Here is a 239,946-nt window from a genome sequence, read left to right as displayed (position 1 = left end):
TGCACTTTGTCCATTTAGTCAGGATGTCAGTCTCTGCATGTACAGACTGTAATTTTTCCTCCATTTCTATGTACTAAATTAACTTCTGAGGGGTTACTTTTCAGTTTGTTCTGGTGCTTATCACCTGAAGTGCAATCCCTTCTTTGTGCTATTATATGAGCTCAGTTCCATTATTTGCTTGGTGTTCCTGCCACCTCATAGTAAACTGTGCTTTCCTCTAGAGTCCTTTATAGTTTAGACAATAATTTGAGACCTTCCTCAAATTAATTCCACTCCACTATGCTTTCATTAGATGTCCTGGCCAAAGGGTGATCAGCTGTGAACGTCAGCCTACCCGAGGCTATGTGATCCACCACCACCCCCTTAAATTTTAAATAAAAATAAATCCCTGACTGAACAGTCTTATAGATCCAGGTGTTGCTTTGAAGACTCTTTGGTATGGTAGCATATTACAGATACTGAAAATCTACTGTATTGTTGTCAGGGAAAAGATCCTTTTCTGGATATTCTTGCATGTCTCATTGTCTCTGCATAGAGACACTTCTCTGCAGTATTGCTCATCATCCTTGTGGCTTATTAATGGCCATTCTCCTGCATTCCTGTCATCAGATAGCAAATTGCTAATAGCATGCCAGCTTAACTTTATGTGATCAATAGGAATAACTTGGGCCACATATTGTATTATTTATTCTGTGTCAGTAAAAAATGTTTTTTAAATTATTCAGATACATTAGTAATTATTTAACATTTGCTTGAAAAGAAAATACACACAAAAAATTAATGAACTACTAGTTGTTTGGGACCTTTCTCTAGGGAACATTCAGTTGGGGAGTTGAAGACCTTCAGAACATGCTAATTATAAAATAATGTAGACCATTATAATGATTGTACTCAGAATAGTTGAGTACCCAGAATGTTGGGGGCAATATGCTAAATCATTGTAAACTGCTTAGAGAGCTTCGGCTATAGAGCGGTATATAAATGTAAGTGCTATTGCTATTGCTAATTTAAAAAATGTACTCATCACTTTGCCGAGATTTATCCTCCGCAAGCCCCACTGAAATGAATGGGGCTCTCCAAGACTCTTCTTGCCCAATTTCTGTCAATAATTAACAGCTGACATAAGAATAATTACTCAATTAAAACAGTGGCTGTTGCTGGTGTCTATCTTATGTTTCCTTTCAGATCGTGAGTCCTTTGGGGACAGGGATCCATCTTTATCCATTTGTTTGTTTATTATTTCTCTGTGTAAACCACTCTGGGAATTTTTATTGAAAAGCGGTATATAAATATTTCTAGTAGTTGCTGTAGTAATTTCAATGAGACTGTTTTGAATAATTTTACTCATCATGTCAGCCAATAATAATATTTTTACCACTAGTCAGCATATTAATTAGAATAGTTGCACATCAGAGACTGTTATTTTTTAGAACTAGAGGCTTCCTTTTTTATTTTGCAAAACAAATTCAAGCAACTACATTCACAGAACTCAACACGTCTATCTTGGTTCTTGAAGTAGGAATCTTACACCAGGTGTCAGAAGTTCCTTGTAAGGGTTTGTGTATTTTTTCAGTTGCTTCTTGGTTGAGCCTTTGCCATTTAGATGAGAAAAAATCTTAAACTCTAGTTACTCTAACAGATTTGAACAAGTTAATGGCCTGATTGCATCACATCTTCCTAATTCTTTCAAATGCTGCAAGCCTGTCATAAAGTATATTATGGAATCTCAATATAGTACAGGGACACACGTATGTGATTTTTACAGCTGAACTATGTGAATGTCGGGCTTTATTTTCACAATTATTTGTTGTTTATTTTGATACATTTTTCCTGATTGCTGCTTCCATAAGTAAGCTTACTTCAGAACAAAACTAACCAGTTCCGTATGAATGTTTAGGTTATAAATTAATATGATGAATATCCATTTAAGAAAATTGAGTTTACCATTTGGGAATGCAACTGTTTCCTATATTCAAAATATCTGCCACTATTGTCTTTTTTTCTTTTTTGAACTGGGGGCTATTGTCATTAGTAGAGAAACTCTGAAATCTTATTACTTTTTACAGCAAGTAACAAAATGTTTTGAGCATGATGCAAAGAGAGTGAAACAGCACACCTGGGTTCTGTTAGCTGCTCTCTTTTATCAAATGCAGGTGGGGACAATGCTGTGCATGGTCAACCTGCCACTAGTAGTTTATAGTGACAGGAAAGGTCCCCAACTCTACACTGTTTAATCTTTTTTCAGTAGATTTACATGTTTAAGGGGACACAGACAAATTGGTCCTGGGAAACAAGACCTTAATGTGATGGTGATTTGAACACGTAATGGGCCACCTTTAGTTTGACCAGATGTTTCACCAAGTCAGTCATCTAGTAAGATGAAGTGAAGGCTCTGACATCAATCACTTAGTCTTTGTTAAAATGATTTTGCTTGGAAATTTTGGGAAATCCTGTGGTTCGGAAAGCAGAGCAACCAGCTCACAACCTAAGCAAGTCTGACTAATTCTTCTCTCCAACACCAAGGTGATGGTAAAATCCTACTGTTATTTCCCATAATTTTAAAAAGTAATTCAGCAGGAACAACATGGACACTTTTTGGAATGAGCTCAAGAAAGCCAACTCCTAGGCATGTTCCAGAAACAGACAGGTGATCAGCACCGTTATGGTGTGGTCAAGATGACACATCTTGATGCTTTGAGATTTGTTATCTCCAAGGCCAAGGCTGGACACCCTGATTTATTTAAACTACTTTAAGCGAACACAGGCAAGGCTATAGCACCACACTGCTACAGGTATTCCCCTGGGTCCACTGGCTTGTTCCCTCATGGCTAGCCAAGTTCACTTCCTCCCAGGGAACTTTCACAGGGAGACCCAGCATCCAACATCCCTGGCATAGTTCTACCGGGATATATCCATGAGTCAACAAGCTATCTCCTGCTTTTGTTCCTCTGAGGCTGCCACCAGAGCTGGTACCTTCCATAGCTGTTGCCAGTAAAGGAAGACTGCCCATCACCAATCTTCTTTCCTGTTTACCCTGCTGCAAGTGTGTCACCAGGCCATCCACTGGTTCCATGGTTCTCTTGAGTCCTAAGACCTACCCAATCTTAGAGAGCAGACCCTTGCTTCTCTCTATTCATGACTTCAGAGCTGCCACACCCTGACCCACACAGGGCTCACACCACACTATTCCCAAGGATCAGTTGTTCAGGAGGGGTACTGGTGGCTGCACTGGAAAGATGGGTAAGGCTCAATTCCATGACCAGAATGCTGTTTGATTCAGAAAGTCTCCAGCTGAAATTTCACTGAACCCACTAGGTGACCTTAAGTAGGCAGCTCTCTCTCAGCTTCCAACTTCCCATCTGCAATAAAGGGGTTATAAGTCAGGCCTAACAAAGTCTGTGAGGGGATTGTGTGATAATATAGGTGAAGCACTTTGAAATCCAGACAGTCATGGAGGAAACTGATTATCTAGACCCATTTCAAACTGCCTTCCGGGCTGGCTATGGGGTGGAGACTGCCTTGGTCGGCCTGATAGATGATCTCCAACTGGGAATTGACAGAGAAAGTGTGACTCTGTTGGTCCTTTTGGACCTCTTGGCGGCTTTCGATACTATCAACCATAGTATCCTTCTGGAACGTCTGACGGGGTTGGGAGTGAGAGGCATTGCTCTGCAGTGGTTCCGCTCCTACCTCTTGGGCAGGTTTCAGATGGTGTCCCTAGGAGACTGTTGTTCTTCAAAATCTGAACTTTTGTATGGTGTGCCTCAGGGCTCTGTATTGTCTCCAATGTTGTTTAACATCTACATGAAACCTCTGGGAGAGATCATCAGGAGATTTGGTGCAGGGTATGCTGATTATCAGTATGCTGGTTACACCCAAATCTATTTCTCCACATCAGCATCATCGGGAGAGGGCATAACTTCCCTAAATACCTGGCTGGAGTTGGTAATGGGCTGGATGAGGGATAACAAACTGAGACTGAATCTAGATAAGACAGAGGTACTCATTGTGCGGGGTTGAAACTCAGGAGATGATTTTGATCTGCCTGTTCTGGATGGGGGTCACACATCCCCAGAAGGAACAGGTACGGTGCTTCTGGATCCAAGTCTCTCCCTGGTGTTCCAGGTTGAAGCAGTGACCAGAGGTGCCTTCTATCTGCTTCGACTGATACTCCAGCTGCGTCCATTTCTTGAGACAGACGACCTCAAAACAGTGGTATATATGCTGGTAACCTCCAGACTGGATTACTGTAATGTGCTCTATGTGAGGCTGCCCTTGTACGTAGTCCAGAAACTACAGTTGGTTCAGAATGTGACAGCCAGGCTGGTCTCTGGGTCATCTAGGAGAGACCATATTACTCCTGTATTGGAGGAGTTACACTGGCTGCTGATTTTTCCAGGCAAAATACAAGGTGTTAGTTATAACCTATAAAGCCCTAAACAGCTTGGGCCCTGGGTATTTAAGAGAATGTCTTCTTCGTTATGAACCTCACCGCCCATTGAGATCATCAGGAGAGATCCGTCTGCATTTGCCACTGGCTCGTCTGTTGGCTACTCAGGGATGGGCCTTCTCTGTTGCTGCCCCGAGGCTTTGGAATGCACTCCCTAGTGAAATAAGAGCCTCCCCATCTCTGACAATTTTTAAAAAGTCTTTAAAGATGCATCTGTTCATCCAGGCTTTTAACTGCTACTGTTTTGATTGTTTTTAATGTTGTTTTAGAATATTGTTTTAAAAATTTTAAATTGTTGTGTTTTAAATTTCTTGTTTTTGTTTTTAACTAATGTTTTAATGTTGTTTTTATCTTGTTGTAAACCACCCAGAGGTGTAAGTTTTGGGCGGTATAAAAATGTGTAAAATAAATAAATAAAAATAAATAAATCTGAAAACACGATATAAGTGCTAAGCATTTGTATTTAACATGCATAGGATCAGGTTGTTTAATATCACCGAAGCCCTCTTCTGTGGGAATGCTGTACCTGCATAGTATCCCAAGAATGCGTACACAAAGTCCAGCACTGACATGCTCAGAAGCCTCACGCGTGAGCTGTACATAATTAGCATGTTTGTCCACAGAGACAAATGTTGTAGCTGTGGACAGAATGGGGTGAAGCGTCTGAGCAGGTCAGCATCAGGGTGGGACTTGTGGCCACATTCCTGGGGTGCTATATATTAGATATATGTACAAAACAATTTTTAAAATGCATTTCAAATTAAATTCCAAAAATTAATTTCAAATTCAAAATACATTCTAATCTGGTCCAAAAATTTTATTTGAATCTGAATCAATTCAACACTGTTTTAGTGCCTTTCTAAAAACCAATCAGGGGGCCTGAATGGGTTAAAAAAAAGTGCCAAACATCTCTCGAATCGAATTAAAATCTAATTTCAAAAAATTTGATTTGAATTGAATTGCCCTTTTAATAAAAAACTGTGTTCTGCCCAGGTTTGGGAGCTGTGTGTCCTCCCAATTTTGGTTGTGTGGAAGCAAAGTAGGAGGAAAACCTGGGTTGAAGTGATTGTGTGGAAGCAGGGTCGGAGGAAAAGCTACTCCGGTGTTCCTCCTGTTTGCTTCCACACAATCACTGCAATCCAGGTTTTCCTCCTACCTTGCTTCCACACAACAGAAATTGTTAGCACACATAGCTCCCAAACCTGGGTAGAACAGTTTTTTATTGTGTGAATAACCTCAACGTGGGAAGAGCCATACCTGCAGATCTGTACCTGTGTACACTGTACACAGATTGTACAAGTGCTGAACATAATGGGTGAATAGGGTTATTAACTACATCACATATATCTTGCTCCTATTATTGCTCTTGCCACCAATAGCCATTTTGATGTTACTACCAACAAGCAGATCTCTGTTACACTGAGAAAAGCAGGTTCCCAATGCCCTTCAACCGGCAGAGAGCCAATGAAAGCAATGTGGTCTGTCAATGTGACGTTTTAGAGAAAATTTATTTCATTGTTCTCTCTTCATCTATTTTCAAATAAAGGATACTTCAAACAGAAACATATCAGCGAGTTAAGGAAATATATTTGAAACTCTGCTTTATGATTTCTACTTAAACTATAGGACCATGTATATTCAAAACTTACAATAATTACATTTCAAATCTTCATCTTTTCTGTGACCTGAAAATGCTGTTTCACTCTTCTATGCTTGGCATCTTTACATTCCCTTCTCTGGCTAGGAATTCTGAATAGCTGTGACAAATTTTGAAACAGATGAAATGTGATTGCTTGGTGATATGGACTACTGACCTATAAATTAGCAAGTGTGAGCCTGGATTCGAGGCATGTCACAAGCTTAGCTGTGTCATTTTTACATATTCTGCTGGAAGCATCACATCACCCAGTTACCAACAAACAGTCTGAGTTTAGGGACTTTCCAGTGAACCACAAAATGCGAGCTAATTGGCCACAAACCCACATTCCGAAGCTAGATACCATTTTTCCTGGACATAGTTGTAGCTATTGGCTATCCTGAGCATTTGGAGCATGGGAGGACACAAATGGGATGGATACCAGTAAGGGATAGAAAAAATGCACTTGATGTGACCAGGAACATGTTTTCTATGATTTCGCTCCAAGGTTTAGCCTAGTTCATTTGTTTCAGCTATTGGTCGTAGCATAACGTGACAAGAGAGTAATATCCAATAATGAATAAAATCAAATAGGCAACATACAAACAATATGAGCAACTTGAAGACTATCAGCAATCAAGTGTCAAGTGGCAAACATCCTAATTACAATTCACAATAGGCAAATCAAGTAATATTGCTGTTGCTTCTTGACTGCCAGGACATAAGCAGTAGGGTTGTGCATGGAAAATATCATTGAGATGATTTGGTAAGCCTCACCCCACCCCACCAATATGATACAAGGGTGTATCCTTCTAGGACTAAATTGTATTGGTGTATTGGACATTTTTTTTCATCAGATCATATCCAATGAAAAATTGGTAATAATGCCTGTATTGCCTCAGTCTTAATAAATAGTTGTTATATGAGAAACTCCTTGTTGCTAAATGCAAGGAGAAACTCTAGTTCCTGTTGCCATGAACAACTCTAGGATTCATAATCTCCCACAAATTCACTTAGAAACCTACTCCAAATATTCTTATAAATAACACAGTGACACATTCAGTGAGAAATACAGTGGGATTGAGATTACGTTGTGGCTGGAATTTTGTTGCTGCCGCTGCCGCTGCTGCCACAACAAATACTTGCCATAGGCCTGACCTTCTTATCGTGGTACTCAAGCAGGCCTGAACAGCATAAGGCCCGGAGGCCAGATCCGGCCCGCAAGGACTTTTTTGCTGGCCTCCCAGGAAGGAATATCCTGTAGCAACAGCAAGACCCACATTAAGAGCTCTTGGTCTGTCCTGCTGATGAGCAGCAGTGGCTCAATTGCGTGATGTCCCCCCCCCCCCCACTCCTGGGCCAGAGCTGATTGACACCATTGCTGACTGATGCCTGGGCCAGAGCTGTCTGACCCCCATCCCTCTTTCTCTCCCCACCCCCCAATTCCAACCCTCTGCTCCGTCACTTTCATTTTTTTTATTTTAATGTAGTATTTAATGTGCTGAAAATTGATCTTGGCTCCCACACACCAGTTCATGGGTGGCTTGGGCCCAGTGGGGTATTCGAGTTGTGCTGTCCTGTACAAAAGGGTCCGGAGGGCTCATATCCAAAACCACAAATGAATGTCAGGATTGCAGTGGGGAGCTTGACTTCAGTATTTGTGTGCAATGAAAAAGAAATTGGAAGACCTATTCTTCTGCATCCCTCTTGGTGTCTTGATGCTGGTCATCATATCAAGAATCCTGGGAGAGGGGAGCCATGGTGCTTGGGATTGTGGGAAGGCTGCTGCTGTGGTGTGAGAAACCTCCTGGGACTAGCCAACAATGATGCTCTCTCTCTGGGCTTGATGATAGTTGGGTTTGGGGCCCACAGAGTCTGCCACTACAAAGGAACAGACCACTTGAGTCTATCCCCAGAAGGAAAATTAGATCTGGAACAATCACAAGCCTGGTGTCTCTCCTTGTCTCTCCATATCCTAGGTTTAGGAGATGAAGGTGGCAGGGAGGCAGTTTTGGTCAGGGCCCCACAGAAAAATTGCCACTGCAATGGGATGAACTCTGTGGCTAAATGTATGTGAGGAATACGAAAACTGTCCTCTTTGGGGCCTGGGGCCTGTGGAAAAATTATTAAAGCACTAAGGAACTCTGCAGATAAAGGCTCTGGCAAATCAATTTAATAGGTGAATATTTCAGGGAGTGGAGAATAAAAAGAGAGTATGAACAGCCTCATGGGAAAAGTTGGCAGGAATGCCAGACAGAGAGCTCTGGAATGAACAGAAGGAACAAGGCAGCTCAGGGAGGAGAAAAGGAAACCAGACATGGAAGAGCTGGTTGCTAGGAAGGGAACAGGAAGGTTGGATCTCCCAAGTTTTCCTCAAGGAACTGAGCACTGCACTTTCGCCCCTGTACCTTCAGGAAGCCTTGCAGCTGAGGGACCAGCTACCCAGTGAAGATATCTACTCTTCAGAGACCCTCACAGTTAAAGGTTAATGGGCTAGCAATGTAGTAGGACCAAACTGAAGACTTCATGCCTGAGATAAGCAAAGATCCATTACATCAGCTGGACAACAGCCATCAGAGACCAGGGAAGGAAAAAGTTCCATTTTATTTTGAGGCTTGGGTCTCCAAGGTGTCTCAGTGGAAGTGAGTATTACTGGGGTGGAGAAAGAGAATCTGGACAAGGCGTTTGGTATGACCAAGCCCAGCCTAATTAGACAAACGCACCAGACGTTAAATATTGACTTAATATCCATAATCAAGGATTTATTATTAATAAACAGTATAATGTTTAATCACCAGTTTAAAGACTCTAAAACGCTTCCCTTCGTAAATAATACTTTATCGTTACACCATCAGTATCAAATTTCTCTGTGTATGGTACCATGCCTATACTAAAACACCACTGACATAAGGGAATAAATTAATCAGAGTAACTAGACACCTGAGGGATACTTAGATTGGTGGCAGTGGGGAGATTATAGAATGGCCCTCTGGGTATTGGTGGTGTGAGCCCTCACATATAGGTAGACAAGACTGAGGCTCTTGTCTGGCAGACACGTCAGACTATCCTAGTTAAATTTCACAGGGCATAAGTTGTTTTCTTTGCTAACTTATGAAGTGCTTGTTTCCTTTTCAGAAGACAATTTAATCAACTAAGTCTTTTTGCAAGTAAAAGTGATGCCTCTCCCCACTAGCACGGTGTGGTGTTGGGGGGCCAGGGTTGTGCCCTCGGCATGGGGGAACAGGATACGGGCATCACCATCTCACTTGACTGAGCACGTGGGTCATGCTCAGCTGATTATTGAAGGGGGCGGGCCAGCTTCTGAGGGCGGGTCTCGCCCTCACAGTCGGGGAAGTGCTCCATAGCATGACAAGGAAGGAGGACGCCAATGCAGAGACCCTGTCAACCATCCCATGTAATGAAGGAGTGGCTGCGAAAGTGGTGAGGTCCTGTAGGGAAGATGTATCTTCGCTGGTACACTGAATGGGATGGCAGCAGCAGAGGAGAGTCCCCTGCAAGTAGAGAGACTATGGAGCAGCAGGGCCTCGCCAAGCTTCAGTACCTTTAGATGCTCCTCTCCCGCCTCGCATTTCTTGCACTTCTCACTCACCCCATCCCAGCAAGGGGCCTTGTTAGGTGCCCCATAGCCCAGGCCTAGACATCCACCTTTTCACTGCTGCAAGCAGCTGGGCTGGTGGGGCTGTGTAGCAATGGGGGATCAGCAGGAATCTCCTCTCCTCGTAACCTCTCTTGAGAGAGGGGATTTGGCGCTCCTTTCGTTCTGGCTCTCCCTTTTGGCCTTGCCATTGCCACCCTTCTTTCCTTGGAGGATTGTTCCTTGGAGTGTGTGCCACAGTGACTTTAGGGGAAGCCCGGATTGCTGTTGCTTGAGCAACATGGAGGGGAGGTGACGGATTGGCTGTGTGAGCAGTGTTAACAACGGCAGCGGCTGCAGTAGATGGAAGGCAGAGGTGAGAGGGCCTTTTTGGGCCCCTGTGGCTTCACCCCCATCCCAAGTCCTTTCCCACCTTCATGGGGCATTTCCCTCCATGATAGTCCCCTTTCCCTCTCTCTGGGCAGTTTTAGGGAATGGGGTCAGTGGTCAACCTCTCTCTTCCTACACGTCCATGGGGTTGGAAGTGGGGAACAGCATATAATCTATGCCATTGGTGGGTTGGACTTCCAGGCCTTGGGACAAGAGCAGGTTTTTGGATAGCAAGCATAAATTAAGCTCAGGGGGAGGGGGCATTTCTAGCTAAAGGAAGTTACACACATCAGATTTGGTGCTGTCATGGGAAACCAAACTCTAATGAGATTAAAGCATGGGAGATTGCATTAATAGAAACAAGTATCCCTTTGATTGTAAAGGGCGGATTGCATAAATCTCTGAATGGCGGAATGACTTGTTCCCTTGTGACTGGCCCTTCATGAGGTACTAGAGGGTGGGGGGAGGGGGCTAAACAGAGGTTTGCCCCCCTTGGTGGCAGGAGAGTGTGGGTAGATAGGATTCCTGATGGTGTTCAACTGAAGGGCCATTGAGGTAGGGGTTTGCCATGGCTCGGAAGGATTGGGAATAGCCCCTCTTGGGAGGGTTGCTTGGCTTGGATAGGGGTGGGCCGAGTAGCCCTCCACTCAGCGTGGGAAGCCATGTGGTGAGAGGATGTCAGGACTTGGTGTCTGACAGAATTAACACCCGGCCGTTCACCCTGGTGTGTGACAGCCTTCTTTGGGAGGACGTCTCACATGGGGAAGAGTACTCGCACTCAGGTTAATTAAGTACCCCGTTGCAAGTCTATTCAAGGATGTATGCACATTAATAAAGTGTCCCTAATTTACTCCACTTGAACATGTCTTGTTTTCTTTGGGCTTGGGGGGGTCCAGTCCAGGAATATTAGTCCTGATGTACACTTGTTCTCTGTTGTATATAGAATAAGCAGCAAGCAAAGTTTTAAAACCACATTTATTTTAATACAAAATGTGTTGCAATATTACAGAAGTGATCTTCTCTGGGTATCTTCACAAGCACTGATAAATTTAGTATCTACATTTAAAGAGTAAAATTATGTTGGTCTCCAATAGTTTTGGCAAATCTTGTTAGGAATGTTTCCTCTTTTGTGCTTTGTAATAATTTGATTTTGTTTCCCTTGGGTGAAAATGGGTTTAAAAACAAAACAAAACACTAAAGGATTCTTGTCAAACCTTTTGGGCTGCTTGCAAGGTGATTATTGCAAATTGTGCTTCAACTACTGTATATGCATGAAAACTGCAAAAAGTGTACTGTGATCAAATGTAAAGTACTGACACACACTCTGATAATATTGAGGGCAATCTACCAAACACTTCTACTGTGTAACCTCCATGAATGGAAGTTACACAATAGCAGGCCTTAACTTAACAGGCACATGACCCCAAAAGCTGCAATCAGAAGGCTGAACATCTAATTATCTTATAATTTACAAGTATAAGTATTTAGATGGATGCTTTAAAATACCATGCACTCTGTTGGCTAGAGTACTTCTTACACAGTACAACAAAAGCATTTTTGTTTTTTTAACACCTAGGAGCATAGCATCTACACTTTAAGTGTATTTACAAATTCAACAAAATATCTACATATAAAAAGCTTACTTAAAATTAAACTTGATGCAAGTTATGAAAAACCAATTTATTGGCAAATGAAACTGAGCATTCCTTCAACCATAGGTTGTTATATAAATTTTTATATTTGGAGGCAAACCATTTCCGTAACATAGATATTGTATGCGTGTGTGTATGTGTAAGTAATTTTCTAGCAGATGAGAGTGTTTGTTCGTGATTAAACTTAACCTAGCACTTGTTAGTTATTTGTATATCGTGGCTCCGAGTAGCAATCTACATACTGCTTCATGTCAAGCATAATATTAAAAGCTGTCTCGTGGCAATTAAGCAGTCACTGAGTGTTGGACTTTGGAAAAGCGAATGTGCTGTTGTGAGCATGCTGTCTCACCATACTATGACAGGGTTGGTGTTAACCAATATCCTAATTCACCCATTTTTGTGTAAACTGTATAAGGCCATGAAAACATAAAAGTTGCGTTAGCTTCTCTGTAGTTTATCTCCGTTTAAAAAAACAACCACTCCTTAATGAGCTTTAATGAACTTTGTGTAACGTAAAATGAACTCTTATTTTAATCCAACAGTCTTCCTAACAGATCTGGGCATTTTAAAAAACCAAGAAACAAATTACTTTGGCAATGGCAGCAGTTCATTAGTCATATGCTGTTGTACCACCTGATTTAGTAGACACACAATCCACTGGAACATTTCCTACACAAGCCCCATCAAACTGTAGGGAGCTGTGTATAACTTCTTCATTTCTGTGTAACTTGCCCAGGAAAGTTCCTGGTGGATGATGACCAATTACAGTATGTTATGGAATAGACATTATTTAAAGGCACTGAATGTATTTTGCCCTGTGTGTTTCTGGAATAAGTATATCTCATTGAAAAATTCACTTCCACGACTGTACAAATTCCAAAATACATTGCAATGCATATTGTTGTGTGCCCTAAAAAAATACAACATACATAGGATGTCAAAAATAGAACACTGTACTGCAGTAATACTTGATAGATTAGAAAGATTATGAAGTAAGAGGAGCAAAGAGCAGATCTCAGGATCTCAGTAAGCATTAGCAAATGCAAGTGTCATACTTAAAATTCATTTATCAATCATATACTGTACTGTTCCTAATTGTCTTGCAAAAAGACATAATGATATCTAGACATTAAGTCACCAATTTCACAACAATGTCCACAAAGACATTGAAGTTCTATATAATACTACTATAACACTCTGACAATGAAAATGGACTTCATATCCAGGGTTTCAGTTGAGGACTGCATAACGAAGTTTCAAAACCATTTTCAATGGCATAACCAGCTTTGCTTGTGACATATGCAGCACTCTGCATGCATTATATTGTACTTTCAATATTCTTCGTCTATGTTGCTCTTTTTTAGTTTTATAAAAAGAAGCAAGTTCTGTGCAAAATGCTTCCAGTTTTGCATTCTGATGTATATAGTGTAAAGGTTTCATCTATATGTACTTATACTGTAGTATAAACACTTTGTTGTGTAGACATTTGTTTCCTTCTCATCCGTAACATTGGGAAGATGTACAAGTGCTTGAAAAAATAATGGAAATGTTGTTGGTGTGACTTGGCAGAGTTTCTTTAATTAGACAAATGAGTTCATTGCGTTGACTGGGGAAGGAGCTTCAGAACTTTCATTTCCTTCTGCAGGTTCTTTCTCTTTTTTACCACTGTATTGTCCAATAAAGGAGCCATCCTCATTGAACTGGCCATTGACTCCTTCTCCATAGTCAACTAAGCTATCATCGCTGTCCTCTTTTTTCACAGTCCTGTCTGAAGGTGTCCTGCTTCCCTTTTTTAGAGGTTTGTGGTCATCTGCATCACTGAAAAAAATAAAGTTTGTTTAAAAAACTATTAACATATGATAATTTAGACAAAAAATGCAAAGCAAATCATGCATGCAGATTTTTGAAAAGCACGTGTGGTCCCGCAGTCCTTTAGTAAATTCAATCATGTGGTAGAGACAAATTAATATGATGTAACTGGCATGAATACATGGTGCAGTAATGATTTAACGCAGGGTGTCTCCAGCAGAGAAAGTGCATTGTCCCTATCGTGCATGGTTTTCGGTGACAACAAAATTCAGCTCCCAATTTTGAAGCAACGTAGAAAAAACTGCAAGCATTATACAGGTTCTTTGTTCTTCAAATATAAAGCTTATGGTGTGTTGTTAAATTAGTCTGTTAAACTTCTTAATTCTTGATTCCTGAACATGAATGAGGAATGAATTGGATTAAATGAAAAACACTGATTCTCCCAATTATTAGGAAAATACAATAAACAAAGTGTTGTATCTGGAGTAATTTGTTATATTACACACACCAGGCTGAAATGTATAACCTTACCTTTCAAGAGACCTATATATTCCATTTAAAGGGTGCAGAAGAAATAAATGAAAATAGCCTAAGAAGAAAAGCAGAATCCATATCCTGATAGTGATCAGAATTTAGTTGAATCAAAACCAGAGTTTAATTGCTAAGACATTTGATCAATCTCTGTGGAAACAGCAAGGTAACTGAAATACATGGTGATAGTTTTACAAAACGTTATTAACATTTATGAAAGAAATCAATTAGCCAGTCTTGAACTTTGCTGGGCAACTACGAGTTGGATCCAAAGGTGCCATGTGCAAGCAGAAGGGAACTGCAAAAGACCTCCTTTTCCTGCTGCAGCCCCCTATATCTCATTTTAGAGGACACCCTGACTGAAGAGTTTTGGGGGAACAGAGGAAAGCGCCACTGTGGAGGTGGAATTACACTTGCACTTCTTTGACTCCAACTACGTGTAAACTGGTGGTTTTACTATATAATGCATACATTCCTGGCACAAAATGTCTACATATAAGGGCACATACATAAAGCCTAATTTCAATTATTCACATGAAAGGAAATGCCCTACCTGTGTCCATAGCTGTACCAACACTCTTCCATAGGTAGAATGTTGGCACCTGGAAGCAAAGAGGCAAGCAGGGCTGTAAAAAGCCCTCTTGATAGTCAAATATTTCTGTCCGCAGGAGTACATGAATCATGAGCCTAGCTGATTAGGAAGTAATTGCATTCCCTTATATACCCCCTACAGGGAACAACATTCCTGAGATTCTCCTCTAGCACACATCCTGAAGAATCACAAGAACAATGTCCTAGCTTCTGGTTACCTGAACAGTACCTCTCCAAATCATCCAGGAATATTTGCAGAAAGTCGGACATAAGTGGCAAGGCAGCATAACTGAATTCCAAAACAAAGGTTCTTGCTCTAGAAGGTTCTCACCAAAATCAGTTTCCCTGTTACAAAGGAATTCCCAAAGTGGCCAAGCTGTACGCATCACAATCATAGACAGGAGGTCTTTTAAGTCCAATCAAGAAGGCACCCATTAATAGCACCCACCCTACCTTTTTGATTCCACTGGAAAACAAAGATTAATTCAAGTATTATTGGATGGCCTCTGACTAGTTCAGGCAGGGTAAGTGCAATTGGAATGCCAGGAGTCCCACCAGCCAAGGTGCCTTCTGAACCAACCATTCCACTTGAGTGAGCATTCTTCCAAAAAATCAGCAGAGCTAGGAGAGGTAGTATGTTCTCTAGCCATCCCTCAATTCTCTCCCTTCTCTTCACCCACTCACTTTCCCCTCTGTGAGCAAGCAGCCAAGAGTGTGAGAGTACTAGGATTCTCTTATTCCAGTGTTGGCAGGGCTTTGCAGAACCCCACTTTCAAGCTAGGTCAGCTTGTTGTCAGAATGTTACATTCAGAGTAATATTCCTTCTGTGTACAACAAAATCTGACCACGGCTATGGATTCATGAATGTCTTCTCTTGTATCAAATGCTGGCATTAAGATAAGATAAATGTTGGCACAGCTAAAACTATCACTGTATTTGCAGCTTCAGTGTGTCTCTGCAAAAGCTGCCTAAGCCCTTTCATTCCAGCCCCCTCGGTTCTTTATCTGTGCAGGTGTGACATATTCTCACTTTATCTTTGACTTTATCATGACATGGGCAGTCAGGTAGGGTGCTAACAGGCAATGTGTGCAGGGATGCCTTCTCACCACCCAGGTTGCCCAGGACAGCTCCTTTGTCTTGCCCCAGCACATCTTTTGTTCTGCCATTCAGAAGCAAGCCATCTGTCAAAACTGCTCACCAAAAGTTGGTACCAATTTGGCTCCCCCTCCCACCCAAGTGGGAGCTCTTGGCTGCTATTGGTCCCTCTAGTAACTCCATTTCTCGAGCACTCTATGACATTCAGTTTCCAAAGTGCCCCAGACTTCCAGTACTTCAAGGACTCTCAATCACAAATCTATGGTTTATTGCTTAAATACTTCTCTGCTTATTTTTCTCATTGTAATCTTTATTAGGCTCTTATTACTCAACACTGTTCCCTGATACCACCTCTGTATATTATTCCCCAGATAAATGTTTATTTTTTTTTTTGCACAAAGTCTCTTGCCATGTACTTTCTAATGTCTGAAAAGTCCTGGCTTGTCTCTTGTGGATCATTGTAACAAGGACAGTCAACAAATGCTAGCAATACCTATAATATAGGTGCACACTGGCCTATTCTGCATGCAGAAATGAAAGTGGGCTACACATCTTATTTATTTATTTTATTTTCTATTCATTAATATTGCTGTAATTATGATAATGTTGCTATATTAGCATTATAAGGATAAATTCATACATTACCAAAACATTGTGGGAGTCATTGTCAAGTGCCTGGATTCAATGCCACTGCAGTAATGTCTACAGAATCCAGCAGGTGGGTTTGATGATGTACATAAGCCTTCTTCAGGCATTACTGTAACCATATGCAGTTTATATGGTTACAGTGCCACCCCATAAGCCCTGTCCTCACATGTAAGCCTTCCTTTCACTGACAAGTACGTTGAAAGAATTACACTGGCCTCTGATATGTTTCCAGGCAAAATACAAGGTCCTGGTTATTACCTACAAAACTCTAAACAGCTTAGGCCCTGGGTATAAAACAGTGGTACATCTATTGGTGACCTCCAGACTTGACTTCTGTAATGCGCTCTACGTGGGGCTGCCTTTGTACATAGTCCAGGAACTTCAGTTGGTTCAGAATGCGGCAGCCAGGTTGGTCTCTGGGTAATCTCGGAGAGACCATGTTACTCCTTTACTGATGGAGCTACACTGGCTGCCAATAGGTTTCCGGACAAAATACTAAGTGCTAGTTATAACTTACAAAGCCCTAAACGGCTTAGGCCCTAGGTATCTAGGAGAGTGTCTTCTTCACTACAAGCCCCACCACCTGTTGAGGTCATCTGAGGAGGTCGGTCTCCAGTTACCGCCAACTCGTTTGGTAGCTACACAGAGTCGGGCCTTCTTGGTCGCTGCCCCGAGATTGTGGAATGCGCTCCCTGCTGAGATACGATCCTCCCCATCTCTGGCAATTTTCAAAAAACACCTTAAAACCCATCTTTTCGCTCAAGATTTCTCAGCTTCCTAAAAAAATTTTGGGTTTTAATGTCTGGTTTACTTTTACATTGTTTTTAAGGTTTTTTGAATATGTTTTAAACTGATTTTATGTTGTTGTTAACCGCCCTGTGACTAAAGTTTGGGGCGATTTACAAATTTGATAGATAGATAGATAGATAGATAGATAGATAGATAGATAGAAAGATAGAAAGAATTTAAGGGAACATCTTCTTCACCATGACCCCCACCGCCTAATGAAATCATCTAGAGAGGTTCATCTGCAGTTGCCGCCAACTCGTTTGGCAGCTACTCAGGAACGGGCCTTCTCCGTTGCTGCTCCTGGACTTTGGAATGCGCTCCCTGTTGAAATAAGAGCTTCCCCATCTCTGGTAACTTTAAAAAAGGCACTAAAGAAACATGTATTCACCTAGGCTTTTAATTAAATTTATGGTTTAAATGTTTAATGCTGGTTTTAAATGATTTTACTGTTAATGTTTTTAATGTTTAAATGATTTTAGTTGTTTAATTGGTTTAGTTTTGGTTTTAACTGTTAATTTATTTTAATTCTTTTAGTGGGGTTTTTTTTGGTAAACTGTCCTGAGCTATTTTTGGAGGGGCATTATATAAATCAAATCAAATCATCAATAAATAAGTACAGTGTTTGCTTGAAGAGATCAGGACTGTGTTTGGTGAGAAATCCTCCCATAATTATGAACAGGTAGTGTTCCTAACTATGGATAGTATTTTACCCTGAGTAGAGTGTCTCTTCTGATAAATGCTGTATTCAAGGTCAGAAGCACAAGGCTTGCCTTTAACCCTGCACACTATACACTACTGAACCTGTACACTTTACACATTACAATATTGCCTAAATAGAGCTGTAGCTATTTTCTATTTTAGTGTCACATTAACATGACAGTTATGTTTTCCTAATACAAATAACTCTTTCCTGTATATGCTAGTGGAGGGTGTAGGAGACAGTCATATGTAAGTGTTCTGGTAATGTATGAATGAGCCCCAAGCTTAATGATAAATCTGGATGAAACTTTATGCTGTAGTCATTTCCTGCCCACTTTTATCATTATCCACATGGCTAGTAGGAACTAGCATAGATTATTCAGTGCATGGGGCTGGTTTTCATGTTCACTATAGGAAATCCACCTTTCCATATACTCAGTTACATGCTGCAGTGCACAATATGCAACATCCAACTGCAGAAATAATTGCTCTCTTTTCAATAAATAGGTTGATTTCATATAAAAGCTTTCATTTAGATCACAAGAATTACAATATATGCATCTGAAGTCTGTAGTCTGTGAAAGATTATGTTAACATCAAAAATTTGATTAACCACTAATGGAGCTGTAAGAAATTTGATTGCATAGTAGTTGTAGCTACTAAAAAAAATAAAAATCTGAAGTTTTCATTTCTGGAAATAGATACATTTTTAAAATAAAGAGTTTCATTTTAAAAGAAAAAAAATTACCAAAACAAACGCAGGAAAATTATTTATCTCAGGAGAGCACTCTGAAAAACTTCTTGCCCAAATATCATATTGCAATACTAAAAGTTCAGTATGTGCCTTTCACTACCATAACAGCACATAAATACTAATTTTTAAACAACTTTCTAATGAGATATTCTCACATTAAAACAGCTTTCATTGTAATTCTATTACATGCAACCTTATTTCCTGTAAAGTGCTCAGCAAGATTTAAAATATAACTCTTTAATAAAATTCACCATTAATAATCCCACATTTGTACAGTTTATAAGCCATTTTTTATGTATAAGGTCGGAACAGAAGAGGAAAGAAAATGGTGTTCTTTCATATTCTTATACACAAGGGCTCCATTAATTATCTACATGAACAGAGGAACGGGAATGTAAAGAAGAGATGGCACTATTATGATGACCCTAGCTTTATTACACAGACCTGCAGTAAAGGTTCTCCTGCAACCAGAGCATACATTTCTGTATGCTTTAAAAACTGAACTAAACCAAACCAAGCCAAAAATCTAGATACTTCCATATTGTATATTATTATACATGCTGCAGCTGGCATAAACCTGTTGACAATATGGCCATGTCCATTAAATATGCCCTTTGGTTTCCCCTGGGCATGCACTCCCTAACACAAAGTCAGTAGGGTAGCTCCTGTTCTTTGGAACTCTCTACATACATTGGAATCTGATCGATATCTGGATTCCCAATTGTGTTTCACAATATATGCGGACAATCTCTTATAATAAGATGTATGGAAGTATCATTTAATGCAAACAAAACAATTATAACTATTAGGAACTTAAGGAAATTACTTTTTGGAACTGAAACATACAAACTTCATAAATAACAATTAAGTTATATATCATATTGTATTAATAGTCTGAAATCTATAAATGTTACAAGGGGAAATGGATAAATTTCCGCATAACTACTGTATTCTGGAAAACAAGGGCATATATCAAAAGCCCAACAGTGAACAATACAGAGTTGGAAGAAAGGAAGACAATATTTAAGTGATATGAAGGTAAATCAAGACACACCATAAAAACATCTAGGGTACAATCCATTCAGATTCACAACTTAAATTACATTCTTTGTAACAGCAGAATTGTGTATGTTCTAACCTAAATGTAAATAAATGCAGACTTAAAAGTGTTTCAATTAGGTTTCATAGTGCGCCCGCTGTTCTTTTCTCCAATTAAAACTAAGTTTAAATTTAACTAATTGAAATCTCCACTAAGTTGAATGAATTTCTTTTTAAAAATGAATAGTCCAAAATCAGACACAAATGTATTTTTATTAGGATGAAAACAGATATCCAGGTGGTAATTTACCACACTAGGCATACAGTCATTTGTTGAGATAATCTGCATTGTCTTCCCAAGTAGAATATTGCCACATTCCTGTTCTCTCAGAATTCTGATGAGGAGTAGAAGTGTGATAAGAATGTCTGGACAATGCAGATTACAAGCCTAGCAAGTGGTTATATGCATATCTTGCTAAGGTACCATATTGTAAATTGTCATTCCTATGAACCCAAGGCATCTTCACGTGATAATGAGTTTGTTAATTCTCAAAAACTGATGTATATCATGATAATCTATAACTTTTTCCAATATGTGCAAGAATAATGAAGGAAATTAACTACAAATGATAATTGATTTTGAGATCTTAAACTAAACCTTAATCTAATTTGTTGTAAAAGGCACTACCCAAACACTTTTTTACAACTTTCCCTAAGAAACATACAGATTTCTACCAGTTACACAAAAAGAAAGCAATTTGTGATAGCAGTGCATCTGTTTTTCTGAATCTGGAGATCTGAGTCTGACAATCTATTATATTAATTCTCGTAGACGTGCCTCTGTGGGGATGCGTCCTGGAAACCCAGCGGATTGGCTGGGCGGTGGAGGTGCCAGATTGGCTGGGCAGCGGTTGGCCGCGTAGGAAAGTGGCCGCTTGGGGAGAAAAGGGAGGAAATCGGGAAGCGGAGAGGAGAACTGAAAGGACTGGGGCAGAAGGGAGGGGGGAAGCTGAGGGGAGAGAAAGCGGTGGAGCCTGGCTGGGCAGAGAGAAATGGCTGGCCGCTTCGGAAGATGCTCTCTAGAGGGAGGCCATGCAGGAAGGAGCCAGCTGAACGCTTGGCCGCCTGATTCACCAGGGACTGGAGGAAGGAGGCGGTGGCAACAGCCAGCAGGTAAAACACAAGCAGGCTAAAAAGTGGAGGGGGGAGCATGAATGAGAGAGAGAGAAAGAGGGGGAAACGGAGGAGGGAGCAAGTTGGGTCAGAAGGCTTGGGGGAGAGGGGACTGGGGCGGAAGGGGACTGTGGCAGAAGGCTTGGGGGGAGGGGAATAGGGCAGAAGGTGGGGGGAGTGTACTGCCGCACAGATGCTCTGTGTGGGTTCAGCTAGTGACTAATAAGTAACAAAAAGAAAAAGGTGAAATGATATTAATAATAGGGAACTTTGACATTGATCATTGGGCATGAAAAGGTGGAAGACAGAGGAGGCATAGGTGTCCCAGCTATGGTATTAATCACCATTGTAATTATCCACAATAGTCTTTTTCAAGGAATACTTCTTAGTAGAACTAATATTTCCGCTGCCATTTGCACTGGGTTGCTGCCATATACGCAAGCAGTGAACCAGACATGCATACGCAAGCAGTGAACCAGTGCATTTTCCTAAATGGAAGTGATATATATTTAGGAAAATAATCTTCTATGAAGCAGTCCATATAATGAACCTTTTATGCTCTACCTGTCAAATACGTATTTTACATATGTAAATACATATAATATAAACACTAAAATGTAAATAAATGAAATACGATTATTGTTGGGCATCCCTACCCTCCTCCGTGAGACAGGGTTGTTTACCCGGTCAAATGGTGGTGTGCCAAGAGAGGCAGAGGGCTCCGGTTGCTGGGACAATCCCAGCAATTCCCTTGCAGAAGCCAGGAAGGGCTCGGAGAGGTGGGCAACAGCTGCTGGGGGATGGATGCGTGCAGCCGGAGAGGCAGCAGTGTGGTGGAGATGGAATAACGATGACATCAGCCCCACAGCTGCAGCCCTGTGTGGAAATGCTAGTGAGTGGGGTGTAGTTGGAGGAAATGGTCTCTTGGGAGGCCAGGGAGGAGTGTCCTAAATATACGGCTTTATTTAAGGCAGGGGCTGATGAAGATGAAACGATTTGCAGGGATGGGGTTTGTTGGTCCGGTGGACTCCCAGAGAGGAGCATAGATGTTTGCTCCTGCTGATAGGCGAAGGAGTGGAGTGAATATAATTCTCCCCTCTCCAACTCTGAGGCAATTCCCGAGCCTTTAATTTAGTGTGAGAGGGTGGGAAGGTTAATTGGATAATCCCTCCTCCTTAAACATAGACAATTATATTATCTGCAATTCTTCCTTGGTTAAGGAAAGTAACCAAGATATATTGTTTAGATAAGTGTACCCCGACATGAAATCAGAATTCACTTTTTAAATTTAATGATGTGAAGACTACCCCATCATGAACTTAAGGCAGGAAACAATTTTAAAGGCATATAATTTGTTAGAAAACAGACTAAAAATTCAGCATCCTATGAAAGAATTATATACGGTTATATACTGTATCATTTCACAACTTATTTTAATGGAATTTTTTTCCAGGAAAAAGAAAGCATTAAAAAGCTCAGTTATAAAAGGGTGTTAAATTTTAGCTAGAAGCAAATATAATATTTACAATACTATGGCTGACATCCAAACAATGTGCTCCCTAAAGAGCAAAGTTGTGCCAGCGCACATAGATGTCATGCTAGAATTTGCATAATTTCACTATAGCAGTCTTGTGAAACAGTTCCTTTTAAATCAGACGAGGATGCTGCAGGCTGTACCGCTGTACCACAAGAATACTTGTGGCAATTGTGTAACACCACTTTGGAACGCAAGCTCCAGATGTAGTGCACTTGATTAACTGTTGTGTGCTAGTGCAAAATCCTTCTAAAAGTCCTCTGTTTGTCAGGATGTCAACCAATAAATGTAAACAGTAATACCCAGTAAGCACTGTACAGAATTTGAGCACCTGAGCTGTCAAAAATGGAACCTAGCTGAAGAAAACAAATGAAAACTGACCTTTTATATTATATAGAATGTAATAATATATATAAACAGACACTTACACACACAATTTAACTATGAAATAGAAGTTTCTGTAGTAAGAATCTTATGTATCCAGAGTTCCAAATATTTTGTGAGATTTTATTCTTTTCTTAATATTATGATTTTAAAATATATATTCTCTAGAAAATTCATAATCACCCAACAAAGACAGAGTTGGGTGGGCTAGAAAGCAGTGCATACATTGTACAGGGTAGGCTTTTACCACATTAAAAATGTACATAAACACTATACATGGTGATCTCCTCTGTTTCAAGAAGTTCAATTAGGCACAAAATATTAACAGTTCTAGTAGCACAAAATATTTGGACTTAGCTGAAAAACTATACATATTGTTTTAAAAGGTGATCAGAAACAGTTCAATTGTTTTAACTGGGATATACTTTATATATAATTCTTTTAAAATATAGCAGCACTAACTGAAAAAAATGTTTTATTTATTAGTGAAAAAATACAGGAATTATTTTACTGCAAAGAAATAAGTTCTCTTTATCAGTTTTTCTGCCATTTCTTTAGGATTTATTTTACAAATTTATCCATATTTATAATCTAAATAATGAAAAAATACTTACACAGCTGGTTGCATTGTTTCTGTGATTTTTCTATATGCTAGTAAGGATGCAGATTCTAATGTCTGTATAATTAAAAAAAACAAAAACAAAACTGCAGATTTACACAAGCGTGTACCTGCATGGAAGTGGACACTGGTGTGAGTGCACAGTTACAGCATATGCAAAAATCAAATCTGGCAATAGGGTTCCTTCTTTTTTGCACCTTAAAAAGAAACCGAAAATAATGTTGACATGGGGAACTGTAGCAAATGTTCATCCAGGGAACTCTTTCCCAATTAAAAAGGAATACGTTCATATCAGTATAACTTTATAGCAAAGGTTCATATCAAGATTTTTGAGCTCAGAATAATGAATTCAGCATTAATGGAAGTTGAAAAACTGGAATAGGGTTGGGGCTAGAGAGAAATCAGATGTTACAGTTCAATAAGGTCTAACACTTATTGTGTCAGTCAAACTAAAAAAGAAGCAAATAGTGCTTTCTTGATAGGAAGAGAACAGGCGTAAACCAGGGGGTTCTACACTTTGTACCAAGGCCAGATAAACGTTGCATAAGAAAGATCAGTGGACTGGATTACTAAATTTGTCAGATAAAATGACCATATGAAAAGGAGAAAAGGGGTCTTATTCCTTTAAGAATGGTGTAACAGAGTGAATTTTGGCAGATGAATCCTGCTGCACATCTACATGAAAAGCTGCTCCTGATGAAGTTCCCTCCTCTGCATAACTAGAAGGGGAGCTTTCAAAAGGCTAAGGAGCAACCCTATTTTCCTTTGCATCTAGGTCACCCTAAATAGGAAAGTCAAAGATACGTATGTATGGACAATATATTATGTACACAACTGACAAGTAACCTGTTTTCTTTGGAACTTACTTGTCTATGTGCATTATTTATGTTAAGGTTCAATTGCAGAGCTACGATTCTTATACTACCACAAGGGCATGGAGATGGCAGCAGTGCCAGTGCTTCTGCTGCCATCTGGGTAGCATTGCAGTGCACCAGGATAGCATGAGAAGCTCAAGACCATGCAAGAAGACTCCCTCCGCAAACGGTCTCAACTTCCAACACTGCTGTGAGGGTGCAGGAAGGAGTTGTGCTGCTGTCGTTTCCACACTGCTGAGGTAATGTAAAGAATCGAATCTAAGCTGCAATCGTATGGAAACTGACTTTAAAATAAGTCCCACAAAAGAAAGGCACTCTACATATGTTTAGAAGCAATTATCCTTTGGTCCTTTCAAACTTTGTGCCCAGGTGGTAAAGACTATACACATGCTGAATCCCAGGTAAATCCTATATGGAATTGCTAACTAATATATAACTCAGTTTATAGATGATTGATACAAAAACTGCACACTTTATTAAGACACAGACGTTACTAAGACAGACAGAAATAGGAAAACCACATAATACATGCAGATATGATAAGAAAATTCATTTTGCTTACTGTGGTTAAATAAAACAAAATATTCCACAGAAGGGATCAAATAACTGAATTAAAGAGTTCACTGTGGCTACACTGGGATTTTTGCAGGAAGGACACACAAAACACGTTGACTCATGTACTCTTTGTTACTGATTCCAGTATCAGTCTGTATTAAATGCATGAATCTTCTGTTCTCTACCTCAAGATGGTATATCCTCATTCCACAAAATTTCCCTAACTTCAGAAATTAAGAGAATCTAGTATTTGTAAATGTATTGAAAATAACACAGAGAAGATGTCTCTTAAATATATCTTGGGACAAGATATAGGCAGAACACTTAATGAAAATGAAATAATTCTTAATTTGTTGCTAGAGCACATATTAAAGAAGGGGGATGGATTACTTTATTGGGAACTGTTAAAGATAAATAGCTCTGCATTAAAAGATTTGGAATGTTTAATAGTTTACCATAATTTAAAAACAAAAACAAAAAACAGAGCAGGATCCAGATTAGCTTAGTTATGATTAAGTTCCATTGAAACAATCAGGATTTGTTATGAGTAGTTCTGTATCATTCATGTCAATGTACTTAGTCATCACTAAGTCTGGATCCTGCCAAATATTTTAAGCAGCAGACAATTTAACATAATACCATAAGTTCACTCTTCTGGCCTTGCAAGTGATTTTACAAGCTATTCAAAGCTTTTTACAGCAGCCTGTAGATTTTCTAAGTGATTTTCTTTATTGATGAGTACTTATTAAAATTTCTGAAACTAAGGTAAAGTTGGAAAAAAAATGTCCTTCAAACCCTGAACAAAGTACCCCCCCACACCACATATTATCTTGGTCATTAACATTAAGAGCTCTTCTAGTAAGAAGAAGTGCAGGAACAGCACTGTTTTCCAAGCATGACCCTGTCCAGATGCAGAGCAGGGTCTTAGCATGCTTTCTGCAGTATCACTTGTTGGGCACAGCTTGCTTTCTATGAAGAACTCATTACTATTTTCTGGTGAATGGGAGTTCTTCACACTAAGCAAGACTGGCCAGCAGATGGCACTGAGAAATTTGTGCTGGGACCCTGTAAAGAGGGTGGATTTGTGCTGGCTAGGAGGACAGTGCAAGTCTGCTGGTGTGTGCAGAAATATAGTAAAATTGCATTTGGGACAATGTTGTTCCAGTACTACTAATTGCCATATGGAAGAGCCCTAAGACTGGTAAAACAAGTAAGAAAATAACAGATTTCAAAATGTATGGATTTCATTGTGAGATGAGAGGATCACAATATTGAATTCAATCAGGTACCTGCTGTTTGCAGGTGTACAACTACAGTAGTTTTAATAAGCTTTTAAACTGTTAGTAAGTTAAGATGACAAATGTTCTGATCTAAATACACATTTTAAAGTAGTATTATGGAAACTTTAGTTGTATATCCTGCTTAAATGTAGGATTTCTCTATTTCTTTTTATAAAGACTTTTAAAAATAGGTTTGGTGAAACAAATAGCAAACTTGATAATGACAGATGAAATGAAGTGAGAAGGTAACTGTAAAGGATATAACTAAACTGAAGCGAAAGAATATTTGAAAATAACACAGTGTAATAAATGAAATACACTACATCAAAATGTTTTACACTAGTGACATTTCTTCCCAATTACATTTTATTACCTGCTAATAATCTTTTCACTTCAGGGGCAGGCAGATGCAATAATCAGTCAAAATGTAGAGGAGCATTTTTTGTTTTGTTTTGTGCTTATTATGCAGTTCAGCAGCCAACACTACTAAATTCTTCCATAGATCACATGGAAAAAACTCAAAACATGGTTAGAGATATTCAACTGACAAAATGCATATTGTTTTTCCAGTTCTGTTTCTGTAAGTACAAATTAGTGGAAATTGCTGTGGAAGTGGAAGCCATTTTGGGGCTGATAGATCTAAAGGCACAGATAAACTAAGTCCTTTTCTTAGTTTCTCACTTCAGAGAGGAGATCACAGAACATCTAACTTTAAAAAAAAACTACTTTCAACATAGTAGAATTTACTATGATTAAACGGTTCTTAAACTCATGAAATCAACATCTAATTTACCCTGATCGCTAATATATGCAAATAGTATTCAGATATTCTTTTCATATGTATTTTCTGCATCTTCACTATGATAAATCAAGTGGTTCTGAAGGAAAATAAAGAGCTTCTTTTCAAAATCCCTAATTCATAAATGTAATGCCATAGGATACTTCAAGCTTTAGTAATAATTTTTCCACTAGATACATTGGTGTCAATAGGATTAAGTCCTTTTGGGGATAACTGAATTTCTTCTTGCATAACTAGTTTTTATTTTCTCTGATTTTTAGAGCATTTTAGATTTTTAGAGTATTTTAAAAATGATCCTAGTATATAAAAATAAGACAAAGTTTGATAGATGTTAATGAGTAACATCCATAGTATCACTGACACCACTGTAAATCAATGAATATATGTTCTATTTTGGGTCTTGGTGAAAACTATGAAGTGAGAAGTCTCCTCTTGCTAGATTTGTGATTTCTTTGAACACCATACCCTTTCATATTGTTCAAATGTAAGGACAGCAAAAAATTTCCTCTTTTTAACCTAGGGGGTAACTGACATCTTCTTGTGTGACTGCGGTGAGGATAATAAAAAGAAGAGCCTGTTGTGCAAAAGCGGTAAGGATAGGAAAGAGAAGACCTTGGATAGTATTTTTTACATTTCGATTGATGGGGTAATCTCTTCTGTTGGACATAATTCTTGAAAACTTTCCTCAATGAATCTCCAAATAAAGTTCCACCACGGTATGGTAAGGATAACAGCTGATATTTTATATCTAGGTCTAAGGGCCAACCACGTAGCCAGATAGCTCTCCTGGCTACTGTGAGACATGCCATGTTTTTAACTGTGAGTCTGAGAGAATCTTGGGCTGCATCATGGATGAAATTAGCTGCAGTTCTTGCAATATGTGTCCTCCACTTGCTTGAAGACGGACTCAATGTTTTCCCCTTCTTTGCTTGCTCCTTTTCCAGCCAGGCTAATAAAGCTCTAGAAGCATAGGCAGAATAGAGAGAGACTCTAAGCTGGGCTGCAACTAAGCTGAATGTTCTCTTGATTACAGCATCAATCTTTCTATCAATTGGATCTTTGGGGACTGGACCCTCAAAACCAGAAAGGCATGATTTAGCATTCCCATTGATCACAGCAATATCTACCTTGGGCAAGGTATCCCATAAAGAGGATCTATCCACTGGAACAGGATATAGTTTATGTAGAATTGCAGGAGCTACGTATGTTTCATTGGGTTTATTCCAGATTCTGTGGATTAGCTTTTGAACAGATGAATGGACAGGAAGGGAATTTTCTGCTTTGTCTTCTTCTGAAGGCTGTTTAGATTTGTGAGATTTTAATCTCAGCTCCTTCTGAATATGCTTGAATAAATAACTTTGATGCTCCATTTTAAACCCACGTACAGGCTCACTATTTTCTTCCAATGAGGAAACATAGGATATTTCCCCATCTTGACGAGGTGACCCATTTTCCAAGTCCCTGTTACACCTGGGCAAAACTTCTGTAACTTCAGATGCTGTTATTTGGGAAGGTTGCCTAGTTATTTCAGGTGAAACTACTGCATCTGTTGAGTGTGTTCCCGCAGGATTCATTACTGGAGATTGTCCGGTCTGCATGGTAAAAGACACGGTATTCTTGGCCACAGCATCATAATCACTCAAACTGGCAGTAATGTCAGGTAATACGATAGACCTTGTTAATGAACTTTTGTCAGATTTGGAGGAATTAGTAGTACTACTACCAATAGCAGCAGCAGAAGGTCTTACCTTCTTGATATGGAACCTGTGGTTGTCTTCTGAATCTGAGCTGAGATCTATTGTGTGGTTGAACCACTGTTGTAGAGAAGATGGGCCCTTGGTGAATCTTTGCTGAAATGGGGAATTCTCTCCTACCTGAGAATCTGACCCATCATCCAGCTCTGTTATATGTTGTTGCAGAGTGCAATATCTAGAAACACCCTCAGATTCCCTTTCAGTTGATATCTTTTTCCTTCGACAGAGTGAAGGAGATATGGACTTAACTTTTGAGTGCTCTGAAGAGTGCCTGACTCTCCTATGAGACGTCTTTGATCTGGTGCTGATGGATTGATCGCCTGACCTTCTGGATAAGTTGGTTCTCTCAGACCACACAGACACTGTTTTGGTAAAGACAGGGTCTGCTTCAGGAAATTTGGTGACATCACTACATTTTCTCTTTCTTCCTTTGTCCATTTTCTTTATTGTCCACGGTGACATGGACCTGAAGTGATGGAAAAAAGTTCAAAATACTCGAATTCTTAGAGAACATTTTGGAGTAAACTAAAGTCTCCCTCAAAGACACATTATACTGTATTTAAAACTGCCTGAGGTAGTTTGAACTGGGGAATTGATTATCTGTAGCAAGGCTGAGTTACATAGAGGGTGCAAATTCATCTTCTATGATTTCAGTATTAACTTGCATCTGTCCTGTCTCTAAAGAAAAAAGCGGCAAGTCCTATTATCTCTGAATGGCACTGGAACTCAGGTCTAAAAGGAAATTTTAACAAAAAGTATTAGATGAGTGATTTTCTTTTTAATACTTCAAGTATTTAGATCCATGCAATCATTTATTTAACCACACAAACCAATCAACAATGTAATAAGAGATTTACAGATTAACATGCTAGTTGTTTCAAGACATATACTGAAATCCTGGCTTAGGTTCTGCATGATTATTTATATCTATATATCTATATATATATAATCACAGGTAGAACTGAATTGCCAGTTCACAGAATTGGCATAATTCTGCATGACTATCAGGTAGTCCATGAATAGAAAGATAACATAGTGCAAATTAGCATTGGAATCATTTTCATATGAGAACAGCTGTGTTATTATTTGATTACTTTAGGCCAATTTTACTCCATAACTTTTACTATTAGTAATATTCATTAAGCAACCATGGGAATAGAAAAATGAGCCACCCTTTGCATTGAAAAACACCATAGAAAAACATAGTAGCTACTCTGGCATTCGGAATTATAAAATACATAGCTTATTATACTGAGATGAAATACAGATTTCTTATAGGTACACAAAAAGCAACAAAAGTGTACTGAAACAATTTACTACAGTAAATTACAAATGAGAACTAAAATGATATTATCCATATGGAACTAAACATACATTAAAATATGATACAACATAAAAGCAAAACACAATGCACTAATCTTTTAAAAAACTAATATTTCCTTATTTAAACAAAATACACTGGTGTATAACAATTAACCTTTCTTTAAATGATATGGTAGGTATATTGCAACTATTAGAAATTTACTAGTATTAAAATTATGCCTTTGTGAAGAAAGGAAATGCAACTATTTTTTTAATAAGCAAAACTAGCTTTGAAGACAGAACAAACAAACTCAAGTTAGTCTGTAATCATTCTCTATTTCTTATCCAGCGAATTATGTTTAATTGTTGTGCTCATCTTTCATATGCTACTTAGCTGTTCTTTGCCAACATCAAACAAGAATTTGTCTACACCGGATTATTGCACTACCAAGACAAAGAAGCAAAATCTAAGATTTTTATTACTTAAGCCTGGATTTAATTCGGGACATTTATATACCCTGCTTTATTCCTGCCTTTAAAGGAATAAGGCAGAAGGATTAAATTATAAGAAAAAAATCTCACATGCACAGAAATAACCAATGACAGCAAACACTGGAAGATACAAAAGATACAAATGAGGTAAAACCCTAGATCCAAATTCCATTAAGTATTGGAATATCAATACTGTAATTTGGATCTGTATTTTACATTTCTGATCGATCATAATATATGATACTAAGATTCCCCAGTTATAAAGTAATCAACAGAGAATGGGGAAAAGGTTACCAGCAAAAACAGGAGACAAGATAAAGGCTACACGACTTACCTTTATCTGGAGACGTTCTGCAGTAATGGAGATGCTGCTATGGCTTTTCATGCCTTCTGCTATGCTATACCTTATCAGAATAGTCACACTCATCGTACTGCAAACATTTTGTAGAGTCAAATAAATGATTAATTATAAAATAACCAGATATGTTGATACTATGTCTGTGAATTGAATAATAATGGCATGGAGCCATGATCCTCTATCAACATATCTGCTTGTGACGCCAACATGATATCCCTAAAATGTTGGCATGACATCATGCTTTATGACTGACATCAATACACCCAGTGTTAAAACGCTTCAGAGGTGGGTGCAGCAAGTCCTAAGAATAGACTCTTATTGTCAAATCCATGTTGATATGACCAATAAGAATTAACAAAATTGTTACCTGTATTCACCAAGAGTTCCATCATCTTCTTTCATAGGCTGTATTTCTGGATCACCATGAGCATCTTCTTTTTCTTTCACTAAAACACACACACAGAGACACATACTTTAAAAAAATCAGCAACTATTTGGATTAAGAATTTCATGGTGAATTTTCAAATAATTTAAGAATAGGTTACTGTGTATGATGTTGAACTAATGCAGTAGCCTTATGTTATGGCAGTGCCTAGCTGAGACCATGAATAGTTCTTTTACAGCACTAATTCTTTACAATTTTTAAGAGCAGAAAGGCCACTGTGTATACTACCTCACTTTTGGCTAAGTCAGTACACTGACACAGGGGTTATTGTTTCTCCGGGCATGGACACACTGTCTATCTAGCTGGCAAGTGCTTTCTTCACCGGCCCAGCTCCCTCCCCAGTGAGAGAAAGGAAAGAAACACCAAGCACTTATCAGCTGAAAGGCCACATGTCTGGGTCTGAAGCCAGCAGTGCCTCCTGCATCAGCAGAGTGGGCAGGTGGAAGGCACATGACTGGACTGGGGTAGGGTGCCCAGTAAAGGAGAGGGGCAGATATGGAGCCTAGTGGCAGTAATGAGAGGTGCAAACTCCCCCTGCTTAAATACGATCCTCCGCATCTCTGGCATTTTTTTTTTAAAAAACTGAAAACCCATCTTTTCACCCAAGCTTTCTCAGCTTCCTAAATTTGGGGGGTTTTAATATCTGGTCTATTTTAAAATTCAAAACCCGATTTCGGGGTTTTTAATCACTGTAATTGTTTAATTGTTTTAAAATGTTTTTAAATTGTTAATTGTTATATTGTTTTTTAATTTGTTTTAGCTCTTTACTGTTTTAGTGGTTTGTTTTAATTGTAAACTGCCCTGAGCCATTTCGGAAGGGCGGTACACAAATCAAATCAAATCAAATCAATCAATAATAATAATAATAATGCCCACCTGTGGTGGCTACATTGAGGAGCAAGGAGTGCCCGGCAGGGGGCGATGGGACTGTCTGGCAGTCCCTGCACCTCCACATCTGAAGCCTGAAGGACAATTGTCCCCACTTGTCCAGTGGTGGCTACACCACAATGTACACCGTTAGTTAGGATGCTGGCCAGTGTAAGTAGCTCTGTGTGCCCAAGCGGACTTGAGTTTCTTGAACAGAAGGTCCCCATGGCATATTGTAAACTGTCTTGAAAGTTAATTGACTTCCATAAGCACTTTTTGTTATACCACAAGGATCTGATGTTAGAGCCAAGAAGTCCAGAATCCAACTGGATTGCCCAATCATATGGTTGCTGAAGAGGCATTCTTGATCATAGCCAATTTAAGTTTAAATAGAATTAGATATATTAACATACATAACATTAGAAATCTCCTACCTGGATATTTTCCACCCTTATTTCTCCTTATGAAACAAACTATCAGCAAAATCAAGATGAGAAGAGCAACTGCACACATAAGACCAATGAACCATCCCTGAGTAGCAATGTCAACCTGCCGACTTGCCTTTGCTAGGAAAAAGAAAAAGAAAAAATTATGTCAAAGGTACATATAGAAATACTATTCATGATTCTGTAATAATTGTGCATTACTTTATTTAAAAGATGTGTGTGTGTATAGTGTGTGTATATATGTGTGTGTGTGGGGGGGGAGAGAGAGAGAGAGAGAGTGTCTCAGTGTTTAGGGAGGCCTTTAATATAGCCCTACATTTAGGACACTTCTCCCTGCTTCTAGCTTGCTCTTTCTCCCTTGGCCAGGCAAGTGGATTGGCCACCCACACTATGGCCTCCCAAGGGGCCTTCTCCTCCAACTCCACCCCACTCGCTAGCATTTCCACACAGGGCTGCAGCTGTGGGACACACGTCATCATTATTCCATCTCCACCTCTCTGCTGCCTCTCGGGCTGCACCAGCCCATCCCCCAACGGCTGTTGCCCGCCTCTTCAAGCCCTTCCTATCTTCTGGGAGGGAATTGCTGGGGTTGTCCCGGCAACCAGAGCCTCCTGCCTCTCTCAGCACGTCACTGTTTGACCGGGTAAACAACCCTGTTTCGTGGAGGGTGGCAGAGCCCCCCACCCACACACTCATGTCTAACCAGTTACCAGGGACATTTGATCTTCAAATATGTTTGGAAAAAGGTTTTTCATTTTACTGAAAATTGTGCATTTATCCTATTGTGTTCACCAAGTAAAGACTTGCTTTGTACAGTCAAGTATATAGCATACTTGACTGGTTTTGCTGATGTGTAGAGGTGGTAGTAGCGAATATATTTGTGATACTAATCACAATGTGGGGGAAGAAGACAGAAGGAGAACAGCTTGGGTGGGGCACCGACTGACTGCTGTCTTTGCCCCTGCCCCACCTTTCCTCAGGTGTGTGTAACATCTCCTTGGGCTGCTGCTGGGGCTTTGGCTGCTGCTGCTGCTATATAGGGCAGGCTAGCCCAAGGGCCTGGGGGAAGAAGACAGAAGGAGAACAGCTTGGGTGGGGCACTGACTGACTGCTGTCTTTGCCCCTGCCCCACCTTTCCTCAGGTGTGTGTAACATCTCCTTGGGCTGCTGCTGGGGCTTTGGCTGCTGCTATATAGGGCAGGCTAGCCCAAGGGCCTGGGGGAAGAAGACAGAAGGAGAACAGCTTGGGTGGGGCACTGACTGACTGCTGTCTTTGCCCCTGCCCCACCTTTCCTCAGGTGTGTGTAACATCTCCTTGGGCTGCTGCTGGGGCTTTGGCTGCTGCTGCTGCTGCTATATAGGGCAGGCTAGCCCAAGGGCTCTCGTCCTTGTGGCTCTCTGCCGTGGGGCGAGCTGCCTGAGGACCAGAAGATCTCTCTCCTTCTGCCCTGAAGAGCCATCTTCTCACAATTAAGAAGTCAGCAGGAGACTACGCAAGCCTGGTTTTGTTTTGTTTTTAATTAAGCCAAGAAGCCGTGGTGGGTTAGTCTGGGTAGATGTGTCTGGGGGAGCAAAAAAGTGGGTCTGGAGCGGGGGCGGCAATATCACAGGTAGCGGGCAGAGGGAGGTATGGCGGTGGGAGTTGGGCAGGCCGTTACAGGGGAAAACGGTCCAGGCAATTGAGGCCTGTTCCTTTTTCCGGCCCTTCTCCCAACCCTCTGACCCTAGGGAGCTCTGGGAACACTCCTTCGAGGATTAGGGTGCTGCTGCTGAATGCCAGGTCAGTTAACGCAAAAACATCTCTCATCCACGATCTGATTGTGGATGAACGTGCTGACCTGGTATGTGTGACGGAGACCTGGTTGGATGCGCTGGGCGGGGTTGGTCTCTCTCAGCTTTGTCCTCCAGGTTTCCAGATCGTGCAGCAGCCCCGCCTCGAGGGTCGGGGAGGAGGCGTTGCAGTCATCTTTCGAGAGACCCTCCCCGTTTCCAGGTGCCCGGTCAGGCAATCTCAGAATTTCGAGTGTTTGTCCTTGAGGGTGGGCCTCTGAGATAGGCTGGGGATTCTGTTGGTGTACCGACCACCCCGCTGCACTTCAGTCTCCCTACCTGAGCTGGCGGGGGTGGTCTCGGAGGTGGCCTTGGGTTCCTCCAGGCTTATTGTTTTGGGGGATTTCAATGTCCACGCTGAGGCCCCCCTAGTGGGTGCGGCTCAGGATTTCATGGCCTCCATGGCAACCATGGGCCTGTCTCAATTGGTATCCGGCCCTACCCACGTGGCGGGACACACTGTGGATCTGGTTTTTGCCGACCAGGAAATAAATGATCTGGAGGTGGGGGAATTTGAGACCACTCCCTTGTCATGGACAGATCATCACCTGGTGGGGTTTAGTTTGACTGCTCCGTCTGTCCTCTGCAGGGGTGGTGGGCCGATTAAGATGGTCCGCCCCCGGAGGCTTATGGATCCGCTTAGATTCCAGACGGCCCTCGGGGAGTTTCCAGTGTCCAGAGCTGGTGACCTTGTCGACGCCTTGGTTGATCTCTGGAATGGAGAGATGGCCCGGGCTGTTGACACGGTTGCCCCCAAGCGCCCTCTCCGGCTTAGTGGAGCCCGTTCCGCTCCTTGGTTTTCCTCGGAGCTTAGGGTGATGAAGCAACTCGGACGACGGCTGGAGCGACACTGGAGGAAGAGTCGTCACGAATCCGATCGAACACGGGCTAGAACCCATTTTAGGGACTACTCCGTGGCGGTGGGAGCGGCGAAGAAACATTTTTTCTCCGCCTCCATTGCGTCTGCTCAGTGCAGGCAAACAGAGCTGTTTCGTGTGGTGAAAACATTGCTCCACACATCCCCCCGGACAATGGGGGAGGAGCCATCTACAGCTCTTTGTGATCGGTTTGCCTGTCACTTTGCAGATAAAGTCGCTTGCATCCGTGCTGACCTGGACTCCAGAGTTTTGGCAGTTCCGGCAGACGTGCCTTTGGTACCATCTGGTCCCGTTGTGTTGGATTCTTTTCGGTTGGTGCGGCCTGAGGATGTGGACAAGATCCTGGGCAGTGTGCGGGCGACTTCGTGCGCTCTTGACCCTTGCCCTTCATGGCTAATAAAAGCTGCCAGGGAGGGGACAGGCAGATGGCTGGAGGTGATGGTTAATGCTTCATTAAGGGAGGGCAGGATGCCATCGTGCCTTAAGGAGGCGGTGGTAAGACCTCTATTAAAAAAGCCCTCCCTTGATCCCTCCAGCCTGGACAACTATAGACCTGTGTCTAACCTGCCCTTTTTGGGCAAGGTGATGGAGCGTGTGGTGGCGTCCCAGCTGCAGAGGGTCTTGGATGATACGGATTATCTGGACCCTTTTCAATCTGGCTTCCGCCCCGGGTATGGGACTGAGACTGCCTTGGTCGCTCTAGTGGATGACCTACGCCGGGAACTAGACAGGGGGAGTGCGTCCCTGTTGGTTCTGCTGGACCTCTCAGCGGCGTTCGATACCATCGACCATGGTATCCTTCTGGGCCGCCTCTCGAGTATGGGAATCGGAGGCACTGCGTTGCAGTGGTTCCGGTCCTTTCTTGAGGGGAGGGTCCAGAAGGTGGTGCTGGGGGACTACTGCTCGGCCCCGTGGCCGTTGGCCTGTGGGGTCCCGCAGGGTTCGGTCTTGTCCCCCATGCTGTTTAACATCTACATGAAGCCGCTGGGAGAGGTCATCCGGGGATTTGGACTGAGTTGTCAGCAATATGCGGATGACACTCAGCTCTATCTCTCCTTGTCATCGGATCCTAGGGAGGCGGTGGATGTCCTGAACCGGGGACTGGAGGCCGTGATGGGTTGGATGTGGGCTAACAAACTGAAATTGAATCCGGATAAGACGGAGGTGCTGTTGGTCAGTAGGAGAGCCAATCGGGATGTGGAGATTTTACCAGTTCTGGATGGGGTTGCACTCCCCTTGAAGGAACAAGTACGCAGCTTGGGGGTACTACTGGACCCGGCTCTGCTCTTGGAAGCTCAGGTGGAGGCGGTGGCCAGGGGTGCCTTTGCACGGCTTCGGCTGGTGCGCCAGCTGCGTCCCTTTCTCGAGAAGGCAGATCTGGCCACGGTTACCCACGCCTTAGTCACGTCGCGGCTGGATTACTGTAACGCGCTCTACGTGGGGCTGCCCTTGAAGAATATCCGGAAACTGCAGCTAGTGCAAAACGCGGCAGCGAGGGTGTTATCCAGAGCTGCCCGTTGGGAACATATCACCCCCATTTTGAAAGAGCTGCACTGGCTACCGGTTCGTTTCCGGGTCCAATTCAAGGTGCTGGTTTTGACCTTTAAAGCCCTAAACGGTTTGGGCCCAGGGTATTTGAGGGACCGCCTGCTCCCAAGGGTTGCTGCCCGCTTGACGAGGACATCTGAGGGGGCCCTGCTCCGGGTGCCGACAATGAGAGAGGCCCGGCTGTCGTGCACTCGGGACAGGGCCTTCTCTGTTGCTGCCCCCAGACTCTGGAATGCTCTCCCAGTGGTCATTCGCTCCTCGGACTCCATCATGGCTTTTAGAAAGTTTGTAAAGACTTGGCTTTTTACCCAGGCTTTTACATAATCGTTTTTACTGCTGCTTCTGGGTGTTTTTATTTCTTGTATTGTTTTATGCCTGTTTTTATATGTTTTTATACTCTTGCATGTTATTTTATTGTGTTTTTATTGTATGTTTTTAACTTTTGTAAACCGCCTTGGGGCTATATTTTAACGAAAGGCGGTATAAAAATGCAAAAATAAATAAAATAAATAAATAAATGTTGTGGATCTCTATGTGTAGAAAGAATGTATAACTAATTGGGAAATATGTCTCCAAATACTGTTTTGCAGTGCTTCTTAGGAAGATTATAGAACATTATCAAACGAAATCCTGCTATCAATGAAGATATGAGGTGAGTTTAGACAACCTGGTGCCATCATTTCCTCATTGGGATATAGAAAGTTGATCTTGTGGACTTGGGCAATACAATCCACTTGGTAAAGAACAGCCATCCCCACTAGACTTCCCTTGTAAAGGAAAGTGCAACAGGATCTCTATTCTGGATGAACATTTTCATCTTTTTAGGTCGTATTGTACGGCAGTTTTGAAAGCTGAAAGTGAGCTATTTCTAAAGATGACAAATTGAGACTATTATGTTCTTTTTAAGTTAACAAAATCCAACAATTACAGCAGCAGAAATGGGGTAAACTCCCCCTGTGTGGATTTAAAATGAACTTAATAGTAAATTTTTAAATAATATTTTTCCTAATATGGTTAGAAACAGCAAGGATTTTCCAAACATGCAGTTATGAGGAATTAAAAGTTTAGTATCAAACATTAAAGGAAAACAATATATACACTTAACACTCAAACACAGTGTGAAATTTTGTGTCAGCTAAACAAAAACAATCCATGCATAACACATGCCAAAAATAGAACAAGGTGATAACTTACTTATGCAGCTTCTGGTATTCTTTGGATTATGTATATCCTGGTAAGGCATATAAGGTTTCTAGAATCTGGTAATGCATTTTTAATTGAAATAATATTTTTGTGCTAAACAAATTATTTGCTTCAAGCTGACTGGTTGTTTTCTCTGATGAATACAGAAGCTGCTAGTACATGTGAATTGTATGATTTCTGCACCACTACAACAAATGTTTCATGAATGTTGTACAGGAATTCTTTTAGAGACTATAGAACATATTTTGTGAAACCGAATCAAATTTTGGTTTATTCCTTCTTACCCAGGACATATTCACTCATTTCCCCCTCCTTATTCCACTTCATTGTCCCATATTCATCATAAACAAAAAAGAATTTAGATGCTGCCTATTGAACTTTACTTCTGTACAAAAGCAAAATAATAACTGCCTCCACATGTTCTGCCACTGCAACTGAGAAGTAAATGAAATTTTCTTTACGTAGCAAATCCTAGGGCTTCACTGTGAAGAATCCTGACCCCATGTCCTCATAAATGCTGCTATCATACCAGCTTCTGCCAAAGGTGGAATTCTGGCCAAATTCTGATGTTTCAGCTGGGAAGTATCACTGTGGATATGTGTGAGCATTTGCTGTAATTCCTGGCAGCTTTTGGCTAGTTCTGAAAGTGAGTGTTGGAGCCATGGTGGGCTTCTAAGCAATCCAGTCAATGAGAAGCATCCTATTATTCTATAAGACTGAATGCTACTATGCAGATTCAATAGTATTTACCCCCCACCCCTTTTATAGACATATGTCACATAGTGTGGACAGGATCCATTGTATCAGCTATAGCTCAGATGATATTACAGTCTTTTCCCATATGCAGGCTGCTTAGGGACCATGAATTGCAATAAGCCACGTAGTTTTGCATTTTGTGGTTCTCTGGTGGAATTAGATATTCTGTTGATACCTAGTGTCAATGAGTAGATTTATCTGTGTAAAATTCCACCAATAATACAGAAGTCAGCTTTTGCAGCATTAAGACCCACTAGAAAGGTTTCACACCATCCCAAGTGTTCCTTTGCATTCAGCATAGAATGTCCCTAAAAATGTGTTTTAGAGAATACACAGTATTTTGGCAATTTAGTCCAGATCATGTATATACTCTTTAAATGAAGGATTTAAACATAAAACCTTTCATATCTAGGAAAGTTTACTAATATCTTATTTTAAGAGATTTCTATAATTCTAGACATTTTTTCCAGGAGTAGCAGTACAATGATAATAATGTTACAAAATTGTTTCCAGCCCAGAGATGATCATGTGTAATAGCGGGCTCCCGCTCCAAATAATCAATTAGTGGCCTCAGCTCTTAGTGAAACAGAGATGTGTGCACCTTGAGCCCCCACCCAACTGATTGGTTTATTATATGTTCATGAGTACAGTAAATGTGCCAGGTACAGTATTTTGTCACTGCAGATAACCCCCTCTTTTCTCACACAAACAGGAAGACTGCATCTGGAACATCAACCTATACTATTTCCACTCATATATAATGCCTATAGATAGGTAACATGATTCCTAATTGTCCTTTTTATTAGTTGCTTTGTTATCTTCCTGATAATTATTTTATATTATAAAACAGTTAACCTTAGCATTTGGTTTTACATGCAATACATAAAGGCTACGAACAAAAGTGTTTTGTTCAAAACACTAACAATAAACTCTAAACACTTCTATAAACAACATGCTCTATAAGAATACAAGACATCTGGAAATTTCTAATAAAACTTATGTATTAGGTAAAACTGTTTCATACAGGCAAACTGACACAAAGATTTCTAGTCTTCCTTTTTTACAGAATACTTGGTGCAAAACTTTCCAAATAGTAGAGACATTACTTGTTTTGATTATGGCATATTTGGACCAGTGGAACATCAAATTTAGTAGGGTTCCCCCCCCCCACCCCCGATCCAGGTTGGAAGAAGTAAAGCCCAAGATAGTGGTCTGAGCTGTCCAAGCTTAATTATTCTCAAACACTTTCTGGTTCACAATGAACAAAGGATGGACCATCTAGAAATATATATCAGCATTAATAAGAGTCCCTAAAATGGGCATGTATCTTAAAATAACTAAGGGTTGAGATGAAGATGGTATTAATGGAGTATACCAAAGACATGCTGGTATGGCTATGAAACAAACAAAGAAACATTTCAGCTTTACTTTAGGTGGAAAAATAAAATAAAATAAAATATGTAGATACAACATGTTACTAATAGTTCAAAGTTTCAGCACTTAACACATCACAATTCTGAATGCAGAACAGAATTGGTATGGTGTGCCTCACCTGGACCTGTCTCAAACACAGCCTCTGAACTCCTAAAATCAGAAAGACCCTCAGCACCAACCCGGACTTTATATGATGTTCCTGGTGTTAATCCCTTTAACACAAAGAAGTTCCAGGAAGCATTTATATTTTCTTTTTTCAATTCTTCTTTGCCTATAGAATTTTGAGGAACACAACATATTGGAGTATTTAAATTCACTGCTTAAAATTCATGTTCACACTCCTGTTATTGGCTACAGTTAGAATTCCTTCTCAGCATGCAAAGCTGCAATCTGAACTCTCGTACCTTTCAACTATTGTGCAATACTAATTTGTTTCACAGTACAATCCTATGCAGTTTACTTGGAAGTAAGCCTTACTGAGTTCAGGGGGGAGGGGGTTACTCCCAAGTAAGTGTGCATAAGATTGCAGCATTAGTCTAAAACTAATGTCAGATGGCATTGGTCAGATGGCAATCACATTTTAGAGTTTGAATTTGCCATGATAATGCCAAATATTAATTGGACAGGATTATCTTTTTTCCCCTTGAGAAGCAATTTTTCATACTCTACATATGAAAAAGATAAATTAACTGTTAAGATTCTCTTTTGCATTCTTTAGGGTTTTCTTTAAATTCGTCTCAACTTTAATATTTTCTATTAAAAGAAGAAAAAGCACTTGGTTGAAGGGAAGAAATTGGTTGGTTTAATTTGTCACTTTCTGCCTCCCTAATAATTTTATCAATAGAGTGAGAAAATTGCTTGTTTCATCTTCCTGATCAACAGGACTTTTAAAGGGGAAATTCAGAACTGCACAATGGTATGTTGAGTGTAATTCGTGTGTACATCATGCACTGCTGCAATACGCACCTGTGCATTTTCCTTCTCTGTGCACACATTTTTTTTGCTGCCTAGAGTCACATTCCATGACATTTAGAAGCCTATATAGAGTGGGAGAAAATATTCAGAGCTGGGAATTTGACAGCACTATTGTAGAAAAGTGCACTATATTGTAGAAATATTAATTGGGGAAGACTCTGTGGAAAGTAGAAGTGGAATCTATAGGTAGAAGCTTTGACCGGGCAGGAGAAATTGGTTTGTTTGATTTGGATCTGTGTCTAGAGGAGACTACTGGATACTTTTCTCCTTGTTATCAGCCACTTTTTTAACATCATCTAATATGTAATACAACTTTACATGACTTGAATTTCAAATTGCACTTTTTGTGTGAAGGCTACACATTTAGTGCCTGGTTTTTCCTAATTTTTAAAAGCCTTCTGACCATGATTGATTAAATAGACATACAGAAATATATTCATAGTGCAACCACCAAGGCTGCTCTGAGTTCAAATTTGATTTGGAACTGGTGATGGTGGTGGCTCCTCACATGGCTAAGGGGCAGACATGTCCTGCCAATTAAATAAGGAGGCACTATCAAGCATCCATCTGAGACACCATCAAGATAATCAAGGCTTTAGAACGATTACCATGCCAAATTTATAGTCTACAGAAATTCTGCTAGAAAGTGTGCTCTCTCAATAAAAAGTCTAATTAGCATGCATACAAATATGATGGTACAAAATCTACACTGCCAATATAGTGTAGCGTATAGGATATATTTTGCTTTAGTAGCTTCTCAGAAATGATAGCTTCTAAAATATCCTACATTTAAAAAAAATTAATAATAGAACTGCACAGCCAAAATGTATTGTTTAGTAAGATTACATGAGGTAATCCATGCCTGGCACTTTTGCCTTAACCAGCCTAAGGGCACTATAAATATGGAAGCTGGTTCAGGAACTACTAGTTGAAACAGGTTCTGCAAAGTTTTTCCATATCTGATTCAACAGCTGGGCTCGATCCGTTTTGAAAATGCTATACAAAACATTCTGCTGGTTGGCTGCTTGATTGGGGAAGCAGTGGCTGGATTTAGCCATTTCTGTTTCCAGTTTCCCATACAGCAGATCAGCAAGACTTTAGCCACTTTGAAAAGAAATTGTGCATATAGCTGCTTTGACACCGCGTGTTCCTACAGATAGGGCATTTGAACTTTTAGTAGGCATTCCTGACAATGTCCTAAAATAATACAAACAAAAAAACCTACAGGTATTTTAGAATATTAAGAAAATATAGCACACATATTGTTTAAATTGAATTCACATTGTTCTAGTTCTTAAAAATAAAATTTTAAAGTGTGAGGTCAATATTGGCCCCTATTCTATTATTAAAATATGTTGAAATATTACAGTTTTTCAAGAATTAAATGAAATGTCTTCTTACTGCCTGCCACACCATATTCAACATAAGTGTTCTCATGAACTGGACCCTCATATTCCCAACTGATATTGGCATAGGTCTCAGCAGCTGATACCGTAACATTTTTGATCCTTGGGTACACTGGGTGCACTAAATATACAACAAAAAAAGAGCATAATATGAAAGGTTGCATGCATTGAATAAAATGCAACTTTATGTAATTAAGATGAATTTTTATGTAATGGGATATTATTCATGTCCACTATGGAAGAAGATAAATTTGGACTTACCGTGATTCCCTATTTGTAGTGGTTCTGGAGTGGGGCAGTCTTCAGTTCAGAAAAGCACCTCCACTTGGTTACCAGACTTGGATCTTTTGTAAACAACACCAAGGGAAGAAGCTTCCCTCAGGTCCCAGACTGAGCTCAGAGTCTGGACAAGACCCTACTATGAACTAGAAACCAGAACATCTACTAAGAGTATTAAACAATAACCGCAGAAACACTGTTAGTGAAGAGAAAACAAGATGTTTAAAGAAAGGCCATTCCACAGCCCTCAAACTAAGTCCTCTACAAATATATGTGCATGTCCCAGAATATAACTGAGGCTCATAGATACTGTGTTCTTTTTGTATTTCAATATATATTTATATCCATCTGTATACATAAATATAAAAGATAGGGGGAAACAGCTATAGAATCTATAGAGAATCTAAAACAGCTAGAGAGAATGGGAATTCACAGTAAATGTGCTCCCCTCTCTACAGATGTTGCCCAGTTATGGTGTAAAATTTGGACTAGGAATTTGGTGCCCGTCACCTTGATTCTAAGTTAGCTCAGACTTGGTTTTTCTGGCAAGTGCCAGTTGTTTTCACACTTAAATGAGTCAAACCGTTGGGGTCTAGAATACGAATTTACATGCACCCCATTCATGGTCCTCATATTTCAACCAGGTAGACTCACCCTGCACAGCAGCGAAGGGTTTTCCAGGCAGCCATGGAAATCTTGTACTTTAGAGTTTGTGAAACACCTGCTCTTTAGCTTCCTTGGGTGCATCAGATGCTGTTTGAATTAATATCTACTATAAATGTTTTAAATGAAGTGGGCCTGATTTTATCAATGCCCCATTTATCCAACCTTTGTGTCCATCCCCTTATTTGCCCATGCAAGACAAATTTCTTTTTTTATTGCTGCTGTGGGGAACATTCACAGTGTTTAATTCAGGAATACAAAACAAATATATTCCAAGAGCAGTAAGATTTATTTGCCTTATGCCAATACTATCTTCTGGATAACTCTCCTATATAATGACATTGGTTGAAAATGGTCAATACACTATCTTGTAAAAATAGGCTTTCCATGTTGCAGTCTGACACATTGATTCTATGGATGTTCAGTTTCTATGAACTATGGAAGTAGTAATATCATACAGTATTACACTTCCCAACTGATACTGGCATAGGTTTCTTTAGCAGAGAGTGACACTTAACCCGTAGGCCTTGGTTATTTGGTATGGTATCCACCTGGTAACCATGGAGATAAACACATTTTCTACCAGGATTAATGAAAGGATACAAATAGCGGTTCTGATTTCTAATCCTGGGAATGTTAAAAAATGAAATGTCCTTCAGAATGTGATTTCCCCCCTTTGAATGAGCTTTGGAAATAAAAGAGGTAGAATAATCTCAGCTCAATGGAAAAGTAAATTAACTTTTGGTTTGAAAGAGCCTTTGGTGCTACATACCACTTGGTTTCAATAAAAAATACACAATGTCTTGTCAACAAAGAGTTTTATAGTACCTTAAGTTTAGATCACCTTAAGTGGTGCAGCGGGGAAATGCTTGACTAACAAACAGAAGGTTTCCGGTTCAAATCCCCGCTGGGACTATATTGGGCAGCAGCAATATAGGAAGATGCTGAAAGGCATCATCTCATGCTGCGCGGAAGGAGGCAATGGCAAACCCCTCCTGTATTCTACCAAAGAAAACCACAGGGCTCTGTGGGTGCCAGGAGTCAAAATCGACTTGACAGCACACTTTACCTTCTCCAAGAGCAGAAGTTATATTAATTAGAAAAGGAACTTTTGTCAGAGCAGAAAGAATTACATTGAGATTTCAGGTAAGCAATATGTGAGTCGATTCAGGAGCAGTTCCCCTTAAGAAACCTATAGATATTCAAATGGTATGATAGGTATTTAAGCTATTTATGACCTGCGATGTTAGCCATGGCAGCAACCTAGCATTTTGGCATGCTAGTGCTTAGACTTTTGTAAGCTGTCTTGAAAGAATTGTACAAGAAAATATGCCTTTATACTCTTTGGCTATTATTCCTTAGATTCAGGCCAGAGATTGCCAAGTTATGTTATATATTAGATCACTTTAAGTGTAATCACCTTAAGTGGTTAAAGAATATTTATATACTGCTTTTTCCTAAAACAATTTTCATAGAAAAATAATATACATTTACTGTTAGTGGATAGCTTGCAAGAGTCAAAGGCGAGTCCCTGTCACATCATCAAAGTAAACATATTCTAGACATTGTAGTTGATTAATTTCCAAGCTGTCAGGTACAGTAACTGGTTGAAAGTGGTCCACTGGACTTTGGTAGAACAGATTATAGTGAGGGAGGAGACGTCAGTGGCTGGGATAATAATGAGATCTGAAATCATGCCTTCCTGGTACAGAATCTGACTGCTAGGATAACTTCTGCTTTTTGTTCCATATCTTCTGATTACTCTGGTAAAAAGCTTGATAAAAAGAAAAGTATACACTTGGCCAAATTTGGGCTAGAACTTTGACCCTGCAGGTTTAATGCCCTTGAACCAATAGAAGCATTGTTGACTTTCCTAGTCTCTGATGTCATGAACAGATCAACCACAACCACTCCAAACTAGTTTCAGATTTGATGGAAGGTCCCAGGAAGCAGACTTTACTTCATATGATGCAATGTCTTTCTGCTGCATTTGTAGCTCCAGCCACATATTCTGCCTTTATGGTCACTGTATGTCCTGACTGGAATAACGCTGTGGAGAATTCCTCATGAAGTATTCTTGATCTTATGCCATCTTGTCTGCTGATATATGTATTTATATCATCTTGCCTGACATCTTGACATCTTGCCTGAACAAATCCACACTGATCCTGTCTCTGCTCAGAAAGTGCAGAGGAATTTCTTGTGAAAAGGACTTTGAGAGCTTTTGCTTAAAACTGGTTAGAGGAATGTGTTTCTGTCATTCTCAGTAGTTTGGCAAAAAGTTGTACATTTAGGTAATCCAGAGGTACCAGGGAAGGGTGCAGTGAACCAGGAAGATTGCAGTGTAGGGGAGTGGGAAGTCCTAGAGCCATAGGACTGATTCTTGTCTTCAAGTCTTCCTGGTTTGTCTGAATGACTATGGTTTTCTGTCCATGTGTGCATGCGTGTGTGTGTTTTACTTGTGGGATTTGGATTTCTCACTACTTATCAAGGTCACCTGCTTCAAGAATTTGGCAAATTTAGAAAAATACAGGGGTTGTGTGTCTCTTCATCACCAGATAGTTGCAATGGGATGTTTTACCCAAATTAAAACATCATTTTTATTGATAAATTGTCATCTGAGAGTCAAACTGAGCCCTTGAAGTCACACAGAGTTTCTACTGCAGCCTTGTGCAGCCATGAGTGCCATACTGATGTTCAAGTTCAAGCATTTTCTCTGGCTGCCTCTATTTCTTCCAAGACGGTGACACAGACTGACAGGCTGCATGGAATGCAATGAGATTCATCAAAGTGACACAAGCAATGGGAAAAGGTAAAAGTTGGGCCAGTGCAGGAGGGAACATTTAGAAGTAGACTGACCATAGCAAAACTCTCCTTGTGTTATTTGGATACATCTCTTTGCATCTCATGGGCCCCTGTCAATCTACGGCCACCAGTCTGTGGCACTTATAGTTCTGTGAAGGTGAATTGTATTAGTTGGGGAAACAGGCTCTTTAGACAACAAAGAGGGTAAGAAGATGGGGTCACTGGAAAATTATCTCTCCGGACTTCAGAAATAAGCGTTGTTCCCTTTCACCATAATCTTTAACTGATAAGACTTTGTGACGCTTAAAAAAAAAAAAGGCAACGAAGTTAAGATATGAGCAATGCCAGAATGAATCATGCTGCCTGCTAACTAAGATTGGTTGGGGAGTTGAAGAGAAACCCCTTCCCTTTGATGTTTTGTTCTTTTCAAGAGGACCCTACCAGGTAACCAGGAAGACACTATTCTCTGAAAACTGCCCCACTCTGGCACCCCTGGAGAATTAGTGACCATGGGATTAGCAGACATTGTACATGAAGTGGTCATGAGCATGTTAATAACATGCTTGTATACTTTAACTTAAATAAAGTACAACTAGGAATTCAATATTCCTGTTTGCACTTATAAGTACACATTACATTGAATTCAATAGCCATTTCCAAGAGAAGAGACATAGCATTAAGCTACTTGTTTATGAATTCAACTACTTGATTAAAATACCAAACTAGAAATGATTTAAGTTGCTTCATTACTAAAGCAAACATTCCTTTCTACAAACAGCATGCAGGTGCACAACCTCTTATTTTAATGCTATTTTCTAAATACCACAATTTTCCTTCTGAAGTTTCTTTCTGAAAAATATTGTATTTCACCTGTTTCCATGTCACTTATTAATAAGATAAACAGTAATACCCTTATGAAATGTTGGACGTACAGTATTCATGACAGGGAAATTTTAAAAGGGGTTCTCTGAATATCCTGATCAGAGAAAGCAGAGAAGAAGAAAACAAATAATAAAAATATGTTTACATCGTTTTAAAATGTTTCAAACACAGTGCAATCTTGTGAACAACATGTGCATAAAAAACATTCATACAGGTTCTCTTAAGGACATGGTTACTTGGTACAAGAGGAAAACAGGTTACAAAAGGAAAACAGCAGCATAAAAGATCATATATTTTGTATGCTATCTTAAAAGGCTAATAACAACTCCAAATAGCATGGGTATTTAACACTGAGAAGAATTTGCCAGGCACGACTACAATGCAACTTCCATACAATTTAGTGGGAACTGAATGCCAATAGAAACCTGAATATAGCTTTATAGCTAGAGTGTATGGTGGACTGTAGCTCTTTTCTCACTATGTTGTACTCAGTAATAATACGTTCTCAAAGGTCAATAGTCACAATACACTGCATTACCTAACTTGGAGAGTAAAAGTCTGTAAGAAAAACTGTTGTAAATGTCAGGAGAAGCTTTGAAGTTAGGAAAGGTTAAAATGCAAATAAAGATATGCAGCCAAGGTATTCTAGCCACTAGAAGCCTCCTCTAAATAAATCTACAAATGTTTTACAGTGTTTCTAGAAAATACCCACAGATAAATGCTGGCATACTCCAGAAGAAGGTTTAAATAAATCTACAAATGTTTTACAGTGTTTCTAGAAAATACCCATGGATAAATGCTGGCAGACTCCAGAAGAAGGTGCAGAACCAGGAAGAAATCATTAAGAGTTTTTATCTGTAGCCTTTATTTGTATATATTATATCTGTTATTTTATTTTTGGAGGGAAGATTTCCTTGACAGTTTTTAGAATGGAAAACAGTCTTTGATATTTTAGGACACAGGACACTAGGGGAATTGTAAGATTTAGATAATGAAGCTGTGCACACAAGCAGCCAAACCAGCCTTGGGCAGCCCATTCTGGGTTTGGCTGCCCGTGTGCACCACCGGGATCGATCCCTCATGGGTAGCTCAGCTTTTAACTCTGGCCTTTAACCCGGGTTTAAGGGGCCTTAACTTTGGGGCCGGGGTCGTGTGTTTGCTAAGGATGTGCACGAACTGGTTCGGCAGTTCAGCATTCAAGTTGGTCCGGAGGCAGTGGGGGCTGTAAGGGGCCGGGAGGGTGCTCTTCCCTTCCCTGCCACTTTCTCCCCACCAGTGCTGTGCCCAAAACCCTGTGTGGGGCTGCAGGGAGGAACCAGTTCGTGCACATCCCTAGTGTACGCTCGGGCTGTACACAGAGCCGGGCGGCAAGAACATCCAACTCTGGGGAAATCCCTCAAGAATCCTTCCTGTTGTGGTGCCTTGAGGGATGCTGGAGAACTTCATCCTCCGGCTCTCTGCTCTGCTGCGGCGTGGCTTGTGTGCTGCACAAGCAGCAGAGCCATTCTGTTTGCTTTGCTTGTGTGCAGGGAGACAGGGAGGAGCCTGCCTCCCTGCCAGCCCTCCCCTGCCGCCCACCAGCAGTTTTGGTCATGTGCACAACCTTATTGAGTAACAATTCAAAGGGCTTGCAGCTGGAACTATTGGCTTTCTCAGATACCATGTGCATAGAATCTGATGCAAACTCTGTATCTATAATTTTAGCTCCTTTTTGTTTTTAAAGTTTCTAAGAGGTATAGTGGCTGACATGAGAAGGAAAAATTACTCAAAGTAGTCCAACTGAAATTAAAATAACAAATTAAGCATTGCCTAACTTGTCCTTTTAATTTCAGAGAGACTGTGTGAGTAACTCTTCTCATCATGGCAACCACTGATTGTCAGAAACAAGTATAGGCATCTCCTGCACACTCCATTGTTAAATAAATGGAGTTCCTCCTAAAAATACCTTCACTTTCTAACTAATTGCCTATTATTTCTGTGGGTTTTCCATAGTTGTTTAAATTATAGAAAGTGATTTTTTTCAATGATTCCACCCCCAAGGCACAGCACTGACATTTAATGTATTTAATGTATTATTACATGCTAAAAAAGTTAATATAAATGCAGTATATGTTTAGCCTGAAGGCTGAAAGCCAAGCTCATGGCCCAAGTCTAAAATTAATTTATGACTTCAGTGTTGCTGAAACCAATGGAACAATGGAATTAATAGCAACTAACATGTTGCAGAATATAGCCATTGAATATTATAGTTATTTCTTCCAGAAGGAAGAATTGATTCTAACTGAACATTAGGGATGTGCATGAATCGGTGTTTTTTAATTCAATTTGTGCCTGAATCAAATCACCCGATTTGTTTTGTGCCTGAATCTGTCTCCCCGAATCACCCCAGTTTACATCCACCTACTTTGCCTACAGAACTAGTACTGGAGCAGATGCCATGGAGGGCCTCTCGCATATTTCACAACTCAAGAAACAATATAAACATCTACTGACAACCAAGAAGAGAGAGGCTATGAGGGCCACCTGGTTATGACTTATCCAGGCAAAGATAAGGACTTGTCCACATTCTGGCACATCATGGCCAACTCTTCCTACAATGTAGGGATGTACACAAACCAGTTTGGAGTCCCTTTTATGGGCCTCCGAAAAGGTTAGAACACTAGGAGGTTCGAAGGTCGAAGGGTTGTCGGACTTTAAGGGCGGGGAAGGGTGCACTTAACTCTCTCTCCGCTCCCCCCCCCGCTGGTGCTCGGTTTTTATAAAGTCTTCTGGGGAGGCAGCATACATCCCTGCCGCCCCGTTCCCTCGCCAGGTACTTCTGGCCACTTCTAGCTGAAGAGGGGAAGGGGCAACAGGGAGGTACGCTGCCGCCCAGAAGGACTTTACAAAATCTGAGCACCGGCGGGGGGAACACGGAGGGATAGGTAAGTGCACCCTCCCTGCCCATAAAGTCCGACTTCCCCACCTTCAAACTACCCCAACCCGGTCTGTGCACATCCCTACTACAATGGCATGACCCACATAGACTCCCACATCCCCCCAGCAACCTGGGAACTGCACTTCCAGAGCCTATATAAAGATGTCATGGCAAACTCAGTTTCCCTTCCAAAGGATATAAAAGACTTGCCCAGCAGGCCACCAGTCACTGCAGTGGAGGTTGAGACCCTCATCTCACAATCTAAAGCAGGAAAGGCCCCAGGGGAAGACTTCATCCCTATGGATCTTATAAAAAATAACCTGAAATGGTGGGCCCCAGTCCTGGCCTCATTATTTACCCATATTTACTGCCAGGGCCGCATCCCCAGGGCTGGGGGCTGGCGATCATCGTCCCCATATTCAAAAAGGGGAAAGGGGATGACCCTGTCAATTATAGGCCCATTAGCCTGCTCAACACCATCAGCAAGCTATATGTTAGACACATACATGGGAAACTCAAGGACTGGCTAGGGCAAGAAGAGATGCTGGCAGATGAACAAGTGGGCTTTAGGGAAGGCAGATCTACAACTGACCAGTGCCTGGTGCTCCAACATCTCATTGAAAAGTACTCTTCTAACAATTCTACCTCCCTCTACACTGCCTTATAGACCTCATGGCCGCATTTGATTCTATTTCCCAAGTTAAGCTATGGGGAAAGCTTGAATCCACCTCAAATGATCGACTTCTGCTATTTCTGATCCATGCCCTTCTCACAGACACAACACTCAGGGTGAGAAGTAGTCCCCAAGGACAACTTACGAACCCTGTAACAACCAAGAAGGTAGTCAAACAGGAATGTATCACGGCTCCACTCCTATTCAACTTTTACATCAATGCCATAGTGACCTGCTGTAAAAACCCTGACTTCCACGCTACCAACTTGGCTGGAAGAACCATCTCAATCCTACTCTATGCAGACGATGCTGCTATCCTTTCAAGGACCCATGTAGGCCTCAGAAGGGTGCTGGCAAAACCCTTTGTCCACAGGGCCTGGACTAACTCTGCAGGAAAATTTTCAATTCTCTTGGAAAGGCAGTCTACAACCAACTGGCGCATCTGGGATTCTCCCCGTCCCTCCTGTTTGCTATGGGCTGGGACAAGGTGAAAATGGCCATTAAACAGAAGATCCTGGACATGGAATGCCAGGCAGATCTAAGCAAGACGGCCGACTTCCTGGCCTCGGATAGCCGTAGATTCATTGTCTCCCCCTCTGCATATTTGACACAATTGGAAACACCAAGCCACAGAAGGGCATTCCCCCTTGCCCAGCGTCATGCTCTTCCCTCCATCATTCTGGAAGGCAAATACAGGAAGATCCCATTCATGGAAAGTCTTTGCCCCGTAACTCTGGGAAGGTGGAAACCATAGATCATGTACTCTTCTCTTGTCCCTTTTATAAAGACTGCCGTGACAAGCTCATGCTTCTTAGATACCTGGTTGCCCTAGCAAGATGCTGCTCTCGTTTGATAATCAGAACTTCACATACCGTATTTTATGGACTATAAGATGCACTTTTCTCCTCGAAAAATATCCACCAAAATTCAGGTGCGTCTTTTACTCGTAAGCCTGCCCAACAGGTTCGGGGGGGGGGGCTATCCCCAGGCAAAGCCTGTACGGATGCTAAAGGAGGGGGTTGGGGGCAACCCTCTATTAACCCCATGCAGCCTGGGGACTGCCGCTCCAGCTCACCCTCTGCCACTTGGGCCGTGGATTCCTCCTCCTCCCCAATCGTGCAAGTTTTACATCACCACCAGCAACACCATTGTTATCAGCTCTCCCTCCTGTTTTACTTTCTGCAAGCATGTTCAGCTGCCTTTCTGCAAACATGTTCAGCTGAAGAAAGTGCAAAGAAGTAGGAAAGCCGAAGTGGTGGCCGCTCCCTCCTCTGGTATGTGCATTCTGGTGAGGAGAAGGAAAGCTCGAAAATGAAAGAGGATTTTTTTTTTAATAGGGTCAGAAGCGAGGTTGAAGAGAAAACAAGGAGTGGAGTAGGAGCAATTGAAAGAGGACTTATTTGAGGCAAGAAGAAAGGAGAACAAACTGAAGCAAGGCTGAGAGTCCTTTCCTGGAGCTAGCAGGACTTTTCAGTACAGTTTTGATAACAGTTTAATATGTTAAAACTCTGAAAAACTGGATTAAAATTAAGGTGCGTCTTATAGTCTGTAGCGTCTTATAGTCCATAAAATACGGTACAATGCTGTCAGGTTTTGCATGCAAGATCTGCCAGACCCTGATTGCCAGCCAATACCCCGTGTAGCAGATTTTTAACTACTGACTATTTTACTTGATCGCCTAATTTTAATTAGTTGCTCTACTTCACATATTAGCTATTATATTTTATTATTTTATATTTTTAGATTACTTTCATAGATAGTTGTACTCATATACTTAACCTTGTTTTATCTCTACTTTATTAATCTCCCCACAACTTCTATGATTGTATCTATTAATCATAATTTTACCCTTGTTTTGTCTTATTTTAGTAGTCACCCCACAATTTCTAGAGTTGTATTTCATTACCTACTTCAAGATAATAATGTTAATGTAATTGCCACATGATATTTTATTTCATTGTATTTGCATTATATCCTGTGCTGGTGTTTGACTATAATAAAGATGATTGATTGAATTTGATTTGATTTGGATATAGATTGATTAAAACCACTTATAAAAGGTGCTAGGGGCACCATATTTGGATGGTGGGTAGGTCCCCATGGGTGCCACCTAACATCTAAATTTCAAGGCAGTGGGGCACTTGGTTAATTTTTTAATGATTTTTGAAAAGTTCTTACTACTTTTGTATATTTCGGTTATAGGAAATAATGGGGATTTGAAGTCTCCCTATCATAATCCTAACATGGATCCCCAGCTTTCATTTTTTAAAAAAGCTGAGCTCTAGCTCTTGTAGAAGAGGAGTTATGGAGCAAAATGTGCAGTCACTATTTTTCAAGTGTTTAGATTATTTGGTGTCCATTAACTTTTCCTCATAATGAATCCCTGTGAGGATTCATTATACGCCTTCATTTCTTCTGTTCATTTTGAATGTCATTGCCAACAGTCAACTGCCATGTGACAACTACACACCCTCCCCCCCCACACACACACATTGGGGTATTCAGTTTATATTTTAGGAATTTTTGAGGTGTTCAGATTCTTAAGAACATAAGATCAGCCCTGCTGGAACGGGCCCATGGCCCATCTAGTCCATCATCCTGTTTCACACAGTGGCCCATCAGATGCCACTGGGAGCCTACAGGCAGGAGCTGAGGGCATGCCTTAACACCTGCTATTACCCCCCTGCAACTGGTATTCAGAAGCATCCTGCCTCTGAGACTGGAAGTGGCCTATAGCCCTCCAACTAGTTGGCTTTGATAGACCTCTCCTCCATGAAGTTAACCAAACCCCTCTTAAAGCCATCCAGGTTGTTGGCTGTTATGACATCTTGTGGCAGAGAATTCCACAATCGTTGGTAGAATTGATTACACACCTTCATTTCTTTTGTTCATTTTGACCCCATTGCTTTGTGGGTGGGGATGGGGAATATAGCAATAGCAATAGCAATAGCACTTACATTTATATACCGCTTTATAGCCGGAGCTCTCTAAGCAGTTTACAATGATTTAGCATATTGCCCCCAACATTCTGGGTACTCATTTTACCGACCTCGGAAGGATGGAATTAGTGGCATCCCATGTGCCAACTAACCCCCAAGCTGCAAACCACTGGGTATTCATTTTATATTTTAGGAATTTCTGAGGTGTTTATATTCTTTGGTGTTTAATGAATCCTCATAGGGATTCATTATGAGGAAAGATTAGACACCAACGAGTCTAAACACTTGAAAAAAATCCTAGAACAAACTGAGTAGTACCCCACTGCCTTGCAGATGGGAAGGGGTTGTAAGTTGGCACATGGCAATAGACAGCTGGCACTGTCCAAAGGCAGTCGATATAGAAGAAATGAAGGTGTGTAATGCATCCTCATAGGGATTCATTGAGGGAAAGTTATAATACACCAAAGAATCAAACACTTGAAAAATAATGACTACACATTTTGTTACATAACTCCACTTCTACAAGGGCTAGAGCTTAGCTTAAAAAAAAAAAAGAACGCTGGGAATCTGAGGAAAATAGTAGGAGGAATCAGAATCTCGAAGTTATTCAAATAGAATCTGGCACAATTCGATTTGGACCTGAATTTCACCAATGGACCACAGGCGTGATTTGTTCTGTCTCCAAATCGCCCAAATCAGCTAGATTCAGTACAAATAAATTTGTACCCGAATCGATTCCCACATCCCTACAGATCATTCAATTCTGAACATTAACCTTTGTTTCTCAAAAAGTAGTCAATTGCATGATATAATACATCATTATTACAAGAGGGAGCACTATCTCAGAATGGAATCTACTATGTAGACCTGCATTCAAAGACTGACTTGGAAATGGTAAAACCTACAGAGAATACTATGGGAGACAGATTTAGGACTCTTTTCTTAGAGTAATCCAGTAACCCACCATATTATTTCATCTATACATTGTAGGGGTTTCATTTTCCCCGTCATGAGAATGAGAAACACTCATGGGCTGGTAAGAAGGGAAAGGAGTGGGGAATTATAAAAGCATTGTGTGGGGTAAAGAAGTACAAATAATATTTCCTCTAAGTTTCAATTAATGAACTACACATCAGTATATCATCTTGTTAATGAAACTACAATTAAGTGAAACTACAATTAATTGACATGTATAGGCAAAGTACCACAGTACTGAGTTTCATTGATACCCACCTATTTTAGCAAAGAACATTTCTATCTGCATGAAACAAAATCAGTTTTGTTTCCCATTCTTGCTTCCCATTCCCCGGTGGATGAACTGGGTTCATCCAGTTTGATTGTGTACCAGACCACTTTCATCAAGGCTGGTCCACGATCAAACCAATCAAACTGGCCTGGTTCAGCACATCCCTAATCTGTGCAGCAGATTATATGAACAATCAACAAGAGAAATTGGCACTGAAAATACTAAATTCATAATGTGATATACAGGCATCGAATAAGTTTTTATAAATGCCTGTATCTAAAATTTAAAACACTGCATTTAAAAGCTTTGTGAAAGTTAAATGCATGGATGACTGTATTATATACGATTGTAAATGAAGTCATTACTGTTGTACAGGTAATGTAAACAGTACTCTAAAGAGAAAAATCTATAAAGAAAATTAGCAGATAGTCAGATTTTACATAGGATTTTTCCAATAAGAGTTTTATCTGTCAGTTCTGAAAGAAGCTGTTCTTATAAAAGATTCATCTCTGTTAATATTTTAATTAAAACATGATGACCAGGGCAGGGCCTATCTAGCCCAGCAGCCTGTTTCCCACACTGACCAGCCAGATGCCTTTGGAAAGCTCACAAACAAGGAACATATATCTCTTCTCCAGTTACTGCTCTCCTATAACTGGTATTCCGCATACCGCCTCTGAACCTGGATGCAGCATACAGCAATCAAGACCAGTAACCATTTATAGATTTGTCCTCCATGTATTTGTCTAATCACGACTTAAAACCATTTAAGCTAGGGGCCATCACTGCATCTTATGACAGTGAATTCCATAGGTTAATTGATGTGCTGACCATGGCATGAATATATATATGAAGTTGGGATAATGTGTCTCAATGTGTATCACTTAATGCTTATTTACAATGAATTTACATTGAATTTTGCCTGTTCAACCGGTTTGGAGATATCCTTTTAGAGCACTTTGAAATCTGTTTTGGTCTTCAACATCCTGAATACTTTGGTGTACATCTGTAAACTTGGCCACCTTGGTGCTAACCCATTCCTACAGATCACTTATAAACAAAGCACCTGATTTATCTATATAATAGGAAGAAACTGAACACTACAATAATTGCAATTATGTAATCTGTAACTCAGTTCCTGTCTGAAATTGTGATTTGTAATTCTGAAGGAAATAAACCACCACTATGATGCTTGGGAAGTACAATACATTGCCATGGTCCATACAGCTATATTATTCTTAAATAACTAGCTGATTGGGCGCATAGCATCTGCGCCCCTAGTTCGACTCTCCCCCCCCTTAGGCCCTTGTCCCTGTCTTCCGGCGGACGTCTCTGATGCCCTCCCAGCCCACTTCTCTCACCCTCGCTTGCAGTTTCTCCTGTCTCCTGCCTCCGCCTGCTCTTCCCGGAGGCCCAGCCGCCTGCTGACAGCAGCAGGCTCAAGCCGCTGCCAGCTCCTCGCCGCGGCTGCCTCCAATTTCCCCAGCAATAGCTCAATGGCCTCCTGCCACGTGTGAGCTCCCGCTGCCTCAGCCTATCAGGCGCCTCCGCCGCCCAGCCAATCAGCTGGGGGCCAGGACACACATTCTAAAGGCGCACCCAGGAGGATTATATATATAGATAATTCTGTTTACCCTTTCTCCTGTTATATCCTCTTATAAGTTTTCCTGTGCTAACAGCAGGAGCGATAACAATTTAATCAAAGAAGGTGTGTGCACGCGTGTGCTCACAAATGCATGCGTGCGTACACACACAGAGACAGAGATTTGAGCCCATCCTTTGCAGGAGAACCCTGTTATTCACTGGGGTTACATTCCGTGTGTGGGGGGGCGGATAGCAAATCTGCAAATAATGGGGCATTAGGGCAATGGGAATCGGGGGGGGGGGTTTCTGGGTGCAGAAAATATGCAAAAAATGGCCGAAAATGGCACATTTTGCCCCACTCCCCTTCCCCAATCACCACCAAATGGCCCCCCAAGGTCTCCTACCATGCTGCACAATTGCCCAAGGGGCGGAAAATTGGCCAAAAATCACGTTTCTTGCCTGCCGAATTCTCTAGCAGTAAAGAATGGCAGCCGGAAATGACCTCTGGGGTCATTTCCGGTCACCTCAATCTCCAGATACATTGCTTTAATCCTTTTTTGACAGCTCCCTCCCCCATATACCGAGGTCAGGTGCTAATTACCTGACCGTGGCTATGCAAATCTGCAAGTGCTGGACCCGCAAATAGCAAGGCACTCCTGTAGTTCATTTCCAGTTCCTTCTTCACATTTACAGAGCACACATCAGAAAGTTCTGTGTGACCAAGAAATAGGAACCCTTGCATCCCTCCCACTACATGAACAAATGGGTATAATGGCCCACTTCTCCTTTGCTACATTCTTAGCAGTCACAGTGGTGTAGTTGCCTAGGCCTTCAAATTCATTTTGAATGCCCTACTGCTATCACTACTATCAGTGGACAGGCTGAGCCACAATCAGACAGCTCCTCCCTGCAGTATAAACTAGTTTTCCCAACACAGCTTAACTAAAGGTTGCTTTAGTAAGGAATAGATCTGTGCAGTTGGATGGTTCTGATTGGCATATCGGACCAATAGGCTCTATATCGAGACTATTGGAATTCATTCTGAAAACTATAAGAGGGAAACCCGACAGCCGGAAATCAAACTAAATTCCCTCCTATCATATAAGAATTATGTTCAGTTCTGATATGCTTATGGTAGCGAGAGGGGGTAGTCCCTCAGGGAGTTGCCTACTCTCACCCCCGATTCCAGAGGCAAGCTGTCAGAATTGCTCCTCTGCTGACTTGAAAGCTCCTAGGTCAGCAGAGCAGCGATTTTGACATCTTTGAAATTGGTAGACAGAAGTGGGGGGAGACCCACACCAAGGTACCCATCTCTGTGGGTTCCCCTGGAGGGGTTGCCTCCTCTGCCACCCCCTCCCCAATTTCCAGAAAGCAAGCTTTCAAATCACCCCTCTACAAAGGCCGAGAGGATTTTTAAATGGATTGTTTGGCAATGGCCTGTTCCTGGTTCTCAGGTAAGAAGCAGGAGCAGGACATTTAAAAATTAAAAAGCCAGCCCTGAGTTTCAGCTGAGAGTGTGCAGGCTGTTTAAAAATTAAAGTGCCTGACCGCTGCTCAGCTGAGGGGTAGATTTTCTTTCTATTGAGTTACTTAAACAAATAACAGTTACATTCCAATAGAATATCAGAAAATTACCAGATTTCCAATCTGATCTGATTAACACTATAGTTATGACCGGGTCCTTTTGGCTTTTGGCTTTAGTCCTTTTTTTCTATCAGGTCCAATTGGACTGGATAATTTTCAACTTGAACAGGCCTACTAGGCTATGAAAGATAATACTGTATATTCATTCTTTTTAAGGCAACAAGAGGATACTGTGTTAAGGAAATGGCTGGATGCCCAATAAACAGTTGCTTCAGTATCAAGTGAGTGTCTCATTTAATAAGCATTACTATTCCTTACCAGGTGTGTGTGTGTATCTATATCTATATATCTATAGATATAGATATATCTGAATTTAAAAACTGAATAAAATCCAGAAAATAAATCCTCAGATTTATTTTACCTGCACCTACATCCAGTGAGAGAATACCAGCATTAATGGAGGCTAATAGGAACAATATATAAGTAGATACAACAAAAGGAGGGTTTATATCAATATGTAGTACAAATCTACACATTTATATTAAAGAACAAAGCATGCAGTTAAATAAAAAATGAACTAGGAATAAGAAATCAAATATTCACTAACACTGAACAATAACTGTAAAAGCAAAACCCTATGTTAATAATCATGCATTTGCTTTAGGTTATACTTGTTAATAGTCAGTTTAAAAAACCTTAATAATCACCTTAAACACATATCATTTAATCTTGCACTCAGTTAACATGGTAAAAATTTAAATCAGCAAATCCAGACACACTCACACCCCCCTCCACTTCCAAGAACAATAAACATATGTTAATACTGAAATTGTATTTACCTAGGTTTACCAAGTTTGGGATATGTTTAGTCCAATAGCCTAACATCACTACTTAATTTCCAGAAAAATGCTTTACCAGGGAAATTTTTGTATAGAAAAAAATATCACTTGCTAAAGCTGGCCATTGTCCAGTATCTCAAGTATTTTGTTGTGTTTGGTTGTGACTTTAATCTTTCTTGTATGATACTACAAGATTTAGGACAATGACAATGGTTAACATCCAGACTAGCGTTGCACATGCCAAAAAATATTTCACATGCACAACGGAGGCGAAGTAATTTATCCTCCCTTACCTCTGCAGCTCACTGTGCCTCCTGAAAATATGGGACATATTTACAGGAGTTGCAGAGAGAATTGGAAAGAGAAGGCAAAATCAGCCCTCCCCCAATGCACTTGCAAAAGGTTTCAGATTGTGCATACCAGGGAGCATGGAAAATGTTTCAGCGACAGGAACACTTTAGCCTGGCAAAAGAAAATATATACATATATGTCTCCACACAACCAACTTCCCTTTCTCATTAACCAATTCTGCACAACTTTTCTTAGCTATAAATATTAGAATATGGTGACTTTTAAAAAAGAAATAAAGTCCTTTTTAAAACTACAGGAATCACATTTACTTATTCTGGGAAAAACTTTCACAATTGTTCAAAATTAAATAAACCACCATCATACATACCCATCTTACCTTCATCCATAATTGTCACTGCCTCCTCTGTTATTTGACTTCCAGATCCAATTGAAGTTTGTGCATAGAAGTAAAACTTATATCGTGTACTGTAATTTAAGTTTCTTAGTATCAAGCTGGTCTCATTGGCTAGAATGCTGATCTCTTCCAAGCGGCCTAATTCATGAGTGCTATTGACTGTTAAAAGCAAGATAGTTCAAACAATATAACAAATATATATTTAGGAAATGATTATGTAATAATAGGGCTGAATACGTTTTTCAACCAAATGTTGAATATATTTCTAATTGGCTTAGAGAATTATTTTGATCTTTAAAAGTGTCATACATGCTGCATCTTTCAGATGTTTGCTATCTGGTATCCTGTACCATCTAGTAATATCATAGCCACAAGTAAATGGCAGAAGGCAACTTTATGCTATTCATATTGCCTTCGGAAGTGAAGGATTGAAAGTACGCTAAGTGCAGCTAGAACACTAAATGTCCTATATACACAAGTTACACTTGAATCCATACTGTATTAGGCAGGTCAACAGTGCCAAAGATCAATGCTGCATCACTTTGTTTTTTAACTTGAGTTTTACTGAAATGTTTTGCTGACACAATAAGTGCATAACATGTCTAAGGACCTCATTGCATGCAATATTTTTACCTTGTCCAGACACATGATAAAAATGTAATGGTTGAAATCCAGACTAATGCTGTGCTAGTGGAACAAATCTCTGCACACACAGATCAGATCAGGCAGCTGCACAGATGCTGAATGTTATACAATCTCTTCCACTCTCATTGTACTTATGCAAGCATTGCACTTGCGGAATAAGAAGAGTGAAATAGGTTCTTCCAGGTTAGTGTTGTGCTAGCACAATGAGATTAAGTTTGCAGAGCTGTGTAAAGTTGTGTTGCTTCACAATGCTATGCAACTGCTAGTGGAAGACCTTTTAAAAAGATACACAAAGTTGTGCAACTTGTTGCACAATACATTGTGGAACCTTTTGTGCAAAGCGTTGTGAAATGTGCAATGTACTGTCATGCAACGTACTTTGTCAACATCTTCTGCGAGTGCAAGGATTAGACAAGAACCAATATTTATTTGCATAACGTTCTTTTGCTATGTCCTTGTGCTAGTGCAACAGCATTGTACTAGTATAACACATATGTAGTGAGCAGCCTTTCAGCTCTAACAGAGTAACAGGAAATGAACCCCTGTCTTTGAATGACTGGCTGGCGACCCTAGTGTTGACCATTCAGTCAACCAAATGGCCGAGACATGAGGGCTCCTGGGGGCTGCTGGGAAGAAGGCAAGGGAGAGACCAGCAACAGAGTCTACTCTAGCATGGTGAGTCTGCAGAAATCTCTGAGGGTCACCAGGGCTTTGGTGAGCTTCAAGGGGAAATGAAGTCGAGGATTTGTGGCTTCGGAAGTTAGTGCAGGAGAAAGTATTTCTAGTAAGACAGTGTTAGAAGTTATTTTACTTTCTGTGTGTTGCTTTGCATTTCCTAAATATCTGTTCCTTGTAACTGAGTAACTAAGATTTCCTTACGTGCTACCCTAGAGAAGATCTGGGCATTCTGAATATTCTTGTAACCAACTAAGTGTTCTAAGTGCAACCAAAAAGCTGAAGCCTAAGACCAACTAGTTTGTAGCAACTTAATAAAAGGCTTTTCTCTGTTTTTACAAACCCCCACAGAGTGTTTGATTAATGGGGGGTGGGTGGGTGCAGCTCCTGTGCAATCCGTCTCCAAACAGACCTCTAAGCCAGCTATCGTTAACTCTCACCACGTGCAGCCATATATGTGGAGATCAGGTTTTTTTATACTTGCCCACTAACAGGGTAAAGAGAGAACCCTGGACTAAAGCACTCTAGCCCAGGCGGTCCAATTTCTAAAAATTGGGAATGCTTGGTGGCAGCGAAGTAATCTACCAGATATATAGAATAGTTGTATGAGGAGCCCACCCAGGCACCTCAGTAGGGATGACTCAGTGATAATTCCCTTCATGTGAGCTGGTCTAGAAAGGCTATTGTTCCTTACAACATAAATCTGGAATGCCCACTCCCGACTTAGCAGAACTAGCTAGCACAATATCCTTGCACAAGTGCAGGGTTAGTCAGCCAGTGTAAGCAGCTCACTAAAGCCAATGGGACTTATTCCCAAGTAAGCACACAAAGTTTTCCAGCTTTACAGAGCAATCCTATACAATCCTATCCTTGGAGGTAATTCCCACTGTGTTCAATGTGGCTTATTCCTATGTAACTACAGATAGAATTTCAGCTTTAATGTCCTAAAAATATATGTGCCATATGGCTACATGATGCATGTAGAACATCACTGGCTATACCCCTCTGTAGTTTATAATCATATGGGAAAGTTTCCTGACATTAATATGTGATGTATTGTATGTGGAAGGCAGAAAGAATGCTTGTGGTCAATAGAATTGCCTAAACTCTCCTACATTGTTTAGAGATCAAGTAATGGAACTCAGTTTAGTCAAAAGAAGGCTTTTCTGTTGAAAGCAAGACTCATGCTGGGATGGAGTGGGCTGCTGGATACCGAAGTGTAATGCAGAAAGGCTTTTGCTTGTTGTAAATTGTTGTAATGGATCACATGGACATGGCAACCACTTTCCTGGTGCAGTGGTGTGGAAAAGGAAGGTAACATAGGATACTGTTAGACTTCTATGAGGAATTTGCTCTACCTTCTATGCACGCAAGTACGGATGTTTGTTTCAGGGGCCAGGGGCATGGTGGCACCTTGGAGGACTGGAAGTAGCCCATAGGGGTGTGCGAACTTACTCGAATCAAGCCCGGCTAGCGTTTGAGCCAACTCGGCTTGAAGGCTCATACTCAAACCTGACCAGTCCCATAAAGAATGGAGCTGGTCCGAGTTCAAGTTCAGGCTAGCTCGAAAAACCTGCTTGCAAGACGGCTCAAGGGCTAAAGGGCTTTCCAGAATCTAAATGGGGGCTGGAGGAAGTAAAAAGTAGTTTTTACCTTTTAAAAGGTGGTGGCGGTGGGGATGGCAGAGGCAGCCGCAGTTGCAATAATGGAACTGGCAGTGGGGGCTCCTCCAGGCTGGTCTGGTTGCAGCCCAGTTCAGGCCTCTGCACATGCACGCTCTAATGGCAGCCACGTATGCGCAGAGGCCAAAAGTGGGTCACAGATGTCCCAGCATGTCATTTGGGAGGATGGGGGTCTCTGCTGCGGCCACCTTGGTCACCTTTTAAAAGGTAAAGTCTTCCTTTTTTCTACTCCTTCCCCCCCCCATCATATTTAGTTTCTGGAAAGCCCTTTACTTGTAAAGGGGAATCCTTGCAGGCTCGAATGAGCCTGAGCCACCTAGGGTGGCTCGAATCTGTGCTAGATTTGAGCTGAATCAGGAAAACTGGTTCCATGCACACCCCTAGTAGCCCATAGCCTGAACCTTTCATTCAAATGCAATCAACGTGTTGAAAACGTAGATGTAAAGTAGATAATTAATACTGCAGATAAACTAATATTGTCCAATTCCACTTTAAACATTTGTATAAACTATACTCCCAAATGTGGAGTTTCACTCATCAACCCCCAAGATGCCATTTCATTTACAGTAAGGATGTATTTGAAGATTTAACAAAAACAACAATCATGCACTTACTTGGCTGATACTTCAGAATATATCCTACCAGAATACCATTTGGGCGAGAAGGTGGGCCCCATTCCAAAGTGAGAGAGTCCAGATTTGGATTCGTAATCTTCAAGTAGGAAGGTGCACTGGGAACTTTTAAGAAGATAATGAGAAACATTTTAAAAGAAATATCACAGGCTGAACTTAAATAAAGCTCAAAGGATCACAGAATATACTGTAAGTGATCCTGACATTTACTGTGTTTACTTTACTTTCTTTTGATTCATGTGATACTAATTATTATGATTACTACATCCTACTCATATCCAGCTTTACTTAAAAGTGATTGACATGATGCACAGCATGCCACGGTGGTTCTACACTGCTCATGCTGATGTAGGAATCTAAAACAATGCTGTAGCTGTTGCGCATGACTGTTATACTGACACGTAAAATTGTGCAATCGCACTTGTGCAGTACTACAGCCATTGGAAATACTGGCCATAACATTGTGCAAGCACAACTGTGCAATTTTATTAGCATAATAACATTTTTGAACAAGAGCACTAACCTTGTTTTAGACAGCTACAGCAGTGTGAGTGGTGCAGAATGGCCTACGGTACTGTGCATCATGTCAACCATTGATTTTGTGGGGCTCAGATCCATGTAATTATGCTAGGATAGCAGCTAGTATACTTTCTATAATAACTGGCACTATTTTTAGGAGATCAAGGAAACGTTCACAGTTGAAATAGGTCAAAAATGCTATATTTAAATAGCTTAGTTATACTGCGCAGTCTTCTAATCACATACCTCCTTCGGGAGTTTTAAATGTTTCATCTGGGGTTGCTGGTCCTTCTCCTTTTCCATTAACCACTCTAACATTCAGTTTATATGAGCTATATGGTTCCAGTCCTGGCAACATTCCATGTGTCTTATTTCCAATAAAATCCAAATTCTTTTTTTCATCCTGATGTTGACTTCTTTCAGATAAACTTTGCACTTTCCAATAGTAAATCTAAAAATTAAAAATATTCTCTCAATACTTCTCTAATCTTCTCTGGTTTGTGATATGATTTCTCACAGGGGCGGCTCGTGAACTCACCTCCGGGGGTGGTGGTCGGCTTCTTTAACTGTAAACGGAGCCGGTGCTCCGTGCTGGGAATCACCTCCGCCACTCACCTGGCCGCTGGCGGGGGCTCGTTTCCGTGGGAGCCAGGTGAGTGGCGGAGGTGATTCCCCGCCATGGAGCTGCTGGGCGGCATGGAGCACTGGCTCCGTTTACAGTTAAAGAAGCCGCCTGCCGCTCCCCCCCCCCGGAGGTGTGTTCACGAGCCGCGCCTGATTTTTCATACACCAGTATCTATTTTTGAGACAGGTTTCATAAGGTTTCTAAAACTATTATTGTATAATGAGGCATACTAAAAGCTAAAGTTTACTTGGATTCAACTTTCCCCGCAAGGGCATATGTGGGGAATGTGGCAGGGAGAGGAAAGTTAAGAAAGAAAGAGAGCAAGTTAAGAAAGAGTTAAGAGAGACGGTCAAGTACATTGGTTATTAAAGGGTGTGTAATGGAATGAAGACAACACAACTGCATGTCCTTGAGTAGCACTTTACTTTCTTCTCCCGTCCTCCCCCACTTCCATCCATCTTTCCCTCTGCCTTATTTGTTGATTAAGAAATTGCTGCCTGTTTGTGTATAATTAGAGCGCAAGCAAGAACAATATAAAATTGTGATCCACAGAAAGAGTTGGAAGAACATTGAAACTGACGTATTTGACTTTGAAACATTTGTTTGTTTTTTATCTGTTTTTCTTTTTACGCAATAAATGAAGGTTCTTAAGGAGAAATTGTGAGTCATCTTTTCATGTTTACTGTGTAACTTGTATACCAACTAACACCAGAGGATAGTCAGTTTGTACAGCTAAACAAAAGTCCCGTAACACCTTAAAGACTAACAAAGTTATTGTAGGATAAGCGTTCATGGACCAGAGTTTGCGTCATTAGATGCATTAAGTTTTATTCTCAGTGGCTGACATTTGACTAATGAAGCATGCATGCTTCGAGGGACTGCTGGGGTGTGAAAGGAGTCATTGTGCAACTCTTCCAGTCCCCACTGTGTGTGTGCTGTTGTACACCAATAGGCTCAGGAAAACCTTTTTACAATGATGATCCTAATGATTAGCAGTAGAAAACATAGTTGTGCTAATATTTTAAGTTAAATGTATTTCCTTTTCACTGACTAGAAATTCAACCCCAGCACAGCATCTCTCCAATGGCAGTTGCTGATGCTCCCCCTGTGTTTCTTCTTAGACAGTGAGCCCACTGGGGACAGGGAACCACCACCACCACCACCACCTTCATCTTATTATTCTGTAAAGTGCTTTGAAAACTTTCACTGAAAAGCAGTAGAGGAAAACCTCATTAATCACAAACTCCATATCCATATGCGTATCTGCAGTTAGGGAACTGGCACCTGACCTCAGTATAAGTGGGGGGGAAATCAGCAACTAAGGGGTTACTTTTTGTGTATCCTTGGGTCGGGGGTGGCAGGAAATGGTCTTGGAGGTCATTTCAGGCTGCCATTTTGAGACCAGGAGCCTCAAAATGGATCCTTTTGCAGAAAAAAAAGGCAAAACACTGCTGTGCTGCAGGGGACTCGTGGATCACAGTAGACCACTTGCCCCTGAATTTTTAAGGTCATTCCCCTTGACATTTTCCTGACCTCTGGGAACATTTCCCTGACCTCTAGGAACCTAACTCCTGCAATCCCATTGCCCTAATGCCTCTGTATTCACGGTTTCCATATCCATGGTAGCAGCGAACAGAACCCCCCAAATACAGAGGTTCTACTGTATATAAGTAGCAGCAGCAGCAATAGTAGTAGTAAAGATTCAAAATTAAAAATAGTGGTCAACATCCTGACTAAAATTGTGCTTGTGCAAAAAGATTGCATAGTTGCGTGAAGTTGAAGATTTTTTAAAAAGTGCACAATTGCACAAAAATTACCTTTAAAGCATATGCGGTGTGCCACAGCTTGCATACCTGTTGTGCAAGCGCAAACATGCTTGTTCTAATGCAACACTAGTCTGGAACACAAGCTCCATACTTAATGCAACTTAGCTCTGCTGAGCAGCTTTGCACTTGTGCAACATTCTTACATAAGCGCAGTGTTAGGATGTCAGCGTGTATTTGCTACAAATGCTAGAATAAAAGAATAACTCAAAGTTTAATCACGCCATCTTAATTTTCAAGCATGTATTCAAGTTACATGCTTTTCACAAAACACTTTAGGTAAAGAATATTATCTATCAGACTAAAGATTGCTTTTGACAGAAATTAACTAATGGCCATGTTTCTGGATCGTGAAACATAAGGGCAAAAGCAGTTGCCTTAATCATTTGGAAGCTGATGTAAAGGTTATTTCACAGGCTCATGAAAACAAGCTATTTTAGAGAGACAGAAAAATTATCATACTCCAAAACTTGTAACCAATGTTCCTTCCCAAACTAACAGATGAATAAAATTTTGTATTATTGTGTAAATGCTATTTAAGAAGCTTCTATATTAACTTACTCTGTAGCCCTGAAGATGCCCTCGGACAGACTTTGGTGGAACTGGATCCCATCGTACTTTTGCTAATGTGCTGTTCACAACTTGCACCTGCAAATTGGCTGGAGCAACCTTTGGTACTGCAAAAGATAAACGCAACGAATTTCAAGTTAGACATACCCATATGCAATTATGTCGTTGTTGAAACTTCAGAAATTTAGATGTCTGGTCATTAAAAGTAATATTGAGCCAGAACATTATTACTGCTGAAGCTTCAGAATGTTAATATAAATGTATAATTCCTGCAGCAAAGTTTCTTTCCAAAAAATCAGGCCAACCTAAGAAACTTACAATCTTCTCCAGAATGTCCAATTGCAGTTGCAGGCTCTGGTGCATGTCCCAGGTCATTTAATGCTTGCACTTTTATCTCATAAGGAACAAATGTTGGTGTACCAGACACAATATATGTAGATATATTTGCCACTGTAACAGATGTCCATTCATCATCACTATCCTTCTGTCGCCAACTGACTTGGTACCGAAGCCCTGGACCATTGGACTGAAAACGCTTCAAAGGCTAAAAGGAAAAAGGAATGAAAATACTGATTTGCAATTAGCCATTTTATTTTACAGCAAATATAGAAAGGACAATAAGTCCCATACCAATCAAAGGCTTGACAAGATATCCAAAATATACTCAATCAGTAGTGATGTGCATGGAACCACGGAGCTGTGGTCTGGCACTGGGGTGGGGGTTCCTTTAAGGGAGGGTGTACTTACCCCTCCCGCCGCTTTTCCCTCTCCAGTAAACCTTTTTTAGTTAGCAATTGGGGCGGCAAGATACCTCCCTGCCGCCCTGCGCAAAAGGCTTCCTGAAGCCTTTTGCAGCCGAACGGGGGAAGGGGCGGCAGGGAGGTATCTTGCCGCCCCAATTGCTAACTAAAAAAGATGCGCCAGAGGAGGAAAAGCGGCGGGAGGGGTAAGTACACCCTCCCCCCACCCTTAAAGGAACCTCCAGCCCAGTCCGCCCGAACCCTGAACCTCCCATGTCCGGACCAGTCCAGAGGCCTGTAGAATGGCCTCTGGACCGGTCCGTGCACATCACTATTAATCAGATATTGCCTTTGAAATATTACTTAACAAGCCTTCATTTCCAGATGTTTCCAAGCATGCTAGGCTCCGGATAAGCCTTGCAATTCATTGGTAATAAAATACCGATTCAAAAATAATTCAAAAATACTTTTATTCTCATTTCAATTTTTCACATTATCTTTAGATATATGTAAGTGTATGTAATTTTGTCCAGTATAAGAAATCCTGTTAACATGCATAGGGGCTTTGTCCCTGTCCATTTTGGCAACAACCACAGAGCAAATTAGATACCCTGGTAGCTTTAATACCCTATTATCACTTTGTATTTACCAAAAGAGCCTGGAGTCTTATTACATTTACTATTTCTGTATGGCCAATGTCAGTAGCCTTTGAAAAGATTTAAATCACTCTTCATCACCTTCAGTACATATTACAAACTGTCTTTGGAAACAAGCAAGGAACCATAGCAGGGATATCTGATTAAAACATTATCTAATTAGCCACCACGAACAACTGGGTGAGTTTTCTGGAATACTTAAAGAATATCTTATACAAGATTATGTGCATCTAAAAGTATACCTTCTTGTGAAAACATATTGGCACTTTCTACATATATAGAACGTTGTTCTAGTAAGAACATATCTGACTACTTTCCTTTCACTAGCTCTACAATTGGACTAAATTGGTTTCAAACTGAGGTCTACAAGTTAGATCTCTTGCACCTCAAATGTTCTTGCATCCTCCGTCTCGGATGGGGGTGGGTGACATCATTACAAACGACATCATTGAGGTGTCCCTGCGTGTCACTCACTACAACTGTATCTAATTTGGTCCAAATCAGTTAGACAGTCCTCAAGTTAGTGTTCATACATCTGCCATCTTGGATCAGGGTGGATGACATCATCAAAAACTCTGCCACTGGGGCATCCCTATGCATCCCTACAGCTGTAGCAAATTTGGTTCAAATTGGTTAGGCGGTTCACAAGTTAGCCCATTTGCATCTCTAAAGTTTATGTGCCTACCATCTTGAATTGGGGTGGGTGACACCATAACAAACTATGTAGTTGAGGTGTTCCTATGTGTCCCTACAGCTGTAGCAAATTTGGTTCAAATCAGTTAAGCAATTCACAAGTTAGCCCACTTGCGCCTCAAAAGTTTATGTGTCTGCCATCTTGAATCAGGTAGATGACATCATCACAAACTATGCCACTGAGGTGGTGTCCCTGTGTGTCTCTCACTACAACTGTACCTAATTTGGTTCAAATCAGTACACAAGTGAGCCCACTTGCGCCGCCTCAAACATTCACATGACTGTAGATGACATCACAATCAAGGTAGATGACATCATCACAAATTATGTATCCTAGAGGTGTCCCTATGTGTCCCTACAACTGTACCCGATTTGATTCATATTGGACCAGGCATTGCAAAGTTGATGGCGGGGAGGACACAAACACATGGACTGCTGGGTGATCTCATAACCCTATTGGAAAGTAGGCTAAAAAGTAACACCAATTATATTGGTAACAGATTTATTCTGATCATTACATTAACATTTTCCTTGGATATGTTTGAACATCTTAAAACAAGTATTCCTTACCTCCCACTTGATCACCAAATTATCTGGTTCTGATCCAATCCCTTTAATGCCACTAGGATTTTCATCTGGCTCTGGAAGTTTAATATTTATATTTGAGTAAGCTCTTTGTCTCTCCTGAATAATTCAATACTATCTATAGACTAAGCTAATATCAGTGATAGTTTTTATTTACTTGCAGGTTTTGTAAAGTATTGGTCAGAGGCTTCACTTGGTTGGCTCCTTCCAATCTCATTGACCGCTATTACACGAAATGAATAGTTAACATATGGGGACAGCTTTAACTGTACATTTTTTTGGGTCCCAGGGACATCTGTCTGGTAGTTCCATACCCCTGGTTCACGCATGACATCTTCATATTCAATGACATATTCTGTATATAAAAAGTGAAAGAGTTTTGCTTAAGAAACCATGACTTTGTCCCACACAACAAATCCAACTGAATTATTTTAGAATGGAAGAAACAGATTACAATTTAGCTGTGTCAAGGTAACGGAATAAACCAAGATTTTCTGTATTTGAAACAAAAGGTGTGTGATCAAGATTATCCTGAAAAGGCTATACCTTACCACAGATGGAATTAAGAGATTCAAAGGTAGAATGGAGGAAGATAAAAACATGCAAAAATATTTCCTGTAACAGAGGAACAGGATTGTTTATTTTATATTAATTTTACTGTTGTGAGCCAACCCGAGCAATATTGTACTGGAGGGGTGGGATATAAACATTATAAATAAATAAATAAGGTGTGCACTGACAAAACTTAACATTATACACATTACAAGTATGTAACGATTGAGGAAGTAACTGTTCTGATGCTCATGTCCATTTCAAGCAGAGGTTGGATGGCCATTTGCCAGGAATTCTATAGCAGGCTGCAGATTCCTTCACTGAGCAAGAGATTGGACTTAAAGGTCTCCAACATTTCTTCCAGCTCTAAAATTCTATGCCCAGCATACAGTGTAAGAGCTACATGAGGGGAAAGTTTCTACACATGGAAAGAGGGAAGGGGAAAGTGTTGGGGGTCCATTAGAGACCTATATTTTGGAGGCACAGAAAGCTGGACAAGTATGAGGGAGGGATCACTCCCACTGCATTCACGGAAATGTTAGGTTATGTCTCTATGCTAATTACATTACTATTTTGCCATGTAGTTTAGTGGCTATGGAAAGGTGCTTTAGAGAAACATATTTCATGGTAAATTTAACATTTAAGGAAATGTGCCTTGTTATTTTATACACAAAATTGGAACGAATCTATACTGCTAATAAAATGACTACATTTGAATGACACAATTATTTAGATTCTGGGATAGAAAGTGCCACAGTCCATTAAATAAAATATTTTCTATCTTTTAAATTCTATTTAATGAAACTGCATTTCAAGAAATATAACAAACCATACTTGTAATAGGGCTGTTATTGTCATTGCCTGGGATCCATGTGAGCTGAACACTTCTCTCTAGATGATCTGTCAGTTCCAAATCAAAAGGTGGATCAGGATGATCTGTAAATCACATAATCACAGAAAAGATATAAAGAAACTGTTATTTTCCAAGAACAATTCCAAATATACATGCATTCATTATCCAAAACATGATTTAGCAGAAACAAGCATGCAACTGCAATGAAGATGAACTACCGATTTTGCTGGGAAGCAATGTAAAGTTAAAATTGATAAAAGAGCCAGATTGTCTTTTTGTATTAAGAACCAACTTCCTTTCAGTTTAACAATTCTAATTCGAAAGTGGAATAGAAGAAATTATGATTCACCAGCAGTTTCAGTTTATGATTAATGGCTATGAGTAGTAAACTACTGTATATGAAAGCAAGTCTTCTTGTATTAGAAAGTGAAAATAAAAAGGCATATGTATTTACAAAGTAACTGTTTCAGAATTACAGTGATTATTAAACATACATTCAGGCATGTTTTCTTATGGGTAAAGGTTGTTTTCTTTAACTTTGAAATTCCTAGATGTAAACAATCCACTTCATTTGTTTTTTAAAAAAACATTTCTTCCATTCATTGTCAGTTATTCATTGTAGACAGGTATACCTTACACATTTTTAACAGGCATTCATTCTTCCTTTGCTGATGTCAACATCATCAGAAGAAGGCATAACCTCCCCCTAAATGCCTGCCTGGAGGAGGTGATAGGCTGGATGAGGGATAACAAACGGAGTCTGAATCCAGATGGGACGAAGGTACTTATTGTGTGGGGTCGGGACTATGGTTATGGGTTTGATATGCCTGCTCTGGATGGGGTCACATTTCCCCAGAAGGAACAGGTATTCAGTCTGGATACAAATCTCTCCCTGGTGTCCCAGGTTGAGGCAATGGCCAGAAGTGCTTTCTATCAGCTTTGTTTGATATGCCTCCAGACTTGACTAGTGCAATGCGCTCTATGTGGGGCTGCCTTTGTATGTGTCCAGAAACTGAAATTGGTACAGAATTCGGCTGCCAGATTAGTCTCTGGGTCATCTTGGAGAGACCACATTACTCCTGTCTTGAAAGACTACACTGGCTGCCGATACATTTCCGTACAAAATACAAGGTGCTGGTTTTAACCTATAAAGTCCTAAACAGCTTAGGCCCTGGGTATTTAAGAGAATGTCTTCTTTGCCATGAGCTCCATCACCCATTGAGATCATCAGGAAAGATTCATCTGAAGCTGCCACTGGCTCGTAAGGGATGGGCCTTCTCTGTTGCAGCCCCAAGGCTGTGGAATTTGCTCCCTGTTGAAAAAAGAGCCTCCCCATCTCTAACAACTTTTTAAAAGGCAGTCAAGATGCATTTGTTCAGCCATGCGTTTAATTAGGTTACTGTTTCAATAGTTTGTTTCAATAATGTTAATAATTTTAACATTGTTTTAAATTATTGTGATATTTTAACTTTTTATTTGTTGTAATGGTTATTTGTATTTTTTATTGTAAACTGCCCAGAGATTTAAGTTTTGGGTGGTATACAAATATGTTAACTAACTAACTAATTATGCATTTTGCATACTTAACTTCATCAGTATATTGTGATTTTCCACAAATGTTTATGTTAATGTTGGACAGCATCCAGATTAATGCTGCATTTGCATTGTAATGTTTTGCCCAAGCAATGATTTTCCATTCCTTCTACTACCCCTGTGTCCCCTGAAAATATATCTCTGAGATCTGAAGGCTAAGAAGCCCTCAGGAACATAAAGCCTTGGTGGCAGCAGAGGGAGCAGGAAATTGGTAGAAGTATTTGCACAAGTGAAATGTGCACAAGAGCAGTGTTAGTCTATGCTGTTTACTGCGTTTATAATTGCTTATTATGATTTTTTAAATATCTATAAGTTAAAATTTCTGTAAAGTCTGCTAGAAAGCCAAACAAACATAATTGAAAATTATGAAACATCAATTTACTGATCCTAAAAGTTAACTCTTGGTGAGCTGAGAAGAACAGAACTTGTGAGAATAATCAAAGCACATAAACACAAAGATAATTGCAATATGTAATGAAGACTATAGCTTCATTTGAATCCCAAGTCAAAAGTTCATAATGACTAAATAAATATAGTTGAAAGATCTCTTGGAAAAGAACTTACTGACAATTCAAAGTGCCTGTGCTCCATTATCAGTTGAAAGCAAATCATAATTCCAACATATTGCGGCAGGGCAAAGACAAATTATTGCTATTCTTAATGGAGATGTCCATGCATCTCCTTTAGAATTATTCCTAAAATAATACTAATATACAATGCAAGGTACTAGAGTCTTGAACCATGGATTCTGGCACTTAGACCAGCAGTCTACTCTCTGTTCCAATATGGTACCTTGCAAGAAGAATAAGCAGCTGCTCTCTTGCTTCCTGGGTGCTTTCCAGACTAGCTTCTCAAAAGCAGCAAAATACCTCTGTTCAGGCAAATCGTAGCAGGGGGAGCAGTCTTGCGGAAACGATCAACTTGAAAAAACAGCAACTTCCTTATGCTGAATATATGACGTCCCAGCTCCATATCACAGTGATTAAATTCAAAACAAGGCACTGGAAATGTGAACGGCACCCGGCTGTCCATGTAGGGACTGCGGTGTCACAGCACAGGAAGTGTGGAAACTCACTTCTGAGATATGACGTGACCCCTTTGCAGGGTCTAATCTGGAAAGCGCCAAGGTGTGCTTCAGTGCCACTCCTGTAGCTGGGCAAGATGGTAGTATTGCAGCTACTAATTCAGCAGGGGTAAGGTGACACAAGGGGGTTATAGTGTTACACTTGGTTGAATGAGCTGGTGACTGTGGCTTGGATCCTTAGTCTAAGCAACTTATTGCTCAAGTAGTAATAGCACTAGCACTTACATTTATATACCGCTTTATAGCCGGAGCTCTCTAAGCGGTTTACAATGATTTAGCATATTGCCCCCAACATTCTGGGTACTCATTTTACCGACCTCGGAAGGATGGAAGGCTGAGTCAACCTTGAGCCCCTGGTCAGGATCGAACTTGTAACCTTCTGGTTACAGGGCGGCAGTTTTACCACTGCGCCACCAGGACTGCTCTCTTCTTCTGAAGAACTGTCGCTCCTCCACAGTAGAGATTAACCTCAGACGTTCTGTACTTCCATACTTGCTTGACTGATTAACTACTTGCCTGCTGGCTTTCTGGCCCGCTCCAGAACATTAGTCTTGACAAGCAGGGCAACTTGCAACTTACAAGAAGAAGCAACTCTTAGTGGCATACATCTTAGAATCTGTTTTAAGATTTTGATTCTTCTGTCTGATTTTTATCTTCTTTTATTCTTCATCTTTGATTATTTTGAATAGTTACAGAACAGACTTATAGAATGAACTATGTAAATTCTGTTCCATTTCATGCCATAATGAAACGAAAAGATAACTCCTGAGTCACAGGTTTCCTGGGATCCATACGTTGTTTTTCAGAATGATACATGTGATACCTCTAAAATCTGTATATGATGCTTCACCAAATAATCCAGATAATTTTATCTTATTTTACATTTTTGTAATGTTATATTATTTTAAAATGTTTTTGTTAATTGTCCTGAACCATTCTGGGATGGGCGGTATATAAATGAAATAAATAAAAATAAATTTTAAAAAATTGTATCAGTGGTTGACATTCTGACTAAACGTACTTGAGATAGTCCCATTGAAATTAAAAGAAAAGGTTTGGCTTGCTAATTTCTCCTTTTAATTTCAATGTTCCTCAAATAAATTTAGTCAGGATATTAACCAATGGTTCCAACAACAAAGTTACATCTGTTAATATAAAGCTTCCTTTTCTTTTTTTATGGGGAAGTCAATTATTCATGCTTGCATTAAAAAACACATATAGGTGTGGAGAGCTTTATGGTCAAAGATGATAATGAGAAGTTCACATCCAGAAGAACTTACTATGTCTAATTCCCATTAAAGGTAAACATATCTTGAGTGCTTAGCTGTGAACCAAATATTTGGTTGTTATTATTTTTAAAATCATACTTATGTTTCTATTTTCCATTAAATAGTGTAGAAATAAACATTTCTTATCACTATGGTAATTGAAATTTTATCTTGTTTAGAGATCTGTAGATATTGTGAAAAAAATGTGTTGTAAAGTAATGTAAATGATAAAAATGAATCATATTTATACAATTTTGAATAAAATGTTTACATAACTATAAGGAATATTTATCTTGTGGGCAGTGTTACACCATAATAATGAAACAGTTTAAGCATTTAGCTCAAAAATATAACAGTAACACAACACAAAATTCTTATCAGATTTAAAGCAAATTTGTAAGATGTTATGGAACAGAAACAATGAAAAAAGTCTTCAATTTTAAGTATGTAGATAGTTTAAGAACACTGGTAAATGATTTAAACAAGACTTTTTATTAGTTTACCGTAAACAACAGGTGGAACTGTTGGAGGAGCTGAAAAAAGGATATTAATATAAGGTATATAATTAGTGTTAGTAGTAAGAGAAACACAGAACTGTACAGTTAGGTTATTATTATGATTGAATATTATAAAGAAAATTAATTTTTATGTTGAAATTATCTACTCATGCACTGATCAAGGGTCATGTACATTTCTAGTCATGCAAAGATTGGTTCCAGCAGAAAATAATGACATATAAAATCAACAATTTCCAATTTATTATCTAAATAATCTGTGAAAAACATTGACAAATTATCACAGAGCCCAGAAACCAAAGGCTTATTTATAACAAAAGACCAAAACTACCAAAAGGTTATTTTGAACCATAACAGAACATTCCTTACATTGCCCATGAGATGCAGGTTTTGGGTGTTATATAAATATGTCACATACATACATGTAAACTGAGCTCTCTCTCTCTCCCTCTCTCTGTCAAATTCATGCAATCTTAACTGCTACAGTAGCCTATAGGAACCACTTAGCTTTCAATATCCTGGTAAATGGTTGCTAATCATGTGGATCTATATTACCCCACTGATTATGGGTGTTTCCCTTTCTCATACAGCACCCAGTTGTACCCACACAGCAGCACATTCACATGTAAGTATCTCTTGCTATGCACCGAATTCTCCCGCCGCCCTTTATACCTTTTTAAAAATAGTATTTGCCAACATTATATAATGGGTTGAAGCAAAATAGAGAAAGTCTACAGCCTTAAAGACCCAACTAATGAAAGCAATCAACCAACTTGAAAACTACCTAACAGATTTAAACATACATTTTTTTAAAATCCAACAGAACAAGCATTATAAGAAGAGATACCCAATGCAGTTAAAGTTATCTGTCTGCAGCCAGACAGATCACCCTGTGGATTAGGTCCCTTTAGTGCAAAGAAAACCCACAAGTTCAAACAATGGCCTGAGCAATGTATATGTTAGATTTGTCTGCATGGCTGGTTTTTACACTTTCTGAGGCATGCAGAACAACATTCTTCTTCCATTTCCAGATTCCTCAACTCAGACATGTCATTGTAGCTGTCAAAACATCTATGATGTGTGCATATGTATGACCTGTACAAACAAAATAGATGTATGGAATAATTTTAAAAAGTAAATCTATAAATAAAATAGGACTTAAAAGACTCCAAAAGTTACTGCCTTGTGGCTGTATGTGAAAATATGTGCCTCAGAGCCCAATATGCTATTTCAGTAGCAACTTGAAAATCACTTTTGGAAGAAATATTCCTGAATGTGTGGGGAAATAAAGTGAATTAATTTATCTTATATCCCAAGTTTTTCAAAACAAGTAAAATTTTGCTAAACTAGTAAAATGTGCTTGCAGTTTGCAAGGATTCCTCCTGTGAAGGAGTCCAGCGGGGTGGGGAGCAAATACATTTTAAAACAGCAAATGCTACTGCTGGCACCCGACATCCCAGAAAACCAAAAATAACGTGCACACTGCTAGTAATCAAAAAGGAGAACTGATGTAAAACTGCAAAATAAAGTTGTTCCCATTAACAAAAGTACACATTCCATCTGTCTGCTGAATAGAGTTACTGCACCCGACATTCTGCAGGAAGCCTTGGAGGCCTATGCAGCATCCTCCAGAGAGGCAATCCTGCTCCCGCTGCTCTGCTGGCTTCCACACATGTGTGGCTGCCATTTGAGTGGTCAGCATTGCAGCCGAGTAGCATGCTCACCACTCAGATAGCTGCCACATCTCTCTGTGACTCTAGTTGTTTTGTAGCTGTATGAGGCATCATTTCCCATGATTTCCAAAGGGGGAGTTTCCCTGTATTTTCTGGAAAGTTAATTAATTCTTCTGAGGTTTTCCATTTGTTTGGTAGTCTGGGCTGTGAAAAATGGCATGTTTCTATCTTTTGTGATTAATTGGTCTGGAGTTTCATGTCAATCAGTGAGGCCCAAGCAGCTTTATTATGATAGGTAACAATAGCTTAAAACCATTTACATTTCCACAGCAAGAAGCAGTTTTGTTTTTGCCCTAACTGTATGTTAAGATAAATCTTACCAACAACAGTGAGCTCAGCACTTGCAGAAACGCTGTCCAGAGTAGTATTAGCTATGCAAGTATATGTTCCACCATCCTTATCAGTTACATTCATAATGGTCAAGTTGTATTTACCAACAATAAACCTGCAATTACAACAAATGTTGTCACTACATTGCTGCAGAACACTACAAATACAGTAACAAAAAGCAGTGGCATGATAATCCCTGTGGCACTGAAATACAAGTGCTTGGAGTAATTTTGAGATAATTTAGTCTAGCTGCTAAATATGAAGGCAATTTATGCATTAGACTACATCCATACCCCAGTAACAAAAAATGAATAGCACTTTCCTCAAAAGAGTAATTCTGTAGAGACAGTGGCCATACTGATTCAATTAACCAGTTATTACTATGTAGCTTCAACAGTTAGCTACTTTAGTCATAGAAGCATCACTTTTAATAAATTAATTATGTAGTTACCAACTTCTGGCACCTTTATAAAATATTTATTTATATTTTCCTGAACTTTTTTTTTTAAAAGAGATTTGTATAATGTTTTGAGGACAATGCATTCTTATCTGAGTTTTTGCAGGGCCTCTTTCCTACTTGTTTGATGTTCTTATTATATAAGTGATCTCAACTGTTGCAAAAAAAAAAAAGCAACAGAATTTCTGCAACAAAAATAAAGCATATTGATAAACATGTAAATATTACTTTAGATTGCAATTGCATATTAAGTCCATTAAATCCATTGCAAGTGTATTTGTGCATTTGTGTATTGCAAATTGATGCAAAGTTGTATGTCAAGACAGAAACCAGCCGATCGCCGCCCTTCTAGGCGGCTCGGCTCGTTTGCCCCCAGCCTCCACCTGGGAGGGACACGTGGCACCAGGAGCCAGCTCCCATTGGCTCTGACGTGCCTCCTGGGCGGGGCCTGGATGAGGGAGCCGGCAGCGCGCCTGTGCCGGCTCAGTCCTCTCTCAGACGCGCAAGAGAGAGAAAGTCTGCCGGTGAACTCCTAGGCCGGTCACGAGCACGTGGCAGGGCCTAATAGGAGCGGCTGCACCGGGGGCTGTAGCGGCGGAGGAGGGTTCTTAAGCCCTACCGCCGAGGATTTGGGGCGGCCCCCTACTCCATTGCTGCGGACGTGGCCTACTCGGTGCGGCTGCTCCGGGGGCTGTTAGTGGCGGCGGAGGGCTCTCAAGCCCCTGCCGAGGACAAAGGGTGGCCCGCCGCGGGCGCGGCTGACCTCTGCAGCGCTGCTGACATGGCGGTATTTGGGGACGGGCTGCCTTCTGCAGCGCCACGGACGTGACAGCATTTGGAGCTGGGCCCGGCCGGGCCCCCGCAGCCGGGGCGGGCTTTAAGCCCAGACTTCGCCCCCCCTGCAGCTTTTGGCTGCGACGAAGGGCTTTTAAGCCCCGCTGCCGAGGGAAGCAGCCATGGCTGCAAAGGGCTCTTAAGCCACACCGCAGGGGGTGAAGGGCTACTAAGCCACAAGGCTTGTAGGCCCGCTTCTCAGCCGGCTTCAAGTCGGGCGGGCCTCTTTGGGCAGCGGCGGTCGGAGGGGGCTTCCGGGCCCAGCCCTCGCTGTCTCCCTCTGCGGCAGGACAGTGGAGGGCTCTTAAGCCCTGCTGCTGTGGGTGAAGCCCCCCCACCTTCCTCGCGTTGCAGCTCTCAGCCTTCGGGGGCTTTCAGGGCTGGTAGCAGGCCAACTCTTCAGGCCCGGCAGCAGACCAGCTCCGGAACAGCAGGACTCAACAGGCCGGCTGCCCGGCCCGAGGTTTGGAGCGTGGGCGGGGTAGGGATCCGCGGTGGAGGTTGGCACGGGTATATGGCAGATTAAGTTCTCTAGCAGCAGCGCCAGAGCCTTGGTGAGGTAAAGGGGCTCCCAGAGCCATCGGCGGGTGGTGTCGGCCTACCCCCCCTTCTGGGTTGAGTGGGCGTACATCTTTCACGGCTGTCATGGGCCCTAAGAAGGCCCCAGCTAAGAAGGGCGGCAAGCCCATGCGGTCTATTAGGAGGCCACACATCCCGATAGAATCGTCATTGGATGATGAAGGCGATCTTGAGCTGGGGGCCATCAGGGCACTTATCGCCCGCCTCCAGGCCCCAGAGAAGCACCGCTCTGCCCCAGCGGGGGACGAAGCAGGTGGAGGGCCTTCTGGGGTCCCCCCACATCAGCAAAGGACATTCCGGTCTGCCAAAAAGGCTAAGCTAATGCAGGGTTTTTCTGAATGTTTGGCAGTGCTGGAGGCGGCGGCGGGACCATCTACACCTGAATCAGGAGGGAGCAAGCCACTCCAGGCCAAACCGGTGGTGGGTGACGGCAACGGGGACCCCGGGGGCGATGAGAATGGCGCTGGTGAGTTACCTCAAGGGGCCTGGCATTGGGGCTTGCCTTACAATTCCCCCTTTGGGCCATATGGGTGGTATCCTGGCCCTATCAACTGGGCATCGCTGCATGCCACCTGTAACCAGGTCTGGCAGGGAGGGGGGCATGTGGGCAGGCCTTTTATGGCTCTCCCTTAGCCCCCCATGGGGCAACAGCCCAGATGGGCGCAGCTTGGCACGGTGGCAATGTACCAGTCCCACTGGGAGACCACCTCCTGCCAGCAGTCAAGGAAGTGTATTTGGAGGGGCGAGTGCATGGACATATTCCAGTTGCTTTTCAAGGAACCCAAGCCAATTGACAAGGACGGGGCCCAAGGAAAAGACAAAGAGAAGACCAGGAGGAAGCCCATTGGGCATAACTGGGCCAATTGGGTTTCAGGGTTTATGGCCTACATGGGCGTGGTCATGCAAAAATACCCCGAGAAGGGCCCCGCGCTCATTAAGTACTTTGATATTATCCATAGGGCTTTTATGGATTTTGCAGGTAATGCATGGGAGCGCTATGACCAAGCGTTCCGTGAGCATGCTTCTAACAACACAGCGATCTCCTGGGAGAGGCAACACCCGGAGCTCTGGCTCCAGATCATGATGCCCGCCAGGCCTTTGGTCAGCGAGCGATCAGACAGCGGTCACCTCATTTCCAGGACACCAGCAGGGTCAGCAGCCTCGGCTGTGGGCGCCCAGGGGGTTCAAAGTCCCCTGGTATGCTGGGAGTTTAATAATAATGGGAAATGTGCACGCTCCCTGTGAAAATATAGGCACGACTGTGGTTTCTGCGGCAGACGACACACAGGCCTCAATTGTCAGAGGACAAAAGTCTTCAGGGGAAGGGGGGGCTACCAGCACATGGGAGGGGGTGAAAGGTCCCGCAGTTGCCCATGGGGCCAGTGCTGGAAAAGGGCCCCAGCCCAATTAAAATTCCAGTGCTCCGGAGGCTGTTGTGCTACTATCCTGATAGGGAGTGTGCACGGTACATAGAAGACGGTTTTGTAAGGGGTTTTAGAATACCATGTCAATCCAGACGTACCCATAGTTTTGCCTGCAACTTAAAATCCGTAGAGGGGATGGAACATATAGTGGCTAGAAAAATTGCTAAAGAGGTGACACTGGGGAGGGTTTTAGGCCCCTTTGCCGAGCTCCCGCTGCCAACCTTGAGGGTATCCCCACTGGGTGTGGTACCGAAGAAGGTGCCAGGCGAGTACAGGCTCATGCACCACCTGTCATATCCCCGGGGCAGCTCAGTCAACGATGGCATACCTACTGCGCTCTGCTCGGTCCAGTACACATCCTTCGACGAGGCAGTGGCCTACGGGCTCTCATGGCAAAGTGTGATATCGAGTCCGCCTTCCGCCTGCTGCCAGTGCACCTGGACGACTTTGATCTTTTGGGTTTCGCATTTAACGGGGGGTACTACATCAATAGAGCCCTCCCCATGGGATGCTCCGTCTCCTGTGCAGCATTTGAGGCCTTCAGGACTATGCTGGAGTGGGTGCTGCGCCGCAGGCCCAGCTCAGCTCTTTGGCTCATTATTTTAATGATTTTATTTTTGGAGGGAGGGTGGGGTCTAACCAATGCTCACGCCTACTGCACACTTTTGGGGCTGCATTGGTGGCCTTCTTCGGGGCCTTTAGGCTGGGCAAGATGTTCCCCAGGGACACTCACGGCCCAGAGTGCTACAATTTGATGACCTTACCACGCGGGCTTCCTACGTGGTGCTTCACCTTCGTTTCTCCAAAACGGACCAGAGGGGTAGGGGCCAAAGGGTGACCTTGCATGCGGCAGAGGATCAAGGCATGTGCCCGGTACGGGCGCTGGTGGTCTACCTGGCGGCCAGGGGGGAGGCCAGCGGGTGCCTTTTTGTCCACGCCGATGGGCGCCACCTGACCCAATTCCAATTCTGGGGAGTGATGAGGAGGGCTTACGTAGTGGCTGGAGTGTCCACACTTCACTTAACCTCTCATTCATTCCGCATAGGGCCAGCCTCAGTTGCTGCGCGCATGGGCTACCCAGGCCCTGCGATTCAGTGTCTGGGCAGGTGGCGGTCTGGGGCTTACTGCAAGTATGTGCGCTAAACGGGGCGCTGCCCCACCATTTCACGGCCTCACAGTTCTCTGGCCCCGCACCGCTACCCTTTGCTACACCTCACTCATCTGGTTTCTTCACTGCCTCCCCACCGCTGACCTTTGCTACACCTCACTCATCATGTTTCTTCTCTTGCACAGGGCCGCAGTTGACAGGGCCACAGGCGGCGAAGGAGCGCGCCAGAGTCCTCATACTGGGCCACTCTTTCGGTTTTTGGGGCACTAAAATGGGAGCAGGGTGCCGAGCCGGGAACGCAGCTGGGCCTAGGGCCACGGTAGATTGGTGCGGTCGGCGGGGCATGCGGAGAGCCCAGCTGTTGCCCATGCTGCATGAAATCCTCGAGGAGAATCCGGCACCGGATATCCTGCTGCTGCATTTTGGGGGCAACGACCTAGTTAGCCAGTCAGGCGTTTCTCTCTCCCAGCAGATAATACAAGACCTGGCAGTTGTGTTCTCCTGGTGCCGAGGGCTGATCGTTATTTGGTCTGATATCACCCAGCGGAGAGTATGGAGGGGAGCCATCAAGCAGAACAAGGTGGATAGGGCCAGGCGGGGGGTAAACACAGTGACTGCACGCTTCCTGGCCTCTGAGGGCGGCGGATGCATTCCGCACGAGGATATCAAGTTTTCACTGCCCCTTCTATACAGAGGCGACGGCGTGCACCCGTCACCTATGGGCATGAGGTTTTTTGTGGATGACCTGCGGCTGGGATTGGCCACAGTGTTGGTAGGTTTGTGGGGCGTACGGGGCGTCAAGCTGGGCTGACGCCCGCCGTGGCGAGCACAGTGCGGCTGGGAACAGCAAAAAAGTGGTGTGGCACCTTAGGTAAGCTTTTGGCTGTAAGGAGGAGGGCCGGATCCCTTGAGGCTTGGCAGATCAGGGATGCTGCTTTGCTCCTACCTCTCTGCAAATGACATCCTTCCGTATGGCTTGGCAGCGTCAGACGGGTGGCCTTAATTGCAGAGACCTGACCTTAGGTCAGTGAAGAAGGGCACCCCCTTCGCGAACGGCGGGCCGCCTGGAGCCAAGGTGCCAGCGCCACGGGTTTTTAGGTCAGGGCGGCCACATGATTGGCCGACCCATTAGGGACCGCACTGTTGCTTGTTGAGCGCCAATCCCAGCTGCTGTGCCCCACAGGCACTATTGGTTGTGTTACCCTTAATAAAAGTGGCCAATTTCACCAAAATGTATCATGTGTCCGTGTCTCCTTGGGTCTGGGTGCAAAGAGGAGCTGCTTCCTGGCAGAGGAAAATCCATTAAAAACAATGGGAGGCATTGACAAGGGAGATTTGGTTGACAAAGAAGGGCTAAGCACCCTCCTGCCTGTTGATTCCTCCTTGTTCCCTGTGTAGAAAAGGCCTTGAGCAGATACTGAGACTCTTCCAATGTCCTGCTTCCAATTAGGGATGTACACGAATCAATTTTTTAGATTTGATTTGTACCCAAATTGAATCACCCCCTATTTGTTTTGGGTCCAAATCTGACCCCCCAAATCACCCCAGATTCAATTTGTCCCCGAATTTTCCAAATCCAAATCGATTCAGGGGAAGAAGAAAAAAAGAGGTTCTGAGGGGAAAACAGTGGGGTGGGGAGTAGTGCCCAATGGGTTCAAAGAAATTGGGCAAAGGGGTGATTTTAAAAAGTATTTTGAAGTTGACGCATCTTTAAGCTTTTTCCTATAGGAAATAATGGGGATTTCAGCAGCCTTATAGCTCCACATGGGTGGTGTTCTTCTCAGAGTAGATTCTCTGGTAGGAAATCAGAGAATCTACTCTCATTTCCTACCAGAGGACCAACTCTCAGAACACCTCAGACATTGAAAACAACAAAACCCAGTGTCCCATGGGCTTGTCATTCTGGGGGTGGTTGGCACCCTATGTGCACTACACCACAACATGCTCTGGGCCACCCTAGTGCCCCCCACAAGTGGAGTTATGGGGCTGCTTAAATTCTCCATTATTCCCTATGGAGGGGGGGGGAGCTTAAAGACATGCAAACTTCAGAAAAAAATCACCCTTTGCCCAATTTCTTTGAAATCCGGGTGGTAGCAGGCACCCATCGGGGCACTACCACATGACCCACTCTTCTGCCCTGGAACCCCTTTTCTGCCCTGAATCTGCCACAAAGACATGCCAACTTTAAAAAAATTGTAAACACCCCTCTGCCCAATTTCTTTGAAATATGGGTGGTAGCTTGCTTGCACCCACTGGGCACTACCACCCACCACAACTCACTCTGCAACGCCCCCCCCCGGGAGCTATAAGGCTGCTGAAATCCCCATTATTCCCTATGAGAAAAAGCTTAAAGACACACCAACTTCAAAAATTTTTTAAAAATCACCCATTGCCCAATTTCTTTAAAATTTGGGTGGTAGCTTCTACACATAGGGCACTACCACCCAACCCACTTAGACCCCAAAATGGAGGTCTGAATATCTGGGGAAAGTTCTGTAGGAACTTATACTGCAGTCTAATTCATAGGCTTTCAAATAGCAGTGATCATGCAGATTTCAGCAGATCCCATAGAGAGGTCTTAGTGCCTCTGTGTGAGTGTGTCATATCAGGCTTACACTGATTCATGTTTTGTAATCTCCTTGATTGTTTATTGTCATGCATTCTACATGGGACTGCCCTTGAAGGCAACTCAGAAGCTGTGGAGATTGTCCCCCCAAACCCGCCAAAAGGCTACAGCTCTACTTTCTTCCCAAATCTATCCCTACTAGACAAGTGACTTCTACCCACCATGCTTTGCTTTTTTCTGTAATGTGGGTTATAAGCCAAATGTGGCCATATAGTGACCCACCGACTACTATTTAAACTTCCTTGTTTTTCTGTCTCACTGAAGGAGATGTCAAGCCCCTTCAAAGATCAAAGTAAGTGACTGGTGGACTGCATCTAGGTTGGCTGGTTTGAAGCTGCTACATTACCCGAGCTAAACTCTCTGGCAGAAACCACTTAATCTGGGTATTATACACTACCTGATAACACTAAAATTAAGAAATCCTCTTAATTTCTATAGGATACATTAAAGTATTGTGCTCAATTATGGAAAATTATATTTCATCTATGAGGAACCATGGTGGTGGTGTTTTATTTATTTGTAGAAAACCTGGGTGGAAGGCAAAATCCTGTACATACCTTTCATCATTTGGCAATTCAGCACTGTCCTTTAACCATGTAATCGTGGCTACTAAAGTGGGGTCATATTTAATTGTACACTCAAAGGAAACTTGCCCAGTCCTTTGTATGATTTTGTATTCAGGCTGCTTAATAATCATTGTTGGCTCTGAAACACAAAATTACTGTTAAGACATTTAACCGCTGGAAATTCTGTATTAACTTATAATTATGATAGTTCTGTAACTGAGTTCTGTAACCCTTACCCTTGATTTCTAACTGAACTTCATTTTGCACCTTTCCTAGTTTATTTCTTGCTACACAGGTGTATGTGCCACTGTTATCCTTCTGGGCTACAGGAATTTCCAAGGTTCCATTGTTATAGAAAATATATGGTTCTCCCTGTAGAATACTACCTTTCACTCCTTTAAACCTAAATGTAAAAAAGAGTATTATATTATTCATATTATGCATTCATTAGGACAAGGTATGATTATTAAATATGCTTTTACACTCAATACCAGCCAGGATGTCCTGCTGCTTTCTAACTTTTAAAAGTTGGTACAAAAAATATATCAATATGCAACACATCCCTAATAGAACATTTTTGTTCTTGAAAAAGGAAATAATTAAATGCTTCCTCTACAAGAAAGCAACACAAGAACGTTCACAGCAGAAAATAAGTTGTTCTAGTAAGAACTAATCAGCCTACTTTCCTTTCATTGTCACTACATCTGGACTAAATCTGGTGCAAATCGAGGTCCACAAGTTAAGATTCCTTGTGCCTCAAATGTTCATGTGTCTGCTATCTTAGATTGGGGTGGATGTCATAAGAACATAAGAACATAAGAACAGCCCTGCTGGATCAGGCCCAAGGCCCATCTAGTCCAGCATCCTGTTTCGCACAGTGGCCCACCAGATGCCAATTGGGAGCCTACAGTCAGGAGCTGAGGGCATGCCCTCTCACCTGCCATTACTCCCCTGCAACTGGTACTCCGAGGCACCCTGCCCTTGAGGCAGGAGGTGGCCTACAGCCCTCCGACTAGTAGCCATTGATAGACCTCTGCTCCATGAAGTCATCCAAACTCCTCTTAAAGCCATCCAGGTTTGTAATGTCATCATTACAAACTGCACCATTGGGGTATCCCTGTGTGTCACTCACTACCACTTTACCAAATTTGGTTTAAATAGGTTATACAGTCCTCAAGTTAGTGCACTTGTGCCTCAAAGGTGTATGTGTCCACCACCTTGAACTGGGGTGGATGACATTGTCACAAACTACACCACTGAGATGTCCCTGTGTGTCACTCATGACAACTGTACATAATTTGTTTCAAATAAGTTAGACAGTCCACATATTAGCCCATTTGCGCATCAAATATTGACACATCCACCATCTTGGATTGGAATAGATGACATCAGCACAAACTATGGCATTGAGGTGTCCATATGTGTCCCTAGAGCTGCAGCAAATTTGGTTCAAATCAGTTGTGGTTCACAGGTTAGCCCACTTGCACCTCAAAAGTTAACACGTCCACCATCTTGAATCAGCATGAATCACATCATCACAAGTTATGCCACTGAGGCATCCGTGTGTGTCACTCATTGAAACTGTATGCAATTTGGGTCAAATAGGTTAGGCAGTCAACAAATTAGCCCACTTGTGCCTCAGATGTTCATGTGGCCGCCATCTTGAATTGGAGTGAATGACATCATCACACACCATGCCATTTGGGCATCCCTATGTGCCCCTACAGCAGTAGCAAATTTGGTTCAAATCGGTTAAGCGGTTCACAAGTTAGCCCACTTGCACCTCAAATATGTACACATCCGCCATCTTGGATCGGGGTGGATTACATTATCACAATCTATGCCATTGACGTGTCCCTATGTGTCCCTACAACTGTACCCAATTTGGTTCATATTGGTCCAGACCTTGAGAAGTTGATGTGGGGGTACACATGGACACACACACAGAGAAGGCCGGGTGATCTCAGAAGCCTAAGTAGGCTAAAAATAACACTTCTATCTCCACTTTACTCTATGAATTTCCAAATACAAACATACATCTAGGGATGTGCACAAGCCAGTCCAGCGCCTCTTCTGGGACTGAACTTCTTACCTGCTCGTCCCCATCCCACCAATTTTCCGCTGGTGGCACCTACTTTGCAAACAACCGTGCAGTGCTGTGGTGCTGTTCCTTGCAGCCTCTCTGAGGCATCAGCACACTCACTAGCCATTTGCATCATCACCAACACCGCAAATGGCCAGTTCGCACGCCAACGCCATGCAGAAATTGTAGGGAACAGCCCCACAGCCCCACGCAGCCGTTTGGAGAGCAGGCACCAGCAGCAGAAAAATGGCGGGGTAGGGATGCACAGATAAGAAGCGCCATACCTGCTTATAAAGAGAACCCTCCATGCCCTGTCGGCAGGTGCACTTACAGCTCAGGCACAGACATACATCAGCTTAAATTATAGCTGTGAATGAAATTCATTTTTAAAAAGAGATGCATACACTGTAACTGACTTACCATTCAATTTCAGGCAAAGGTGAACCAAAAAAAGCACAGTCTAGCAGCGCAGGTTTCTCTGCAATGACTTGATAGAGTTTATTACGAGGAGTGAGAATTCTTGGTGGCTCAGCTAAACAAACAAATGAGCAAAGCAAACAATCACAAAAGGCATTACCGAACTTATTGCACTGTGAGCCAATTGGATATATTTTAAAATAAAAGGAATATACACCTTTTAAACAGCATAATAAAAATATTTAAGAATCATTTAACTGTATATAATTATTTTTATTATTTTTTTCTCCCCGTATATACCTTTTAAACAACATAATAAAAATATTTAAGAATCATTTAACTGTATAAAATTATTTTTTCTCAATTTCTTCTCTCAGGCTATTAGAACTGAATAAGCTTCACAAACAGACATTCAGGCTGGCTTGTTATAAAAATCTAAAACCTAAATAAAGTTTAAAGTGGAGTTTTTTAAATATATATCATGTATTTTATTTATTTTTAAATATACTATTTTAAACATTTCAATAAATTGTCAATATATTCTGGTATTACATCATGGAGCAGCAGGGAAGTAACCTGCCTAGAGAGCAGGAGGCTGTTGTTCTGAATCCCTACTGGCATGTTTCCCAGAATATGGGAAACTCCTATATCCAGCAGCAGCGATATAGGAAGGTGCTGAAAGGCATCGTCTCATACTGCGCAGGAGATGACCATGGTAAACCCCTCCTGTATTCTATCAAAAAACCCCACATGGTTCTGTGGTCGCCAGGAGTCGATACCGACTCAATGGCACAACCTTTTCTTTTTCCTTTATTACATCATGAGTCATGTTTCTGAGTAAATATGAACAGATTTGTGTTGAGAATAATTAAAGCTATAAAGGAAAATAACACACACACACAAATGTACCGTTTCTTTCCATTATATATATATTAAAAATGCAACTTACCCAAAACATTAACAAATGCATTTGCCAGCAGATACCCGTATTCATTGGAAGCATTACACTGATAAATAGCACTGGACCTTTCTTGCACATCAGTGAAAATAATCGTATCACCATCCACTTTTCTGCTAGGGTCTTCAGGAGCAACTGTTTTGAAATATTAAAATATTATTTGATGGTTATTTGCAAAATATAAGGGGAAGTTTGAAGAAAGAACGGAAACTTCTCAAAGATACCTATTTCCCATCACCAGCCAGCAAGAAGCAGAATAGCCCATTTCTTCACTGTACCGGGGGGATGGCGGGGGTGGGATAGAATTGGGAAATGTCTATTTATTGAACAACCCAACCACAACACCCTCCATTTTAAAAAGCAAGAAATTCAATTAAAGCAAAAAACCCTTTGGTTTACAGGACAATTCTGGATGTGGCAGCTCCAACTGAGCTCTAAAAAACAAGCAGATTTAATGGCTCACGATGTTTATACCATGGGGGCATGAGACCTGATATCCAGTCTGAGATACTATACTGGCTTACAAAATCATAACCATGGAAAAACAATTTGTCCAGGTCCTCCATGCCCCAATCCACTACCTGTGTAGGCTGTACAGGTAACAGCACTCACCCTATGCTCACAGACACATTATGAAATTCTTCTTTAAAATGTTGTCTCACTAATCAGCAGATTTTCTTTTGTCATCAGCCTACACAGGTAGTGGATTGGAGCACGGAGTACCTAGCCAAATTGTGTTTCCATGGTTATGATTTTGTAAGTCAGTACAATATCTCAGACTGCACATCTGTACAATATCTCAGACTGGACATTTTATGCCCCTATGGTGCATAATGAGCCATCCAATCTCCTCACTCTTTTGAGTTCATTTTTATTTATTTATTTAGCACATTTATATACCGCCCCATACAAAAAGGTATCCGGGCGGTTCACAGTTGGAGCAGCAACATCCGTAATTATCCTGTAAACAAGGGCTGCACAGCTTCAGCCCTCCTGCAGATGTTGGACTATAATTTCCATCATCCTTGACTATTGGCGGCTGGGGATGATGAGAGTTGTAGTCCAAAAACATCCAGAGGGTCCAAATTATGCAGCCCTGCTGTAAACCAAATGTTTTATGCTTTAACTGACAATATGTAAAAGTTGAACCATTTAAAATACGTATGTTTGGTACCTAGCATTCAAAAGAATACTACAAATTCCTACAAATTGAGTGTAGAAGAGGAGACTTTTGTTTAAAAGACGATACATATAAGCTATCCCAAACTCCATTTAATTAGAGAGGTGAAGCCTTCTCAAGTTATTTCATCTTCCTTTCTGACAGTGTGTGAGTGCACAAGAAGAGCACATCTCTTTTTCTGTACAATGCAGTAGAACTAAATTGACTTTTTTTAAAAAAACAAGAAAACAAAGTTCTTTGAGCTTTGAAGAAAACAATTTCCCATCTGAATTGTCTAAGAAAATAAAAACAGTATAATCTGGTTTTGGGCTACACAGGCACACTATAAGGCCTGCATTGGCGATGTGGCATTGAAATTCAAGTGTGGGTACAGGAAGACCTCAATATTCATGGGGATTCCATTCCACGATTCAACCGCGGATATGGAATCTGCAAATATTGAGGCTATTCCCACGATCCCTGGAAAGTGGGCTAAGGGAGCTTAGCCTGCTTGCCAGGGATCATGGGAACCACTGGGCTCGCAGGCGAGCCTGGTGCTCCCAAGGCAGCTAGCCCGCCTAATTCCTCGTCCCCTTAAATGAAGTTAACTGAGCGAGCGCTCCATTAACCTCTCTTCTTCTTTTTTGCTTGTGTATCACTGCAGTGTGCGATTGGGCTGCCCAGCTACTAGTGGCTGCTCGTCTGCAAGGAGAGCAGGCTGAGCCTGCTATCCACGCAAGCCCAGCAGAAGCTCTTCTCACCAATCGTGAGAAGAGCTTCATTGAATCATTGAGGCAATAGGGAATTGGGGGTTAGGTTCCTGATCGAGAAAACATTGTTAAAATATCAAATTTCAGGGGTGTGGGTGTGTGCAGGGGAAGCTTCCTACCACAGTTAGCTGCTCCCCCTTCGTCAGGGGTAGTAAGTAGCAGTCGGCTTCAGTAGGTCAAGTAACTGTTGCATGCCACTGAAGCCTCCTCCCGCCTTTCTTTGTTAGCCTCCCAGGTTTGTTAGCCTCCCAGGTTCCCAGGGTCCTGATCCTGCAAGGCCTTTCACCTTTCCCTAAAGGGGAGATAAAAACTCAATACTATGTTGTTCTGGAGATGTTAAGAATAGTCTTTACTTGCAATGGGAACTCCATTTGCCAACCAGCTTATGCTAGGTTTTGGATTGCCATTAGCTATGCAGATCAAGGAACCATCTTCTCCAGGAGATAATACAAGGTTTGTAGGTTCTCTAATCCAATATGGTGCAGCTGTGTTTTAAGGAAGAAAACAAAACAGCATTCAGAATTAGATGTTATTGTCCTTGTTGAGGAAAGCTCTTCTCAGATCAAATGAATTAGTGAACAGTTTACAAAATTCTAACTGCCTAGGGCAGGGGTTCCAACCTGTGACACTCCAGTTCACAGACTAACTAAAACTGCCATCATCCAATTTATTGTGGCTGGGGGTGATGGGAGCTGTAGTTCAACAACATCTGGAGTAGCACAGGTTGGGAACCCTTGGCCTAGGGAATAATTGTTAGAATGTTTGGAGTACAGAAAAGTGAAATTGTCTGAGATCCTAAAAATTTGCATGGGATCCAGAAACAAGAGCAGTTTGTGGAGTGGCTGTGTCCTGTGAAGGAGGTAGAAAAATCAAAAGGCAGAGAGCAAAGAGTTAAAGTTGCTGAAAGAAAGATAAAGAGTACACAACAAGCTTAGAAACATTAACCACAAAATTCTAAGTTAGAAGGAAGTTGAGGGAAAGGGCAAAGAAAATCAAAACAAGGGGAAGCTAATGAGAGAGAATGCATTAAAGAAACATCGTGGTGCTTAAAGTTAGGAAGGGCTGTAGGCATATACAGAAGGAAAGAGGAGAACTAAGGAACAGAGCTAGGAAAGGGCATTTGTGCAGCTTAGACAAAGTTTGAAAATTACACCCCAAAGCATGAAATACACAATTTGACCTCTCAAAACTAGTTCCTAGGAATGTGCATGAACTGGCAGGTGGCTGGTTTGGTGGTGGGGGTGTTACCTTTAAGGAGCAGGGAAGGTGCTCCTACACAACACACCCTGCTGTGTTTCCCCCACTGGTGGTGTGCTGAAAATTGCTGGTGCGGGGTGGCAGTGTACCCTCTTGACATCCCAGTCAGCGTCAGACCGGAAGTGGCTGGTGCAGATGAACTCCAAAAAGGGCCTCCGAACAGTTTCGTGCACATCCCTACTAGTTCCCACACTAATTCCTGACTTCCACCCATCATTCTCCACCCAACATGTCACCAACAATTGAGGCTGGACAGAGAAGCCTGGGTTAAAGTTGGAAGAAAGTTGAAAACTAGAGTGGGAACCAAAGGTTGGCAGGTTTGGACGATATGCGCTCCAGGAGCATGCATTCCCCAGGAACTATTGGTTCTTATCTTAGTGAGTACATTTTAGAATATAAAGTAAAGTGTGCTGTCGAGTCGGTGTTGACTCCTGGCAAATACAGAGCCCTATATTTGTCTTTGGTAGAATACAGGAGGGGTTTATCATTGCCATCTCCTGCACAGTATGAGATTCATGCTGCTCGCCGCCCGACTGGGTGGCGTGGCTGGTCTTCTGCAGCCCCCTAGTGAGAAGCATGAGGCTTTGGGGGCCCTGATTGGCCGCCCGGCCCGTGTGAGGGTGGAGCTTCAGCCGTTTGGCTTGCTCCAATGCCAGTGGCCTCAGTTTGCTCCTAGAAGGCACCTTCCCTCCCTCCCTGAAGTACAGTCTAGGCTTGTGCTGGTTGCCTGTTGGAGCCAGGCAGCAATTTTTTGGGCACTCACCTGATTGGCACATGGTGCGCGTCCTTTTTTACCTGCTCTGGACCGTACTGACTTTATATAGTTAGGGTTTAATCCTTTATGGTCATAATATGGCAGGTTCAGTGTGGTTAGGAATAACCAGTGAGCACCTTTAGGTAAGCATTTTGCTACAGGTCGGACAGGGCAACTTTCTAGAGACTGCACAGCTCAGGGAGATCTGCTCTGGACTATCTACTCGGTCAGGCTAAGCTCCCCGGAATCACTGAATGGCTACTATGGCTGAGGCCTGGCATTAGGCCGGGTAGGATGGGCAGCCCCTGCTCTAGAGCAACGGGGTTGCTTGGAGCCGAGGTGTGTCGCCCTATGCCATAGGTCAGGCACGTGTGTAGGGATACCGCACTGGATGGGGTGGTGAGCCAATTCCTGTTCTTTAAAAGTTAAATAAAATTGTGCCCCTTGTTTATTCCAGTACTTTGTGTCTCGTGTCTACTTAGGTGCTGGAGCAATGTGCCTTTCAGCATCTTCCTATATCGCTGCTGCCCGATACAGGTGTTTCCCATAGTCTGGGAAACATACCAGTGGGGAAAAGGACTGAATTTAAGATTACTCTACCAGTTTCTAACATGGGGGTGGGTGGGGGTGGAACTAGTCTTGTATCCAGGTAAATATAGTAGCTATGTCCATCTGTAATGGTATGAGTAACCCCTGCCTCTCCTACATTGTAAATAGTCAAATATCCATGCAGTACTGTACACTGAAGGCTTTGGTTCTCAATTTAACTCCTGCAAATTAAAGCACCATAAAATATGTGCCATGGAGGGAGGAATTTTCTGATATTTAAAATAAAGTATAACATTTAATAGGGTAGATGCATGTCTAGGATTGGCCTCGACAGTCCGTGAGTCAGACATCCTGTGCAGGATGTAGGATAAGTGTCATCCTGCATATGAAATGTCCAGGAATTTGAGAGGGAAGATTGCTTTAACAAATTTTACCAATTTTTCTGGTGCTTCTCTCCAGGAGTTGGGGTTTTTTTTGTTTTGGTTTATTTAAAATATTTCTCTAAAATATTTTAAATATTAAAAATATTTTATAACACTAAAATAGAGAGTTCTATCTACATGGTGTCAATGTTTAAAAGCCCCATATTCTTATCCCCCTTCTGGTCTGGGAGCCGTGCTGTTGACTGGGCATCTCTCTTTATATGGGTCAGTAAAACTCCTTTCTAGATCTTCCTTAGAGTTAGTGACAGTGGCAGTGGGCCTCTGGGTTTAGCTGTGAGTATGTGGACAGAGAGCCCCTTTTCCTTTCGTGACATTTTTGGGATTCCCATTTCTTTCTAGAACACTCCTTGCCTGATGCAGCACCTGCAGTCTTGTGAAGGCTGCTCTTAGAGAGCAAAAAGTATCACCTTTGTGGAGAAGCAGTTAAAAAGGAGCAACAGGCCTTGAAATGTAACTGCCCTTTACTGTTACAACATAAAAGATGAAGCTCTGCAGAATCTGCACCCCCAACAACTGCTCGCAAAACTATATGAGCTCCTAACCCACTCTTGTGCAAAGAAGATGCAAACATGCACAAAACAGCCACCAAGCTCCACCCCTGAACAGTCTTTCAAATCCTGGTTAAAAAAAGAAAGACAGAAAAGGAGAGTTTTAAAATGTGTGTCTATGTCCCTTTGACAGTTTGTCCAGGAATTCTCTTTGACAAATGTGGCAACCCTGTGCCCCTATACATGCTGCGCACTAGGCAACTGCCTTGCTTGGCTACCCCTTTTGCAGGCTCTGCTGAGGACCAAAGAAAGGAAGAATAACTAAACGAAGCTGACAGTAAGTGAGGTAGAAAGAGGGATGAAAAGCAAGGATTGAAAGAAACAATGTACGGTGGATACAGAGGTGATAAAAAGAGTTGAGAAACAGAAAATTTAGGAGAAAATATCACACAAGATATAGGAACACGAAGGAAGTGGAAAGGGCAGGGAGCCAAAGAGGTTTAATTCTAGATATGAAATCTAGATCTGACAGTTGTGCCTTCTACTTTCATTGTTGCCCTTAAGGAATAATGATGGCAAGTAGCCTAGGGTGAGGTGGAAGTTGGAAGCACTGAATGTCATGTTGATTGAAGTAACAAACCAAATCCTTTCCTCCAGGTTTATACTAGGCCACATCTAGTAGAAAAACAATGAGTTTTATGTAAGAATATACTAGCAAAGTACTTGCCATGAGATCATTTTAAACATATTTTAGTAGCAGATTTTAGTTCTGCTTTAGAAGAATGTATGGAGATAAGACCTGGCACTCGACAGAATATCCCAGTGTGTCCAGCCGATTCAAAAATGTCCCCAGGCTGTGCAAGAGTTTGCTCTGGGTGTATGGAGGCCCTCATTGTGCTATGTGGGCCAATCATAAACCAGGGTGATGCAATGGGAACTTCCACTTATGCATAGCAAGGTATACTTCCATTCCAGGTATGTTTTTGATCTGGAAAGTGGAGGATTCTGGACTGAGCAATCCATTCAGCCAAACTAGTTCAGGCAAATAATCAAGTGTTTCAATCTCTATTGACTATAATTTAATTTTCTTAATGGATTACTTGAATATGCTGTATGAGATTACATTAACTTTACCTTTGACAGTGACAGTAATAACATGGTGAGCAGAACCCAATGGATTTCTTGCTATGCATTTATAGTTTCCAGAATCTGCTTCAGAAATATCTATGATTTTGAGTGTTTTGTTAAAATTTTCAAAAAAGGTTCTGTTGACAGGAAGCTCAGCACCTTCTTTAATCCATCGGATAAGTGGTGTCGGTCTGGGGAGAAAAAACACCACACAGTTGAGATTAACATGTTTGGAGGGAGGGAAACAAACAAAATTAAGAAATTAGCAACTTTATAATTCTGCTGAACATTGCTAATAGTTTAAATTGTAAACCATGTTGATATTTTTATAAGTGACCTAATAGAAATGTGCTAAATAAATAAGAATAGTCTTATGCATGTTTGCCTGAAAGATTAAAAAAAGATGTTATGACTGGGCAACATTGTTTTGTTAGGACTATTGCTTGTTGTTGTTGTTGTGTTGTTGTTGTTGTTACATTTATATCCTGCTCTTCCTCCAAGGAGCCCAGAGTGGTGTACTACATACTTGAGTTTCTCTTTCACAACAACCCTGTGAAGTAGGTTAGGCTGAGAGAGAAGTGACTGGCCCAGAGTCACCCAGCTAGTTTCATGGCTGAATGGGGATTTGAACTCGGGTCTCCCTGGTCCTAGTCCAGCACTCTAACCACGACACCACGCTGGCTCTCTCTCTTGTTAATGGTCAATGGGTGATGTTTCCTCAATAAGAGTTAATAGTTGTGAGATAATTCTCTAGTGCCTGAATGAAAACCATGAACACTTGGGGGAAGATGATACACTGTAACCTTTCCAGCTAATATTAAGCAGCAGGGGTGTGTTTGTGGATGTGCGTGTAAACAGCAAGTTGGAGTCAGACAGTGACAGAAGCAGAAAAAGAAAGACAAGTGCGACTTGGCTGAGGACACTTCGTGCTGCATGTTAGCTCTCTCTGGGCATCTAATGTGGGCAAGTAGCTCTGCTGCCTGTAGGAGCCCATGCTTTTTTCAGCCATTAGTTCCATTTGTATATTTGGAAATCAAGCACTGCAAAAACTCTGTTACGTTTTCAGTGTTCTTTGGGTGGCAGCCGAGTGACAGCCTACCTCTGCATTTCTCCTCCCACATGCTGCCACGTTTTCTCCCACTCCCACTGCTGCTCAGGCGACGGCCAACTCCCTGTGTCATTATGCTGATGCAAGGGCATGGCTGGTGCTGGGTAGGAACATGCAGAGGCCCCCCCGCCTTTCCAGCCAGCGAAGCATTTGGTTCATTAATTTGGCTGGGAGCGTGAGGGGAGCACTGCACGTTCCTTTCCAGTGCTGGCCATGCCCCATGATCTAACATGACAAAGCAAGGAGAAAAGCTTTTACTTTTATCTTTATAGAATTGTATTTCCTTTATCATACCTTATTATTAGATTCTGTTTAGCCACTCTCCTCCCACCCACTGCTTTTCTTACTGGTCTTGTGTTGTAGATTTATTTTATCAGTTTATAGATGTTTTAATCCAGTTTTGCATTCTGTCTACAACCTTAATCTACAATTGTATTTTCACCTTTGTCTTTATGGCCATGTTTATTCTTTCTATATTTTATTCTTGTATGTTTTTAATTTTTATAGTCCTGGAAAAAAGGGTTGGTTTGTTTTTTAACCTTAACACATGTTGGGGCTTTTTGGAAATAAATCGTTATAACCTTCCTTATGTTCCTATTGGTTTTTCTGGTGTGGTGCCATCCTTTCTATTTCCATCAGATAACTTTAGAAACTTTGGAGGAATTCTCTCAGTGCTGGCTGAAGAAATTAGAAATTCTATCTGAAGTCTCCCCGAAGAGGTGTAGAATAAGAAGCACCTCAGATTTCTATCTTTTTGTCTGTATGACTCAACCAACAATTCAACAGTCTGATTGATAATATTACCCTTTAAGAAGTGTCTTGTATATGGATAATCTACATTTTTACTGCATGAAGGAAATGACAACTCACAAGCCTTTTGCAATGCATTCCAACATAAGGGTGTTTCCTCTTAGCTCTATTTTGCTACTTGTGTTTCCAGAGGGAGTTAAGAGACCTGGAGGTCTTTCTGAGTATTTGCTGGCTGAAAGAAAAAATAAAAGTATTAAAAATATTTATAATTCAAATATAATTCCAAACCTATAGTAAACTATCTTGCTCACACTTATGCATATAATATGTAATACTGATTGTTAATACTGTATATTCATGCATACAGAATATGCTGTAGGTTTTTCACTAATGTGATGGGCCTTGTTTACCTACTTCACAAATCATGGTCTTAAAATCTGGCAAATCCTCTGAGGGATAAAGGTTTCACTAAGCACACTGAAATCCTACCTTGTTGTGGAAATCATTCTGGGTTTTTTTAACAAATGCTATCAACAGTACAGTAGACAGCTTAGATAGAACTTATTTGCTTCACAGAGCTACTGTGACTGATAAAAACAATGGAAAAACTTTTATTTCCATATCTACTCCTACAGTGGAGTAGGGTACATATTTCTGTATGCTTTAACAAAATAAGATACAAACAAAAATGTTATAATTAAGTCTTGTTTTCTGAAGAAATAAAAAGGTAAGTAGGTCAGTTCAGCCCTTCAATTTGCCAGTTGCCTGATCCCTACTGATAAGTAGAAATTACTCCCTTCACACTAACAGACTAGTAAATGTAGTATATTATTGGCCATCCATCCACTCTATTTCACATGTATGCGCGCACGCACGCGCACACACACACACACACACACACTTAATTGTCCTTTAAGTCCAAAGGGAAAAACAAAGAACTTTGCATGCAGTTAACACGACTGCAGTGGTATAGTCACAAATTCTGCAGAACAGGTGCTGTGCACGAAAGCTCATACAGCCAGACCCACCCAAACAGTCACAGACCATAGTCATGTCTACTCCAATGGCTACGCACAACCCTTAGACAGATGCTATAATTTGTGGGGTTCTGTTACAAGAACTCAAGGATAGTTTCCTGCAGAGCTTGAACCTCATGTGGATATTCACCCAGAAGAGCAGTCTAGACTGTCAACCACAATCTAGGGTGGAGGATGTTTGTTGTAACAGAAGACTGGAAGAATGTTAATAAAATCAATGGTGGTCCAGTATTCAATTATGTAACAAACTGTTGGGATAGCAAGAGTAGCATATTATTTCCATTTAGAAAACAAAGAGCTTTGCATCAGTCGTGGAGGGAGGCCAGCAGCAGCCCGGGTGCTGCCTCTGCTGTGCCTCCTAGCCCCGCCCCCGAATCTGATGTCAGATGCAGGGAGCAGTTAGCCATGCCCCCACGCCTGATGTCAGATGCAGGGGTGTGGTTTCGCTCCCAAACAAGGCTGTGCAGCCCCATTTAGGAGCTCAGTTGGCCAGCACTGTGTTTGCAGTGCGGCCAGAGTGATTCGCCCTGCCTTTAAAAGTAGAGAGTGCCACTCCGGCCGCACTGTGAATGCAATGCTGGCTGATCTAACTCCCAAATGGGGCCCTGGGGTCCCATTTGGGAGCGAAATCACACACCCCGTGTCTCATGTCAGATGCGGGGTGTGTGTCTGGGGCTGTGAGGCACAGCCCCTGACGGGGGGCAGCCCAGGTTCTTTGAACCCATTTGCCCAGTGGTGGCTCCGCCCCTGTTTTGCATCCCTGCTGAGACCCTGGAAGAGGAAAAAGTACTGGGACTGCATTCCTGCACCACTGCACGACTGAATGTTCTATTTCTGTCCAGTTCTTTCATCAATTCACCAACTTCACAGAAAAAGAATGCACCAGGGTTTGCTGCTTCTTGGATATGGGAACCTTCCAGGTCCAGGGCAAGCAGTAGGCCTTATAGGGAGGCAGTAAGTGCAGGCACTGATTTTATATTTATTCTCTTGGATCAATGGCCATGAATTTGCTCTTAGCTCCTATGTATGAAGGTGAAAAAGAGTATGTGATGCACACAGGGCCAATGCCTTGAACCTGAGATCCTGACATTATCCAACTTGGAACCAGGCAGTGGTAGCAGGTGGAAGCAGAAGGGGGCAACTGAGAAGGGAAGAGCATGGGCCACTAGAGCAGGGATATGCTTAATCAACTATGTATCATACTGGTTGGACTAGTTTATAATACATTTTTAAAAATGCTTGCACAAAGTGTCCAAAGTGTTCAAAATTCAACAATAAGGCTAAATTCATGGGTCGGTAACCTTTTAGATGTGGTATACAAGGCATTAATCTATTTACAGTTTTGAGTGCTGCTAAGGGCCTCAGGGAAGGGAGTTGTTTTACTCCCTTGCTTCTCCTGCTGCACAGGAGCCTTCAGCTAGCATGGTCTCTCTCTGGAGGACCCAGACCTCCCGTTCTGCCCAACCTCTTGTGCCTGGTTCCCGCTGGGTTAAATGAAGTGCAGCAAAACCCACAGCCCTTCAAGCACCACCATTCTGCACCACTGCACATCTTTTTCACCCTTCTAGCCACTATTCTTTGTCCACCCAGCCAGCTGGAATGGCCTGACCTTCTCTGTGCTCGTCTAAACAAAACATCCTTTAAATTAAGGGCCCGTTTTGAGCTTGGAAGAAAGCTTCCCCATTTTAAGTCAAAACTTTTTTACTTTTGAGCGCCATTTTGGAGGCCTATTTCCCCCTTGCTGATTGTTTTTCTGGCATGGCTTCTGATTAGCTTTCAAGTTCCTTGCTTCTTGGTTGGCTTGTTATACACATCAAGTGTTGTCATGGGCAACAGTGCACCCATTTGGCTGGGAGGAGGAAGGAGCTCAAAAGAGGAAGTTGCTTTAGTTGAGCTTATAGCTACACTTGCTGCTAAGAGTGTTGCTGTGGCAGCTGTTGCAATGCTAAACTCCTATGGGGATTTGGGGGGAGGTTAAAATGTGTTAGAAATTGCCTGCTTGCCCGTTTCTTTTGTGGGTTGGGCAGTAGGTAGCACCCATCATGTCCTACCACCTAACCCACTTTGGTATCCCTAGGAGCTACTCATGGGTAACAATGGGGTGTTTCGAGTTTCCCCATTGTTCCCTATGGCTGAAACACTTGAAACATTTCAAGTTCCATCGAAACAACTGGTTTGGCTGCTGTTTCGATGAAACTTTCCGGCTATTTGCATTTTGTTTTGAACTTGAAACAAAATGCAAAATCTGTTTAATGCACATCTCTGAAACCCAGTCATAGGGGTGCAGCTCCAGCAAAGATGCCATCCCAGCTCATTATCTTCCCGCTTCGGGCAGTGGGTGCAATCTTGCTGGCTTTGAGTGCCACTCAAAATCATTACACATGCCACTTTTGGCATGCGTGTCATAGATTGCCAATCCCTGGTCTAATCCATAGCCATATACTGATGTTGACAGAGTTGCAAAGATTGCTACTTTTGTAAAGGCTGAAAGAAAATAATAAACGCATATTAGAACATTTAAAGTGCTAGACATATATTATTTCTAGCACATATCTATTAAGTTGCTAACATTTACGTTATATACTCAGCAAGATATAAAGCAGGATGAGCAACTGTTTTCAGCTTATTTATTACTTATGATCAGCATGCATTATTGATTAGTCCCAGTGATAATAAATTATAAGAAACTAGTAGGTGAGGCCCACCATTGACCAGGGAAAGTCATTGTGTGTAGATTACACTTATAGGAAAGTTCAAGAAATCAAATATATGTCATATAATTTTTTATCACTGTGCTTGCAAAGGGCAAATTAAAGAAGAGTTTGAAATTTGTAGGATTTCCAGTTCAAACATTATTCATTTTATTGAACAATGACCATATATAATAAATTTAAATCATAGTAAATTAGAATCTGAGAAAGATCATCAGCTTTTCTTGGGCATGATGCCATTTTGGAATTATTGATCTGATTATTGATGTTAAAAATATGTTTAGAACAATAAAAGTTAAAATATGAAGATTATATTCAGAATTTATTCTTCAAAAATACAAAAAATAAAATAAAATTTTCCTGAGCATATTCTGGTGTAAAACGTAGTGCATTCAGTTAATTTAAGTGGCAGGATTGTTCATGCAAGATTTGGTTTGAGGCGAAAAATGACAAGACCAGACAATAATATGGAAGAAAAATGGTCATAGGTGAAAACACCTGAGGCTTTTCCAGTTGGCAGGCTTAATCATGGGGTTATGTGACTAATCATTAGATGGCGAATGCATGGTATGTGCTTCACCACTTTAAAAAGGTGCCTCTTTGCTCAGTGAGCACGGGATCTTGGAAAAACAAATTTCATTCATTGAAATGAAAGTTTTAGCAGTGCATGCATGGCATTTCAAAGAACGAAACTTGTTTTTAGGGGTCTTCCACAAGATTCCTTGCGCACTGAGCAAAGAGGCACCTTTTTAAAGTGGTGGTTCTCTTTATTTAGCAGGGGGATAGCAACTGGCTCTATCCATTCCCAGCACAGCATCCCTCCAGTCACTGTTTCTGGTGTTTATCTTATGTTTTGTTTTTAGATTGTGAGCCACTTGGGGACAAGGAGCTAGATTGCTTGCTTGCTTGCTTGCTTATTTATTTATTTATTTCTATCTCTATATAGTTGATATAATTGTGATGCAATACGCATTATGGATCTACTACAATAATTATCTCCATATCTTTTTTATTGCATAAATTAAAACATAGAAATAAGGAATTGCAACAAAGAAAAAACGTTCTGACGTATATAAGTCAGCTTCAGTGTTATATATCCCACTGTTTAAAATCCACACTTATATCAAAACATTTCCCCAATCTAATTAAACACCTGAGTAATACATAACAAATGAGGGAGGAGAGAGGAGGAGAAGGCTGATGAGTCACAGCGATGCCTGATTATCGCTGACACAGAGAGAAAAACTTGGAAGAGGGAGAGTATGACATGCAATTGTTATTTGCACCTTTTAATGGCCTATGTACTTTAAGATTTCCCTCATTTCTTCTTTGCCATTAACCTCTGGCCATAGTTTATCCAAATATAATGCTTCCCTTATTTTCCTTTTAAGTGTACAATGTTCAGATTCTATAATGCTTACTTTGAGAGGCATTGTTATTCCACTGTGTTTATTTTTCATATGTATCGACCATGGATTTTCCCCTCATTATGTATTTAGAATCTGCTAGGTATTCTTTGAATCTGGTAACCAGATGTCTTCCTGTTTCCCCTATGTAATTTTCACAACATTCTCCACAAGATTAATGATGTTAAAGATGTATGAATAGATAAAAGAGCGTTCGCAAAAAGTAATGGAACACAATATATAAACATCAGCAGCGATCTTGTGCTGCTATGTAAGATATCCATGAGTTAAATTGTCCAAATGGGCAAACCACAGAAAACATTAAAATAGCACAGCAGAATAACAACACCACCACCAATATACGAAATGCAGCATTTAAACTTCTGTAAACTGAGACCTAAATGATTTGCTATTCCCCAGACTTAGCTGCCAACCTTCACCATTCCCAATGGGGACAAAAACCACCCCTGCCAAAAGCCAATCAGGCAGGAGAGTAAAAATTGCACCACAGACCCAGGAGCAACCAGGTAAGCAACCAGGTAAGGGAACAGATCAAGGGAAGGTAGGAGGGTGCAGCCTCTGCCATCAGTTGCAAAAATAGACTGAAGCAGACCCTCCAACAGCTGTTGTTGCTGCCTCTTGTGATATTCCTAGAGGACATATATGTACAAACAATGCTGGTCCATCATTCATGCCTCAAACCAGCCCACTGTAACAATAACTCCAGCAGGGTGCAAATCTTAAGTCATCAGAAAGTATGACTCCATTTTGCACAAAAAAATTCTTCAAAATATATAATAGATATAGAAGGAAAAGCAATAAAAATCAAAAGTTAACAAGACTACTACACTGAATTCCTTAGAAAAACTAAAACATGTTTTACATGCAAAAGTCTGCCATTACTGCCAAATAACTTAAAATCAAGTAATGTGTTCATATTGCGCAGCTATTTTTATTATCATCAGTACTAATTAGTATGTATATTAGAACTGTAAAGGCAGTAAGGTTAAGCAGCCATGGAGTGGTTAGTTAACTAAATTCTACAATGAAAGGAGGAATGTCAGAGTGGATCTCTAAGACTCACCACCATAAAAATCAGAGTCACTCATATTAGCAGATATAGTTTCATTCAATGAATCCACTGAAATAAATAGAATATTGTGAGGAATGCAACCAGGTAGAGGTAAATCTGGGCTTCAGAAGTCAATCTGTACACAAATGCTGAGCAGCTCAAATAGAAAGGAGCACTGAATAGCATTAATCTACTAAGGAACTGATTGCAACATAAAGGTGAAACATAAATTTTGACTGTCAGATCATAGCTGTTATTTGTCTCCTTGGAGCAAGCAACATTTAGAAGAACTTATTGACAAATACGGATTCAAATAAGGACTTGCCCTGCACACAGGTTACTGAAGTGCTATTGACTTCTGTGCAGTTTTCAGCAATACAGGAGAGCACCATGAATATTTAACAACGTAGTGGCTGACATAATGTGCAACATTGCGGTCCTATAATGCTGTCTCCCTCAGGGCTGCTGTGGACTTAGAACACAACACTGATGCTGTTAAGAACAGGTGATTGCACAGTGCTTTCTTGGTCTTCCCCATTTGTAACAATAGAGAAAACTGAAGAAGTGATGCTAGCACAACTACTTGTTCTTAATAGTGGTGGGACTGTGTTCCAAGCCCACAGCAGTCCTGGGGTGGGAGACAGCGTTACCGAGCCATAACACTCCATATCATGTTGGCAACCATGTATCATACTATGTCTAGCTGTAGTATGCATATATTGGAAATTATTTTCATTAGACTGAATCTTCACATTTTGTGACATAGCACTCTATGGACAGGAACATCTTTCATGAACATAAGACCAGTTGTGCCCCTTAGATTCCTATGAAGGATTCCTTTCCTCTTTCATTCATGAAAGGAGCTTCTGATGAGAGTGTTGCACCACAAAAGGTTAGGATCCAATCCACTGTTTTAGATTTAGGTCCACAAGTTCTTAGAAAATTCTGGCCCAGTTAAGATGTCACATTCCCAGTACAACAAACCATGGCCAACTGGATCAAAGACCAGTAATTAACACAGGTACTTTCCCATCTCCATACCTCCTTTCCAGAGAACCCTTGCTGCATAGAAGACTTAAGAGTTTGTTAGCTACAGCTGGCCATAACAACTGAAACAGAAAACTGTGGTTTGAGCAGTATCTAAAAAACAGAATTGTAATGTTTTCGATTTTGCGGCACCAGGTTCGAGCAAGTGTGGTAAGGAGCTGGTGGTGTAACAAATCAGGAAGTGCTGTATGATCTGAGTGGAGAGGGGTGTATGAACGGAAGGTTTCTTCCTAATCCCATCATTTGCTGGGCCAAGATTGTGACATCTGAACTAGGTCTCAGTCTAACAAGAAAATACCTAGTTGTAAGCTGATGTCAGATATCCTTCTGCTAAATATAAGGTAAATACAAAACAGTTTACAAAAATGCATACCTACCTGGTTCAACTTTTAAAGAAATTGGTTGCTTCTGTTGTATAGTTTGCGTGTGATTAAATCTCGCATAACATATATAATCTTCACGGGTGTCTTCTGGTTTTACATTAGAAAAATAAAGGTCTCCATTTAGGCTCTGGGAAACTCTAATATTTTGAGGAAGCTTTTGAAATGCTGAGGGGAAAAAACACATGTCAGAACAAGTTTGTAGTGCCTCTGAACATAGGGAAGTCAGATTATCACTTTAAATGGAGTTCGGATGTAATAGTCTATTCATTCCTAAAACTAACATGTTAATTTTAATTAGTAGTTTTAACTAATGCACATGATTTATTATTGGTCACAGAGTGGCAGTAATAGATAGTGGCCAACATGACGTGCAGTGTTTTGGCACCAGAACACTCTGTGCCAGAGCTTTATCGTTACAGGTGACAACAGGAGCACTGAAAGGAAATTTGTTACTAGGGATGTGCTATTGCCCTGCGGATCAAAATGCTGAGAGTGACCTGGAGTTGGAGAAGTAAATCAGAGAGGCATCAAAGGGAGACAGAGTTGTAATAACACTGATTTCAATTACGCTCACATAGACTCAGATTGGGCTAATTCACATGTGGATATTGACAGAGAGGCCAAATTTCTAAACATGCTAAATGACCAAACCTTAGAAGAGCCAACCAGAGCCAACTGAACCAACCAGAGAGAAGGTGACCTTGGACTTAATCCTGAGTGGTGCCCAGGACCTGGTGCGAGATGTCAGATTTGTAGAACTATTGGGAACAGTGACCATAGTGGGATCCAGTTCAGCTTATATGCAAGTGGAGAATTGCCATGGAAGTCCAACACAGATGCGTTGGACTTCAGAAGAGGAAACTTCTCAAAAATGAGGGGACTGGTAAAAAGGAAGCTGAGAGTGAAAGTCAGGAAGATCAAATCACTCCAGAAAGCATGGAGCTTATTTAAAAGCACAATAATAGAGGCTCAGTTGGAATATATACCAAGGAGGAGGAAAGGTACCACCAAGTTCAGGAGAACGCCAGCATGGCTAACAAATAGAGTAAGGGAAACTATAAAAAGGAATAAAACTTCCTTCAGAAAATGGAAGTCCTACCCAAATGAAGAAAACAGAAAGGAACTTAAATCCTGGCAAAAGTAATGCAAGGAATAAGGGATGCAAAAAGAGAGTTTGAGGAGCATATAGCTAGAAGTGTCAAGGGGAGAAACAAAAACTTCTTTAAATATATCAGAAGCAGAAAACCTGCCAGGGAGATGGTTGGACCCTTAGATGATGAGGATATGAAAGAGATTATTAAGCAGCATGAGGAGATTGCAGAGAAGCTGATTTAAGAGAGTTCTTTGCATCTGTCTTCATGGAGGAGGACACTGACCTCATACCTGTTCTGGAACTCAACATATCAGGCTTGAAGGCTAAAGAACTGGGCCAATTTGAGATGACAAGAGAGGATATTCTAAACTGTCTTGAAAAACGAAAAATTAACACATTACCAGGACCAGATGGCATCAATTAGATGGCTGTTAGATGACTTAGAAGCCGGTTAGCTTGATTTCTGTGCCGGGTACATTGAACCAGCATTTAAGGGCAAAATTGTCCTTAAACGTATAGAAGAATAGGCCTTGCTGAAGAAGAACTAGCATGGCTTTTGCAAGGTCAAGTATTGCCTCACTAACCTTTTGGAGTTTTTTGAGAGTGTCAACAGGTATGTGGATAAAGTTGATCCGGCTGACATAGTATACTTGGACTTCCAAAATGTTTTTGACAAAGTTCCCCACCAAAAGCTCTTGAGTAAACTTAGCAGTCATGAGATAAGGGACAGGTTGATATGTGGATCGGTAACTGGCTGAAGGACAGGAAACAGAGAGCAGGAATAAATGAACAGTTTTCACAATGGATGGGAGCATGACGTGGGGTCCCCCAGGGATCCGTACTGGGACCAGTGCTCTTTAACTTGTTCTAGAAGTTGATCTAGAAGTTCGGGTAATGATCTAGAAGTTGGGGTAATCAGTAAAGTGGCCAAATTTGCAGATGACACTCAACTATTTAGGGTAGTGAAATCCAAAACAGATTGTGAGGAGCTCCAAAAAAGATCTCTCCCAACTGGGGGAGTGGGCGACAAAAAGGCAAATGCGGTTCAATATAAACAAGTGTAAAGTGATTAATACTGGAGCAAAAAACCCCAACTTCACATATACTTTAATGGGATCTGAGCTGTCAGTGACTGAACAGAAGAGAGATCGGGGCAGACAGCTTGTTGAAAGTGTTGATTCAGTGTGCAGCAACTGTGAAAAAGGCTAATTCCATGCTAGGGATCATTAGAAAGAGGACTGAAAATAAAAATGCTACTATTATAATGCCCTTATACCAATTAATGCTCCAGGCACATTTGGAATAATGCATACAGTTCTGGTCACCATATCTTAAGAAGGACATTGTAGACCTGGAAAAGTTGCAGAAGAGGGCAATCCAAAGTTATCAGGAGACTGCAGCACCTTTCTTATGAGGCAAGGCTACAGCATCTGGGGCTTTTTAGTTTGGAAAAGAGGCAACTATGCAAAGACATAATAGAGGTGTATAAAATTATGCATGGAGTAGAGAGAGTGGACAGAGATAAATTTTTTTCCCTCTCTCACAACACTAGAATCAAGGGCATTCCATAAAAAATGAAGGGCAGGAAATTCATGACCAACAAAATGAAGTACTTTTTCACACAGAGCATAATTGATCTATGGAATTCTCGGCCTTGGGATGTGGTGATGGCCACTAGCTTGGATGGCTTTAAAAGGGGCTTAGACAAATTCATGGAGGACAGGTCTATCAATGGCCACAGTCTGGTGATTACAGGCCGTCTCCAACCTCAGAGACAAGATGCCTCTAAATACAAGTTGCAGAGTAACAGCAAGAGAGTGAGCAAGCCCTCATCTCTTGCCTGTCAGATTCTCAGGCATCTGGTGGGCCACTGTGTGAAACAGGATGCTGAACTAGAGAGGCTTTGGCCTGATCCAGCAGGGGCGTTCTTATGGCTGCTGCAGATACACAGGCAGCCCCAATGCTGTTAAGAACAGGCAGTTGTTCAAGCAGTGCTGCCAGAGTTATTCCCATTGCAGCGAATAGGAATAGGTTTAGCAACACTGCTTGTACAGTGGAGTAATTGTGTTGGGGCTGCTTGCACATCCGTAGCAACCCTGGCACTGAATATTCCTGTGTCAGAATGTTGTGCATCATGTTGGTCATTGATATTATCACAACCTTGTAAATAGGAAGTGCATACAAAATGCTATTTGAATAAATATATTTTTGTTTATATAATCAATTTCTTAAGATAAAAATAACTTTATTACTCCCTCTCCCATTCATATGACATGACTATATGACATAACATATATTCATAGGATATCAATATATGTCCTATTCATAGACATGCAATTTTCAAGTGTCTAAGAAAATAAAAAAAGACTGCAAAAACAATCAGGATAGGAACCTCACTTTATTTATTTAGATATGGACCTTTATTTGGGTCTAGCCAATGGAGGCAAAAAATGAAGCTGAGCACAGGGCCACATTAACCCTATATGCACCTCAGCCTGTCCTACTCCAGCGCTTTTGCTAAGTTCACCTACATGTATCATTAACTAGCCTCATTCTTTCATGGCCAGATAAAAACAGATTGCTTACCTGTAAGAGGTGACCTGTCTGGTTATCCATGTTCACGCACAACTTGGGTTCTGCACCTGCGCAGTAGCCTCGTGTAAGAATTCAATAGCTCCATGAAGTGCTCTTCAGCTTTGCCTAATCGCACGTGTAGCACAATAGTTATTTTAGGCAGGAGAGCACCTTCTCCTTTGCTCCTGATTGGCCACTGCAATGAGCGAGGAATGTGGATCGATGAGGTCCAGAAAGTCAGGTAAATCGTTATTACTGTGGAGATATCCTAACAGCAGGTTAAGCCAGGTGCATGTTGGAGTGAACATGGATCACCAGAAAGATCACCTGTTACAGGTAAGCAACCTGTTTATCTTTGAGGTGATCCATCTTCCCTCACAACTTGGATGATTAGTGAGCTTACCTAGATGGTGGTGGGTGCTAGGATATTGCTACAGAACCTTATAATGAACCACCTGACCAAAGTTGGCCTCCGCCTCTGAGCGGATATTCACAGCATAGTGTTTGATGAAAGTAAGGTCAGAGGACCACGTAGCTGCCTTGCAAATGTCCGTCATGCTGATGGCTGACATGTGGGCTGCTGAAGTGGCCACGGCTCTAGTGGAATGCACTTCTTTAGAGGGAGGCTTGACTCCTTGCTTGTTATAACAGATGGAAATTAGTTCCACAAGCCAACGAGGTAGTCTCTGTCTTGATACAGATTGTCCTTTTTTGTTTCCTTTATAGGAGATGAATAACTTGTTTGCTTTCAGAACGGATTAGTCCTATCCATGTAATACAGAAGGGACCTCCTGATGTCCGAGTGCATTTTCCAAGGGTGTAGAAGGTTCAGAGGGAAAGTTGGTAAGATCATATCTTGGTTCAGATGGAATTCCAAGACTATTTTTGGTCTAAAGGATAGGTCAGTCTCAGTCCTTAGAACTCCTTTGTCTGGATACAATGTAGTGTAAGGGGAGTCAGCTCGAAGAGTTGTTAGTTCACTGGCTCTCCTCACAGATGTAATGGCAATCAAGAATGTTATTTTTGATGATAGCTATTTTAATGAGGAAGAGACTAATGGCTCTAAAGAAGGCTCTGTTAGCATCAATAAAACTAAGGAGAGGCTCTAGGGCTCAATGGGCTTTCTCAATGGTGGAAATAAGCTATTGATCCCTTTAAGGAATCTCTTAAAGAGGGTGGGACAACACAATGTGTCTGTCCCAACCCAGATATTCAGCAGACAGTGTGGCCATGTGAACCTTGATGGGCGTATTAGATAGTCCTGATTGCTTCAGGATCATTAGGTATAATAGAATTGTCTGATAGAGGCAACATATGGGCCAAAATTCTTTGTAGCTGCATAGTGTGCTAACCTTTTCCACTTGCTTCTATAGATTATCCTGGTAGACTCTTTTCTTTCCTTCACAAGGATGTCATCTAATAATTTAGCTTCCAGACACTTTGAGGTTGTGATAGAAGATGTGGCCTGACCCCCATAAGAGCAGATTTGGGTGCTGCAGAAAGTGCTGGTTTTGATCCTGTGACAGACACAGTAGGATGGGAAACCACTATTATCTGGACCACCACCAGGAGAGTAGAATGCACCGACTCCCTTGCTGCAGTATTTTGCTCATGGTTTTGGAGAGCAGAGGAATGGGAGTAATATAGATATTGTTTTCATGGCATCAGAAAGGCGTCTCCCATGGAGCCTTTCTCTATGCCGCCCTGGAGAAGTATAGTTTGTACTTTTTGTTGTTTCCTTTTGCAAACAAGTCTATCAATGGGGTCCCCCAGTCCGACGTCAGATATATTGTGGAGAATATCTGGATTTACTTCCTACTTGTGCTGTTGGGAGAAGTCTGGGTTCCTACTCAAGGTTTCTGCCAAAATGTTGTCCCTCCCTTGATTTGCAGGGTGATGGTTTATGCACCATTCCCACAATTGTAATACTGGATTGCAATGTACGTGGGAGACTGTCCCTCCCTGGAAATTGATATATGCAATTGCTGTTGTGTTGTCAAGGAGAACCTGCATCATTCAATGTTTCAAGAGAGGTGGGAATGATTTTAGGGTGTATAGCACCACTAGCAGCTCTAGAAAATTTATGTGCAGAGACTGCTGCTGCAAAGTCCACTTGCCTTGGGCAGGAAAACTTGCACAGTGTGTTCTCCACCCTTTTAGGGATGTGTCTGTTGTCAGTATGATTGTTGGAATTGTGCTGTTGATTGTAGTTGATTGTGCAGTAGGAAATCTGGAATGAAGCACAGCACCTGGAAAAGCATGCCCAGTGACAGAGAGTTTGGTCTTGTCCACCACTGTAGAGAACGTAACACAAGTGTTGGAAGTGTCGGCCATATGTTCTCATTGACCAAATTCTGTCTGAAGACCAATATAAACCAGCTTTGGAGCCAGTGCATCTTTAGCCTTGCTTGCCTAACAGTGGCTGTGCAAGAGACCATCAACTGCCTAACTGCCTTTGCACAGATTGTGCTCTCTGCTTGGGGTTGAGTGAAAAGGTCAAGATCATTTGGAGAACTGGTTCAATTTTCTGAACCTGGCTCCAGGTTCAATTCCCACCCACCCCAGTTGACATCAATTCCTAGCTGTAATAGGAAGTCCAGACTGTATCAAATATGCTTCATCAGAGAGTCTTTGCATCCGGAGGTGATCGGCCAGTCGTCCATTAGGAGTATATTGACATGCCCTGCGTCCTCAGGTGCACTATTATTGTGCTCGTACGTTTTGTGAATTCACATGGAGCTGTTGATAGTCTAAAAAGGAGGACCATATATTGGTATGATCTCGTACCTAGAGTGAATATCAGATTATTTTTGTGCTTCAGCCTTATTCCCACATGGAAATAGGTATCCTTGAGGTCCAGCATCACAAACCATTCTTCCTTGTTTAGGAGAAGAAGAATAGCTTTTAAGGGAATTATCCAGAACTTTTTCAGATTTCCCGTATTTGTTCAGATGCCGTAAGTCCATGATAGGACGGAGGACCCCATCCTGTTTTGGTACCTGGAAGTATCTTGAGTAAAAGCCCTTCTCTTGGTCTTTCAGAGGGACTGGTTCTATCGCTCCTTTCCCTAGAAAGGAAATAACTTCTTCCTCTAAAGTAAGAGTTGAGTGGGTGTGCTTTATTCTGGAAATAATGGAGTTTGGTGAATTCGATAGCATAGCCTGTTATGATGCTCAACACCTAATCATCTGATGTTATGAGATGCTAGGTGGGGGAGAAGGGTGCCAGACAGATGGGAGAAAGGAATGTCACCTGAAGTACTTCCAGGGTAAAAGAGTCAAAGAGTCTGTTTGGATCAAACAGCCCTGCTGGATCAGGCCCAAGGCCCATCCAGTACAGCATCCTTTTTCACACAGTGGCCCACCAGATGGCTCTGAGAAGCCCAAAGGCAAGAGGTGAGGGCATTCCTTCGCTCTTGCTGTTGCTCCCTTGCAACTGGTATATTGGGTCCTGGGATTTAGACCTTTGAAGCTGACTCTGCCATTGGTTATATGGTTTCTTTACATGGTACTTGAAAGACTTCCTGAAGTCCCTTCTATCAGATTGCTTGTACTGGAATTTATGCCTGTTATAGGGTTTGTATTTCTGAGAGAAATACGATGTTTGAGAGTTGTATGTAAAAGTTCTTGCCGTGTATCACGACTTTTCCATGGTCTCATCAGTTGGTGCTGAAGAGACCAACCCCTTCGAATGATAAGTTTTCAATTTTGTCTTTCATGTTCGGTTGTAGGGACGGTTGATCTAAGCCAGACATGTCTTCTGAGAGATACAGCACCAGCAATGTTATGGGATTCTGTTTCTGTTAAGTGCTTCTCTGTACTCAGGTGCTGCCTGGTAATGTCTACTGGTTTATTTACTCAGGGCAGCTTTAAAATTTTCATGGAACTCCTCTGGGATGTTTTTTAGGTCTTCCTTGGGACTGTCCCAGATGGTGTGGTGGTATTTCATCAAGCCCACCATGTCAAGTCAAGTCAAGTTTTATTTACGGTCCTAGACCAAACAAGCCCACAATGTAACTGGTGATCTTTATAGAAAGACAGGAGGCAGAATAAAATCTATGCCACATGGTATCCAGTTTTCTCCCTTCTCTATCCACTGGTGCTGTGCTTCATTCCAGATTTCCTACTGCACAATCAACTACAATCAACAGCACAATCAACTACCAGGGAATTGGAAGGGGGATGCTTGAATAGGAAGGAGAAAGACTCTTCCTGGATCCTGTAAGGCTTTCTAGCCGCTCTGATGTGGATGTAGAAGCCAATGGCATTTCCCAAGAAGCTTTAGCTGAGTTAACCAGCACTGGTAGCATAGAAAGAGCTGCAGGTTGAGTCGTAAAGGAGCTGGCTATGAAATCACAGACCGGGTATTTGATTTCTTGCATTCTAGGCCCACATTAGTGATTCAGAGCCTTAGCCATGTTGGCTACCTGAATTCTATACAATATGGTTTCTTCAGGAGAGATGGATGGTGGGACAGCCACATTTTCATCGGGGGAAGGATCGGAAAGATTCTCATTTTGAACAGAATTCTCCTCAGAGGAAGAGGTAGAATCATATTCCTCTTCAGAGTGCTCTTTTTGTCGTTCATGTGATTTTGGAGTTGTGTAATTTCCAGCTCTGAGTCTGTCAGGCAAGTAATAGTGAAGGTCTTCTCAATCTCCTTCAGAGGAGGCACAACAGGTACCTTCAGTCTTTTGAAAGGAGAGTGAGAAGTGGGTTTAGGTAAGAGCCCCTGATCTCTAGGTGTAAATTGTCTTTTCAGATCACCCCTTAATTTAAGATTCTATAACCATTGCATTCATAAGGCAGGCCAGGTGATGCCAAAAGTCAAGAATCTCTATATCACCTGTGTCTCCTGGGATGTATCCTGGGTTCCAAGGCCCCTGATGAGCTCCAGTAGTCCAATGGTCTGGATAAAGTAGAGTATTGAGGGGAAGATCTCTCTCTCTCTCTCTCTCTCTCTCAGAGTAGGAGAACACCATGGAGTAGGATGGAGACGAGAAGCTGAAGGAGTCTTAGGGACAGGAATAGTCTCTGAGTACTCATTATAATGAATGGGAAACCTTTGACCATGACAATGAATGGGGAAACCTTTGAAAGTGGAGGCCAATGGAGTAGTTGTTGCAGAACCCATGAGACACTCCAAAAAAATTTCTGGTGATTTCTTGTGGGAGAGGTGATGTCTCTCTTGAGGAGAGAGCCCTCCCTCTTGCCAAGCAAGGTTGCCAGAACCTAAGGGGTATACTCATGAGTCAAATGGGCCGTAAGCCAGAATATGGCTTTAAAAAGCCAAATCTGGCCACTCAGCTGCCAAGTCAGACTCATCTCCATATGCTGAATGAGCTGGAGAGGTGTCGGGTGAAAAGTCAATGATTATCAGTGACATGGGCTTGGCCGGGGTAGTTGATGTCTGGATTGTTTACATTGTCATTATCTGGGCTGATACTGTAGCTGTTGAAGTCAAGTGCAGGATCCACGAAGCTGGTGAAGTAGACCTGGTGGAGGCTTTCAGCACCAAGGTTGATTTCTGCAATGCTCCCAATGTAAAAAGTCACATGGAGTCCAACTTTGAGCATTGAGCAACATCTGAAGCTAGGTTGCTCTCTTTGAACTTTTGACAGCATATGTGGGGATGTCCGCGAAGTCAATGCTGATGTGGGGGCTGATCTCAAAATCGTTGACAATGAAATCTTTTCAGAAGATGTAGAGGTGCAGCAGTGTTTAGAGCCTGAAGGGCTTAATGAGTCAAATATTTCATGTTTTGTCTTCATATGGTGTTGGTCTCCTTTGTTGACCAATGCAGGCTTTTAAAATGTAGAATCTATCTGTCTTTGTCTCGGGGAGACCTCTTTTATCAACCTCGAGCCCAAGGGTTGCCGATTGTCCAACATTAGTCTCACTGATGTTGATGGGCTAGGCATTGGGGGTGGGAGTGTGGTTTCTAAGAGTGTGGCCTGCTCTTAGACGAAGTTCCTTGCTCTTAAGGGTCTGTTTTGAGGGCAGACAGATTCTGCAGGAACTGATGTTACGATTTCCTCCCAGACAAATTAAGCACTTGTTGTGCCTGTCAGGGAAGGTAGAGTGCCTCTACGGGACGTACAGTGTTTGAAAGGTTTTTTTAAAATACTCCATTAGAACTAAGTGGGGGACACAAAGAAGAAAGGAAAACCTTTAGCCAAGCCAGAGTCAGAAGCCAAGAATTTCACCGAAGTGAACAAGTTAGAATCAATATCCTAAAGAGTAGCCAAGAAAAATGTGCTGAAAGTCAAACTAGGAATGTAAAAAGTCAATTTCCCCCCACATGAACCAGGAACAAATAGAGTGAATTCTTCATGATATGACAACAGTCAAGAAGGAACTGAGGAGCAGGCACTCTCATGTAGAAAATCTGGCCGCTTGCTGCCTGAATGGGCGGTGCGGCCCGTTTGCCCCATCCCTCCTTGCCAAGAGGCACAAGGTCTGGTTAGAGTCCCTTGGCTCCTAGGTCACTGGGGGGGGCGGGACTTCTGGCATGCTGCCAGCACTGGCATCTTCCCTCCTCAGTTCGTTCCAAGCAGGCACCCTCCTTCCCTTCCCTTGGGTACAGTCTGGGCTTGCTGATTGCCGTTTGGGGCCGGGCAGGAATTTTTTGGGCACTCACCTGATTGGCCTACGGTGTCGTTCTTTTATGCCTGCCTCTGACTATACCCTTTAGTTAGTTTGTTGCATTCCTGGTCAAAATTGACAGGTACAGTGAGGTGGGGAGTAACATCTGAATTTTTGGTGAGCACCTTCAGGTAAGCGTTTGGCTACAAAGTGGACAGTTAACCTCTCAAGAGGATCAGGGAACTCTGGTCTGGGCTGCTCTACTCTGTCAGGCTAAACTCTCCGGAAAGATGTTGCTGCTTCTGGGATGGTGCTGCTATGGCAGAGACCTGACCACAGGTCAGTTAAAATGGGCAGCTTCTGCTTTAGAGCACTAGGGCTGCCTGGAGCCAAGATACATCATCCGCTCGAATTAGTTATGGCCTGTTCTGACTGAGTACACATTTAGCTTCCAGACTGTAGGGATGGAGAGCGAATCCCAGTTTCTGTTCAGTTACATTTGAATTTATTAATAAAACTGTGGCCCTTTTCACTATAGTGTCTCATGTCTTCTTGGGATGTGGGTGCGATAATGGTTGCGTCACGGCAGAGCCGAGGAGTGCCTCATGGAGCTATTGAATTCTTCCACTGAGCTACTTCACAGGTGCAGAACCCAAGTTGTGAGTGAACATGGATCACCTCAAAGATCAGGAAGGACCTTGACAAATTGGTATGGTTATAAAAATATTAGGCTTCTGGCACAGGTTAGCTTCACATTACAGTACTTCTGTGATACCATGTAGCATTGCCTATGGCTTGCATCAACAAGGTGGTGCTTGAATGGCATATAACGATCCCTGTACCAGCCCTATGTCAGAACATGTGGTGCTGCAATAGTGTAATTAGCCAGCCCATGGTGTTATGCTGTTTCAACAGAGTAGATCAAAACAGTTGAGCAAACAAAATAGCATCACAACTTTGCATTTTATTAATAGCATTAAGAATATACAAACAGGATATACAGAATCATGATGGAAAACAGAAATTGAGCAGACACTCCTCCGTGTCACCATTAAGATGTGTCACATTGCAGCCCACTGTAATGGTACTATCCTACAAACCTGAAACAAAGTATCCTGTCACAACAGAACTGTAATGGTCATGTGCTGCAGTACCATGGATCTGTCCCACTTGTCCCATAGAACTAAAGGTGATTCACACAAAGAACAAATGTAGATAGAATTACTGAAATTATATTATCTCTGAAATGACATTGTTTTAGGTTTTTATGGATTTAAATGTAAACTTACAGTTATCCATCCAGAATATTATAGGTGGTGGTAATCCAACAGGTGGCCTGCAGGGAAGTATTATGAATTCACCTTCTATTGCTTTTATTGGAACCAGTTTATCTTTAGTCCATAAAGGGGACCCTGTAAGGTGTGGGGAAATTGTTATGGGCCTAGGGATTAACAAAAACATGAAGAACTAGGAAAACTCTGCATAACAAATACAAAAACAATCTTATTGAATTTAGCACTTCCATAAGTAGCTTTTTGAATAACAGTATTTTCTGGGAAAGTTAGAAGGAACATTATGTTGTGGTTTAACTTCAAGGAATTTAGTTTTCAAATGTTGATTAACAAACAGAGGAATCCTTGGGCTTTTCTAAATTGTGCTTAGGAAAATCTTGGATTATTTAACTCTGGGTAATGTAGAAAAGCAAAGCACTTAAAACTTAGAAAAAATAAATTGGATTTTTAATGAGATATTGCAGAAATAGACAGTTCCAAAAAATACATGAATTGTAAAGGCAATTAATGTGCCTCCTTGAGCACAATTATACTTAAGCAAGTAAGTTCTAATGACTTCAATAGAACTTACATATGTGTGATGTGAATAGGATTTCATCGCTTTTTGAATATTTGCAGACTTATGTTTGCCTACCACGCTAGTGCAGGGTTGTTTTTTTTAATATCACACAGTGTCATGATTTAGGCCACACTCCTGAAATAGTTGTTGCTTGATCCCATCTTAAGCACCAAAGAGAGTACAACTGAGATGCAACCCTGTATGTTTAAAGGAAACATTTAAGGGCAACAGGGATACAATTACAACAAGACAGTCTCACAAACATCTCCCCACCCCCCATTTCTTTGGCCCAATTTAAACAAATGTAGATTTTGTAATATATAATTTTTCAGTATAGAAAATATGAAATTTTAAAACATTTCCTTCTAATTGTGATGCCTTTATACAATACCCAGTTTTAAACATAATGGAAGGAGAGGGAACTGCGTGCTTCTAAGACACTCTGGAAAAAATAGGTTTTTTCATGCAGTATAATCTAGAATATTAAAAACTATACCATTACCTTCTAACAAGATTGTTTTGATGATTAAAAAGATGTCTTTTTTTTTTTAAGGAAAAGGAAAGAAAATTAAATAAATAAAAAACTGGCAACAATTGCAACAAAAAATGAAAAAAAAGTTTCAAGTTTTATTAATATTGAATATTCAGCTTACTGGATGACCGTATAACAATATTATTGGAAATTGCTGCTCCTAGCTCATTCCTTGCTGTGCACTGATATACTCCTTCATATTCTTCTGCTTTTCCTCCATTTTCGTCATTTGTAATATTTATTATAAGAGTTCCTGAGTGTTTCTTCATTCTCACTCGTGGATCTTTATCTATGTCAAAATGAGTTCCATTACGTGTCCATGAGAAACTATTAATTGAACAAAAATGTCACATAAGTTGCTTATTTGGAAAACACCATTTGTTTTCTGAAAATATATTTTTAGGGGTACAATAACAAACTCAGTAACACCATTATTAATAACTAGGAAATATGATTAAGTATTCTAGTTTTTTAACAAAGTTACCTGGATTTAGCCTTCTTAAGATCAAGCAGGAATTCCCACCATTTGCATAACAAGGGAAATTGTCCATGTATGCACAGAACTCCATAGCTAGCAATTGGAATCCTGTGCAAATATTTTGGGCTTTGAATCACAGTCATGGCATATTGGTAAGAATAGTTTAAGGAAAAATCAAATTAACCCTGAAGATGTCCATTTATAAACTGGTGGTTTGATTACTAGCTTGCATAAAGATATTGTAAGCTAGCTGCCTTTCTTCAGAAAGCTCTTTATTTTTTTATCTACAGATAAACAGCAGGTCTGCTAGCATTCATATTGTTAACACTGCAGCACAAATTTCAATATGAACTCCTTTGTTAACCTGTCGGTAGAAATTTGCTCTGGGCTGAAATGTGCCATACACCATTTGTACAGGAAACTACATTCTCTTAATTGCTATGCCCATTTTTCAAAGCTACTGAAGTGAGGAAAGTCCATATTTTGCATCTGATTATTTACTACATCTGACAAATTGTTCTTTGGGAGGAAGTTAGCTTTGTTCTCTGTTATTCTATAGTCAGAATGCTGCATTTTTTGATATACTAAACATTTTGTAAGTTATCTACTATACCCAGGATCCAACCACACATATATTCCATGTATCAATAGAAAATGCTACCATCATGTACACAAGAGAAAAAGTTGTATTTGCTTGTAGAAGACATTCATGGAGTGCTATTCTAGAGGCCCCCATAAACCTTGGAGAAGACTTTTGGGGAGCTGCCATTGGAAAAGGAAACTAAAAACCCTGTTGTGAGCAGGACAACACATATGGTATTATCTTACAAATTCCAATCACTGTGTGTAGATTTTAAAACTAATCTATTGACATAGTAATAATAAACATTTACATATCACTTCTTAAGTGTCCAGAGTGTTTCACATCTGTCTCATACATTAATCTGTAAGATTAATGTGAGATAAGTCATTTCCATATTGCAGTTAGGGCTGAATCCCCATTATTTACCCTCATATTGCATGTGGCAAAAACACACATGCTATGTAAATACATGCTATGTATTGCATGTGGTAAAAACACACATGCTATGTAAATGTTTATTATTACTATTTCATTAGATTAGTTTTAAAATCTACACATGCCTTGGCAGAAACAAGTTTTCAACTGAGAATTTTTTAGGTCACCCTTCAGCCTCCCATCCACTGCACTCCACCGGTTCCTAGTTAAACTTTGCCATTATGGTACAATAAAACATTATAATTTAAGATGCTAAGAGTTCCTATCATGACATTAAGAAACACAAGTTCCTTGAACACATCTTATGACATCTTATTAATTTCTGAATACTAATCTAACAGTTACACATATATCTTTTGTAAGCAGCATGAACTTGCGGGAGGTTGCTATCACATCATATCTCCCAGTGTCTCCTGGATTGAATGGGGCATAAGATATCTAAATTGGAGATAATAAAGAGAAAATTGTATGCATTGCCTTGTCCCACAATATTCCCAATCTGACTGAAAGTTTATGGCAGGATATAGGAGATAAGTAAAGGACCTCAATGGCTCAATAACATGTCAGGCTTTTTAAAACTCTAAACATATTATTTCAGTAACAAAAGTCTATTATAAGCAGGGCTCCAGAAATCCAGTAGTCTACTTGTCCATGACAAGTGGAAAATGATGCCTGACAAAATAAAAAAATAGATTGAGGAACCATCTGATGAATAAAATATTTTGTCTGGCTAGTGAACATAGTCAACATTTCTTGAACCCTGAATATATGTATTCAAAGAACAGAGAAGCTTCCATGTAGAATCACTAGATCTAGAAATCACAACCCTGACTTCTTTTCTGTAAAGCACTAGAAATGACAGTCATTAGTGAACTCATAATTTTCCACTCAACTTACTTTAGCAAGCTAATTTTTCAATAGATTGGGAGCATTTTTAAAAAACCTCTAAAACTTGAGACAATAAAGCCAGTACTTACCTAGGAGGTGGCTTTCCTTTTGCTTCACACTGTATGACAATATTCTCTCTTGGATCAACAATATAATCTTTTGGAGATTGTTGTGTTATTGTTGGAGGCTGTGGCACTTTTTGTGCAATATAATTTAAAAAGAAAGGGAAAATATTTAACAGTCTTCAAAAGCATAACACATCACTTTTTAAAAGGGTAACAAAATAGATAAAGCCAATCACGAAAACAGTTATGTTAACTGCAAACATCTAATATGGCTATAATCCTGAACAAACTTGAATGGAGTAAGTTCCCTTGAGATGAGTACTGCAGTACTTCACACATGCCACTGTAGTGTTCGAGTTTATAAAACCAAATCACCTTTCAGGGCAGTTGTATTCATTTCAGCAGAGCCAAGGTATTTGTATGTCTCTTCATACTAGCTCATACATCAGCAGCAACCATTATTTCTCATTATGGACAGCTGCTTATATTGGACAAACAGAACAAAACAAAACCCTTTGCCTTACCCCTAATAATACAATTCAGCGCATCATCGTTTTTAAAAAATACTTTGGGGGAAAATCCTGTAATAATATTTATTTCCCTAGTTAATTTCATTTGTATGGACAAAAGAAGGAAGGTAAAAATATGCCTCACATAGGTGCATAAAAGTCTGGATTAGTCACAATGGCCCTAGAATTGGTTTGAAGATTATACTGAGCCAGTACTTGGGAAACGAATTATGGCTTGCTGTTGTAATAGGTGTTTGATACTGGACAAAGGTAAATGGTTTGAAAAAACAAATATCAAGCTCTGCATGCCTAGAAATCATAACATCAAAAGAAAAAGAGAGAGCAAAAGGCACATGGACTGTGTACGGATGATTATTTCTTTGAAGAAATTAGAGAAACTTGTTCTTTACTGCTAACATAATATCAATACCATATAGTAGCATAGTACTGGTACATATATAAGATTTATTTATTTATTTCATTTATATACCGCCTACCTCCAAAGATTCTAGGCGGTTCACAAAGCCATAGGACCTGGACCAGTTTAATTATTATTATAGACTGAAAAATGCCTCTTGGCTCTACTTTCTTAACAGTAATCCCTTCTCCAAGGCCCAGTTAAGTGGTCTTAAGCAGACCAGACTGCAAACAGATGCTGGCACAATCAAGTTCATTCCTAAAATAAACTTTGTTGAAGCCCTATTGAATCATAGGGAACCTAATATTATAACATAGGTGAGCCTACATACGTGTCCTTTTACATATTAAAAAAAGTTTTAATTAATATTTAAAAATAGTTTCAGAACTGCTCCCAGCTACAATCCTATCATCTGTACACAGAATTAGTAACAACAAACAGTACTACGAATAAAAACCACACCACTTGGACTCCACACTTAATTTTAAAAAAGTATTAAGACACACACAGAGTGCAATTTTTATTGTTGAGGACTGTGGCCAGAAAACTTACATTCTTCAAGAAGTTTTGCTTTTTTTCACGCATCAGAGTCAGCAGGTGAAATGGAATCATGAATTAAAGAAAATTACTTGTTAGTAAGAAGAAAATGTAAACTCTTAGAAAAAGAAGGTGCTGGAAAATATACAAATCAAGAGGTTTTCTAACAATTGACATGGATATCTGATACAATGGAGTTATTTTGTTAGTGTATAAGAAGTCAGTGTTGCTTCTCACACTCCAATGAGTGAGGGTCTTGTCAAATGTTGCACTTTTCAAGTGCAAATACTCATTACTCTTACCTATAAAGAATATATAGTATTTATGCTGTAGTTTGGAGGGAGTGGGAAAATGGAATTAATTGAATGCAATGCCTTCATGCTTCAGGCAAAATCATTCTGTCCATAGGGCAGAATGGAAAAGCATCTATGCACTTAAGGATGCATTTAAAATTACAATAGCGACAAACTCTATTCTGTAGACATCATGGCTATATGATTGTTACCTCTGCTATTTTGCTACTAAACCAGTTAAGTATTTCAGGACTAAATTCTGATGTTGATAGATTATTTTACAGGATAAGTTGCACATTTATTTTATGCTTATAGTTTAACAGTTATCACTCATGGCCTTGTTAAATAAATGTGTTACATGCAAGAGAGACAGAAACTGAGGCTGCAACCCAAATAAAAAATGTATGCACAAATACAAATACTGCAAAGGAAGGTGGAGCTTCTTTTGACATTTTCTCTACAGTAGTGACTGCTCCAGAATACACAAGCTGCTACTCATTTTAAAAAAGTGGTCTGTGACCTTAGTAATTATCTCCTTTTTATACAGCCATATAAAATACCTGAAACATAAATATTTCAGATTTTCATTTGTTTCTATGAGTGCTGCATTTCATTTCAGTCTTAAATCAACAAATGTCACTAGGGTTATGATAAGAAGTATACTCTCTTAACTCTTTGAATCAGGATGGACAGCAATTAGTCCTATGTCTCAAACAGCAAGGTGATAGTCAAATATTATTTTTTATATTTATATATATATACACACACACACACACACACACACACACACACACACATATAAAAATCCGAATTTCTTTCAGGATAAAAATAACAAAATGTCACATGAAAATTAAGACATTCATTCTGCTTCACAGTACTTCTAAGTAACTACACAAGTCTGCTGATCATTAGTGTAACATTCCATTTCCAGCTGAAATTATTGATTATGTATAAATGGTCCGATTGTCCCCAGTGTGTCTGGGGGTGGGCTCTTTACTTTCAAAAAGGCATGAGGCACACTGGGTCAGCCATTGGCTGGAGGGTCGTCAGGGGGCGGGATTCAGGCTGCCATTGCTGCTCCCGGCCTGTCCCAAACTCAATCCTTTTTCATTCAGCAACGAGGAAGAATCTCCTTGTTGCTTCTCCAGCGTTTTTCTGGCTGAGTTTTTCTGGCTGGTTTTTCAGTGCTACAGAGTGGGAGAGGGCAACATTGGATGTTCTACCACCTAAAGGGCACTCCAGAGAAGCGGTTTGGAGTCTGGGGGAGGGGGTGTTAGGGTCGCGGCTTGGGTCTTCCCTCATTTTCTGAATCCTTGGGATATTACAAAAGGGGAAAGCTATTTTGACTAGCGAATCAGCCAGGGATCACTGAGATGGGACTGGGATCAATGCAGCCTGCACAGCGATCTAAGCTTCTCCTCTCCCCCACTTTTTCCTTTATAGTTGCCTCCATGGGCCTTGGTTGTGGGACAGTTTTGGCAAGCCCTCGCAGGCTAACTGGCAGGTGCCCCTGGGTTTGCCTGGGGTGTGGGGTTGAGAGGCCTAGATTGCAGCAGGGCTTTGTGGGGAATAATTTGTGTGATTCAGCTTGTGGGGAGTGTTGTCTGGTCAGTATGCCACCTAAGAATGCCACTAGGGGGAAGGGGGGTAAGCCCATTAAGCATAAGAAGGACACTCCTGTCTTCTTCTTCAGATGAGGAGGATTTGGGCCCTGTGATGGCTCTCATTGTCCATCTGGAAGTGTTGGAAAAGGCTAAGAAGAAGCAGCCTGTGGGTCCTGATCCAGAGGGTCCGTCAGGGGTTCCTGCTAAGCATCACAGGAAAACCAAAGCTACTAAGTGTGCTAACCTTCTTTGATCTTTATCCAATTGCCTAGCACAGCTTGAAGGAGACAAAGTTCCACAAGCCCCGGCACCAGTATATTTCACTAAAGAGCCCAATCCTCAGGTGCCTGTGCCCACACCTGTATTGGAAATTCAGCCTGCTGGCACTGAATCAGGTGAGCAGCCATCTGGAATGTGGCCATGGCCTACTGGTCCGTATGGGCTTTACCCTGCTACTTTCTTTCCCGGTCAAACAGGTTTCACTCCGGGGTACCCTGGTTGGCCCCATTACCAGTAGGGTGTGTGTGTAATGAAATTACACACACTCTAGGTAGGACCTAGCAGGTCAGTGCAACCTGCCTGGCCTAGTACCAGCCTTGCTGGATCAGCTATGTTGCCTAGCATCTCGCCTAAAAATTATCCTGCCTTGGGGGTCTCCTTGCCTTTGGGAGACCATTTGCTTTTAGCCACAAAAGAGAAGATTTGGCCTGGGGAGTATGTTGATATGTTTCAGCTTCTTTACAGGGAGCCTGAGATGGTTGCTAAGGAGGGCAAGGAAGTGCAGGATCAGGAGAAGAGCAAAAAGAAGGTCAATGAGCGGGATTGGCCTAACTGGCTGTCCACATTCACTGTTTATATGGGAGTTGTCCTCCAAGTCCAGCCTGCTCATGGGCCAGCTCTAGTGAAATATTTTGATATCATTCATAGGGGGTACAGGGATTTCCCAGGCAATTATTGGCAGTTCTATCATATTTTTATACCACCTGATATGTGATAAAAACCACAGATTAAAATACATAAAACACAATAAAAACAATATAAAACAAATAATTAAAATTAATTCTAATTAAAAGCTTGTGAGAACAGGAGAGTCTTGAGGGTCTTCCTGAAAACAAACAGAGAAAGAGATGCTCTTATTTCAGCAGGGAGCATATTCCAAAGCCCTGGGGCAGCCACAGAGAAAGCCTGTGTTGCCACCAAACGAGCTGTGTTGCCCCCACAATCAGTACCTCTGCCTTATTTGGATTCAACCTGAGTTTGTTATCCTTCATCCAGGCCATTACTGCCTCCAGGCAGGCATTTAGGGAAGATATGCCACTTCCTGATTAGGTAGGCATGGAGAAGTAAATCTGAGTGTCATCAGCATATTGATAACACCCAGCACAAAACCTCCTGATGATCTCTCCCAGCGGTTTCATGTAGATGTTAAAAAGCATCGGAGACAGTATGGAGCCTTGTGGAACTCCACACTTCAGTTCTCTCTTTGCAGAGCAACAGTTTCCAAGCAACACCATCTGAAATCTACAAGAGAGGTAGGAACGGACCAGGTCCAGAAGGATACCATGGTCGATGGTATTGAAAGCTGCAGAGAGATCCAAAAGGATCAGCGGAGTCACACTCCATCCGTCGAAGATCATCCATCAGGCCGATCAAGATAGTCTCGACCCCATAGCACACATGAAAGCCAGTTTGAAATGGGTCTATCTAATCTGCATCATCCATAACTGTCTGGAGAGGCCACCACCTGCTCAATCACCTTGTCCAACCATGGAAGGTTAGAAACAGGTCTGTAATTAGCTAACTCCGAGGGATCCAAGGCAGGTTTCTTCAGAAGTGGTCTAATAATAGCCTCCTTAAGACAAAGAAGCATCCTGCCCTCCCTCAGAGAAGCATTTATAATATTTACCAGACCCTCTCTGATAATATGATTAAGCCAAGGTGGACAAGGATCAAGAGAACAGGTTGTAGGGCACACAGTCCACTTCTTCAGGAGTCACAAACTGAAAATGATCCAATCCAATCCCATAAGAAAAGTTGCTGGACACCCCCACAATAGACGCTGTAGTAATTGGAATCCAGCTTGGCCCCAATGTGAGAGATTTTATCCACAAAAAAGTCATTTAAAAAGTCACAGCGAGTAACTGATAGTTTAAATTCAAGGGGGAGGGGGCTGTGACCAAAGCTTTCGCCTTAGGTCATCCTTTGAAGCTTCTCTTCCTAGAGACAAACAACATCAGGAGCCATGGCTGCTCATAATGATGCCATCCTGTTCTATACAAGAGGAACGTGCTGACGGCGGCCACATGCTTTCAAAAACTTCAGCCAGGTCTACCACTACAGGGACAGGTGGCCAGCTGGTTCAACCAGCTGGAATGTCAACATGAGTGTGGATTTTGTGGGGGTAAGCACCCCAGCACCAATTGCGCCAGAATCCAGAACTTCAGAGGGGGTAGGGACGCAAGTCAAAACAGAATGGGGGGAGCCAGTGGCACATCAGGTGTCCCTGGAAAAGCGACCCAGTCCCATCGATATTGCAGTTTTCCAGCAATTGCTGAAAGGGTACCTGCAGCGTGAGCAAGCAGACTATTTGTTGGCTGATTTTACTTTAGGCTTTTGTACATTCCCCATATACATTCCCTTTGCTAAGAATCTGAAGTCTGTGCAGGGCATGGGGGACATTTTCCTCAGAAAAATCAATAAGCAAGTTAGACTGGGAAGCGTTTTGGACCTTTACAACACCTCCCTTGCCTAACCTGTGAAGCTCACCACTGGGGGTGGCTCCCAAAGAGGCACCGGGGAGTTTAGATTAATACACCACCTTTCCTTTCCCAAGGGTTTGTCAGTTAATGATGGTATCCCGCCAGAGCTTTGCTCTGTGCGCATTGTGTGGGGTAGTGGTGTGCACGGAACCAGCGCCTGCCAGTTCGAAGGTGTGGAGATCTATTTAAGGATTGGGGAGGCTACTCTTACCCCTCCTGCCACATTTCCCCCACTGGTACTGCCTTTTAAGACAGTCCAGTGGGGTGGCAGTGTACCTCCTTGCTGCCCTGGTGCCTCCTTGGAGTGGAAGTGACTGGAAATTGCTGCTGTGCATGCACACTTCCGTTATGAAGGTGATTGATTGATTGACTGTGCTTTGCCTATGGGTTGTTCTTTTTCTTGGGCAGCTTTTGAGGCATTTAGCATTTGGCTTGAATGGGCCTTGCGTAAACGAATGGGTCTGAGCACCACAGTGCATTTTCTAGATGATTTTTTGATGGTCGGGCCTGCTGCTCAGGGCAATGTTCTTTCCTACTCAATTCCTTTATGGGGCTGTGTAGGGAACCAGGAGTGCCTTTGGCAAAAGATAAAACCAAGGGTCCAACAGTGCAGTTCACTTTTCTTGGCATCGAGAGAGATATTGAAGCAGGCTGTGCCAGACTACTGGCTGACAAGATGCAGGTGCTGAGGACACTAATAAAGGACTGCTTATCTGCATCAAAAGTTTCCCTTAGGTAGCTTCAGGGCTTGTAAGGGCATCTCAACTTTGCTTGCAGAGTGATTGCGCTTGGCAGGGCGTTTTTATGGTTCCTCTGCGATGCCACTATTGGACTTAGGGCCCGACACCATAGGCTTAGGGTTTCAGCCCAGATGAGGGAGGACCTTTGGGTTTGGGAGAGTTTTCTGAACTCATTTAATGGAGTGTCATTCTGGCGTTCTAAATGTCTCTTGGAGGCTGAACTACAGGTTCACTAGGATGCAGCTGGAGGCTCTAGTTTTGGTGTTTATTTTAGGGAGTGGCCTGCAGAATAGGTAGAGTAAGTTCTCACTCAGGACCTTACATTTCTGTAGGTTTTCCCCATTGTGGTTGCTATTCACATTTGGGTCCCTGCCTTCACAAATTCCACAGTTGGGTTTTGGTGTGATAACCAAGCCACTGTTCAGGTCATCAATGCACAAACATCCAAGTCCCCCAGGATCATGGTTTTAGTTTGGTCATTTGTTTTACAATGCCTGTGGCACAACATACTTTTTGTTGCTAGACATGTCCCTGGGTTACAGAACAGTATAGCAGATGCACTCTCTTGTTCACAAGAGGAGCGTTTTCGCATGCTGGCCCCAGGGGCAAAGAAGGACCCAGACAGGATGCCGCTATAGTTATGGAGTCTTGGTGAGTAGAAGCCCAAAGAGCTGTGTGGGCATCGCTAGCTCCAAGCACCAGAGAGACATATGGCAGGAAGATTAAGGGCCTTCCAGTCCTTCAGGGAGCAGGTTGCGCTGATGTGTGCTTGGCCTGCCCAGGTGGAGCATATCATGCGATACCTGGTGCACTTGCATTCAACTGGCATTTCCTACAATTCACTAGCCGGGCTCTTGACAGCCTTGGTTTTCTATTCCAAGGCCCAAGACCTGGTGGATTCCACCTAGGATTTCCACATACAGAGGATGGTGGAAGGCTGGTTGCAGGAGCACCCTCCTCAGTGGGGTTCCAGGCAGCGCATCATGCCTGTTATTCTGGAATCTATTAAGGGTTTCTTTCCTGACCTGTGCCTGTCTCCTTATGAGCTGGCTTTGTTTTGTGCTGTAGCTGTGGTCATGGTCTTAGATGCATTTTGCGCCTCTGAACTCTTGCCTAGAGATTGGGTGGGGCCCTTGAGCAGGGCAATATAGTAGTCGTTGGTGGTGCTGATAATTAAGTTGCAATATTCCAAAATGTATCAGAAGGGCAGGGGCCAGACGATTCTGCTTCACAGAGCCGAACGGGCTACTTTATGCCCGGTGAAGGCATTGGAGATTGGCAAGGCTGCCTTTTTAGGCATGGTGATAGTTCCCCCTTGATGAAATATCAGTTCTGGGCTGTGGTCAAGCAGGGTTTGGAATGGGGCTCTGTCTCTCCATTCCTTCAGGAGTGGGGCTGCATCTGTGACTGCACAGTTCGCTTTTCCTGAGGGTGATGTCATGCTCATCAGGTAATGACATTCTCATGTTTACAAGCGTTAATATGCATTTATGAGTAGTTAATGTTGTTGTTCTTTTCCTGACGTCCCCAGATGCCCTGTCAAAAGGCCAGGGTTATCATCGTGGGCCATTCAATCATTTTTTGGGTTGACTAGCGGGTGCATGAGACAGGATTTGGTACCCAGCTTGGTCTGAGCAAGAGTGCCTCAATATTTTGGATCGATAGGAGGGGCATGGTGCTCCAGTAACTCTTGCTGACTGTAATTTTTGGAGACTAATCTGCCTCCTAATGTTCTGCCATTGAATTTAGGTGGGAAATTATGTTCTGCTATTGAATTTGGGTGGGAATAATTTAATTCACAGATCAGAGTTGCCCATTTCCAACATTTTAGGAGGGAAGTTGAGACCATATGTAGTTGGGTGCCTGGGGTGTTTGTTGTCTGGTCAGATTTGTTGCAGTGCCAGGTTTGGCAGGATATCCAGTTTCAGTGCAGAATTGATGCAGAATTGACCAATCCAAAATTAACAAGTATATGGGTCGGTTGGTGTCAGATGACGGTGGGGCTTTCATCCCACACCCTGAAATTGTGACATACCATCCTGAGCTGTTTAGGGCGGATGGTGTACATTTGACCCTCGTGGTTTTGTTTTGTTCCTTGCAGATTTACAGAGAGGATTGGTGGTGGTTTTGCAGGCTGGTGGGTGTTGAAGGGTTCAAGCTAGGCTAACCGCTTCTCATGGCAGGTACAGTGCATTTTTTTGAGTAATGGAGTTCTGGTTAACACCTTTCAGGCATGCACTTTGTGTAAGGAGAAGTCATTGCCGGCTCAGGCTTTCTGGCTTAGGGATTGATGGCTTACTCCAAACTGATAATTGATTCAACATCCTTTAAGGCTTTCCAGCTTGGGGATAGCAAATCCTACGGCAGGTGTCTGCACATGAGGTGGGATAAGATGGGCAGCAGGTGGCCTTAGGCCTGATGCTGCCTGGAGTAGAGGTGTTACACCCTAGGTACTATGCTGGTTGGTTCATGCGTAAGCAGCAAGTCATGTGAACCACACTGCTGGGAGTGGCGCACCAATCCTCTATCTCTCTTTCGTTGATTGCAATTAATAAAGTTGTAGCACTATTTTAATCCACGATTATGACTCATTCCTTTATTGTCTGGGTACACAGTATTATTTCTGTGAGAAGGGGAACAAAAAAGGACACTCTAGATCTCAGAAATAACAGTAAAATTAAAAGAGATATATGTTGAGCAATGATGTCTTCTGGAAACATGGGGCTAAGGAAAATTACTTCCATATTTAGGCAGATATTTACTATCATTCTGGCATACAGTTATTGCAGTGAAGGAACAAACTGGAGTGCAAAATCCACAAACAACTTTATTCCTTTTATCAGATTAGCTAAAAGACATCCACCAAAAAGGGATGCGTGAACTGGTTTGGAGGTTTAGGTTAGAACTGACACGACACACACACAGCCCCGGTCCGGCCGGACCAAAGTGAACCCCCCCTCCCCAGCTGCCAAAAATTAATTTAAAAAATTCTACCTGTAGCCCCTTCGGGGGCCTTCTGAAAGGCAATGGGGGGGTCTGCAAAGGTTCCCCTCCCCCCGCCGACCTCTTAATTCACCGCCACAGTCCACCCTGGGCTAATTTTTGGGCCCGTTTCAGCCTGCAAAGATCAGTGTGGCGGCCATTTTGGAGGCTGCCACACATGCTCAAATGGCCTCTGTGAGGCCTGGCAAGGCCTAGGGCCTCTCAGGGACCATTTGAGCATGTGCAGTGGTCATTTTGTTTTTGGTGGCCTTTGAGAATTTTTTTTCAAAATGGTCATCGTGCATGCTCAAATGGTCCCTTTGAGGCCCTAGGCCTTGCCAGGCCTCGCAGAGGCCATTTAAGCATACGTGGTGGCCTCCAAAAAGGCCACCGCTCTGATCTTTGCAGGCCCGAATGGGCCTGAAAATCAGCCTGGGACGGGCTGCGGTGGTGAATTAAGAGGCTGGGGGGGGGGAAGCGGAACTTTTGCAGGACCCCCCCACCCCACAGCTTTTAGGAATCCTCCTGAAGGGGCTACAGATATATATATTTTTAAAAATAAAATAATTCGCAAACCCTCCCGTACCGAACCGGTGGGGGGGGGCGGTTTCGTTGGGAGCCGGACCAAATTGGCCCAGTCAGGTTCAGGTGCAGCACTCAAACCAGAACAGGCCAGCCGGTTCCATGCACACCCCAACACCAAATAATCTGGAAAAAGCAATACCATTAATTATTGATGCATGAATTGCTATACATAACACTGGAAGGATGGTAAAAGAAACATTTGAACTTATTGTAAAGTTCGGTTTTGGGGGTTATGGGGTAGAACAGGCTGACAGGGAAACAGGGAAATAGCTCTTCTTGGTTCACAGGTAAGAATGACACCAAGGTGAGGGGTTTCCTAAAACTAAGTCTGTCATCTGGGGTGAAATCCCTTAGCCCTCACAGGTAAAAATTCAAACAAAAATTCAAACAGTGTATCGTAATTTTTGGCAGAAGCATTGAAAAGCGCATACGTGTTTAAAAGTTAATTTTCAATGCCTGCAGCACTTATGCTGATGCAGTGCTTATGTGCACATTTCCTCCTCTCCTCCTACTGAACCCACATTCATAGTAGTCTCCAGGCTTACTATAAGACACTATGCATAGGACTGGAGAACCTGTACTGATTGTCACTCAGTGCTCATGATGTTCCGTTTAGCTGTGGCATTTACAGCGATGTCGTGTTTCTGCTGCTTTTTTTTAAAAAAGTAGTCTTTTTTCTTTAGTGCAGAGTTTACCCCGATGCAGCATTTCTGCCGAAAATTACGGTAATTGCACTAAGAAGCACACTGAAGAAAGAGAATTAGAAGTAAATCCTATAGTACTCAACTGAGTCTGCAGAATCTGTAAACCAGAGACTACTAGTACATGCTGCCTGTCAGGTTTTTGTCCTTTAAAAAAAGGCCGAGGTGCAGCAGGGAGTCAGAAGACTGCTCCAAGCCCAAACCCCTGAGAACGTATATTTACAGTTCCAGAGTGTGACAATCTTCAGATCTCCCAAAGTCAGAAGATTGCTCCAACCCCAAACCCCTAACACCTTTTAAAATTACATACCAACCATGGCTACATTAGAGAAGACAAATGAATTTATGTGATAATACTTAGTGAATATGTAACAGATTTCCAGACTGATGTTTGATTAAAAGGATAATCCTTCTAAGTTGCAAAAGTGGCAGAAGCTCTCAAGAAAACAGGTGTAATGAAGAATGACTAGAAGCAAAGAGATGCCTCTGGTCATATCCAGGTTATTCCATTATTTTTCCTTTGGATGAGTGAAATTTGGGCAACTCTTAGTCTGACTCTCAGGAAGGTCATTACCAATGCAATCAAACAATCTTTCATTCTTATACAAGAACAGTCACAATGGGTAAAAATGCAGCCTCTCATACATGTATTATAACAATAATTATAGAGATTTTTAACAAAAAATGGTTTTCAAAGCAGTTTACATAACAAAATGTGGAATGAGGAGGAGGACATCATTCCCTGTCATAAAAGGCTTCATAATATAAAAAGAAACACAAGGTAGATACCAGCAACAGCCATTAGAGTAATGCTGTGCTGGGACTGAATAAGGATGTGTTTAGATAAATATTGAATCAACTCTTCATGTCAACAGCACAAAATTATTTACTTAGAAAATTGAACTGGATTGAAGAAATATGCTACATAAGGATTTTAAGTATGTTTTTTCACAATGTAACACAGTATACTTTCTCCAGGTCAAGCCTGCTCAACTTTGGCCCCCCAGCTGTTTTCAGACTATAATTTACAGAATACCCAGCCCACAGTGGCCAATAGCCAGGGATTATGGGAGGTGTAGGCCAACATCCTGGAGAGAATCTATCTATGTGGTCGCTAAGAGTCGACACCGACTTGACGGCACTTAATCAATCAATCAAGCCAACATTTGCAGGAGGGCCGAAGTTGAGCTCTAGGTTCTTTTCTTTAGCCTGGCATTTGCTGATGGACAATAGGGTCTTCATCAATGGTCTTTGATGTCTGGAGGCTACTCAAAGCCATTAGAATTTGCAACACAGCCCATCTGCCTGGGTGAACCACACCACCTCCATTTAAATACAGCTAAAACAGAGTTTTCCCCCTATTTGAGTACAGTACAACAACAACAACAAACTATCTGAGTTTGCAGCTTGTTTGTGGGGGAATAGGTTGTTGCTAAGAGTTTCCTGGCATCTGGAAGCAGCTTCTAAGATAGAGGAAAGCTGTGTTGATGTTGCTTAGGGATTAGCAATGTTGGTATCTACATGCCTCCCATATCCTTAAAGTTAAAGGCACCAGCAGAACAAGACATTGTGGCAACAGACCCACACATTTATTTGGCCATGATCACAAAGAGGCCTGCCACCTTCATGTCTGTTTTGGCTCTAAACATCTAATACTCTCTTCTACACAAAAATTGACACTATAAAAGGCTATCTTGAAGCTTCCTACTACTATGGAAGAACACCACACAAATATATATATATAATATGTACAAATGTAGTTTTTCTTGCGGACAGACATAGATCAATTATATAGGTATGTATCTAACTTATACTTGATAAACTCTAAATGGTGATTTATATTGGAATATTGAATTGATGTAATGTAAGTGTCCTATTAAAAAATTTTGTGATTTTAAAAAATATATATTTTTATACCGCCCAACCTTACGTCTCTGGGCAGCTAATTTTTAAAAAATAAAATAAATGTTTTTCATAATGCAATACATTTCCCTTCTTTAAATAGTCTAGTTTTAGATTATTATGAGGATATTTTTTGACAATATGTGGATTCAGTCTTGATATCATTATTTATGCTGTCAACTATTATACTTACGATCAAGCGGTACATCCAATGCAGTAATAATTTGGCACAGAAAAAGAACCAATGAAATTCTGTTTGCAGTGATGCTGCTCTTCTCCATTCTTTTTCCAAGATCCATTAACAAACTCCCACTGGAATTAATACAAGCTTAACTTCTCCTTCTTATGATCCAGAAATTTTGAAAGCAGTTACGCAATCTAAAAAATAAATAAATGCCAAACAATAAAGAACTAAATGCTAGTAATAATCAAGACAGGCAATGCTAATATGATCTTTAGAGACTAGTATTGCTCTTTTTGGGGGCTGTTTAATATGTTATAAAATTGAATTCATCTGAATTGGCATGTAGATGACAGTGTGTGAAAGATATACACATGGGTTGACACCCAGACTAATAGTGTGTGTGCCAAAGACGTTTCACATGCTTACAAGGCAAAGGGGCAATTTTCACCATCCCCTCTTCCCCTCTGCAGCCCACTGTGCCCCCAGAAATATGCTCCTGGGGGGTCTCACCTGTTGTGTGTACTTTTTTGTTTTTTGGCACATGCAATATTGGTCTGGATGTCAGTCATGGATTTTTCACTTCATGTACAAGTGGTATGAAGTCACAGCCAATAATATCTAACCTATGGTAAGAACCATAGTTTGGTTGAAGAAAACACATTTGCACTCAGGAGGTCCCATGCTGAATACTCAACATGTCCAGCTAACAGAACTCATGCAGCAAAGGTCTTCCCTGAGATCTTGGATACCTGGTGCCAGTCAGAGCCCCAGAAGGCTCTCATATGAATAGGAACCCTGCTTGTCCATCTTAAAAGAGTGGCACTCATGGAAACTATTTTAGACCTTATAATCAATCTGCTGAGGTTGGGCATGGATGATTTTCTTCCTGCTACACACATCCTTATTAATAGTACTTTCAAGATAACATTTGTTCAAATGTGCCTTCCCCACACAAAATTACCAAAGTGCAATAGTCACATGTTATAAGCTACACACAGATTTCATATTAATTCCTTCAACCAAGCGCATTCTGTTTTGTAATTTTTAAAGGTGTGAAGAAGCCACTAGACAGTCATGCAGCAAGAAGAAAAGCTACTACTTCATAATGAAACCTGAATTGTCTCTTATGTGGGTAGCCACCTAAACCCGAATATGTTGAAACGATTTCAAAAGGCAAGCACCTGTCCCATGAAAATGCAATGATTCCTTCCCCGGCCACCATTGCTCACTCCTCAAAACGAAGCAATATGAGAGCACAGTAAAAGCTGTTATAACACAGGAATTATGAGGTGTGCAATTATTGCATATTGGAGAGTGCAGGAGAAAGCAAAGACACTTGGCTGATGGGAACACTGGAAGAGGAGTGTCTGGAGGACATGGCCATTTGCAAATTGAGGGAGGGAAGGCAGCAATGATGTGACTCTCTCAGTCGAGTTGATTTAATTAGTTGTTTTTTCATTCCCTCCCTATCTACAAATAGGCCTCCTTCAGATGCTCCTGTGATGGTCAAGATGGTCCTGTGATGATGGTCCTGTGATGATCAAAAAGCCTCTGGGAGAAAGCAGATTTGCAGACAGAAGATGGCAGAAGGAAGAGCTGCCATTCAATGGAGCCAGATATTGGGCAGTATTGCAGGGGGTGGCAGTGGGCCTTCTGATGGCCCTGGGTCCCCTGCCAAAAGTCTGACCTGGTCAACTCCCGACCTAGCCTGCACATGAAACCAAGCCTTTGAAACTTTTGTGGCAACCTTGTGATCATTAATATTAATGCTAATACTGTATTTATACAGTGTTTCAATTTTCAGCTTTTTTCACTTTTCATAAATCGTTTTAATAATCATTACAAAACCCCTCTAAATTAGGTCACTGGTATTTATCCCCTTGATGCAGAGAGGTGGTCAATGGATAGAATATTGGCTTGCAACATTTTGGACATTAATAATCTGCAAGTTGTGAGGCAGATCCCTGGACTGTGTAACTAGTGAGTTGCCTTGGCAACATTCAGCCACCCAATGTAATACTAACAGACCCATTTCCATTTGTGTATTTTTCAAGGTATCCAGCACAACAATCTGAATCAAAATCTACTCCTTGCAATTTTAAATACACACCAGGGCATGTTGCTGGAGATTTTAATACTTGTGCCAAAGAAAACATGAATGCTGAACTTGCAATATTAAGCTATTACATGCCATGTTTTATGAACACAAAATACCCCAGTGGTTCATGAAAGAACATATTTAACTTAAATACTTCTGTAGATTTGTCAGCAAAATTTGCTGTTCTGGTTCCGCAAACTCTGAATGAATACTGACAGAACTAAAGCCACTATGAATTCAGCTTCTGTTGAACTCAGCAATTTATTTGCTATGAGATGAAGTTGCCAAACCTTTAAAACAGATTCACAGACAATGAATAAATTGTTCCATTTCAAAGTTTCATATTCTATACATCACGCTTCTTTCCCCCATATTTATGTGTCTTCTGAATCCCAGGAATAGTAGGGATAGCATTGATGAACCATTCTGATATATTTTTTAAAATCTGTTCCATATTATAAAAGTTCCATATTAGTACAAAATCCAAATGCAATCCAACCTTGATTGACAGATGAAGAGCTAAACAAACTACGGGTAACAAACTCAGGCTACCTCAACAAAGAGTGCCAGGATTGGGAGTGATCCCGGAGCTCCACATGAGCAGTGCTACCTGGGTAGGGCTGTGCAAGCCCAGATAGGGCTGCTCATGTGCATGCCCTCATTATGTTATCTTAGCAATGTCAATATACAAACTATTTATTTATTATTTGATTTCTATACCCTTTTCATTAAAATAATATCAAAGTAGTTTACAATATAACTAGAACAATGCACAATTAAAAGTACAGATATTAAATATAAATATATCTCTCTATTTAAAAGTTTTTAAAACTATATAAAACAGTAATGCACAGAACACAAAAGCAACAGCAGGAAAAACAATACTCTCATATAAAAGTGGGTAAAGAGCCACATTTTAACTTGTTTTCTAAAAACTGTGATGGAGGCTGATGAGCGGATACTAGCCAGAGGAGCATTCCAAAGCCTCGGGATAATAACTGAGAAGGCCCTGTCCTGCATGTCCGACAGCCAATCCTCTCTCACCACTGGCATGTGCCCCCTCCAATAATCTTGTCAAGCAGGCAGAAACATTTGGGAGCAGGCAGTCCTTCAGATATACAAGGCCCAAACCATGAAGGTCTTTAAAGTTCAAAATGAGCACCCTGAATAGTACCCAGAAACAAACTTGCAGCCAATGCAGTTCTTTCAGAATGGGTGTAATATGATCCCAACAGGCAGGTCCGGATAAAATCCTAGCTGCCACGTTTTGCATTAGCTGCAGTTTCAAATATTCTTCAAGGGCAGCCCCATGCAGAGCGTGTTACAGTAATCCAACTGACGTGAATAAGGCATGGGTAATTGTGGCAAGATCTGCCTTCTCGAGAAAGGGATGCAGCTGGTGCAGTAGCCAAAGCTGTGCACCTCTTGCCACTGTCTCCATCTGCGCATCCAAAGGCAGAGCTGGGTTCAGCAGTACTCCCAAGCTGTACACTTGTTCTTTCAAGGGGAGTGCACTGCAACCCCATCCAGAACCAATTGAATCCCTTCATCCTGATTTACTCTTCATCCTGATTGACTCTCCAACAGCACCTCCATCTCATCTGGGTTCAATCTCAGTTTACTAGTCCATATCCAGGCCATCATGGCCTCCAGCCTCCAATTTAGGTCATCCCCTGCCTCCCTAGGATCAGGTGATAAGGAGAGATAGAGCTGAGTATCATTTCAGTCCAAGTCCCCAGATGACCTCTCCCAGCAGTTTCATGTAGATGAAACGACATGAGATGAACAGAATGGGGGACAAAACCGAAGCCTGTGGGACACCACAAGCCAATGGCCAAGAAGCTGAACAGTAGCACCACCTTCTGGACCCTTCTACCAAGAAAGAACCAAAGCCACCCCAAAACAGTGCTTCCAATCTCCATATTTGAGAGGAAGTCCAGAAGAATACCATGGTTGATGATACTGAACACCACTGAGAGGTCCAGAAGAACCAACAGGGACGCACTCCCCTGACAAGCTCCTAGAATAGGTCATCCACTAGAGTGACCAAGGCAGTTTCAATCCCATATCTAGGAAGGAAGCCAGATTGAAAGGGATCGATATAATCCGTATCATCCAAGACCTTCGGCAGCTGAGATGCCACAACGCGGTCTATCATCTTACCTCAAAATGGAAAGTTAGAAACAGGTCTGTAATTGTTCAGGTTAGAGGAATCAAAGGAAGGCTTACTTAATAGTGATCTCACCACTGCCTTCTTGAGGCACAACAGCATCCTGCTTCTCTTAATGAAGCATTAACTATAGCCTCCAACCACCTGCCCGTATCCTCCCTGGCAGATATTATTAGCCATGAAGGCACATGATGTTGCCTGCACAATGTCCAGGATCTTGTCCACATCCTCAGACTGCACCAACTGAAAAGAATAAAACATAATAGAACCAGTTGATTCCTTAGGCACATCTGCCAGAACTGCCAAAATCCTGGTGTCCAAATTGGCACAGATGCAAGTGACTTTATCAGCAAAGTGGTGCGCAAACTGGTCACAGCAGGCTATAGATGGTTCTTCTCCCATTACACATGCAGATGTGTGAAACAATAACTTGGCCGCATGAAAAAACTCTGCTGGCCTACACTGAGCAGATGCAATGGAGGCAGAGCTGCTCTGGCACACACACACACCAGGCCTTCTGGAAATCAGGTGTATACACAGTACAGTGGCTCAATAGTGTTTAATACGGCCAAAACAAACCTGTATTCATCACACAGAAATACCTAGGATTCACACAATTTCTAAAAGGAAAAACTATTCTTGTAAAAGCTATTCCTGTTAAAAATAAATAAATCATCATGCGTAAGTAGCTCTTAGCATCACTTGTAGGAACCAGGCAGAAAATCAATTCCCTGATTATTGGAAACAACCTCCTTGCTCACCACTCATCTCTGAAACTTTAGTGCATAGTTCTGTGATATCCATGGGGTCCTTCGGAAAGTCCCTGTCCCTCTCTTTAGTCTTGGCATTCCAGGGATAACTAGGTAAGCTAACCCATGAGTGTCTAGTTGCTCTAACTGTATTACTAGACTAGATCCAATCCAAAATATCCAAAGATTCAAAAGCTGATACTACCTACTTCACAGGACAGTAAAACTCTTAAGGGTTATGCAGGGGGAGATTTAATATCTGAGGTACCTAGTTACATTGCCCTACCCATCACTTTTACCCAGCATATCACTGGGTGGAGGAAATGCTTTCAAATCCTGTTACTCGTTACTCCCACATGATCACGTCTCCCTCCTGACAGATGACCAAAAATGGCACCTGTCCAACCCATTTTACCAACTTGAATACCAGCCTTGAACTACCCAGGGACCTTTTTGTATGAGGTGGTACATACATGTATTAAATAAATAAATGTATTAAATACATAAAATAAATAAATATGTAGTTGTTACATGTTGGCCTGTTGTATCCCTAACTCTCTGTGATAAGTCCCTCTTTTTAAAGCATTTCTCTGCAAGCATGAAAGATGGAAGCTTGATTTTAACAGCTATGAACATACATGAAGGCTTCTGAAATATGCCTCATATTTTGGTGCTGGCCACATAGAAATCCAGCTCTAAAAGCACAGAACATGTTTAGGGAAATTAAAAATTAACTAAGTCAATTTCTAAGCACATTATGGAGCTAAGTTGTACTGAGCAAAATGGCACAATAGCATTTGGTCCAGTGTTCCCTCTAAGGCATGTGCAGGTTCACAAGTTTTTTGATGTCCACTCAGTAAATTTTAGATCCCGCTAAGGTTGAATCAGGAAGGCCCCACTCTGAGTGTATGTGTGCACACACTGTCTTGATACTGCTGCCCAGAACAAAACTCATTCCGTACACAGATGAAAAAAATTAGAGAACACACTGATTTGGTCTCAGGATGCCTATATTCAAACAAGACTTTTACAAGAAAGAGAACATCAGAAAATTTCTTCTTGGGAAAATAATACAATTGAAGCAAACATGTTGTATGCTTTTTTGAGTCTTCAGTAAACAAGAAGAGGATTTTTCTGCTTATTTATTAATAACCTTTAGGAAGTTTTGGTTTAACTATTAATACAAGGGTAAAAAGCCAAATTGTGCATCCTTTCTGCCAGTTCTATATTGTCCTCCTGTGCTCCTTGTTCTGAGCTGTTACACCATGAAACATCCTTTAAACCACTTTCCCTTCAGAGGGTTTGGAGTTTTGCCAAGAGCATTTTATTCACATCCTGGCCAAAGAAGCTGATTAGTACAAACTTCAGATTAACAATGGCCAAGTATCAGAAGCAAACCACACATTATAATAGTATCACTCTCTGCCTCTGCTACATTTTATAGTTTTCTTTGAAGACTGTGGTTGCAGAAGAGAGCGAATTTAGAAAAGCTCTAATAAAGGACTTGACATAGTCAGTTCACAAATGCTTTATGAATGTCTCTTTGTACTAGAATTGGTGATCGTGCTAAAACTTTTATATGGCTTTAAAAAACTTTTCAGAGTTATTTGTACTTTTAAAAATCTCTTTGCTATTTAAAATCTTTAAAAAACTTTTTTTAAAGCAAAGGGTTGGGAACATTGTATTACTTTAGAATTTATATGCACATCAGGCTGATAGCTTGATGCTTTTTGCAGCATTCCTGCTGATGTGAACAGTGACAACACATGGACACTTTGTACACATATATGGATTGTACACAGTCTAATGAACTCATGGAAGTAGAGTGCAGGGCTTGCCACTGCGATGCATGTTCTATGTGACTAGAACATCAGAAAGACATTGTGAAATATGCCACCTTCAGATGTCATGGGAAACTTGAGGCAAGCCCACCTCAGGTTGGCCCTCCGTAGCATCCAAATAATCAGAACCGACGTTCCCAGACCAACCACAGTTCCAATTCCTCCACCAAACCTCAGAATGAACCCTCAGATTGTAGTGAATTACTTACCAAACCGATGGTCAGGAGCCTCCACTGTGTCTTCTAATTTGGACAACTCGCCCAAACTAGAGTTAAGAAAGGCAACCCTTCCCACCCCTTAAAACCCATTGGCTGGTGTGGCTTTCCTTCAAGGGCTGGGGGAAGCCTGCACAGGCAATTCCGCCCCCTTTGCATTCTCCGAGACTGTAGTTGTGCAGAAATAGGCTAGAATAAGTAGAAGTATTCAGAGAAATGTTGCTGCCAAGAGGTCTTTAAATTAGAAATATTAGTAGAATGAGTTATTTTGTTGGGGTTTGAGTTTAAGCCGGTTGGGCTATCTGACCTGGTTTCGTGGAAGAAAAGGCGTTTTAACAAATAATGTTTGCATATTCTTCAAGGAAAAATAGGACCTGCTGAATATTCAGCGTTGAACCCTGAAACAAGTTCTGATTCTCCCTCTGTCAGGTCAAATGCAAATTGTGCGAAATTTGTCTCCACTAGTATTGAAATAAATCACATAATTGTAAAGGGTCATGAGCAGAAGATAAGTAATATATATTCTTGTGTTGTGTTGGTGTATGGAGGATAAATCTGCTTGCTTGTATAACTGTTGCTAGCAATGGTGCTCTTACCAATGGACTTTGTGGCCAAAATCCAGGGCTTCCACACCCCCTGGGGGCCCCCAATCCTCCTTAGTCTGTCCTGGCTGGTGTGGTCGCTGCTGGCCCACACTGACCTGGGCAGCCGAGTGTGATTATGACCTGTGCCGGGTGCTTTAGAGATAGAGCGGGGATTTGGGAAAGAAATATGTGGGATGGGAATATGTTAAATTGAGTGTTGAAATGTTTCTGCTACCACATATTTGCATAAATATACCTGTTTTATACATGTGAGTTCAGTTGCTGTTTGTTGCTCAAGAACCCACATGTTAAAAATACTGAGTTTGTCACAGTGTGTGTGTAGGGGGATGATGCTTAACTTGCAGTGGGGGGTGGGGGGGACCTCCATCAGCGTGAGGGCCTCCAAAGGCCTTTAAGTCCAGGCTTCAAAATTACCTAAGGGCACCTCTGGTTGCTAGGATAATCATATCCAGAGTTACTTTATATGAGATGGTTTGAGCTACTGCTTGGAGGGTTCTGATGAGGGAGTATTTTGAATTTTAGGCTCAGCCTGATCAGAGGATGGAGTAAAAAGGGGTATTCAAATCAGTAGGGCTAGTATTAGGGCTACTGTTGGTGTGAGAATAAATAGTGTTGGGGAGGAATGTGTAGGTCATACGGGTTCTTTGATGAATAGTTTTACTACAGCTGCGACAGGTTGTACCAAGCCATATGATCTTAAAATATTAGGACCTTTTCATAGTTGTATGTAGGCTAAGATTTTCCATTCTAGCATGTATAGTTAATCTTCATTCCCCTAATAACATTCTTTGCCATTCCTTCCAGTCTGCTTTCCAGACTGTCCACGTCTTCCTGTCTAAGATCATGTGAAGGAAGAACGGGGATGGGGAGAGAGGTCAGTGCCAGCTCAACTAAAATCTGCAGGAGAGATGACTCTGCACCCTAATGCACACATGACCTCATCCAGCCCAGTACCTGGCCAGCAAGGAAGCTAAGGGGTTGCTCTTACTGGAGTAGTCTCCTACCTAGCTGGCTGCACTGGCTTCTGCTGCTTATACAGAGTTACCATGAAAAACTTCAGGCAAAGAACTGCATTTCATTAGGCACTTGCCTTTTGCTCATTATAGACATATAAGCCAAGAAAACTGTATTATATAACTTGCTTTGTTTAAAATAATGTATAAACAGGCAGTCGACTTAGAATGCTAGCTGCATCTCACCGTAGACCAGAGAGTGCAAGTGCTCTTGCTGGAGCACATCCACCAACGCAATTCCCAGTAGTTTTGGCTTAGAGGGACATAAGAAGCCTTATATCTCTTTGTCTTTCTTTGATTAAAATACCATCTATGCCATCTTCTGCCTATGTGTGTTTCTCTGCCTTGGCAACAGGAAGGGACTGTGCTCCTGGCACAACACTGATGGCGGGTGGGGGAGGGGGGAAAAGGGGATTAATGGGAACTGAAGTCTCTGCAAGGACAACAGCAATGTGTTGCTAGCACTGCTCTTCTATGGGCTCTCAAAAGCCCCCCTGCTTATGTCTGAGACCACAGGCTTATGGTTCTCATGTTCAGGAGTCTCATGGGATCATGAGCTCCCCATTGGTTGGCATATTGGGGACCAGTCACTTAGCAGGCAGTAGACAGGTTCAATGGCTGCCAAGTGAATTGCAAGGGGAGCAGCCTCACACCTTTCCCTATAGTTGGGGAATGTCTGAGTAGTCTTGGGAGTTAACTTTCGGGTTAGTCTCCTCTCAAGGTCTGTCTGTCTAAAGATTGATCCCTTACTTCCCCTCCTCTGCAGTTACCTCAAACAAGCTAAATCACCTTCGTAGGAAAATCAGATAAGGCTCTGCGGTGCAGCTCCCTTCCTATCAGAAAGAGCTAAGCGGGCAATAGAAACTCAGAGGTATGCTCATTAAAATACTGGTTAGTTTACTAGGTTCTTCCGACCTAAGAGATACCATGTTTGCACGTTCATTAACTCTATTTACATACCGGATATTCTTGACCAATTCAAATCATTGTGTTGTAACTTCGACAATGCAAACACTGACAGTGGAACCTTTTGAGATTCCCTGGAACTGTCCTATTCAGGAACGAAGGGAAGCTTGAATGTTTCCTCATGACACATTTTGGGCTATAACTGTCCCTGGTTTCTTGAACCAGTGTGCTTCATTTGGTTTTTACCCCTTGGAGTCACCCACAATTTGGACACTATACCTGACACCCATTACACCTGGCCATGTCTTGCTCTGTATGCCAATCACACTTCCAGCATCCAGATCGGACTTCTTGCCTGACCCGATCCATCCAACTTGCTTTGCTGCTACACAAAAAGCTGGCTACATGAAAACTGACACCTTTTGGTTTTACCCCTACTACCTAACCAAGCTGTCTTTGGCTCTTCTTCTCCTGGTTCCACCCTTGAGAAAAGAGGTCCTTCGGTTGTGCCACAGCCATGAGCATCTAATAGCTACTAAAAGATTTCCAAGCCTTTGTCCCAGAGCAAGCACATGCAAGGGGAAGAAAAATGCTGAATCATCCCCTTCATGCTTTCTGAACAAAGGCTTCTTCCAAAACTTTCCTGTATTTCTAGTAGTTTATATGCTGCCACCACACCCAATTATCAACAGAGTTTAACCTGCCCTGGTTTTGGGTGAAATTTCAGAGAAACTCTCCTTCTCTTACTATTGGAAAAGTACAAAAACCTTCTGCATGCAAGCTTACTTGTGGTGGGAAAACTGGTAAAATTGTTGAACAGAATGAGGTGTGTCGCACCAGAGAAAAACCCTTTCCAGTCCCACTTTCCTGAGTTAACAATCCACTCAAAGAGGCTTGTTAAAATTCCAAAGAACAAAAAGAAAAATAAAGCTTTATTCAAATGCTACAGTCCGCTTTGGTCTGAGGCTCTCTCAGCTTTCAGTTACAGATAAAAGAAAATACTCAGTAAGTTACAAGAATACTTCAAAAAGCATCCCAGATGATATTCGGGTGGCACACTTTAAAAATCATGGTTATCCAGTTGCAAAGAGCATGGATGTAAGAAACACAAAAGTAACTTTAAAAGCTTACCGAGTCTTGATGGGCACAGGCTCAGCTTTTCTTAGCTTAGTTGCATTATAGGTAAACAATAGAACAGGTTTGGGGATATGCAAAACACACAAAAAGAAAAACCAAGTCTAACGAAAAATCTGACTAAACAAACTTTCCCTAGACTAAACTCCCAGAAGCCAAAAGCCCAGACTTCCTTCACCTTTGAACTCACCCCAAACTCTGGGAGAGAATTCAAGCCCCTGCAGTCCTATCTTCCAAGAACTGCAGTCCTCCTTTCTACAACCATTTCCATGACACACGTCTTGCTGCAACTCTAGCCCAGCTGCTTCTCACAAAGGAACCCTTATCTTCCTCCCAACTCCTGTCCAGGTCCCACCTACCTGCTGTGCTGATTGGCTGATCCCTGGATTTTACCAGCCTGTCAATCAGGACAGGGTTCACTTCTGGTTCACTCTTTAGAGGAGAGGAGGGGCTGTTCACTACAATGATAATCGCTGAACCCCTCTGGGCTCCCTATCCCTGCTCTCTTCTTATATTTAAAAACTTGTTTCTCTCAAGCCTCCTTTCTCTAGCCAGCCTGGAAGTTATTTTAATTTGGACACTAAGCTAAATTTCCTCTTTGCAGTTATGTGGTTAATCATGTAATATATTTTTGGTAGAAATGTTGCTTTAATCAACTTTATTATTCCATTGTACACCTGAACCCCAAATAAAGCCTTTCTTTGTTTTTAACTTCAACCTTTCTGTCAGTTCATTTCCCCATAACTAAAGCTTTGCACACAAAAATTATTCTGACGTGAGACTGGTCCACACTCGCTCACTAATTCCCCATACAAAGCCTGAATGTATTTAGGGGTGTTCGCCAAACACCCACGAGCAGTTCATTTAACAAATGCCAGTATTTTTCATAAAAACTACAACTCCTAGCCCATGCTCCTTTCTTCCTGAGCAGCAGAGCCAAAGAAAGGGGGTAACATCAAGTGTATGCTGTGCACTTCGCTCCTGGTGTGTCACACCAGAGAAATGAGGGGAAGCAGCTTCCTTTCCACTGCCTCTGGTAGAAGTAAAGGGTCAGGTTGGAATGCTGGTGAGGAGCAGTGGCAAGGCAAACCTAACTTTTCTGAGCTCTGGCTCAAAGGCATCAAATCTGGTGTAGATCCATTGAGAAATTACAGGATACAAAAGTCTGAAAGTGATCAGGGAACATTTATTATTGTAGGTGACAAAAGGAAAAGACTATCTTGTTACATCGATGCATCAGCTAAAGGCTTGTCAGATGCATCTCTAGCAAATGATTGAGGAAGTTGTACATGTTGAATTTCTACTTAGACACATTTCTATCAATCCCAACTTAGAATGGAAAGACCAAGGCAAATTGTGGGTATATGGAACCTAAGTTGTAAAGCTGGAATAATACATAAGATTGTACAAAGCCTGTATTGCTTACAGGGCTTGCAAGCTAAAGTAACCAACTTCTGTTTCCATGCATTTTAGAGCACATGCATTTTTAATTTAGATTCTAGCTTTTTACCACATATGAAATCATTTCCAGCTACATTACTACTACTACTTAAATTCCCCTTCTATCTTTTCTGTGCATTTTATTATGGAAAAGTATTTTTAGCGGTTATAGTTTTTTAGTAGCTTGTTTCCTTTTAGTAGCTTGTCTCTTTTTAAATTGTAATTATTTTAAATTTTAGCCTTTTTATAATACCTATCATCATATTTGCAATCACCTCTGTTAACATGTAACATTTCTCCAGTATTACCTTCATTTAATGTGTAATTTTATTCTGGTCTCTGACCACAATAAAGCTTGATTGACTGATTGACTGACAATTATTTAAATCTGTATAAAACATTTATACTAGTAAAAAGCAGAAAATAAATGTTTTAGGATAAAAGTTAACTGTCCATTTTAAGTTATTCTTTGCCATTGTTATTAAAATTGAAAAGTAAAATCTCTTATTTAGAAAACTAGCCAAAGTCTGAATATTTCATATTTCTAGGGAAAGCTTTTATATATCTACTAGTGTTTTTAAGCCCGTTAAAATAACGGGCGCTAGTAGGGTGGCCTCTGTCACCGTCTTTCCATTCCCCGCGATCGGCCCACCCTCTCCCCCTGCGCCCGGCTTCCTCCGCTGCCTCGGCCGTTTTGCTCTTCCCTGCGCTCGATCCTGGCTCCGCCGTTTTTCTCCTCTCTGCGGTCGGGCTGGTCCTGCTGCCGCCGTCTTTTTCCGCCGTATTCCCCCTCCCCCCCCCGTGGTCAGGCCGGTCCCACCACTGCCGTATTTCCCTGCCCCGCGGTCGGTCCGAAACCGCCGCCGCCTCTGTTGTTTTCGGCGGCCGGGCCGAACCCGCCGCCACCTCTCCTCTTCCAGCGGCTGGGCTGGACCCGCCGCCCCCGCCTCTGCCCTCCCTGTGGCCGCCTCTGGCCTTCCTGTGCCCGGGCCGACCAACCGGCCAACATGGCCGCCCGCCCCCGGCGTCTTTCCCTTCCCTGCGGCCGCCGCTGCCCATTCTTTTTGGCAGGCGGGCCAGACCTGCCGCCACCTCTCCTATCCCCACGACTGGCCTGGACCCGCCGCCGCCGCCTCTGCTCCCCAGTCCCCTCTTCTCCTTCTCCTGGACCGGGAGCCAACATAGCCGTGTCTCTGCGGCCGTATCTTTCTCGGACATTCTGGGCATGCGCTCCGCGCATGCCCAGAACGGCCAAAAAAGACACGGGCGCACACCCTGGCTCTTTATTATAGAGGATAGGGCTCCACGTGGAAGTCAATATAAAGTGTCTACAGATTATTATTCTTTATTTGAATACCACTATTTTAAAGAAAGTATGTAACTAACAAAAATGACAGTATTGTTGAAAAAATTACTTTCTTTTTATAACTTTTATTGTCCAACCATTTGAGTGGATTAGTTAATAAACTTTTAGTTCATTAAACAAGTACATATTTTAAAAACTTTAAAGACACATTTATTTTCAGTTGATGTTTTGACACAAGAAGCCTATTATCTTTCAAAATATTTATACTGGTTTGATGCCTTTTGGTAATATTTCATAATCTAATGAAGTACTGACAGATGAATGCATGTCAGCATTTCATAATTTCATGCTGAAATGTCTTTCCTAAATCACACTTCTTGCAAAGTTAAATAGCAAATAACTCATTCCAAGACTGCAAAAGCCAGAAAAACCACATGAACTGCCATCATTTTGGAAATGAGACACGAGCATCATTTGAATATCTATTCTTTTGTCATCCAAACACTGACATTACACTATCCATTCTTTTAGCAGGCTTTAGAAATCTGCTGCTAGTCATCAACATTCTAGTTAAGCAACAAAGCTCTACAATATTACTGAACCATGTAAAATACAAAAAGACACTGAGCTACTGCAAAATAGGGTTACTGGTGGTAAGCGGAGGGCATACTGAGTTAACATAGGAGCCGCTTACTATTTGGTAAAGAATTTAAAGGGAAGGGTGCACCACAAAAACATTCACTTCAACAGCACCTGGAATGTAAGCAAGCATTCCATCACAACACCCCCCCAAGGTTATGATCTTACATGGAAAACCTAAAATAGAACATATCTTTAATATAGTTTCTTCTTCAACACATTCCTTCAACCCAGGGATGTGATAGACAAGTACCCACAATATGTCCCTTGACTTTCTTTTCTCTCGTGAACTATCCTGCCACCACTAACAACACCTGGTACTTATAACAGGAACCATTATTTTGCTTTATGATTAATTATGAAGGACAAGGAGTCCTTCTCTTATCACCTTGCAATCTCATTCACATTTGTTGGCTGCTGACCAAGCCCTTGCCAGCTGAACTTTTCTGTAGTTGTAAACGTCACTTTACTAATCAGATACTGGGGACAAATAGCAGATTATTTTTTTGTTTGTTAAAGAGGTATGCTTTACGACGACTCTAATTTAATAACAAACAAATGCAATTAGTTTAAGGTTGTCAGTTTACAGCGCAGGAGTACAACTATGCAGAGATGGTAGAATTATGGACCCCCTGCTGTTAAATCCTGTTGGTCATAGACCCAGATAGTTGCTCATGCAATTTTCCATGTAACTCAAAATCCCCTATTGATATGAATTAAAATGAATACTGAAACATTAGTATAATATAATCACAACTGTTGCATCAAGTAGCTATGTGTCGTTTAAAAGCTGCATTGTGTTGTTTAAAAGCAAACCAAGTTGATCATTTAAACCTCTGAAAACCAATTTGGTCATTTAAATCCCCTCAATACCTTGGACAAGTAATGTTTCTTACAATTACTTTAACTGGGATCTAAATAGCATGGTGCTCTTTAAGAGAAACCCTCAAAATTAAAAAGACCCAAATACATGCACCATGTATTTACAAACCAGAAAAGAGTGACTCAAGCAACAAGATTTTATTTTCGCCTTCCTGTTGCAGCACCTGTGAAAAAGCTGCTCTTGAGGACAGTGCAGGGTGTGGGACAGAAGTTACAGCTGGGTTATGTAGGAGAGTTGCAACTGGGGAGATTCTCAATGAAAACTGGAGACCCCTCTCTTGCACTTGCAAGATGGTGTCTTTGCAGAGACTAGATAGAGAACGGACAGAGGTTAGCAAGTCCTTGCGTCGACAGAAACACTACTGGCATTAGGATTGTCACCAGCTGACATGCTATGAGTTCCTCCTAGCTGTCAAGGCAGCTAATAAACAAGAAATGCATAAATGGCAGTTCGGAAGTCACCTTATCATCAGATATTGAATTTTTACTCTTCTCCCCCCCCCCATTTGTAATGTAAGATTTCATCTAAGTTTTTTTCATGTTATGTTTAAAAGAATGACCTATCTATGGTCAGTAGTATGCACATAAGCATGAATGGAAACAGCCGTCTGATCTAAGCTGTATCATGCAGACAATGACAACAAATGGAATGTCAAAGGCAGTCAAATGCACTAACATAAAACCATCCATGCAACTGTATCAGTACAATTAACAGGAATAGGTGCAGACAATTGTCAATGTGCAAATGCATGTGACTTACATTGATATTACACATTGCAACTGTATTCTGGCTTGGTATGCACAATTCTTCTAAACAGCATAATTGCTTGACCACGTCACATTGATCCTTTATGAGCTTTGCCCTTGTGTTAGATCTGCTGTTGGCAGCACAATGTGTCTAGCATCAGCACAATTTTCTAAGTGGAGAAAAAAGGCTGAATATGATTGTCAACCCATGGGATTTATCTAGTATGGGATTATTTCAAAATTGTGTACCTGTTTCATTATGCACATGTTAACAATAATCATCGTTACCAAATGAAATAAAAGCTGCCCAAGTGAATGACAGTCCATTTAAGGCAGGTATCATTGTACTCTAGGGCAAGTACCCTAACAATCTGAGATGTTTGGTTGTTTGTTAGTAAGAGGGTAGATTAATAAAACAAGCATCACGATAGGTTTTCCCAGAAAGTTTGAAGTTGCCCCAAAAAACTGACACAAAAAGTGGATTTTTAAAAACTCTTGATATAAATAAAAACCGGAACTGTGTGTGAAGTATTCCCCAATAGCTCACAGGCACTTCGGGGTATATTTGGCTGATATGTGAACGTATCCCCTCCATTTCGGAGAAGATGTGAACTAAAAGTCGGGTGTGGAAAACTTCTTGGCACCTGCTTTAAACTCAAATGCATGGGAAATGCATTGCTGGACCTCCTGTCCTCGCCACACTGGTAAATACTTACAGAAGTGCATGTTTTGGACTCGCAGTATGATGAGGATTGGAATTTGTGTGTGCCATTACATACAAACAGCATAACAATGACAAGGAAAGTCCTGTAACTTGATGGAAACCCTGTATATGCATTAGAATAACTTTTGGGATGAAATCTCAAACTTTTGGGATGAAATCATTAGGTTATACCAAGAGCTGAACATTTAAACTCTTCCCCTTTCATTTTTTTTCAAGACAATGCAAATGTTCTCTTTGAAATCTCTGTACAAAGTAAATTATGTTATAAATTATAAAGTATAGTGCTAACAAATCAGATGGTTGTTGCTATATTTTATGAAAGGTTTCAGTGGGTTTCTGTTCTAGGGAACATTACAGCTGCAAAAAAAAAAAAAAGCGGGAGCGGGGGAAGTGCTTTATAGGAATCTGCAATACCATTAAGCACTTTACCACCAATGCCTGGTCTAAAAATATAATGCTATGTGAATGAATACTGTAAATCCATCCCAGTATCAAAGTGTGTTACATAAATACTATATTAATGGAGGGAAAATGAAAAATGCATGCACTACAATGACATTTCAATCAATAAACTAGCATTTTCTCTCACAGCTATAGAAAATGTTTTAAATTTTTTGTTATCTAATTCATGGAAGATGTAAATTATCTTTCCATTGATTTAATAGGGGAAATTTGCAAAAATGGCTACTTATGTAAAAGAGTAATTGATGAACAACACTCTCCAGCACTTGTTGGAGAGGGCATTTTGTTTACATGCCTTGGAGGGGTAGCAGAGGTGTGGATGTGTCTAGCCACAGCTCACCCAAGCAGCAGTTCTTGGCCATGAGAATCATGAAAAGATTACAGCAGCAAGAAAAGATTCAGCCCAAGAAGGAACTTGCTTTGGGAGATGCTTCACAGAGGATTCCGTAGGAGAAATGATTAGAGAAGCAACGCTGGTGGGAGCATTGGAGGGAAGCTGCCATACAGCATCAAGCATGGGAGTGCTACAGGACACAGTTTAAAGACCCGGATATGCAATTACTGCTGGAAGAATGGTGCATAAGAAAATGAAGGTTTGAGAAAGTGCTTAAGACAAGTTTTTTAAGTAAGAGAAAGTGTGTGAAAGATAAAGAAAATAAAAATGAGAGCACAAGAAGGGGTTAGAGATAAGAAATAAATAAAAATAAACCATGGGATAGTGAAAGAACACATCAGGTGCTGCTCATCGTCCAGAACCAGTAGAATAGCTCTCTAAAGAAGCTTGCTCTCAGCTCAGCCAAAAGAAGTATACAAAGTACTCTGCTCCAAAGAAGTATGCAAGTACTCTGGCAAGGAAATTACATTGTCTCTTTGGGCCCTTGACATATGCTAGTATGCTTCCCCATCCCCAGAAGGTTCCCCATCCCCTAGAACCATGATTCAGGGCAATGAAACGCCCCTCTGGGAGGTTAAGTGCCACGTAGTGAACTTCCCCTGTTTGAATTGGAAACTATTTTTTTAAAATCCTCATACTCTGTGTTGCAATAAGGGAACTAGCCATTAGGAAAGACTACCCAACATTACAGAATTGTCATAAGCAGTTTCCTGGGTGCTGGTATTGTACTAGTGTTTAACCTTGGTGGCTTAACAGAACATTCATATTAATTAATATTAATTACCCCTGAATGTCTTTTTATCTGCCACTGGCCACTAACATGGTGTTTCAATTGGTGGCACAGTTCAGATGTCACACAAAACCTTTTGCCTAACTGGCTAGTTACTTCCAATCCCATACCAGCCAACTAAACACAGTTTATTTGCGGGAATCTAACCAAGATCAATATCTAGGGTTTGAAATTTGTTTCTCAACCTTGGATTGTCATAATTGCGATTTTGTATGAGGTCCAAACACACAAAATAGTTATTAGTGTAACTGGCATGTTTATATACAGTGTACCCCTGAATGTCAAATGCTCTAGAAGACACCTTTTCAGCACAGCTCTAACTGAACAAATTCATGTGAGTTCACAGGGACAAAGTGCTGTTGAATGCCAGCAACTGTGGTGCACACAATTAGACACTGTTCCCTAGCTCTTGCCTTGGTAGCAATCATGCTTACACTAATGGAAGGTTGGCTTTAAATAGTTAAGAATGTTGAAGCATCAGAAAAATGTTGAAACCCATAGTTCAACCAGGGCTGTAGCAAACTGATTCACCATTGCTTGGTAGCAAATTTTGGGAGGGTGGTAAATTTTAGAACATCTTGCCGCTGCCATTTCTACCCGTGCAGAGCAGACACTTTATTTAGCACTCGTCTTTCCACCACTTCCTCTTCTGCTCTTTTTTCCCTGAGAGAAGATGCTTAACCCAGCACTTTCCTCCCCTTCCTCTTCCACTCGCTTCCCTTTTTCCTTTTGGAAATTCAGCATAAAAGGAGGATGAAGAGGTGGAGGAGCAGTCACTGCTGGATAGGCACACAACTCATTGCTCCTGTCACAATGTCAGGTAAGGAGATGGGAGATCAAAAACAAGGAACCATGTTTTCTATTGTTCACAAATCTAGTTTTAACTGGCTTCTGTTTTCGTTAATGTTTACCAATTTTATGCTATTTTATCTGTTTTATTGGTTTTTTGTGTGTGTCCTAAGCACTATTGTACTGGAGAAGTGGAATAAAAGTATGTTAAAGGCAGCATTTGATACTCTCCTTTAAGTGCCAAAATATCTTGGGCCACTACTGAGTTTAACGCAACTACTGTCTCTTGCATTTTCATGCTGGAAGCATGGAGGCAATCAGCTTCTGCACTCTGCAGCATTACTTTCTTTCAAAATTATCACATACATATGGGCCTGCTATCTATTATGGAATGTTCTGTACTGCTTCATTTATCTGAGGTATCCTTACACTATTGTGAGAAATTATAGGAAAAATGCCAGGTCAGTTTGCTACTCTGCAATTAACTTACAGCCCACTGAACAGAGAACACTGTTGTAATGAGTATGCTCATTTAACAGGGTGAGAAGAAAATAAGCTGATAGCAAAATACTTTTTGAGGTATCATCAGTAACAGCAGTATTTTGCCCCAAGGTCTTTGCTATTACTACTACTATAGGAAGAGGAGTAGTGCCAAAGTCTCATTTCTTTATTAAAATAAAAACCAGAAAGAGTTGTGCAGTTACCTTAGGTCTTACTCTACACTTTTGATATCAAAGAAAAAACTGAATATATATAATATACAGTACACACACACACACACACACACACACACACACCCCTAGCACCAAACCAAAACAAACCCCTGGATTATATATGCATATTTAAATTAAATATACCTAGTCTCAAATAAATTCATGTGGGTTCACTACATGAGTAGCTTCAAGAGCAATACAATACAACTAGCTGATCTAGCGCAGAGCATCTGCGCCCCTAGCTCTCCCTGTCTCTTGTCTCCATCTTCATTTTCCCCCAGGAGTAAGACAAGGCTGTATACTTTCTCCTCATTTATTCAATTTATATGTTGAACATATATGTGAGGTAAGCTGGACTGGAAGAAGATACTCACGGTTTTAAAATTGGAGGAAGAAACATCAATAACCTGCACTACGCTGATGACTCTACTCTGATAGTTGAGAATGTGGATGATCTGCAAGCTCTAGTAGTAAAGGTCAAGGAGCACAGTGGAAAAATGTGTCAGTGAGCCCCACAAAATGATACAGAACTTCCCAATGAAAAGACTGGATGGAGACTGTATTTTGGATATAACATTGTAGAATAGTGCCATTGTGCTACTGTCTGGAAGTCAGGCATGTAGCAACCAGGTAAGGCCACCCTTGCTGTCAAAGGCAAGTGCAGCCAGGGGGCTTCCATATTTTTCCTTTGCTTGCACAAAGCACACGTACCCCAAGCCACACACCCTGGTTTTGCTCCCCATGACACTTCCCCTGGCAGTGCGCAGAGGCCCGAAGTGAGACGTGGTGAGAGGTGCGACACTGCAGCGGCACTCACAGCAGTGAGGAGGGAGGCGGTGGCAGCAGCAGTGGCAAGAGCTACTTCCATGGGCCTGCCTCCCGCCCAAATGACAGGTTGGGCCATTTTCAGCCCATTTCAAGGCTCTCTGCGCATGCACAGGTGGGTCCATGGAAGGAGCTTTCGCTGCTGTTGCCTCCCCCTTCACTGCTGCGAACACTGTTGAAGCGCTGCACCCCACACCCTGTCTCTGCTACCGCCACGCAGCGGCATCTTAAAGATATATTTTTAAAGCAGGATAAGATGGCAACTAGCGGGGACTGGTCATTTGTCCCCCTTGTCTAATAGACCCTACACCTATGCTGGAAGTAATAATAAGTGGTGGTGAGATGCATGAAAGCACTTATATAAAAACACTTTGAGGATGTCCTCTCACGCAGCCAAGACCAGGCTAAGGCAGCCAAACCCAGTCTTGGCTGCTCATAAGAACCACCAGGATTGTGACTGATCCCGGCAGTGGTTCGGCAGCAAACAGGCTTGTGGAGTCAGCCTCTTCAACGAGGTTAAAAGATTGAGCACTTTCTTAGCCCCATTTTTTCTAATTTGTATGCTGTGCCGAATTTTAGCTGGTGCTGCAACAGTGGCGGGAGTGTGCCTGTTACTGCAAGTATCCCCACAATGCACCACGCACTCTCACAGTGTAATGGGATTTCTGGGCGCTGGGATGATGCATCCTGGCTCTCCAGCTCTCCGTGCTGCCTGGGACAAGGTAGGATCATCTGGGCGTGCAATGTGCGTGCCCAGCAACGGAGGAGAGGTCGTCTGCAGAGAAAGTAAGTTTCAGCAGCCTTCCTCACCACCTGCCCAGTTGCCCTTTTCTCTGATCGTAAGAAAGGGTTCTTTAAGTCATTCTGCAACAGCCCTATTGCTACACCATTTGGGCTGCATTTTAAATCTCATAGTAGTCCCAGTGAGTCCCTATCATCGATAGAGGGCTGCTTGTCATGTGATCAACACAATATGATCTAAACAAAGAAATGTTTTTTACTCTCTTCAACATAAGAACACTTCTTTTTACATTTATGTTCTATAGGGAACTCCTGTGGATAGCAGAAGTCTGCATTAAAGTCTTTGCAGATACATGGGATTTCTGGATTAGAATACTTTAAATTAAATTGTTCAAGTCTCGCTAGCTTATTCTTCAGTAATTAGAATTTTCTGGTTTACAGTCAACTGTCTTTGTTAGTAACAACTAAGGTTGCAATCTAATACCTAATGAACTATCTTAATTATAACCAATATTTTAAATAGCATCTTTCATGATTAAACTCATGACTAATGTATCAAACGAAATTATTAACAGTTATACACTTTTGAGATATTAAACATGCTGACAATTGTTCAGCAGTGGCACATTCTGATTCCATATATTTCTAATATTTTCAAACTCTATTCTAATAAGTGGTGAAATGCATGAAAGCACTTCAATAAAAACAATGTAGTCTACATAACCACCCACATTTATGAAGCAATACAAGGAAGACTACTTTGATACCAAAATAAGCATGCAGAATAGTACAATATACTGCATTCAAGATTTTAAAATAAGATTTTAATTTTCACAAGTCACATAAGAAAACAGATAACTATTCATCAGCTAAGCTTATCTTTATTCTTCTAATCAAAGATCTAAACAATACAGATGCAAACAAAAAGGAATCAAAGATTGTTCTCCATCCGGCTGTTAACTTTGTGACCTAAACCATGGGACTGAAGAGCCCATGAACAAATTAGTCCATTAATGAAACTGCATGGGAAATAAGAGTTTGTTGTCCTTGACCTAAACCTATACAAGTTTCTTCAAACCCTTTTTATGTTTTGGGTTTGCTTTGAAGTCTCCACTCTTTTCCACCCACCAGTAAATATTGAGGCATATTCTCAAATGTTTGGATACCAACTACACATAAGGCAGCATATCACAGATGTACACATTTGAATCCTCTGCTTTTCTTTCTCTGTTAAACTTGATCAAAGGATTTGCTGTAAAGGGATCAGCTGAATCAGCAGTGATGCATGCAATGACTTGGGCTGCTGAAGCTGAATCTAGAAAATGGGTCATAATAAGAAGCTAGCTCTGCCCTATTTGCCAGGCAATAGCCATATCTTCCCTTACTATTTCTGGAATGGATCAATGCCAGCTCCTACAGACCTTATGCAGTCATCTTGAGGTGAGTGCCATGTCGTATTTGGGGGCAGAAGAGTCAGAAGACCTTTCCCCTTTCTAGCCCTGACATAATGCCACAATAATGATTTTGTGGGGATTGTTACACTACGCTGTACAAGGATATAGGGAAACATACAATGCAGTACTGCATTAATGTCAGTGTCCAAGCCCACCATCAGAACAGAAAATAAAAAATTTAAATACCGAAATTCTGATTCCTCAATCCCTGCTTACAGGAATTAACAAAACAATGACAAAATGAAATTTTTTTTACCTTAGTTTAAGGTATCTTTGCCTGACCTTGGCTTTCTTCTTTATCTGGTGGTGCACAAGAAGCTACTGGATCTGAAACAAAGAAACCATCTGATTTTAAAAGCTACTCAAAGTTCTATTTTACGAAGACTTAAAACTATAGTTTTTTGTTGATAAATGATATATATATTTCTCTAAGGCATCTCTGTCGCTAATCCCACGCGTAGCCGCTCTCGCGAAATTTCATAAGTGAGCTGTCTTCAGGGGGAGCAAAAGGTGGCGGCACCGGACAGGGTTGTGGGTGGGTGAGAAAACGATGGCGGCAGATGGAGGAGAACAATAGCAGCGGGTATGGGGGGACAGCAGCCAGCAGGTGGGGGAAGGGAGCAGGCGGGGGTGGGGGTATGGCAGTGGGGGAGGGCGGCAAAGAAAATAGCAGAGAGGGGAGAACTAGAGGCATAGGTGGTCTGCGCCCAGCCCAGCTAATGTTTATTATTATTTAAAGGTTATTTTGTCCTTGCAATGTATATGCAAAAATTTAACAGTTTGACACACTCCCAGTATGTCTTTATTACCCATCCACTCACCTCCATTTATTAACCATTCACCTACCTCCATTATAGTATTCACAACTATATTCTCTCTATTTTCCCTTAGTTTCAACTTAAAACCCACAGGCAACAGGTAACACAGAGCTTACAATTCAAGATGGGCTACTTTAAATGTATTAAGCATTTAAAATTGTTTTGTACTAATTGTCCTTGCTGTGCTGAGGCAACAGCTCATGGGATCTGGCAAAAGGGCCCTAATTCTGGCATAAAAATCTTACTCGCCACCATGTGCTACTGGTAGCAGATCCCAACATGGCCATAGGCTTGCTGTACTAATTATTTCTTGTTTGAAATAACTGGCTGAAGGCCAAGAGGAGGGGTGGGGGGACATCACACTCTACCATCCTTCATAGCATCATCTGGGTTATTTCACACAGAGGCAGAGGCTGGCCATAAAGGAAAGAAAAGGACTTTCAGAAAGCAAACAACTTGAAAACAGAATGGAGTGGTAGAATGTGGATAGTTGGTTATGTATATGGAACCAATTAAATAAAAGATGTCTACTAAGGTCGGTAAGTAATCATCTGTACATTCACGAAGGCAGGGCTTGACAAATCCTAGGTGCCAGGGAGTCGTGGCCCCTAGAAATTTATTTTAATTTATTTATTTTTACATTTTATATCCCACTCTTCCTCCAAGGAGCCCAGAGTGGTGTACTACATACTTAAGTTTCTTCTCACAACATCCCTGTGAAGTAGGTTAGGCTAAGAGAGAAGTGACTGGCCTAACCGTGGCACCTAGAGTAGGACATTCAGAGGCAAATTTAATTAATAAAATCTTAATTTGACCTAGGCAGCCCTGTTTCTGCTCTAAGTATGCCATATGTGAAAAGGAATAAAGGGAAGTCAATTTAGCCTCTCTCTCCACAATGTCTATTACTAAGTCCAGTAATTTTGTCAAGTGTTCATTGTCTGGTTCCTAAACGTTTGACTGGCTCCTAGATCCAAAGAAAATTTGTCAAGGCATGCATGACAGCATTGTACTGGTTCTCTTCTCATTTTGCTTGAGAACTAAAATATTATAATCATATAGTCAAGTCTCTTGCTTTAAATGAACTATGCTTGTGAAAAATGTAGCAGCTCTTTTAGAAAAACAATGTATAGTGTGGAATAAAGTATAATGGTAACTAGATAGAAAAAGCATTTCATTTTACAATTCCAGGAAAGCCAAACATTTTGTCATATATACTCATTTATAAGCTCTGCAGGAAAATAATACAGTATCTATTAATGATGATTCTGGGTATGAAAACAAGCATGGTGATTTGAGTCTGTACATATGCATTCATAAGCAAATACATCTGCTGGAAGAAAATTAGGAAATTAGGTACGGGGCTTAATACTGCTTCACCAAACAGCCAATAAGGAGAGGGAATGACTTAATTCCCTGAAGCCCATTTAATCTGTTAGAAACTTCCATAAATTCCATCTTTGTATATATAATTGTTGTTGTTATAAATGGCCCTGAGCCATTTTTGGAAGGGCAGTATAGAAATAGAATACATACATACATACATACATACATACATACATACATAATTGTATTCCAGAGTGAGTTTACAAAGACCTACAGGGCAGTGGAGAAACTAAGAGCAGCATAGAATCTCATAATTTTAGTGATAAAGAGGAAAACCTCTTGGAGATTTTCTAGTCCTGATCAGTACAGGAAACTGCTACAGACTGCCTAATAGAAGGCATTCTATAAACTGTCCAGCCTGTTTAAAAACCTCCAGTGAGCCCACCACTGCATGAGGCAGACTGTTCTATTGTCGAACAAGTTTTACAGTAAGGAAATTCTTTCTAATGTCTAGCCTAAATAGACTTCCTTGTAATTCCAACCCATTTGTTCTAGTCCTGCTCTCAGAAGCAACAGGAAACAAGTCCACTCCTTCTTCTACATGCCAGCCAGGGGCAGAGCTATAATTGGGTGAATGGGTTCAAAGAACCCGTGCCGTGCCCAATCAGGAGCTGCCATTCGCGGCCCTGACACGCCCCCCCATGTCTGACGTCAGACGCGGGGGTGGTAGTTTAGCTCCCGAGCGGGGGCCGCGCAGCTCCTTCGGGAGCTAAACAAAAGCTGCCGCACAGCCCCTTCAGGAGCTAAGACTGGTGCTGTGTTCGCAACGCAGCCCAGAAGCGGCTCTTCCCGCGTGGCCCCTTCAGCAGTTAAGCTGCTTCTCCCGAACGGAGCCTCAAGGCTCCGTTCAGGAACCAGACCACACACCCCGCGTCTGATGTCAGACACGGGGGCGTGGCTATCCCCTGCATCTGATGTCAGACGTAAGGGGCGGGGCTATCAGGGCGCCTGCCGCAGCCGCACATGGGCCACCGGCGGGCTAGCTACACCCCTGATGCCAGCCCTTCACATATATGGAAGTGGCTGTCTTCTTGTCATAGGATTTGGTTGCCTGATCTCTCACCAGTTTGGTTGCCATTCCTTGAACCCATTCCAGCTTATAAACTTCCTTCTTAAAATGTGTGGTCCAAAGTTGGAAATAGAACTAGACATGAGGTCTGAACTGTGCATAACAGAGTGGAGCAATTACTTCTCATAATTTGAACTCTATGCTTCTGTTAATGCACCTTAAGATTAAGGCATCCTTTCTTTAGCAACTACATCACACTGCTGGCTCTGTTCAACTTGTTGGGGAAGGTAAGGTTTGGCAACTTTTGTTCTGCTGGATGGGCCTCTCTGATATTTGTTCTGAAATGATAGATACTTTATTTACTGTCAATGGCCGTCAAAATATTAGATCCCACTTGCAAAAAAAAAAAAAAAGGTTCTTCAAATTGTAGGAATCTCTTTCCTTGACAAATAAATATATACTGTCTCTCTCTCTCTATATATATATACTGTCTCTCTTTCTCTATATACATACTCTCTCTCTCTCTCTCTCTCTATATATATATATATACACACACACTGTCTCTCTCTCTCTCTCTATATATAGTCTCTTTCTTTGACAAATAAAATAAATTATAATCACAATTGTAAGGTTCAAATAAAAGCAGAAAAAAACATTGCTAGATTTAGACTTGCGAGTGTGTAAGTTGCTAGCAGGCTTCAGTTGAGAAATCTGGTGTAACAGTCTAGGCAGCTTATTCTCTTAGCCACCTGGCAACTCATGTGTTGAAGGAACTGATACTCTGATCTTTGGTGCTCCGTGGTGCCACCCTGATAATGGCTGGAAGTTGCACTACAGCACATTGATCCAGCAGGATTAGGGGATCTGGTGACCCACAATGTGTTCTGCTGCCTTTATATAACTGTTGCCTCAGGGCTAGTTATTTAGTCAAACTCATCATTCAGGTTATTGCTCCATACAGGCCTGAAGTCTAGTCTACCCTTTGCTCACTTTTCTGGACTGCTGTCTTTTGAAATCTGACCACTTGCCTGCCTGCCTGCCTTGGACTATGTTACCTGTCTCTGCCTCTTTTGATCTTTCACCACAGTCTCTGGAATGTGACCATTTGCACCTTGGACCATGCTACTTGCCTCTGAAATCTTGGATTGACAAGCAAGGACTACGCTACTTGCATCTGGAATTGCATCTGGAATCCTGGATTCGAATTGCATCTGGAATCCTGGATTGACAAGCCTCTACAGGCTCCCAAATTTTAACTGTTGGGCAGTTTGCTAACTAAACATTGCTATCTTGACATATCCTACCTACATGAACAAAGAAAACAAGAATGTTTTAAGATATGTTCCCTTATTAATTGCCTCAGGTAATCCCCATTTCACTATATGCATGTACGGAATTCTGTATTTCAAAGGATGTGCCCTAACCACGGATTGAAGCATGGATTGAGCACAGTTCGGAAGCAGCTCAGGGGAGCTTTAAAAGGTGAGCAGGTCCTTATCTGCTCTCTGCCACTCCATGCAGCTTCCACAAGTTCATCCGTGCATCACCAGCACACACATGGCATCTGTGCATGCGCGAACACCATTTGCGTGGTCAGCATGGTATTGCTGATAATTCACTTAAAGGTTCATCCCACCACCCACCCACCCACCCACCCAGTGGCACCCGCAACAGCCGCCAGTGAGTGAAGGTGATACAGACAGAAAGCACAGTTTTTACCTTACTGCTTTAGCACTAAGGTTCATGGGACCTAAGCAGACTAACGTGTGCACTAGACAAGATTACTAAAATATGCAATATAGGTGGACCTTGATATCCGCGGGGGTTCCATTCCAGGTTGCAGCCGCAGTAAGCTTCTTACCTTGCTCTGCTGTTCCCCCTGAGTCATGTTGCGGCCACAAATCAGCCAAAAATCAGATTCTCCTGCACTTGTATTTTTTCACAAAGGCAGGAGCCATTTTGTGGCTCTGTCAAAGAAAATGGTGGCCATAAATGACCTCTGCAGTCATTTCCGGCCACCTCCGACCCGTGGATACGCAAGGTCAGCATGTTTTGTTTAGGTTTTTTCCCCACGTATGCCAAGGTCGGGTGTCTTTTTCCCGACCACGGGTATGTGAATCCGCAGATATGGAATCCACAGATAACAAGGTCCACCTGCACAAAACTGCTTTGAATTTCAAATTTACTAGCTGACATTTAGACTAGCACCATGCTGGTGCAGCAGTGCCTGATCTCCAGACCAATATTGCATTATGTGACCGACAGGGACAAATTTTTATAAGCTCCACTTCTCTCTGAAGCCCACTGTGGCTCCTGAAAACATGTCCTTGAGGGTCATGCACTCCTCTTTCACTGAAATCAATAGGACTTAAAAATGCTTAACTTTGGCTGTACTGGTCCAATGACTTCAGTTATATCAACTAGGAAAACACAGAATTACTTTGGAATAAAAGACAAAGAATGGGCACTTCCTAATATTACACTTTCCTTATTCCCTAATCTTAAGTATATTTATTTGCAAGCAACTCTCAGAGCTTGCACTTTTCTGACAGCAGGTTCATTTTGTTTTTCACCTTTGAGATCCTATCAATCAATAAAAGTTCCAAAACTTACTCTGTTCAATGCTCAAAAAGAGCCATCAGCAGTCTGCACAAACTTTTGTTTGTTCATCTTACCAGTTACAGTAATAACAACAATCTAAGGTAGGTTCATTGTCTCAAATAGCACATAACGATCAAAAATAAAAAGTAATATGTTTTTCAAGTATGTTCCAAATATGCCATAGTTTTGTAGCATTGTAAACAGGCATGAAGTAGTATTACAACTTGACAGTGGGAACAAATTCTTCAGAACAGGTTAACATGCTTCTGTTTAATGAACTTGGAACAAGAATGAACAAGAATTAAATTATTTGCTCCTTGCACATGCAAAGTACTCCATTAATTTTTTTAAAAAGATTTGAAATAGAAATCAAAATGACATGAAATTCTGGGATGCTAAAAGTTAACAAAATTCCACCTGGTGAAAAAATGATTGCATGCATGATGCCTATTTATAAAATCAAGTACATGAGATAGGAACAAGAAATGGTGAACTTAAAATAATAAAAAAAAATTTTTTGCAGTAAAAAATAGCACATTAATAGATGTCCCAGCATATAGAGTAAAACTTATTTCTGCACAGAAGATAACAGGAGTGTTACCAGTGAGTGACTTTACATAAGAACATATGAACTTTGAAAGGCCAGGATCTCAAGCAATGTTCTTTTTTGCCACTGGACATTAAACTACCAAGCCCAGAATTAACTGTAATACAGGGCTATTGGGTGCATGTTAAATTCAAAGCATTATGCTACATTTAGTTCACATTTTTAAACGTCTGTTTCAGCACAGATTGACTGAAACTGGTGTACCACTACAAAACAAAATCAGCTAGGTTGTCACAGTAGAATAGCAAACTGAATATCATGTACCTGTTTAACTTTCTATTTATATTAATAAAGTAATTTAAATAACTCTGAATATCAACTATCACCATTACAGTATTTTCTTCTGCTTCTGTTTGTTACCTTATGGCTGTTCTTGTGCCCTGTTTTTCACCTCTTAGTAGAGAAAGTCAAAACGTTGTTTAAAAACTCTTCCTCTCTTTGTAATCCTGCTGATAAATCTCTGTGCTGCTGAACTCTGCTGCTGCCAGACTGTGTGCAGGAAGATGTACAAAACAGGCTGTTTTTCAATAGCCAATCACATCCTCTTTGGACCTCCCAAGCTTCACTATGTGATCAGCATAGGCTTTGTAGAAATACAATAGGGGTTAAACACTTCTCTGTATTACTTTAAAAGCAAGAAAATCTGCTTAGTTGCTTACACATCTTATTCAAAGGATAGTTCTTTAAGATTTTAAACAGCAACAGGCATTTGTTTCAAATTCCTATAGTTCCTGATTCACGAAGTGGACAACACTGAAATGGATTAAGTATCAAGATTTCCTCGAGAGTCTTTTTCTACCCCGAATTTGCTCTAACTGTTTTTTGCTTTCTTATCTCAAAGACCTGATTTGATTTTACCCTAACGCCCTGCTATAGTTATTGATGATCTTAACAGTACTCTGTTCTAGAGAGGCGTACACTGGATCTCCACAAAATAATTTCTTTATGATTATTATTCACTGCATTATACACAAGACTGCATTATACACAAGGTTGATATAACAGATTTATCACTTTCTTCACATTTGATTTTCAAGCAATTGCCTTGACACAATTAGTCAAGAACAATGATGCCTTTCAAATTCCACTCCGTGAAAAAAATATGACATCTATGAATACAATATATCTCTTTGCTGACAGAGCACACAATGTCAGTTCTAGAAAAGTCAACTCACAAATGTTTCCATTGCCATTTTGCATGGTCAAAACAATAAGAAATGTCCCTTTGAAGCCCACTTAGTATCTCTGAAGACCAGTTCAAAATCTTCACAAAAGTACAATCACCATTTGAAACAATCTATTTCAAAGCATATTGTCAGAGAAGCTTAACAATAAGCATAGCCACATGACCTCTTACACTTAACAAAGAAGAGTCAGTGTTGCTTAACTATGCCCATTCTAAACATGTGTTATCACAAGCCTTGGAGTTAATTATCAGACAATCATACACACTTTAAAAGGGGGGGGGAATACTGTATCCAACAATTGCTCTAGGGTTTTATAGTTCAACACTGCTACTTTCAATACACACATCCATGACCATGTTGATTAATAGCACCTGCTGACATGGAAATGAAGAATATATTGTAAATTAAGCATAACATTAAACTTACACACTATTTTTAACTCTTCCAAAAACACTAATACCACATCTATCCACTTTATCTGTATCAGTTGTATCAGTCAATTTAAGAAATTAAATACAAAGTCTCTCACTGAAATTAATAGATCTTTAGAGACTGGTTGGATCACAACCTTACTCTTAAATCTGATGTTTATCGTGCCTCATAGGAATACACCTAATTGTTCTTCTAAATAACTTATTTGTTTCTCTACTGCTGATTATATTACAATGTATTTAATATATAAATGAATCTAATTGCATAATTAAAAACTGAATTTGGAAGGAAAGCTCCTAAGATTTTATTTTGAACAATGATAGTTTTCTGTTCTTTAAACATGAATAGGAGAAGGACAGGTCTGATTTTGTAACTTGATTGACCAAATCTAATCAGAATTATTTCTGCACACTGCTTCACTACAGCAGTAGCCCCATTAAACACTAAATGCTTCTGGAACCCATCCCCTTTTAGCCTCCTACTGTGACCCATTACTTTCCAAACAGTAGCTACTCAGTGGGCTACTCTAAACATTCAGGAGAAGAAAGTGCTATATTAATGGACCTCTCAAAACCCATACCAAATTTGTCACTCGATTTCTGGGATGGCTATCTAAAGCTAAACAGTTCCTTTGAAAGAGATTTCCAAAATATGCCTTTGAAACAATTCTAAATCACTGCAATAATTTTTAAAGTAATCATCTGTGGCATATGTTGTATCTATTATCAGACTCAAGATGATTTAGACTAAAAGTACAATCTGCAAATATCTTGCATTTGAAATGTATTATTGTGCATAGAACAATGCATTTAAAAGCCCAGCCTTATTCATGTTTACTCAGTTATAAGTCTCACAGATTTCAATGATATCTTTTCGTACATAATGTACATAAGATTGCAGCCAAATAGATTTAAACATTATTTGCATACAGTATATAACATTCTAACATATTGTTCACCTTCTTGATCAAAAAGACAGAGCTTTAGCACCTAAATTTTTATTAGTGTAATACCAACTGAGACCAATGAATATGACCATGTTAACTGTAATTTACTATCACTAAAGATCTGGGAAATTGGTAAATTTTATCTTTTATTAATCTCTGGATCACTTGTACACAGTTAAATAAATACACACTGTTATAATTTTATGCTTGTCCCACAAATCAATTTGATTTAATTATGCACATAAGATACTGCCATCTACGAATTTGACAGGATGCAAACATGAAATTATCTGAAAAATTAAGAAAATAGGCAAAGCAATACTTTTCCTTTTAGCACTTGCTTTACCCACTTTCTTGCACAAGTGGATAGTCATGTGATAAAGTGCTACAAGCACTACAAAGTACTATGGAACTTGTGCTAGGGTTATATCACTTGTGATCCAACCCTAAAAAATCCATTTATTATAGCAGGGACGGGTAACAGATATACCTACATTTAGGTATCTTCTATAAAAGCTAGAAAGAAAGAACTTGGGGGAAAGAAAGAACTTTCGATTCGAACCAGTTTGAACTGATTTGAACCTCCAAAAGTGGGTGAGATTTTCAATGACAAACCATGATTCCACTCTCATTTGCTACCAGAGAATCTACACTCAGAACAACTCAGAAACAACAAAATCCTGCACACCAAGGGTTAGCAAACCATGGGGGTGGTAGGCACCCTCTGTGCACTACACCACCACTCACTCTTGGCTACCCCAGCACCCCTCAAACTCAGGTATGGGGCTGCTGAAACCTCCATTCTTCTCTATGGAGAAAAACCTTAAAGATGCATAAACTTCAAAAAATCACTTAGAAATCAGCCCTTTGCCCAATTCCTTTAAAATAATTCTGTAACTTCTTTGCCCCCCTTGGGCACTACCACCTACCATACTCCACTCTAGGCCATCCTTTCCCCCCCAACATGAAGTTATACATTTGCTAGAATCCTAATTATTCCCTACGAGGAATTCAAAAATACTTTAAAATTCACCAATAATTGGAGAAGTGTCAGATTGCCTTGGGGTTTGATGGATGGTAGGCACCCCTGGATGCCTACCACCCACCCTATGTTTGTGCCCACAATTGGGGATAATGTGCTGGTTCGAGTCCAATTATACCCTATGAGAAAAATAATTAAAAATATTTCAAATATTCATTAAAAATAGTAGGAGTATCCGATTGCATTGGGGTTTGGGTGGTAGTTGGCACCCATGGGTGCTCAACAATAGGGAATAATGGGCTGGTTCGAGTCCATAAAATAAAATAATTCAAAAATTTATAAAACATATTGTACAAGTGTCTGATTGCTTGGGTGGTAGGCACCCATGGGTGCCAGCTACCATCTCACCCACTTTTGGAGTTTCAAACCGGTTTGAAGCAGTTCAAACCGGTTCAAATTCGAACCAAATTGCGGTGGGGTTTTTTGAGCAAAACCAAAACCGAACCTCCCCCTCCCAGTTCGAACCCGATTCAAATTCAAACCAAACTTGACAAAACGTTTTTGTGCACAACCCTAGCGTAAGTGCACCATCTCCCCGCCCTTAAAGTGCCAAGCCCGGGGCCTTTGAACTTCAAACCGAACCCAGCGTTCGAACGGAGGCCTCTAAAATGTCCTCTGAACCAGTTCGTGCACATGTCTAGCTCCCACATGACATGAGCCTCCTCTGGACTCTGCTGCTTACACACCCACACAAGCAGCATGGCAGCAAGCTCTAGAGTTCCAATGGGAAGGGAAAAACTTGCACTGGGTCCTTCAGACTCCCACAATAACAAGCTGCCTTCAGGATTGCAACAGCTGCGCTCTGCCTGGCCCCTCTTTCCTCCTAAATCTTTGCTATGAGATTGAGATAATCAGGAGAGGTCCAACTACAGTTGTCACCGGCTCGTCTATTGGCTACTTGGGGACGGGCCTTCTCCGCGGCTGCCCTGAAGCTTTGGAATGCACTCCCTGCTGAAATAGGAGCCTCCCCATCTCTGACAATTTTTTAAAATTCACCCAGGCTTTTAATTAAATACCATTTTAACACTGTTTTAAAATATTGTTTTTACATTTTAAATTGTTGTAATGTTTCCAAAACATTGGTTAAAATAAATGACAGCATAAAGTTAAAACTTTATGCTGTCATTTATTTGAAACAATGTTTTAATTTCTCAGTTGTCGTTTATTTGTTTTAACTAACATTTTAACTTTTCTGTTGTCATTTTGGTTGTGAACTGCCCAGAGAAGTAAGTTTTGGGCAGTATAAATTTTTAAAAATAAATAAATAAATAACTGAATTGTCAAGAGACCCACACTGATTCTGCCAATTGTGACCAAGAAGACTGTCTAGTTAAGAGAAGCAGTGTGAGGTAGGCAAAAAAAGAGTCCTGGCACAACGCACACTACTTGACTCTTCCTCCCTGCTGCATTCCAGCCAGTCATGGCCATCCCTTCTTCCCGCCCACTCCCCCATATGGGGTGGGACCACCACGCCCATGATGGGGGCTGGGTGATCAGCAGCAACTGCAGCATGCCTGGAGCAGCTGGAAGCATGAGGAATTGAAGCAGAAATGTCAGTCCCAACACTGCTCTCTCCTCTCCTCAGCATTTTCTATATTTGCCACATCACCAGATTCCACAACAAACAAATGTTGTGACATGATTAGCAACAGAGGAAAACATGTAAATAGTCATCTGATTATTGGATAGTTTGATATAGTCCAATATGGAAAATATTGTATCAGACATTGTTGATATTAGCAATTTTGCATAAAAAAGATACCACAAAAATGTTGCCGATGGGAACTGCATCAAATAAGATATGATTATTGTTCCAATTCAATGAACAGCCCTAGGCTTTAATACTACTAAAGACAAAGCTTCGAGAGGACTTTATTTTTACAAATTAAATAGTAACAAATAAATAAACAATTTTTATAAATATTTCCCATTCAGAATTTCAAAATATGCAAAGGTCTTTTGCTTGAAAGAGAAAAGGCACAAGTACATAGTCATAATTACATCAACCATGCCACTATATTTTTGTTCCATAGAACTGCATATTGTAACAGCTACGAGACTGAACTAAAATTCAGCAAGTCCCTCTGCTATAAATTCACTATGTGGCATTAGGCAGCCACTCCCTCTCAGTCACTCCCTCTCAGCCTCCCATCTGCAATATAAGGGATAACAACATTCAATTATTATACAGGGTTGTTGTTAATATTACAGTAAAATACATGTGAAGCACTTTGAAAAGGTCTTATACTAAATATTAATATCTTTATAAAGATAATTGAAATGAGCAGTGATCTAGTAATACTTTAAGTATAATCAATAAATTGGACTTCAGACATAACTTTTCCACAGACTGTATTGCAACAGACTGTATTGCAACTTTGTCAATAATAGTAGTAACTAACTGAAATTGCATGGGCATGGAAACACTTCATTTTACCTTCCCTAAATGGAGTAAACTATTAGTAGCATGCTGAAATTAGCCTTGGAAGGCAGAAGCTTACTCCAATTGTTGATATATGGTCAAGTGAATCATTAGCTTTAATGATACATTTGGAATTACTATATTAAAATAGGATTCTCTGTAAAGAATTAATTCTCTGTTTGAATTAATTTTGATATGTCTTGAAATGTTGGGGATGTATGAGAGATTTGTGCAGGCCTGTCCTTAGAGAGCCCTGGCAGGGTGCGGAGCCCGGGGCAAATCAGCCAGTGTGGGGGCCCCTTCCAGTTAATTCTAATGGGGGTTAAAAGAGTGGGGGCCAGGGTGGTTGCCCTGCTTACCATGCTCTAAGGACAGCCCTGGATTTGTGTCCCACCCCACTCTGTTTTATCACCTAAGTTGATGAGCCACAATTCTAACTTGATGGGAGAAGTCTTTTCTCATTTATATTTCATGTAACCAAATAACGATAAGGTAATATGTAGTACTCATAATTTCTATAATCAGACTATGATTAATGATATGTGCAGAAATTTGTTAATCTTCATAAAATTTTAATGGACATTCAATAAGCTATTAAAAGCAAAAGAATACTCAATAAACTATTAAAGGACCAGGACCAGTTTGTAACAAAAATATAATACACACATGAAGTAGAGTTATACTGAGATCATATTTCCATCTAGCCCAGTACAATACTGTCTATTTGGACTTGCAGAAGCTCTCCTAAGTCTTGGGCACAGGTATCTTTCCCCAGTTCTGCCACCAGCTATGAGCTACAAGAGACTAACCTGGCTAATTTGCATGCAAAGTATGCCTGCATAGTTTTCAGTCTCTCTGACCTCCAAGTATGATGATGATAAAATTAAGAAGGCAGATTCAGAAGCTACATGAGAAGCTGGTGACTTATGCTTCTGATATGACATCCAAGTTCTCCGTTCTATTACAACGTGATCAACTCTTAGAATAAGGATGAAGGTCCAGGCCCTTTCTATCCACAGAGACTTAATCTCACATCTTCATCTTTTAGGGTAAACAGAGACAAGACTTATATCAGGTACCATCTTCCCTCCCCATTTCACAGGTCACCATTATGATAGCACAGTTGCTGGAAAAGAAAGAAGAGGCCTAATGCCCTGAGTTAAACCTCGACTCTTATCTCAGCCATCCTGATCTTCTGTGAGCAATCATGGACAGGGTAGATTCTTAGAACCCAGTTTATGCAGACTATTTATGCAGCTATTTGGTCACTAAATCCCTACCCTCCTTCACAATGTTATCATGGGAATTTCTTGATTCAGAAATGACCACTATGCAACAGACCCAGAGATTTTGTCCATAACCATTTCAATTTAGCACACAGTGACAGCTCAACTTCAGCCGCCAATACTGCTTGCTAGCACTCCAAAACCTAAATCCTGGGTCCTTGCCCTAGAAAATCATATTGCAAATCATGTTCTGTAGCACACCTCTTATCAATCCTGATTTTAGTATTCTCTATAGGCAAGTACATTTTATTATGTGTCATCAATAATCTTGTGAGCCGAAGAAGACTGATTACAATCATACTTAGGTTGTAAACAAGATAAAAAGGAAAGAGCCTCATGGAACTGTTAAGACTAGCCAGCTTACTGTAGCACAAGCTTTAACAGGTAACAGTTGTTTTTTTATCATCATCATCCTGCGTTGGTTCACATGATCCCTTTGATGGCAGAGGAACACAAATTGGGAGATTTATGCACTAGGCATGCTCTCAATTTCCGGTTTAAGAACCTGGAATTGTTTTACCAATGTCACATTTACACTGTGCTAATCCAACATTTAACCAGGATTGGTAATCTGGGGTTTGATGTACCCCAGATCAAATCCTGGTTAAATTTAGATTGTCACGATGCCGACTAGACATATGTGAAAATTTCTGGCTTCTTACAACTGGAAATTTTAAAGCACGCACAGTGCACAAATCTCCTGATTCCCATTTCCCCACTGTCTCAGGAATCATGAGAACTAGCCCATATAATCCATTAGTTAGTTCTTAAGGTGACAAAGAACTTTTTGGACCGGGTCTCAGGAAGAGAGCAGGAAGAGCAGGCTAAGCCCGCTCTCCCCGCTCACGAGCGGGGAGGGAGCCCTGAGTGGCCAGATCAGCCGCCCACACGACTGCCAGCTCCGAGACGGAGCCGGCGGGGGCTGGGGAGCTCAGGGGCCGTGTGGCCCCTGGAAGCCCCAGTATGCCCTGCGCAAGCGCGCAGCTTACAGTGTGACATTTGCAAGTGTTAATTTAGAATAGCAGCAGAACCAGCATAGCATAGACTCAGAGAAACTAGAAGTATGTGTCCAGGCTGAAGTTCAGACCAAGAAATACGTCAGAGACACAAGCTATGGCAAACAACATGTTCAGGGGACAAAACAACAATCACCATACAAATCAGAATAAAAAACTAGTCCTTGAGCATATAAGCTGCCTGTCTTTAGAACAGGAAGTGCAATGAGTACCAGAGAAATGGACTGTGAAGTCATAGCAAGAAGAAAATTGAACTTGGGAAGGATATTGAAACAGTAACAGAACACTAATTAGATAGTTGGGTCCATAGAAGGAGCAAAGTAAGAATCAATACAGAAGCAGGACACTGAAAAGGAAGTTGAACATTAGATTTGGGTAGCAAAGAGTGACAATCAGAGGAGAGCAGCAATTTGTCCTGAAGCAATACCTTGATTAAACAAGATATTTTATAGTGATCTTTTTCAGTCTACCCAGAATGACATGCAATAGTATCCCACAAGAACTGGTATGCTGTATCTCGTTCTTTAAACATAGTCCCAGGTGCTTAAAAGACTAAGGAACTTTCCTGAACAATTAAGAGCAGAGTTGCATCTTATTGCCTGTTCCTAAAATGCAGTGCCAGTCATTTTAAAAAGGAAAATAACTTCAAATACAAAAACTAAAAAATATACAGTGGGAGGGGGAGAAGAGAAGTGGGCTTTTAAAAAACTTAAGCAATTCAAAACCGAGAACAAGCATGCCATTCTAGCAGTTACAGGCAGAGTCAGCACATACAGTATTAGAGCCCTTTCTCAAGATCAGTGAGAAATCTGCAGGGGAGAAAGCCTTGAAATGCTTACTTCCCTGGCAGACGACCGAGGACTCCTTCCTCACCCGTCCTTCCTCGCCAGAAAGATTGTCGTCCGCCAGATGATTGCTGGCTACTGCCAGCAGCGCGGAGGATCAAGGGCTGAGATGCGTCTTCCCAGCCCCTGGAATACTATAATGCACCGCACGAGAGAGCGAATCCTCCTGGCAGTGGCTGGGAGACTATTTGTGTTTCGGAGATGAACGGAGCAGTGCAGCACCGACACACAAGTAGTTAGCCTGGGTTAAAGGTGCCCTCACACCCAAAACCCGGGCTAAGCAGCGGGCTCCTTAAGTGGGTTTGCCGCTGCGTGGCTCCTGTCAGTTCACACACGCCGGTAACTCCTGGTTGAGCTTGCTTAGACAGGTTTTGCCTGCATGTATGAATAACCTCAATGGCTGTGTTTGAAAATAAGATGGATTATAGACATAAAATTGCAGGCCTGCTCAACTTTGGCCCTCCTGCAGATGTTGGCCTACATCCCTGGCTATTGGCCACTGTGGCTGGTTATTTTAGAAGTTGTAGTCCAAAAACCTCTGGGGGGCCTAAGTTGAGCAGGCCCACAATATTGGGTCTGCCCTTTAAAAAATGGTTTGGAATCTGTATCTAGTCTTTACTGTATTTAGCTGTATTTAGCTGCCTGCTTGACATGGGCAGGACAGGAGACTTATCCTTCTAATTTCTAATAAAAATGGCTGGCGGACAGTTTTGTGGCCCAACTTAAAGTGCTTGTCAGTTTTACCTCTAACAGGATTCGCAGATGTTGTTCACGACAATTCCCAACATCCCTGGCTGCAACACCTTTAGCTGGGCATTATGGGAGTTGTAGTCTACAACATCTGGAAATTCCTGTTTGAGGAAACACTGGTGCTTGTCCTAACAGACAAATTAATGTGATAATTCTCTATATAGGCCAGGGTGACTGGGGAATGGTTCAATACAAACAAGTAGTTTTATTCTAAATGTAGTACTGTATACTATTGCTATGATATGCTACTTTATGTATTTTGTACTCGTTTGACAGCTCTTGTATTTTTATAATACTGTGTCTTGAAATTTCAAAGCTTGGTAAGCTGTTCGAATTCTGATAAAGAATGCTGCTAAAACAGCCAATAAATTAATAAATCCAAAGATAATAAATTGTACATGTTGTTGGTCTTATCTGCAACACTCTCAATCTGAATGGTGTCCATATGAATATATTAAGAAAACAATTAAGCTTAGATTCCATTCCATTATTTTCCCATATAACAGGATCTGAATATATTATTAATCAACTAATGGGAACAATCCATTAGCTGATTGTTATTGCCATCTTAAATATTAAGTACAAACTTCATATTTGTCTTGATGCTGATTTTTTTTTTTTAAGCTGATCAAAAAAGCCTGGTGGCATGCCAAAATCCTCCATGTGTGCTGACAAATCATACTCATGAAGGAATAATATGCATGCCAGAATGCTCTGGATATTTTAATCTTTTCTGTTTAAACTATTAATATGTGTAAAATATTCCTTTTGGTGCCACACATTTTACATTCCCCAAAATTAAACACTGCAAATATATCATAAATATATATATATATAAATTTTACTATGCTTTTTGTTACCACTATTCAGCCTCATTTAAGATTTCTTTACTTCATGAGCTGAGGTTCAGTGAGCGGGAGAGCCATTTTAAAATTTGTCTCTGGGCCAACTCCAACCTTGCTACGCCCCTGGTTCAAAGTCCATAATGCAGAACAACCTACTATATATTTGTGAGTAATATTCCTGTTTAGGCTTTCTTCTGCTCATGGAAGTTGTCTCTGAGTACAACAACCTCAAGAGTGCAATAGTATGCCCCACTATGCACTCTTTAACCCATCCCATCCTTTCAATGATTATAGCATCAATCAGAAAAATCCTATGTTTATAAAGTTGAAGTTCTCAAACAATGTAATTGTGGGGAAAAGAGCACTGATCAGGTGTTCAAAACAATACTACTGAACATGGTTACAAGTACCAAAAGTGGATCGGAAGTCTGACCCCAGCACATCACACACCTCTCTTGTTGCGCTGCTCATGGAAACAACAGTGTTTGTCTGCAGAGGGAAGCACCATAACCATGATGGCAGGTGCTTCTGAATCACAGTTGCTTTCATCTGCAAACACTGCTGTTTCCGTGAGCAGCACGGCAAGGGAGGTGAATAAGAGGCTGAAGCGGGATTTTCAACCCCCTTTTGGCACTTGTAAGCGTGTTAAGCAGCATTCTTTTGAACAGTGCTCAGAAGAGAGTGGAGATTTAGCATGCAGCACGGTGGAGTGCAGCTTGCCAATGTGCTCTCAGGGACACTGTTACCATAACACTTGAACAGGGCAGATACCTAGTACCCCGCTTAATACAAAAAGGGGGGATGAGGCAGGAGGGAGGTTATGGGATATGCCACTTCAAACTCCCCACGTTTAGAGAGGCCAACAGGTTTTATGCAGACATGCACTGACTGATAGACAGAAAGTATAAAAGAAATTAATCTAGCATACTTTGCACTTGCCTATTTTTCACCTCAGTTAACTATAGCAATAGCAATAGCACTTACATTTATATACCGCTCTATAGCCGGAGCTCTCTAAGCAGTTTACAATGATTTAGCATATTGCCCCCAACATTCTGGGTACTCATTTTACCGACCTCGGAAGGATGGAAGGCTGAGTCAACCTTGAGCCCCTGGTCAGGATCAAACTTGTAACCTTCTGGTTACAGGGCAGCAGTTTTACCACTGCGCCACCAGGGGCTCTATAACCATGCTACTAAACTTTGTTAAAGAAGTTTTTTTTAATTGGCTCTAGTAAATTTAAGTGTGTGTGTGTGTGTGTGTGTGTGTGTGTGTGTGTGTGTGTGTGTGTTATAGATAGATAGATAGATAGATAGATAGATAGATAGATAGATAGATTTAGATATAGATAATCTACATGCCACAAAAACCCTTCTATACAAACAATACTGAATTATAATATGTTTAATAAGGATTCTAACACTTTGCATTGTAAAGCAATTTTTTAGTGCAAAAAGCACTTTGCATGTATTATCACAATGAAACCATTACAACAATCCCGTAAGTTGTATTATTATCTCCACTGTAAGAAATTTTTGTTACCCTTTTGAAACATTCGCTATACTCTACTGGGGTATGGCCATGCATTGTCTCCAGCAACAGGACACTTAATTGATAGTTAGGCACCCCAGAACTACATATCTTGTCGAGCCACAGAAAAATGTCTGTGGGTCATAAATATTCAATCAACAATATAAAAGTATTTTATTATGCTTACCAACGGTCAAGATGAATACAATTGTTTCAACAAGCTGTATGACCAGGCCTTGAAGAGTTAGTGTGGAGCTTCCTCTGCACAACTGGCAACACCTCATAATCTTGCTCTAGTATTCTTATACCCCATCTCCCACAATGAAACCTTTAGAACATATTGCCCTTGACCTTTACTTGTTTATAGGAATACTGGTTGGCTAGAACCCTTAACCTTTCCCTTATTCCTTGACTTTTCATATCACCTGATGTTGCGGGGAAAATCCTTTGGAACTGGGCCCTCTTGTTTGATTCAGCCCCTTGTGTTCATCCTTCTATCAAGTTTGACAAAGAATGGAGTGTCTTGCTGAACCAAAGAAGATTAGACCAGGTTCCCGCAACTGACTTCTTGTCTGACTGAATGAAGTTCAAACAAGAAGGGTGCAGTGCTCAAATCAGCTTTATTTTGTGATCATGAAAGGCAAAAGTACAGGTCAGCAAGTCTGGCAAGTACTCTGTGACAAAGCTGCACAGTTGATCAGTTTATACAGGTTTAAAAAAAAACAAGTATATCAGTAAAGCAATTAATACATGTTATTGGTTATTAAACCAATACATATTCCAGAGGTGCCACCTAGAGCCTGGGAAGATGTTACTACCTGGCCTTTCTGACAACTTTACTCCCTATCGTATCTCCTGGGACCAGCAAAATCCTCTTTTCTACTGACTGAGGAATTTGGCTAATGGCCTGTACTTGACAGGTTCTGGTACCTGTTATCTCTCGTAGGCCTCCCATCTCACAATCTTGATTAGGGGCCACATTCTTGGCTTTGGCATCCATTACTTCTTGGCCGAGAGGCCTCTCAATTCTGAACAATTCTTATTTCAGTCCTGCTGGCTTTATATTCTATTAGGGACTTGAACCAAACCACTTTGAATCATACTTTGATATACACTTTTATATACTTATTTGTAGGTCTGGATTAAACAGTCCTTTATCACTGATACATGTACATCAATTGTGGGTTTTCATTTTCTGTACCTGAGCACAGAAAATCCTTTGATGTAGATTAATATCACTTTTGTGGTAGGCTATATGATTCGTTAACACACCAACCTTGACACTACTGATGGAACTGAAAGTTGAAAGTTGATCTAGATATTATGAAATTAGACCTTTTGTTACAAACTTGATCAGAACTATGGAATTATAAGCATAGAAAATAGGACTCTGATCTTTTGCAGAGATCTGAAATTATCGTTGAGAGATTATACTGCTCTTTTAAAGTTTAACAGCCATACTCAAGCCAAGCTAATGTCTCACCTATGTGTGCTATTATTATTGAACTATTAATACCAATAATATGCTTTATTGATAGTAAATATTTCCCCTACTAATAGATTGTACATCATAATGCAGCTTGGAATCTGAGGCTGAGAGGGAGTGGCTTGCCTAGGGCACCTAGAGAGTTTGTGACAGATGCAAAGTCTGAACCAAGGAAATCCTGGTTCAAAACTCAGGCTCTTAGCCATTATGCTACACCAGTTCTCAAAATATAAGTGTGTCTGCCACAGAAGAAAAACAACATATGGTTGAGCATAATCCATTCATTGGTTTATGAACAAAATATTCCCCTGAGTACGTACGCTTATGATTCCCAAGTGATGGATTTTACATTTGGATTAGTGATTTAACTAAGAGCTGTATAAAAATATCACACAAAGGTTGATAACTCCGCATTTGATTATGTATGCAAGGACACATATTAGCTTTGTTTGTACCAAATATAAATCACTGATGATATACATTACATACAGTATATCCAACTTACAGGCAGACATCACTCAGGTAAATGTTGAAATGACAAAACACTTTTTATTTAAATAATGTTCTCTATTTGGTATGTATGATAGTTGTGAATGAGGAAATTGCTTAAAGGGTAAGGGGACTGCTATCAAAGACATGCACAGTGAAACTGGAGAAAACAATCTTCATTTCAAAATATCAGAAAGTCCCTAAAATACTATGGATATGACAAGGAAAATAAGGTTAACACAACAGGCTGCAAAGGCATTTAAAAAAACAACTATCATACATCTCTGCTTTGGAAGCTTTGCTTTGGCAACAAGTGTCATCTACTCCAGGTCTCCTACTACTGTATTTGTCATTCTCCATTCATTCTGCCAGCCATTTGAAATTAAGAACAGGGCTCCATCAGCTCTTCAGAGCTTAGGCAGTACTTCTCGAATACTTAAGAAATGGTTCAGCAACTACAGCATTTATCATCTTCAGTAAAAACCAACACGGCATGCTGAAGCAGCTCAACTTGAGCAGCATTGGATGATACCAGTTTATTTATATATAATGTTGTTTGAATCTATTTCCAAACCAGGTGGTGATTTTGTGCATCAATCTACAACTGAAACATCTGTGTTTATTTCATACCATGGGTTTTCAACCTTTTTAAACATGTGTATTCCTTTCTGTCTCCCCAGTGCACACACAGGGCAGGAGAATTAATTATTGTTGTTGTTGACGAATATTTATATATCGCTCTTCAACCAAAGTTCCCAAAGCTGTTTACACAGAAAAATAAACAAGACATAAAGAAGATGGTCCCCTGTCCCCAAAGGGCTCACAAGCTAAAAAAGAAACCTAAGGCAGATACCAGCAACAGCCACTGCAGGAATGCTGTGCTGGGGTTGGATAGGGCCAGTTGATCTCCCTACTAAACAGTGGCATAATGGGGAGGGCAGCCAGGGCACCTGCCCTAGGCGCCACTGAGAGGGGCGCCACGCCAGTGCCTGCCACCCCCACCCCATTGCCCACCTGCCCAGCCCCAAGGTTCCTCAGCCACTTGCCCTGTTCGCCTTCTTCTCTCCTGCTTGCCTTCCCCTTCGGGCTACAATCGGAACAGCCTGCAAACTGTGACACAGCTCCTTCTCTCCCCGCCTCTCAGCGGGTGGGCAGGGCTTCCAGAGAGGCCTTCCTGCAGGCCTCGCTGAAGCCTGAACTTGAGTGCCAGTTGCTCTTACCCACCACAGTTCTCTCTGCACAGAACAGAGCATCCTTTGCCTGCTTACTGGAGATATGATGTGTTCCTTTTTGTGGTAACTGCCCCCCGATATATAGGGATCTGCTTGCTATTGGGCTTTGATGTGGGGGAGACTGAGAAGTCTGAATATTTAACTTGAAACAGATTGGAAAATTAGATGCCTTTTTAAAAACTGTCTAAAAAACCCGATAAGTGGCTTGTTTCATGGCAGAAAATTACAAAAACTTATGGAACAAACAATATTATATTTTATTCATTCATTCATTCATTCATTCATAAATGCACTTACGTTCAAGTTGTTTTGCAACCCAGAAGGTCTGAATGTGTTGTGCATTTTATTTTTATTTCTTTAGAAATGCATTATATGTCCAAGCTGGTTGGACATGTCCAAAAACCTCACTCATACTATTTACATTGTATGTCATCAGTCAGTATGATTCTGTAATGATATGAAATGTTAATGAGGCCCTGCACATGCTGATTTGCCCCCCAGCCCCGCACCATAACAGGGATGACCCTGCTTCTGAGCACCTGCAGAGAGTAGTTTTTTTATCTCAGTACAGTGAGAGACCACAACCAGCCCTACTTCCACATTGGGGAGCAGGGAGAATGACTTCTAGGACAGACTAGGGAGTAGCTTCAGGAGCTCCTTGAGCTCCGGCATGTCTCATCTAGCTTAAAATTTTACCAAAAAGAGGCAGATTCCACATTCCCCCCCCCGCCCCCATTTTCTCCTGCGGAATGGTGCTAATTCTTGCTCCTTTCTCTATTTCTCCCCACCTATCTTCCTTTCTTCAGTGGGACTTACTAGTCTCCTATAGGGAGCAAAATATGCTGGGAGCACAAAATAGTTTGGTTTGGGTTACATCCCTGAGCATGTGCAATCCTATATGCACTTACCAGGGACAGTTGAATGCAATGGAATTTATTTTTAAGTAGACATGCTTTTCTTGCCAGTAAGTACTTTAGGTTTCAATGAAATGTACTTCCAGCTAAATGTGCTTAGATTTACTGCCTGAGGCTGCAATTCTCCACACACTTACCTGGGACTTTTACACACAGCAGGCTTTACTGCAAGTTTACTGGGAGGCTTTACTGAGAAATTGAAGTTGTCCCAAAGAACCAACGCAAAATAGTGGCTTTTTTTTTTTTACTCCGGATATAAATCAGGCTACACTCTAACGAGCAGTGAAAAACCTGAATTGCGTGTGAACTGCTCCCCAATAACTCGCAGGGACTTCAGGGTAAATCTGGCCAACATGTGAATGCAGCACCTCCATTCCAGAGGAGAGGTGTGTTAAAGGGCTTTAAAAGCCTCATGTGAAAAACCTCCTGGAATCCAACTTTACTGAATTTGTTCAGAATTCTGAGAAAACATACACAGGCTCACACTGCATGGTTGAAAGTCTCCTTTGCTAATCTGCAGCAAGGGGACCAGTTTAATAATTAGTGTTTCTAGTGTGTTCTAGGCATTAAAAGTAGCACAAATATATAGTACGCAATGTATATCATTATATATTGTGACGTGTGCGTGTGTGTATTCAGTGAAATGTATTTCCAGGCAGCATACTTATTTTGAAATATCAGACTTAAATCCTTGGGGGCCTGGGGTGTGTGGAGGCCCTGGACTTTGAGGGGCTGGGGGCCCATTTTAAAATCTCATCTCTGGGCCCATTCCAACCTTGCTATGCCCTGGCAAAATAGATACTACACATGGGTTTCTGCACAACACCTGCACAGAAGAAACTTTCGTGTAGAAAATGTTTCTCTTGTAAATTGACCCTGAATTTTCCATCCATGACTGGGATATCTGTCTAGTGTGGCAAACTAATGTATGCTCATCCCTCCTGGTGCCAAAGTAAGCACTAGTGTGGTGAATGTACATATACCCCATCATGAGCAAACAGTCATCACAAGACAAAGTCTGGCAGGAATCATTCACTAGTTTATAGGCTCCCCCACACTCCGCCACAGAAAATGACACTTGGAATCCTCACATAACTCCTGACTGTTGTTCTAAGTCTTTAACAAAGATCGCTCATGTCTTCAGGTTTTGATTAACAACCATGTCTAGATGGTACAGTGTTCTAGTCTAGATAGCACAGTGTTCCTTTTAATGGGGATTTCCAGATATTGTTGACTACAAGTCCCATCATCCCTGTTTGGACAGGAGTGCAATTTTAGTGCTTGCCCTATTTTCCCTTGATACGTCCCTGCTGCTAAATATAAGAGAATTGCCACTTGAAAAAGGTGTCTCTTTGCTCAGTTAGCAGGGGATCCCCACGTTTCTCTCCCTCTCCCTCTCCGGAGTTGCCTCTCTGGACACTTCCAAATCACTAGAACCATGCAGAGGACAGTGCAGAGGGCTCAGCCTACCAAGGGGGAGGCAAGGGGAAGCTGTGAAGACCAATCTTATTTAGACAGTGGGCCTGAGAAGCGCCAATACTAGCAAAAGCAGTAGAAAAGCTCCCAAAAGACATTGTCTACAGGCTGAGGGACGTATCCAGAAGAGACTATGCTTTTAATATGGGGCACAGGGCCTCCCTGTGAACACAAGAAGAAGACCACACACTGGCCAGGCTGTAACAAGTCGGGAAGCGGGGGACTTGGAAGGGCAAATCAGTAGCAGAATGACACTATCAGACAGACAAGAGAGCTGGTCTTGGAGAGGAGAGCTGGTCTTGTGGTAACAAGCATGACTTGTCCCCATAGCTAAGCAGGGTCTGCCCTGGTTGCTTATGAATGGGAGACTTGAAGTGTAAGTACTGCAAGATATTCCCCTCAGGGGATGAAGCTGCTCTGGGGAGAGCAGAAGGTTTCAAGTTCCCCGGCTTCTCCAAGACAGGGCTGAGAGAGATTCCTGCCTGCAACCTTGGAGAAGCCGCTGCCAGTCTGTGAAGACAATACTGAGCAAGATAGACCAATGGTCTGACTCAGTATATGGCAGTTTCCTATGTTCCCATGTAGGTCACTGCATCACTGTCTGCTGGCTCCGTTTGACATAGAGCTGCCTCTTTGGGACTCTGATCCCGATACCTCCAATATGTATGGAAAATTAGAAACTGCTTGCTTTCCAATAGCAAATGGTCTGTTCCCATATGTTATAGCTTTAATGGTGCTAGAATACAGAGAAGAATGCATTTACTATTAGCTAGAATGCCCATAAAGATCTAAGATCTAACATTCGTAGTGGTTAGAGTGCTAGACTAGGACTGGGAAGACCCGAGTTCAAATCCCCATTTAGCCATGAGACTTGCTGGGTGACTCTGAGCCAGTCACTTCTCTCTCAGCCTAACCTACTTCACAGGGTTGTTGTGAAAGAGAAACTTAATAATAATAATAATTATTATTATTATTATTCGATTTCTATACCGCCCTTCCAAAAATGGCTCAGGGCAGTTTACAAAGAGAAATAACAAATAATAAATAACAAATAACAAATAAGTATGCAGTACACCGCACTGGGCTCCTTGGAGGAAGAGCGTGATATAAATGTAATCATCATCATCATCATCATCATCATCATCATCATCATCTTTTCTTTTACCTAACAATAGAGAGAGTGTGTGTTTGTGTGTGCGCGCGCGCACATGTGTGTGAAAAGTACAAATCCAATTTTTAAGTACAGGAAGTAAAAATGCCACTATCCTGATATGCAAAGAAAAACATTTTAAGCACATGAATGTTTGAAAATATCACTACAATGAAAAATATGTAGGATTTGTGTGGCCTTATGAAAGCAGAAAGAAATAAGGGTTTGATTCATGAGGCAATGCTGTCATTATTCAACAATTTTAATGTGGAACGTGAACAAGAAATGCCCATTTTATTCTTTGCGCCCAATCAGGAATTCCAAACTCATGGGGATACAAAAAGAAAATCGTGCCCTGCATATTTATTTTTCTAATGACTACAAGCAGAATTTAAAAAAAATAACTGCCTCAGATCCAAGATAAGACTTCTGTTATTTTTTAAATTATTTCTAATTAATCAGAACAAAAATGATTTTATGGCCTATTCATGTTTAATGGTATGGGTGCCTATGCCAGCTTTCCTGTAGACACGCTCAAAGAATAGGATAGGAGAGATGGTCAGTAGTGTAGCTATAATTGAGCGGATGGGTTCAAAGAAATACCTCCCCTGCTCCTGAGGGCCTCCCTACTCTACCGCTCCCTATTTTCTTCATTATCCTCTTCACTCTGAGGGGCTGCCAGAGAGAGGGGCAAACACAGGACCCCTCTCCCCTAGCTATGCCCCTGGAGCTGGTCTTGTGGTAGCAAGCATGAATTGTCCTCTTTGCTAAGCATGGTCCACCCTGGTTTGCATTTGAGTGAGATACTACATATGAGCACTGTAAGGGTATGGGGACACTCTGAGAAGATCATCTGCATGGCAGCTCCAAGATAGGGCTGAGAGAGACTACTGTCTGCAACCTTGGAGAAGCAGCTGCCAGTCTGGTTAGACAATACTAAGCTAGCTGGACCAATGGTCTGACTTGGTACGACCAAGTATAAGGGAACTTCCTATGTTCCTAATAATACACAGGACCAGCCTTGCTTTGAAGTTTTTCTCCAAAACTACAGGCTGGTTATCATTCTTATTCCAGTGTTATTTAAATGAAAACTCTGTGTTCCTGTGGCAGGTTTTCATTTAACCAACGTTGGAATGATCGTGAGAATTCTCTGTGTGTCAGAATACAACAATTAGTTTTTCAAGCAGCAGGCAAGATGAGATTGGTGTATGTCATTAGTAGGAGGTTCCTCAGGAGGCATTGTGCATCTCTCTTTGGACTAGATTTGTTCCTCAACACTACTATACAATAAAAAAAAATCTTTTTAAGCCACTCAACTAAAATATTATTTGTTATGCCAATAGCATAAAAAGCTACACAGCTCGTTAGGCTTATGTGCACTTAAAAATTAATCATGAGATATAAAACAATGTATTGCCTCATTACAGAGGCATAACATATCAGAATAATTCATAGCTACAGTAGTAATTATAATTAGAGTCATTCCAGGTGCAATGAGACATGATTAAAAGGTTAACTCATAAGAGTGGCACAAGTGACCCTTTTTAGTGGTTGGGTTTGACAAAACATCATACTTAGCCAAGATGTATAGCCTTTAAGCAACATAATCAAAGATCTCTGCAACTGAGCTAGATAGTGAAAGCGCAAAGGGTGAAACGACACATTACGTTAAACATGTAGTTTGGCCCCATGTGCTTGCTTTTTGTAACTCAAAGAGCAACTAGAACAGAAGAGTCCATGTTGGGACTGCAGTGGGGGGGGGGGGAGGGAAGGTTTACATCTTTCCTCCAGTGTGTCCCAAACTGTTCACCTCCCATTTCCCTTGTGAAGGCAGCTTCTCCTCTGATCGAAATGAGGCAGCTTTCCTACTGATTTGCACTGAGTGGCTGGGGGCACTCAATGCAAATCAGAACTGCAGGTTTAAAGCCTTTCCTCCCATACTACTGTCCAATTTGACTAATGGTTGTTGCTTGGGGGCTACATTGAACTTCAATGGGAAACCAAAAGGAAGAATGCCTTTTATGCCCAATTCCCTCTCAGTTTTTGATATGAAATACTTTAATATGTTCAAAGGCGACAATAACCTTTTGCCAAGCACTGTGGCAGATGATACCATAAATACTTTCTTCTTCCATGAAGGAAAGGGCTTGTTTTCCATTTCTCAGCTCACTAAAGAAGCTAATTCAAAGACACCTAAAATATCGGCCGGGGCGGGGATAGGAGGGGTGTTAGGCAATATAGAGCTTGACCACTATGTCCTGAAAGGTTTAGAAAGCAAACTATTCTTAGTGGATATATGGGTATGCCTATTGCCCTGCTAAACGCAGACAGTGCATTCATGCATAGAAATAACCCGAGGGCTTAAAATGAATGAATTTACAACAGACCATATACACAGAAATCAATTACAATCTTAGAAAGCATAGTTCTTTGCCTTTGAGGAACTTATCTGAAAGCAATGATGAACCTGATGTGAAGTTTTATTCAATAATTTAATTTAATTTCAATAATAATTTTCTAACAGCTTTAACCAAGGCATTGGAACCACATACTACTATTAGGATTTATAGAAGTATTGGGAATAATAACAGACTGTGGACTATAACAGGTGAAAAACAAGCCCAAAATGTTTAATATTTAGCTATCAAATTGAACAGCATTATTCTCCCTGCTTCCAGTTCCAGCAAAATGTAGTATCTTTCCCAGTAACCTAGCTTTTACATCATCTATTATTTTTGACATTTTTCTAAATTCAGTCATTGTACTCTAAAATTGCCTGTTTGCTATATATACTCAAAATCTAATATAGTCTTGCAAAAATGGGTAAACTGTGATAAAGATAAGTATACTGCCAAAATTCATTTTTTGAGAGTATTTCAATCTCTAAGCTGCAAAGAAATATTTATTTGGTATTCAATTATTAAAAATTGTATAATGAAAAAAATATCAAGAACATAAGAACAGCCCTGCTGGATCAGGCCCAAGGCCCATCTAGGCCAGCATCCTGTTTCACACAATAGCCTACCAGATACCTCTGGAAGCCTACAGGCAGGAGTTGAGGGCATGCCCTCTCTCCTGCTGTTACTTCCCTGCAACTGGTACTCAGAGGCATCCTGCCTTTGAGGCTGGAGGTGACCTATAGCCCTCCTAATAGTAGCCATTGATAGACCTCTCCTCCATGAAGTTATCCAACCCCCTCTTAAAGCCATCCAGGTTTTTGGCTGTCACCACATCTTGTGACAGAGAATTCCACAAGTTGTTTTGTGTGAAAAAGTACCTCCGTTTTTTGGTCCTAAATTAACTGGCAATAAATTTCATGGGATGACCGCTGGTTCTAATGTTATGTGAGAAAGAGAAGATTTCTCTCCATCCACTTTCTCCACACCATGTATGATTTTATAGACCTCTATCATGTCTCCCCGCAGTCGTCTTTTTTCTAAACTAAATAACCCCAGTCTTGTAACCTTGCCTCATAAGAAAGGTGTTCTAGGCTCCTCATCATCTTGGTTGCCCTCTTCTGCACCTTTTCCAGTTCTACAATGTCCTTTTTTAGATGTGGTGATCAGAATTGTATGCAGTACTCCAAGTGTGGCTGCACCATAGTTTTGTATAAGGGCATTATAATATTAGCAGTTTTATTTTCAATCCTCTTCCTATTGATCCCTAGCATGGAATTGGCCTTTTTCACAGCTGCCACACATTGAATCGACACTTTGAATGATCTGTCCACCACGATCCCAAGATCCTTCTCCTGGTCAGTCACAGACAGCTCAGATCCCATCAACGTATACTTGAAACTGGGGGTTTTCATCCCAATGTGCATCACTTTACACTTGCCAACACTGAACCGCATTTGCCGTTTTGTCGCCCACTCACCCAATTTGGAGAGATCCTTTTGGAGCTCCTCACAATCTGTTTTGGATTTCACTTCCCGAAAGAGTTTGGTATCATCTACAAATTAGGCCACCTCACTGCTCACCCCTACTTCTATGTCGTTTATGAATAAATTAAAAAGCACCAGTCCCAGTAGATCCCAGGGGGACCCCACTTATTTCCCTCCATTGTCAAAACTCTCCATCTATCCCTACCCTCTGTTTCCTGTCCTTCAACCAGTTAGCAATCCACACATGTACTTGTCCCTTTATTCCATGACTGCTAGGTTTCCTCAGCAGTCTTTGATGAGGAACTTTGTCGAAAGCTTTTTGGAAGTCCAGGTATACTATGTCAACTGGATCACCTTGATCCACACACCTGTTGATACTCTCAAAGAACTCCAAAAGGTTTGTGCGGCAAATTTATCTTTGCAGAATCCATGCTGGTTCTCTCCCAGCAGGGCCTGTTCTTCTATACGCTTAACAATTTTATCCTTGAGAATGCTTTTCATCTATTTGCCTGCAACAGACATTAATCAAACTGGCCTGTCGTTTCCCAGATCCTCCCTGGATCCCTTTTTGAAAATGGGTGTTACATTGGCTACTTTCCAGTAGTCCAGTACAGAGTCTGATTGCAGATGGAAGATATAATTTTGCAAGGAGGTCGGCAATTTCACATTTAAGTTCTTTAAGGACTCTTGGGTGCATGCCATCTGGTCCTGGAGATTTATTAATTTTTAATTTTTCTATATAGTATAGAACATCATCTCTCATCACCTCTAGCTGACTCAGTTCTTTAGCCTCCATCCCCAAAAAGCCTGGTTCAGCAACAGGTATAGGCTCAGTATCCTCTGCAGTGAAGACGGAAGCAAAGGATTCATTTAGCTTCTCTGCAACCTCCATATACTCAATAATCCCTTTTACTCCTTCATTGTCTAATGGTCCAACCGCCTCTCTGGCAGGTTTCCTGCATCTGATGTATTTAAAGAAGTTTTTGTTATTCCCCATGATGCTTTTAGCTAAATATTTCTCATTACAATCGCTTCTTTAGGATCAGCTGCAAAGAAGTGTGCAAAGGATGTGACATTTTTAAAAAATGCATTATATATCCATATATTTATTTATTTAACTATTTATTAAAAGATTTAATATACCGCCCAATCCACAGACTCAGGGCGGTGTACAAGGCAAGGAATCCAGAATAACTTTCATGGACATGCCAGGTACTACCATGTCCATTGAAAGTAAGTCTGGATTCTGACCATAACAGCGACAACGAATCTGCAAGTTCCACAAGAGGGCAAGGTAGATTTTTGGAGATTTCCCTTTTCCTCTGCAGTTGTCTGTGCCTCCAAAAACTATCTCCCTGAAGCAGAAGTTTAGTTTGCATGTTGGTCACTGAACTTTTCAGAGAGCTGTTATTTTATCACATGTCTTTCCCTAAAACAGCTACACATATTTCACAACTGCACATGCTAAAATGATGCTCCAGATGCTATAAGGGGAAAAGTAAAGCAAAAGAGATGGCAGCATCAACAATTAACCAAGATCTGGAGCTAAAATAGAACTGAATAGCACGAAGGGAAACTTGTAAGTTGGACATGAAAACATACCTGTTTAGTCAGGTTTTTAGTTTATAGTTTTAAAAGTTTTGAGTTTTAGAGTTTATATCTGCATTTAAAACCATTTTATTGTGTTAATGATTTAATTGTAATGTTTTTAGATTGCCAACGTGACAGAGGTTGTTATCCACCTACGTACTTGGATGATGAGAGATGCACACCCATGCTAGCAAAGGAGATGGAGGTGCCTGTGCAGGCAAAGGGAATCCGTGCGCCAAAGCCAGATTTTTCCTGGGGAGCCAGCAATCTTTGGGTCAGCTCCTGGACTAGAGATGTTGATTGGGGAAGCATGCGGACCAGGCAACATAGTTTCACGAAACCACAGGTGAGATTTGATGCAAGAGGATTGGTTACTGAGCCCAAGGGGTCCAGATTCCAGGGCAGGCAAGTCTTGCATTAATTTAATATTTTGCCAAGGGCACCTAGTAATGGTTACTTAGGTGCCAAAGGAACCTAGTAGAGCCTACTTAGCCCTACATTCTTCAAAGTCTTGCTGACACTCCATCAGGATAGAAAAGTAGTTCAGATTTTAAGTCAAACTTATACAGTATTAAAAGTATATATAAAAATTCTTAGGACTAAGCTTCACATTTTTGGAACCCTGGACAAACACATGTCTGTTTGTTTACATGTATTTGAATGTGCTGTTTTATGTGTTTAACCCATTCACAATATTCTTGAAACATAGAAAAACACACCACACTAGAACAGCTACCACCACTAACTGTTTTTCTCTTATCAGTTCATAGCTAGAAAAGGCAGCAAGGTGATTGTGCTTCTTATTTGTACACTTATTCCAGATTACCTGCAGAGCAAACCTTTGCAAATATCTCCGCTCAAACAATTTCTTTTTATGAAAAACAATATTCCTTGCTACTTGCCATAATCACAGCTACTGTGCACTGGCACATAGAAGCAATAAAGCCCCATGTCTATATTTACATGTGATTATTTTTTGCAGAAAAGATATGACAGCATGCCATCTGCAAAAGCTGCAGGATATGAAATTAATTTCCACAACTTGTTGAGGTGGCGAGAAATCCAAAGAGACTACCAAGCTTTCTTTCTTTTTCTTTTCTTTGTTAAAAAAACAGAGCACAAGATCACACACTAAAAATAAACCCACTTCTGCAGACTGAAAGCTTTCAAAATAAAACTCTTACAAAAGGTGTTCTCAGAATAGTGAAATATCTGCCAGGCTTTCTCAAAAGTTAATCCTTGCTACAAGATTAGAAAACAAGAAGTTCTTGAGAGATGGCAGGTGATTAAAACTGACAAAATTTTTGGTCTATGGAACCTGGGAGAACAGGATTCTTGTCAAATTCAATCCCCCACTGATTCCCAGGAAAAGAGCTGACAGAACATTCACAATTCAACAATGAGTGTGCTGTATTACTAAGGACCTGCTGAGAGTCTTGAAATATTGGGGGGGGCGGGGTTAAGCCCGAATGATGTAAAGTGCCTTTCAAATGATATGCAAGATATTATAAGATTTCTTTTTTACAAAAAGGAAGAAATTGTAAGTATGCAGGCAGATAAGGATAGCATGGACTTCATAAAAGTGAATTCTACAATACAGTATGGTTTTTCTTAAGAAGAGCTTATTTAGCCTACCAACTACTAGCCAACTTGTGCTCCTGTTAGCAAAACGGTAGCGTCTTATAGAAGTTCTGATGCACACATGGAAATTTTGCATATTTTTATTTATTTTTATTTTATTTATTTGTTTTACATTTTATATCCTGCTCTTCCTCCAAGGAGCCCAGTGCAGTGTACTACATGCTTAGGTTTCTCCTCACAACAACCCTGTGAAGTAGGTTAGGCTGAGAGAGAAGTGACTGGCCCAGAGTCACTCAGCAAGTCTCATGGCTGAATGGGGATTTGAACTCGGGTCTTCCCCGTCTTAGTCCAGCACTCTAACCAATACAGCACACTGGCAAGAGATTTGCTATTTACCAATGAATGAGCCATCTCCATATGATTTAGTTGTCATACCTAGTAATCCTTATTTTCAGTCTCAATAATCTAACACAACAATAAAAGCCACATGAAATCACGACAAGCCAGTAGCATTACTGCAATAACATTATATGGTGACAAATAGATCAGGTCCACAAAACTTTGTCATATAACTTTTACTGGATCCAGTTGTGGCCAGTATGGACGGAGCTGGGGGATGGGAGACGAGGTGCTGTGGGGCTCATTCACACTCATCTCACCCCATCCTGGCTGCCTCTGTCTGTTGCCTTGTCCTGCCATTAACCCCAGGCACATGGGCTGGTATTAGCCAGGTTTGGGATAACCGGGCAAACACCAGTCTGCTCATATGCAGTTAACACATGGCATAGTGAGGAGAGAGACAGAGAAGCAGTCAGGATGGGGCAATATCTGTAATCCAAAATTTTGCAATTCAGGAGTGAATTTGTTCTCCCGGTGTTATATTATAATCTCTTTGGCAACACCCCGAGCAAGAACAATCCACAGTTCTTGATGTAGTGCTAAATTCCATATGCTGGGGATATACCCCAACAAAACTTCAACATCCTTAACTGACAATGATAACTGCAACGTTATATTAACTACCTTATGAATTTCAAACCAAAATGGTGCAATAATTAGACAGGACCAAACTATAAGTGCAAGTGTGCCCTCATACAGATGACACCTCCAAAATCTAGCAGTCTGCAGTCATCCCTTATTAAACATTCTCTGAGGTGTCCAATAGACACGAAATAAACATTTCTACGGTATCAGCCACATTTTGAGAGCTAAAAAAGCATATTTCATTGCCTTCAAAGCAACCCACCATTGATTTAATAATTCAAGGTCATTAATTCCAAATAATTCAAGGTCAAAGATCTCAGATATAATCATTATCAATCTTATCAAGATCTTTAAGCTTCTGATAAAGCAAGGCAACAGGCTAAGGTGCATCTAATAAATGTTGCCATCTAATAAAAGGATGGGGCAATATGAGTTTGAATGAGCTATAGCTTGTCTTTTGACCCCCACAGCCCTGCTTATACTGGCCGCCACTGACTGTGCCACACAAGTCTGCCTTAGGAGGACTTTTCATAATTACAATACCATAATGAAAAAGCCTATCTCATGTTCACCAGTCGCACTCATAGCAAAAACCTCAGATACTGACCAGAGCACACAGGTCCATGTCGAACAAGACAGCCCTTCAGACATCCCAGCCACAAACTATTTAAGGCTTTAAAGGTTAATATCAACTTCTCCAATTGGGTCCAGCAACAATTTGGTAACCAATTAAGTTGAACTGTAAGAGGCAGCAGGGCACACCTGACCATCCAGAAATAGCCTGAAGCCACAAGACTATTATTTAAGGCAATGTGGAACCTAATGTAGAAAAAGGCTATACCTCTGGCCATCCAACCAAAAGTATTTCAGTTTTGTTTATTATCCCTATCCAACTCATTATTGATCTCATGTGCTATTTCACTATTTCCCTGAAATCTAATTAGAAAGAGCTTGGAATCATCACCAGCATATTGCTGACATCTTAGCCAAAATCTCCAAACAACCTGTTTTAGTTATTTATTGAAGATGTTAAATAACCTATATCTACAGGAGATGCTGAACACCATAAGGACCGCTTTTGGGGACTTTCTTTTCAGGAACAACCAGAACTAGTTTTGCACAGTTCCTCCCAGTTCAATCCCAGCATGGCATTCCAGAAGACGACCATGATGAATGGTACTTAAAGCAACTTAGAGCTCCAGGAGAATTAACAGGATCATATTCCCTCAGGCTGGAAAATGTACCTTGGACACCTCCACATCCTTACCTTTCCCAACTATGAGGTATTCTAGACTGGCTGATTATTCAGCTCTGAAGGATACAGTGAAAGCTTCTTCAGCAAGGGCTGCTTTAATGCAGATGATATAACACATCACCTCAGAGGTACATTAACAATCTCCATCATCCAACAGTCGGCCTCGCCTGGCTATCTTGTTCACAACCTGAGGTTGCCTAAACTGAAATGTATTTACATGAACATGACAAGAAGGCAACATGGACACATGCAACACCAACTCTGTAGCTGAGAGTCAAAACAAATACAGTATGAATTATTTTATCACCAAAGTGTCCATTAAAAAGTTCTCATTAGTCATAAAAGTTCCATAAAAAGTTCATTGGTCAGCTCTGTACAGATGCAATGGAGATGGAATATTAAGCTTTTAATAGGGGTGTGCACAGAACCGCAGAGCTGCGGTCCTGCACTGTGGGGTGGGTTCCTTTAAGGGAGGGAGAGGGTTTACTTATCCCTCCCGCCGCTTTGCCCCCTCCAGCGCGCGTATTCCTTGTAGTAATTGGGGCGGCAGGATACCTCCCTGCCGCCCCTTCTCCCTCTTTAGTGCAAAAGGCTTACCGGAGCCTTTTGCGCATGCGCACGCCGCGCGCGAGCTTCACGTCTCACCGATGTACGTGGGAGATGTGAAGCTCACGTGCGTGTGCGCAAAAGGCTCCGGCAAGCCTTTTGCACTAAAGAGGGAGAAGGGGCAGCAGGAAGGTTTCCTGCCGCCCCAATTACTACAAGGAATACGCGCACTGGAGGGGGAAAAGCGGCGGGAGGGGTAAGTAAACCCTTCCCCGCCCTCAAAGAAACTCACCCCACCTGAACCAAACTGGCCAGGTCTGGACCGGTCCAGACAGTCAGGAGGCCTTTAGAATGGCCTCCGGACCCATCCGGACCCATCCCTAGCTTTTAATAGCAAAACTAAGAAACAGATCAGGTTCTACTAAGCAGGAAAGGGGGAGAGCCAGTCAAGACACCTATTGATTCCAGAAGGCAAAGAGGGAAGTGACATAGTCACCAGTCATATCTGTAACAAACTTTTTTACAGCCACCAAAAAATTATTTGGACCTCGCTCCCCAAGGCAGCGAGATCACAATCCTATGAGGAACTCCGCCTCTACTATTTCCACTGGATAGGTGAATTATTATTCATTCATTCATTCATTTATTGATGCATTTATATACCGCCTTTCATTAAAAACAACCTCAAGGCGGTTTACAAAAGTTTAAAAACATACAATAAAATGACAATAAAAATATTAAGCTAAAAATATAAAAACAAACCAAATTTAAAAGCTATAAAATACGAGCATAAAAAACTATACACAGGTAAAAACACATAGAAGCAGCAATAAAAACAATCATGTAAAAGCCTGGATAAAAAGCCAAGATTTAACAAGCTTTCTAAAAACTGTGATGGAGTCTGAGGAGCGAATGGCCACTGGGAGAGCATTCCAGAGTCTGGGGCAGCAACAGAGAAGGCCCTGTCCTGAGTGCATGACAGCCGAGCCTCCCTCATTGTCGGCACTCGGAGCAGAGCCCCCTCAGATGACCTCATCGAGCGGGCAGCAACCCTTGGGACCAGGCAGTCCCTCAGATACCCCAGGCCCAAACCGTTTAGGGATTTAAAGGTCAAAACCAGCACCTTGAATTGGACCCGGAAACGAACTGGCAGCCAGTGCAACTCTTTCAGAATGGGTGTGATGTGCTCCCATCGGGCAGCTCCAGATTACAGTCTACAATTCCGCAGTCCAACACAAGCCCCAACACCACCAAAGGATGGTAATCAAGAGCTCAACCGAAGAGAGGTAATCAGGAATATTGTAGTTATCTACTTGCTAAACTTGCTTCAGTTGGCTGGAACCATACTGAACTCTGTCCAGGGCAGCATGTCACAAAGCCAGAACTAAGAGTTGATAAGCACTGTGAACGTGTTCTAAATCTTTTTTAGTTTTGAATGAATTACATTGTGGTGTAAAGTTGGCATTTATAATTTGAAGCATCCATCAAAAGGCCTCAAAGAACTTACAGCACAGTATTAATAATTCTGAGTGGAATCCAAATGGATAAACTAGTATCGTCCCGATATTTGTCCCGATATTAATAAATAATAATAAAGAGAATAGATATTAGATTAGGAATTTGGCAGTAGGCCAACAAAAATCTCCTTCACAAAAGATGCATGAAAGAGGTTGCAAGAAGGTTCCTTCTCTTTTGTCTCCTTTTTGAGTTCTTCTGACACCACTCAAAGCCGGAAACTGATTGAAAATTAACTGGATTAGACACTTGCACTGAGTATTAAGTGATAAATTCGACTTTGATAAATTTAAGTAGAATTCATCAATAGAAATTGAATTCCAAAAAAAGCTCTTATATTAATAAAACCACTTGATCAGATTTAAAATGCAAATTAAAAACCTGTACACAGAAAAGTGACACATATGAACTATTAATGTTTACCCTGAATTAAAAAGGATGTTCAATTTCATTCACATCCTGGACATCAGAGAGCGTAGATACTGCCTAGCCTCTAACCATGATACATTCCATTCATTTGTAAAGAATAAAAGGTTAAATGTGAACAAATAATATTTTTGCTTTTTACAAAATAAATGAATATCATTTTACTAAACTGATTAGTTTAAGCATTTTACATTCCTTTCTAATTACTGTACCACAACCTATTGACTTTGCCCATTGCAAGAAAATCTACTGGTGGTGTTATTCAAAATTCCAGCAAACTGTGTCCATGGTGCTTGAGTCATATTACCAAAAGTTTGAAGTGATAAAAATGAAAAGGATGAAACTGTGCTGCAGCATGCATTTAAAATACATATAATTGATCGGATGGAACCATATAGTTTATTGGCAAGTGCAAGTTCATTAGGCAAATATGAACTCAGAGTTCCTTTATTAAAGTGGATATTACTGATCTGATCGGCCTTATCTTGTAGTAGCATTGAGGGGCTGTCACTGAGTCTTTTTAAATGTCCATTAAAGAAAATGAATGAATTAGTAATTTATTAAACTATATAGCTTATTAAGCACAGAAGTTGGCTGAATTCATCACAGTCACCAAGCATAAAAATAACTGCATGAGTTGTCTTTTGTTTTTTCTTTCTTTTTGTAGGTTTTTTTTTAAACTACAAAAGCAGTAGAAGGATCAAGCTTATTACTACTCATGATTTATTTCTAAAATGTGATCTTTAAATACATAGCCTGGGTGTGATGTATTAAACTGATTGGGGCGGGTGGGAGTGAAACAGAGAAAAAACAGCTTTCTAAAATAAAACAGTGGCATTCCTAACAATGCTAGAACTAGCAACCACAAATACTAAAAGAAATAATGAACAATCCTGGGAATTAAGACAGATTATTTTCACTTTTCTTTGACTGAAAAACACAAGTGACATTCTTGGGTGATAAACTGCTAGCCTTTCTGATGCCAAGGCAAAGCCCACAGCTACACATCCCCCAAACTGCTGACATAGAGAAGAGATAAAAAGAGATCTAATGTTCTGGGGGAAAGAAACTTTCAGTAATTTCCACAGAAAGAAAAAGCAACATAGGTTCCCCCCAGACATAATTTGTCACTTTTTTAGTTACATCTCTAATTTGATGCATACTGCAAGTCTAGCAAGCATACAAAAGCAGTGGGGAAGTTTTTTCAAAAGAAAAGAAAAGAAAAGTCAGCTGCTGTGTTGAAGAAAAAGACCCTCACAAGAATTCTGATGAAGTTTAGAAGTTCAGTAAACATTCCTCAGAATTCTGCTCCCCATTCAGCTGGGGATGATGGGAGTTGTAATTCAGCAACAGCTGGCTAGCCAAGCTAGCCTGCCCTTGGTTTACCAATTAAGTCCATGGTTGAAGTTCACTGTCAGTTGGAAGAAACAACAACAAAAGCAAAATGGAGAAAGAGAGAGGGACACTGACCTGAGCCCCTAACATTTAATAATATCCTGAAGGAGAGCATTAAGGTTGGAGGGCAGAGAAATGAGTGGCATGAGGCAATCCACACACGATATTCCTTCCCAGAAGGGTGGCTCCAGTGTGTGGAGGGGGGCACGGTAGTCTGCCCCCTCACCTGCCCCCATTTCTGTTTCAGAAATCTAATATGTGGGTCACAGCTCACCCAGCCATAAATGCACTTTGCCCCTTTTGTGCCTTCTCCCCCCGCCCCCCGCCCCCGCCATCCAGTGCACTGCGCTCCCAACACCAATAGAGCACTCATGTTCAGGGATGACAGCCAGCCCAATGCTGTGCCTTCTAGCACTATGTTGCACAGCAGGGGAAGGTTTCCAGAGGGTGAGAAAGGATGCTGCAACATGTTGTTGCAGGTGAGCACTTTTTCTAACTACATTTGTTCTATTAACTGTTAAATATCATTCAGTCTCTTGGTCCCACTATATCAGCTTTGAGCTCTATATTAAAGCTTTCCAGTCCAGGTTATTTCTTCCCCCACCTCCCCCAATTGTCCTTTTCATTAATGCTTCTCTATACAAGCTTCTCTGTTAGGAGTTCACTGTGTTCTTTTCTCCCACTCTTGGACTGATTTCACACGTGCCATCAAAGGATTTTTGAAACTCTGTCTTGTGTTGGTATGCATGTATGCAAGAGAGAAATGCTGTTTTCACACTGCTTGTATCATACTTTAAAAGCCATTGATTGCCCGGAAGGAAAGTGGAGTTATAATCATATTTCAGACTTCCTACATTTCCCCCCCCCTAACTTCTGGAAACAGATACATTGCATTAAATGCATCTTTAGTCTTCCAGCCCCCATATTTTCCATAGAGCTGTAAGTATTTGGGAACATTTTCCCCTTTTAATCTCTTCTTCCTGTAGTGTTCAGTACACTGTGTTACTCAGTTCTTCCTCCTTTTCCTTGGGCATCTTATGTTCAACATTGTAAGCACTGCCACAGCCTCTGGTCTCCAGTAAAAGTGATAAAATTTCCCAGCCTGCTGAGCACAAAAATGGGCATGATTACACTTACAACCTTAACCTCTTCAGATAAATAACACCCTAAACATGAAGAGTGCAGGCAGGAGCTTGAGTGTTGCTCCAAGGATGGACCTTCCAGACCTGCTTTGGACACACTTCTCTTGTTCAGTATCTTTTGTTGAACACTTCAAGCAGGAGGTGGAGGCTGTGGCCAGAGGTGCCTTTGCCCAACTTCAGGTGGTCCACCCAACTGCGGCCCTATATCAACCGGCAGGTCCTGGCAATGGTAACTCATGCCCTCGTCATCTCTCATCTGAATAACTGTAATGCGCTTTACCTGGGGTTGCCTTTGAAGATGACCCGGAAGCTTCAGTTGGTCCAGAATGCATCGGCCTGCCTGCTTATGGGTGCTAGAAGATATGATATTGTTACACTTCTGCAGTCGCTGTGCTGGTTACGTATTTGCTTCCGGGTCTAATTCAAAGTGCTGGTTCATACCTTTAAAACCTTTCATGGCTTAGCACCTGTTTACCTTCAGGACCACCTCTCCTGGCCAGTCCTGTCCTGTCCTATGAGATCTTCTCAGGCTGCCCTTCTTTCGGTCCCTGTTGTTAGAAAGGTCCATAGTACTAGGGCCTGTGGAAGGGCTTTTTCTATTGCTGCCCCTTCACTGTGGAACTCTTCCCCCGCCCCCAATTCGGTCTGCCTCCACCCTTTCAGCATTTAAAACCTTATTGAAGACATTTCTTTTCCACCAGGCATTTGCCCTTTAAATATTTATTTATTTATTTATTTATTAAATCTTGGATGCAATTCAAGTCTGTAGCTAAGAAAAATGTAAAGCCTGCACCCTTGCACTAGCTCCTGTATTTCATTCAAGTTATCTTCTGAACATTCAATTTCTGATACTTAGCAGAATTCCCAAATGAAATTCAGAAGGCAAGAGAAGCTCAAATGCACTTTAGATCTGATAGGTTGTGCTTCTTTGTATATTCACATACTGCAATTTAAAAGTGAGCCTGGGTAGAGGTCCCTCAAATGCATGGTACAGATAGGAAGTGCACTCCTGTACATGGGTTCAACATAGTCCCCTCAAAATAAATTGGTGGCGCTTATGACACTGCCAAAAAAGCCAGAGAGAGAGCCATGTTAAAGAACTGAACCTGAGCCCATTCAAAGTTTGTTACATCCCTGGCCAGAAGCATAGCCCACAGCTGAATGGGTAATGAGTGCAAACCCCAACCTTCTTTCTGTGATCACAGCTAGCTTTTCCTTTTCTTTCCCCTGGCCCAAACATGGAGCATGCATTACTCTCAGGGGCATATCTAGGGTAGGGCAGGCAGGGCACGTGCCCCGGGCGCCACTCTAAGGGGGCGCCATTTTTTAAAATTTAAAAAATGGCCACCGAAAACAAAATGGCCACTGTGCATACTCAAATGGCCTCTGTGAGGCCCTAGGCCATGCCACGCCGCACAGAGGCCATTTGAGCATGTGTGGTGGCCATTTTGTTTTTAGTGGCCATTTTTTTTTTAAAAAAATTATTTTAAAAAATGGCCACTGCACATGCTCAAATGGTCCCTGCAAGGCCCCAGAGGCCAGCGGGGGCAGGGGGAACCTTTGCAGACCCCCCCCCACAGTCTTTAGGAAGCCCCCCAAAGGGGCTGCAGGTAATTTAAAAAATAATAATAATAAAATATAAGTCAGTGTACACATATTTAGTTTGGCACTATGTACAGAGAATCAGGGCTTATGAATACTGAGCTGAAGCTTATGAGCTAGGATTTTATTCATTTGCTCTTACTTTGCTTCTTGTGATAAGTGAATTAAATGTGATGTCTTAATAATATGGCTATTAATGGTGAGTTTGTCTTTGAATCAGTGTGAAATCCTTAGTATTAAGGCCCACTGGGAGTTTCTTGCTCTATTTCTCTCATTTTAACTGTCTTTCTGAAAGACTAGAATATTTTCCAAGCAGTGACACAGTTTTCTCTGCATATCCTTTAATAATTTTCAGAGTATCTGGGAAAAGTCAAATTCTCCATTTATTTTTAAAACTTATGTAATAGTGATGCTACAATGCATAGTAGAGAATTAGACAGGCACTTCTATTTAGTTTTCCAAGTACACCTCCACATAGTATTTGGGTATTTCATGAGCCCCAGCATACTGAAATTTGTGGTTTTCCAGCATTTTGTGGTGGAAAACTACATCCACTGCTAAATAGTTTTTGAAATATTAAAAGATTAATGAGCCTGACTTGTATTTTTGAGCTGATATTATGGTACAGTTATCTGAAAGATAGGTGTCAGATGTTTGGACAGGGGGCACAATTTCAGTGTTTGCCCTAGGCGCTATTTCCCCTAGATACGCCTCTGATTACTCTTTCCAATATCGATGAATTTCTCTCCCAAACTTTCCTTTCAATGTGGAAAGAAGAAATTGAATTCACCACGAACATAAGAAAGACACAGATTAAAGGCCTTCTGCATGCACACAGACATATTGTGCCTTTTAGTTTCTTCTGAATAACAATTGTAACGAAGGTGGTAACTGGAGAATGTTTCTCAATTTTTTTCAGCACATGCCTACTGGAGATGTAGGGCTCTGTCTAGAAGGCAGCAAACCTGCAATTAAAACTTGCCAAAAGTTGAAAGGTTATTCAAATGCTATTCAAGCCATAGCAATCACCCCATCACAGATATGGGTTGAACTAGGGCTGTATTTTTTAAAAAAAACATTTTGGCTCCAAAAGATCTGATTAGAATGGATTTTCCATTTAAACTAATGATGAGCGTCTTTTGTCCTGAAAGCCTTCCCCTAGTGCAGTAGCTTCAGTTTTGATGCACTTGTGAGAGTTACATATCAGTTTGTATCCTCAGCTCAGCTCCTTCTTTCACATCTAAGCCCTGCTTAAAGGACACAGCAAGCAAGGCCCTGGAGTCAGCTTTTGGGTCCCTAAAGAATGGGCATGACCTAGCACACCTCCCACTCCTTTATCCATCAGCCATGACTACATCAACAGCCTTTTCCACCTGAAACCCTTAGAGGGGGCTAGGCCCTTTCAGACTGGCCTGTGGTGACTCTAGTCTCCGATCCCTTCTTAAACACTCTAGTTCCAAGAATATTACACATAATTAAAAAATCTCAAAGCTTTAATGTCTTTAATGTCTTCTTCATTATGAATCCCACCGCCCATTGACGTCATCTAGAGAGGTCCGTCTCCAGCTGCCGCCAGCTCGGCTGGTAGCCACACAGGGGTGGGCCTTCTCAGTTGCTACCCCGAGACTGTGGAATGCACTCCCTACTGAAATACAATCCTCCCCATCTCTGACAATTTTTAAAAGGCATTTGAAACCCACCTCTTTACCCAAGCTTTTTCAGCTTTTTAAATTTTTAGGTTTTAATCTGTTTTTATTTTTAAATTGTCTAAATTGTGTTAAGGTTTTTTCTCCCTCCTTTTTGCCCCTTTATATTATCCCCTTTCTTTTTTGTATGTTTTTAACTTGTTTTCGTCATTGTTAACCGCCCAGAGATGAAAGTTTTGGGCAGTGTACAAATTTGATTGATAGATAGATAGATAGATAGGATAGAATGTTTCTTGTACCTTAAAAAGAAATCTGGCATTTTTATACACTACAATTAGAACAAATAGCTTTTAACTTCACGTTTTATTTTTATAGCTGCAACTACACATTATGTTTTGAAAATTCGAGCCCTCTGCAAATATCTGATAAAGATACCAATCTGTTCTGAACCAATCTGTTTCATGAGCTAGTCCAGCACAACCAAATAAATATGAAATAAACAGCAAAATATAACATGCTAGTGTGTCCTTACAATTGCTAATTAACTGGATGCTATTATCTGAATAGAAGCCTGTTGTCATAATTGTCCTAGATTCTCTCACACAGAATAAAAACTGATGATCTCGTGATTGGAGTCTATGGGTAGATTTAATCTGCATTTAAAAGCCATCTCATTACATCGTAAAACAAAAAACAAAAAACAAAACAAAACAAAGCATGGGCTGTGCAGGATAGCAAGAAATCATATACTCTCAAAACAACAAGGCAAGCTGCCTGAAACTCTGCCAGTTAGATATGTAAAACTGGAAGTGTATATTATAGCAGAGAAAATTGTTACATTTTTAATTGTATGTACAGCACACCATCTGCTCTCATGGTATGGGAGGTGGGGTGCGGAAACTCACATGCTAGGTTTCTGTGATTTACTGCCAGAAAGACTAATCTCCTTAAATAAGGCCAGGCATTCACCATGCAACTGAGAAGGTGGCAGACCGTCTCGAGAACCTGCTTCAAGCTGGTTCAATACTTCAAACTATGAGTACAAGACAATTAGGTTTGTTATGTTCCCATAATGGAGTGTTCATGTCTATACAATGAAAGATTTCCATATATTCCAAAAGCAAACAAGGAGAAGATTTTTCTGGATCCGCTTTCACTAAATGTGAATCATAATGCATGCATTCTAAGTACTTACAGACCTCTGCATTTAGCAGAAACATTATGTCCCGAAGGATACAAAGAATACTTCAAACTCCAACAGACCACCCATTTATCTGGGTTATTAAAACCAATATTAATATTTTTGTCTTTTGTTACCTGTGACGAAACTCAGACCTCCATCATCTTGAAGCGAGAGCATCACTCCACAACATTATTGCAGAAGTCAAGTGCCGTTTTCCTGTCAAATTTCTGACAGTGGGGAATGGGCAACATGACTTTATCAACTGAGAGAAGTGTGACATAATTCTAAAGAATTGTAAAGGAGTCACTCTCTGTCTGACAGATGAGAGGATGGGGGAAAGGCAAGAAAAGGATGCAGCAATTCTGGGCAGACTCACTCAGAAGTAAGCCCCCAAACTGCTTCTTCCTCACATTGCTCCAACTACCTACCTGGCTTCCCCCGATTGTCCATTCCATGTCTCCCCTTCCGTATTCCCTAAGTGTTCACATTCCATAACTAATAGAACTAGCTGAACCTGCACAGAGCATCTGTACGCTAGGACTTTGTTGCTCACCTTGCCCACCACCACAGCCCCTGCTTTATTGCTCAGTCAACCACCCACTCTCAGCTACCCCCTCCCCACCACTCATTCACTCATTTAACACCTCCCCGCTGCTCACTCACTCGCCCCTCCCCGCCGCTCGATCATTCACTCCCTGATTGCTCACTCACTCACCCCCTCCCCGCTGCTTGGTCACCCACTCACCCGCTAACTCCTCCCTACTGCTGGCTCTCTCACTCCCTGCTCACTTTCTCACTCACTCCTCCCTAATGATTGCTCGCTCATTCACCCTTCCATGCCACTCACTCACTAGCCCCCTACACACCACTCGTTCACTCAATCCCTCCACACCACTCATTCATTCAGCCCCTCCACGCTGCTTGCTCACTCCCCCTCCACGCTGATTGCTCACTCACCCCCTCCCACTCACTCGTTCCCTCCCACCCTGCCCACTTGCTGCCTCCCCATTTCCTCCCTCCTGCCACTTGCTCACTCATTCATCCCCTCCCCGCCACTTGCTCACTCATTCACCCCATCCCCGCCATTTGCTCACTCATTCGCTCCTTCCCCGCCACTTGATCACTCACTTTCCCCCTCCCTGCCACTCGCTCACTCACTCACCCCCTAGCCACTCCTCTTCCCTATCTGCAAATGGAATCCGCACTGCCCAATCACCACGGTGCTTCTGCTATGGTACCTCCGATTGGTAAAGTGCTGTATGGGTGGGGCTTGCCATGTACAATCTTAGTGTATTATATAATACAAAAAATAGTCTCATGCTGTATTTGTGTCAGTCTGCAGAGCTCTTCTGCATGCTCAGCAAGGCAATTTAGGCGAAATAGCTTAAACACCCTCAGTGCTACTTAACATGTTAAAGCCAGCGTGGTGTAGTGGTTAGAGTGCTGGACTAGGACTGGGGAGACCCAAGTTCAAATTCCCATTCAGCCATAATACTTGCTGGGTGACTCTGGGCCAGTCACTTCTCTCTCAGCCTAAGCTACTTCACAGGGTTGTTGTGAGGAGAAGCTTAAGTATGTAGTACACCGCTCTGGGCTCCTTGGAGGAAGAGTGGGATATAAAATGTAAAAAATAAATACATAAAACAAATAATGTTTAACATAGATTTCAATGTGCAGACGGTATACTGCCCATGGGAACCTAGAAACCTAGGCTCCACTTAGCTAACATGGGTAAAAGACACTATTAAACTTCCCTTTTTCACAAATGTTCCTTCTTAAGAACCCTGGGAGATCCAGTCATTAAAAACCTCCAGTATAAGATGACAGTTAAAATGTGTTTACATTTTCACTAGTGCTCTAAAACGAATGGAAATGGCAAGTTAAGGTGCTTGTCTTAACTTCCGTGCCATATAAGCTGTAAAGACTTTGTACAGTTTGGTATATGATAATTGCTTTACAAATGAGGCTCCATGCACCCATGCTTTGCCTTGGTCTTTCAGCTGGACAATGGGCTGAGAAGGGATGCATCCAAGAGAACAGCTGCAGGTTCCCTTATCACTTCCTAGAGATGCCCCTGATGAATCTTTGCCTGGTCCATCTCTGGTCAAGCCAAAGTGTGGGTGCAATGGAGCCTCATTTCTAAAGCCATCATCATATACCAGATTGTACAAAGTCTTTACAGCATCTATGGCACAGAATTAAGATGGGTACTTTAATTTGCAATTTCTGTTCTTTTTAGACCATGAGTGAAAATGTAAAGCATCTTAACTCTCATCTTAAACTGGAGAGTTTTAATTACTAATATAATATCAGAGCAACTGAAGAAAGCAGAAGCCAAAATTTCTGTTTGTTAATCAACAATCAGGGCTTATAATGGTGGTTGTGCCAGTATAATGAAAGTTACAATAACTGTAGTAACAGTTATAGCATGTCTGTGATGAAGTGTTCAGCAGTCTAGGATTCGCTGCTATGGACATGTCATGTACTGTGTCTTCGAGTTTGAGGTCTCCCAGGGCTAGCATCTCAAGTGCTTGGATCCAAAAGTTATCTCTCGCTTCAATTTCACGGCATCCAATAGCATATCTATTGCAGTGACTGACAGATGTGTGTGTTTGCCAGTGTTAAAATGTTTGGCTGCTGGTTTGTCTAATTTTTTTAGTTATAATTGCAGACTTCTGGTTACAAAAGTGTGCACATAGGTCATTTGTTGTCTTACCCATGTACTAAAAATTGCATCCTGGTCATTTGCACTCAATCAGGGAGATCTTCCTGGAGAAGGGCTTGGATTGATGAGACCTTTCAGTTAAGACTAGTTTTCTCTGTAAGTTTCTGTATAGTTTCACTGATATGGTAATATTTTCATCGAAGAGTCTATACGTTTTTGTGTCATTATGCTGTCTGTGGTCTTCTGTTATGTAGTCTGTGGTGTTAAGTACAATGACATCACCACTTATATTGGCAGGTTGTATTACAACATCTCTTCTGGAGATTCTTTATAGTCATTCTTTCTTCTCATGAAAGGATGTCATAGGTTGGTGTGGGTTGTATAATCTATATTAAAAACTATGTCATATGATACTACTTTACGGATGACTCCAAAACAGTAATAGACCTCAAAGCAGAAAACATCTCACAGTGTGAAATTATGATCCAAAGGACTCAACTTCTGCCCAACACCAAGAGAGCACAATTAACCACAAATGAAAAGTGACATTAAAGCATTTGAAAGAAGATGTAGATTTTAAAAATATTTTTACAATTGCTCTGAAGAGAACAGCAATCACTAAAATAAAGACCCTCTACTTTAATTCCAGCCACTCATGAGAACAGCCCTGCTGGATCAGGCCCAAGCATCCAGCATCCTGTTTCACACAGTAGTTCACCAGATGCCTCTGAGAATCCCATGGGCAAGAGGTGAGGGCATGCTTTCTCTCTTGCTGTTGACTCCCAGCAACTGGTATTTAGAGGCATCTTGCCTTTGAGGCTGGAGGTGGCCTATAGTCACCAGACTAGTAGCCACTGATAGACCTGTGCTCCGTGAATTTGTCTAAGTGCGGTTTAAAGCCATCCAAGCTAGTGGCCATTATGGACATTCTTTACTGTTACTGCAGCTACTGTACCTTTAATATAATATCAGAGCAACTGAAGAAGGCAGAAGCTGAAACATTTTGCACATGACATTTCTGTTTGTTAACTAATAATACATTTATTTGTATACATATACATATGCATGCATACATACATACAGGCTGACATCCTAAGTAAATTACTCAACAAAAGTCCTACTGAAATTAAGTAGCCCTTTAGGGTAACTCCTGAGTAGTATTGACTATTGACTAACCTCGCTGGATGTTACCCTCTCTTTCTGTATTTTAATTCTGCAAAGATATAAAAGCCTTTTCTCATCACACAACTCAGAACTGTAATTTCTACTTCTATAGAAATAATCTCTGCTTCACAAATTGAAGACCACCACCATAAACAGGCATCCTGATCACAATGCAATGAGATGATAGCTAGCTTACTATCTATCTAATTCTTTTACATAGTGATTGTATAGTGTATGATGCACTTCGTCCTACAAATATCTTACTACAACCATTTTAATGTCATACACCTGATATGTTTTACAATATAAAAGAATGTAGATATCACATGAACTCACTGCATGGCATTCAACAAGTAACTGCCTACAAACCTTAGGTCGCCATCTAGAGAACAGAATAGGAGAACAGAGACATAACACAAGAATATTGGAAGGATATAATATATTAAGCTGTAAAGTAATATGGTGTAATGATGATGATGATGATGATGATGATGATAAGGAAGGAGGAGGAGGAAGTGTATATCAATTCCATTTATTTCAATGAAATTTAAAAACATATAAACAAAAGAGCCTTAGCTTGAGACAACATTTAACTGCCATCTACACCATATTTCTGTTTCTCCTATGCTTTAAAAATCTTTATTTTTAATCTATTTTAATCCATCACGCCATGTATAATTAATTTTAATTTCAAACTGTTAGGAGAAAGGCATTTATTAGCACTTGAGAGAAGGGCAAGGATAATGGTATTGATTCCTTTAATTAAAACCAGCAGAAATTATAGATTGCATTGCTTTGCTTGCTCCCTTCTGATGTGTAACATTTTATACTAATGACTGTGAAGCACAGGCCAGAGATCAAATGCATGACCTCCCATATAGTTCCTTTTCTTTAATCTATAAATATTACTTATGCAGAAAGGTGGCACAGAAAAGTGGATTCTTAGAGCATTTGGAGCAAGGCTGCACAACCTAGGCCCTCCTACAGATGTTGGATTGCAACTCCCATCATCCCTTACTATTGGCCACTGTGGCTGGGAATAATGGGATTTCTGTTGTAGTCCAAAAACAGCTGAAGGGCCGAAGTTGTGCAGCTCTGATTTAGAGCAAATGTGATATAGATAACTGGACCCTACTAGACACTAGCAATGATCTGTCCTCATACCCAGCCCAGTTAAGACAAATTCTTGAATTTAACACAATTTAGTTTCATGGAACCCAATGTGATGACTTAAAAATCAGCATTGACATTAATTATAATTTACAATGCCATAAAACTCAGCTTATCTAACCATTTCCTTAAAGCTCCTTGCAATCCAATTTCAGTATATATTTCCCATTTGAACCTATATAAACCGCAAGGCAACATGAAATGTTCAGAGCAATGGCCACAACACCTGGAAAATACTACAGTCTCCAGGAAACACTGCTTCTTTCTCATGATTGCAGGGTCCTCCTGCATGAAGAGACACAACACAGGGAGACATTTTAGAATGATGTCACAGAAGACACTGCTACAGCCGCCCATGCTAGATAAAACCAGAACCAGAGCCAGCCTGTCTCCTGCCTACAAAGTACCTACAAGGGTTGGCTCATAGGAGCCAAATTGCTTCAGAAGCAAACTGGCTGGGTTTGGCCAAATTTATTCTTAAAACTGATATCCAAAAGCTGCAGTAATACATAAGAGTGTTTGTGTGTGTGTTTAGAGAATAGCAGAGATGTAAGCATTCATAAAATAAAGCACCAACAACAAAGCACAGTCAAATAAAATAAATCTTTTGTGCCAGCTGTACACTTCCAGAAACTTCATTCATTAAAAAGGTCAAGAACTCAAAGTACTGGAACTGTGTGAGACTTTGCAGACATTTTCTGAAGCCTAATTATTCATGACATTTACTATGTACTTCCGTCCAAAACTAACATTTCACTGATCCTATTTATTAAAAGTCATTTTCCTTTAGTGTTTTGCTGCATGGGGCATACATTTGGACTGTTGCAATATTATTTTAGACACCATTTAGAGCAGCCATGCAGATTTGCTTCCATAAAAATCTGTTTTCTATGTTCTAAAAATCAATCTATATTCTTACACATTTTATATTTTCATTTTATATTAGAATAAGTAATTAAAGTCTGCAAGAATCGTTCTGTAAACTTTGAAAACTTTCTTGCTGAAAAGTGTTATAGAAACATTCTTAAATAACAATGAGGGGAAAAAACTGCGGGGAGAGTGGGCTAATCCAGCTCTCCCTGCAGACGATCGGGGCAGTAGCCCTGGGCAGCCGGATCAGCCACCCACACGAATGCCAGCTCCGTGATGGAGCTGGCGGGGGCTGGGGAGATCAGGGGCCGCGCAGCCCCCGGAAGCCCCAGTATGCCCTGTGCGAGCGTGCAGGGCATACTGGGGAGACCCCCGGAGCCGGGAGGTGGCTTTTTGCCTCCCCTCCGGGGGTCTACTCGCAAGTAGCCGCGGCGCAGAGCCACACTGGGGCTACTCACAATCAGAGAGCCCGGTTTTGTGGAGCGCTCACTCCGCAAACCTGGGCTAACAGCAGGGGCACTTAGGCGAGCCCAGTGGTTCCCATGATCGGGAAAATCGGGCTTTCCTAGCCCAATTTTTCCCAATCGTGGGAATAGCCCCAATGACTATGAAACTGACATATGTTTGCCTCAAATCCTTTTTACTTAGAATTTCAATGAAGATTTCCATCCCCAGATCCATGATTACTTATAACACAACCTCCAGGCCTGTCTGATCAAGCCAAGAAAATTGACCCTAGACATCTCACAGGCCCTAAATATGCTATATATCAAGTAGGGGTGGGGTGGGATCACCCTTGGCTTAATTGAGGAGAACGTTACCAGGGTAGGGCTCTGGCACCCAGTCCTGCTTCTGGACACAACTATTCAGCTGTGGTTTAGATTTCATTGAACTGGTTCCTGTTGTCCCTGATAACTTTTCTAGGTCCTGAGCACAACATCTTGGCAACCACACAGACCCATATTTGTTAAGATAACAGGAATGCAGGAGGGGAAGATTAGTAGTTATTGTTAGCCTGCCACATAATATCCTTTCCTGTAAATGCCCCCACAGCCCAAGCTAGATGATCTTGCTGTTTCAGAGTCCAGGTTGGGGGAAAGCAGGGGAAGCATTAGCAGAGGAGAATAAGCAGGTGGCGAGGGTTAAGCACTTTCTCCTGCCCATAACTTCCACTTTGCAAATAGCCTCCACCACACATGGGGAAAATTGGGTTTCCAAGTGTCAAGTACTGCCCTCAGCAAAATCTGCTGTCTGTAGCTAGATCTCCATTATTTGCTCTGTTCTGTGCTGTGTGCTACTACTTATTCTCTTCGTCAGGTCAGTTTCCCCATCTAGAGTAGCATAGGACAATGTCAACCTAGGTCTAATTCCATAAAATAAAATAAGCAAACTAATCCTACAGCACTAAATAAACATATTTATTCATTTCTGCACTATGGAACTAGTTTAATTCACCCAACTTGTGCATGGATTCTCCAGATGGTTTCAGAAGAAGCTGTAGCAAATGCAAAATATCAATTAGCTACATAAATACATAAAATAATTAAATAATCAATATAACACACTTATTATGCATTTCTAATGACATTAAACTGACACTCCCCCCAAAACAGGTTTTAACTGCAAACCACCACCCCAGACAATTGCTTTTATGCCACATGAAAGTATACTTGTCTCTCTACATTTGAAGCCAAGTACTGAGAAACACGTAAAAAGCATTAATATATAGAAACACACATTTTATATACATGGTATAAAAATAATGAAAACTTAAAAGTAGTAACAGTGCAACTTAGTATGGCTACTTAACGGCTCAGACTTAACGGCTGGCCCCTCCCTGCTGCTCAGCCTCCAATGCCAATCTCAGCCAGCTCCACAGCCCAACTGTGGGCAAAGCATCATCGCATCAGTGGCTCAGCTGCAATCGGGCCACAATCTAGAAGGAGCATGCCGAGCACGATCATGCATTTTTTGAGTGCTCCAAAAATGGGAAAGGACATTGAAATCCCTTTAAAAGCCCTGAAGGGCCAGTGCTTCTTCTGCAGCCATAGCAACACAGCACCCACAAGTAGCCCTGTACCCTGAAAGCACCACAAAAGCACGAATTCCCTGGTGGTTTGGGGCCTGGGGATGTGTGGAATTCTGCTTTCTTTGTGGGAGGGGAGGGGGAAATCCACATTTACTAGAATGGGATATGCAGATGGGGGGAGGCAAAGGAAGCTGGGGGGCGGGGGCTGTTCCACCATAACCTGGGAAGATGTTGCAAAGTGCAATCCCAGCAAAGCAGCTCATCCAGACCCAAGCAATTACCTTCTGTCCAAAAGCTTGATTATTATTATTATTATTTTTACATTTATATCCCGCTCTTCCTCCAAGGAGCCCAGAGCGGTGTACTACATACTTGAGTTTTTCTTTCACAACAACCCTGTGAAGTAGGTTAGTCTGAGAGAGAAGTGACTGGCCCAGAGTCACCCAGCTAGTTTCATGGCTGAATGGGGATTTGAACTCGGGTCTCTCCGGTCCTAGTCCAGCACTCTAACCTCTACGCCACGCTGGCTCGGCTTGGTAGTCTCATGAGAAGGCCAGTCTCCTGGGGATGTAGAATGCTCAAAGCCTGCCAATAGCACCCCCACCCAAAGAAGTTGCATGAACAATGCAGACAAGGGACTGTGGCGCATGGACCCTTAAACCCATTCAGAATTCCTGGGTCCAGCCCGGCGTGGTGCTGTATGCAGATCTCCAGGCATGGGGATTTCTGGGAGTAAAGAGCCCCAGTTTCAGCTTCCCCAGGACAGCTGTGTTATCCATGGAGTGTGTGGGCGGGGGTGCACATCTCCACATGACTGGGCAGGCTGGCAGGGAGCACATTTTGGCAGCAGCTTGGCCATGGTACCCAAGACATGGAAAGCTGTCTCCAAGGCACCACTCCCAATGGCCGCCATCAAAAAGCAACCTTGATCTATTTAGAGCCCCAATGGCCTGACACTCTCCTGAGATTGCTGCCCATGGGAGAACAGGATGTTTTGCCATGTGTATTCATTTCAGATTTGTTCGGGCGATTCTCTCCCTTCCTCTCTGATGGTCCTTCTCATGAGTTCTCTGGGAGTGTCCCCACGGCCTGGCATTCTCCTGAGCCGTGGTTTTTGGCACAGGCTCTGATGGTGAAGCATGGCTAATCCAGCCACCTGGCCTGCTTATGAATAAGCCAGAGGGCATGAAGCCCAAAGGAGGGAAAGAGGAAGAGGCTGGTGCCCCCCTTCCCTAACCTATATGTGAAAAAAGAAGAACTTTGCTGGTCCTGAATCTCTGGATCACAAGGGGTTCTTGTGGCAAGCTGACTGGAGAGGGGATGCCCTGCTCATGCTGGCTATCCCTGCCATGTGGGGACCATTTGCCAGGGCATACCCACTTGCGTGGGCAGTGTGGGCACAGGGTGCGGACCTTTAAACCCATTCAAAGCTTCCAGACTGGGTGCAATGTGGTACTGTATGCAGATCTCTCAGTGAGTGGATTCCCAGGAGTGCAGAGCCCCAGTTTCCAGCTGGCTGGAGCCACTGGGCTTGTCATTTGAGGCAGTGGGCCATAATGTGCATCCCTGCATGGGCCTGAGAGCTGGAAGGGTGCAGGGTTTGACAGCGGTTTGGTGGCAGTTGCCCAGACCGTGACAACACTCGCTCAAGTGCTCATCCCCACAGCTTTCCTGCACACAGCATCCTCCCTCGCACCCTTAGTCTGCCACTCATGTGAGAAAGCATTCTGTGGGGTGATGGGCTAGGTCTGCAGAGTGATGATGTCTGATATGGGACATAACAGGAGGCCCTTCTCATGAGAAAGGGGGCAAATATCCCCAAAAGGGTAAAGGACTGGCTGCCCCTTCCCCGACCTATATGTGCAAAATGTAGAACTGCTGCTCTGGCTTTTATACCAGACCCCAGGGATTGCTCTCCTGGAACCATGATAGGTTGCCCTGTTCATTTTGCTACTTGGAGTGTTTGTGCTTGTGAGCATACATGACTGCTGCTCCCTAGGTGTGACGGCTTCCAGGTAGCCTGGCAACTCCATAGCTGCATAGCTGACAGAAGGGGTGTGGCTGATTTTTCAAGACGCTTCCAGCAAGAAGCGCTGAAAGCATGGAATAGCTGAGTTCCTGGGTGGGTCTGCACTGCCACCTCTATGACTGGGGTTTGGAATTTGGTGCAAAACTGTGGTTATAACTGTGTTAGGAGTCATATGTAATGCTTGGAGGCAAAATCACAGTTGTCAATGGAGAATCTTAGAGAAAGTTGAAGGTTCCAAATGGAGTTTGACAAGGGAAACCGGAGTTGGCTTTTGGGCTGTAACCGCAGTTTCACACGTCCAGGCGTAACAGAATTACCACCTCGGCCAGGTTTAACTGAGGTTAGCTGTTACGTCTGAATGAGGCCTATGATGTTTAGATCATTAATCTTCTACTAAACAGTCATCCCAACACTGCTTATAAATAAATATATCAACCAGTATATGATAAACAAACAAACAAACCGGTCAAGACCTGTAGGCGAGTCATAGCCTAATTGAAGTTGGCCTGAACTAATGGCAATACAGTGAGGCGGGTCTCATGATCCGTGAGACCCTCTTTCTCCAAAACTGCAGGGAGAACGGGCTAAGCCCGTTCTCCCCGCAGACAATCGGGCAGGGAGCCCTGGGTGGCCGGATTGGCTGCCCACACAACTGCCAGCTCCGTGAGGGAGCCGGCGGGGGCTAGGGAGCTCAGGGGCCGCGCAGCCCCTAGAAGCCCCAGTGTGCCCTGCATGAGCATGCAGGGCATACTGGGGAGAACCCCGGAGCCGGCTTTTCGCCTCCCCTCCAAGGGTCTACTCGCAAGTAGCCACGGCGTGGAGCTGCTCCGCAGCTACTCACAACCAGATAGCCTGGTTTTCCGGAGCGCTTGCTCCACAAGCCCGGGCTAAGGGCATGGGTACTTAGGCAGGTTACCCACCTTGGAACCATCGGGCTCGCAGCCGAGCCTGGTGGTTCACATGATGGGGCAAAATTAGGCTAGCCTCCACTAACCCAATTCTGCCCCATTGTGTGAATAGCCTCAATGTGTGTCTTTCTAGGTTAGATTTTTGATAGTTTAGTGACAAAGAATGTATGTCTACATTACAAATTCATGCTAGTCCTATACTAGTTTAACTGTCATGCCTTCAAACATTCCTGGAAACTGTCTATGGGGTTCCTTAGGCAGTTGAAATAACTGTTAAACTAGTATGCCTGCAGTAAACACATGCCCTGAAAAAGACAGGAGAGAAGAAAAAAGAGTGACATGTATGTAAATAAAATAAAATAGGATTCCATTATTTTAGTATAGTGAAAGGTTGATTCCAGGTGGGATGGTTGAATGTTACTGGTTTGGGGCACAATATTTGTCTTTCTGGTAACCAATCAATCTTCCATAAAAATAACTCCAAGATTGATCATCTGAGCAAACTCAGACAGCTGCCCATATGTATAAGATACCAAATAACTCTTCCCTTACTTCTTCATACAGTTGGAGTATTTAAGTTCTTAACCTTTTGATGAATGAAACTTCAGTTTTGTACTAGCTAGAAAGAAAATTCAAAGGGTTCACTTAGACACGCAACACTTGCTTTAAAGAAATGCAGAAAGGTCATTTCTCTTACTTAATACTCTAGTAAGACATGAGCATATCAAAATTAAGTGCGGTGAAATAAAGGTTGCAGTTACATAGCCACAAATTCCACTCCATTTCATCCTCTTTTGTATCTTAGTGCTTGTTATAGCTGATGGTTTTCTTTATGAGCAAAGGCACTGGTTTTTCTCTCAACATTATCTTTTCACTAAGCCTGATTCAGCATTACTCTCACACTATGGATATGCTCTAAAAGTTTTGTTGTCACTTTCGGGGTACAACCTCTATATACAGAGTTCAGCAAGTTGTTAGCACTGAATTGATTTAGTCACTAGCTAGCTGATCTGCATTGTCTATACTGAAAAAATATGGGGAACTGTAAGGACAAACCGAAGTTATGTTTGCACAGTGCCAGTTACCGATTTGGAGAGAGGCATAAACCTATATGTGTTAGGGATGTGCACAAATGTTTTGGCGCTGCTCAGAAGTCTGCGCATGGCTGCATGGCTTTCCCCAGTAGCCTGCACGTGGTGGTAGAACACACATGGGCCATCATGCATGTGTGGTCACCAAGTGTGTCCCACCGCCACACACAGGCTGCTGGGTGAAGTCCTGAGGCCGTGTGCAGACTTCTGAGCAGCACAGCGCCGTGCCTGGAAAAGCAGTGGGGTGGCGGTGGAGCAGGTAATGACCTGCTTTACTCATGCTTAAAGGTACTGCTTTCCACCCCGCCAAAACAATTCAGTGGTACGCACCAAATAGATTTGTGCACATCCCTAATATGTGTTCAATATACTTGCCAAAAATTGCCTAAGCAGCTCTGCCTTGCATACCATTTGCTTTCCTTCTTTTACCTGTCACAAAACAATATTTGCATACTAAAAGTTCATTGTCCAGTCTAATAAATTAGAACATATTAGGCCTATATGTACATAACTTTTCATGTCTCAGAGTAAAAACAGAGCAGGTGATTAATAAAATTGAGAATATAAAATGACAGCTTTTGATCTGACATCTTTGGAGATGGGGTGAAACTATAATATAAAATACTGCAAGCAGTGGTGGCTTGTCAGTAATGGCAGGAGGGGCAATGCCCCCTGAAAGAAACAAAAACAAACAAGCGAGATCAGACTAACCAGCAGCCAGGGAATCCTTTAGAGCAGGAAGTTTCTTCTAGCCCCTCTTCCCCGGCCTGTAATTTCTTGTTTTGGTCTTACTGGCTGGAACAGCTGCTACTCAAGCTACTCCAGCCAATCTGATTCCTAGGGGGTTTCTCCTGGCACTGCTTCCAAGAAGAACTAAAATAATGGTTTAAAAATTCACTTCCTGGTTCCTTCAAGGAGTATATTTTTAATACATTTTCCTCATCTTCCTGGGGGCAGTGCCAGGAGGAGCCCCCCAAGGAATCAGATTTGCTGGAGCAGGAGTAGCAGCTGTTCCAGCCAGTAAAACCAAAAGAGGAAGTTGTAGGCAGGGGAGGAGGGGCTGGAGGAAGCTCCCTGCTCTGGAGGTAGTTCCCTGCTTTGGAGGTTTCCCTGGCGGCTGGTAAGTCTAATCTTTTACTAGCTTGCTTGTTTGGTGGGGGTGGTGGGGCAGGGGAGGGGGGATGCAATCTCTGCTTTCTCCCTTCTGGTCCTCTTTCTGCCTTTTGCCCTTCCTTTTTGTTTTCCACCTTTCTGCCTGTTTTTTGCCCTGACCTTTTTGCTTTCTGCCTTTTCTTCCCACCTCACAAAACCTTTCTATTTTCTACTTTTGCCCCTGCTTTTCTGCTTCCCACTCCCCTCTTTCTGTTTTCCTCAGTGCTGGCAGGCTTGGCAAAATACCCAAGCCCACTGGCATGGAGGAAGGGCGAGGTAGGATTCTACATCAGTGACCAGGTTCTCCCTTGCCCCCTCCATGCCCACCAGCCACTACTGATTGCAAGCATCATACTGCAATATGAAGTACTATCTTGAATAACAGTTTTGGGACTGGGGTGAGTGGTGACTGTTTTTCGCTGCCGCTGGGAACATATGCAAAGCTTGGCTGGGAATAACCCTTTTAGTATAATAACGTTTACTGCTGGCTTATTTGGTAGGGTAGTTTAACAGATTCCAGCAGTAGCTGGAATAGATTTCCCATAAGTTTTAGAAAGCCTATGGCAAGATAGACAAGAATTCCTCCTCAGTCTAATGCTTGCATCACAAATCTGATATAACATAGGGAAAGGGATGTAGAATAAGAGGACAACCTCAACGCAATGGCAGCAGAGTGGAGTTGCAAGAGGTGCAGCGTATTTAACAAGAAGAGGTGCAGAGTATTTAAAGAAATTCAACACTACAGCATGCATAGAAGCAGGGGCATAGCAACTTTGGAGTGGGCCCTGGGACAAAAAGTGTAGATGGGCCCCTGCCTTCCCACCTTCTTTAGAGAAGCGCGAGGGCAACAGCAAAAAGCAAGGTGTCATTCAGCTGGAAGGGCACCCCTCCCTCAGTGGCCCGGGATATCCTCCCACCATATGTTTCCTCGTTCAATTATAGAAACACAGCTGTATCTATGGGACCACAATGAAGGTAAAGTTGTGCTGTCGAGTCGGTGTCGGCTCCTGGCGACCACAGAGCCATGTAGTTTTCTTTGGTAGAATACAGGATCACAATAGAGAGAGAGATGTGTGTGTGTGTATAAATACACACACAAACACATACATCTCCATCCTATAGATAGCTATATCTATAGGGTATTACAGCCCCCTTTGCTGAATTTTCAGCTTTCTTTTAAAAAGTCACTAGCCCTTTTACTTATCAAGATAGAGACAGTCACTCCCATACAGTGCAGCAAAATGTGAGCAGCTGAGCACCACCACGCTGCTGCGTGTGTCTAAACCCTGCCCATGCTGATGCAGAACAGCCTTGTTCTGCTGAGACTTAAAAGCTGCCTAAGCACAGTTATACAATGCAGTGTCCATTATTTCTACTGGACATCGCATAGCACAAATTTAAGTCACACCAGAACAGAACTGTTCCACAATAGCGCAACAGGGTTTAGAAATGCACAGCAGTGTGGCTGGTGCTCAACTGCTAGTGTTTCACTGTGCTGTATTGGGTGACTATCCTGCCTAAATCCTCATCAAATAGTAAACCTGCTTCTGGCCTTCAGTGTTCTAGCCAGAAAAAGCAAATTAGAAAGACTGACAAGCGCTTGGCATATTTTAAAATGTATTTATTTATTGATTTATTTATCATACTTACATATTGCTCAACTGCCGTGTCCTCAAAGTGGAAATGTTATTAAATGCATAAAATAATTGAAATATGTTGTCATTCCAAGCACATCCTTAAGTCTCACTACCAAAGCACTGAGAAAAGCGGTCTATAAATATTCCTCGTATTTGTATTCATATAAAAGAACAAAGTAATACCAATGGATAATATTTATTTATTTATTTATTTATTGAAACTTCTTATATACCACCTCCTCTAGGCGGTGAACAACAGAAATACCAACATCAATCAATGTATTTATTCTCTCTTAAAGGGCTAATGCCTGGCGAAACAGGCGGGTCTTAAGAAGCGCCTTAAAAGCAGCAAGGGAGGGGGCTGAATGAATCTGGGATAGGGGTGTGTCCGAACCGGTCCAGAGGCCATTCTAAAGAATGGCCGAACTGCCGGACCGGTTCGGCCCTGGCTGGTTCAGGTCCGGGTGGGGGGTATTTCTTTAAGGGCGGGAGGGCTTTCTTACCCCTCCCACCTCTTTGCCCCTGCCAGAGGCTGTATTTTACAGAATAACGGGGCGCTGGAAACCAGCCGCCCCCACCACCGCCCCCCCCTCGCGAGCAGATTAAGCCCCAAACTAATGGTACCACTGCGGCTGCCGCTGCTGTCGCCCTCCCTCCCAGCCGCCCGCCCGCCCGAGTCCTCACCCGATTCTGCCATTGAAAACAAAGAGAGGAGCTACCGAAAAGAGCTCCTCTCTCTATGAAGTTCTGCCGGCTACTGAGCCTTTGCGCGTGCGCATGCGCGCACCGCAAAAGACACCAATCGCCGGAGGCCCGGTCTACCCGCCGGGAAAAGGCCGGGTAGACCGGGCCTCCGATTGCCAGAGGCCCGGTCTACCCGCTGGCCGGAGGCCCGGTCTACCCGCCAGGAAAAGGCCGGGTAGACCAGGCCTCCGGCCAGCGGGTAGACTGGGCCTCCGGCAATTGGAGGCCCGGTCTACCCGGCCTTTTCCCGGCGGGTAGACCGGGCCTCCGGCGATCGGCGTCCTTTGTGGCGCGCGCATGCGCACGCGCAAAGGCTCAGTAGCCGGCAGAACTTCATAGAGAGAGGAGCTCTTTTTGGTAGCTCCTCTCTTTGTTTTCAATGGCAGAATCGGGTGAGGACTCGGGCGGGCGGGCGGCTGGGAGGGAGGGAGGGCTGGTGGGCGACAGCGGCGGCAGCTGCAGTGGTACCATTAGTTTGGGGCTTAATCTGCTTGCGGCGGGGGGGCGGCGGGGGGGGCTGGTTTCCAGCACCCCGTTATTCTGTAAAATACGGCCTCTGGCGGGGGCAAAGAGGCGGGAGGGGTAAGCAAGCCCTCCCCGCCCTAAAAGGAAGGCCTCCCTTCGGTGCCGGTCCGGACTGCTCCGGACCGTGCACATCCCTAATCTGGGAGGGAAAGAATGTTCCAAAGAAGAGGGACAGCCACAGAGAAGGCCCTCATACAGGCCCAGGCACCACACACTACACCAGGGCCCAGGACACTAAGGGGGGGCCAGCTGAGAGGACCTCACAGGACGGGATACAACTGGCCGAGAGACTCAATGAATATGAAGAGAGGAGAGCTGGTCTTGTGGTAGCAAGCATGACTTGTCCTCTTAGCTAAGCAGGGTCTGTCCTGGTTGCATTTGAATGGATGACCACATGTGAGCACTGTAAGATATTCCCCTCAGGGGATGGAGCCGCTCTGGGAAAAGCATCTAGGTTCCAAGTTCCCTTCCTGGCATCTCCAAGATAGGGCTGAGAGAGATTCCTGTCTGCAACCTTGGAGAAGTCACTGACAGTCTGTGCAGACAATTCTGAGCTAGATAAGACCAGTGGTCTGACTCTGTATATGGCAGCTTCCAATGTTCCTATGATAACACCCTCTTGAGTTGCTGTTTTTGGTACAGTTAGGTATATACAACAAGAACAAAAATGTGAAAAGACAGTTAATGAAGGAGCAGGCTACATGCAGAAAGATTAAAAGTTAAAGATAATTCTATATGCCAGTTATATAGTCTGTCTCAAATTAAATTTAAGGTATTTAAATAAATAAAAAAAATAATATTTAAATCTATCTACTCTTATTCTCCTGGCACACAAGCCTGAAGGAGTGCTCAGATTTTCCAGTTAGAATACCACCTAATGAGAGTTTAAACCCCCTAAGGCTTCAAATTTAAAGCCCTCCTACATTCTAAGCCTTAGAAGAACTGCAAGTTGTCCCAAATTAATTATAGCATGTTAAATTGACAATTTATGCTAATTATTTTCTAAGGTCATTTTGAGAAGTTACCAACTCATATGGCTGAGATGCTCTTTTCACATCCAAAATGTTTTGAATAGAATACAATTCATATACAGAGAATTTGAACAATGAAAGAAACATAAGTGCTAACAGAGTGCTGTACAATTCAAGTATTTGTATTTCAGTGATAAATGACAATTAAGACAAAGCTGTAATCAGAGTTTATGAACTGAAACAATGAACAAAAATGTTCCACATTACCATCATATTATTGCTTGGTGCCAGGTCGCCCAAGCCAAATATCAAACCAAATATAATTTAAAAGCTTTCAACTATAATTTCGTTGAGGCTCCAGATTAATAGCTCTGTATTTTTATACTCATGTGGATATAAACACATGAGAAAACAGAAGACAGAATTGTAGGTAATACAATTTAGCAACAAGAAAATTTGATTGTGTGATAGATGCAAGGCCTTGACCTTAAACACATTTGTCTCACCACTCTGAATATTTATTTTAAACCTTGTCACAGAACTAGATTTTTATTACACATCCTAATCAGAGGCTGAACATATCTCTGTCTGTCTGTCTATATAGCACATGATGTGTTGGCTCATCACGATCGGTCACATAAAACATTAGTACAGATACAAAAATTCCAATTCAGATAAATGCACTCCACACTCAAACTAAGCTATCATTCAAATTTAGACATGAGGCTTGAATTCCTTTTCAGCGTTCTTCAACTCTGACCCAGCTCTACCCCCAACTTCACTGAAAAGGGCAAAGACAACAGCCCAGCAAGTAGGACAGGCAAAACAGACCTCCTTTGTTCACTTTTTCCCTTTCAGTTTTCTATTGAGGTAAATAACTGAAAAGCTCAGCCAGCCTTCACTGCTTCTGAAGAAAGCAATACAGCTAGCCTGAGACTACGCCTACTGATCAACATACAACAGTATTATGAAGCTTGTGGGACATCATGTTAGTCTTCTTGCAAAAAAATGTACTGAAGGTTAATATGTGCTTTATTTGATAGACTGAATGTGTATTTGTTCATCTATTCTAAACAAATAAGGTAGCAATCTTTTAAATATTATACTTGATTAAAATTAAAATAAGCATGATATTACATGTACTAAATTTTTTGAATGCTGTCTACCCACTCAAAAAGGCAAAACCAAATTCACTGCATATTACATATGACCTCCTACATCAATATTTCTTTCCACTTACACTGCTGAAAACGATAGTTTTCTGTGTGGATTTCACTTGCTTTTCTATTGTGTTCAGAATACAGAATAAACTCAAAACTAAAACCTACCATTGTCCTTCCTAATATCATTTGAAAGTCTCCTTACACTTTTTTCTCAAACTATAGTTGGCAGTTTGACAAACAAAAATACTACATCTATAAAATGCTAATTCACAGACTGATTTGGAGCAATTAAGGCAATGACACATCAGTGGGCATTCAATGTGGATTTATTTACTATTGATTTTCTTTTATGAATATGTAATTTGTGCTGTTTAATAATAGCATTCTGCCATTTGGTGCGTTTAATTCTCAATGATACTACCGCTACATGGGCTAAAAAAAACCCTTGTGAGTTCAGTCTTGAAGACTAAAACAGAATAGGTCAGAGATTACACTATATACATTTACATTGCTAAGCAGTTGTGGTTAGAAAAGTAAAGCTTATGCTGCTGTTATATTATCTGAAGGCTTAATAAATCAGCACAACTCGGTGGGGCTGTATAAAAAACCTACACAGATTGAAGCATTGACAATATATTTTCCCCATTAATAAATAATTTTAAAGTGTTACTGGCTTCTTCACAATCCCTGGTTCTGAACCAAAGTTCCTTATGTTCCAAACCCAATGTACACAGAGCTTCCTCATGGGTAAGATCTTCCCCATTCACTCAATGCTGGAACCAAGGGAAGCAGCCTTTGAAAATTAAGTGAATGTGAATGCCCTTGAATTACTGACTGAACCTTCAGTCAATGCACTAAATGAAGCTTCTATGTAGATAGGGAGCCTTTGAAATGGGCTTAATAGAACTATGTATTTTGACACTAGAAAATAGTTATGCTTTTTAACCAATACTCATTTCAGACATAGCTGGAATCTTCTGGCCTAGAATCTGCTGCCTGATGTGGATATTTCTTGTAGCATCATAGAGAGGTCGGCCCTGTCTTTAACAGACCGATTAGGCCGTAACTTAGGTAGGCCCACAGAGACCAGTAAGAAACCAACATGTGTCAGAAATAAGGCTTTTGTTCTAGATATACAATTGGCAAGTTGATTATATGCTTCAATTGTCCAATTATGGAAAAGAAATACCTGTTATGGGTATTAGTGTTATGTCATAGGTCAGAATGCATGACTGGTTTTATAACTGGCATTTTGCAATTTGAATTATGCGCTCAAGGGGGTCATCTTAACAAAGATAAATGAATTGCTCAGTTAAATATCTTTAAGTGTGATCAACAGCAAATTATCATCCTGCATTGTACCTATACATTTCCAAGCAACTTTTAGAACAGTTTCTAAAGGAACTAGAACTCATTACTACATATTTCCCCCCCCAATAATTTGTGCCATCACTATCTCTAAACACTAATGAGTGAGACTCTGGAGTCTGGAGCTTGTATTACATTGATACCTACACCTTATACTCCAGAGTTCGCAGTAAATACTATTTACAGGCAGTGGTGGCACAAGTGGTTTGAAGTAACAAGATAGTAAGAAGACTGCAAAAATTGGAGCCAGCATGGTATAGTGGTTAGAGTGCTGGACTAGGACTGGGGAGACCTGAGTTCAAATCCCCATTCAGCCATGAAATTAACTGGGTGACTCTGGGCCAGTCACTTCTCTCTCAGCCTAACCTACTTCACAGGGTTGTTGTGAAAGAGAAACTCAAGTATGCAGTACACCGCTCTGGGCTCCTTGGAGGAAGAGCGGGATATAAATATAATAATAATAATAATAATAATAATTCCTTAACAGTTAATTTAAGAATTTTCTTTATAATACTCCCACTATTTAAAAATTAGGACAGGATTTAAACTTGTTGGCCAATGAAAGCCAAAAAGTTTTTTATTTTTTTATTTTTGCCAACTTATTAAATACAAAATAGCAAGCTACTTATCTATACAGTATTTCCTTATGTTCTGCTCAGTATTAATAGGGTGGCAAAGAGCAGCACAGCTGAAAAAACACTGTCTCGGAGCTTAGCTTTAGAGAGTTGCCCAGCAGACAAATGAATATGGAGAAGGGGAGAGTGATGTTTGCTGTTCTCTCTTCCCTCTAAAAAGAGGAAGGGATAAATCTTTTTGGCTTCAGAAATATCTCTGAGGGCTGCACAGCATTCAGGGACATATTTCTGAAGCCAAAAAGTCCTTTTGCAGAGAGGAGAGAGCAGCAAAAAACTGCCTTTGCACATTTGCACAACTGCCTTTGTCCCTGCCATGCACATTTGCCTGCTCAACAACACTCTGGGCTAAGCCCCAAGGCAGTGTTTTTGCAGCCACATTGCTTTTTGCCTGGACCATACTAATGCTGCATAGAATGTAATATGTAAAATTACTACAGAAGAGGACTACATAACATAATATGATTTTTTCAGTCACTAAAATTCATGGGAGTACCGCCCTTACTTCAACAAGAATACTGACATTATAAATATATCAATCATCCTATACCATGTGAAAGATGGTATTGTAATGAAGAAGCATAAAAACAATACAGTTTTGAGAATGGAATCCCCAAAATCCAAATCACTCACACTATATTCAGTTGGAGTTCTGTCTAAACAAAAACTAATAAAGGATCTATATGAGATGAGAAAGAAGCAAAGAACTACTTTGAGGAAGCTTAGTCAAATTATATTTTTTTTCTTTGAACAGCCGACTTCCATGCCATATCACAAATATTTCAATTATCCCCTCATCTTCAAGAACTGCATGTCATCCAACACAGGTCTGCTCAAGCGGGGGCGGGGCGGGATCCAAAGCCTTGGGCACATCAAATCAGTTGTATAGTTCTTTAGGCCTAGGCCATGATTAACAACATAATTAATCTGCTATTGGTAGTCCTGAAACATCATTTGAAGTTTTTGCCTGTTAATGGTCTAATAATTCAAACAGCAAAGGAAAATGGGAGTGCATAGGTATGTGTAGATATATATGATGTCCACTACAAAGAGACTACCAACACCTTAAGTGGCATAGTGGGGGAAAGCTTGACTAACAAGCAGAAGGTTGCCGGATCAAATCCCCGCTGGTACTATATTGAGCAGCAGCGATATAGGAAGATGCTGAAAGGCATCATCTCTTACTGCGTGGGAGGAGGCAATGGTAAACCCTTCCTGTATTCTACCAAAGACAACCACAGGGCTCTGTGGGCACCAGGAGTCGAAATGGACTTGATGGCACACTTTACCTTACATTTAAAAAAGGAAAGGAAACTTGCTGTTCATAATCAACAGTAATACACTCTTGACTTTAGATAATTTAGATAACAATCTAATAAAATATACTGAGTACTTTAATCTGAACTCCAATAACAGTTTGCAATAGATGTTGGCTATAGATGCCATCTATAGCCAGAAAGTCTCACGTCCAAAAATTCAGTAGCAGATGAAAATCAAATTACTTAATACTTGCAACTAACCGTGTTGCTGCACTGCTTGCACATGAGTTTAATTCAAGGAGTGGAAAGCAAACAAAGGTACATGAAGTAATCTCAGCATCCCCTGCACATTTTATTGTTTCACAGTTATGCTGAATGATTCATACACTCCATCTCTGATTGGAGCTGGTTTTGCAAAACAGCTATCATTTTCAGAAATTCTAGGTGCTAAGATATTCTTCTGGATACTGATTTGCTTCTCGTTCTGTTTAACAATAAATGTAGATATTATATTTGTCCTGTTCAGATATACACACCTACAGACATTCATACACAGAGAGTTAACAATAGCAAAGGAGTATTAAGGAAACAGTTCAAGAAAGAAAGATGAAATGAGAATTCACCATCCTGTTTATGCTATTCCTTTTCTGGAAAAATAAAAGATTGACATAATTCAGATTACAACCTGACTTGAATCACACACTTTTCCTATAAAACAATCCAGTCTTCTTGATCCAAGTAGATGCATAGCCACAAAGTGATATTATTCTACAACGGATTGTGAATAAGCTCTCCCGCCCATCCATCCCTACACCATACATATAAGACTCATCAAATCTGCCTTGCACAGATGGGGGGAAAACATTCTGTATCCTACATGGGCCTCTTAAAACCCTAATCCTCTGCTGAGTTTGCTTGCTTCAGCATAGACAGCTCCTTTCTGCCTGTCTGCATGCAGATGTACAGGCTGCAAAACCATAGGCTGCAAAACCAAAGCTGGTGTGTTTCTGCCTGGCAAAGTCTACTTTCAGGAACCTGGAGAGCTCTGCAAATCAGGTAGCCTGTTGCTCAAGCCCACCCACCCCACCCTGGCACCCAAAGCAGTGCTGAGGCATTCCTGCTGAGCAGCAAGCAGAGAGTGCTCTTCTCTCACCATGCATGGAGCAAATCACTAGCCTCACTTCCATGCACGTCATTCCTGGAAGGCTGGCAGCATTCTTCCCTCCTATGGCATACAGAGCTCTTCCCACCTCCTTCCCTGCAGTGCATGGAGCATGCCATTATCCACTCTCATACTCATGTATCCCATCCTATACACAGTGGTGTTCTCCCCCCGCCGACCCGCACACCATCCCTGCAGCATGGTGCCCCCCTTCACTTCCCTGGCTGTGTAGTATTGCAGCTATTTCCACTCACTGAGTTTTCAAAAGTCAGAGATTAGTCAAAGGAATAGGAAGAGTACTACCCACCCCTCCCCACCAGCCCCATGTCAGTAGGAAGATTCCAGGCTGGGATCTCCTTGTCCCCAATGTGTGTACACAATGGGGCTGGCCAAGTTGAAGGGCAGGCGGCTGCAGCAGCAGATGGAAGCTGTGCTCCACCAGCAGCACCAGCAGCAGAAAAATCTATCCCCACTGCCCTCCCAGAGGGTAGCTCCTGCCTGTTGCAGAAGCTGCCCTCCAACTCAGCCAGGCCCCACACAGCATCTTCTTCTTTGCAAACCAGAGTGCCCCATAGGGCTGGCTGAGGAAGGCTGCTGTGACAGGTAGGAGCTATGCCCCACCAGCGGCAATGGACCAGATATTTCCCACCACTGCCAGCCTGAAGCACGATTCCGCCTGTCATGGCAGGGCCAACAGCCCACTCAATAAACCAGAGTGCACCATAAAACTGGCTGAATCAGAGGACCACTGCTGTGGTGGAAGTGGCTGCTGCAGTGGGTGCTACACTCCACCAATGGCAGTAGGATGGAGACTTCCCACTGCTGCAAGCCCAACACACAGTGATCAGCAGTTGCAGTGGCTGCCCTCCAATCTGGCTGGGCTCCACGGCACGCTCTGCTCAGCAAATCAGAGCACATCACAGGGCTGCTGAATCCACAGGTGAGAGCAGTGGCAGGGATATTTCTCACCACAATCGGAGCAGAGTGCGGCTCCCACTTCTCGCAGTGGCTGCCCTCCGGCCTGGCCAAGACCCTTGGCATGCTCAGCAAACCAGTGAACTGTGGGGCTGGCTGATTTGGAGGCTGGCTGCTCCAGCGGGTGCCCTGCTCCGGCTGGCAGTGCGGTGGTGGGAGGGAGAAGATTCCAAGCAGGAATCTTCATGCTTCCAGGACCCTGCATCTCCATGAGAGCATTGTCTCTTGCTAGGGACTCTCATATCTCCTTCCACTGACCTGAGCACTGCACACACACACATCCCTAAGAACAGGCCTGAGGACAAGGAGCAGTGCACGGTTCCCTCTAAGGCATGTACACATGCACGCGCTCACAAGTTTTTTAAATCTCTGCTCAGTTCATTTTAGATCCTGCTCAGATTGAATCAGGAAGGCCCCATTCTGAATGCATGTGTGCACACACTGCCTTGATACTGCTGCCCAGAACAAACTCATTCCGCACAGAGATGAAAAAAATTAGAGGGACCACTGGAGCAGTGGTAGTGGTGCCACAGTAAGGGAACCCAAGACATCACCAGCTATGGTGATGTCTGAGTAAGGGGGCCCAAGGCAGACACACACTGAGAAGAATGATGGAAGTGGCACTTCTGCTAAACTACCACCTGAGGCAGCCACCTTACCATGAATCATTAATGGGATGCTATGGTTACCCCCTTCAGTGTGCTTAAAATGGCATCTCTTGTCAACCTGGGTGGGAGAGCCCGATTTGAAGTGCCAAGGTATAACAGCAAGGGGTTCCCACCTCCTTTCCATCACTCCCTTCTACAAATAAACAGTTATGGATCCAGTCTCCCCAGACACTTCCAATCTCTGCACATCTCATTCATCACTAGCCACCAACAAATTATTTCTGCTCCAAACCTTAATAATCCTTGCTGGGAATGAACAAATGAATGATCACAGGTATTTTTCCAGAGGAAACCCACACCTGTAGCAACAAAGGTCTTCCCTGGTGCAGACAGTTCCAGACACAATTCCAACAGCAGCCAACAGACAAACCACTCCAGTCTCCATTGCCAGCAGGGTGGGCTGCTGCAAGGAGTCTGGCTGTCACATACAAGCTGGATGTGCTCGACAGAGGCACACCCACGCAGCTAGAATAAGAGCGAGGCACGCCATCACTAGAGCACGTTTTTTTAAAAAAAGAAAGAAACCCCCCCACCGCCACACCCACCCACCCACACAAGCAGGGCTTATCCCAGGGTGTCATGCCGTAGCCTGGGCTTAAATTATATGCCCGCCTGGTCTGAAGCCTGGGGTTAAATGCAAATATATGCAAGGGATGATTATCTGAGGCAGATCAGATCTAACGCCTGCACATCAAAGGAACTGCTGCAAGGAATAACTGCTGAGGAAGGGCATGGAAAGAGGGAGGGAAAGAAAGAAGGGGGGAAATGCCTTGCTGTGCGAAGGGTTCTCGCTCTTCAACTGTATCGCATCACGCATGGCGATTTCTGCACGGTGCACTCGGGCGGGCACGCACAGGGACATCCCCCGCTCCGTACTCGTTTCCCCGGGTGACCCCATTGTGCTCCAGCTAACTAGTCCTCAATCATTATATAAATCTCCTGACCCCTCAGTTACCGCGGGCGGGAGTCGGCTGCCTGCCTGTGTCGGGGGGGCTCTACAAGATGAAAAGCAGGGAAGTTGAAAATAAACGGCCCTCCTCCCTCCTCCTACCCTACCGGGCTGCCTAGATTCCGAGGGTGGATCCCAGCCAGAGACTATTCCCGCAAAAAGCGGCTGCCAGTTGCCATGGGGAGCTGTGAGGGAAGAAAAGCTTGGTGGTGAAACGCCGCCACAGCAGCGCGGTGTCTCCCAACGCCTGCAAGCAAGCCGCTTGGGCTGGCTGGGTGCAGGGCTCGCGCAGGGTGACAGCCGCCCCACCCTACGCTACTGCTGCCGAAGGGTATCACCCCACCCCACCCCACCCCACCCCAGCCCACTAACAGACACTCCAGACTCACAGGTAGCTGCAGCCTCCGTTGGCAGGGCGGGGTGCCGTAGAGAGCACACTTCTTTCTCCTCGGAGGGAAGCCCCTCGCTCTCCTCCTCCCCGCGTCCAGCAAGCTAGTAAAGAGCTTGCTCAAGCAAGACAGGCGGGCAGGCGCGCGCGCGCTCCCGAGCGCATCACCTCCCTCATTTCGAATGAACGAGCCCAGCAGCGCGCGCCCATCTGAGGGAAGGAGGGAAGTGATGAGCGCGTGTACGACCTCTCCCCCCCGCCGCGGCACCCCCACCACCCCCGACACCAGCGCGCTGTGCCCTCGTTAAGCCGGCAGGTTTCTGTCTGGCAGGCGTCGGGTCGGGTGCGCTTCCTCTCTCTCATCATACACACACACACACACACCCCGGTGTCAGTTTAAGGTCCAAATCAAATCTGTGATACCCGCCAACAGTTGCTGAGACAGTCAGAGGTTGCATCCCTTCCTGCTCTACCTATTTCTCTGAATGGCCTGTGTAAAGGATAGCTGCAGTACCCAGGCTAAGACCTGGGTGTATCTTAATATTACACTTTTAGAGCATAGTTCCCAAAACGTACTATTGAGCAACATATTTTCCCCTTACTAAAGATAACTTTGGATATATAATCTGGCACTATTAATTTCACCTGCAGGCAGCCTAAGAACTAAATACTTGACAAATTATTATTAAGAACTTTGGATTTACTTCAGTGGTTTAATGTCTGCTATTAACGCGTTGACACCTGTATATGTAATTTTTTTTAAAGGTCTCTCGCTTGCTTTGTTTTTTAAAATACATATTTCAAATAAAGATATCAGGGCAACAAACTATGAATACATTTGTTTGTTGTGTACAAAACCGTTTGGACTGTGAATGTACAATGTGGACTGGAAAACAGAAGAGAGCTGTTTTTAAATTATTACTATTTAAAATTATTTTGTATAAACATTGTTCTTACATTTCCATCACAAATCTAAATGAGCATGAGATCATGTTTGTTTTCACATTGAAAACCACCAAGAACCCATGATTAGACCAGGAGGAAAGTCTGGCTCACCTCTCCTGCAATGAAGTAGCAGCAAAGATCTGAGGCTAGATTGGGACACTTCCAGGCTATTTTACTCTATACTGTACAACTGTAAACCTAAACCTATAGTAATACTGTACTGTAAAACCTATAGTATAACGGTAATACTATACTGTAAGCCATTGGGAAAGGCTTATAAATATATGTGGTATAAAAAACAATAATTATAAAAGAGCTTTAAACAAGTCTTATTGTACCTAAATTCCACACATCCAGACACATCAAAATTAACAAGCCTGCTCACACAAACAGCTATCTGGTCCATAGATGCATAGAGAAACAGGCACTACTTGAATCAGAGAAAGCATAGAAGCTGGGCCCCCTAGTTAAGCCTACTTAGGTGATACAATGGTACAGACAAAAATTCACAGTGAAGAGGTTACATGAAAAGAGCTGCAAATAAGGAACCCACAAGAGTTTGGTCAAGGGAAAATTAAATTTTTGTTCAAGTTTGCTGCAGATTCCTACCGAAGACGTAGCTGTGCAAGTTCCCAAGCTAAGCAAACGCTTTGTATTATTGACTATAGGAATTGGTGCACCTGCTAAATCTAGGTTGCTGTGGTAGCGTTCTTCTCCACTTTGTGTTCGAATAAAGGCTAGTGATTGGGTTACAGTAAGGAACAATTTATAATTCTAAGGCTGAAATTCTATGCTTAGCTATGGAAACAAATCTCATTGAACTCGCTGCAACTTACTTCCAACTATATGCATGGCGTTAGGCTACAAAGATGATTCATCACTCCAAAGTAACATGAATCTGGAAAATAGCACTGACTCTATTAAAAACACACATTAACAGAAACTGATGATTCTCAGTGGCACACTTTACACAAACAATAACAGATAATTACAAAATACAATGCACAGGGGATTAGAAATTAAGGATTAAAAGAGCTTTAGACTGCAATGTAATATAGAAAGAGAAGATAAATTAGATGCAGAAGCAAGAGATAATTCTGAAGAAATGTAATAGATGCAAGTTGTACTCATACACAACTGTCAAACACATACATACTCATATAATCAAGTCAATTTTTGTCTGAAGTATTTCTCAGGATGGTGTCCATCTCCAATCATTTGATGTCATATCCAAATATGTAGTACCAGCACTTTAAACAATATTCCCACTAAATCGGGAAAGGGGGCACACACAAGCTACTGATACCAAACGCTTTTACAGAAATATCTTGCCTTATTTTTCTCCAGACTTTGGTTTATTTATTAAGTTTCTTTCCTTCTTTAACAATTGTTTGCAATATTATCATATGGTATATAATTAGACAGGAAAGAAAAAATACATCATTTTTAAAAACCAATTCAGCTCACAACAGTTTAAAAGATAAAGGCCTGATAGAAGATCTAATAGAGTAAATATACAGTATGACTTTCCTGAGTGTGCCAATGGAACAGATCTCTTTTGGAAACAGATTCTACAAGCTTGGGCACACCACCTCAGATACCTTGTTCCCAGTGGCAGCTAATCCTTCCTCAAAAATGGACCCCCCACACACACACACAAAAGGGCCTCAGTCGCAATCGACCAGAGACAAAGCCACACACAACATATGGCAGAGTTGTATTTTCACAATTCAGCATGTAACTAGTGTATTTTCTTCCTGGACCTGCATAGGTTTTCTTCTCAGACATGCTCCATTTTCTTGGAGTTTCCCCATACTTAACTCTATATCATTTGTAACTGTCAGATTTCCTTCCTTCCTCCTTATTTTTTGGCCACTAGTCTCTACTTCAGTAGGTCAATATCAGTAATTAAAAATGAGCACATAATTTTAAACTTTCTGGAAGTAAAGTCACAGTGGGAAACATACTTATGATTCTCATATGCACACAAAACTAAATATAGTACTAACAATTAAAATAAAGATCAAAGAATATGTTATAAAATGCCTGTTTGATGTACAGTAATGAGGTCAGGTTTTCTAGTATGCCATCTATAATATTCTGTTCAGATGTAAAGTGTTCAAAGAAGTTGTCTGGGGGTGGGGGAGTGTAGGCTTTTTACAAGTTCACAAAGTTTACAGTGTCCAGAATATGATACCTGAAAATGCTTGACATCTAATTTAAACTGTATATGGTACAAGCCTAATACACTAGCATACATGCAATAATTATTGCATACAGTGAATAATTACTGTGGCTATTATATATAATTTCCTAATGGTTGAACTGTGGACAGAGCAGACAATCATATCCTAAAGGTGTAGCCTCTATGTGAAAGTTATCATGCTATCAGCTTCTAAACAGAATTTTTAGAAAAATCACACTGGTTGATCTGAATTCCTCTGATTAATAGGGAGTCAAGTGATCTCAAAGGGATTTGAACTAGAAAAAACTATAGTGGTGTAATAGTGGCTCTATATTCTACCTAAATACCATATACTCAATGTACTCAACTCCATATTTAAAAAGAAGTTAATATTTCCTTGCCTTAGAGTTTGAGACATGAAATAATTGTTTCTTTGATTATAGCACTGTTTTGCTTATTCTGCATGTCAAGAATACAAACTCTTGTCTGTACTAACGAGGATAAGCTCAACTTTGTCTAATACTAAACATAGTACTAATTGCAAACCAGGAATTTCTAATCATTTGGCAGTTAACTCTAAGGACTAAAAATTTCAGGTCTAGGCATTAATGTTATTATTTATTATTATTTTATTTTACATTTTATATTCTGCTTTTTCTCCAAGGAGCCCAGAACAGAGCACTACATACTTAGGTTTCTCCTCACAACAACCTTGTGAAGTAGGTTAGGCAGAGAAAGAAGTGACTGGCCCAGAGTCACCCAGCTAGTATCATGGCTGAATGGGGATTTGAACTCAGGTCTCCCCAGTCCTAGTCCAGCACTCTAACCACTACACCACGCTGAGTGAATGTTTGCCTTCACTCAGCAGAAGAATATTTAGAAAGCAACTGTAGTGTTAGATGTACGTATGTGCATGGGATGGGAAGGTTGTGTTTCAAATCAGACCTCATCAAACACTGCCTCAGTCTAAGAAAATGAATACTAAGTACTGGTTTAGACAATGCTTTGCCGCCAAGCCTACCACAAACAATCAGGACCTGTGCATGCCACAAGAGAGCATGTCGTCCTTCCTTTGTGGCATGCAGGTATGTCCCTCTCTAATCACGGGAGAGTAGGTCAGATGAATGGAGGATAGGCCAGGTGAATCCACACAATCTGGATGTGTAAATGCTGTGAGCATGCATATCCTCCCCACTTCCTGCATTTGGGAGACTTTTCTGCAGCCATGTAGAGTGGGGAGCACTTTGTCCAAGCCACTCCTTTACATGCAACCAAAATACTGATTTAAAAACTAGTATTTGGGTTACATGTAGAGAAGCAATTCCAATAAACTGCCTCCATATTTAATAACCACTAGTAAAGGAGTTAAACAAGGGTGCATTTTGGCACCCTGCCTGTTTAATTTTTACATAAATACCCTAGCTAATAATCGCTCCGATCCAGTGCTACATTCCACAACTATTGCATGTGCAGCTATCCCAATCCTGCTGTATGCAGATGTTGCTACTATCCATCTCATGAACTCCTGTGGGCCTTAGGAGAGCAGTTAGGCTCTTGGCCACTTACTGCAAGGACAACCACTTGGTCATTAACTTGCAGAAATCCAAAGTGATGGTCTTTGCCAAGAGGCCTAAAAGATTCAACCGGCATATAGAAGGCCATTGTATAGAGCAGGTCAATTGTTCAACAGGCAGAAAGAAGTCCTTAAGCAACGTTATGCCTTTCCCCGAGCCGTGTGCCCGTACGGTGTGGGGAGGGGCGGGGTTGTGCTCCGCCCAGGGAGGCAGGCATGCCGGCTGCCATGTCAGCCCCCTCCACGTGGCCAGGGACTAGCCTATTAGGAGAGGGGGCAGGGAGAAGTTAGCCTGGCAGCACTCCTTCTGCTCAGTCCTTCGGCTGCTGGGCAAGGGAGAGGATGCTCTTTGGTCGCTCCACAGCGACCACGTGCAAAGAAGAGCACCCTGTTCATTAAGATTCTTTCCTTCCAAAGGTGGAGAAGTTATCCCTGCAGTGCTAAAGTTATTTGCTGCTAAAACGTTGGCCCAACCTTTGTATGGCTCACAAATGGGCCCCTACACTAACTATAGGCTCCTGGAGATAATCCAATCTAAGTTTCTTAGAGCAGTATTCAGGGCCCCTCAGTGTATCTCCAATGCAGCATTGAGGTTGGAAATGGGCTTCCAGAGGATGGAAACAAAAGCATGGATTTTAATCCTCAGTTATTGGCTTAGGATACATTTCTCCCCTCTGGGATTGATCCCTCTTATGTTGGCCGATAAGTTTCAATCCACCTGAACACGAGCACTGATGGGTAAATTGTCATCACTCGGCCTCTCTGCTGAACATTTGTCATTACTAGATTACAGTCAGGCCAAGGAGACCCTCAAACAGTGGGTCTTGGACACTAAACATCAGAACGATTTAAGCTCCATAAGAGGGTGCCTTGGTGACTTCAAGCAGGAACCTGCTAGCTATCTATTGTCCCTCTTATTATAAGATGCTGTCATCTTATAATTGATATTCTCTCTTTACCAAGCCATCACAGGGTTTTCCTTAGAGCAAGATATGATGCCTTACCATCAGCGGTCTTATCGGGAAGGTTTTTGAAAACCCCTCTGGCCAGTCAGTTATGCCCCTGTGGCTCAGGTGAGGTTGAATCTGTCCACCATGTGCTGTTGTTTTGTCCTTTTTATAATTAGAGCCAGTGCAGTCTTATTTCTCCCTTGCTATCATGCTTTCCCGGCCAGACTGCTGAATTTTATGTCATACTCCTCATGGCAGATAAGAAACCTTCTACCACCTACAAGGTTGCCAGATTTTGTGCAGCAGCTGTTAAGATCCGTCAACAGCTAACCTCTAGTCCTTCTTTTTAGATGTCGTTACATAAGGCTTCTATGTTGGTGTATTCTGTATGGTTTACTTCTTATCTGAATGCAGTACCATCTGTTTGTATATATAACGGATCAATGATCGTAATAAAGTATTTCATTCATTCAATCCACTGCCCCCATTCCCCAACTCCCAGCATGTGACTGCAGATTACCCCAGGCACTGGGAGTGGAGAGGACCTGCATACTCACTGCATGCACATGTCTGATTGTGTGAATTTGGGCTGGCCTGAACCAGCTTGAAGTGTGTTAGTAGCTTAATTAAATGGGATGTTTCAGATGATACCTAAGCCACCTGGCCTACTGCAAGTGATAAGGATATTTGCGCTCTATGAGTACACTGGTGTGCAGGGAAACATATCTCCATAACTGTTCTTATTTGCAGTTATGTAGAGAGGTGGTTCAGATGGAACACTTTCCCATGCATTTAGAAAGATGGGAGAAGGACATGCACACCTCCTTACCACTTGTGATGGATAGAGCAGATAGTGTATCATCCAAACTTGCCCAATGTGAAAAATATTGCTATTTTCTAGAGAAATGTAGTTAAATGCTTAGAAGGAGGGCAGGGCGGTAGCCTCTGAATTTAGGAATGAATGACCACATTCTTAACTACAAGTATAATGGTAGCTGTCATAGATAGAAAGTTGTCCTAAATAGAAAGCCATGCAGACAAAACAGAGTAAGCTGGCTTGCCTGAGCAATTTGAGCACATTGCAGCCATCTTTATTGTGATTATAGATGAAATGTGATCAGATGAAAGCCTAAGAACTTACTTCTGGCCATCAGTAAGCAACAGCTTGAAGGCTGTAGCATATTAGTGGCCAGACAAGTGAGTTCTTAAGCTCCCATCTGATTTTGTTTCATCCATAATCATAATAAAGATGGCTGCAATGTGCTCAAATTGGTTAGGCAGGTCAACTTGCCCTGTTTTGTCTGCATGGGGGCTTTCTATCTAGGACACCCTTAAAGCTGTCAATAATATAGAGAGGCTATGAAATACAGGCTAGAAATATGCCTTAATCTAAAACACATACATACCTGCTGTAAATATAAATGTGATGCCCAGCTGAATGAGTTTGTCAGAGACAACATACAGGAAATACTGTAATGTGAGCCCATGGAGCAGCTGGCTTACAGACAAGAGGTTAAACCTTGCAATACAGAAAGAGCTGCATGAAACTACCATTTAATTCAAGCTAAATGATGGTATTTAACCTTTTCCCCTTTTAGCACTACACAATTAGGTTTGCATCATTAGAACATAAGACTACCGCCAATGATTTTCTAATTGCTATGTTACACAGCACTGTAATTTTTGCTGGCGATATGCTGCTTGGTTCTTAAAATACCAAACAGGGATATTTAATTCTCCCAAAAGCTCCACTAGTTCTTTGGTGTTTTCAGAAGAAAAGGTCCTCATGAGTAATCATTATGAACATGTGATTCTGAGATTTTATTTGAGCCTTTAGAGTTATATTCAAGACAAGAACCTATTTTTTTCTGTTATCTAGACCAGGGATTCTCAACACTGGGTTGAGATGTTATTGGACTTTAACTCCCATAATCCCCAACCAAAGGCCACTGGGGCTGGGGATTATGGGAGTTGAAGTCCAATAACATCTGGGCACTCATCGTTGAGAATCCTTGATCTAGACCAGGCATCCCCAAACTGCGGCCCTCCAGATGTTGCTGAACTACAACTCCCAGCATCCCTAAACACAATTTTTTGTGGCTGGGTATGCTGGAAGTTGTAGTTCAGCAACATCTGGAGGGCCGCAGTTTGAGGATGCCTGATCTAGACCATTGACTACACTCATCAGAACTGCGTATTCATTCCACCACTAAAGCTGAAAACTTTATGTGATGGTGATTGTAATTTAACTAGTTAGTTATGCATAGTGAAAAGATTTATAATCAAAATAGAAATAGAAGAAAATTCTGGAAAATGTGGAAATGATACATTTGGATACGCAGCCACATGTAGTGTCACATATGTATCTTATCCTGTCTATGGAGCTTTCAATGGTATATGTGTTCTGTACTCTTTATCCATTTTAGCTTCATCATTCTGTGATTTTCCAGTCTCTCTTCCAGTTCAGGATTGTCCAGCATACTTCATGGCTGTGCAGAGATTTGAACTCTACCCTCCCTAATCCAAGTCCAGTACTCTGTCCACCACACATTGGTCTGGTTTTGACAACACTTTAAAAACCAGGGTTTAAAGTTATCGATAGAAAACATGAATTTTGGGCTTGCAATTTCACCTCCTCTTCCTCTCTTCTCCTCTCTTTCTTTTCAAAACACAGCAGCTTAACTCATTTGAACTTGTAGAATTATTCTTAGTAGCCAGGATTTCCTAGTTGAATATAAAAAAGGTAAAAGTTTCATTTATCTGGAAATATTGAGGTACATCACCAACAAGCTGGTTATTGCACATGCACATGTCCTAGGAACAGATCTCCAGCAAACTAGCAATTTGATTGTAATGAATTATGCAAATGTTTATAAAAAGGAAATATGAATGTAGTGTATCTTCAGGTGCTCCAATGGAGAAATTAAATCCTAATTAGTGCTGAATAGATACCTTTAGACACATAATGCTTCCTTTTATGAACACACTCTATTTTGTGAAAGGAATGTGTGTATGTAACGGCCTGAAACAGTCCACATTAATTACCCTCTGTAGTTCAGTTAATTGGTATGCATAATACATAAAGAGGAAGACTTATGAATAAAATTTAGAATTGTTAAAGCAACACAAAGCAAAAGGGGAAACCATCTCAAATGTTCAAGTGAGAACATCAAAACGGAGTACTGCAACATAGCTTTGTGTCTGCTTATGCTGAAAGACAACCAGGGTTAGAGTTTCTGATCCAGATCCAACTGCAGCCCCATTAAGATATTATTGAGAGCAGCAGCATTCACAGTTAGGGCTCCAAAAGCGGGAGGAAGTCCCACCCTGCTGTTGTCACCGCCTTCTGCCAGGCACTCGTGGTTACAGAGCCATTTGTGTGAAGGGGGAAGCACCGTAATGGCGATGGCTAGTGCTGCCCTGAGCAGCAGCATTCCAAGTCCAGTCGGCGGCTCACAGAAGCACCATCCATGATGGTGATGACACTTCCTCCTTCACACAAATGATACCATAATCAGGCAGGAGGCGGCAAGTGACAGCAGTGGGGTGGGACTTCCTCCCCACTTTCAGAGTGCTCAGTGAAGTCTGAATGGGGCTAGAAAGTAAGTGGCATGCAGTAGAAATCCCTCTGTCCCGTAGTGTTTCTATGGATACCACCAACAGCAGCAGAAGTCTATGGCTCAGGTTACTTACCATGGTAGTCCTTACCATTTTGACAGCTCTCCTGACAGTGATGATTATACCATTGGCTGTCAATGATCTTAATTCAAACTGCAAGTGATGTGACAGAGTCAGATCATCTTTTGCTCTACTCCAAAGCAGTTAAAAGGGGGGTGCCAGATTGATTGGGAAAGGAGCCCGCGGGAGGGGAAGGAAAGGTTTAACACTTCCTCCACAGATTATGTCCCTCCAAGTCCTGCTCCTCTCCACAAGCTGCTATTAATGTTGTGTGGTGGTGGTGAGGGGGGGGATACAGGTGTAAGAAAGGAAAAAGTGAGGGGGAGTGTGAAATTCACCAGCAAAACTAGCAGTGTATTTGGGGGGCAATTGATTGCCATTAAAATGAACTGAGCACCAAAGGCATACAGTTCCCCACACTGCTCCTTTCATATTCAAATTAGTACTCCCCTAGATGTTGAGTGATCTAATAATGGATCTCATATGTCACCATAATATCATGATATCACCATTTGGAGCCCACAGTTCTTCTTTCTATCTGTTTCCTTAAGAGCCAACACTGTACACAGGGCGGAACTTATGTACACAGTAGTTTAATTCAGATAAGTGATCTGAAGATAAGTTTCCCCAAATAAGAATAACAACTTTGGATTCTGTGCTAGCTGCAACCTTTTCTAGAGATAACAGAACTGGCCACTATCATCCATATCGCTGTCACATAAAGACTGAATCATTATAGCACATAGCGCTTGCCTCTGGAAAGTGTTTACAAACTTCTGAGTTGAAAATGCAGCAGCCAGACTACTGCCAGGAGCAGGGGCGTAACAAGGTTGGAGTGGGCCCAGAGAAATTTTTTTTAAATGGGCCCCCCAAAACAGGGCAGGGAAGTTTTCAGGGAACTGAGTGCCACCCACGGCCACCCCCCATTTCCTAGATTTTTACATGATACGCGGCGGCTGCACCGGGGGCAGCAGGAGCCGAGCGAGCAACAGAACTAATTGGGCACACTTGAGAAGAGAGAAGAGGGATCGCATGGCATGCTGCTGCTGAACATATGGTGATGGCCAGGGCTGGCGACTGCACCAGTTGGGGGGGACCAGGAGCCAGCGTGGCCAAGCAAGAAACAACAGCAGCAGCAGTTGTGGAGGGCCGCCGCCAAACACACACACTTGAGAGAGGAGAGAGGAGTGTGCCACCGCGGACCATGCAGTCATGGCCCGGGCCGGTGCAGGGGGCAGCCGGGGCCGGTGCTGGGGGCAGCAGGAACCGAGCAACAGCCTGTTGCAGCACTAAGTTGGGGAGCGGCTCACCACAGCTAAGTTTGTTAGCAACAATACACACACACATACCCCATTCCAGTTAAAGAGTGCAGAGTTTAGTTGTAGGGATGTGCAAACAGGTTTGACATCGAACGTGTTTGATATCGAACTGGTTTGGTTCAACGGTTCAGGGTCAAACTGAACCCCCCCCTCCCCTCAGCCCATTTGAGGGGTTTGTGAGGGTTTTTTAAAAAATAATCTTTTTTAAATGTACCACCTCTGGAGGTGTTCTCAGAAGTGGCAGGGGAATCCACGGAGGTTTCCCCTCCCTCGCTGGCCTCCCTTCAGTCCAAAACCGGCTTGTTTGGTTGCTCCTTGGCCTGTTCAGGCCTTTACCCCAGCGTGGTGGCCATTTTGGAGGCAGCTGTACCTGCGCAATGGGCTTCTGTGTGGCCTGGGTCCTTCTTCCCATTAAAGGAGAAGGAGTCCTTCTGGGGCTCCTTCTTCCCACTAAACCCAGGAGGCTGGAGATCAAATCTCGGCAGGCCCCCAAGCGTGGGAAGAGGAGCCGAGGCTGAGGGGAGTAAGGCTACCGCCCCCAGCGTGGAGGAGAGGCACACAGGATGGATCAAGGATGGTGAAGCGAATAGGCAGTTGAGCCTCCTGAGTAAGCATAAACCTCTGGTCCCAGGGATGGTGGACAGAGGAGGCAAGGAGCTCTGGCTGGTGGCCGCAGTGGTGGGGCCTGGCTGCGATATGTGTTGGGAGCGGACTGGCTGCCTCAGCCTGCTAGCCTCATGCCTGCAGAAGGCAGTTGCTGCTCCAGTCCAATAGGCAGGCAGCGGCAGCATAGTCCATGGATGTATCATTGCTGCTGCCCAGCCTGAATGTGGCGTGGCAGTGGCTGGGAGTGTGGGGTTGCTGGCCAAGGTTTCTCAGAGAGTGGCTGAGTGGAAGAGAGCAGCGGCTGTGGCTGGGTGGGCCACTGGCATAGCATGTACTGTCACCAATTGCCATGTCTGTGAGTCTCTTGATGATGTTATTGATATATATTAATTGCTTTGCTGCCAGAGTTTTGGGATTGGCTGGGGATGGGGGAACTGGGAGTGGCAAATTCCTTGCTTGCCTACAGATGGCAAAAGCGTTAATCCACCCCTGTGTGAACAGCTGCTATATAGTTTAGGACCAGGACACCTGAAGGACCACATTGTCCCTATAAACCATCCCAACCACTAAGATGTTTGGAGAATATCCTGATTCTGGCAACACTGCTGAGTTACGATTGGCACAGGGCTTTCTCAATGGTGATATGGCATTACCAGGCCAGCTGGCTGTTACAGAGAAAGGGAAATGAGAAATTTAATAGCCATTTTCCCTTTCAGCTGTCCTGTCAGCTCTTTGAACTCAAGGAACAGTTTAAACCACCCACAGAACCTCACTTGCTCCTTAGCAACGCCTGGTCGGTTCTGAATAAATCAGAAACCATCCATTGTTTGATCATGGATGAAAGTGCCAACCTGGTATGTATTATGGAGACCTGGTTAGAGAAAGTTAGTGATCCAGTTTGGTCCTAGCTTCTCCCTATGGGGTAGTCTGTTGTCAAGCAGGGTGAGAGGACATGGGCAAGGAGATGGGGTGGACAGGCTGTAGTTTATAGGAATTTGCAACATCAGTTGATTACTGTGATGCTTTTAATGAGTTTTCTCTGACAAAATCTTGTCACCCTAGACACCATTACTTGTATCTATTGTAGAGGTGTCCAGTAACTTATTTGGTTAATTTAGATCAGCTTAAGTTTGTTACTCCAGCTACTTGAAGTGATAAATCCTACCAGCTGTTCTCTTGATCTTTGCCCAGCATGGCTTATAGTTTATTTATTTAAACATATTTTTATACTGCCCAAAAATTAGGGTTGTAGTAACATTAGTTAATACAAAATAAATAACAGAAAATTAAAACATTAAAAATAAATGATATACAGTTAATGCACTGCAACAATTTAAAAATTTAAAACAATATTTTAAAACAATGTTAAAACTAGAAGCACCCCCAGACTGTGTACCTGTTCCATCTGGGGAAGTGTGACCCTATCCAGAACTGGAAGATCAAACTCATCTGAGTTTCAACCCTACACAATGAGTACCTCCATCTTATCCAGATCCAGTCTCAGTTTGTTATCCCTCATCCATCCCATCACCACCTCCAGGCAGGCATTTAGGGAAGTTATGCCCTCTCCCGATGATGTTGACATGGAGAAATAGATTTGGGTGTCATCAGCATACTGAAAGCACCCTGCACCAAATCTCCTGATTATCTCTCCCAGAGGTTTCATGTAGAAGTTGAACAACATCGGAAGCAACATGGAGACCTGAGGCACACCATACAGAAGTTCAGGTTTTGAATAACAACAGTCTCCAAGGAACACCATCTGGAACCTGACTGAGAGATAGCATACCCCATAGGCTTGTGATTTGGGTGGTGGTGGTTGGCACCCCATGTGCACTACACCACAACCCGCTATGGCCACCCTGGTGCCACCCACACAGAGCTATGGGACCACTGAAATCCCCACTATTCCATATGGGGGGGGGGAATGTGCAAAAAAAAAAAAAAAAAAAGCAGTGCCCCCAACTCCTAATCCTCTCAGGCGCTCCAGAAGGATACTATGGTTAATAGTATTGAAGGTTGCCAAGAGGTCCAAAAGGACCAACAGAGTCACTCTTCCTGTCAATTCCCAATTGGAGATCATCCATCAGGCCAACCAAGGCAGTCTCCACCCCACAGCCTGTCCGAACTGGGTCTAGATAATATGCTAGGGAAGTTGTTGGAGAGGGTATGGTAGATGATATAAATGCTTCTGATGGAGGGCAGGGTGTCTCCTTGTCCCAAGGAGGCAATTATTAGACCTCTTTTAAAGAACCGCACATTGAGCCTGTTAGGCGAGTAGAGGCCCATCTCTAACTCCCATGGTTGGGCTAGGAGTTTGAAGGTGATGCCTCTCCACTCCAGGCAGTCTTGGATGAAAGATTATCTAGATTCACTTGAAACCAGTTTTTGGATGGGCTATTCTACCACAAAAACCACATGGTTTTGAGGTTGCCAGGAGTCGACACTGACTCAAAGGCACAACTTTTCCTTATGTGGTTAAAACTGCCTGGTTGGGCTATTAGATGACCTCCAATTAGCAAATGACAGAGGAAATGTGACTGATAGCACATTTTCAGGAGCTTTCAATACCATCAGCCATAGTATCCTAGATAGTGGGAGGCTCTGTTTCACAGTAGTTCTAATCATACCAGTCCAGCACATTCCAGATGCTGTCACATGGAGACTGTTGCTTTTCAAAATGAGAGCTTTTAGGTCAGGGCTGCTTAGGCCCCCCAGCCTTTTAACAACTCCCATAATCCCCAACCACAGTGGCCAATAGCCAGGGATTATGAGAGTTGTAGGCCAACATCTGCAGGAGGGCCGAATTTGAGCAGCCCTATGTTAGAGGGAGTCCCACGTGACTCCATTTTGTTTCCAATGCTTTTTAACATTTACATGAAACCGCTCAGAGAGATCATCAAGAGATTTGGTGCAGGGTACTATCAGTACGCTGACAACACTAAAATCTATCTCATGTCAGCTTCATCAGGATATGATGTAACATAAAATGACATAAAATGCCTGTTTTCAGGCAGGAATGGCTGGATGAGGGTTAAAGAACTGAAGCTGAAACCAGATAAGATGTTCCTTGTAGGAGGCCATAATCCAGGAGCAGGAATAGATCTGCCTGTTCTGGAAAGAGTTACACACTTCCAGAAAAAACAGGTGTACAGTATTTCTGGGTCCAAACCTCCGATACTCACCTCAACCTGAGGTGCTGTTTATCAACTTTGGTTGATACCCCAACTGCATCCTTTTCTGGAACACAGGGACCTTAAATAAATATCTTAACAGCTTCAGCCCAGGGTTTCTAAGATAATGTTTTCATCACCATGAACCCCAACATGTATGGTCAGAGAAACTACAGTAACTTTGGTTCTTCTAGTGGTCATCTGTCCTTTTACACCAATGAACTATGCGCCTGTGCAGAGACCTCGTCGGAATCTA

The 239,946-nt window shown here is 41.8% G+C and overlaps 1 protein-coding gene and 2 long non-coding RNA genes across 23 annotated transcripts; 2 read left to right on the top strand and 1 right to left on the bottom strand.

The window, feature by feature from the left end:
* Nucleotides 1-11,027: 11,027 nt before the first annotated feature.
* NRCAM (neuronal cell adhesion molecule) lies at nucleotides 11,028-225,479 on the bottom strand. 20 transcript variants are annotated; one of them, XM_053256564.1, is made up of 32 exons: nucleotides 225,263-225,479; nucleotides 155,785-155,855; nucleotides 152,883-152,972; nucleotides 132,901-133,085; nucleotides 121,157-121,174; nucleotides 119,702-119,807; nucleotides 117,350-117,555; nucleotides 116,135-116,257; nucleotides 104,589-104,759; nucleotides 103,177-103,233; nucleotides 97,059-97,170; nucleotides 95,087-95,271; nucleotides 90,815-90,946; nucleotides 88,524-88,667; nucleotides 87,578-87,689; nucleotides 85,311-85,477; nucleotides 85,066-85,213; nucleotides 77,471-77,595; nucleotides 75,406-75,435; nucleotides 70,939-71,040; nucleotides 69,710-69,907; nucleotides 69,538-69,608; nucleotides 67,197-67,422; nucleotides 66,870-66,985; nucleotides 64,107-64,311; nucleotides 63,324-63,446; nucleotides 59,681-59,866; nucleotides 42,586-42,711; nucleotides 40,328-40,480; nucleotides 32,549-32,680; nucleotides 31,170-31,248; nucleotides 11,028-13,541 (listed from the first exon to the last, which is right to left on the bottom strand). In XM_053256564.1, exons 4-32 carry the CDS (start codon nucleotides 133,004-133,006, stop codon nucleotides 13,304-13,306), a joined length of 3,897 nt encoding a protein of 1,298 aa, XP_053112539.1. In that variant the 5' UTR covers nucleotides 133,007-133,085; nucleotides 152,883-152,972; nucleotides 155,785-155,855; nucleotides 225,263-225,479; the 3' UTR covers nucleotides 11,028-13,303. The 20 variants fall into 20 exon arrangements, 19 of the variants coding, with proteins under 19 accessions (XP_053112539.1, XP_053112538.1, XP_053112537.1 ...); XM_053256563.1 differs by lacking the exon at nucleotides 225,263-225,479 and adding an exon at nucleotides 162,307-162,899; XR_008308695.1 differs by lacking the exons at nucleotides 152,883-152,972; nucleotides 225,263-225,479 and adding exons at nucleotides 23,383-23,444; nucleotides 162,307-162,904 and having other exon boundaries at nucleotides 13,456-13,541.
* On the top strand, nucleotides 32,589-39,935 carry LOC128327599 (uncharacterized). The gene is made up of 3 exons (XR_008308699.1): nucleotides 32,589-32,714; nucleotides 37,407-37,468; nucleotides 39,488-39,935. It is a non-coding gene; the product is annotated as an uncharacterized LOC128327599 (long non-coding RNA).
* On the top strand, nucleotides 177,231-217,828 carry LOC128327598 (uncharacterized). 2 transcript variants are annotated; one of them, XR_008308698.1, is made up of 3 exons: nucleotides 177,231-177,517; nucleotides 186,590-186,813; nucleotides 217,556-217,828. It is a non-coding gene; the product is annotated as an uncharacterized LOC128327598 (long non-coding RNA). The 2 variants fall into 2 exon arrangements; XR_008308697.1 differs by lacking the exon at nucleotides 217,556-217,828 and adding an exon at nucleotides 187,450-187,658 and having other exon boundaries at nucleotides 177,232-177,517.
* Nucleotides 225,480-239,946: the final 14,467 nt, after the last annotated feature.

This window comes from Hemicordylus capensis, chromosome 5, assembly GCF_027244095.1.
Source record: "Hemicordylus capensis ecotype Gifberg chromosome 5, rHemCap1.1.pri, whole genome shotgun sequence".
In the NCBI taxonomy this organism is placed as follows: domain Eukaryota; kingdom Metazoa; phylum Chordata; class Lepidosauria; order Squamata; family Cordylidae; genus Hemicordylus; species Hemicordylus capensis.
The sequence above is the reverse complement of the archived record's forward strand: the minus strand, read 5'-3'. Positions and strand labels throughout refer to the sequence as shown.

Excerpts from the sequence above, each read along its gene's own strand:
- NRCAM (XM_053256578.1), bottom strand. The coding sequence starts at position 133,006 with ATGGATCTTGGAAAAAGAATGGAGAAGAGCAGCATCACTGCAAACAGA. Across the intron at positions 97,171-103,176 it reads TGACTCTGATTTTTATGGTG|CCAGCAAATACTCAGAAAGA; the intron begins GTGAGTCTTAGA and ends TTTTTCTTTCAG. Across the intron at positions 95,272-97,058 it reads GAATGCATTGCAAAAGGCTT|ACCGACACCACTTATCCGAT; the intron begins GTGAGTTGTCAT and ends TTTTCTCCCCAG.